The following is a 288,358-nucleotide window of genomic DNA, read 5'->3' on the forward strand; positions in this document are numbered from 1 at the left end:
TGAATGAACCTAATGCAATCCACTTTCCTCTTAGCACTGCCTTCATATTATCCCAGAGATTTTGATAATTTGTATCAAAGTTCTCATTTACCTCTAAGAACTTTTTTTTATCTTCTCCTTGATGTCTTTTATTAGCCATGCATCATTCAATAGCATATTGTTTAGTGTCCAGGTTTTGGAGTAGCTTCTCCTTTTACTTTTATCATTGATTTCTTATTTTATTTCACTATGGTCTTACAGAATGCAGGGTAGTATTGCTCTTTATTTTTATTTTAATTTTTTTGTATTTGTTAAGACTTGCTTTGTGCGTATCATATGATATATCTTGGAAAAGAATCCATATGCTGCTGAAAAGAAAGTTTATTTGCTCATTGATGGATGGAATATTCTATATATGTCTGTTAAGTCCAAATTATTGATTGTAATATTGAGTTCTGTAGTTTCTTTGTTTAGTTTTTATTTGGAAGATCTATCCAGTGGTGAGAGAGATGTGTAAAGTCACCCAGTTTTATGGTGTGGTGATCTACTTGGTTCTTGTAGTTGAGAAGAGTTTGTTTGACATACATAGATACCCCATTATTTGGGGCATAACTATTTATAATTGTTATGTCTTGTTGATATATGAATCCCTTAATCAGTATGAAATGTCCTTCTTTATCCCTTTTCTCTAGCTTTAATTTGAAGTACACTTTGTTGGATATGAGGATGGAGACCCCTGCTTGTTTACGTGGTCCATGTGAGTGGTATGTTGTTTTCCCACCCTTTCACCTTCAGCCTGTGGATGTCTTTTCCTGTGACATGAGTCTCTTGAAGGCAGCATATTGTTGGGTCTTTTTTTTTTAACTCAATCTGTCAGTCTATGTCTTTTAATTGATAAGTTTAGGCCTATCACACTCAGGTTATTGTTGAAATATGATTTGTATTCCTAGACATTTTTGTTTATTTTTGGATTTTATTTGAATTGTTTCTTTGATTGGTCTTTTCTTTAGTATAGTTCTTTTATTTCTGATTTTCACTGTTGTTTTTCATTTCCCCCTCTGGTTATTTTGCTGAGGATGCTCTGTAAGTTCAAGCTTTCTCTCAGTAAATTCTTTTAACTTTTGTTTATCATAAAATGTTTTTATTTTGTCATCAAATCTGAAGCTTAATTTTGCTGGATATAAGGTTCTTGGTTGGCATCCATTTTCTTTCAGAGCTTGGTAGATGATGTTCCACGATCTCCTGGCTTTGATGATCTGGGATGAAAAATCTCCTGAGATATGAATTGGTCTCCCTTTTTATATGTGATCTGATTCCTTTCTCTTGTGGTCTTTAAGATTGTATCCTCCTTCTGTATGCTAGGCATTTTCATTATAACGTGGCTTCGTATAGATCCATTGTAATTTTGTACATTTGCTATCCTGGAAGCCTCTTGTATTTGATTTTCCAATTCATTCTTCATGTTTGGGAAATTTTCTGATATTATCTCATTGAAGAGATTGTGCATTCCTTTGGTTTGAATCTCTATGCCTTTCTCTATCCCAATAAACTCTTAGATTTGGTCTTTTGATGCTGTCCCATAATTCTTGGATATTCTGCTCATGGTTTCTTACCATCTTTACTGCATGGTCAAATTTATTTTCCAGATTGTATACTTTGTCTTTAAATTATCTAGTCTGTTGATGATGCTTTCTATTGAGTTTTTTTAATTTGGTTTATTGTTTCCTTCATTTCAAAGACTTCTGATTTTCTTTTTCAGAATTTCTTTCTCTTTCTCGAAATAATCTTTTGCTATCTGTATTTACTCCCTTATTTCTTTGTTTGAGTGATCAATGTTTACCTATATTTGCTCATTAACGTCTTTCTTTAATTCACAGATCATCTTAACTATGTATATTCTGAACTCCTTCTCTGAATTTTCATCAACTGTGCCTTCCATGGATTGTATTACTGTAGTATCCTCATTTGTTTGGGGGCACTTTCTTCCCTTTTTGTGTGTGTGTGTGTGTTTGTGTGTGTTGTCTATGTGTTTTCCTTTCTTGCAGTGAGGGTCTGAGGTATTGCAGTTTCTACCCTATAATCTTAGTGTCCCTGCAGCTTACCTGTACCTCACCTTGGTGCTGGGCTTCCAGACCCTCCCTGTGTCCCATGATAGATGCTACAGCAACTACAGGTGGTGGCAGCAATAGCAAAGGTAAATCAAGATAGCAGTGTGTGTGGGGGGGGGGGTTGTCCCAAGATGGATGCAACCTCTTTCAGGGGTAGAGCTGAAAGGGTGGACCTTATAATGGCTTTGGGCTGCCTGTTCCAAGATGCAGCTGCTTCTAGGCCCTGTCTGTTGTCATAGGTGGAGGCTACTGTTTGGAAAGGGCAATGGGTGCAGGGTCCCAAGATGGAGGTGGGCTATAGGCTATGGTTCCCAGGTGTGCCCAGGAGTAAGTGCTAGGCCAAGTCTGCTGGTCGGTAGGGCGGACCTGGGAGTCACCTGGCCTGTGCTCCTGCGCCTATCAGCAGAGGTGTTCCTAACTAGACTAAAGACTCTTGTGGTCAGTTTCCCTTCACTCCCTCCACTTCCTGACTGATCTGTGTGTTTCCATGTGGCTCCCAGTAACGTGGTTTGCCTCCTCTACTTGAGAACTGTGAGTAATAAACCAATGGTGATCATCTCTTGGTTGGCCCCACTACTGTATCTGAATAACACCTGCATTATAAACTGTTATGGTTTAGATGTGTTCCCAAAAGCTCACATGTGAGACAATGCAAGAAAGTTTGGAGGAGAAGTGATTGGGTCATATCCTTAACTTAATCAGTGAATGGATCCCTGATGTGATTAACTAAGTGGTAACTGGAAGCAGGTGGGGTGTGGATGGAGGAAGTGGTTCATTGGGGGTGTAGCTATGGGGTATATATTTTGTATCTGGAGAGTGAAGTCTCTCAGTCCGTCTCCTAAGCACCCTGTGAGCTGCCTCTACCACACTCTTCTGCCATAATGTCCTGCTTCACCTGGAGCTTGGAGGAATGGAACCTGCTGTCTGTGGATTGAGACCTCTGAAACTGTGAGCCCTCAAATAAACTTTTTCTACTCTACTATTGCTCTGGTCAGATCTTTTAGTCCCAGCAGAAAAAAAAAAAAAAAAAAACCTGACTAACCAGAGAAATCATGGCTGGATGGTAAAGGCTCTAGAATTCCTATACTACCAGGAAATTTAAAGTAAGAAGAAAGAGACTTTATCTCCCCGCTAATCCCTTCCCAAAAGTAGAGTGTATGTGAGAAGGTCTTGGAAGCCCATCCATCAGAACATTAGAGAACCAGAAGATGCAAAGGGGGGGGGGTGGAAAATGGGACCTACCCATGGACAACAAGCGCCTGCTTCACAAGGTCACAGGTGCATAAGGGAAGGGGAAAGCACACTGCACTCACCAAAGTCCCAAAGCATGCTGCTGTAAATCATTCTCAAAGTTTTCCATTATCTTAGGAAATCCACATACAAACCCTGACAAGCAGGTATCATTACAGCCATTTTACAGAATCTGAAACTAGGAATCCAAGAACTGAGGCGACGTGCTCAAGTTCATAAAGATAGGCAGAGGCCAACAGGGATACACCTGGTTTCAGTGTCCATGTTTTCCCTTTTACCCCACTGAGGTCCAGGAGCGACAGCTATGCCAGAAGTTGACAGAATTAATTTAGGTTTTGTTTCTTCTGGTTTTATTTATTTTTCAAGAGTGAACTTTTATCCATTTTTTTTTACCTCTGAGTTGAGTGGGGTAACCTTATCCCCAGGAAATCTAAAACTCATCTGTTCCTCTCAGTTGTTTCTGCACCCTATAGTTTTCTTTCTCTTTGTGAACAGACCTCACGCATCACGCTGCTGAATTGACAGACATAGTTAGGCTAGGAAGTGTCTTAAAAGGAAGTTTCTTTTGACAGATTACACAGGAGTGATTGATTGGCTCCTCTGGGGAAGATGTGGCCACCTCCTTCCTTCTAAACTCAGATAAAAACAAAGTTGTTTAATGTAAAACTCCTGCCTGTGTTCAGCTTCCTTATCATCAGTCTACAAAACTTTCCTTTTAAGACATTTCCCTGCTCTGTTTAAAAAAGTAAATTTATTTAGCAGGGGAATTGGCTTTATAAGATCCAGGAAATTGATAGGGACAAACACAATGAGGCTTGAAGCACCAAAAAAAAAAAAAAAAAAAAAAACCAGGAGGGATTTGGACATTCAGGGCATATGAACAACCTAACAGTCTCCATACACTGGCCATTTGTTCAATCTGGTTTCACCGTCTAGGAATTCCTGCATCTTAGTGGGTGTGACCCCAGGCAAAGCTACCACTGTTTAGTCTCACTTTCCTCATCTCTTTAGCGGGTATAATGAAAATTCCTTCATATGGTTCTTATAAGGAACAAATAGAACACCATTAAATACCTAGTACTGTGCCTTCCTGGGCACTACTCCCCGTTAACAGGATGGACCAGGACATCCCTCTGCCCATCTTCATAACTCCTCTGCTCATTGACTGTGGTGGGCAAAGTTTTTAACCTCTTGATGCTTCTCATGCATGAGTTTCCCCAGAAGAGAAATGGGGAGAGATACAGTAATAACCTCACAGGATCTTTATGATTTAAGGAGCTAATGCACATAGAGCACTTGGACCTTCACTAGACACCTAAATGAGTCACTATATTTTTTTTTGCATTTTTAACTAAGATATAATTCAGATCACATTAAATTTTAAAACATATATTCAGTATTTTTTAATAATAAGCACATGTAAATATTATGCAATTACCACTACTATCTAAATCCAGAATATTTCCATTGCTTTAAGAAAGAAACCCTGTACTTGTTACCAATTATTTCCAGTTCTCTTCTCTGTTCAACTTCTGGCTACAAATACTATTTCTGCTCTATGGATTTTCTTATTCTGAATATTTCATATAGAAAGAATAGTACAACATGTACCTTTTGTGTCTAGCTTCTTTCACTTGGCATGAAGGTTTTAAGGTTTATTCCATGACAGTATGAATCAGTACTTCATTCATTTTCATGGATGAGTAAGATTCCATTGCATATATATACATTGTTCATCTATTTATCAGGTAATATAAATTTAGGCTATTTCTACCCTTTAGCCATTCTTTCTAAACTGTGGCTTAAAATCAATTGATCATAGATAAAAGGGATCTCATTTATATTACATGGATCTATGCATCTATTTAACACTAGAACACTCTCCTAATTCCTGGAATTTATAGTATTTTCGAAATCAGAAAGTGTAAGTCCTCCAAATTTCTTCTTTTAAAAAATTGTTTTGGGTACTCAGAGTCCCCTGCACTTCCATTACAATTTTAGAACCAACTTGTTTATTTCCACAGACAAGGCAGTTGGAATTTTGATAGGGGGAAATATATTGAATCTACAGATGAGTTTGGGAATTATTGTCCTCTGAACAATATTTAGTTTTCCAATCAATGTCTTTCATTAAGGTCTTTAATTTAATTCTCAGTTTTCTGTATTTGTCAATTATAATTCTTACACTTCTTGGTTAAGAGTTTTTCCTAAGTTTTGATGCTATTAGAAATAGAATTGATCCATCAAAATAGAAGAAATATCAGTGGAATAGATGAAGGTGGCTGAGGGGGAGAGGATGGATGAGATAAGGGAAGAACAGTGGAATGAATCTGACCTCACTCTTCTATGTACATATATGAATATACCACTCTGAATCTCACCATTATGTACATCCACAAGACACTAATAACAAGAACAACAAAAATCCTAAAAGTAAATAGCAGAAAAGATCAGTAGAATAAAAAGAAGGGAACAGTAGAAGAGGAAAAGGGGAAAATATATATATCATAACTATTCTGTATAATATTATAGATACATACATTGACATATGTATTTATAGGAGGAGGAAGGAGGGGAGGGAAATGGGAGACACTAGCCTCTGAAATGGAATAAAATAAACTCCATATGGTTATGTCAAAACGAACCCAACAATTACGTACAACTGTAACATACCAATAAATGCAAAAAAAAATAAATTAGCCTGGTATGGTGGTGCACGCCTGTAATCCCAAGATTCTGAGACAGAGGCAGAATCATGAGTTCAAAGCCAGCCTAAGTAACTTAATGAGGCCCTTAGAAACTTAGTGAGACTCTGTCCCTAAATAAAAATATTTTTAAAAAGGCTGAGGATATGGCACAGTGGTTAAGTGCCCCTGGGTTCAATCCTTGGTACCAAAAAATATAATAAACAAACAAATTAATTAATGAATAGAATTGTTTTCTTATTTTTAATCTGTAGGTTTTTCATTGCTAATGAAGAGAATCACAGCTGACATTTATATATCTCTCGTTTATTCAGCCACTTCACTAACCTTGTTTATTAGCTCTAGTAGTTGTATATGTGTGTATGTGTGTTATGGTGTGTGTGTGTGTGTGTGTGTGTGTGTTCTTTAGGAATTTCTATATATAAGGCATGCCACTGCAATAGTTCTATTTAATCCTTTCCAAGTGGATGCCTCTTGTTTGGGCTGTTGTTGTTGTCCTGGGCTAGCTCCATGGCTGGGGCATCCAGCACACTGTTGAACAGAAGTGGTCATAGTGGACGTCCCAGTCTCTTTCCTGGTTTTATGGAGAAAGTGTTCTGTGTTTCATCATTATGTGTGATGTTTGCTGTGGGCCTTTGAGAGGTGTCCTTTGTCAGGTTGAGGAAGTTCTTTTCTATTCCTTCTTCTCTGAGAGAATCATTTGTTTTGGATTTATCAATTGTTTTCTCCTTTGAGAGGTGATCATGTAGTTTTTCTCTTTTATTAGTGTGGCATATTTTATTGATTGATTTTGTGTGTGTGTGTGTGTATGTGTGTGTGTGTTCAGCAAACTCTGTATTCTTAGGAAAAATCCAACTCGGACATGACAGGTAGTTCTCATGTTATTAGATCTAGTTTGTTAGTTCTTCTTTGAGGACATTGCAAATATATTTTTAAAGGATATTAACCCTGATGCTTTTGTCTGACTTCGACTGGCCTCATAGAATGCATTGGGTGGTGTTTCCTGCTAGTCTATCTTTTAAAATAGTTTGAAATTGTTGGTGTTAATTCTTCTTTGCAGAATTCACCAGGGAAGACATTGCATACTAGCTTTCTTGGTTGGAAGTGTTTTGATTAGTAATTCAATCTTTAATTTTATAACTCCATTAGACTCTCATTATTTTTTATTGAATCAGTTTTGGTAGTTTAATGTGTCCAGGAATTTGTCTATTACATCTGCATTATCAATATGTTGCCATAAAATTGTGTAGAATTTCCTTGCAATGCTGAGAACAGATTTCATTACATTACATAAATTTGGTGTGTTTATTTTTCTTCCATCCATCAAAAATTATTGCTCTTCCACTTTCACTGACTTCATTGCACTATATATGTTTTTTGTAATTATTATTCTTAACATTTTTATTATTTCCCTTTTCTCTATGGTGCATATAAATCTCAGGTGAGAATATTTGAGTGAGGTACATTATTTAATTCATATCTATTCTATTATTCAAAGCACAGGACTATGATCTTGATGTCATTTCCATATTAGTCCATACCATCCCTTCATTTCTTTGGTCCTGTGATGTGAAATTTATGTCATCTCATGCTCTGGGAGGCAGTTAGGGAATAATCTTAGTCCTTTTAGGAATAATATCATTTGCATTAAGTCTCAGTGTTTATGGAAGTTAGTCAATTTTTGTAGTTGACTTTTATTTTTGGAGGTTTTTATTTTATCCTTCAGACATTCACATGGTTTTTTGTTTGTTTGTTTTGTTTTATTGTTACATCGATTTGGGTTGTACCTCTTGCAAGTTCTCCACCTAAAGCCTATAGTATTACCTGGAGTTCACAGATCCAGAACTCCAGCTTGGGTCCTCTCTGACCTCTCATTTGCTTGCTGAAGTCTCTGTTACACATTCTCACTTAATTAGCCACTGAGGGTTGGATGACAGCATCCATGCAAGGGGAACAGTCTGAGGAAAAGTAGGGGACAGCAGAATAGAGTGTTGTGCATGGTGAAAAGACCAGGGGAGGAAAGAAATGTAGGCAGATTGGATTTCCAAAGGATCTTAAGTGTCACAATAAGGAGTTTGGGTTTTATCCCATTAGATAAAAACAGATTATTTGTGGAGTGGATCCCTATGAGCACACTTTATACTTCTACTTAAAGGCTAGTCCCCTCCTCCTCCCCTTCCATGCAAAGGACTCAGTGGATTCAGTCGAAAGAGGTAACCCTTGTAGGAAAAACTCCTCCTAGACTTGATCAAAATGGTAGGCAGGTCCCCATGTCAGAAGAAGACTATCTCCACCTGGGATTCCAGATTCTGTGCCTGATTCCTGAGGCAAGAAGACACAAAGAGGAATCACTGGTTGTTTTATCCAGTATTGTGATATGGAGTCCAGAAGCCCTTTCCTAATCACATTTTTGCCTGTGATAGATGGATTTTCAAACCCATCTACTTGTAAAAGGCTGTTATTATTCAGTAACATGGAAATTTAAAAAAGCTGTACACCATGTTCTCGAATGCAAGATGAGTTTTTGTTTAATCTTCCTGACTTAATTACTTTGAACTCATTGTTACTTCAAGGTTGGAGTTCCCTTTTATCCTGCAGACATTTATAAGTTCATTTGTTATATTGATTTGATTAAAACCCTCCCCCAAATAATTGTGGCCTATTGGCAATTATGTCAAATTAGAAGAATATAAATTAATTTTAATTGTCTCTGAGAACATGTATTTGGGTACAAGAGATGTTTTAAAATTCTTCAAATACACATGTGAACCAAGATGCTTCACGGACAACAAATTAATACATTCCCCATCAAATATAAACATGTGTTCTGTTTATATTGCCCTCCTGAGTGTTTTTTTAAAAAGATCCCTTCCTCAGTAGGACACAGAAGAATTGGTACTCAGAAGTAACATGATATTTCCCCTGGAGGAAAGTTAGTAAATTGTGCCCTTTTACTCTTCCAGTGACAAAACTTCTGAACACAGTAAAATTTCTCTACCTGGAGACCTCTGCAAGATTCAAAATTTCTATAAATGCTAATCATTCTGTATTTACCATCCTGACCATATCAGTCAGAAAATACCATATCAGTCAGAATGATTAACTTAGGAGACACGAGCACAGAGACATGGATAGCTCTATTGTAATGGAAGGCGGTGAAATGGGAAAATCTTTTGTGAGCATTTTGACTCAGGTCTGCCCGAGACTAGAGTACATGGAATGAATCAGACATTCGAAGGAGGAACAGACAGGACTGAGTCTATTTTTTTTTTCTTTCAAAAGTAGATGGGGATAGAGAACATGACGGCAAGAGGGGAGGCAGCGCTTTCAGTACCTCCTCAACTACGGGGTCAGAGAGACGCATGGATATGCTTAGATTCGACCTGCTGAGAAACTCCTAGCAAAATTCCACTAAAGAGAGATCGGCCGGGAATCGGTAGGATTTTTGGAGGTGACAGTCTGCGCTAGACGAGTGAATCTCCGCCACGCAGCGCAGAGGTCCAGACCCGCCAGCCGCTGCCTGCGCGACTCGGCGACTGTCTGCTGCCTGCACGAGGCCCCCGCGTCAGGGCGGATAGCCTCCGAGGCGCAGCGCAGCAGGAGCGGTGCAGGGACTCTAGGAAGAGGTCTCTCACCAAGCCTTCATGAAATAGCAAACCAGGAGCTGAAACCAACCAGAGACAGACCAGTCTCACCCCTCCCTTCGGACACTCCGGCAAGGAGCCTGGGGCCCTCCATAGCAGAGTGGTGACATCACCAGAGTTCCGCCAACAGAATTCCTTCCCAGCGGAATCCACATTAGCAGGTGTGTGACTCCCACCCCCTCCAGATACAAGCAGCCAGGAAACCACCGGGGGCGTGTCTGTAGGGAAGCAGAGGGGATTCCAGATCCCCACCTCCCCTTAACACCAGCGGCGACACCCAAGATCTTAGCCGCCAGTTTCTGGGGGCGTGCCCACCAAAGGGGTCCGGAAAAATTAAACTGTTGGTTCCCAGATCACCCCACCACAGCACTGGGGCTTAGATGAATGACAGAGAGGGTGTTCATCGTTCGGGATATAGGACACGCGGTGGGGCTGCAAGTGTAATCAGATCCTTGGGGAACCGCCTCTGGTGAACAGGACCTGGCTGGCTGGCTGGGAGGAGGAACAGGGGGAGGGGCCGGATAAGTGAAAGGGCTCTGGACTAACAGGATTGAGAGACTCCCAGGAGCCACCGTACAGGGATTTCTGTCAGCACAAAGAGGGCAGAAGCTCGGCTCAGAGGGCACAGCTCCGCCTATTGGAAGAGAAGAAAATGGGATTCAGCCATTGAACAGGGGATGCCAGCATGGCAGAGATCTGATGTCATCGGAGAGCGGCCGAGGAGAAAACTTCATAGGTGCCAGCGGCGACGGAAACGGTTGGTCCCCTGGTAGGGAGGGTGAGTCACAGATACCCGAGTCTCTCTCGCTTTGTCGTCGAGCCAGAGGGGAGGAGCGGGGCCGCCGCCTGTGCCCGCAAGGTAGGCAGACCTGCGACCAACCTGCAGATCAGGCCCAGCGGTCTGCAGGAGTGGTAGGAGGGGCAGGGCAGAGCCACTGCCCGCGCCGGCAAGGTAAGCAGACCTGCGACAGACGGGCGGATCAGGCCCAGCGGCCTGCCAGCGTGGTACACACTTCACCCCAACTGGAGTAGGGGCAGAGCAGAGCCTTCGCCCGCACCCAGATCAGGCCCAGCGGCCCGCCTGTGTGGTGGTCAAGTGACCCCAATTGGAGTGGGGGCGGAGCGGAACTGACACCCATGCCCGCAAGGTGGGCAGACCTGCGACCAACCTGCAGGTCAGGCCTAGCGGTCCCCGGGCGTGGTAGGAGGGGCAGGGCAGAGCTTTCGCCCCCACCTGCAAGGTAGGCAGACCTGCGACAGAACGGCGGATCAGGCCCAGGGGTCCGCGGACGTGGTAGACACCTCACACCAATTGGAGGAGGGGCAGAGCAGAGCCCCCGCCCACACCTGCAAGGGAGACTTTTCAACTATACAAGAGCAATATAAATATATAGGGGGGGGGGAAATTTCAAAAAAACAACACTTTCACCAAGAAGAAAGAAACGCAAGCAGTATGAAAAGACAAGGAAAGAAAGGACCACAAGCAATGCAGGTCAACGCAACTTTAGAAGAGGTAACAGCTGCAGCAGATGGAATGTCAGATAAAGAATTCAGGATATATATGCTTCAGATGATCTGGAGTATCAAGGAAGAAATTAGACAGCAAAATCAGACAATGAAAGATCACTTCGACAAGGAATTACACAAACAAATCCAGGAAGCAAAGGATCAACTATACAGGGAGATAGAGGTTATAAAAAACAAACAAACAGAAATCCTAGAAATGCAGGAAGCAATAAACCAACTTAAAAACTCAATTGACAGTACTACCAGCAGAGTAGAACACTTAGAAGATAGAACATCAGACAATGAAAACAAAGTATTTCAACTTGAAAAGAACATAGACAGCTCAGCAAGACTGTTAAGAAACCATGAGCAGAACATCCAAGAAATATGGGATAACATTAAGAGACCAAACTTAAGAGTCATTGGGATACAGGAAGGTATAGAACTCCATCCCAAAGGAATGAGCAATTTATTCAATGAAATAATACGAGAAAACTTCCCAGACTTGAAGAATGAGACAGAATCCCAAATTCTAGAAGCCTACAGGATGCCGAATGTGCAAAATCATAAGAGATCCACACCTAGACACATTATAATGAAGATGCCCAACATACAGAATAAGGAGAGAATTTTAAAAGCTACAAGAGAAAGGAAGCAGATTACATTTAGGGGTAAGCCAATCAGGATAACAGCTGATCTTTCAACACAGACTCTGAAAGCTAGAAGATCCTGGAATAACATATTTTAAACACTGAAAGAAAATGGGTTCCAACCAAGAATTGTGTATCCAGCAAAATTAAGCTTCAGGATGGAAGATGAAATTAAAACCTTCCACGACAAACAAAAGTTAAAAGAATATGCAGCTAGAAAACCATCTCTTCAAAACATCCTCGGCAAAACATTACAGGAAGAGGAAATAGAAAATAACAATGAAAACCAACAGTGGGAGGTAGGACAGTAAAGGGGGGGGAATAATCAAAGAGGAAAACAAACCATGTTTAGTAACATAAATAAACAAATATGGCTGGAACAACAACCCATATCTCAATAATAACCCTAAATGTTAATGGCTTAAACTCACCAATTAAGAGACACAGGCTAGTAGAATGGATCTCAAAACAAGACCCAACAATATGCTGCCTACAGGAGACGCATTTGATAGGAAAAGACATACATAGGCTGAAGGTGAAAGGTTGGGAAAAATCATATCACTCATATGGACTTCGGGAACAAGCAGGAGTGTCCATACTCATATCAAATAAAATAGATTTCAAGCCAAAGTTAATCAAAAGGGATAAAGAGGGACACTACATACTGCTTAAGGGAACCATACACCAACAAGACATAACAATCATAAATATTTATGCCCCAAACAATGGTGCAGCTATGTTCGTCAAACAAACTCTTCTCAAGTTCAAGAGTCTAATAGACCACCATACCATAATCATGGGAGACTTCAACACACCTCTCTCGCTACTGGACAGATCTTCCAAACAAAAGTTGAATAAGGAAACTATAGAACTCAATAACACAATTAATAACCTAGACTTAATTGACATATATAGGATATACCACCCAACATCAAGCAGTTACACTTTTTTCTCAGCAGCACATGGATTCTTCTCAAAAATAGATCATATATTATGTCACAGGGAAACTCTTAGAAAATATAAAGGAGTAGAGATAATACCATGCATCCTATCTGATCATAATGGAATGAAACTGAAAATCAACGATAAAAGAAGGAGGGAAAAAGCATACATCACTTGGAGAATGAACAATAGGTTACTGAATGATCAATGGGTTGTAGAAGACATCAAGGAGGAAATTAAAAAATTCTTAGAGATTAATGAAAACACAGACACAACATATCGGAATCTATGGGACACATTGAAAGCAGTTCTAAGAGGAAAATTCATTGCTTGGAGTTCATTCCTTAAAAAAAGAAAAAAACAACAAATAAATGATCTCATACTTCATCTCAAAATCCTAGAAAAAGAAGAGCAAAACAACAGCAAAAGAAGTAGAAGGCAAGAAATAATTAAAATCAGAGCTGAAATTAATGAAATCGAAACAAAAGAAACAATTGAAAAAATTGACAAAACTAAAAGTTGGTTCTTTGAAAAAATAAACAAAATCGACAGACCCTTAGCCATGCTAGCGAAGAGAAGAAGAGAGAAAACTCAAATTACTAGCATACGGGATGAAAAAGGCAATATCACAACAGACACTTCAGAAATACAGAAGATAATCAGAAATTATTTTGAATCCTTATACTCCAATAAATTAGAAGATAGTGAAGGCATCGATAAATTTCTGAAGTCATATGATCTGCCCAGATTGAGTCAGGAGGATATAGACAACCTAAACAGACCAATATCAATCGAGGAAATAGAAGAAACCATCAAAAGACTATCAACTAAGAAAAGCCCAGGACCAGATGGGTATACAGCAGAATTTTACAAAACCTTTCAAGAGGAACTAATACCAATACTTTTCAAGCTACTTCAGGAAATAGAAAAAGAGGGAGAACTTCCAAATTCATTCTACGAGGCCAACATCACCCTGATACCTAAACCAGACAAAGACACTTCAAAGAAGGAAAACTTCAGACCAATATCTCTAATGAACCTAGATGCAAAAATCCTCAATAAAATTCTGGCCACTCGGATACAAAAACTTATCAAAAAAATTGTGCACCATGATCAAGTAGGATTCATCCCTGGGATGCAAGGCTGGTTCAATATACGGAAATCAATAAATGTTATTCACCACATCAATAGACTTAAAAATAAGAACCATATGATCATCTCGATAGATGCAGAAAAAGCGTTCGACAAAGTACAGCATCCCTTTATGTTCAAAACTCTAGAAAAACTAGGGATAACAGGAACATACCTCAATATTGTAAAAGCAATCTATGCTAAGCCTCAGGCTAGCATCATTCTGAATGGAGAAAAATTGAAGGCATTCCCTCTAAAATCTGGAACAAGACAGGGATGCCCTCTCTCACCACTTCTGTTCAACATAGTTCTCGAAACACTGGCCAGAGCACTTAGACAGACGAAAGAAATTAAAGGCATAAAAATAGGAAAAGAAGAACTTAAATTATCACTATTTGCAGATGATATGATTCTATACCTAGCAGACCCAAAAGGCTCTACAAAGAAACTATTAGAGCTAATAAATGAATTCAGCAAAGTGGCAGGATATAAAATCAACACGCATAAATCAAAGGCATTCCTGTATATCAGCGACAAATCCTCTGAAATGGAAATGAGGACAACCACTCCATTCAAAATATCTTCAAAAAAAATAAAATACTTGGGAATCAACCTAACAAAAGAGGTGAAAGACTTATACAATGAAAACTACAGAACCCTAAAGAGAGAAATAGAAGAAGATCTTAGAAGATGGAAAAATATACCCTGTTCATGGATAGGCAGAGCTAACATCATCAAAATGGCGATATTACCAAAAGTTCTCTATAGGTTTAATGCAATGCCAATCAAAATCCCAACGGCATTTCTTGCAGAAATAGAGAAAGCAATCATGAAATTCATATGGAAAAATAAAAGACCCAGAATAGCAAAAACAATGCTAAGCAGGAAGTGTGAATCAGGCGGTATAGCGATACCAGACTTCAAACTATACTACAGAGCAATAGTAACAAAAACAGCATGGTACTGGTACCAAAACAGGCGGGTGGACCAATGGTACAGAATAGAGGACACAGAAACCAATGCACAAAACTACAACTATCTTATATTTGATAAAGGGGCTAAAAGCATGCAATGGAGGAAGGATAGCATCTTCAACAAATGGTGTTGGGAAAACTGGAAATCCATATGCAACAAAATGAAACTGAATCCCTTTCTCTCGCCATGCACAAAAGTTAATTCAAAATGGATCAAGGAGCTTGATATCAAATCAGAGACACGCCGTCTGATAGAAGAAAAACTTGGCTAAGATCTACATACTGTGGGGTCGGGCTCCAAATTCCTCAATAGGACACCCATAGCACAAAAGTTAATAACTAGAATCAACAAATGGGACTTACTCAAACTAAAAAGTTTTTTCTCAGCTAAAGAAACAATAAGAGAGGTAAATAGAGAGCCTACATCCTGGGAACAAATCTTTACTCCTCACACTTCAGATAGAGCCCTAATATCCAGAGTATACAAACAACTCCAAAAATTAGACAATAAGAGAACAAACAACCCAATCAACAAATGGGCCAAGGACCTGAACAGACACTTCTCAGAGGAGGACATATAATCAATCAACAAGTACATGAAAAAATGCTCACCATCTCTAGCAGTCAGAGAAATGCAAATCAAAACCACCCTAAGATACCATCTCACTCCAGTAAGATTGGCAGCCATTATGAAGTCAAACAACAACAAGTGCTGGCCAGGATGTGGGGAAAAGGGTACACTTGTACATTGCTGGTGGGACTGCACATTGGTGCAGCCAATTTGGAAAGCAGTATGGAGATTTCTTGGAAAGCTGGGAATGGAGCCACCATTTGACCCAGCTATTCCCCTTCTCGGTCTATTCCCTAAAGACCTAAAAAGAGCATGCTACAGGGACACTGCTACATCGATGTTCATAGCAGCTCAATTCACAATAGCAAGACTGTGGAACCAACCCAGATGCCCTTCAATAGACGAATGGATTAAAAAAATGTGGCATTTATACACAATGGAGTATTACTCTGCATTAAAAAATGACAAATCATAGAATTTGCAGGGAAATGGATGGCACTAGAGCAGATTATGCTAAGTGAAGCTAGCCAATCACTAAAAAACAAATGCCAAATGTCTTCTTTGATATAAGGAGAGTAACTAAGAATAGAGTAGGGACGAAGAGCATGAGAAGAAGATTAACATTAAACAGAGATGAGAGGTGGGAGGGAAAGGGAGAGAAAAGGGAAATTGCATGGAAATGGAAGGAGACCCTCAGGGTTATACAAAAGAACATACAAGAGGAAATGAGGGGAAAGGGAAAAATAATACAAGGGGGAGAAATGAAGGTCAGTAGAGGGGGTAGAGAGAGAAGAGGGGAGGGGAGGGGAGGGGAGGGGGGATAGTAGAGGATAGGAAAGGTAGCAGAACATGACAGTCACTAGTATGGCAATATGTAAATCAATGGATGTGTAATTGATGTGATTCTGCAATCTGTATATGGGCTAAAAATGGGAGTTCATAACCCACTTGAAGCAAAGTGTGAAAGAGGATATATCAAGAAATTTGTAATGTTTTGAACAACCAACAATAAAAAAAAAGTAGATGGGAGGCAATCTTCATAGGCCTCAGTATCAGGCAGGCATAGCCTGAGTCTGATGGCTCATCCCAGCATCCTCAGCGACTGGTGCTGCCTACCGCAGAGTGGATGCTCTGTGAATGTTAGATGAATTCACAAGCCATTTAAAAAGATAAATGAATGATCATATCCTCACAAATTTTTAATTATCTATCTCTAGCTTTATGTTTAAATGAAAATATTTACACAACATCTTAACACTTTTTTTGCTAGAAAACTATCCAATTTTTTTTTTTTACAATTTCCTTTGGAAATTAATGTAAATGATCTTGAATGAAAGATTCTCCACTGATCATTTTGGAAACATCTCAAGACTCCTCCAATTTCCCCTCGCCCCCCAAAAAAGCTCAATTCAATGAACCTTCTGTCTCTTCTTTTGATAATGCCAAATCCCACCTTTGCTAAACCCTTGTTCCATCCAAGGATGAATTAAGAGTGCAATATTCACAGAGTCTACAAATTATCTTGGCAACTTAATCAATATAATGATTTCTAAGTCACCAGTCAGTACTTCCTAAGAAACATTTACTTTTCATAACATTAGTTGATGCAATGAGCGGGAAAAAAAAATGTGTTCTGGAAAGAGATAATTTTGAAAACGTTGAGTTAAACATAATCTCTCCTTTCTCCCTGCCCAGCCCCAAGGAACATTTAATATTCAAATGTGCAATGAAACCTGTATCATTGTCCTGTTCACACATGTTCTTTAGTAAGAACATTCTACTTCACTATGCACCCTAGAACACCCATGGGGGAACTCTAAAGATTTCAAGCACAATTATCTCTCAGAGCTTACTCAATGTTTGCTGAATAAACATTTTATACTATTCAATAACTTAGAGTTATGCAAAAATGTGCTTGCATCATTCACTTATTCATAGAAGCTAATAAGTGGCTAAAGGGCTGATTTACTGTCTGACTGACCCTGCTGATGAAAGTCCATGCAACTGTACTTTGGGGAGACCAGCAGTGAGTTGTGTGAGGAAGTGAAATTTCCAAAGTACCTACAATAATTTCCTTTGCATCAGTGAAACAATCCTTTCTGTACGTGTGCCTTGCTTCCTCCTGTAAGCATTGAACTAAAGTGTCAAAATCACTTTTTTATTGCATGCATTAGTCCCTGAGGTAGGTGGGAAAGTCCACTTAAAGGAAAATTGCAAAAGGAATATTTGTCTTCTACTTTCTTCCGCTTGCTGTCTGACAGCCAGAGGACCAGACACACACAGAGAATAGGGCTTCTCTCACATGCTCGGGGAAAATATCCTTGTCTGGGTGTAGAAATCACTGCAGCACAGGGAATCCAAGTGGGGCTGAGATGGATTGTAAATTCAGCAACCATCAGGTCTAGAGATTCTGCTCTCCCTCCTGGCTGTTGATGCTTCTTCCTATGGTCCTTCAAGGGAATGTTGAAGTGAGAAGCTCAGAGCCATCTACCTACACACCAAGACGGTGGAAGAGAAGAATGAAGAGAGAGCCTCACTCAAGAATCAAATTCCTACCCACTTTCTTCTTGCCATTGGAATCCCTACTGTGTGTCCTTGCAGAATCCATTTTTGCTTTCTTTTACATGTTGGGTTCTGCTTCCTGAAAGTGGAATGCTTGGGAGAGAAGAGAAAGTGAAAATTAGGTGAGAAAATGATAAAGAACTGCGAGACTAGAAGTGCTGGAGGCGAAATGGTCTACTTCATTGGTTAAGATCCTAGAAGGCTAATATCAGTGTTCTTTGTTGAGATGCTGGAAATCTTACTGCTTCTCCAGATTGCCCTCCCACCTTGTGATTTGCCTTAGGTTAAAAAAAAATAAAGCAGTGGAATATTTTTCACTGGAATATTTCTTGAGATACTTATGCTCTTTTAGTACAACATAATCTATAATAATAATAACTACCAGGACAAAGTTCTAATGGTAGAGCAGAGAATTGTTGTGTTGACACTAAACTTTCAGTGTCGTTCTGTAACAGAGGAACTTGAATGATCAAGATAAGGAGAGTTTGGGCAATCTTCAACTTGCTTTGTTTTCAGTAGTTACGCGTAAATGTTCCCTGGACCCCCAAGAGTATTTCCCCCTCAGCCCATAGAGCTAGACGAAGCCCTTTCAGGATACCTTCTTCCAGTACACACTGGATGGCAGGAGGACATTCATCTTCCTGTTCTCACATAATAAATATAACTAGCAATCATGTTTACTCAGTATTGTGCTAAATGCTTTACTTGTACCATTTAGTCTACAACATCATAAATAATCAAGAACTAGGTATCATTATGCCTAATCTATAGGGGGAAAAAGAGTATTGGCAGATCTCCATTAATGCTAGCATTGAAGGATATAACTGCATACATTGGTCTTTTTTGTTACTATAATTAAATATCTCAGACCAGCTAACTTTATGGAGAAGAGAGGTTTACTTAAGAGTTCTGGAATTCAAAGTTATAGCTTGGATCTATAATTTCCCTTCCCAAATCTCATACTTTCTCTTTCCTAAGTGCACGTTATAAAGCATCTATGTGTTCTTTTCATTCACTTGGTATCAAATTTTTTCTCTTCCCAAATTCAAATTTTTATTCTTTCTAATAATAACAGAAACCTAGAATTATACATTTATAATTTACACACATTTAAGCTACCATATACTTATTAGCCATCACTCAAACAGAAATTCCTGACATCTCCATTAAAATCTGAGGCTTGACTGTATTAAGGTTCCCATCCAGAATAATGACCAGTTCTCACATCTTCAAATTCTCAAATGCAGTTCTTTTCTCTACAGTACTTGACCATAATTCCTTTTTGCAATGTAACCTCTAAAACATTTCTTTTAAATATTTCCTTGGCTATTGTCATCCTCTGGTGGTGGCAAAGAGAGATAATGCTTTAGAGTTACAAGAGTAAATAAATATACAGAGCCCTGTGCTTCTGCCTAGGCTCTGGGAATATGGCATAACTCAGTCTGCATGCGACTCAGAATTAAATCAATATTTCATTCCATTGCCTTCAGTGGATTCTCTGTGCCCTTCCTTGGATAATTTAATTCCTCCCTCTTCTCAAATTAAATGATACCTGAAAGGTTTCTCTGATGAACAGCTCCTATTTTACTGCAGGATGCCTTCCTTCAGGTACATGGGACATTCATCTTTTACTATTAGTGAAGACCATTAGTTTCAATATAATGTCCTCTCTCTGACATCAACTACAGTAGTAACACTATCAGACCATAACGCAACCCATTTCCATGGCTCTGGAAAAAGAAAAGCGGTACATCTGAAATGTTTTGAAGATGCATTTTTAAAAAGTACATTGATGAAAGAGATGATAATTAGAGACACAAAGGATTGCCTGATTTGTAGAAATTTTATTATTCTTGTATGCATTGGTAGTATAATATTAAAGGTGCATTGAGACCATCCAAATATTTATTATACATTAAAAAGTCAGAAGATTCTACCTCATTATAAATTTAGATAAAAATAATATCACTGTTCATGATAATATTGGCTGACGTTTATTGAGTGGTAAGCATTATTCTAAATATGTTGTCAGAATTGCTGAATTCAAGCCTACAGAGGTGAGTAACTTGCCCAATATCATGTGGCTAGTATGCAGGAAAAATGGATCTGGGCCCAGAGATTATGTGCCTAAGCTCTGAATCTGTACGCTATATTGCCCTGTGGTGATCAAATCAAGGGGGAACATCATACCCCGTGTTCTACAATAGTTCTTCAGCTGGGGAAAAACCATCAAGGCTCAGATGCACATGTAAAATTAGCAGATACAATTTTAAAACTATACAACGCATTCATGGTGTTATGGCTTGGATATTAGTTGTCCCCCCAAATCTCCTGTGGTAATACAGGAATACTCAGAGGTGGAAATGATTAGATCAATGAGAACATGAACCTGATAAATACATCCATCCTAGGTTAAATGAATTGACTGGGTAGGTAAGGGTGGAGGGGGCAGCTGAAGGTAGTGGGTCACTGGGGCATGCCCTGGATGGAAGGGTTTGTCTTCCCTGTGGCCACTTGCCCCTCCTCAGTCTCTGACCCATTATAATCATATGCTGAGAGCACTCCTCCATCATAAACTTCACCATGATGTCCTACCTCACCTTAGGCTTAGAGCAATGGAGTCGGTCCACCATGGACTAAACCTCTGAAACCACAAGCCGAAACAGGACTTTCCTCTTCTTTATTGTTATTGGCAGGTATTTCTGTCACAGCAATGCAAAACTGATTAACACACATGACTTCTCTCAGACCATAGAAATACACAGATGCACATACACACACAAACATCCAGACATACAAATACGCTGGGACTTTGGGAAATTCTAAACAGGATCCGCAATTTCTTCTCATTTCAGATTAAGAATGGTGAGCCAGTCAAACATTTATTGAGTAGCTACTATGTATTACATGTTGCTAGGCACCTCAAGAGATCATGTCTTTTCCTTTACAATTTGAATTACTTAGGCATAACGAATCCCTTACAAGACAGGGAATCAAGATGTCAGTTTGCAGAGTGTTATGGTTGCCAAGATGATGTGCCCATAGTTGATTTTTAATTGCTGGTTGCAGATGCTGATCACAAGCACTAATTTTTACACTCTTAAATCTCTAAATGAATTGAAAAGAGGACCCCCCCCCCAACTGGATTGGGTGGCAGACCCACTCAAGAGCCCAGGCCCTGGCCTAGAACAGCCCCTGCCACCGATGAGTGACCGTAGGCCCATGTTAGGCTCTGGTCCATCCAGCCAAACAGTGGACCCACATTAGAGCTAAGGCCCTGGCCCAGAAACACCCATGCTGACCAGCAGACCCACTCCAGAGCCCAGACCCTGGCCCAGGACAGCCTCTGCAAACCCATGCCACAGCCCATGCCCAGATTAGGCCAGGTATGCACCTCACCACCGCTCACTGGGGAGCCCAGACCTAACCCATCTCTATCTTGGGACACTGCAGCCATTACCATGGCCTTCCCCACAAAGTAGCCTCCACCTTGCAACAACAGACAGGGCTTAGAAGCAGCTGCATCTCAGAACAGGCAGCCCACAGCCAGTGTAGGGCCCACTCTTTCAACCCCATCTCTGAAAGAGGTTGCATCCATCTTGAGGCACTTCCACTCCTATCTTGAGTTACCTCTGCTATTGCTGCCACCACCATTAGTTGCAGTAGCATCCATCATGGGACACCAGCAGGGTCTAGATGTCCAACACCAAGAAGAGGTAAAGACAATCTGCACAAATATTATAATAGTATAGGGTAGAAACTGTAATACCTAGGATCCATACTGCAAGAAAGGAAGACACATAGACAATATAAAAAAACAAGGGAAAAAAGTTCTCCCCAAAACCAGTATACTATAATAATAGACTCCATGGACAATGAAGTTGATGAAATGTCAGAGAAGGAGTTCAGAATATGCATAATTAAAATGATCTGTGCATTATAGAATGACCTAAATGAGCAAATACAGGCAGAGATTGATCACTCCAACAAAGAGATAAGAAAGCAAATACAGGCAACCTTTGGTTACACCAACAAAGAGATAAAGGATTAAATACAGGTAGCAAAAGATTACTTGAAGAAAGAGAGATTCTGAAAAAAAAAAATCAGAAATCCTTGAAAAAAAGGAAACAATAAACCAAATAAAAAACTCAATAGAAAGCATTACCAACAGACTAGATCATTTGGAGACAAAGTATACAATCTGGAAAATAAAGTTGGCCACACAGTGAAGATGGTAAGAAACCACGAGCAGAACATCCAAGAATTATGGGATAGCATCAAAAGACCAAAAATAAGAATTATTGGGATAGAGAAAGGTACAGAAATTCAAACCAAAGGGATGCACAATCTCTTCAATGAGATAATATCATAAAATTTCCCAATCATGAAGAATGAATCAGAATGTATGTATGTCAAACAAATTATTCTTAACTACAAGATCCAAATAGACCACAACACAATAATACTGGGTGACTTTAATACATCTCTGTCACCTTTGGATAGATCTTCCAAACAAAAACTAAACAAAAAAAACTATAGAAGTCAATAATACAATCAATAAGTTAGACTTAACAGACATATATAGAATATTTCATCCACCAACGAGTGAATACACTTTCTTCTCAGCAGCACATGGATCCTTCTCCAAAATGGACCACATGTTATACCACAAAGCAAGTCTTAGCAAATACAAAAAAATAGAGATACTACCATGCATTCTCTCTGACCATAATGCAATGAAATTAGAAATCAATGATAAAATTAAAAAGATGAGCTACTCCAACACCTGGAGACTAAACAATATGCTGTTGAATGACACATGGTTAATAAAAGATATCAGGGAGGAGATAAAAAAATTCTTGTAGGTAAATAACAACTCTCATACAACTTATCAAAATCTCTGGGACACTATGAAGGCATTGCTAAGAGTTCATTGCATTAGGTTCATTCATTAAAAGAAGAAAAGGTCAAAAATAAATGACCTGATATTACAGCTCAAAGCCCTGTAAAAAGAAGAATAAACCAATACAAAAAGTAGTAGAAGACAAAAAATAATTAAAAACAGGGCTGAAATTAATGAAATTGAAACAAAACAAACAATTCAAAAATTTGACAAAACAAAAAGCTGGTTCCTTAGAAAAATAAATAAAATTGACGAACCCCAAATTGAAGAGAAGGAGAGAGAAAACTCAAATTACTAACATATGTGATGAAAAAGGAAATATCACATGAGACACTACAGAAATACAGAACCCAATTAGAAGGTATTTTGAAAATTTATACTCCAGTAAAATAGAAAACATCAAAGACACTGACAAATTTCTAGAGGCATGTGATCAACCCAAACTGAGTCAAAGGGACATACACAATATAAACAGGTCAATTTCAACCAAGGAAATAGAATACACCATTAAAATCCTACCAACCAAGAAAAGCCCAGGACCAGACAGATTCACAGCTGAGTTCTCCAAGACCTACAAAGAAGAATTAATACCAATACTCCTCAAATTATTCCATAAAATAGAAAAGGAAGGAGCCCCTCCAAACTCATTCTACAAATCTGGTACCATACTGATATCAAAACCAGGCAGAGACACATCAGAGAAAGAAAATTTCAATATCTCTGATGAACATTGATGCAAAAATTCTCAATAAGATTCTGGCAAATTACATACAAAAACATATTTTTTTTTAAAGTTCACTTTGATCAAGTGGGTTTCATCCCAGGGATGCAAGGTTGGTTCAACATACATATAAATATAATATAATATACTTCATCACATCAATTGACTTAAAGATAAGAATCATATTATTATATCAATTGATGCAGCAAAAACATCTGACAAAATACAGCACCCTTTCATGTTCAAAGCACTAGAAAAACTAGGGATAGTGGGAACATATCTCAACATTGTAAAAGCTATCTATGCTAAACCCCAAGGCCAACATCATTCTAAATGGAGAAAACTGCAAAGAATTCCCTCTAAAACCTGTAACAAGACAGGGATGCCCTCTTTCAACACTTCTATTCAACATAGTTCTTGAAACTCTAGCCAGAGCAATTAGACAAAAGAAATTTACGGGATACAAACAGGAAAAGAAGAACTCAAACTATCATTATTTGCTGATGACATGATTTTATACTTACAGTATCCAAAAAACTTCATCAGAAAACTTCTAGAAGTAAATACTGAATTCAGCAAAGTATCAGGATATAAAATTAATACTCATAAATCAAGTGCATTTCTATACATCAATGATGAATCCTCTGAAAGAGAAATTAGGAAAACTATCCCATTCACAATAGCCTTGGGGGAAAAAAAACTTTACAAAAGAGGTGAAAGACCTCTACAGTGAAAATTAGAGAAAAATAAAGAAAGAAATTTAAGAAGACCTTAGAAGATGGAAAGATCTCCCATGCTCTTGGATAGGCAAAATTAATACAGTCAAAATGGCCATACTACCCAAAGTGCTATACAGATTCAATGTGATTCCAATTAAAATCCCAATGTCATTCCTTATAGAAATAGAAAAAACAATCATGAAATTCATTTGGAAAAATAAGAGACCGAGAACAGCCAAAGCAATCCTTAGCAAGAAGACTGAAGCAGGAGACATCATAATAACATACTTTAATCTATATTACAAAGATACAGTAACAAAAATGGCATGGTATTGGCACCAAAATAGACATGTAGACCAATGGTACATAATAGAACACACAGAGACAAACCCACATAAACACAGTTATCTCATACTAAATAAAGGTGCCAAAAACATACATTGAAGAAAAGATACCCTCTTCAACAAATGGTGCTCGGTGAACTAGAAATCCATATGCAGCAAAATGAAACTAAACCCCTATCTCTCACCATGCACAAAACTCAACTCAAAGTGGATCAAGGACCTAGGAATTAGACCAGAGACGCTGCTCATAACAGAGGAAAAAGTAGGCCCTAATCTACATCACATCAGGTTAGGCCCTAACTTCCTTAATAAGACTCCTAAAGCACAAGAAATAAAATCAAGAATTAATAAATGGGAGGGACTCAAACTAAAAAGTTTTTTCTCATCAAAAGAAACATCAATGAGGTGAAGAGAGAGCCTACATTTTGGGAGCATATTTTGCCACATGCAGATCAGATAGAGCACTAATCTCTAAGATAAAGAACTCAAAAAACTTAACACCAAAAACACCCAAACAACCTAATCAATAAATGGGCTAAAGAGTTGAACAGACATTTTTCAGAAGAAGGTATACATTCAATCAACAAATATATAAAAAAATGTTCAACATCTCTAGTAATTAGAGAATTGCAAATCAAAACTACTCTACGATTTTATCTCACGCCAGTCAGAATGGCAATCACTAAGAATACAGACAATAATAAATGTTGGTGAGGATGTGGGGGAAAAGGCACACTCATACATTACTGGTAGGACTACAAATTGGTTCAGCCAATATGGAAAGCAGTATGGAGATTTCTAAGAAATATTGGAATGTAACCACCATTTGACCCAGCTATCCCACTCCTCAGTCTAAAACCAACCCACTTAAAACCAGTATACTATAATAACACAGCCATATCAATGTTAATAGCAGCTCAATTAACAAATGCTAAACTGTGGAACCAACCTAGATGCCCTTCAATAGTTAAATGGATAAAGAAACTGTGGTATATATACACAATGGAATATTACTCAGCATTAAAAGAGAATAAAATTATGGCATTTTTAGGTAAATGGATGGAGTTGAAGAACATCATGCTAAGTGAAGTAAGCTAATCCCCCAAAACCAAAGGCCGAATGTTCTGATAAGTGGATGATGATCCATAACGAAGGGAGGGCATGAAAAACATGGAGGAACTTTTATTGGGCAAAGGGGAGGGAGGAGTGGGATGGGTGTATGAGGGCAGGAAAGATGGCGGAATGAGATGGACATCATTGCCCTAGGTACATGTATGACTGCAACACTGCATCGTGTACAACCAGAGAAATGAAAAGTTGTAATTCCCTCCCTCCCTCTCTCTTTCTCTCCAACCCTTTTCAGTCCTTCCTCCCTCCTATATTCTCCTCCTTTATTTCACTTAGAAATTCCCTTGTTTCAGCGGTCTCTCTCTGCAAGAAATCAACAAACATTAGGACCCCTATGCACCAGCACCTACTGACGCCTGGCCTCAAGCCTCTAATCCCATGTTTGCACAACTTTGAATAACACGACTACCAAGGAGCAGCAGCACAGCTAGGGCAGGTGTATCCTATCCTCTGGAAATCAAAAAGAAGGAAAAAAACCAGCTGGTGATAAAGTGAGAAAGCACATAAAATAAAACCATAATAGTGTTGCAAGTGAGATAAAGGTCAATGGATTTCAAAATGTCAAATGACAAAAGGATCATTTCCGTTCCAGTTTCCAGTTAGTACAGTTTAGTTGCTGCCAAGTTTGAAACATTTCTGACTTCATGAACGATTTTAATCTCACAGTGGCAGTTTATTAGCAATTTATTCAAGTTTGTATTAATATCCTCATAAATGTCAATCAGCACCTTAAATGATGTGAAAAATTGTGGTAGGTAGATTATATCTTGGGTATAATAATTGTTCAGCAATTTAAATCTATAGAATTAAAGACCTATCTAGGGACTGTGTGGTGGGCAGGGTTGCTGGGGGTTGAGGGTAGCAGGTGTACACTAAACTCTTCAATAGTCCCTGCTCCCTGAAACTTTATGGACAATAAAAATGTCATGATCACAAACAATGGTGGTTCGCTGGATATCTAACAAACTTTTATTCAGTTTCTGTATGTGGCAGATATTATAAAATATATTTATACACACATGTTCATGAAAACACACAGAAAACACACAGAGGCTATTGAAAGAGTATTTAGGAACAATACACTGAAAAATCTAAAGGAATTACAGGCATTCAATAAAATCTACATTAACTTTATGTTGTTGTAACTCCTACGAATAATTTGAAAAATGGCAGTGCTCTTGTGCCAGGCCCTTGGCATGTATTATTTTAATTCCAGCACAGTTACCACTGTCCTTATTTCAGAGATAAGAAAATTGTGGTTAAGAGTAAGTTAGAGGTCACTTCTGAGGTCACAACGTAATAGAGGGATGAAGCCAATATTTAACCCAACACTGTTTAGCACTCAAGCTCTTCACACTACATACTGACGCCTGCTGAATATCAATTATCACATTTTTTAAAATGAATTAGATTCATAAAACCATCTATATAGCAAACAATGAAATATGCATCATCTCAAACCTTGCCTATTTTTTCTTCAATGTCCCCCAAATGCATCCTTCTCAAGTTCCTTAAGAAATAAGTTCATGCAACATACTTGACCAGTTTATTAAGTATCTTATTTTCCTTTGTTCTCTTTTCTGTCATTTAGCATTCAGCTCCTAGCACAGGATCAGATATGCTAGTAGGACTGAGGAGCTGAGGATTCTTAAAGCTTTTAATGCACTGGGCATAATCCCTCCTTCTTGTTTGATCTCTATGCAAGTCCATGTGCTGAACTCAGCAGGGTGTGGAGTTGTGAAGTGCAGAAAGCACATCCCCTGCCCAGGCAAATATTCAAGCAGGCAGCCTTAGCATGTCAGCTCTGTGGTAGAGTGTCCAAGAGAGGATAGTGGACAGAGAGGTAGTAGCCATGGAAGAGGTGGCAGAAAACATACCCACGCAACAACCCTACGAAGAAAGTAAGGGCAGAATCATATTTGGTGGACGTTAAAAGAGCATGACAGCAAACACTGAATGTGAAAATGTGTGATGTGTTTGGAACAAGTGAATAGTTTGGTTTCTGTAGTATAGAGGCAACGCGAAGAGTTATGAGCCCTTGTTCTGTTTATCTATAGTAGAATATCTTGGGGGCAATTTGTAGAGAAGAGAAATTCATTTTTCTCATGTCTGTAGGCTAGGAAGGCCCCGACAAAGACAATAACGAAACAAAGCAGACTCAGGGTCTGGTAAAAGAGCCTTTTTGGCCAAGATGGTGTCTCTTACTACATCTTCACATGGTGGAATGGGAAAAGGAGAGCAAATGCTGTGATGCTCAAGCCCTTTTACAAAAGCACCCAATCTTATTTACATAATCACCTCCCAGAGGGCCCACCTCTTAAGCATCACTATGGAGATTAAGTTACAGCGTAAGTACACCAACCTTCAAACCATAGCGATGGAAATGGGAGTTGGAAGCCTCTGTAGGACTAGATCATGGAAGGAAGGAATTTTCATGCTGCAGAGTTTAAATTTATATTCCATAAGAAATAGAATGTGAGAGGGCTGGGGATATAGCTCAGTGGTAGAGTGCTTGTCTAGCAGGGGTTCCATTCCATCCTCAGCACTGAAATAAAAAAGAAAAGAAGAAAAAAAAAAACCAGAAGGCACAGGAGCTTTTCCACAAAAAATTCAACCCAGTTAGGCCTTTGTTTTAGGAACACAACAGATTCAAGAATAGGGGAGGTGATACTGTTAAAGAAGTGAGAATAGATTTTAGCAGCAGCACAAGGTTAGATATGTTCATTTGGAAGGAGAGTCAGGTGCTTGGGGCTCCCCTGTTCCTTCTTTCTATGTGCAAGGATGTACGTGGAAATGTGCTTTCCTCTGATGGTGGAAGTGAAAGAATGGATCTGTGTCCTTCCCTTCTCTTAACACCAGAAATTCTCCCTTTAACTCTTTTTTTTTCCCCTTGAGCAGTATTCAGTGTTTTCTGAGACGACAATCAATCGATTTGAGAGAACAGAGCCCTTGGCGATTCCTCTAAAATGTTGAACAAAAAGTTCCTTTCAGCGAAAACATGGAAGAATCTTCAGCATGATGGAGGAACTTCATCTTGCCCCCTAAACAGTAGTTTTCATTCTCAAAACTGAAAATGAACAAAACAATTGCTAATAGAGCACTCATCCTCTGGCCATTCAGCACCATTAAAGCATATTTACGCAATTCATTCGCATGTGTAGTATACATGTATACATACACATAACCACATATACATCATTTATACTATTGTTAAAATTTGAACCTGTAGCATTTTGAATTGCATATGCTAATGTCATAGATTATACATAATTCCATGAGAGTACACAAAGTCTTGTGAAGAAAGTTTGCAAGCGTGAATGAATAGATGTGATATATTGTTAAAAATTTCAAAGCAAGCCTTTCAAAAAATAATATTTCAAATAATCCATATTTGCAAAATTCGGTCTTTCTTTCCCTGGAAAAGGAGTTTACCAATTCAGCTACTCACATAAAGCCTCTAACCATTCGAATGCAGGAAACTGTAAGGCAAATCATTAGGATTATAATAGGCTTCAACTTAAGAACCAGAGGAGGAAACAAAATTTCTCACTCAGGCTAAACTTCCCTCAGGAAAATAAAGAGAATCTACAACTTAGAATGGGATTAATAACAACAAAAGCATTGACATCAACAATCATGAACAATTAGCCTATTTGGGACAGAGGAGACACAGCTTTTAAAAAGTGTCTTTGGCCCTATAGGATACAGAATAGGGGTGAAGTATGAATAATAATAGTGAAACCAATATTAAACACTTACTGTGGATCTGAACAGTTGGTCCTGTCACCTATTATTGCACTCGATGCCCATATAAGCCCTGGGAAATAATATGGAGTCTCTGCAAAGTTTCCTGGGAGCTGTCTCTGATAGCACCCTATGCTCCCTAGGTCTCCAGGTAGTGAGCAGGTTGAATTTCTCATCACACCTCTGAAGAGCTGGCCCTTAAGCCACTATTACATTGTAGTTAGATACAGTAGCAGGTGAATTCCCAGATCATTATGCATCACTGATAGCTCATGTGATTAATAACTGTCAAGGTCCATCTCATGTTTAACCCTGAAAGAGACAGCAATAGAGAGCAAAGTTCCTTCTCTGGAATATAGCCACAGTGGGGTCCACAAGACCCAGCTCCAAATGTATCTCTGAAGAAAGCCAAGACATCTGAATAACCACTCTTTATTGACTCTTCACTTGTAAGCTACCCCAGAATGACCTGTTCCTTGCACCCATACTTGCCGCAGTCTGGTTGGGCACAAAATCACGAACCACCACACACCTTGTAGATTCAAACAGCAACTCTTTATTCCCGAACTCACACCAGTACTGTACACACGTTCTGGGGGAAATCCACGTTCTGGGCATAATCCCAAATACTCTCTCAATCCCGCGAGAACTCAACGGGAACTCAAGGAGCAGGCGCGCCTGAGGCAGCAGGATACGCCCTATTCCCAGCAGGGTACACCTTAAACCTGGAACCGCCCTAAACCCGGATTGTCCTAAACTGGGAACGCCCTAAACCCCGATCCTCCCTAAACCCGGTCCGCCCTGGTCCTTGAGCAAGGTCACCTTACATGCAATGACACTGCAAATGACCTGGGTCATGCCATGCGTCATTCTTACTTAGCAATGGCCCTCAGCACATACTATGCAGCATTGTAAGCATGAAGAAATAGTAAAGTGCTAACAGGAAAGTTAAGAGTCAGGACATGAACCTCAGTCCATGTAATTCCACAGCGAGTCTGGTTTTTAAGATTCAAATAATTACTAGGCATAGTGGTGCAAGCTAGGGAGGCTGAGGCAGGAGGATCCAAGTTCAAGGTCAGCCTCAGCTCTTAGTGAGACACTGTCTCCAAATATAATAAAAAATAAACAAGGGTTGGGATATGGCTTATTGGTTCAGCACCTCTGGGTTCAATCCCTGGTATGGAAAAAAAATCAACATAATCAAAGTAGTGCTTGTACTAAGTTGTGCCACTGGAACTTCAACAAGGTTTGTTGATTCACAAGCCAGTGTCCGTCATTCAAATGCATTACTCCTCAAAGGGTGAACTCAAGACCATATACATCATAATGACCATCAGTACGGTACTTTTATTATCAGAGTTTTAGTGTTGTTACCCAGATTTATGGAGTCCTGAGCTGTAATTTTTAGTAGGCACTTCAAATGATCATACTGCTTTTGAAAGTTTTTAAAACATTGCTTTATAGTAATTGTCCTCAACTACACCCAGAACTTACGTGCATGTGGTACATATAGAACTGTGTGAGGCAAGGGCCAGACCACCCATCCTCTGACCTGAGGAACTCATGAAAATTAGAGTCAATCTCTCAGAAAAGAGTCTTTTAAGAAGGCGAACCTTTTTGTAATTGGTAATAAAAAAAACAGGAAATGAGGATTTTATGATATCACCAAGGCTTTACAGACTCTGTGGGAAGATTCACCTGCAACTCCTAAAGTAGATGACTTCTGATGCATGAATTCAGGGAACATTCTTGACTTTGTTCAAGAGAAACCCAGGGATTTTCCCAGGCAGGCACCCCTACAAAAATACATATGCTTATTTCAATGGAGGGCAATTCTGAGCCATACTGAAGCAGGTAAGGAGATCCTTGGAAAGTTTTTAGAGCAAAATCCATAATTTTTTTCTTTCTTTATTGGAGAGTAAACAAAACTGCTAATCTTTTCCCATAATCTGGGGGCAATTAGTGATGAACTCACACAAATGTCAACCAGATTTGCTGATGCCAGACAGAGTGGAGTTGCCCCAGCCAGGATGCAGGTAGAAGCTTTTTGTAGTCTGAGAAATGTACTCCATGCTCATCTCCTCTTTTATCCACCTGCTCCTTTATCTCTTTTCTCATTAGAGAGCTCATGCTTCTGTTCAAAAGGGAACTTGGGCAGAAGCTTGTGATTGAGAAGTATTCCCCCTAATTCATCAATGTAGATATGTCAAAAGAGAAACCTTCTCATGCACTGTTATAAATCTCTATGCCCCAAACAATAGAAAATATGCTATTTGAATGCAACACCAATTGTTATGAATTCCAAATAGCCAAGCCAAAGCCAAATGCAGCCTTGGAGGGAGATATAATTTCATGGTACTTTTTGAGGACCTATAAATTTGAAAAAAGTAAGTAGGACATATCTAACATGGTGGAGACCCAAACAAAATATGATTAGATACTACAAAAGATACAAATAAAAGTATAATTTATTCATTCTGTACAGAGCCAGGTAAAGATGATGAATGGTTTCTCTAATGAATCTTTTTTTTTTAATTTTGGCAATAATATTTTTTTAATTTCTTTTATTGGTTGTTCAAAACATTACAAAGCTCTTGACATATCATATTTCATACATTAGATTCAAGTGGGTTATGAACTCCCATTTTTACCCCAAATACGGATTGCAGAATCACATCGGTTACACATCCACATTTTTACATAATGCCATATTAGTAACTGTTGAATTCTGCTACCTTTCCTATCCTCTACTATCCCCCCTCCCCTCCCCTCCCATCTTCTCTCTCTACCCCTAATTAAGATTCTAATGAATCTTAATTATAAGTTCTAAGATTCCCATATTATAGCATAGATATGAAGTGACCCCCAAAAGCTCATGTGTGAGACTATGCAATGAAGTTTAGGAGTAAAATGGTTGGGTTCTGAGAGTATTAACATAATGGATGGATTAATTCCATGATAAGGATTAACTGGGTGGTAACTATAGTCAGATAGGATGTGGCTGGAGGAGGTGGGTCATTTGGGACATCCGTTTGGGGTACACAGTTATCTTGGTGAATGGAGCTCTCTCTCTCTCTCTGCTTTCTAGTGGCCAAGTCCCGAGCCTCTTTCTTTCACCACATTCTTCCAGCATGATGTTCTTCCACAAGTTGGACCCAGATCAAGGGAGCTGGCTGTCTGTGGACTGAGACCTGAAACCACGAACCCCCAAATAAACTTTTCTTCTTCTAAAATTGTTCTTGTTAGGTCTGTTGCTCACAGCAATGAAAAAGCTAAAATACCATGGTTGTTACTGGGTGGCTCCTCAAGAGTGAGCCCCCACATACAACATCATGCGAAAATGTGAAATCAGAATCACCTGACCTTACCATAAGGGTGGTCAAAGGTTCCCACATGTGCTGACTGTGTCACTTAAGCTTTGCTTATTAGCCAATTTTCTTCCATGTTACAAAGTTGAGCCTTCTTTTGTTTTCCTTTTTGTTAATATGCGGCTTAAAAAAGAAAAATGGGACACATTCTCCCTGAGGAGTCACCAATTGGGATTGACAATGAGAGAGGGAGTGGCCATGTGTGTGTGTGACTGTGTTTGGGGTAATGAAATTGCAATGAATAGATTAATGAGGCTTCTTCGAAGATAGCTATCAAAAGCTAAGCAATATGTAGGTCAAGAACAAGTGCACTCTAAATAGGAAGCTTGGAGAAGCTTAAATGAAGCCTCAGCCTCAGTACAGAATTTTGTGTTCCACTATAATTATGTTATCAAAATGAAAGATGGTTTAGTGGAAAATGGCCGTAAAAATGAGTTGCTGGAATTGTATATTTATGAAAGAAAATATATACGGATTTCTTTGTTTACTGACAGTAGGAAAAACATTGAATTTCTGTTTTGCAACCTTTGAAGTCTTTCGATTGCAAAGTATCTTTCCCTTAATATCATACTTACCAGTTTATCAGAAGATCTTTGGAGTGTTTCCTGGACTAGGTCATTTTATACTCCTGTTTTTATTTCAGCTTGCAGTTTATTAGCTTGTTCAAGACAAAATTGCATGACTATATTCTTTGTGGTTCTGTTTTTCTCATTTAACCTCTTTTTAAAGATGGTAATAAATATTCATAAACCAGAAACAGAGGGATTTTTGTCAAATGTATACATGCAGACACACCATTATTTTCTTAACATGCTAATATTGCCACCTCTGTTGATAAAGAAACAAATAAAGAAGTAGATTAACTTTTGTTCAGATAATTTTAAAACATCTGTGGGAAAAAATTCCATCTTAGTTTTGTATGTAGCTTGGCTCTAGATATTCTGCCCTTTCTCATCATTTCTCACCAATATGCAGAATGTTTTTACTTGTATCATGTTTGAACACAATAATACGTAATAAAGTTCTCCCAACTCTCCCCCCAAAGCTATGAAATGCTACTGGTTAATATTTGAGAACTTTTACATGAAATATATGCATGTACATGTATGTACCCAAGGAACCCTGAGTTTAGGAAACCTTGATCTTTTAAAAAGCTCACAATCAAACCTGTTTGACCTTCAAGCCAGAGGGAAACATTATCTTTATTATCCTGGGCATTAAACCAATCTGTCTTCTGCTCCAGTGGGAAACATGTATCTTGGTTTGCTCTATAGACGTGCTTGCAAATATAGTCTGACAGAAACTGTCTGCTTGCAAAACTTACATCAATGCAAGAGGCCCATGGATAACTGTCTCCCATAATGCTGCACCAGTTTATACTCCTGCTAAGAATCCAGTATTGGCAGTAAGGGTGATTCCAACAGGCATTAGGGAAGTTGACCAGCACTACTGACTCCACAGGCAAAAATCAAATGGGAGTTTGGGATTTCGTATGGTGGCTTGGGTCAAGGTATAAAATCAATTTGTTTACTTTCCAAGTGAATTAGCTATGGAAAATTGCATGCAGTAGTTTCTTGGGACACGCCTAGAAATACCATACCACATTATCTGTTCAAATTCCACTGGTCAGAATTTAATCACAGAACTTTATCTAATTGCAGTGGAGGCTGAAAAATGCAGTCTAATTAGGTTTCCAAGATGAACAGTTAGCAAAATTTGCAATCTAACTAGGTTTCCAAGATGAACAGGTAGCCTCAGAGAGTCTATGTGGTTAAAGCACCATATGATCTACCAACATGCTCCCTTCACACCAGGTTTACGTTATCAGGGCAAATCTCTCTTTCTACTTCCACTGATCAGGGTCTCCTCTTCAAAGGCCTACTGTTAAATGCATGCATGCATACACCATTATTTTCTAAATATGCTAATCTGTCAACTCTATTGATAGAGAAACAAAGAAGTAAATTAACTTTTTTTCAAAAAATTTTAAAACATCTGTGGGAAGACAATTCTTAGTTTTGTATATTGCTTGGCTCTAGATATTCTGCCCTTTCTCATCAGATAAATGTTGGGGCTACATGTACCACCAAGAAATAATAATGGCAGTATAAGGAGATTCCCCAGGTCGTAAGTGATGCATGGGTATTTAACTCAAAACTGTGACTTTTTATAGTTGACTAATCTCCAGGGCTTCTTGAACTTAAAAATACTGATTGGAAATAACTTTTAATACCAAAGGGAAAAAGAAAATATTAGAGGCCAGGATTATTGTTAATTCAAAATTTCAGTTTATGACCTTCCTGTTAAGAATTTATAAAGGAAATAGAAGTAGGACCTCATTTCAAACTATTTTTTATTAATAAGTGTCCATCTACAGAGATGCTTTTTAATTGCTTGGTCACCACTGGGTAAATGAGCAAATTTCTATTACCTGTTTAACTATCAGGAATCTTTTCTTTCATCAACACGTTTCAAATTTCTGCTGTCATAGCAATTTGCCAATTGGGTTTCACATTGGAATTATTTTCAATGTATTTTTATAAATCTTAGGCCAAATTTCTATAACAAAAATATCAGATGCTAAGTTGTTTAAATTTCAGACATTTATCCCTCAACGTTGTGGGATCTGGGGGTGTCCAGGATGGGGACACCGACCTGACTGTGTTCTGATAAGAGCTCTCTTCCTGGTTTGCAAAAGGCTTTCTTCTTGCTGTATTATCAGATGGTGAAAGAAGAAATCTCTTCTGTCTCTTCCTCTTTTTATAAGGGTACTAATTCCATTATAAGGGTTCCCCCTCGTGACCTTATCTAAATCTATTACCTCCCAAAGGACCAACACATTGAGAGTGAGGGCTTCAACATATGATCTTGGGGCAGGAGGAAATATGAAATTCACAACACATGTCAACACTGATATGCAACAGACTGGTGGTGGCATATGAGTTAGCTTGAAAATAATTAATCATGTCTTAAGTTGCTCCTTATGTGCTGCCTCAGCTGATCCTTTCATACCTTTCTATGCATTATGGACCCTGTAGTTGAATGAGCAGCAGAATACTTGCAAGAAAATACTGGCCCAAGTGGAAAGCAATTCTCTGAGGTAACCAAGTCTGGAACTCTGATGAAAGAGTTTTTGGCACTCCACCATGACCTCCCCCAAGTGGCCAAGGAATGTTACATAGAGCTCTCTTATGAATAAGACCTCAGGTCCAAGAATCCAGGATAACTGATCTGAACTCTATTTCACAGGATCTCTGGGTAGCACCTGTGTGACTCTGGATGAATTTCTTGGCCTCTCTTGGTATTTTTCTTCCTCCTATATTAAAAAAAAGTTGTCCTAAAGTCTGTTCAAAGAAAGATCTAATGGTGCAGTAAAGATGATATATGTTTTTATTGTTAATTAATATTTTTCTAAAGACAAAATCAACCATCGGGTCACTTCAGAGAGAAAAATACATCTTAAAGCCTACCAATTAATCTAAGCTATTCCTTCTTCAATATGTACTTGTTCTAGGTACCCCTTTCAACAGGATTGTTTTTCACTGGAGATATATATCAAGTCATCATCCATAGTTACCAGCCAAGCAGGATTCTGGGGGGGGGGAGAAAAAGGAGTAGAGAGATCCACCCCAAGGAGCCATAGAGTTATGCTCTCCTTGGTTGTTGGAATTAGGCAGAACTAGGACCCAAACACCTTCTCAGCTACCACAAGCCAATTTTTTAATGTATCTAACATATTTTTGTTAATATATATATTATGAGATAAGTAGAATATAATGTAGAAGTAAATATCAACAAGACAAACATGGCAGTAATTATAGAATTATAGCCATAATCAATGTTAATAACCTTTTAAACATGAAATGCTGATTTAGATCTAAAAGTTTGAGAAAGCTTTAGAAGCAATTTCAGAGGAAGAGGAAATAGGAAGAATGAGGAAGATGTCATGCTTGCATAAAAGAACATATTCAAAGTTGCAGGAAAGCACGAAATGGTCTAAGGAAATAAGAGAAAGTGCCGTGAGCAAGAGGAAGCATGGCAGATAAGGTTGGGAAGGTGGGCTTGGTTGGTTCAAATCAGTCAGATTGACCACCCACCTGTTACCAAATCAAGACCTACCTAAGCATCAATGGGCACATTTTAATAGTTATTCTAGGACAATAGGTATATATCAGAACTATCCCTGGCCAAAAACAGAAAGAAAGAATTGGAAAGAAGAAATTATTGCAGAAATTAAATGAAATCAAAAGTATTATAAGAAGTTGGATATTTCAATAAGAAATCTTGGGAATAGAAAAGTATGGATTCTGTAGAACATGAGATTTTAGCAGTTGCATTTGTCAGATTTCCTTCATTGTAACAAAGTGTCAGAGAGAAGTTAACTTTATAAAGCCAAGAGGTTAATTTAGCTCACAGGTTTGGAAGCCAACAGACAAAATAACACAGCACAGGCTCTGATGGCTCCAGGGTGAATGGTGGAGCATGTGTTGAAGCAAAGATCTCAAATCAGGAAGCAAAAGATCTGGGGAGAGCACATTTCCTCCATTTATGACAGCCCTGTCTGGAGCCCTCTCTACAAAACATTAAAAACAATGATCTCCCCCAATGCCCCACCTTTCAGAACACCTCACCACAGTAGTGGTGACAGGGAGTGGGTAAAAGTAAGCTTCTCCTTTTCCTTCCTTAGTAAGAGACCCAGCAGGAAGATGATGAGTCATCTCTATAGTCTAGCTAATTAACAACCCCAGTTCTGTCATTAAAGAAATAAAATAGACATTAAGCCTCAACACTGGCATGCCAGGGAAGACTTCAAGTCAATATTTCCATTGTGTGTTAATTTTCGCTTGATAAAATATTTGTTCAAAGAAATGTAATTAAAAGGCCCCCCTGCCGATTTCAGATACTCCTAAATCTAATTTTCAAGAGATCACAACTTTTTTAAACATAGAAATCAACAGTCATTCACACCCAGAGTAGATGCTAATTCAGAGGCACAACAGCTTCAAGGTTAATGGACCCAATCTGTTTTGCTCATCTGCTTCTCCCTAAATCTCTGCTACTACTTGAGAGTTGCAAAGGAACAGAGGGTGAGACTGAGAGAAAAGGAAGGAGACACAGAGAGAAGGAAGAAGAGAGGTGGGGAGGGAACTAGGATTCATCCATGCACACTAATGTTTTGTTCTCATGTGATCTCAAAGTGAGCCCTTTGTGCTTGGCTTCTAGAAAGCAACCAGAGGGCTCCTATTGGGTTGAAGTGCACAAAGATGTATTGGTATTTTTTTTCTGAAATCAAAATTCTGAAAAGCCTTGAAAAAAAATAAATGAGCATGTCAGTAAGATTGAATAATTCTGTATGTAGAAATAACAACTTAGAATATATATTTATGTGTATGTATAAATTTATGCATAAATTGGAGTACAATTTTTATGATCAAATATTGAGCATCTATCATTAGTTTTTCCTCCCTCTCTGTCTCACACACACACACATACATATACCTACCTTATCTTTCACAAACATCTAAAGACAGGGTTAGTCCTCAGATGAAGGTAAGATAAGGATCACCTGTTTCGACCTGCTCCATGGTTCCTACTGGTCAAACCCTGCAGGGCTATTTGACTGTACTTAGGCCAATTCATATCAGAGACCCAAGATGGCCCTTTGCCTGCTTCATCAGAGTGGTCATTTGTTTAATAGCCTCATACCAGTAACCAAGAGAAAAGATGTCCTACTGAGGTAAGGTATGACTAAATGAAATCTACTACCCTATCCAACTGCTATTTATCAGAGGGTGTGTTTAAAAGGCAGAAGGGAAAAACAAAGAAAAGGAGTAAATCTCAAATTTCAAGTGGAACTCTGGGATGAGTGGAAGATGATAAGCACATATGCATGTGTCTATTCATATAATTTGTAATAAATGTATAGAGTACAGATACCATCAGCTAATGTGACTTAGAACATACCAATTCATTGAGTGTCTACTGTTCTGGAACTAACCCATACTAGTTACCAATAAATGAAAGTAGGTAAAACTATGAAATTGAGTTCATTTGGGGAGATCCAAAATGGCGGGCCAGAGGGAAGCAGCATTCTGTGTCACTCTGTGACCTGGGACTCAAGTAGTGAGAATACTGCTTCTCTGCGAGCAATATTCCTGCTCCTGTGTGGGCATAACAGTCACTATGCCAGTCCAGGATTCCAGGCCACAGCGTCAGAATAGATCTCCCAACTATTTGCCCATGCAGGACTACCAGGTAGCCAAGTGGGCACCACCAACAGTTGAGATTTGGCCTAAACTTGTCTCCATACTTGGGTGATAAAGTCTGGCCCAAGGCAGCCTCTGTACATAGTGAACTGTAACCTTTTATCTTAGCAAAAAAATCTTGGCCGATCATAGCAGCTGGATCTTTGGCCAACCAGGAACTAAATGCTCCTCAAATAGGAGCATTTAAGGCAACTAGCAACTGCAGCCAAACAGGTTGTTTTTCCATGTCATTTCTTTTCCTCTGGCTATAAATATAACCTGCACAGGTGATGGGATGGGACATTCTGAATCTTCTTTATTAAATCTCTTCTGCTGCTCTATTCTAGAATCTAAAATTAAAGCCAATTAAAATTTATAGAACTAGATTTTTTTGCAATTTTTTGGCAAAATGGAAGTATTCTTCACCCTAAAAGATCTTGCAGTTTCTTGGAAGATCTATTTTATAAGCAAACAAACAGGTACTTTTTCATCAGTAAAAAGAATGTTGTTCTACAGAAGAAAACAAGGGTGGTTCTGGGAACTTAGTCTAGACAGAGTGGTAAAAAAGGCAGATTTGAGGAAGAATATTCCACCATTTATATTTTGGTATATTTCCTTCCCATCATTTATCATTATATGCATGTTTATGTGGTTTACAGCATCTTTTTTATATTCTATTGTTTTTCCTCCACTTGACATTGTATCAAGAACAAATTCTCATATCCTAAGTTTAATAAATATTTTAATGGTTGTTTAGTATTTCCTCATGTAGCTTTTCTTAACTTACCAAACTGTTATATTTAGGCTGTTTCTGCCTTTCAATTATTATGAATAACATTTGGTATGTATCCTAGATGTAATCATTTATATTTCAGATTCAGATTATCCCCTAGGATAGAAACTGAGAATCAAAATTACTGGATAAAAGTGGGAGCATTAGGTATCTGCTATATAGTACTATCCGTATATATGAGTAACCATCTCATATACACTGATCAAAACTGTCATGATTTTTTTTAAATAGCTTTCATTAAAAGAACAAACATGAATGTTTGCTTTTGGGTTTGCATTGGTTTGATGCCTTTTGATACTGGCTGACCCTTGACTCCAACTGAAATACCTTAACAGAAGATGTTTCCCAAGGGACTGGCCTGAGGGCCACTGGACAGAAGTTATACCCAATGGTTCCTGCTCAGCCAAGGGCCAAATTCTTGGAACACCAGTCTTCCCAAGACTGTCCTGTTGGTTCCCAGAGCCAGACAAAGGCTGTCCTCCAGGGTAAGAGTCTGCATTGCCCATATTTATTCTGCCATATCTGAAAACCTCAGAAGGTCTGACTCTCCACTTGTCTTGAGAGACATTCCAAGGGTTCTGATGTGTTCCACAGTGAGCAGGGAGAGGAGACATCATGTATGGCCACGCATAGGGAGTGGTGCTTATACTCTGGCTCTCTCAAGGTCATGATCCCACTCCTTTCCTTCTCAGGGAAAGCATTGCCCACATTTATTCTTTCCCTGAGAAGTGTCTTCAGAGTCTTGAACAACCAGAAGTCTACAAATAACTTGCCAGAGGTCGGGTTTTAGAGGAGTAGATGTCAGTTATCCCAGCTCCCAGAACTGTCAGAATGTGGATCTGGAAGGTTGAAATCTGCATTCAGAACACTTCCCCTGAGTCTATTGTGTCTACCTGCTTAGGTCCATATTTAAGAGCACCCTGGTGTTCCATAAAGTTTGGGGATTGTCACTCTAAGGAACCAGCTGTGTACCAGTTGCATCAAGTCAATTGTTTTTTTTTTTTTTTTTTGAAGCCCTAGGGAAACAGACCCTCAAGATCCAATCCACCATCATCTATAGAAGACTAAACTGGCAAAGGGACTCTGTTTAGGATCTTATACAAACAAAAGAAGATTGGTGTTTAGCAATCATCCAGGGGAAATCTTTCAAAAGATTCCAAGAAATCTTTCCATCCTAATTATCTGAATAAGTAATATAAGGTATGTAAACTAAGGTATGATTTAAGTTGTCCTAAATTGACAATATACGGTCATCAGAGTTCTTCCAACTCTGGTGTAATGAGGACATATCCCAACCAACATTCTCCAAACATCCCGAAAAATGCTGTGAAATGACTTTCATGTTCTGTCAATAGCTTTTTCTTTAAATCAATATCTTCTTTAAAGAAGAAGAGAGAGTATTAGATAGCATGTAACATATTCCCTTTTATAAAATATTAAGGGTAGGTGTGATCGTGTGCTCCATTGTACAAAGTTCACAAAAACATTTAGCTGTTACCTTTGATCAATGCTGGGTATCAGCAGGGAATTTCATATTGACCTTAAGGATGTCTTGGTTGCCTTATTACCATGCTGAAGAACTATTTTTAAATCTTGATGAAAAACACATCAAATGCTGAAGGGCAATACTGAGACACCAAGTAAATGGAAAATCAACACTTGAGCCCCAAACAAAAAAGAGGCCAGAAATAACAATGTATATATAAGATGTTCAAAAACAATTTTGTTTCCGGCTTTTCAGTTAATATTTGTTACCAAATTGGACCTATTGCTTTCTTTTATTTTAAGCAGTGTTATTCACTCCAAGAGAGAACCCTGGGGTAGCAGGTAATACAAAGCCTTCTCCCTCAGTCTTGCAGCTGTGTGTGACGTCTTGTCATTGAGCATCCACAACAGTCCAAAGAAGACATGTCTGAGCCTTCCTTGTAGGGCCCCACCTCCCACTGGCATCCTTAGATCTACTTTGCCTACAAAACTCTTGATGGGTCCCCTACAAGATAATCTGAATTTTATTAAGGAATTTGAAGCAGGTCAGGATATACATTAAATCCATACAGTCTTCCTCAACTAGTGGTCCCTCCATTGTAACTATTATCACTTACCATACATGCCCTGATTTACCCTGTATCATAAAATATAACTTAAGTCTTAAACTCTCCATATTGATGATAAATTTCTTAGGATTTGGCTTGTACATGGAGAGTGCTTTCAACACCAAATTCTATGTATCAGTAGGTGATAATGAGTGAAAAGTAATAACAATACTAATAATGCTGTCACAACAACTGCCATTTTATTGTGCATCTATTCAGCGCTAGACACTCCTCTAAACACTTTGCATGTGTCATTTAATTAAGTCGCCACAATACTCTAATATTTCCCCATTCTCCCAGTTAAGAAGTATTTGCATAAACAAAAGATTATTTTACACAGTAGACATTCTCAGCTTGGTGGGTTTACTGGAACGAAACCAAACTGAGAAAATGCAAATGCACACATCCCAGTTTCCTCTCTACTGAACCAAAATGTGTTTGAGTTCCCAAAGAAGGAAAATGAACAATGACCAAATCTGCATATAGGATCAGGGTTGTGGGGCAAAGAGGAAGAACAGAAACAAGAAAAAAGGAGACCCCCCTCTGTTGAGAGTTGATATCGGAATCATCCTCCAAATCCTCCAGCTTTGCCACGTTCCTTGTTTGTTGTGCCAGAAAAGGATGTAAGTATTCACTTCACTACCTTTCCTCTCCTTCTTCTATAGTTCCATTTTATTCAAACTTTCATTTATTTATTCTTTTGTTTAATGGGAACATCCACTATGCAAAGGGTTTAATGTCTAGTTATAAGGCATGATTCTACTCTTCCTGGAGAGAGAGTGAAATGTGAGAAGACAGATATTTAAAAGACGGGAGGAGGAGGAAGTAAGCAATACTCAAAAAGAGGAGCAAGACTTCCAAGAGGAGGTGGTGCCTAAGCTGATTCTTGAAGGACAGTAAGAGATCACTAGGCTAAGTTTGCAAGGAAGGGTTTGCTGAAGAGAAATTTTGCATGTCCAGATGCTGCAGGTATTCTGGCCACCCAGGGGATTCATTGGCACACATGTACTCAGGCATTTATTTTTTGTCATTTCCAATTCGCAAGACGGGGTGCTTTCTCTGGCTTTGTTTGGAGAAGTAGTATTAAAAGTGTTGTAGGGCAAACATTCATATTTATGCTGTATTTAACTTTTCATTAATAATAAATTCAGGTGAAGTAGCATTGTTATTAATATTGATCAATGTTCCAATTGGAAGCACAGATGTCAGGGACGTTTTTTAAAATGGGTTCAGTTATATTTAATAGTGCTGTTGATGAGAGGAAACCTAATGAAAACCAACAGATGGTCTATTTAATATCGCTCTCGGCTTTGAAACATGTGCCAAATGTGATACACACACAAGGACTTGACAGGGCTGTTACTGGAAGCCTTTAATTACAACTATTTGCACTCCGGGGCCTGCTGAAATTGCTAAAATAACACTGCAACTTCTAACACTGGCCAAGCCAGAATTTAAATAATACCCCATTTTGTGATATTGTGTGTGGCATTGTATTTCTAAGTGACCTCTATGGATAGTTCCTCTGACACTATTTTTTCAGGGGATTAGAGGAGATCAAGGAACTGGAGCCAGTAACTCTGATGGTCCCCCCACCCATAGCGGTCTGGACTGTCAAAGAGCATCTCCAAGGTCAAGAAGAGGAAAGGGTTCCTTTATTACCAGAGTTAACTCCATTTCAGAGACAGCCTAATTGAGGCGAACTGCCAAAATAATGGCTAAGTAATTAATAATAATGTCAACAGTGGTTGACAATATCCACCTCCCCTGTTATGAACTTTGCTAGTCATTTGGCAAATACTACCACTACCTCACACGAGAACCAGACATGCTGAGATGAAGATAAAGCCAAAAGGGGTTCAATGGGCTCATGATGATAGTGCTGATAAGTGGTAAGCTAGGAAGGGTAACTAACCAGAGAAAGAGCAAGATAGAGCATCCAATTAAGGCAGGATGATATTTCACAGACATTTTAAAAAGAAAAAAGAAGCAGTAGTTGTTCAACTAGAATGTAGCCCAAGGAGCTATTTAAGTTGCCTTAGAAATAAAATAGCAAGAAACCTCAGGTGTCTGGTCCCCTTTCTATGCCCTTCTCACCTGGGCTGCTGTGTTCTGCGGCTGCCTGTGAGCACCCAGATAACAAGATGCTAGTTGGTGGCATCCTGGTAGGACAGGTGACAAAGAAAGAACCTAGAGTATGACAGGTCTATAGTTACCTTAAGGTAAAGATGCCTCGGCTGTCCAGAGTCTGTTGACTACCAAATAGCTCACGAGGAGTCCCTTGGAGAAGGGACACTCTAGGATGACACCAATTATCCTGAGAGAATTAACCATATTGGGTCTAGAGCACCTGAGATCAATAATCCCCTAGTCCTCCCTCGAGCTGATAAACTGGAAGTTTCAACCGATCAACACTGGAAAGATAGAGAATAACCTATTTTTTTTAAGATTATAGAGTAATGTATAAGAAAAACTCATGTTATTCACTGCACAGGAAAACAGGAGGAGATGCCAGAAGGATATTTTAAAGTCTGCATTCTTTTACAAAATCATACTAGAAATCCTCAATAATAATATAACCAAATGAAATTTTCTTCTTAGAAATTATGAGATATCCTTCTTAAAAGGCCAGGCTGAGAGAATGATTTTGAAGTGACTTTGCAGGTTTTTAATTGATTTGTTCATGCAAAATAAATAAATAGATAAAAGTGTTCTAGAAATTGAGCAAGGCAGAAATAAAATTTTTTAAAAAAAGAGATTGCCTTATAATTCAACATGTGAGATAACAATAATGATTTATACTCCTAAAAATACTTATTAATAGTGCCATTAACAGGAAGGAGGCGACAAAAATTAGAGAATAAATTTATATAATTTATATGAACCAGGACAAGGAATTAGTGGAAATAAATTTGAAATTGATGAAATAAGAGAATATAAAGTTTTTTTTCTAAAACAAGCTCTTTTATTTATTTTTATTTTTTTAATGTTTTAAATTTTCCTCTGTTCTACTGATCTTTTATTTTTGTGAGATCCCACCCGCCCACACACCTTTTTTTTCCCCATTTTTCTTCTCTAGTTTCCACATGTGGGAGAAAGCATGTGACACTTGACCTTCTAGAGTTTGGCTTGTTTTGCATAGCATAATGTTCTCAAGTTCCATACATTTTTTTTAAAATGTAATAATTTCATTTTTCTTTATGATTCAAAACTGTAGTATATTGTGGACATATAGTACATTTTCTTTATCCATTCATCCATTGATGTGCACCTAGGCTGGTTCCATAGATTGGCTTTTGTGAATTGTGCTTCTATAAACATGGGTGTACTTATATCACTATAATGACTTTAAATCTTCAGGGTAAATACTGAGGAGTGGTATAACTGCATCATATGATGGATCCATTCCTAAACCTAGCCCTTTGTAACGAGAAGATACCTATAGCCGTTTCCTGGCAATACTGATTAAAACAAAAGAACGAAAATTAAAATATATATCACTAAGGATGAGAAAGCTTCATAGTATAAAATGTAGCTATCATAGGAGATATCTGCTCAACTCCTTAAAATGTGAAGTTGAAAATATTAAGATGTGCTTATAAAAATACAAATTTGCAAGATTCGTCCATTTTAAGAAAAATGGATTACAATAGATTATAAAGGTCTACAACTTTCAAAGGTCCGATCTACAGAAGATTCTGTAACTGAGTTCAAGCTAACTTTCTAAATAGGAGCAGTACTAGCAGTTACATTACTGTGTCAGTCTGCTCATCTGCCAAAACAGAATAACACCTATTAGGTGGCTTAACCAACATAAATTTATTTGCTCATGGTTCTGTATGCTTAGTCCAAGGTTAAGGATTCGGCTTCTGATGAGGACTCTTTCGCTGGTTTACAGTGGCTCTTGTGTTAACATAATCTCTCCTTGGTATGTTTGCTGGAGGTGGTGGGGCAGAAGGAATTCTTCTGTCTCTTCTTAAAAGGACAATAGACACTAATCCTTTTGGATCCAGGCCCCACCTTTATGACCTCATTTAAACTGAAGTACCCCCTTCCTATAGGCCATCTCTCCACTACAGTCACCTGGGGATTGGATTTCCACATGAGTATGTATGTGGGAGGGTAATAGGCTCACACAATTTGATTCAGGACAATTATCCTTTACTTATGTAAACTCTCCCAAGACAGATGAAAATCTCAAAACTGATGCAGTTATAATACATAGAAAACTCAGTTTCTCTTATAAAGATAGAAATAATAATTCCTAATAGATTTTAATTAAACCAAATATACCATCATATTTTAAAATGCCACATTTTAACTAAGCAAAGTGCACCTCATGACTACTGATTCAGCATGAATAAATTTATCAACATAAGTTATTAGGACAACAAATTAAAAAGGAAAAAGCAGAAACTATGTGATTACATCAACATGTGCTAACATAATATTTGAAACTATTCCTAATGAAAATTCTTAGCATAAAAGGAATAGAACAAAAATTCTAAATGTGGCAAAGTCTAATTAAAAATACTCAATAAAGGAATATAGTAATAATGATGAAATACGAAAATCAGCGTGGTTAAAAAGCAGGAACAATAGGAACATTAGTTTTTTCAACATCACTAAACAAAAATATCTTTGATGGTTTGCCTAGAAAACACAGAAGACTACTAAAAACATTTGAAATAATAAAACAATTTGCTAATGTATTCAGTAGCTAAATATGAGTTGAATAAATTTTAATACTAAAATTTCTGCATTAGAAATAGGTATACACCTGGGAATGAAATTGGCCAAAGTATGTTGTGTGCCTGTTTGATTACATTAACAATGAACCACTATTATGTTTAATTATAATGCACTAATAAAAACATTTTACATATTCGACAAAACTCAAAAAAGAAATATGTATGCAAAAAGGAAAGTTCTATTTACAAAATTAATGAAAATTACAAAATATCATATATTAAATTTAATTTAAAATTCCTGAACCTCTATGAAGAGTGATATAAAATTTTGTTTAAGGACTCAAAGACGACAACATAGCATGTTTTCTGGATTGGAAGACTTTTAATATTACAAAGATGCCAATATTATTCAAATTGATACTAGGATCCCAATGTTTTAAATAGGAAATATTTTCCTGAAGTATATATGGAAAATAAATGTATCACAACTCCCCCCCCCAAAAAATTTAAAAGCAAATACTAAACAGTAACTTGCTTTTCAAAGTTTTAAATCTGCCCAATGTATTATAAAAAGGGTAATTATACAATAGATGTGTGAACAGAATCAAATGTAACTGTCACAAGATAAAACACAAAACTGATAATTAACATATGGTAAATGTGATATTTTAATTAATAAGGAAATTGTGATTTTTTAATGGTAACATGTAAATAATTGTCTATTAATCAGCCCAAACAATATTCCTGTAAGTGGCTAGACAGTAAATATTTGCAACTTTGCAAGCCATAAATTCTTTCACAAGCCCTCTGCCATTTTGGGAAGATACACAAACAAATGTTATTTAAGAAAATGGGCAGCAAGACAAATTTGGTTTGTAAGCCATAATTTGCCCACCTCTGACCTAGAAGAAATTTAAGTGAATTTCTTAGATCGAAAAATTAAGTTACATGTGATTTTAGAATCTTATTGTAAAAAAATGAAAGCAAAAATATTAACTCTAACTATAATCTCATAGTAAAGAGGTCTTCTTGAACAGACAGCAGCCCAGATAGCAGAAAGAATATTTCATATTTGCTGCATAATGATAGAACCATAGAGTATAAGAAACCATAAACAAGGTCAAAGGACAAACTTTAGCCTAAAAGAAAGTACTTTCAAGTGCATATGGCAGGAAAAGGATAATTGTATCTAATGTCTAAAGAATTCTTGCATATTAGTATAGAGTAGGATTAAACAGATCCAGTGGATAGATCTGATGGAATATAAGTAGGCAATTTTCAAAAGTAAAAATTCAAAATATCCATAAATTTAAGAAAGTGCACTCAGTGAGAGGGCAGGTCACTTCTCAGATCAAAATCTGTCTGTTGAGTCCAGTCTGGGCTTAGTCCATTTAGACAGCTGTTACAAAATACCATGAACTGGGCGAATTATATACAATAGACATTTATTTCTCATTTTTATGGAGGCTAGAACTCCAAGATTAGATAACCACATGCTAGGTCCCAGTGATGGACTCTTCTTGGTAGCAGACTAGTGACTTCTTCCTGTGATCTCAACATGGTAGAAAGAGAGCTAGAAAACTCTCTGAGGTCTCTTTTATGTGGGCACTAATCCCACAGATAATGGCTCCACCTTTGTGACCTGGTCCCCTCCCAATCCACCTCCCTATCTCCTATCTCTATTAAATTAGCGGTTAGGATTTCAATTTATGAATTTGTTGCAGAGAAAAACATTCAGTCCATTATACTGTAACAGCTTCCACATCTGTCCAAGTGCAAGTCAAAGGTCTTCCTGTGCTTGCAGGCTCCTCATCTCTCAGTATTCTATCACTCTCCCTCTTGCTCATTCCTTTTTAGCCACGATGCCTGCTTTGCTGCTTCAGAGAAACACAAGGAACACAAGGCACACTCCTAATTAGGGCGCTTGCACAGATTGATGTATCCTCTACCTTGACTACTTTTCTTTAAGGTTTCTCTTCCTTACTTCTTCAAATCTGCTCAATGTCTAGTTTGTAAGAGGCTTACCTCTGGCCACATTATGTAAAATTGCATAGCTCCCCCGAAACACAGAGAGCATATATACATGCCACACACACACACACACACACACACACACATACACAAACACACACACAAGCACATACACACTCCTAATCTCCCTTATCTTGGTCTACTTTTTTTTTCATAATATATTGTCTTCTAACTTACAACATGATTTACTTGTTTGTTCATTTATTGTTTTTTTAATATTTTTTGTAGATGAACACAATATCTTTATTTTATTTATTTTTAAGTGGCACTGAGGATGGAACTCAGTACCTCACGTGTGCAAGGCAAGCACTTTACCACTGAGCTACAGCCCCAGCCTGGTTCATTTATTTTCACAGTCATTTCTCTCTTGACCACCAAAGAATGCAAACTCTATGACAGCAGGAATGTTTGTCTCACTGATCACAGATGTGTTCACACTGCATAGCCCAGGCTCTGGCACATATAGTGGTGTATTAGCAAGTACTTCCAGACAGCTGGGCAGGGGCTATCATTTGTTGATTATGAGGTTTAAAGCCTCTCACCTTGTCAGATTTCTAGCAACATGTTAACAAAGTCATTGAACTTGGAATTACAGTCATGCCTAATCATCTGTCGTGAGCCAATAAACCAACACTAACTTATCATCTGGCACAGATCAGGCACTCAGTAAGTATTTGTTAAATGGATAAATGCTAAGTCTCACCGGTTATTGTGGAATGTTCAAAGTCAAAGTGTTTTCACAAATCAAAGGAGCAAGAGGGTAACTTCAAAACCAATGACTCAGCTATCTTCCTTTTGGGACCCAATTGTATAGAAACTAAAATTTTCATACCCAAAGGAGGTAGGTATCTAAATATATTTATTACAGTACTGTTTATAGTAACATAAAAACTGAAAATAATCTAAACGCCACAAGAAAAGTTATGAACAAGTTAAGGTAAATCAGTCTCAATCACTGCTTTATAGCCATAAAAATAATGAGTCATATACTTAAATATTAAACTGGATATGTTTTAAGTAAAAAAATATGAGTTTCAGAGCAATGAAAATAAGATCTTATTATGTCAAAAATATTATGGAAATAATTTAAATGCATATTTTACTTGTAAGATCATAAAACTATTAACAAAATTTATAATTCAATTAAAATAAATTTATATGAAATGTCACAATGTTATTTTATGCACTAAAAAAATTGAGAGAAAGTCTCCTGTAGCAGTCTTCTGAAATATTTACAAGAACAGTTGTATATCTTTTGATAACTTGATACGTAAAATCTGTCCCTTAGCAAAAAAGACCTTGTTGAATTACCTTCAAATTTATGCTTTCAACATTCTGCTCCTTACTTTCTTATTCTTAGACCTTTTTCATTACATCACCTACAAAGCCCAAGTCTTGTAGGCTTAGGCTGTACAACATCAAAAGACTTCCAGCAAAATGAATCTTGAGAAAAACTGAATGCCGATTTCCCATGATCACCCCAAAACATAACTCAAAATTATATTTCCAAATGAAAATGGGAAATGAACATTTTTGTAGAGTAATTAAAAATAATATATTTACTTGAGACCCCAAATCCGTGAGTGAACAAGCTGATGCAAAGGTCAACTTTATTGAGTTTAAAGAGTTTAAGAATTTGATGGATGAGGACTCAGTGGTACAAGGCAAAGGGATAAATCAGACACAAAGACTATGTGAAGGAGAGTGGGTGATATTTCTTTTTTTAAATGTACATTAATGCATATTTATTAGCCTTTAATAATACAATAGACAACATATATATTTGTAAATAATAGAAAATATTCATAAACAATGAAAAAACGAATCATGCAATCTTGTCACCCATTTGCATTCTAGAACTTTAAAATAATTTGCAAAAACGTGAATACAGATATATACCACATATTTATCCATGCTTTTTAATGGATGCTGTGTATAGTTATATAATCCATTTTCTTACTTAGTGGTGCATCAATGAACACTTTAATTGATTTTTAAAAAAATAAATGACATCGGAATGGATTCCAATTCTTATTACACATATACAGCACAATTTTTCATATCTCTGGTTGTATATAAAGTATTGTTGACACCAATTTGTATCTTCATACATGTACTTAAACTGTGGAGCCAACCTAGATGCCCTTCAGTAGATGAATGGATAAAAAAAATGTGGCATATATACACAATGGAAATTTACTCAGCAATAAAAGAGAATAAAATCATGGCATTTTCAGGTAAACGGATGGCGTTGGAGAAGATAATGCTAAGTGAAGTTAGCCAATCCCAAAAAACCAAATGCCAAATGTTTTCTCTGTTACAAGGAGGCTGACTCATAGCGGGGTAGGGAGGTAGAGCATGGGAGGATTAGATAAATTCTAGATAGGGTAGAGGGGTGGGAGGGGAAGGGAGGGGAGGGGGGTTAGCAAGGATGGTGGAATGTAATGGACATCATTATCCAAAGATGACATTTCTATGGATGATGAAAAGCCATGGAGGAGTTTTGTGTGACTTGGGTTTTAAAAAAAACATTCTGTTCTATAAAAGCCAAATGGAGACAGGCAGCTCCATGAGTATATGGTTACAGTCATTCACCAGGAGAGAATGGACATGGATACAAGTAGCCAGATGGGAGATATATCATCTAGCACTTAACGGTACTTAATGATGTATTGGATGTCATGGTAAAAAAAAAAAAGAAGAAGAAGAAGAAGAAGAATCAAGCATGACTCCTACATTTTGCTCAGTTATTTGTAGTACCCGTGGGCATTGTGATACTCAGGGAGCTGGTAGAGAAACGAGCCCAGCAGCAAAGACTGAGGAAAATGTCCTACTTTCAGCAAGCAAAGAGAGGAGAAAGTCCAGGGCAACATCAAGAAAACTCTGAGATTATAGTGTGATTGAAAAGCAAAATAATAGGTCATTTCCAAAGGGGGTGGTTAACAGTGTTAAATGCGGCTGAGAGGTTGTGAATGGATGGTAGGGCCAAAAATAGCCATTGGATTTGGCCAGAAGGAAGTTCAGGGTCCTCTTGGCCCAAAAGAGTAGAAAAGATATAAGCCCAGTGAACAGAGAAGAGAGGACATCAAGGAAGAACGATCAGTGGTAGTGATTCCTTTAATAAAATTTATTGAAAAAGAAAAAAGACAATAGATAAAAGAGGCGATAGATAAAGGGCAATATTGGGCCACTAAAGGGTTTATTTGCAACTAGATCACACCAGAACTTATTTTTGTATTAATGGTCATGATCCATGGAGAAGAAATGAAAAAATGAAGAATAGGAAAGAGACTACAGGATCAAAGTTCTAAAGTGTGGAAGCAAGGCTGAACCAGGTCACCATCTGGAAGTGTTGGTCCACAGCCCAGGTCATTCATGTCAACAAGAGGAAGCACAGAGCAGGTGTGCAGACACAGGTGTGGTGGGAGATGGAACGGAAGAGAGAGATGACCTCACATCTGGGGCATTGTTTTCCCCACTGAAGTGTGAGGCAAGGACTCAAGCAGAGCATAAGGATAGGACACCAAGGGGAGGCACTGAAAAATCATTTTTAAGAAGAGAAAGAACAATCTTGTACCAGGAAAGAACCTCTCTGAGATGGAAGCAGTTTGATGGTTATGATCATCGATGGAAGTCTGCTAGTCAGCGAGTTTTTAGCAGGGGCATTTGCAGTTCAGGCACTGGATGAATGGGGTATCACTGTCTTTATTTTATGGGCCAGAAAGATACAAGATTCATAGATGATGAGTAATTTATCAAGTCAACCCAGATCACAGACAATGAAACCAGGATTAAACGAAAGTATGTCTGACTTAAAAGATCTTTCAATAAAAACAAAATTAGAATAGAAACTGCTTTCTGTCATAGACCCAAAGTACTTTGAAAAGTATAGGGATGTGTTTTTTTTTTTTTTTAATTATTATTAGAGCTTTATAGTTATACATAGTAGTTGGGTTAATCCCGACAAACTCATACATGCATGGAAATTGATGTTAGTTTATGATATAGAGGAGCATTTTTAAAGCTAATACCAAAATCATAACAAATATGCTTCCACAGAAATGAAGGGAGGGACATAAAAGCAATCCAGTGATACTTGTGGTAAGCAATTTTCCTATTACTTACTGATGATTCTGAAATCTTTGTTCAAAGCTTAATTTTAAGACTCTCTTATCTTAATTGCTTAGTGGAAACTAGATAAGATGATAATCTATAAAATGACCTGAAAGAAAAACACATGCTATAATAAAGTTGGCAATGTTTATTCAAACCACATTCCTGTGCATCAACAAATTAATAAAATCAGCAGTGATCATGGCATTGGGTAACAAAAACCCAGAATCTAGCAGCAAAACAATGTCAAAGAAAACAAATGTCCTATAGGAAATGTCTTTAAAAGCTCATCAGCTTATAAATCAACCTGAGCAAATCTGGCAATTAACATGCAGAAAGTCTAAATGTGGTTCTTGAAAAAGTAATGGAAGAAAATTTAAAATAAAAATTCCTACTTGAACAAGGTAAAGGACAAGAGAAATAATGAATTGTGTTGGACAACTGATGTCAAACAAATCTAACTGCTGTGTGGATAAGGTTGCAAGATGAATAGATAGAGAGAGGGCAACAATAAGTGTGTGGGTGTGTGGGTGTGTGTACCAGCATAGAACACAAAATTGCATATACTCATATATGCAAATGCATTTGAAGTATGATTTAGAACTATCAAAACTCATAACAGATTTATTTCAAGTGAATTTTAAAGGCACATAATCAGATTAATTTAAGTATATTTAAAAGACCACTAACATGGGCCACTAAAATTCAGAGAAAAACAATGAAGGTTTTAGTTTGGTCAATCAAATGTGAGGTTAATACTAATAACCTAGAAGCTTGGGGATAAATAATATATTTTTCTATTTTATGAAATAGGAATTTTTATCAGCAATAGAAATTTAACACTCAAAGTATTCAAGTAAGCTAAATGTAGGCCAGCAATGTTGGATAAACCCTAACACAGGGAAATGAGACATGTATAAATGCATAAACTTATAAATGATCTGAGTCACCGGTCTTGAGGAGCTCAGACTGCTTATTTTATAAATAATCTTAGATACAATGTGACTGTACTATGTAAGCTTATAGCAAGAATAATAAAAGAGCTGCCATTTGTCAAGTGCCTACACCGTGACTGATGCTATCAGGCTCTTTATAATACCCTAACTCATGTAATGAAAACAACTGTGCTATGCTCATTTAACAGATAAGGAAACAGAGACTCAGAGAAAATGAGCTGGGGCTGTTCTCTGGAGTCAGAGATCTACAAAGTGGTGAGATGAAATTAAATGCTCCCAGACTCTTGCTAATTTCTACCATCCATCTCAGGCACCCCTGAGTCCACAGCAGACCAGGCCAGGGAACCATCAAGGAGGTGCAGTCTGTGATCCCCAGACATCCCCAACATTGCCAGGCCTAGAACCCAGCCTTCTCCTTGCCAGTCCAATCACCATCACACAAAACCACAGTATACACTGCCCTCCTTTATTAGGAGTTAGGACTCTATAAGAAATGAGCAAAAGCTCCAAAGCAGACCTCCATCCAGCTGTACACATTCACCTCCTCTGTCCTGCCATTCCAGGCCCACTCTCATTCCCATCCAGATGCCTAGGGCCCTGTAGGTTTCATTTTAATCAAGGATATATCTGTGTGCTTAGGTATCAGTGTGTGTACTTGTAGATATGCGCATATGTGCTTGTGTATGTGCACTTTGTATTTGTGTATGTGTGTGTGTGTGTGTGTGTGCGTGTGTATGTGAGTGCATGTGTGTCTGTAAAAGTGTAGGCATTGGGGAATGGGGATAGGGATGTGAGCAACAGTGCTGATTGGTGGAAAAGGTCTTGTGCCTTTGCAGGGCCCAGGTTTGAATCTTCACTCCACTATTGACTAGTATCCTCTTAGACTACTTCTGAATCCTTTGCTACAGTGGTTTTCAGAGGGGTTGATTTGGGCATGTGGAGACATTTGACAAAGTGTGGAGAGTGTTTTGTTCTCAGAACAGGGAGAGTTTGTACTCACATCCAGGGGAAGGGCAGGAATGCTGCTAAGCATTCCACAAGACACAGAACAGCCCTACACAGTAAAGCCATATGCTTCCAGATGGTCAGCCGTGCAGAGCTGGGAAACCCTGCTTTGTATCCTTGAACCCTGAAAATGAAGGTATCACAAGGTCTGTACTCCCCTCACTCTCTGACCACCATCTTTCCTAGTCTCAGGACTTCATATGCTTCCAACCAGATTAAGTTTCATGAAACACAGCTTTAGCCAAACCATTTTAATTCTGAGAAATGTATGAAATCCAAGCACCTCTGTCTGCTACTCAAGGTGTCTGTAGTTTTCTGCTACAGACTTTTCAGATCTTATTTCACATTATTCCCCTTCCTACCTGCTATGGCAAGGACATGGAAAAAATTGAGCATCCTCCTTATCCAATCTTTGCTATCCCATCTCTGTATTTTGCTGCTACTGATCTCCCACCAAGAATCTTCTTTCTGTTTTACACCATGTAAAAATCCTCACATTCTGCAAGAGGCCCCTCTGTACACCTGCCTTGCTTTCCCCCCTTGGAAGTAGTGCTCCCCTCTCCAGTGCACCTGCAGCTCTCCATCTGAGTCCCTCCCACCACACACTAATTTCTCTTTTGCATCAAAGTTGTCATATTCCTGCCCCACCAGCCTTATAGCTCTCGACTGAAAGATCCAAAAATGCTCCCACTTTCTATGAGGTAGGCAGAGATGAATTATGGTTGAACAAAGGAATGAAGATGTTAATTAATGTAAAGTGTTCCTTGGAAGAAAACACAAGGAATATTAATACATTTCTAAGTTCCTGGCACAAAGTGCTCAATAAATATTCATTGAGTCCATATGTAAATTAATTGATCAACTGAATGAATTGATTGATTGCTAAGGACACCCACTACAACTCATTTGATGATTTCTTTGTCACACTGTACATCAACTTCACTTCAGCTAATTCCGCATTAATTCTTGGAGTTTATGAATGCTCAAAATGCTGGCTGACTATCCACTGGGAAAGGCCACATGCTATGTGACACCTGCTCTTGTCATGGGTATAAGACTAGCTTTTGGAAAGCATCCACTGCATAATTTCTACACTGCTAAATTTCTTTGAACTTATAGGTAAGCCTGACCCATATCTTTATGGGGATCAAAAGGGAAGTCTCTTCTGTGAAAGAGGTGAACTGCCATTTGCTCAGATTCTCCTTGGGGATGGCTTTAATTCAGGGACATATCAAATAAGGTCATGATTTATAGCCGCTCTTGATGAGCAGTCAGGACTCTAAGAAGATATTGCTGCAAACGCACAACTCCAGTCTGTAATTCCCTCTCCTGAGCTTTCCATGGGACGCCTTCTGAGAATGGTAATGAAATTCCCAGAGGTAACAAAATTTATCCTAACAAGTCATGTAACAAAGCAGAGTCAACTTTGGGAAGAAACTCTAAATGGGTTAAATCTGGAACCTGGTCCCTTTTCTACCTTCTAAGTTACACTCACCTGCTTCAGCAAGCACATCTTTCTCCTGCCCCATACACTTCAATTTCCACCTGTCCTTCTCCAATGACTCGGCCACCAAATGATCCTACCCATATCATCACACTGCTAAAACTCAAGATCTCACCAATCCACATTCTCGTCTATAATCGGAAGACACATTTACAATAAGATGTGGATGACTGATAGCTTCGGAATTCATCCAGGGTGTTTTGTTTAAAGAAAACACTTCTACTTATAAAAAATGCTGTTTGTTTTATTTTCAGTAAAGAATTTAGGTGGCCCTAAAGGAGATATTTGGGAGAAGGGAACCTGCAGCATTCCTTCAAACCTGACTAATACCACACTAATTTCAGAAATCTTAAAATGAATTTTTATACTCAATGTGTTAACAAACTCTCTCCATATAATTTCTCATTCCTGCCAAAGGAAACATCAGGGAATGCACATCTCTCTGTGTTGTCTCCATTCTTAAAATCCATCATGCTAAGTAAAATAAGCTAGGCTCAAAAAGTCAAAGGTCACATGCTTTCTCCTGTATGTGGAAGTCAGAGAGCAAAAAGAATGGTCAACAAATATATGAAAAAGTGCTCATCATCTCTAGCAATCAGAGAAATGCCAAATCAAAACTACTCTAAGATATCATCTCACCCCAGTCAGAATGGCAACTATTATGAAGACAAACAACAATAAGTGTTGGTGAGGATGTGGGGGAAAAGGCACATTCATACTTTGCAGGTAGGACTGCAAATTGGTGCAGCCAATATGGAAAGCAGTATGGATATTCCTTGGAAATCTGGAAATGGAACCACAGTTTGACCCAGTTATTCCTCTCCTTGAACTATACCCAAAGGATTTAAAAACAGCATACTACAGGGGCACAGCCACATCAATGTTTATAGAAGCACAATTCACAATAGCTAAACTGTGGAGTCAACTAGATGCCCTTCAGTGGATGAATGGATTAAAAAATGTGGCATATATACACAATGGAACATTACTCAGCAATAAATGAGAATAAAATCATGGCATTTTCAGGTAAATGAATGGTGTTGGAGAAGATAATGCTAAGTGAAGTTAGCCAATTCCAAAAAAAAAAAAAAAATGCCGAATCTTTTCTGTGATATAAGGAGGCTGACTCATAGTGGGGTAGGGAAGGGGAGCATGGGAGGAATAGATGAATTCTAGATAGGGAAGAGGGGAGGGAGGGAAAGGGAGAGGGCACGGGATTAGCAAGGATGGTGGAATGTGATGGACATTATTATCCAAAGTATGTATGAAGACACAAATTGGGTGTCAACCTACTTTGTATACAAACAGAGATATGAAAAAATGTGATATATATGTGTAATAAGAATTGTAATGCAAAAAAAACGAAGTACATGTATAAAGACATGAATTGGTATGAAAATACTTTATATACAAAGATATGAAAAATTGTGCTCTGTATGTGAAATAAGAATTGTAATGCATTCCACTGTATTTAAAAAATAAAATCAATTAAAAAAAGAAAAAGAAATTTTATAGCACTGGAAGGGAGAATAATAGAATAACAGAAGTGGACCCATGTGGGAGGGATGAGGGGAGGAATGGGGGCAATACCGGGCGACAATATTGAACAAATCATATCCTGTGCATGTGTGAATATATCACAATGAATTCTACTTTTATGTATAATTACAGTGCACCCATAAAAATTTTAAAATTGTGTGATAAAAGTTCAAGCTTCTCAGTATAGAACTGAAGGTTCTTCTCAATGGGGCTCCCAAATCAGCACCCACAAAATTCAATCTGATATTTGGCTTTGACATGCCTAGCACCTCTTACCTCCAGGGTTTTGCATGTGCTATGAACATTGCTTGCCATGTGTCCCACGAGCCCCTCCTGAACCCACAGCTCACTTCTCTGTAAGGTTCTGCACAACCATCCCTCTCCCTGTGCAGGACCTGAATCAACACTCGCCTTAGTTCATTCAAGCTGCAGTAATGGAATACCACAGGCTGGTGGCCTCTGAACAACAGCATCTTGTTTCTCCCACAGCTAGAGGCTGGGAAATCCAAGATCAAGGCATCCGTCAAGTCAGTGCCTGGTGAATCCTGCCTCCTCTCGACCACACCTTACCCTATCTCTACATGGCGGAAGTGGCAAGGGGTTTCTTGCAAGCTTCTTTAATAAAATCACTAATAGAACAAAGGCTTGTGTGACCTAATCACTTCCCAAAGAATACACCTCCACATACCCTCACACTGGGGATTATGCTTCAACATATAAGCTAGGGAGGGAACAGAAATATTTAGTCAATGGTCCACAGGTGTCCTTCCTTTCTGCCCTTTTTTCCTTCAAACCATCATGCACGTGGGCTGCACACTCTAACTACCAGGTAAATCTTGCAATGTGTCTCCATGATTGCCTTCCACAAGTATTCATTGCATGGATAAATGTTTGTTGAGTGAGTGAATGGGGAACCAATCTAACAATTATAAAACAACAAAAAAAAATTAAAAATGAGTGAACCAGTTCAAATGGGCATAGACCCTGTTTTAGAAAACTGGGGATGGGGACAACATATCATATATCTAAAAAAGTAACCGTAATGAAACATGTTTCCTACATGGTACAGTCTCATGATTAATGCCCAAGAATTTGAAAACTCCCAGGTTCGAGTGACAACTTTAACTTTGTCTGAGTTGCTTCACATTATCAAGAACTGACATCAGGTATTCCAAAGAATCTTGGATATGATACTAAGAAGGAGTTGAAAGTGAAGGGTATGTGAGATATGGAAGAGATGAAAAGGTTTGGGGAGAAAGTGAAAGAAAATTTTAGAGAAAAACGTTACTCTAAAATGAGCATGTCATGATTACAGACGGCTGAAACTCTTGGATGATCTTGTAAAATCATTAACTTCTAATTAATGTTGGATTAGGCTTGCCACAGTGTTATGCACCCCAAAGTGTTTCTTCTCAGATTAGAAATGCCCAGTCCCCTCCTGCTGGTCTCACAGATGCTTGTCATCGACGCCTCGGTTCTTGTTTGAGATGTGAATTCATAAAGCTTCCAAGTCTCAGACAAGTGTTGAAAACTCATTACCCAAATGCTACCTCTGAGATCAACAAAGTGGCTAGGTTCTTGGACGGTCTGACCTTCAGGGATGGGCTAATGACTTCCCACTCTCTTTGGGAGAGCTGCTGCAGGGAAGGGCTGAGATGACAGCTGGTCACAGGCTGTCTGTGTTTCTGCCTGGGACTACTCCAGGAAGCATCTTAAAGTCAAACAATAATCATTTCCCAAGGTAAGTTGACCAAGCACTTTTTCCCTAAATTATCCTATTTGATCTTTACAACTTTGAAAGTTTAATATTATAACAACATTCCTGATGAGGACACAGGGGTTCAGAAAAGTTGATGCAGAGCTGTGGGCTCAAGTCTGGACATCACTCCAAAATCTGGGTTGTTTTTGTTTCAATCTCCTGGAGAGCCAGGTAGGGGGCACGGACCCAACTCTTCTCTTGTCCCACCCCCCACCTTCCAAAAGCAATAAGGAGGCCAGTTATATTTCTTTAACTGTCTCTATTACTCAGTCCTTATTGTGGATGTTTCTAACTTGTTCCAGTCTTTCCCTCATGTAGGGACAAACCACTGTGTATGGCTCTTTTTTATCAATCAGGGTGCTCCAGAGAAACAGAAGCAGTTGTATACACATAGATGTATAAGACAGCATCTTTCATGGGAATTGTCCCACAATTTTGGAGAAGAACACCACATACAATACGCTGCCTGCAAGCTGATGAACCCAAAAGCCATAGTCTAAACCAGTTTACGTCCAAAGGCCTGAGAATTGTGTATGTCTGTTTTTTTGAGTGAATGGCAATGGGTTTGCTGGTCTAAGTCCCAAATTTCAAAGTCTCAGGAACAAGGAGTTTTCATGTCCAAGGCAGGAGAAGATGGACGTCCCAACACCAGAAAAGACAGAGTATGCCCTTCCCCCACCTTCAGTATGATAGAGATCCCCAGCCAAAATGGAGAAGGCACATCTTCTTTCCTCAGTCTACTCAGAAGAGATGGATCTGTGCCCCCTACCTGGCTCTCCAGGAGGTTGGATGAAACAAAAACAACCTAGGTTTTGGAGTGATGTCCAGGCTTGAATCCACAGCTCTGCAACACCTGCCAGTCTCTCCCAGAAATATCCTCACAGATAAATACAAAAGTAATGTTTTAGCTATCTGGGCTTTCCTTGGCCTAGTCAAGTTGGTACTTGAAATTAACCATCACACCATCTTCTTCAGTTTACCCCACTTCCAACTCCCCTCCAAGTCCAGTCTATAGTTTCCAGGCCTCTTCTGGACCCCTTCACTGGTGTTTGTGGGGGCTATGGCTTTCTTGTAAATGATATGTACTTGGTACTGTTAAGCTTTTCCTTATACTATGCATTCACAGTATATATCCTTTAAGATAGGATGTGCATGCCTTATGTCCCCCCGGCTCACAAGAATGATCCCTAACCCATAGTATTGTCATTTCTCGTTTCTTCGTCTTATGCCAGATTTAGGCTGTAATACCTCAAGACTCATGGCTCTTTTCTGTGCTCTGTGGAACACTGAGTACTTGGAAAAGTCTCTTGAACAAAGTAAATGTTCCATAACATTAGTTTAATGAATGAATTAATCCAACCAGTACCTTTTACATTGATTCATTCTATGACCTATTTTACATGCCAATTTCTATATTATAAAAAAAACTATCACAAATCTCATGTATCTGAGTATTTCATAAAAGTGCACTAACTGGTTTTTGAGGGTTCTCCATTTATCCCAACCGTCCGTCAGGTGTGACTTTTCAGACCTTCTCCTTATTCCCTGGAACTGAGATTCCCCTTGCCCCGTGCATTCTCAGAGCACCCCATTTGACCTTTCTTTTCTCCATATCAATCTGTCTTAAATCTTGATCCTTGTTCATTCTGGTGAAAAGTCATACTGTACTAATAAAGTTGTCCTCTTTCGCCCCATCACCTCTATTTCTACCCCCTTCATCTAATGCACTGCTGTGCCATCACCTCTTTTCTTAACCCCACAGTGCCTGTAATTTTTTTTTTTTGTCTAGCCCCCTATATCCCCCTGGTGTTTTAGTTAAAGGGTCACCTCCATTTTAATCTATAACTAATCTTCCCACCTTATTCTCACTTTATTCTTATTCTGACCTCTTCTATAGTATCTGCTTTCCTTGTTCCATATTTTCCTTTGTGTTCTTATGGGTTCCTTCCCATCTCTCTATAAATATTCTTCACTAGATCTGCTTTCCCCTTAATTTCACATTCCCTAGCTGTGTATCACCATTTCCTATCTTGGATAGGTCTATCCTCCATTGAGAAACTCTTCTTTTCTCACCTAACCTTAATTGCCATCCCTTCCTACCATATCATACACTATTGCTTGGTCAGGTTCTCTCCTCTCACCTCTCTTAAATCTCATACTTGTCGTGTTATACCTCCAATACCACACTCATTCCTCAAGGACATTTCATCTTTGTATGCACAACTCCACTGTAACTGTTCCCAAAATATATTATAAAAAGGAGATGAGCTTCTCACAGCCTCTATCAGGGCTTACTACCCTCTCCTGGGGAGGTTCCATCTGCTATCCATCTTAAAGGTTATTGCCAATCCAGGCTTCTACATGTGCATCTCTGAGTGCATTATTTTTCTGTTTAAAAACTGTCATTTTTACAGGGTATGGTGATGCCTGATCCCAGCTATTTGGGGGGCTAAGGCAGGAGGATTACAAATTTGAGGCCAACTGGGGAACATAACAAGACCCCATCTCAAAAATAAAATAAGAAGGGGTAGGGAGAGAGCTCAAAGATTGAAGGCACCTGGGTAAATCCCTAGTACAAAAAAAATAAAAATAAATAAATAAACCTGGGATCAGTACCACGCACTCTCTAGAGGCCAACATTAAGTACATATTTCCTAACTTGAATCTCAAGATTCCCCAAAATTACCCTTCCCGACTTACCGCTTCTGTACAAGGGGAAAAAGAACATTAGTGTTATGTGATGAAACAACTTCATTTAGATAGATATAACTGTTTGTTTTTTGTAAGCCTTCTTTAATGTGAATTTTCAACTTCATGTCAAAGGTCTCTTGTAATATGCTCACTGGAAAGCCCTACAAAGACTGCCACCAAGACATGCTGAGAGTCTCCAGTCCTTGTGCAGATGTGGGATATTTTTAGACATGCACAAACAGACTCACAGCGGAAAATGCCCACCTTAGTTAGTGCATCTTTCTCATCTCTAAGTGGTACAAGTGTCTCTCGGTGGGAGATGCCATCTTGCTGCCACTACTTATTGCAGGCTGCCCCTCCTGTGGAGAAAGAAACGGAGAGAACAAAGTTCAACACCTGGATACAGGGGGAAAAAAAAGAAAGAAAAAAAAGCAACAGCTAATTATTGTAAGCCTCTCTTCTCTACCTGGTCTTCCCTTTATTAATGCGGGTGCTTAGTCAATGTTGGCTTGCTAATCTCTGGCTTCATTATAAACATAATTCAAATTCCATATCAACGAAGTCTATTCAAAATTTCAAGGATGTTGACACATTAATCCATTTAATCAATTACAGAAGGAAAGAAAAATGTATTTTTATGGAGTGCAGTGACAGGGTTGGCAAAACTGTGGCTTTGAAAATGAAGACAGAGTTTCAGGCAGAATTAATGTCTGCTATTTTCCAAGGAAATATCACATTTACTACGTAATGGCATCAACATCAATGGAGGACAATTTGAATATCCAGCATTACCGTGAGGTGAAACACTCTCCTTTCCACCCATCTTTACCAAAGTGTCCTACAGGATTTCCAGCAATTTCTTTTAAGGGCAGGGTGGAGGTGATTCTCTTTGCCTCCTCCCTTTTCCTGCTGGCAAAAATGCTGATGGAATGACCACAGCCCAGCACTCAGAACATTTTAGGAAAGTTCTTACTGCACTGAAGATTATTTTAAGTGAGGCTCTGTATTAAGTACCTAAACCCATCAGGCACAATAAATTTTATTAATTTGACATCAACTGAATGTTCCGTGTGATGTTAAACAAACCAGAGACAAAGTAGGTGTGATTTGTAAAGGGAACTCTGGCCACAACTAGAGATTTCCCTAAATTACTGACAAGCCTGAGCACATGATCAGATTATCTTTCCCTGAACAAAACCATTTGACCACAATCTCTACATTTTAAGTAGTAAATATGACATATCTTGCCCTCATGTATTTAGCTAACTTGTAGAATGAGTGTTAGGTTTCTAAATGCCAAAAAAAAAAAAAAAAAAGAAAGAGAGAGAGAGAGAGAAAGAAATCTATACAAGAAAATAATCTGTGAAAATTAGTCTGTCATTTGAAGTTAATAAATGTGATAAAATAAATAATGTCTTTATTGTAAGACTAACCCACTAACACAAAAAAGCTGAAATATTGTGCATTCGTACAGTGCACAAAAGCTGCCTCTTGGTGAGTCTTTAACTTGTCTGCCTAATAAGGACTCCTGAATTTGTGAGGTTTGTCTGTCTGTCAGAAATACAAAGTAAATGTAATAAGTGAGAGGTGGGTCATTTGTGTTTCTTTTCCTTTTGAGGAGAGTTGGAACAGACAAATGAAACAGCTTCATAAAATCATGGAGGACATACACTCCTCCCATTTTTTCTACTCTTCATCCTCAGAAGTACCTTTTATCACATGGTGCAAGATGATTGCTTGAATTCTAGCCATTGCGACTGCATTCTTGGCATTTGAAAGGATGTTTTTAATCTCTCTTTTCAGAACTTAGTCACATTTCCACACTTAGCTGAAAGGGTGAATGGGAAACTCAGTCTTTACGCCACATGCCTGGTTTAAAAAGAGCAGGGAGAGAGGTAGGTTCTGTCACTAAGAATGGATAAACAGGTGTATGTGTAGCTAGTAAGTCTATGACAGCTTCCATTAAATATCATGCCTTATTATTCATGGCATATATAGACCTATTCCATATTTGTCTTATGTCAATAGCTTATCTGAGTTAGGAAGTCAGAAAGTTCCCTTGGTCCCCCTCCATGTGGGTGGTGGAGGAAGGAGTGGCAGTGGGACAGTTTGGCCGTGGAAGAAGCACAATCTGTCAGAAAATGAGGGTGCAGGCAGGTAGCATACAGCCCAACAACTCCCAGAAGCACTCACCCCCCTCCAAATCCACAATTCGCACCGATGTTGAAATGAAGGTTAAATTGTCTGGTCCAGATAAATTGTCTTAAGCAATATGTTTATGAAGAATTACAGATCTACTTGTTAGAGGACTAGTTTTTAATTGCATGAAGGTATTCCGTTCTTATTTCTGCATTTCTGTTATCCTTGGTCCTCATTTTCCCATTTTCTAGTGGGAAAAAAAAAAGCTAAAAAGACATGTGGTCATGTCTAAATCTGATATTTTCTCTTTTATCACATGAACACACACATGCAGGCACATGTACATTCATGCACATACTCACCACACATATAAGCACACAACACATGCAACACATACACAGGAGAAAATATGTATGCTGTACTTTAGAAGTCAGAAAAAGTCTTAAGAAGATTTATTATTAATACCCGTTGTATTATCGATGGGGGATTGTATCTGCTATACATTCTAAATAAAGCTTAAGTTATTTCTCTGCACACATATTCCTGAAGGCCTAAGATGAAAATAAATGCATCTAAGTGTCCTGTTTTCCTTGTGTACTAACTCAACAGAAGCTTGTGGGAAAAAAAAAACATGGGAAGAAAGGCATGAGAGCATCACAATCAAGCTAAGGCTACACCTCCTATCCCTGCTGTCCCTGGTGGTCTGGAGGCTTTCCATTTCTAGACCTCAGTTTCCTCATGTACAAAATCGGAGGACTGGACTACACTATAAGGTCACTGCTGTCAAGTCACTAACTTGTGTCCTCACCCCTGATTCATATATTGAAGTCTAAACCTGTGACTGAATTCAGATATAGAACCTTCAAAGCATCAGTGTTAAATGAGATCATAGCAGTAGAGCCCTAATCCAGTGTAACTAGTGTCCTTATCAGAAGAGGAAGAGACAGCAGGAGAGTTTGCACAGAGAAAGGTCATGTGAGCACACAGCAAAAAGACAGTTACTTGCAAGCCAAGAAGAGGGACTTCAGAGGAATCCAACCCTGTGCACACCTTGAACTTGATCTTTCAGCCTCCAGCACTGCAAGAAATAAGTTTTTGTATTTAAGTCACCTTTTATTATAGCAGCTCAAGCAAACTCATACAGTCACTTCGAATATTGTTAGATTCCAGTACAATGCACATGGAATACCTTTAGATGAAAAGAACAAACTACATGAACACAAATAATAGGAGTATTTTTAAAAACCCTACAAAGCAATCATGAGCTCCCAGAAGTTTAATGGAATTAAAGTGACAGCTTCTTTGAAGGGCCTTACAAAAACACTTTCATAAAGTGTTTTTACATAAATTATTTTATCTCATCAACTAAGGAATGGGGAAATAAAAATCAAGATGGCTGCAGTTTGGTCAAGACAGCAGAATTGTTCTGTGGGCCTCAGGGATCACACTGGACAGGCTGGAGTCTGCCTCACAGACATAAGTTCCTCAGCATTTAAGTTGCATAACCATAGGCTTCCACTGACTTAAGGACTATTCCAGAAGAGTCTCTGCCTACTGATATCCTCCCACCCATCACTTACCTCCACCCCACCTCCTGCACAACTGCCTCCTGGCAACCCATCAAGTACAGCTTACATATGAGCAGAGACCAGCACCAATTTAACTTATCCAAAACTACTTATAGAACTACCAGGGCCAATCAAAAGCCACTCAGAAGATGTCACTCCACCTCATTCCATTGTCCTCCTTTGTTTCCTTTAGAAACCCAGTTCCCCTTCCCCTGGTGCGACTACTTGCTTGGTTTTTAACTGAATCTATATCTTCTACCAGAACAAACACTGTCTTTGCTTTCATTTTAAGCTTGTTTATGATTTCTCAGTTTACTATAAGTAGAAAATATAGTAGGGTCACAAAATTAACCCCATATCTAGGCCTTCTATAACACATGGATTTCTCCTTTCTCTCTCATGAGCGAAAAAAAAAAAAAATCTTCTAAATAAGTTAAAATGGTAATATGTCAACAAGGAGACACTGGAAGGTATTTAAAGGTAACTGTTGATTCTCACTCCACTAAGAAACACCTCTTTTGTAAATGTTGTCTGTGGAGCATTGTATCAGCATGGCAGGAGAAGTGCAGACATACAACTCCTCCTTTCTGCGGCCAGGAAGATTATGATCAGGAAAATAAGAAACTTATGTCTAAAATAATGATGAAAGATATTAAAAAATGATAGAAAATGTGACATTAAAATGTGTTGTCCAAAACAAACACAGAAAAAACAGAACCAGAACAAAAAATAACTACTATGGAGGAAAGAAGAGATTTCTGCTGTAATATCTGGAAGATTAAAAAAAAAATCTGACTTTTAAACAATCCAGAGCCTCCAAATGAGGATAGGAGGGCTAGCAGAAAGGTTACTTCAGGTGGGTGGGAAATTATTAATCTGACTAAGGGCTGCTGAGAGTTCTTTGATATGTTTTTCCTGGGCTCCAGTAATGACAGCTCTATGTTTGCTGTGCTCCTACATTGTTCATTATTTTAAACATTTACCATTCCTGTCTTCAGTCAGCTTAACAATCAGAGTATCGCTGTGCCTTATCCAATTACCTACATTTAACTCATCATCTGTAGATGGTTACAACATTCAACACTATGGGTCCTTTAAGATGGCCCTAGAGGAATGAGAATCACCTGCTTGGAGCAAATTTTGTGACCCCACTATATTTTCTACAATAGCAAGAAGACATGTCTCAAAGTTTTAGCCACCTAATATCAGTGTTTCTTTGAGATACATGACCCACATTTGGTTCTTCAACCAACCTCACTCTCCATCTGAGAATTTGGAAGTTTTCCCAACACTTACCCAACTGTTTGATCTCAACTTGGCATCATCTCTTATTTGTGATTTTGGCCTTTTCTACCAATAGTGCATTATCTACCCCACTGCCAGCACACACTGTTGCACTTCCAGCTTCAGACAAAGCAATCCACCTGACCACACCCTCCCATATCAAGCCTACATGGTTCCAATCATATTTCTGCAAATTCTAGTATTGTGCTACATAGACTGATTCTTGGTATTGACTTCTGCTAAATAGCCAAAATACTTTATAATCAGCTAACACAAAAATCTTGCATCAGGAAAATATCACCACTGAAGTTAGTTAGCTGGTAGAACTTCTCATATTCCCATGAGTCCTAAAACCTCCCTTGGCTGGATTCCAGAGTACATGCTAATTTGCATGGCTAAAATAAGGGGATCCATTTATTGAAGCAATGAAGCTGAGCATTAGATTATAATAATTAACTCTTTGAAAATAATTATTAAACTTTAGTTCAAATTTATCAGTCACCAGGGAGTAGTTGGCTCCTGATTGCCATCTCAAAATATTGGTAAGAAGGAGTTTCTAAATACAGGTAATGGAATCCATTTTTTCCTTTAGTTTTATCATAATGCTATTATTGGATGAGCTTAACAAGATCTCATTATTAATTATAGTCCCACAGATACAGTCCACACAACTTCACTCTTCAGTGACCATTTCCTTATCTAGAGAGAGGAATCCAACTGTCATAATAACCTAGTTATTATAATATTTGACTGATATGGAAGGCAGGGAAATTAATAGAAATTTACTGAGAATCTGGAAGTTTGGCTGCATATTGGTACAGGTGTCTTGTAACTATGGGTATTGGCAGTGATAGGATGCTCTTACTTTCAGACTACAAAAGTATTTCAAAATAAGTTAGAATGATTGACATGTTCTCAGTTTGCAGAGTTTCTTAATTCTTAACATCTCTTCCAACTTCTGCCAGCTTATGTTTCCTCCTATTTTCAGTCTCTCTCTCAGATCATTTTTACTTTCTCTCTCTAAAAATGATTTAAAACCTTTCCAAATAATATAAAATTATCTCTGCAGAGTATTCACAGCAATGTAAAAATAGAAAGAAAAAACTAAAGCAAATACACTAATATTAATTAGAGTGGGTCATAGGTAGAGTTTTCTTCTTATTTTCCAAATTGTCTATAATCAGTAAATATCACTTTTGCAATAATAAAATAATACAATACTGATAATAATCATAAACCCAATCACATAGTGGAAAATGCATGAGCTCAGGAGTCAAATAAACCTAATTTAAATTTTTGCCATGAGACTCTTGTGGACAAGTCCAATAAGGCTTGTTGCTGCCTTTTCATTAAATTCCTTATATATTTCCTCCCAGAGCTGTTCTGAGAACTAAGCAAAATAACCTCTATAAAGTTCTTTACATTGTATGCAGTACTTCCCTATATAATAAAATCTTCATTGCAATAAGAGAAGAAACCTGTCTGAAAATTAAGCTAAAACACCTTTCTGTATCAAAAAATATACCTTTGTTTCTATTTTGAGAAAGATACCAAACCAGAAACTTTCTCTACACCAATCGCCTGGTAATGACTGAGCACCAGCCAGTGACAAGCAGATGTGAATGTTACTGGCTTTCATCCACGAGGAAGGTTTCAGCTTTTCCTACCTGGCTCCAGGATAATAATTAGATCCTTCAATCGTGTGTCTAGTTTCTCAAAAGCCTGGTGAGAATAAAATGCCCAAAAAACTAGCAAAGTCACATGTTTGTGGCACATTTTGTCATAAAACTAAAGTCCAAAGTTTCCTTGCTGCCGAACAGAATGGGCGCAACCTGTAAATCATCTCTTCAGTTCTGCAAAGTGGGAGGGGCTTTCTTGGAGGCTCTCCACGTGGTATAATGACTCCACCCCCTCAGTAGATGTGGATTAATCAGAGATTGAACCCAGGAGTACCTGACCACTGAATTATAGCCTCCTGAGCCCCTGGGATTACAGGCATAGGCCATCATGTCTGACTTGTTTTCACTTTTTTAAAAAGGGACCAAAAGCAATGATTTGTAAGAGATTTAGTCACTTTAAGGAAATTCCATTATAAAAGTCAGGGGAATAATTTCTAATGAATGCAGAAAGTGATGTATGTAAGGCCTTGGAGAGGGAGTATCTTTGGCCCAGAAATGAGTTTAATAAGTGCATCTGAGAACCACCTGCGCAGCAAGACCTTGTACAAAATGAATGCCACCCCAATAGTCAACCCCAATACATCCTATTTTTAATCTCCACAGAACACCCTCATTTTTCCTCTCCTCTGTCAAATTCTTTGTCTAAACCTCCATCTTCTTTCGTGTAGACTAAGGACAGTAGCCTTCTGTTGGTTTTTCTTGTAACTGTTTCAATGCCTAAAATTCTTTCCAAAATGCAGACCTCCCAGGAAGGAGATGCTCGCCTCAGTTTTGCCTCTGGTTTTTCTCAGGTTCACTTCCACTGAACCTGAACAATGGGCATTTGAGGGACACATTGCACCACACTGCTCAAAACCTCTCTGGTCATTTTAGGTCTTCTGAGTGCCCTTGACCAATTCTCTGCCTGGATAATTCTTTTTCATTACCCCAAGATGCACTGCATTAATCATACCTTACTACATTCTTGAATTCTGATGTTTTGACATCTGAGACCTTGACCTTCCCTATGCAAAACAACCAATCCACAGCTCATACCCCAATCACCTCTCTTACAGGTTCTCATCCTCTGGGCTACTACCTCCCTGTCCTAATCATTCCAGGGCCTGGCACCAGACAGCTAGAGACAGTCCTAACTTCAGAGCCTGATGAAATTATTTAGATTAGCCAATTCTAACCCTGTTGATCTTGCCTCCTTCATCCTTCCGCTACAGAAAAAAGAACAAAGTCTCATTTTCTCCTCACTTTCTCTTCCTCTGACTGTTCCTGGTGTTTCCTGAGTAGCCAGCCCTATGGGACATGATGTAGCCTCTCCTATTGGGAACTGTGAAAAATAAATTATCTTTTCAATGACAATCATCTCCCTTTCTGTTGACATCACCATACCTGAATAATAATAAAATATACTGGTGTAAACCTTTATCTCATAATAATCTCCTCTGGGAAACCTGCCCAATCTGTTCCTCTCTTCCAAAGTAAGCGTGGTACAGTGTATCTCCTCTAGACTTCTGTTGGCCCCATACATGCTGCCATGAGAGCTCTCACCACACTGCATTGAAATGCACTATGATAGGGCAGCTTTCCCTGCCTGGCTGTGGGAACAGAACTGCATCTTGTGCATGTACTTACTGCCAGAGCCGAAAATCACACCTACTCCTAGATTCTCCATATGTTTGTTGAATTGACCTGAACTGGAAAATAATCCCTGCCCTCAAATACATAAATTTGGAGAAAGAGACAGAGCAGCAATCAGATTGCTCCAATGCAGCCTGGTGAATACCAAGATAGAAACAAATACAGACCGTTGCATGACCTCAAAGCATGCACACAGGATCCTTGACCCATGGTAGCTTTAAGGATTTCATGTTGGTTTTTATTCTGGCTTAAAAAGCCTAGAATATTCTTTTTTAAATTCTATTTTGTTATACATGATGGTAAAATGCAATTCATTTCATATTACACATATAGAGCACAATTTTTCAAGATACTGATTGTATATAGAGTATTTTCACACCATTTGTGTCTTATACATGTACTTAGGGTAATGATGTCTAACTCATTCCACCATCATTCCTACCCCCTTGTCTCCTCTCTCCCCCTTTCTCCCCTTTGCCCTATTTAAAGTTCCTCCCATGCTCCCACCACCCCAATTGCTATTGTAAGTCAGCATCCTCCTATCAAAGAAAATATTCAGCCTTTGGTTTTGGGGGGATTGGCTTGCTTCACTTAGCATTATATTCTCCAACTTCATCCATTTACCTGCAAATGCCATGATTTTATTCTCTTTTATTGCTGACTAACGTTCCATTGTATATACACCAAAGTTTCCCTATCCATTCATCTACTGAAGGGCATCTAGGTTGGTTCCATGATTTAGCAACTGTGAATTGCTGCTATAAACATTGATGTGGCTGTGTCCCTGTAGTATGCTGTTTTTAAGTCCTTTGGGTATAAACCAAGGAGTGGGCTAGCTGGGTCAAATGGTGGTTCCATTCCAAGTCTTCCAAGGAATCTCCATACTGTTTTCCAGATTGGCTACACCAATTTGCAATCCCACCAGCAATGTATGAGTGTACCTTTTTCCCCACATCCTTGTCAACACTTATTATTGTTTGTATTCTTGATAGCTGCAGTTCTGACTGGAGTGAGATAAAATCTTAGAGTAGTTTTGATTTGCATTTCTCTAATTGCTAGAGATGTTGAACATTTTTTCATATGTTTGTTGATTGATTGTATATCCTCTTCTGAGAAGTGTCTGTTCAATTTTTGGGCCCATTTATTGATTGGGTTATTTGGTTTTTTTTTTTTTTTTGGTGTTTAGCTTTTTGAGTGCTTTCTATATCCTAGAGATTAATGCTCTATCTGGTGTGCTTGTGGTAAAGATTGTTCCCATTCTGTAGGAAAAAGCCTAGAATATTCTTGCTCTCAAGAGAGCTCATGGATTATTCCACAGTAAATTTAAACTTACTATTATAATGAAAACTAGTCTCAAAACTCAGTGAATTTGGAGTTCCAGAATATTAGACTAGATGACCTGGCATATTTATAGGAGAAAGAAAACAGTTGCATCAATTAAATTAGCTTTCTTGGATTCTACCTTCTGAATGTCTGCCCAACAGGCCCTATCTTCATTCCCTGTGCTCTTCCTTGGCATGGTTCATGGTAGCCATGAATATTTACCAAAAAAAAAAAAGGGCCAATCTGTAATGAAAAATCTGAGTTATTCTCAACTTGACTATTACTCTCCCACCTCAATCACATTATTTAGCCTACACAAACATTAGTATCTCTTCAAGAAACTAGCATTAATAATAATAGTAAACTGCCATTCAGGATTAGAGTAAGAATTAAATTGGTGTATCCATATAATAAGTCTGGCACACATTAGAAGCTCAGGAAATGTTAGCATTAATACCCTTGCAATATCTTCCTCACTCATCTCCTCCTTATCTCCAATTGCACCCATGCCATCGGATTTTTCCTCTCCATGGGCACCTATCTAACATATAATCCTGACCATATTTATATCCTGTCTTTAAATCATTTTCCAGAGCTTATAAAAAGTCTAAACTCCTTAATAAAGTGTTAGAGGGCAGCAGAATACAACAGACACTAGTATTGCTGTATGTATACACGTGGCTGTATAACCAATGTGATCCTGCAATTTGTACATGTGGAAAAATGAGAATTCATACCCCATTTGAATCAAACATGTGATATGTCAAGATCATTGTATTGTCTTGAGCAACTAATAAAAAAAGTGTTAGAGGCCTTCATTACCATCCTCTGTTAATCTCTATGTTTGCTTTCTAGTCCTTCTTCAACCAAGCTAAACTGGATACATCAGGCTTTTCCTGAGCTCCACCTTTGTCTATTGGATCAGCAGTTACCATCATGCAAAACCCTCAACAATCAAAGTATCCCCTCCCAGTGGAAATTGGCAACTTCTCTACTTCATGCTGTATCTCTGCAATAGGCCACCCTCTACACTTACTTGCATTGATTTGTGTACATATGTGTCATCCACCAGTGAACTGTAAGTTTACCCAGAGCAGGGGCCACATCTTATTCATCTTCATATTGTCAGTACCTTAAAGGTTGCCTGAAAATTAGTAGCAGCTCACATAGCTCTTATAGCAATACAAATGAATCAGATGAATAAAATCAGTTAAGCAAACAAATTAATTTCCTCTTTGGTCTAATGACTCCTTCTGGAAATTTAGCAAAGATGGTTGATGTCATTATTAAGTCTGGGCCTATAATGAAAAAGAAAGCATGTGCCAGACATGCTTTCAGACATTGAGAGGACCTCATTCACCATGATCCATGTACAAGAGCCAGAAATTAACCCTTACCAGCCTCACTTCTCCCCACCCAAGGCCCCTCACTCCCACCATCCTTTGTGCACACAGAAGGACAGTGCAGATGAAATGATGTCCTCCAAATCATTGACTGACAGATGTTTCTACAGTGTAAAAATGCAAAAGAAAGAGAGAAAAAGAAAGAAAACCTGAGGCGACTATTCCACAATTGCAGACCCTATTTGATTAAACATTTTGCAGATGTCACAGGGATCTGGCAAGTCTAGTGCCCCTTTCATCTTACTTCAACACTATCCAATGCAACTTCTTATCAAAGCTTAACAAACTGACTCATCCACATAACAATTTTAGGGAAATATTCAAAGTCTGTGATTTAATAATTCACTCTACTCTCCAAATACATAGTCATTATATCTTGAAAGCATGTTATACTGCATTATAATTTTCCATAAAATTGCAAATGATGTTCAGTCATGACTCCAATTCTGGTCAGAGCAAATATAAAGGTCTGGATGGAGCCATGGAGTGCTTCAAACAAGTAACCCTAAACCAAAGAGGAAATACTTGACTTAATTGGATTGTCATTAGTTATATTTTAATGCTGATGTGCTTCAAGCAGCATTTGTGCAATGGAATTTTCCATTCTCATTACACTCTTATTATTATTTATTTTATATGTCTGTAACTGATATCATGGGTGCACAAATCTGTGCTTTCTATGCCCTTTAGTCCTTTTAGATAAGGTACTTACTGGGATATGTTTCCAGTAAAACCCTTCCCTACAAGTAATTTTTGATACAATCTCATTAAAATGGATTTTCTGAAGGGAAAAAATAACTTTACAGAAATGGAAAAAGTCACAGGTCCAGTTTTTGAATAAATTATTAGGTTGATTACTTGGACAGTTTTCTAAATTTCTCATGCAACAAATAAGCTAAGTCTGCGTTCTTAAAGCAATAGAGGAACATTGCTGGAGGCATAGGCGTTTCAAGGATTCTGAAGGTTTGATCCAGATCAGAGCAATGTTAAGAAGTCTCTTTCCCTCATTAAAATGGTCAAAGCCCTTTAGGGTTGCTAAATACTTATAAGATGGGGCTATTAGCCACTTTGCCACCCAGACCCAAAGTTTGAGAAAGATGTCCTTTCGTTAGAACAATTTTGCTGAGTCCCTTGAATCCAGGTTACTTGGCACCAAGGTCACTTACTCTGAAATGCATGCTATTTTAAAAGTCAGACTTTTGTCACATGGCAAGCAAAAACACACACCTCAGAAACTTCAAGCTACAAGGCACATAATGAACCAAAGACTGAGGTGCTGAGCTCCAAAATCCATCAACACATCTGCACCAAGACTATGTTTCCCATGGACCCTCACACAAGAGTGGATACCATTATCCCCAGTGTCTATAGATGGGGAAACTGAGGATTAGATGTTGCTTACCAAAGGAAATGCAGCAATTATAAGAACTGCAAGTTCTTTTGCTAACATTAAAAAAATAGTGTCATTGCCATCAACAGTAGATTAGAACTCCAAAGACCTTGCCTAGTCTGCAATCCTACAAGAGCTACTTCCCAACACCTTAATACTTTATCTTGTCTAGCTACCACCTCAAGACCAGAATGGGCTCCTAAACTCCATTGGAAATGGTTTTATTACTAAGAAGGCAATGTGAATATTGATCACTGGAGTTTTCCAATGCAATAACTTTGGTATATTTATCATTGCACCCTATTATTTTCTCTGACTTGCTCAGCTGTGTGTATTGCCTGCCCCAGGGCTAGTTTTCAATATGTTCCAAAAACCAGCTAGAATGCCACCTTCCTGAGCCAGTGGTCACCCATCATATATTTCTGTTGGACTCTGTGTCCTCTGTGGTGTCTTAGTCTAACACATCTACATCCCATCCTGCATTAAAGAGACAGACCCCACTCAAACAGAATAATATTTCAAATATTCAAATGATATGAATAAGGAACAAGGAAGCCAAGAATGGAGAGGGAACAATCCAGGACCAGCAATATCAAGAAGTCACTTGACCTTTTCCCTAAAATGGTAAGGAGAGGGACAAGGTCCTAGGCTCTGGTGAGGGTGACAAAAATGTTCACAGCAGCTATAACTTTGGAAGTAGATCACAAAACAGGACTCTCTGAATTTCTGCAGAGGGACATAATCATCCCACTTTGTTGAAGCATATTTTAAAGTTATCTCCCTGGGAATACTTTCAGGACAGAGAATATGCTGTTCTTCTTTCTGTCCCTAACACCTGGTACCACTTCTGACAATCAGTTAACACTTATGCAACAACAGAAGGATGAATGAAGACATGAGAGGATAAATATCCTGTTAGGGTCCATCCAGAATATAAATGATCCTCCTAGAAACTCCATGGCTACACCTGAGACTTTATAGCTATCTGGTGCTAATAGTCAGAGAAAGAATAATGGGAAAAAAGGATAAAGGATAGTAAAGAGAGATTGGGAAATGAGTTTGCAGCTTTGTGTGGATACTAAAATGACTAAAACACAGATATCTTGTTAAAAAATGAAAGAATTTTCACAATGTAAAAGAGTCCCATAAAATACAAAATTGGCAATGGAGACGCACAAAATTAAATAACTGACAAGGTTAACTAATATCTCTGAGGAGAGAAAAAGACTCACCACAGCCTGAATCATTTCTATTGTTTTCCAACAGACAATTTCCAGTCCTGGTCCACCCAGGCGGTTACATCCATATCCCTTTCATTCTAATCTTTATTCTCAAAGTGGTGACTGCTTTCCCAACTCTTTCCTTGTACCATCTCCTTCAAGGTCAAGTTCAAATTGCAGTTCTCTGAGAAACCTTCTCTCATCTACTCCTTCTCATCCATTTAGAGCTCAGCAAAGAAAAGCAGGCACTCTCCAAGAACAATAGTCAAAGTGATCACCATGGAGATTAAAAGATGGTAGACTCCAATTATACCAAAGCAGATCCACTTTTATTCATGTGTTTGGGCCTCAATGGAAGATTACACTTACTCAACGTTTTCCTTTTTGTTATATTATTGCTTTAACTGTATCTGTATTTTTCTTCCTCAAAACTATAAAGGATGTTTTTCTTTTCTGTTTTTTTTTTTAGAAAACAGCATCTGTGTTTTATAATCCATCTTGTTCTCCCTCTCTACCCCCCATTATAGCATCCTAGCAAATACATGATCAAGCATATAACAGGTATGTGATAATTTTGCTCAACCAAAATACACTAACAAGTCAATTGGTGAGTTTCCTCTGGCACTATAATGATGTTATTGGAAAAACTATCTGTGTCAAGACATTTCCTTCACAGGAAAAGAGCACATTGCAAGCCATTTCAACTCAGTCCTATGAACCTACCATTCATAAATGTATCCAAGACATGTATATTCTGAGATTATATCACAAGTGCCTCTGAGCAAAAGTACCTGCTACTGTCTCCACTCCAAGGCCCTAAAATGGTGAATAATATTTTTAAAATAATAAATTCACGACATTATGAAATATAAAAGATAATATCAGATTGACAAAGTGTAGCTGTAAACATATACAAAACAGAAACACTGAAAACTGGTAAAGGGATGGGAATGAGTCAGAATAGCCTAGTTGATGCAACCATAGCACCCATCCCCATCCTCACAATTGCAGCTGTATAGCACACAAATTTAATACCCATTATGCCACAAGTCCCCAGCGGATTGGTGAGGGCTGTGTTATAGTCAAAGTCCTGGGCTATGGGAGGTTTCACTGTTCTTCTAGAGCACCATTTGTAAGATGCAGCCTTTTCTTTTGCTATAAGAGAGGTAAAGAAAGAAGAAAAAAATTACACGGGGGCTTTTTATTGCTTTATTGTGGAAAGGAGATACAGCACTTCCCAAGAGTTCTCGGACCGGAAGCAGACACATGGCCCTCTTTACCTGAAAGATGACTAAGAAATGTAGGAGAGAAAGCAAAATAACTGGTGACTCTGTTTGCCACTGCTATGGTTTGAGTCTGGAATGATCCCCCTAAAGCTCTTGTGCTGAAAGCATGATCCACAGTACAGTACGCTTCAGAGGTGAGACTTTTAGGCAATGATTGGCTCATGAGGGCTCTGACCTCATTGGTGGACTAATACATGGAGAGCTAGATGGACCACGAGGAAGGGGGGGATCTAGTTGGATCACGGAGGCTGTGCTAGAAGGAGTGATGTTCTTTCTGTCCCCTTGTCCTCTCCGCCATCTCTCTCTCTGCTCCCCAGCTGCCATGAGCTGAGCGGCTTTCCTTGATCATGTCCCTTGGCCACGATATTCTGGCTCCCCTCAGGCCCAGGGTGATGGACCAATTGGCCATGGACCAGATCCTCTGAAACCTTCAGCCAAAGTTGATCTTTCCTCCTCCGTGTTATTCTTGTCACGTATGTTGTCACAGTAACAAAAAGCTGACCGACACAGCCGCTTAAGGTAAAAATCTTTCCTTAGAATCTTCTAGGTGATCTTTTAGGGTTTCACTTCAGGGACATGGCAGACCTTTAGCCCATAACAAGCTATTAGAGAAGGAAGAATCAAGGAGAGGAGAACTGCCAAGGAGAAAGCATTCCTCAATTTTGTAAGTGTCATGAGCATTATTTCTTTCATTTTGCCTCTTTTCCTGTTTTATCTAGTGTATCATCTACTAGGCTTTTTCTTAAACACAAAGATTTTGGGGGTTTTAGTGTTTTCCCTGCAACCCAGGAGGAATCAGTCTCATCTGAAAATGAGGAATAAATACTTAGATAAATGTTACTTATAGGTCCAATGGATAGGATAGAACTAAATATTTCTAAAATCCTTATGTATTTATTCATCAGCCACTCGGTTAAAAAGTCCTTATGGAGCACCTTCCTGGGCCGGCTAGGTGTGCCCAATATGCCATTTCTAGATGCAGAAACTAATGCAACCTGGTCCCTGTCTGAAGCAGAGGGAGCATGTAAACGCAGGATGGCAAGTGTGCAAGGTGTCATCACAGAACCTTCCAAAGAGATAAAAAGCAATGAAAAAAAGAAGATGGTCAGTCCTTCAGATGAACATAAAAATAAGGATCTAGAAGGACTTCACGGAGCCAGGGATAACTGGAAGAAATTTATGAAATCCAGTTTAGATAAAATTCTAAGCTTTAGGAAAACTCTCTTATTAACATTTTCTATCTTTTCTGACCACAATTAACTTCTTTCTGAACTCACTGTCTCACATACTTGCTTGACAGAAGTAACAGGAACCCTATAGGGATGACACCTTTTCTTGCTTCTGAATGAATGCAGTGTTGCCTTTTCCAGCTGTTGTGCTGAATTTAAGTCTGTAAAACCAACCTGGAGGCGCAGGAAGCTGAGGCAGTTAAAGCCTATTCGTCTGACTGCTCCTTTCCTATTTGATGGTTGAGTCAGCTTTTAAAATAATGCTTCCCTTATTTGTTATTCTCCTTCTTTAGCAAGACCGCCAGCTGTACTTTCCACTTCACATGAATTTTGGCCTGTTCCAATTTTCCACTTCTCTGACTCTAATCCCACAGTTACAAATGGAATCCCAGGCTACACTAATATCTCTTACTTGCTGGCACTGAAGAGATCAATATTTCAAAATGCCATATGTTTTATAGATCAGTTACTGCATGCATACAAATACAGTGGCATTTGTACCATAACAGTGTTTGTAAGTCACATAAACCAATGACCAAAAAAGGCAAGCTCTTACCTGCTTATGTTTCCAAAGGACATCTTGGTAGCTAACCAGTAGCCAATTGTTGGTGTGTCCTTTGCTGTATTTGAGAGTTTGAGATGTGGCAAAGTTGGAGTAATAAATCAATCACCAAAATGCTAATAGTATTTTTGGGGCAATTTAATGCCAATGGTTCACTCTGGCAATCAGACATCCCTTTGGTCTAGCATGAGTTTTGCCCTGTGACAGTGCTCAGTTCCCTAGAGTCTTCTCCATATCTATTCCATCACTTATTAATCCAACCAATAGTCATTGTATACCCGTGTATTATGGTCTGAAGCATTCTCTAGAGATACCAGGATAAATCAATCACCTCTCTAGAGGACTTTTGTTCACCAGAGGAGAAATTCACATACATAATCAATGAAATACAATCAAGTCAACAGGAACGCATGGTGTGTGTTTGTGCTGGGAAAGGAGGGAAACCCCAGCCTAAGGGAGGCAGGAGACTTCCAGAAGGAAGTGGTACCTTAGTTAAGTGTTAAGGGATGAATATTTCATTACATTAAAAAAAATTAGAATATAACATGGGAAAAATGGAAGAACTTTGATGGGGCAAAGGGGAGGGATGGGTGAGGAGAGGGTACAGGGGCAGGAAAGATGGCGGAATGAGATGGACATCATCACCCCAGGTACAACTGCACATATGGTGCAACGTTACGTCGTGTACAACCATAGAAATGTCAAGTGGTGCTGCAATTGTGTACAATGGATCAAAATGCATTCTGTTGTCATATGTATCTAATTAAAATAATTCTTAAATTTTTTTTTTTAATTCAGAATGTATATCTTAGAAAAGCGGTACATTTATGTAGGAAAGTTCATGTTTCAACATGACCAGAATGATTCATGAAGATGGGCAAGTATGAGATATAAACAGAAATTTTAAATGTTCTGTGCTTCAAAAATGATAAATTTTGGGGACAATTGGGAACAGGAACTAGCACTTTTGGATTATCATATCCATATCATATATGCATTTTGTATTTTCACAAGTGTTATTTAATTTAATCCTTATATTAGCCCTCAGAGTACATTTAATTAATGCCCTCCTCTTTTTGTAGATGAGGAAATGGGTACAGAGGGAGAAAATATTTTGCCCTGAAACTTAATGTAGTAAACTGTAAAATTACACTCTAAGTCCTGTCCAACAACGTCCACAGCAGAGAGCAAAATTCCAAATGCATGATGTTTGGAGTCAGACCCAAAAGGCATAAATTATGAGACACAGAAATTTGAAGGAAGAAAAATAAGTGTTCCAAGAGTCAATACAGAAGAATCTGAAATATAGGCTGAAAATTCACCAGAGAAAGGAAAAGGAATGCATCTTTACAGGTAGAAAATAAATAAGTGCTTAAAAAGTTAAAATCATTAATTTATGATTTGAGTTAATTCTCGTGGTGTGCCTTGCCCTTGTCAAAGGACACTGGAGAACTGAGCAAATATTTATTGAGTTCCTATGAGATATTAGACCCTGTGCTTTGTACTTCACAAAACTTCTCTCATTCAACCCCCAAAACAAACCAATAACCCTCCCTGAAATGCAAGTGAATCCAGATGAAAAAATAAAGCACATGATCCAATGCACACATAGCACAGTGCTTGGCATCAAGTAAATTGCTGCTGGTTCAAAGAATCTTCCTTTTACAGGTACCAAAGATAAGGTGGAGAGAGACTGAATACCTTGCTTTTAATCAGACAGCTAGAGGAGCTGGGAAGGAAGAGAATTTTCACTCAGGTACATCTGAAACATTCCATACCTTTGCAGTCTTTCAACTAGTCATACAAACTCCTTTGGCTAGAGTTGATTAATTTCAAAAAACCTGGGACAGAACTGTTTAATAAGCAAAATACGTACTCGGTGAGAGAGAAGCACTCTGTCTTTAACTAAAACACTCTAGTTCAATTATTCCCCTTCATTTCCGAAAACTGGACCTTGCTGAAATACCCATCAGCTCTAATTGTTTAAGAGATAGATGATGGATGAATGAATAGATAGATGATGGATAGGTAGGTAGGTAGGTAGCTAGCTAGCGAGCTAGATAGATAGATAGACACAAGTATCCTTTGGCATCAAGTAAATGTACTGAATGATGCATGGCCACTTCCAGGACTTTGTCATTTAAAACATACCTATAATTTGTATAATTAGCAACTCTACCCCTTAGGCAATGTTAGCCACCACTAAGCCAGTGAGGTGTGAGAAGCCTCTAAAGTCATCACACAGAGACCGCATCCTTTGATTTAGCAAAAACCAATCCATATGCAAGTATCAAAAGAACATAAAATCGTCAGACTCCACAGAGGCTCAAAAGTAATAAAATAAACCAGTTTCAAGGCAAGAAGAATGACCCCCATTAAACAGCTTTAAAAATTAGGTATGATAATACAGCTTCGGTCCACAGGAGCAGGAGTCAAATGAAAATATATTTGAAGAGTGGTTCTGGCCCCTGTGGTATGTGTATCCTGGGAGGGCCATCATCTCTTTAATAACTTTGCTGTATTTCCTTACCACATTATTGAAAATTGTTTAATGAGCAGTTTCCCTCAGAGAAGCTATCAGATTCTCAGAAGCAGTTGCCATGAGAGAAACTCTTTAAAGCTTCCTGAAATTATGTTTATTCTTTTATGTTTCTTCCTGGAGCTGTTGAAATGCTTTCATTTATTTATTTTTTCCTTTTAGAAATATGTCTCTGCTTATAAACAATGCATATTTCAGGTAGAAATCTGAAATTTAAAAAGTATAAGGAATAATAGACATCAAGGTGATCGCTCTGTCCAGACTCAGGGTTAACTTTTAATAACTGGGTCCATTGCTTTCTAAATGTGAATTCCTGAATTATTTTTATGAGTCACAGCACATATATGTGTGTTAATTATTCTCCCATTAATTATGTTTGTATACTACCTCAAATTTTTGCCTTGCTCTTTTTTAAAGGATCATGATCGCCTGTCAATCATGTTTGCTTATAACCCAGAAAACCACCGACTGTATATTTTAACATCTTCCAGTGGACAGTGGTCTTCATTCCTATGAATATCTAACAGTTGCTTCCCATCGTGACCATTGAGGCTCAAGGTGGCCACTCCCTCTTTTTAGAATACTTTTCACTTGCTAGAACACCTCTCTTCCTTCAGCATAAGCCCACGTTAAAGTCATGGGTCAGGGTCAACTTGCCTGTCCACCACTCACTAGATGTGTAATTTGGGTTGGACACTTAAGTGTCCCAAGTCACCCTACTTTTTTATTCAAGAAATGGGTTTCAATCCAGATTAAAAGATAGAACACTAGTATTCTTAATAATCACCATTCTGATTGGAGTGAAGTGAAATCTCAGTGTAGTTTTAATTTAATTAATTTTTAATCTAATTGCTAGAGATGTTGAACATTTTTTTTCATATATTTGTTGACCCTTTGTAATTCTTCTTTTGAGAAGTATCTGTTTAGTTCCTTTGCTCATTTATTGATTGGTTTGGTTTGGTTTGATTTTTTTTTCCTGGTATTAAGCTTTTTGAGTTTTTGTATATCCTGGAAATTAATTCCCTAACTGGGGTGCAGGTAGAAAAGATATTCTCCCATTCTGTTGGCTCTGTATGCACATTCTTGATTTTTTTTCCTTTGCTATGAAGAAGTTTTTAGTCTAATTTTTGATCTCATTTATTAATGTTTGATTTTTACTTCTTGTCCTTTAGGAGTCTTGTTGAGGAAATCAGTTCCTAAGCTGACGTGTTGGAAAGTTCAGCCTACATCTTTTTCTAGCCAGTGCAGGGTTTCTGGTCTAATACCTAGGTCTTTGATCCACTTTGAGTTGAGTTTTGTGCAGGGTGAGAGATAGGGGTTAAAATTCATTCTACCACATATGGATTTCACGTTTTCCAAGCACCTTTTGTTGAAGAGGTTATCTTTTCTCTAATGTATGTTTTTGGTGCCTTTGTCTAGTATGGGACAACTGCACTTATGTGGATAACAATAAATGTTGGCAAGGATGTGGGGAAAGGACATATCGTACATTGTTGGTGGAACTGCAAATTGGTGCAATCACTCTGGAAATCCATTTGAGGATTCTTCAGGAAACTTGGAATGGAACTACTATTTGACCTAGTTATTCCACTTCTTGGTATATCCAGAGGATTTAAAATCAGCATACCACAATGATGCAGCCACATCAGTGTTTATAGCAGCACAATTCACAATAGCTATGTTATGGAAACCAACCTAGATTCCAATCAACAAATGAATGGATAAAGAAAGTGTGATATGTATACACATGGAATATTACTCAGCCATAAAGAACAATGAAATTATGGCATTTGCCAGTAAGTGGATGGAGCTGGAGAATATCATGCTAAGTGAAGTAAGCCAATCCTAAAAAAACAAAAGTCAAATATTCACTCTGATTTGTGGATGCTCACCCACAACAAGGGTGAGGAAGGGGAAGAATATAAGTTCAGTGGATTAGACAGAGGAATGGAGGCAAAGGAGGACAGATAGGAAAAAGGAGAGACAGTGAATGAATCTGACAAAACTTTCCTATGAACATATGTGAATACACCACAGTGAATCTCAACATCATGTATATCCACAACACTGGGATCCTACTTAGAATAAGATATATTCCATGCTTGTGTAAATATATCCAAATAGATTCTGCTATCGTTATAACCAAAAAGAATACAAATTAAAAAAAAAAAAACATTTCTGGTAGTAAAAAAAAAAAAAAAACGAAACACTGTATGTACAGCTCTTGGCCCAGAGTAGATCCATGGTTTACAGGCTTCTACAATAGTAGAAATTGAAGAAAAGTAGTAGGAGAAACAACATTAATGGCAATAGTTGTTATAACATTCCTCTAATACTATTAACATAAGATTCTTCAGCAAAATAAAATGTTTTGAGGGTTCAGAGATGAATTTATAGCTTAAGGTAAGAAAAAAATTCAAATTCACTGTCAGACATCACTCTTCCTAGAAAATTTTAAAAACTGTTTTCTATAGAGAAAAATTTATTACCAGCTTTTTTTTCAAATAACAACACAGCTTTTAATAATTTCAGAAAGTTCTTATGAATTTTTCCTTCACAGATTGCTTCTACCCATTTTTCTTGACCATTTTCTTGCTTTTGTTGTGAATTACTTTTTGTGCTTCTGGTTCCATTTAATTATTAGGTTTTTATTGAATTATTGATTATTATTTAGTGTACTATTTATTAAAATTACTTATTAATAATAATCATTATTGATTCAAAGCTGTTATCTTTATGTCATGTTATATATTATATGTGATAGTATAATCAAATATTTTAGTATTCTGTTTTGATTCCTCTATTGTCATGTTAGCTATATCTCTGTGCATTATTTCTCAATGTTTTTATTATAAATTACAATTTATATCCTAAACATAAGATAGAATACATAGACATAACACTTTACTACTATTTTATGTAAAAATTGCATAAACATCTGTTATGGTTTCAATGTGAGGTGTCCCCTAAAAGGTCACATGTGAGAAAATGCAGGAAGATTCAGAGGAGAAATGATTGGGTTGTGAGAGTCTTGACCCAATTAGTGACTTAATCCCCTGTTTGGGATTCACTGAGTGGTAACTGAAGTGGTGGGGTGTGGCTGGAGGAGGTGGGCATGGGAGGCATGGCTTTGATATCTGTATCAGTAAGTGGATACCACTCTCTCTGCTTCCTGATCATCATGTGAGCAGGTTCCCTCCACCACATTCATCCATCACAATGTCCTGCCTCACCTTGAGCCCCGAGGAATGGAGCCAGCCTCATATAAACTGAGACCTCTGAAACCGAGAGCCCTCAAATAAACCTTTCCTCCTCTACAGTTGATTTGGTCAGGTCTTTTGGTTGCAGCAGTGAAAAAGCTGACTAAAACACTTTCTAATACCATAGTGCCATTCTTTGTTCTATAATTATCATATATAACTATTAACATTATAAGTATTATAATATCAGGTCATGATTTTGCTTTAAGTATCCCACACATTTTCATTTTTAAAAAATTAGAGAAAGAAAATTCTCTCGTCTCTTATATTGACTTAGATATTTGCTTTTTCCATTAAGCTCATACCTCATACAGATTCAATTTACCATCTGGTATAATTTCTCTTCAGCCTGAAGAATTTCAGAATTTCTTTCAGCATTTCTCACAGAATAAAATGGAGGACAATGATTTTTTTTTTTCAGTTTATGTTCATCTTGAGACAACTGTATTTAATTCTGCATCTGAAGGATATTTTTTTGCTGAATGTAGAACTGTGTGGACAGCTTTTACATTTGGCCTTTTGGCACCACATTCCATTTACTTCTGTCCTCCAGGGTCTGATGAATTGCAGCCATTATTGTATCATAGCTCCTAGTGTATAATATGAAAGCTTGTTTTTTTTTTTTTTCTTGCAGCTTTCAAGGTTAAATTTTTAATCTTTGGATTTAAGCAGTTTGTGGTATTCCAGGTGTTTTTCTTTGTATTTATCTTACTTACGGATCATTAAATATAAGTTGATGTCTTTCATTTAATTTGAAAAGTGTTCAACCATTTTCTTTTCAAAGTTTCCCTTGCCTCTCCTGAGACTCAGGTTACATATAGGTTACCCTGCTTGGTAGTTGCTCAGGTCTCCATGGTTCAGTTCAGATTTCTTCACCTAGTTTTCCTGCCATATTTTACATTAGACATGTTCTTTTGGTCCACCTTCAAGTTCACCAGTTTAATCTGCTGTTAAATCATTCCAGTAAAATTTTTACTTCAGCTACTGTATTTTTCAACTTTAGTATTTCCAGTTGGTATTTCTCTTGGCAGTTTCTATTGATCTGCAGAAATCACCCCATCTGTTTATCATGTATATAACTTCCTTAAGTTCTTCGACATACTCAATTGCAACTTCTGTATCATCTTAGGGCCAGTTTCTATTGGCTGACTTTTATAATTTTTTCTTTGAATATGGGTAACATTTTCCTTGTTCTTAGCATGTTAAGTGATTAAAATAAAATCTAAACACTGTGAATAAAGACTGCAGGAATAGCAGTTCTACCAAACTCAAATGGCAGAAAATAGTCAGAACTTATTTTTTCATACACACCACCCAGCAAAGAATGAGAAGCCTGTGAAAAAGAATGAAAAGTGTTATTTTTTATGTTTTCAATCAATGCTGCCCTCTTCATAGCCAGCTGTTGCAATAGTTCAATCTGTCATTTAGAATAGACTACTGCCCAGGACCTGTCTTCTCTATTGAACTTGGCTCTATTCCTCTCTATTCTTGGATATATGGAATTTCCATGGTCTTCATTAATACTTAGCCACCATTTTCTATTAGAGAAAAAAATAGATATATGCACATATATATGTATGTATGTATATGTGTATATACATTTATGCATAATATATATATATATATATATATGTGTGTGTGTGTGTGTATATATATATATATATATATATATATATATATATATATATTCCCCTGATCTGGTCCACAGTCCTATCCTCTTCCTGTTTCCTTCAGAGCGAAAGCAACAAAAGGTCTGCATGCTCATATGTCTTCAGCAAGTCCCTCAGAGAAATGTATATACATTTATGCATATAATGTATATTATGCATAATATATATATATAATGCATATTTTATATATATATATATATATATATATATATATATATATATATATATAATTTCTGGGTTGAAAAATCTTTTGAGAACATAAACTGTTTGCAAGTGCAACTGCCACTAAAGTCATCCCTTTTGAATTCTGGTCAGTTCTACCCATTACAAATTTGACATTAATAACATAATAACTATTATTTTGAGAAGGAAAAGGAAACTTAAAGAGTTGAAGGCTAGAACTAATGATTGTGGAGACTTAGAAAAAGACACTGTAGTATGTATCCGGCATCCATCATGTTGAACACAGGTCATAATGTTTAAGTTAATAAGAAGAATCTGACCCATAATAGGGGTTTACTAATTATTTACAGAAAGAATGGTTTTTAATTTAAGCTAGTAGATGGCAGAGGGTCTGTTCATGCTGTTATGATTCATTTTTAAAGATGATCTATTTAACTTCTCTGTAAAAAGAAACTAAAACTTTGCATTATGACCTCATAAATTGCCACGGAGATTGCCTTTAGCAGGGGGTGGGGGCGGTCTTATGATTTTGTGTTTCCCCAATCAAAATGGGTTCAGTGAGGCCCCCTCCAGACACATCATAATATGTCTTTGCACATCTGTATTTCAACACTTCCTGCTGTTGTACAATAATTTATAGAGTTGTCACCTTCATCACACTGTGAACTCCTGGAGGATGAGAACAGAGCCATCCTCATTTCAGAAGACTCCAGCAGTAATTATTGCCTGCCATACACAGTAACAAACTCAGAAAATGACTAATGGATACATGTGGGACTTTTTGTTCCTAAATGAATGGTTTGCTTGGTATGTAAATTATCAGTAAGGGCTTTTTTTTCCTATGGCATATTAATATGCCAAATTAGGCTGCTATTGAGCGTATATGGCTTCAGCACTAATCTACTGTCTCCTAAGACCAGGCACTGAGAAGGGACAGGAGATGAAAAAGTGACAGCATTTATCCTTGTGTTAATAGCACTGATGAGGAATAATGTCCTGTTGCCTGTTTGCACATTAAGGAAAACATAGCGTAGGAAACCAGGTTTCTATAACTGGAATCTAGTTATGAGACTTTAAAAATGAACACAATAGTCACAAATCTTCATTTAAAAAATACACTTCCATTTAAGACAAACAATTATGGGTAAGTTATATCACTAGGCTGTACTCCATGGCTCAGATGTTCTGAGGACTGTTTTCAAGATCTACATTTAATCCGCAAGCCAGGAGGGGCCAGGCATTATTAGTTTATATCACATTCTGCCATACTCAATAGGCCAGATCAGTTTCCAAAATAAAATTGCGACATCTTAATATTACTGATAAGTTGAGCCAGATGAAGGGCGGCACATATTGTGAGCGTATAGGAATGGATATAATGTTTCATTTCATTTCTAGGATTTGGTAAAATAATGAATTTGTGCAATTGATCAAGATAGCTCCAGACAACTTTCAGATTACCAAATTGCATAAAAAAAAATGGGTAGTTGCTTTGGTTGAATAAGCTCAACTCTTTAGAAAGCAGAAGAGAGAGTAAACTCTTAAAAACAGACAATGCATTTAACACCTAATCAAAATAAAGTAAGGACACCCATGTTAGATTTGGAAACTCCAGAGAAGTAGAACTGGACTCGATTTATATTTTCTAGAGTCACAAAACAGCAAAATACAAAATGACCCAGGGGTATCTACTCTATCATGATCGTTACCCTCTTTTCTTCTGTTGTACATCTAGTAGGCCCACTATTTTGACCTGGATGATTCCAATAACCTCTTAGCTTGGTTCTTGGTCCACAGTCCTGTCGTCTTCCTGTTTCCTTCAGGTTGAAAGCAACAAAAGGTCTGCATGCTCATAGGCCTTCAGCAAGTCCCTCAGTGAACCGGATCCAAAGTCAGCATGGTATTAACTCTCCTTACACATTTGTCCTTTGTAAGCTCTTTAAAAATAACGACATTCTTAATAATAATAACCACAATGGCTGTATTCTGCGCATACTGAGAAGACACTGAACATGGCCTCATTTAAGTCCATGTTTCCAGTTTCATGACATTTTCAGCCCAGGCAGCATTTTCAGTGGTTTTTCTCTGTCAACTCTATAAACAATATCACACAAATGTCTAGCAGTGACTGGATTAATTAGGGGCCACCAAGTTCCAAGGCAATTTCAGTGAGAATCTTAACACTGCTGTGAAATCCAAGGCACTGTTCACATTTAACAAGCTGTGCAGTGAAGGAAAGGCGATGAGATTTGGTGCTGTGAGGGATGGGGCAGACACTTTTCTTTCACCCAAATGATCACTATGTGCAGTAAAACCAGAAAACTCTCTTTGGCTTTATTTTTAAATGGGAGATTTGTTATATTTCAGACCAATGCTAATTTTCAACCCCAAATGACCAAACACTTTTCAGGGCTAGTGAAATTGTTCAGTGGAGTTTCATTATGTTAGGAAATGAAATTAATGTGGAGTCCAAAATTGACTTTCTGCAAACATTGAGGATGGGTAGAATCTAAAAGGATAAAAGATAAACTGATAGCAACACAAGTCCTTAAATGCAACAATATAAATTAATCTCATTTTTTTTCTTTTTAGATTTTTCCATGTAAGTGTAGATCAAATGATCAGAGTTATAGTTTATTCCTTTTGCACATTTGCTTGTACATTGCAAATAGAAATAGAATGATTATTCTTTCATTCACCCTAATGCGCTACCAGAGAACCACACAGAACTGGGGTCTGAAGATCTTATCAGGGCTCCCGGAGGTGGTGCCTGGGGCAATTGTTGAAGTGTTCTGGTGGGTGGAGGTGGGGGTGGCAAAGACTTTCTGGGCAGAAGAAGTAGAAATGGCATGAACAAGACATTGATGGGGGAAGAGTCTGAGTTTGAGAATCTGACATACCTTAAAGAAATTAAAATTTTAAAATAAAAATAACCAAATTACCGCTAGTATGTTAATGTGAAGCTTAGTAGAATTAAACCCAGGAGTCTATCATGGGAGAAAAAAAGAGAATAAAGATATAAGATATGGGTGGTGTGGCACATGCATGTAATCCCAGTGGCTCTAGAGACTGAGGCAGGAGGATCACAAATTCAAAGTCAACCTCAGCGATTTAGTGAAGCCCTAAGGAACTTAGCAAGACCATGTCTCAAAAAAAAAAAATGGGGGAGGGGTAGCTGGGGATGTGGCTCAGTTGTTAAGTGCAACCAGGTTCAATCACTGCTACCAAATGTGTGTGTGTGTGTGTGTGTGTGTGTGTGTGTATGAGACAAAGGTCATCCAGGACTTTCTGACATCCAAAACAAAAACAGGTATCATATGACATGGTGACTCAATAATGATGTAAAAAAATCACTAAAAATTTAAAATGATTTTAATTAAAATAAAAGTAATTTTAAATAAAGATGCCACCCAATTCATTTCAGTGATTTTTTGATGCTCATGAAGAGAAGCCCTGACAGTTTCTTAGGGGAAGTAAGATCTTACCCAGCACTTATCTCTGAAAGAAATGTCTCACATAGATCTCCTTTAAAGGAACCCAAACACTGTTGTAGGTGCAACACAGCTCAATATGAAAGCAAGTGTGAGCCTCAGGAACCAGTCTTTGTCCTGATGTCTCAATGAGAATTTAGAGCACAATACCAAAGCATAACTGAGCGTAAACCATTATTATTGGAGGTGGGTGGAGAGAGAGAAAAGTATTGTTTGCCATGTATCTTTCTCTTTTCTTTAGATTCCAGCCTGAAAGTTACTCAGGAGAATAACCAACACAGGGTGATAAAGCTTCCCCAAGCCTTCTTTTCCCACCTGACCAGGATCCCTTACTCACTGGGTTCCTGAGTTTTATTATGCAAGCCCATTAACCAGTGGACACTTACACAATATCATGTCAGTACTTTTTAAACATATTTGCAACTGGAGACACTTTTGATATTTGGTTTTTGTTTAGCTTTTAGGTAGTAAAAAGCTGCAACTTATTTGAAGTTACCAGGGAGAAAGGAGGCGATTATTTTAAGGATGGATGGACTGTCACATGGATGAGAACCAGAAAGGAACTGGAGCACCAAAGAAGGAAATAGTGTTCCCACCGGCCATTGGCCTCTCCTTTAGGTCTGTCTCTCCTTTCCAAAACCCAGGCTCGCTCTCTCTGCATGGATGCTCCCTATCTTTCTTCTTTACCCATTTCCTCTCCCTCTGTTCAATGCCTATGTCCTCAGTTTATATGTGGGGTTAACTGAGATCAGCAACTCAGCAGAACTTCCTCACAGTCTGTCTGTCCACTGGCTCAGGGTCTTACTGTTTCTCACTTAAGAGCACCAAGAAAAGCTGATGGACCCAGTTTATCTCTATGAGCCAGGTTTCATGGTCCATTTTTCTCATGGTGTGTTTCTGCTTACTTTTGGTCCAATCACCACCGGTGGGCGTAAGAAGTGGAGCCAATGTCTGGGTCTCTATCAAGAAGGCAAGAGTATTGAACTAGGTGTTGGAAAAGAAGCAAGATCCACACCATAAACTCTCTCCCCAAAGAGGATCCAGTTTGAGAACTTGTGACATCATGGAAATTAAGGAGAGCTGCAAAGTCTGAGGACAGCAGAGTTATCTTTAAGAGTATTCTAAACTCATTGTGAATTAGGCTACTGCCAACTTTATCTATGCACAGGACACATTCTCTGAAGGAAGTCCTTTAGCTTATGCTATCTATTCCCATTTATCAATTCTTTTTGGTAATAAAAATTCCTTAATCCACCTTGTTGTATTTGGAAACTATTGTACTGATATAGAGAAGTAGACCATGTTTGGATAACTGAAACACTATTTAATTTATCTCTTTATTCAAACTAATCTTTTTTATCTATTCTTTTTAGTTATACATGAGAGTAAGTGCATTTTGTTTTCAAGTAATTATAAATTAGCAGAAACATTTCATTAGAAAATTAATATAAGAAGAGAGCCATTTGACATATGTATATATGTCAAATATATATATATCAATTAAATCTCCTATCAGTGGATGGTTGCCTCTGAAAATCTTCCTGTGTCCAACTTCCTATGGAAAAATGGAAACAAGAAATTGATGGCTTAAGAAACAAAGTTCCCCGACCAAAACAGTAGAGAAAAATCAATTTTAATTTTGATCACAAAAGAGGGCAAAGAACTCTCACCTCATCAGATTGGTCCAACTTAACGCACTGCTCACTCTGTCTCTGAAAGTTTTTCTTCCATAATTTTAGCCAAAAGGTATCCTATTAAATCTGCTGTTGAATGCAGCAGTAGCAGTGTTTCTGTTCAAGTGGAGACATCAAAGCTGTCAAATAAATCCATTATTGTGGAGGATGACAATGAGCCCCGTGCTTCATCACCCAATAAATACAATCATCTGGAGGGTATTACTGCTTCCCAAAAGCCAATTCTCACCACCTGCAAGTCTAAAGGCCCTACTTTGAAACTACAAGTAGGAAAAAAAAATTCAGCCAGAGGATTACTTAGTATCTTGCATTCAAGGAATTTTATTCTGATACAAAGTGCTATTTGAAGGGGAAATAAAATCTGGAATTTCAGAAAAGCTGATAAAAAGAAAGAACTAGAATTTTTAACTTGAGCCAAATTACAGATGCCTATAATTAGCAGGGGCAGCCTTTTTGTTAAAGTATTTCCCCTTCATTCTAACAACACATGCACCACCCACCAGCCTCTTGTTTCCACAACTTGTTCATTCCCCATTTCTTTCCTATCAGAGGTTTATCATTTCCAGTTTTAGGTTCAAGATGTTTAGCTCTTTATCAGAGTTAATTTTAATCAGTGTGTTCTCTTAGTTAGAGCTTCTATATATTGAGGTAATTACATTAAAACAGAGGCCAACTGCTTAGAAGGATTTTAAGAGATTTTATTGACTACATGACTTCCCACATGGCAGAGGAGTAGAATAATAAATCACAACAGCAGAATAATCCCAAACAAGCCCAGTTTCAGAGACAGTAGACTTCATTGTTTTAGACTTTAGTATTAACACACCTTCACAAGAATCATACTAATTGCAAAACACTTCCTAATCCAATAGTGCAAGCACACTTCTGTTGAGATGCCACGGGAGGAAGAGGTGCTCATTCTCAGGAGACACTCCAGCCCTCTTTCACAATAGCATTGTCTTGTCCTTTAGGATTCTAGAGAGAAAATAACTATACTGCAAGAAGTCCCAGAAAGTTCCATGCCTGAACTTAAAAATTCTAGGTGTGGGCTGGGGATGTGGCTCAAGCGGTAGCACGCTCGCCTGGCATGTGTGCGACACGGGTTCGATCCTCAGCACCACATACAAAGATGCTGTGTCCGCCAATAACTAAAAAATAAATATTAAAAAAAATTCTAGGTGTAAGTAATCCTGATATGATGATGTCTTTATTTTTTCAGTTTTCCTATTTATAAGTGTTTTTTAAATCTGGGGTTAGATTTATTAAAAGCTTGAATTAATTAACCAAATAGAAAAGAAGCACACAGCACAACCAGAGCTAGATGTAGGTATCTGGTCACTTAAAAACATCTTCTGTTTATAGATATAACCCTGCAGGATACAGCGGAGAGAGCAAAGTTTAAAAGTTTTCTTCTGCTCAGATTCCATTATAATGGTAGACTTCCATATGAATATTTTCCCTCAGTTTTTCTAGGTTAGTCTTGACCTTGAACCATGAGTCACATGGTTCCCATCTGCCATTCATATCCCCATGCCTTGGCTGGTGCTGTTTCCTCTCTCAGAAATTCCCTTCACCTTTCAGGAGTAGATTTAAGCATCAGCTCTTTGATTCTGATGTGAACCTCAGGGTGAGCCAGGGATTAATTCTCTGCACTCCTAAGTAACATGTGCTTTCCTAGATCTTAATAACATGGTATTTTGCTGAAATAATATAGTTCATATTCATGGCAAGTTCTGCAGATGAAGAGATGACTAGTTGGTCTAGGTTATAGTTGGTTTTAATTTTGATCACAAATAAATACAATCATCTGGAAGGTATTGCTGCTTCCCAAAAGCCAATTCTCATCACCTGCAAGTCTAAAGGCCCGACTTTGACTTTTTTCCTACTATAAGTAGGAAAAAAAATTCAGCCAGAGGATTACTTAGAATACTGCATTCAAGGAATTTTATTCTGATAGAGTAAGATGTTGCATGAGAGAAACTCTCAGTTCCACTCAGTTCTTACTATATTGTGACTCTTAATCTCTATATGTCAGGGACATCTTGCCTGTAAATGAGAATAATAATTTTACTTACTACAGACAATGTTGAAGAGTTTTGATGAAATAATACACATAAAATCCTGAAATACCACCAGAAATGTAAAAACACATGCTGAATGAGATACACACACACACACACACATATACACATATATAATTTCAGTATACACATGTGTGTGTGTGTGTGTGTGTGTGTATTTAAATTATTTCAATGTTCTTTTCTGTACCAGCACTGGCAATAGCTCTATAACCTAGCATAATCAGATTATGTAAATATTTATCCACAAAACTATGAGAACAAATAAAGCTCCATAGAAACATTAGAAAAATATTGAATATAAATATTTCTACACTTCATTGCATGTTTGCAGTAACTACCAGTAACATCAATCTATTGGATGACTACAAACCTGTCCAAGTGGCCTCTACCAATCTTTTCTAATTGCTGGTCCACGTACAGCACCATCTCTACCCAACAGGAAAACCAGGTTATATTAGGTGGTTTTTTTCAGAAAGTTAAATGTATTCCAAGAACTATTTTTTACTCTGAGATTATTTCCTTACTATATTTTGATGTTCATTCTTTTATGAAATGATAGTGAAGTTAGATGACAGTTGGATTTGCTCTATTTGTTGTTTGTTTTGTTTGAGGTTTTACAATATTACTTGGAAGCAAGAATAATAAGCAGTTCTTTTTGTCTCCTTTTTAGCTTTATTTTCTGATTTTTTTCTGTTTCATGAAATTCCATGGGATTCCTGGGTTTTATTGGAGTCCCGGATCTTCTCTTCCATTTTATAGGCTCAGGAATCTGTCACTTTAGAGAGATGACAAATTAGCCAAGATACAGAGTCTAAGGTATAATCATAATGACAATAGCTCAACTATACTGAATGCTTAATTTGTGTAAAATACTGGGCTGAACACATCACATTTTGTCCTCGCTATTTTCCTATGAGACAGATTGCACCCAGCTGCATGACTAATTAGTGATGGAACCATAATTCAGACATAAGTTTTTGTCCTCTGAGGTTGATGCTTTAACCACCACATCACAAGGTCAACCCATGCCCTTCCCATATTGTTGATTTTAGTGACTGAAGTGAGAAAAAGAGATTTCCTACAGACCCCTTTCCTTGGGCTTATGTGCTCTCTGCATTGTCTCTCTGGAACTAATCTACAAGGAAGATGTTAAAATTGTCAACTTTTTGGTGAGTGTGGAATTTGAGGTTTTTGACTCTAACATTTGGGTATTTGGATCCTCTGGATTCCAGATAATTTGAGAGCTAAGGCAACATATTTCATTGTAAGGTTAGCAGGGGCAGAGGATCTAAATATTCATAATTCTTAGTTAAAATTTCTTCTCTAGTAGGTGCATGTAGGAGCAACTGCTAACTTCTGTTTTCTAGTCCTTCTCTTATATTAATGCTATAATCCAATTTGCTGAAGAATCCTCTATTGGTCTGAAAGTACCTTTTTTTTAATTTAAATTTTATTTTTTAAAATTAATTTTATTTTTTAAAATTAATTTTATTTTTTAAATTAATTTTATTTTTTAAATATATGACAGCAGAATTTATTATTACAATTCTTATTACATGCACAATTTTTCATATCTCTGTTTTTATATAAAGTATGTTCACACCAACTCATGTCTTCATACATGTACTTTGGATAATGATGTCCATCACATTCCACCATCATTGCTAGCCCCCTGCTCCCTCCTTTTCCCTCCCACCCCTCTGCCCTATCTAGAGTTTGTCTATTCCTCCCATGTTTCCTCTCCCTATCCCACTATGAGTCAGTCATCCTATATCAGAGAAAATATTTGGCATTTGTCTTTTGGGGGTTGGCTAATTTAGCATTATCTAACTCCATCCATTTGTATATATGTGGCATATATACACAATATTCCATTGTGTATATATGCCACATTTTTTAATCCATTCATCTACTGAAGGGCATCTAGGTTGGTTCCACAGTTTAGCTATTGTGAATTGTGCTACTATAAATATTGATGTGGCTATGTCCCTGTAGTATGCTGTTTTTAAGTGCTTTGGGTATAGACTGAGGAGAGGGATAGCTGGGTCAAATGGTGGTTCCATTTCCAGATTTCCAAGAAATCTCCATACTGCTTTCCATATTGGTTGCACCAGTTTGCAGTCCCACCAGCAGTGTATGAGTGTACCTTTTTCCTCACATGATGATTTTCATATGTCACCTTAATCCATTTTAGGATCAGAAGGACATATAGTACAGTGTAACCAAAATCTCTGAAAGCAGCCTGTTCCATCCCTGCTCTGTGAACCTGGGCAATATTGTTAGTCTCTCCAAACAATAATTTACATGTTTCTAAAATGTGCATGAGACTTTCTACTTCATAGAATGGGCAGAATGATCAAGTGAGATAACATGAACATGTAGACAATGATACCTGCAATATGGAGTGTGTTTAATAAATGACACTACTTCCTGCTGCTGCTGCTGCTGCTGCTGCTGCTGCTATTGTTATTTGCACTCTTATTACACTGTAATTCTCAAAGGAAAACTTTTTACCCCATTGTCAATGCTTGAGAACATGTCACCATTGTCTTTGTGGGCCTGTTGCCCCAGTTCATAAATCATTTTTGCTTTTTCATGGAGGGTAGAAGACGTTTGCAGCTAACTCTTTATCAACCTGTTTCCTAGCTGTAGAACTTCAGAAGTCTGATAACCTCCTTCATTTCATCCTCTCTCACTTATTAATTTGCTTTTGTCCAAGATGATGTGTTTCTGCCGATATAACATTCTCAAGAACCACATGGGTCTCCTATGTATACCTGGAGATTCGCTTCCTTAGACTATAGATTCCTCCACAGACCTTCCTTTCTTAGATAATCCCATCTCCATCCCTGACTTCTACATAAATGTCCAAGCCACACACTCAGTTTCTTCAAAGAGCTGTCTGTATGAATTAAAGACTCTGACCTCTTAATTCTTCCTAAATACTAGAAAAGAATAATCCAGCTATTTCTTTGACTTTGCTTCTAAGGCATTCAGTACTGACTTTTTTTCCTAATTTTAGTGTGTTTTGCAATCTACATAGACTGAGAATTTCCCAAATCATCACCCAGTCCTGGTTCCTTTTTTGCTCAACAGATCTTCCCTCACTGTGTCTCTCTCCTCTCACATTTTAGTATAAGTAACAAGAAGCCAGCTCACAACTTCAACATTCAACTTGACTAAATATCCCATTCATCACTTAAAAATTCTGGTTCTCCCATAACTGTGAGATGAAATTCCACTAAGTTTTCTGTCACTATGTAACAAGGATTCTCCTCCAGTTTTCAATAGCATGCTCCTCATTTCCTTCTAAGACCTCATCAAGGGCACTTTTGCCATCTATGTGTCTACCAACATTCCGTCCATAATGACTCAGATACTCTGTAACACTATACATGTTTTCGCTACCATGTTCCTTGCTTCTTTCTGAGCCTCCATCAACAGAGGACTTAGCATCTATAGTTCTAATAACAATCTGTTTAAGGGAGTTTAGGCTTCTTATCATGATCCTCAAATTCTTTCAGCCTCTGCCCACTGCCCCATCCTCCAACCGCCTCCACATTTTTTTTTGCATTAGTTTCAAGCACACCCCATATCCAGGAACCAAATACCATATCAGTTTCTGTTGTTGCTGTCAAAAATTAAACATAGTGGCTTAAAATATCACCCACTTATTACCTTACACTTTGGGAGGTAAGAAGTTCTAAATGGGTCTTACTAAGCTGTATTCAAGGTACCAACAGAGCAGCATTCCTTCTAGAGTTCTAGATGCTTGAAGAGGTCCTGGAAGCTCAAACAAAGAATCCATTCCTATTTATTTTCTCTGTCTTTTAACTACCCACATTTCCTGATCCAGGACTATGTCACTTTGACCTCTGCTTCCATTGGCACATCTCCTTCTCTGGCTCTGATCTTCCTGTCTCCCTATTGTCAGTACTTTAGGGGTCACCCTGGGTCTACCCAGATAATCCATAACATTGCCACCTCAAGACCTTAACTTGATCACATCACAAAGTCCCACTTGCTATGTGATGTAATATAGTCACAGGTTCCAGGGATTTGAACGTAGGCATCTCAAGAGAATCACTATTCTGCCTCACACAAGTTGTATGACTGCTTTATACATTTCAAGCAATAAAATCTGATTTGGGATATTTTTTCTTCTATTCTTCCATTTTGTAGGGTTTCTCAAATTACATTTTATAGTAGTATCCTTTGGTGCACCAAAGTTTCACATTTTGATAAAGCTCAATTAATCTGTTGTTTTCTTTGGTGGCTGTTCTTTTGGTATAATAACTATAAGAGTATTATAGAATTATTTTAAAATTCATTTTGAGTTAATGTTTCTGTATGGTGTGAAGCAACCATCCAATGTAATTCCAGTGTCTCAGCATTATTTATTAAAAAGAATAAGTTCCCCCATTGAATTACTTTAGTGCTTATAACAAAAATTAGTTGATTGTAAATAAGAGGGTAAACTCATGGACTCCTGCTATCTTATCAACCTAAATGACTATAAGCATGTCAGTACAACACAGACTTGATTATTATAGCTTTGCACCAAGTTTTAAAAGTAGCAGTGTGAAGCCTCCAATTTATGCTTTAATAAGAATGTTTTTACTATTCTGTAACCTTTGCATTTGTATAAATTGCTTGTCAACTTTGGGGAGGGGTAGAAGTCAGCCAGAATCTTCACAAGGATTACTTCAAATCAGTAGAAAGATTTGAAGAATATCTTAGCTATGTATTTCAATTCATAAATATGATTTTTTTTGCAATTATTTAGATACTCCTTAATTTTTTCAACATTATTTTCTCTCATCAGTTTACAAGTCTTGAGTTTTCTTTGGATAAGCTTGTTCCTATTTTGATGAAACTTTTAGCAGAATTGTTTCATTTTAATATAAATATGCTACAATAGAGAGAGAGATGCATTTTGTATATTGATCCTGTATCATGCAATCTTTATGAATTCATTTATTATGTAAAGTGGGTTTTTTGTTAGAGTGACTTTTCTTTCCTTAGGATTATCTATATGCCAGATCATATCATTTGCATATAGAGACAGTTTGATTTCTTCCTCTTCAATTTGGAAGAGGTTTTTTTTTTTTTTTATTTTCTTCTCATTCTTGCCTAAATCCCTGAATTAGAACCTCTAATACAATATCAAATGTTAAGTTCACAAGAATGAACATTCTTGTCTGGGTCTTGATTTTACGGGGACGGCTTTTAATCTCTCACTATTGAACATGATGTCAGCTGTGGGTTTTTCATGGATGCCCTTGATCATATTGACAAAGTATCATTTTATTCCAAGTTTCTTTGGTGCTCTTTTTCTAAAAGGGTATTGGATTTTGACAAATGCGTTTTCTGCATCAATGGAAATTATCATGTGATTTTGCCCTTAATTCTTTTAACATGACATATCATATTGTTTGATTTTTGTTTATTAAACCAAATTCACACTACTCAAAAAAAATTCCCCATTGGTCATGACATACAATCCTTTTTATATGCTGTTAGATACAGTTTGCTAGTATTTTGCTGAGAATTTTTACATCTAGATTCATAAGAGATGATGACCTGTGTTGTTTTTTATGTAAAGTTTTCATCTGTTTTAATATCAGGGTAGTTATTGGCTTTATGGAGTGAGGAGAAAAATGCACCCTCTGCTTCTATTTTTGGAATAGTTTGTGAAGGTATTTATTTTTACTTACTTGTTTTTTAGAATTCACTGGGGAAGTCATCTGGTCCTGATATCTTTACTGAAAATCTTTGATACCTAATAGAAAACCCTCTATTTGTTATGTCTATTCATGTTTCCTTTATCTTCTTGAGTCAGTTTTAATAGCTTGTGTCTATCTAGAAATCATTTACTTCATTTAATGTATCTAATTGTTGATATTTAGTGTCAACAATTTAGTGTCATATTACTCTCTCATAATTTTTTTCTCTTTTTTTCTAAAATCTGTGGTTATAGCCATACTTTCACATCTATTTTAGTAATTTTGAGTTCTTCCTTCTATTTTGGATCAGTGTAGATTAGTTAAAAGTTTGTCTGTTTTGTTGATCTTTTCAAAGAAACCAACTTTGAGTTTGTTGACTTTTTTATTGTTTAGCTTCTTATTTAGAAGTAGTTTTTTTTTAAATTTCCATATATATGAATTTCCAAAATTTCCTTATGTTACTGATTTCTGCTATCAGTCTATGGTGTTTGGAGGACACACTTTGTTGTAAATTCTTCTAAATAATGAGACTTGTTTTTGGCCTAACATGTTTTATCCTGTAGAATATCTTCTGTACAATTCAGAACAGTTTATTCTGCTATTGTTGGGTGGAATGTACTGTAGATGTCTATTTCTAGTTGGTTCATAGTGTTGTTCAACCTTTCTATTTCCTTGTTGAACTTCTAATTGTTCTATCAATTATTGAAAACCAAGTACTGAAAAATTCACCTATTTATTGTTGAATCATCTGTTTCTCCCTCTAATTCTGTCAGATTTTCCTTCATACACTTCTCCTAAGTGCCTATTTGTTAATGATTGTAATATATTCTTCATGCCTTAGTGCAGAATCGTCCACTTTATCCCACTTTAAGTACTAGGGGTCTCCAGGATCTTTGCCTAAGTGTCTTCTTTTATGGATACACTGTCTCTAGGGGAACATATTCAGCTTTCACAGCTTTAAATACTATCTATATATTAATGATTCTAAAATTCAAATCTACAGTTCTGTTCTCCCCCAAACTTCCAGGCTCATACATTAAGCTGTTCACTCTGTCTTATAGCATCTCACACATGGTGGTCCCTGATTTACTCACTTCCCAACTTGTTTCTCCTCATGTTCTTTTTCATCTTGGAAAACGTCACCATCATCCAATGATATTCTCAGGTTTTCATCTACCCATCTCTTTTCCTCTCCTAATACAGCCAATACATCTATAAGTTTCTATCCTAAAACTTCCTGACTCTGTTTGTTTGTTTGTGGGGCTGAGGTTTGAACCCAGGGCCTTATGCATGCAAGGCAACACTCTACCAACTGAGCTATATCCCCAGACCCTTCCTGACTCTGCACACTCCTTGCCACCTCAGTTGCCATTGTGCTGTTCAGGCCACCATCAGTCTACCTCTCCACTGCTGCCGTTACCCCCTAACTTGTCTTATGCTCCTACACTTGCCCCCCAACCCAATTATCACACAAAAATCCTTTTGAGCATAAATCACGTCACTCTCTTTCTTATAATTCTCAGGTGTTCTCCATTGCTTTGCTTAGAATCAAATCCAACCTCCCTATCAAGAATTTAAGGTCCTGTTATGAGTTTAGCTTTCTGTCCTTCTCTGAGTTAGATTCCTACCACTCTCTCCTTTTTTCTCCTCCTCAAATAGGACATTTCCTTCTCATTTTAGGTCCTTCACACTTGCTGTTCCCCTATTTTTGTGTGTCTGGCACTTTTTCATCATTTAGTCTCAACTTTAATGTTGCCCCCTAAGAAATGGTTTTCCCCAATCACCTAATCTAAAACCTCTTCCACACACCACCAGTTACTAATTACTAAAGCCCCATGTTCTGTTTTCTTCATAGCACATCACATTTTTACTATGTTCCTGTTACTTAATCACCACCTGAAATGATCTGTTCAATTCTTGGTTTGATTAATTTTTGTTTCTCCCCTCCCCACATCCCCAGTATTAGTTTCATAAGAGCCCAGATTTCAGTGTTTTCTTCTACCTGATTCCCTGAGCTTATGTTCAACAGATATTTGTTATATGAATGGATGCTACAAAACTAGGTAGCAAGAATTAATGGATTTTTTTTTATTTGAGAGCCAATATCAGGACACATATATTCTAACCATATTTAGTCTGTGCTCTTTGCTAAGAATTCCAGAATGCATATACCAATGCTATGCGTGGAGTCATCACAGTATTGCTGCAGGGACAGAGACAGAGAGAAGATTGGACCAATAAAACAGATTCATTCAGGATACACTACTACCATGGAAATGGAGAGGCAACAGCAACAGAATCACAGAACAGATTACAGTAAAACTGTGATTAAAGTTAGTAAACATCAAATATGGATGTGAACTGAGAAACTGGAATTTTTTTAAAAAAATCAGCAGAGTAGAATAAAAATTAATGAATATTATTTTAAAAAATAATGATCAAATACAATTTCAGCAATGTTTTTATAATTTAAAATAATGAAGAAGAAATAAACATCAAGAGAACAAAGCTAAAAGAAGCAGATGAAGATAATAGGTATTTACATAACAAAAAATTCGAAGGGATGTTGTAAACATCTCTGATACATTTTCAACTTCTCTGAAGATGCTCGGGGTATTAAAATACCCAGTCTTATGATCTGTTATTACATTAAGTTTATAATTCTTGGAAGCCCACAGGCACTGAGAAAATAAAGGCAAGAGCTAAGGGAAATTAAAACAATTGAGCAAAATTCCTTGAACTCCAGGCTTCCTTCATGCATATCATTCAACAAGCACACACTTGAGGGTCTAAGGCATTAGGTACAAATAAAAGACACAATCAAGTGGCTCACAGATAAGTACACAATGAGATAACATGATGATACAGTGATAAAGGTCAAAACCTCAGAGCTGAGGGAGCGTAGAACAAAAGTCCCTTGCTTATTAAGGTATTGGCAGAATTCAGGGAAGATGTACTTGGAGAGGTAAAGCCTGCGCTGAATTCTAAATGATTAAGCTTGATCCAGACAACCCTCTTAGGGGTTAGAAAAAAAGTGGTATCTTTTGCATGCAGTAGGAAGGCTTTACAGAAGAGACAGAAATTGAACTTGACCTGAGGAATGAGTAGATGAAGAGAGGCAGGAGCATGCGTTTCCTAGGGCCACTGTAAGAAGCTACCTCGACTGGGCAAATTATGAGAGAAATTCATTCTTTCCCTGTTCTAGCCAACTAAGACCCAAATTAATGTGTCAAGGAGTAATCATGCCCCCTCCAACGGCTCCAGAGAAGACACCTTCCTTGCCTCTTGTACCTTCTGCTGGTTGACAGCAATCTCAACATTCTCGGTTTAAGGCAACACAATGGCCACTTTCACCTTCACATGCTGATCTCCTTGCTGTGATGCTGCCAACTAAATCCCTCTGTAAGACACCAGTCAATGGATTGAGTGGATTAATCCAGTATAATGTCACCTTAACTAATAACAGCTGCACAGATCCTATTTCCTCACATTCTGAAACTTCAGGTGGACATTATATTAGGGACACACTACCCAACCTATACATCCCATGATATGGAACTGTGCTTCTCAATGAGTGGAGTGACCAGAATTACTTATGTAAGATTTAGCACTCATATATTCAAAATATTTAGCCAGTGGTACAGTAACACTAACATATCCTAATTAAGTTAACCTATAAAAGAAATTACTCATTTTTAGGAGTTGTAGCATAAACCAATTACTGATTCATTCTAAAATTCCTCAAAATTATTCCGTTGGGATATTTTGTAACATGAGTCATATTTTGACATAGAAAAGCATATCAAACCACTCCAGAGACTTTCCCATTGAATCAATAGTTACAAGTAGTCTTTGGAGTCCAGATTTCCTCTTATAATTGACAATATTCATTATATTCATTTTATTACTGAGTTTTGATTGGGTTATCTGTTGTTTTTTTTTTTTTTTGGTGCTTAGCTTTAAAAACCCTAGAGTTTAGTGCTCTATCTGATGTGTGAGGGGTAAAGATTTGCTCCCAGGATGTAGGCTCTCTGTTCACCTCACAGATTGTTTCTTTTGCTGAGAAGAAGCTTTTTAGTTTGAGTCCATCCCATTTATTGATTTTTGGTTTTAATTCTTGTGCTATAGGAGTCTTCTCACTTTCTACTGAACCAATAGTTATTGGGCAAAAGCAGCAGCCAATTTAGAAAAGGAGCTAAAATTTTTAATTATAAGGTCTCAGATTTTTAAAATACATTTGGCATCTTTATTGTTGTCTATGTCATAAAAATCTTCTATTGGCATATCATAACTAATTTAAGGTTAAATTTTATTTTTCTGGCCAGGAACTGGTAAAATTATTTGGCAATGAACAACGTAGAGTCTATAGTCATTTGACTGGATTCAAATCCTGACTCTATAAGTAACTTCAATAACCTTTTTCTATCTCAATTTTTATACAGCTATAAAGGGGGATAATGATAATAATTAGAAAAATTAGAACTTTCTTCTTTCTTCCTCCTCCTCCTCCTCCTGTTCTTCTCCTTCTTCTTTTTCATAGGTGGGGGGTAGAGAGTACTGGGGATTGAACCCAGGGGTACTTTATTCCACTACTTTATTTTGACAGAGTCTCATTAAATTGCTGAGGTTCTCAGTAAATTGCTAGATTGGCCTCAAACTTGAGATCCTCCTGGCTTGGCCCCCAAATCACTGGAATTACAAGTGTGTGCCACAACTATGCCTAACAATAATTGCAATTTTCTACTGGGTTAATTATGAATCTAGAAAGATCTTAGCACAGAGAAAATGCTATATCAGTGTTAATTCTCATTTTATTAGTAAACCTAATGCTTCTAACAATGACTCAGCTTTGGAAGGATTTTCATGAATTACTCTCCTTTAATGGAGATGAACTTTGACAGAATTGCTTATTAGAGAGACTTAAAGCCTCAGCATCCCCTCATCCCCTCAACTCCTCTTCTTAAAAAAGTATTTCTTAGAAATAATGTTCCAAAAAATTCACTTTGTTAACACTAGTATGGAGCACAGGTTTGGAGATATTCAAACCCATCCTATGCTAGTGGAGCTCATGATACCAAGTAGGTGCTTGCAGAGGACTCCCTGACCACCTACCCATCTGTTTTGTTTTGTTTTTTTTCATCCTTGGTTCTCTCAAAGCCAAAATCTTTGTCTTGTACTAAAGTCTTTGTACTAAAACTGGCCATCAAGGGGAACTTTATGAAAACAGGAAGTAGTAAGCAATTGGTAGTAGCCATCCATGTGTGGCTGAGTTGATGGGGGGCCAGTGACAGCAGCAAGGGTGCCTCCACTCTCACCAGGGATGAGGCTACCCTGGTGTTATGGATGGGATCTGAAATGACCCCCCCAAAACCTCATGTGTTGAAAGTGTGGTCCCCAATGCAGCAAGGTCAGAGATGAGGCTTTAGACAATGATTGGACCATGTAGTCTCTGACCTGTGGATTGATCCATTTGATAAATTAACCAAATGATAGACAGACTACTGGCAGATGGGACATAGTTGGAGGAAGCAGGTCACAGGGGGCATGCCTTGGAAGGGTTGGTCTTCTCCCTAGGCCCTTCCCTCCCCTCCTTCCCAGCTGCTGTGAGCTGAGCAGCATTCCTGCCCCAGGCTCATTCTCCGTGATATTCTGCCTCACCTGGGGCCATGGAGGCAGGAAACCAAGGACTGAGAACTCTGAAACCATAAGCTCAAATAAACCTTTCCTCCTCTGGGTTATTCTTATCAGGCATTTTATCACGGCTACAAAAAGCTGACTAAAAACCTGATCAGGGATTCCACTAGATTGGCTGGCAGATGCCAGAACTATTGCCAGGTAGGGTCCATCCATGAATCTATACAGAAATACGCACAGGGTTTGGAGCAGTCCATCAAGACCCCTGGGAAGCCAATAATGATGGGCAAGAAATGGAGAACGTGGATACTAAAGGACAGTCCATCAGAACAGTAGCCTTAGTGCTGGACCTGGAGTCTGGCCCTTGCCACTGTGCTGTACAGCAACCTATTAGCTCCCATTTCACAGGAATAACCAGACTCCAGGAAGGACCTGGGGGGAATTTGAGTTTTTCAGATTCTTTAATATATCAATGTCCATTTTGAATGTACAAAGGGAAACTATTATGTGTGATGTATTTGAACTATATTTGACCACAACTCCTCTTTTTAAAAAGTATTTCTTGGAAATAATGTTTCAGGAAGTTCACTTGGTTAACACTAGTATGGAGCCCAGGTTTGGAGATATTCTGGTCTGGATTTCTCTCTTGGCTCCATCAAATTTCAGCAATAAGATCTCAGACATATCACTTGGCCTTCTAATCATCATTTTCATTCCATTTGCATAAGAGACATAACATAATTCATCCTTTAGAAGCTATTAATACAGAATAAAGACCTGGAGAGAAAGAAAACTTAGAGATCTGTGACAGAGCCAGGCTCACTAGTCTCCCATTTTTTGACCTTTTCTCCTGGGTCTACATTTTCTAGGTTCCCTTAAACTTGTGTGAACCTCCAGGTAATCAAAGATGGGTGGCCAATGCCCAGGTAACTTATCTTCCAAATAATACGCCCCAGTGAACAACATAGTTCTCACATACACACGCACACACAACCCACACACTCTTTATACACCTGCTACCCACTGATTGAATTAAGTGGATTTTGAGGGGTCAGGGCATCACCTTAAGGAGACAGAGCTTACTGGGCATCTGATTTACCCATTGAAAAGGAACCTCCTAGTAGAGCCTCACAGCCAAGTGTGTCCATTCCAGACTAGGCATAAAGAAATAAGCATGAATTGTATGAAGGGACTGATATTTTGAGAGTCTTTGTGATGTGCCATTGGTGGGACTGATGTTCACCTAGTATGGATGGGAGCCTAGAGCACCCTGCCTAGTAAATATGCAGTAGAGGAGAGATGCTGGGACTTCTGTAAAGAGATTGTCATTATTTTTATTGTTATTGTTATAGAAACACAGGCACATTCAGAAAGGAGCAGATTATTGTGATCATTTTACCATTTGTCTTCTCAGTCCTGTGTTGGATATCTATAGAGTACTGATTCGATGTATTAGCAAACCTGGGCTGCCTTATCAGAGTACTGCCAACCAAGGGCATAAGCAACAGAAGTTTATTTTCACACAGTTCTGAAGGCTGGAAGTTCAAGATCAAGGTGCCAGCTGGGCTGGTTTCTTCTGAGGCCTCTTGTCTTGGTTTGTAAACAACTGAATTTCCTGTTTCATAATTATCTTCTCTCTGTGCCTATTGGTTATCTTTTCATCACTGTGGAAAAATACCTAAGATAAACAACTTGAAAGAGGACATTTTTATTTTGGTTCATGGATTCAGAGGTGTTAGTCCATGTTCAGCTGGTTCCATTGCTTTGGGTCCGAGGTGAAGTAGAACATCATGATGAAAGGGCAAAGAGACAGAACAGCAGGGTGTGGGGACAAAAAAAAACTTTTCCAGCCCATGTCCTCAGTGAGCTATGCTTTCCAACCTGGCCTTACCTCCTAAGATTTCTACCAACTCCCCTTAATGCTATCAAATGAATCCAAAGATTTAATACATTGATGAGGTTCTAATCATTTCCTAAAAGTTCCACTTTTGAGCATGCTGCCTTAGTAACCAAGCCTTCAATGCATGGGTACTTGAGGAGATATTTCAGATCCAAATCATAACAATGTCTAAATTATCTTTTCTTCTAAGAACACCAGTTATATTGGATTAGGTTCTTAGTTCATCCATGCTGATATATATAAAAAAAATCTTAGATTGCATGATTGGTCAATGATAAAAATGTGTTTATCAAAGTTCTGGAGAATGGGGAATCCACATCAAAGAACCAGTAGATCCTCTGTCAGGTGAAGTCCCTCTCTGTGCTTTATAGATGATACTGCTTGCTCTTTCCCCACAAGATGGAAGGAACCAACAGGACGAGCTTGCTCCTTCAGCCCTTTTATAAGATCACTAATCCCATTCAGGAACTCAGAAATTCTTATGGTCAAATACTTCCCAATGGTCCAACCTCTTAATATCAGCACCTTGGGGTTTAGTTGCAACATGTGAATTCTAGAGAGAGATGAACATTCCAACCATTGCAATTAGGACCACCCCAATTTACCTCCTAGAAGATTCCGAGTCTGGAAGTTAGGAATTTAACATACTAATTTGGGGTACACAATTCAGCCTGTGACTTTCTTCCAAAGAGTTAAAGTTTGTCCACATAATAATCTTTTACTCTTATTGGGGTATTGATCAAAAATAAGTTAACACCTTTTTTTCTTAGGTTTACTCTAAAAAAAATATCAATCTTATTCTCTCTACTCACAGACAATGTTTTATTGGAGGACAAGGGGAAAAATAACTATGGCAAAAATAATTGGTTTGCCCCTCAGTTATCCAATGAAAATGCATGTGATGTGTTCATTTAAATTTGAAAGAAAGGGAATTTCTGACAGAATCCCTGCCAAGCAGAAGATAAAACTAACCTGCAATTACAATTCAGGTGTACTTTAATTAGTGTTACACCACATGTGAATTTGTGGCAGGCTTGTCTAAAGGAAGATTAGTATCTCTGCAGCTGACATGGCTTTTTAGAACCTATCTGAGCAGGCATTTTTAAAATATATTTTTCATGCTCCAGAAATGTTACAAAGCTGGAAAACAGACTTAAAAGAAGAGTGAAATTTTGTATTTCCTTTTAAAAATGGTTACATTCTCAAAAAATCACTCATCAAGCAGACTTCTCTATCAACACGGTTTATTTTAAAGGCACCAGGAGGATTGCTCATTGAACACGAAGCCACTGTATATATCGTTATAGAGTACATCCTCCTCATGTGGCTTATCCTCCCGTCTCCTGATGCTGCTCAAGCAGAGATATCTTCACTCCATTTATTTAGCCACAGTTAGGAGCAGCATTGACCAGCAAGCCAAACCTTGAACTCATTGCTGCCAGATCTATCACAAAATCTCAGTTGGAAGAAAGTCATATTTAGAAAAAATGGACTGAGGGCTTTGTAGTGCTCTGTTCCTATTGTCGAGAAACATTTAAATTTTTTTTAATTTTAAAGGATCTTTTATTAGTATTATTTTTATTGAAAAAGCAGAATCGTGAGTATTTATGGGGTACAAGGTGATGTTTTGATACAATGTAGCATGATTAATTCAAACCAATTAACAGACCTTATTGCCTTGCTTAACCACCATTTTTATGGTGAGCTCTTTGAAATTTATACTCTTAGTTATTTCAAATATATGACACATCATTATTGATCGTAGTCACCCTGCTCTGCAGTAGATCTCAAAACCTATTCTTCCTGTATATCTGAAACTTAATACCCTCTGATCTACTCCCCATCCCCTCCTGCCTTCTTCAGTGCATCCTCCAGTATCATTACACATTCCACATGTGTCTAAGATTATACAGTATTTCTCTTCTTGTGCCTGGCCTATTTTAATTAGTATAATGTCTCATACAGATTCAACCATGGTGCCATAAATAGCAGAATTTCCCCCTTGTTAAGTTTGAATAATTTTCTAGTGTGTGTGTGTGTGTGTTTGTGTGTGTGTGTATTTCTTTATCCATTAATCCATTGATGGACACTTAGACTGTTTGTAGAGCTTGGTTATAGTGAACAATGCTGCAATGAGAATAGAAAGACAGCTATCCCTTTGAAATATTGCTTTCAGTTCTTATGGCTATTCACCCAAAGGTTGGATTACTGGATCATATGTAAGTTGTATTTCTAGTTTCTTTCTTCAGTACCATTTTCAGTAATGGCTGTACTAATTTATATGCCCACCAATGATATATGAATTTCTTCCACATCCATTTCAACACGTCAATCTTTCATCGTTTTGATAAAAGCCATTCTAACAGGTGTGAGTTGATATCACATTATGGTTTTAATTGGCATTTCCCTAATGATTAATGATGGTGAAAATTTTTTTTCATATATCATGTATTTTTCATATATCATTTTAAATGTTTTTTAAAAAATGTTTCTTTAGGTCATTTGTGTATTTTTAAAAATTGGGTTATTTTCTTGCTTTGGTGTTGAGTGCTTTATATATTTTGGATATTAACCCTTTATCATATTATGGTATTTTCTCCTACAGATTGTTGTTCACTTTGGTTTTTTTGCTGTGCAAGTGCTTTTTAGTTTGATGGCATCTCATTTGTCTATTTTTAATTTTTTGGTTGCACTTTCTGGGTCCTAAAAAGAAAAACCATTGCCAGACCAATGTGGTGCACATTTTAAATTTAAAAACAAATTTGTGCATTATAGTTATACATAATAGAATGGTTCATTTTAACATATTCACAAATGCATATAATGTAGGTGTCTCCATTTCAATCCTAATACTACTCCATTCCCTCTCTTCCTCCCTCCCCCTGATCCCTTCCTCTACTGCTTTGGTCTCACTTCTTTTTCTTTATTTTTTAATTGGTGCAGCATAGTTATATTTAAATTTGGAAGGTTTTGTGATATGTTCACATATTCAAAGAGCATAATTTGGTCAACTTCACTCTTCATCCTTTCCTCCCTTTCTCCTTCCCTTTTGGTCTTCTCTTCTGTATTACCAATCTCCCTTCTGTTGGAATGAGATACCATTTTTTTTGTTCCTTTTTTCTTACTAGCTTTTGCATCTGACAGAAAACATTCAATTCTTGACTCTCTGAGTTTGGCTCATTTCACTTGTCATGAGGGTCTCCAATTCCATCCATTTCCTGGCAAATGCCATTATTTCATTCTTCTTTATAGCTAAGTAATACTCCACTGGGTATATATACTACATTTTCTTGATCCATTCATCTATTGACAGGCACATAGGCTTGTTTCATATTTTGGATATTTTTAATTGTGCTGCTATAACCATTGAAGTGATAGTATCACTATAATATGCTGGTTTTAGTTCTTTTTTTTTATACTTTCTTTTTTTATTAGTTGTTCAAAACATTACAAAGTTCTTGACATATCATATTTCATACATTTGATTCAAGCGGATTATGAACTCCCATTTTTACCCTATATACATATTGAGATTCACATGGGTTACACATCCACTTTTTTACCTACTTCCATACTAGTGTATGTTGTATTCTGCTGCCTTTCCTATCCTCTACTATCCCCCCTCCCCTCCCCTTCCCTCCCCTCCTCTCCCCTCCCCTCCCATCATCTCTCCCTACCCCATCTACTGTAATTCATTTCTCTCTCTTGTTTTTTTTTCCCCTTTCCCCTCACTTCCTCTTATATGTAATTTTGTATAACAATGAGGGTCTCCTTCCTTTACGATGCAATTTCCCTTCTCTCTCTCTTTCCTTCCCCCCTCTCATCCCTGTTTAGTGGTGATCTTCTTCTCATGCTCTTCCTCTCTATTCTGAGTTAATAACAAGAATCAACAAATGGGACTTACTTAAACTAAAAAGTTTTTTCTCAGCAAGAGAAACAATAAGAGAGGTAAATAGGGAGCCTACATCCTGGGAACAAATTTTTACTCCTCACACTTGGTTTTAGTTCTTTTTGATGCATACCAAAGAATGGGATCGCTGGATCATATGATGGTTCCATTCCTTGTATTTTTGAGGGGTCTCCATACTGATTTCCAGAATGGCTATACTAATCATCAATCCCACAAACAGTGTATCATTGTACCTTTCCCTCTCATCTTTGGCAACAATTATCATTATTTTTATCCTTATGTTTTCCATTGTAATTGAAGCAAGATAAAATCTCAATGTAGTATTGATTTGAATTTTCCTGATTGCTAAGGATGTTAAATATTTTTCAAATATTTGTTGCCCATTTTTATTTTTTATTTTTTGAGAAATATCTCTTTAGGTAATTTATTCATTTATTGATTGAGTTGTTAGATTATAGTTGTTGTTAAGTTTTTGAGTTCTTTATATATTCTCGTTATTAATCCCAAGCCAGAATACTAGCTGGTAAAGATTTTTATCCCATTCTGTAGGCTATGTTTTGATGCTATTAAAGTTTACTTTGCTGTGCAGAAGATTTTTTATTTAATCCTATCAGACTTATTGATTCCTGGTTTTATTTCTTGAGTTTTAGGAATATTGATAAGTGAGTGCCTGTAATAATGTGTTGGAGTGTTGACCCTATGGTCTCTTCTAGTATTGCAGAGTTTCTGGTCTAAATCCTGGGTCTTTGGTCCACTTTGAGTTGATTTTTGAACAGGTAGAAAGTTGGGGATCCAATATTATTCTTCTGCATATGTATAACCAATTTCCCAGCACCATTTATTTAAAAAGCTATCTTTTCTCCAAAATATGCTTTGGGCTCCTTTGTCAAGTATCAGATGACTACATTTATGTAGATTTTATGTAGATTTGTTTCCAAGTCTAATCTATTGGTCTCAAAATTGTTTTTATGCCAATACCATGTTTTTTTTTCATTAATAGACCTCTGTAGTATAATTTGAGATCATGTTTTATGATGGCTTCAGCCTCATTCTTATTGCTGAGTATGGCTTTGGCTCTCCTGGGTCCCTTGTTCTTCAATATAAAATTTGAGACTGATTTCTCCAGTGGTGTTAAGAAGTCATTGGTATTTTGATGGAGATAGCATTAAATCTGTAAATTTCTTCTGGTAATATGGCCATTTAGATGATATTAATTCTACCTATCCATGAACATAGTAGGACTCTCCATCTCATAAGGTCTTCTTCAACTTCATTCTTTATTATCCTACAGTTTTCATTGTAGAGTTCTTTCACCACCTTATTAAGATTTATTTGTAAGTATTTTTAGATTATTATGAATGGAATAGTGTTCCTGGTTTCTCTCTTAGCATATTCATTATTAAAGTATGAGAAAGTTATTGATTTTTGTATGTAGATTTTATATCCTCCTATGTTGCTAAATTTGTTTATCAGATCTAAAGTCTTGTGGTGGAATTGTTGGATTTACTTTTTCATTTCCTACTTGTATTCCCTTAATTTACTACTCTCACCTTGTTGAATTTCTAGAAATATATTTGAACAAATTTTATTGTTTTTTTAGTTGCAAATGACAATAGAGTTCATTTTGATATAATAGTATAAGCATGGAATATATCTTATTCTAGTTAGGACCCTATTATTATGGTTGTATATGATGGTAGGATTCAAAATGGTGTTTTCATATAAGTATATAGGAAAATTATTTTGGATTCACCCACTGTATTTCTTTTTCTAGCTCCTTCCCTTCGTTCCCATTTGACTAATATACTAAATATTTATTATTCTCTTGTTCTACCTTATTGTGGGTGAGCTTCGACACATCAGTGAAAACTTTGACCTTTGGTTTTTGGGGACTGGATTATTTCACTTAGCATGATAGTCTCCAGATCCATCCATTTACCGGCAAATGTCATGAAGTCATTTTTCTTTATGGCTGAGTAATAGTCTAATATATATCATATATTATAATTATAATATTATGTTAAAATTAAATTATAATTATAAATCCTGTTATATCTATATATTATATATTATATCTAATAATATCTAATATATATGATGTATATCACAATTCATTTATCCATTTATCTGTTGAAAGACACTTAGATTTATTCCATAGCTTAGCTCTTGTGTATTGAGCTGCTATAAACAATGATACGGCTATATCACTATAGTATGACAATTTTAAATCTTTAGGCTATAAACCAAAAAGTGGGATAGTTGGATCAAATTGTGGTTCTATTCCATGTTCTCTGAGGAATCTTCATACTGCTTTCCAGAATGGTTGCATCAATTTGCACTCCCACCAGCAATGAATGAGTGTACCTTTTCCCCATTTCCTCTTCAACATTTATTTTTTCTTGTATTTTTGATAATTGCTATTCTGATTAGAGTGATGTGAAAACTCAGTGTAGTTCTAATTTGCATTTCTCTAATGGCTAGAAATATTGAACATTTTTTTTCACATATTTGTTGACTGTTCATATTTCTTATGAGAAGTGTGCTGGTGGCAAAAATTTTCTTCAATTCTGTAAATACCCAATTCAAATTTGTTATTATTTTCTTTGCTGTAAAGAAGGTTTTTAGTCTGATACCATCCCATTTATTGATTCTTAATTTTACTTCTGGCACTTTAGGAGTTTTGTTAAGGAAGTCAGTTCCTAAGCCAAACATGTTAGAGTTTTGTGCCTACACTTTCTCCTAATAGGCATAGGGTTTATAGTCTAATTCCTAACTCTTTGATCCACCATGCATTAAGTTTTGTGCAGGGTGAGAGATAGGGATCAAATTTCATGTTACTATATGTGGATTTTTAGTTTACCAAGCACCATTAGTTAAAAAGACTATCTTTTTTCCAAGGCATGTTTTTGGCACCTTTGTCTAGTATCAAATAGCTGTTTTTATGTAGATTAGACTTTGTGACTTCTATCTATTGCACTGGTCTTCTTGCCATTTCTGGTGCCAATAGCATGTTGTTTTTGTTATTATAGCTCTATAATATAATTTAACATCTGGTGTAGTGATAACTTCTACTTCACTTTTTCACTAAGGATTACTTTGGCTATATTGTGGCCTCTTATCTTTTCAGATGGATTTTATGACTGCTTTCTCTATTTCTATGAAGAATATCATTGAAATTTTGATGAAATTGCATTGAATCTGTACAGGGCTTTCGGTACTATGGCCATTTTGACAGTATCAATTCTGCCTATCGAAGAATTTGTGAGGTCTTTCCATTTACTAAGGTCTTCCTCTATTCCTTTCTTTAGTGTTCTGTAGTTTTCATTGTGGAATTCTTTCACCTTTTTTGTTAGATTTATTCCAAAGTATTTTTTTTAGTCTATTGTTAATGGAATGGTTTCTAATTTCTCTTTCAGCTGATTGGCCATTGGAGTATAGGAATGCAATTGATATATTGGTGTTAATTTTATATGCTGCTACATTATTGAATTTGTTTATAAGTTCTAAAAGTTTTCTGGTGAAGTTTTTTGGGTCTTCTAAATATAGGATCATTTTGTCAGCAAACAGAAATAGCTTGACCTCTTCTTTGCCTATTTTTATCATTTTATTTCTGTCTCTCACTTAATTACTCTGGCTACAATTTCAATAATGAAGTGATGAACGTGGTAAAAGTGGGCATTCCTGTCTTGTACTTGTTTTAGAGGCAATGCTTTCAAATTTTCTCTGTTTAAAATGATATTCACCTAGGGTTTGTCATATACAGCTTTTCCAATATTTTGTTATGTTCCTTCTATCCATATTTTTCTAGTGTTTCAAACATAAATGGATGTTATATTTTTTCAAATGCTTTCTCTGCAGCTAATGAGATAACCATGTCATTTTGTCTGTAAGTCTATTTATGCAATGGATTTCATTTATTGATTTTAGTATTTTGAACCAACTTGCATTACTGGGATAAAATCTACTTTATCAGAGTTTACTATCTTTTTAATGTGTTTTTGTATGTGATTTGCACATTACTTTTGCTTCTATGTTCATCAAGGATATTGGTCTAAAGTTTTCTTTCTTTGTTTCATCTTTGTCTGATTTTAGTATCAGGGTAATATTAACTTCATAGAATGTGTTGGAAAAAATTCCCTTCTTTTCTCTTTGATGGAAAAATTTGTGGACCATTGATATTAGTTCTTCTTTAAAGGTCTGGTAGAACTCTCCTGAGAATACATCTGGTCCTGAGCTTTTTTTTTTAGTAGTAGACTTTTAAAAAAATATTTTTGTTATTTTTTTACATGACAGCAGAGTATATTTTGAAATATTATACATACATAGAATAAGTATAACTTGTTCCAGTTAGGAACCCATTATTGTGGTTTTACATGATGAGGAGTTACATTGGTCATGTGTTTATATCTGAGGATATGAAAGTTATGCCCAATTCAACAGTCTTTCCTAATATTATCCCCCCTCCCTTTCCTTCATTTACCTTTGTCTAGTTCAATGAACTTCTAAACTTCCCCTCCCTTGTAGTGTGTTAGCATCCATATATCAGAGAGAACATTCTTCTCCTTTGGGGTTTTGTGAATTGGCTAATTTCACTTAGCATGATATTCTCTAGTTCCATCCATTCATCTTCAGATGCCATAATTTCATTCTTCTTTATGGCTGGATAATATTCCATTGTTCATATTTGTCACATTTTAAAAAATCCATTCAGCTCTTTTAGGACACTTACTTTGGTTCCATAGCTTGAATTGAGCTGCTTATACATTTAATATACATTAAATATACATTGAAGTGACTGTGTCCCACTGATTTTGGGATAATGGGATCAAATAGTGGTTTCATTCAAGTTTTCTAAGGAATGTCCATACTGCTTTCCAGAGTTGTTGCACCAATTTGCACTCTGACAAGCAATATATGAGTGAACTTTGTTCCCAACATCCTTACCAACATTTATTGTTGCTTGAATTCTTGATAATTGCCATTTTGACAGGGGTGAAGTGGAATCTCACTGTAGTTTTTATTTGGATTTCTCTAATTGCTAGAGATGCTGAATCTTTTTTCATATTTTTTGACCATTCATATTTATTCTTCTGTGAAGTGGCTATTGAGTTCATTAGCTCATTTATATGGGTTATTTGTTTTTTTTGGTGTTAGGTTTTTTGAGTTCTTTAGATATCCTGGAGATTAATAATCTGTCTAAGATGCCGGTGGTGAAGATTTTCTCCCATTCTGTAGGCTCTCTGCTCTTGTTCTTGTTTTCTTTCTTTGTTGTGAAGAAGCTCTTTAATTTGATACCATCCTATTTATTGATTCTTGATTTTATTTATTGCACTGTAGGAGTCTTATTGAGGACATTTATTCATAAATTGATGTGAAGACCAATGGAATTTGTCAATGTCTTCAAGATTTTCAAGCTCATTGGAGTATAAATTTTCAAAATAGTTCTTGATTAACCTGTATATTTCAGTAATGTTTGTGGTAATATTTCCTTTTTTATCACTGATTTTAACAATTTGAGCTTTTTCTCTTTCTTTTGGTTAGCTTGGCTAAGGATTTATCAATTTAATTCTTTTAAAGGGCCAACTTTTTGTTTTGTTAAAATTTTGAAATGTTTTTTTTTTCAATTTTTAATTTCACTGATTTTGGTTCTGATTTTAATTTTTTCCTGTCTTCTATTGATTTTGTTATTCATTTTGTCTTCTTTTACTAGGGCCTTAACATTTAATGTCAGATTATTTGTTTGGTATCTTTCTATTATTTTATTGAATAAGCTCAATTCTATGAGCTTTCCCCTTAGAACCACCTTCATAGTGTCCCAAAGACTTCGATATGTTTTATCTCTATTCTCATTTGCTTCTAAGTATTTTTTTAATTTCACTTCTGATTTCTTTTGATATTCATTCAGAATTATTATTATTATTATTATTCAGAATTATTTAGTCTCCAAATGTTAATGTAGTTTCTATTTTTTATCTTATCATAGATATCTAATTTCATTACATTATGATCTGATAGAATACAGAGTATTATCTCTATTTTTATGTATTTACTAAGAGTTTCTTTGTGGACTAAGATGTGCTCTATTTCAGAAAATGTTTCATGAGTTGCTGAGAAAAAAATGTATTCAGTCATGGATGAATGAAATACTCTATATAAGTATGTTAAGTCTATATTTTTAATTGTAAATTTTTTGTTCCATAGTTTCTCTATCAAGTTTTTGTTTAGATGATCTATCTAGTGATGAGAGAGGTATGTTAAATTAACCCAGTATTATTGTGTATTGATTTATTTGATTTTTGATATTGAGAAGGGTCTGTTTGATGTATATAGATGCTCCATTGTTGAGGGCATAAATATTTATGATTGTTATGTCCTGTTCTTGTATGATTCCCTTAAGCAGTATGAAGAGAACTTCTTTGTTCTTTCTAATTAACTTTGGTTTGAAATCAACTTTTATCAGATGAGAATAGGAACCCCTTCTTGTTTATGAGATCCATCAATGATATGTATTTTCCCATACTTGTACATTTAGTCTGTGGATGTCTTTGCTTGTGAGGTGAGTCTCTTGGAGCCAGCATATTGTTCTATATTGTTTTCTAATCCAGTCTGCCAGCCTATGTCTTTTGATTGATGAGTTTAGTCCATTAACATTCAGTGTTATTATTCAGATATGACACTTATTCCCTGTAGTTTTTATTTATTTCTGGTTTTTCAGTTGAATTTTATTTCCATTTGCTTGACAGTCTTTACAGTGTAGTTTCTCCTTCTGAAAGTTTTTATTCTTATTCTCCATTTCTACTTCATGAAATATTTTATTGCGTATGTTTTGTAGTGCATGTTTTCTAGTTGTGAATTCCTTTAACTTTTGTTTATTGTGAAAGGTTTTGTTTCATCTTCAATTCAGAAGCTTAATTTTGCTAGATACAAGATTTTGCTTGGAATCTATTTTCTTTTAGAGTTTGGTATATATTTTTACAAGACCTCCTAGTATTTAGGGTCTGGGTTGAAATACTGGCTGACATCCAGATTGTTTTATTTCTAAACATGACTTATCAGCTTTCAAAATTCTATTATTATTCTTATTCTTAGGCATTTTCATAATAATTTACCTTAGAGTGGGACTGTTGTAATTTTGTATATTCAGAGTCCTATATGCCCCATGTATTTGATTTTCCATTTCATTGTTAAGTTTTGGGAAATAATTTTCTGATAGTATTTCATTGAAAAGATTGTGCATTCCTTTAGATAGCATTTCAGATCCTTCATCTATACCTATGAATCTTAAATTTGACCTTTTAATATTATATCATATTTCTTAAAATTTTTGATAATGGTCTCAACACCTTTTCTCCATGAGCATCTTTATTTTCAAGATTAAATACTGTTTTTATTTCCTGAAACTCTATTTTCCAAATGATCTAGTCTATTGGTTATGCTATCCATTGAATTGTTTATTTGGTTTATTAATTTCTTCATTTCAAGGATTTCTAATTAATTTTTCTTCAGAATCTCAATCTCCTTGTTGATCTTTTACTTCTTAAATTTTCTCTCTGATTGCAATCCTTATATCATCTTTTACCTGTACATCAGTTTAACTATGAACATTCTAAATTTTTTCTCTGATATTTGCTTTACTTTAAAGTCAATAGAGTCTGTTGTTGAGGCATTCTGGGTTGTTTGGGGTAGTGTGTTCCCTTGATTTTTTAATACTGGTTGTATTTCTACCCATATTTCCAAATGGATCTGAAGCACCAGAGTAACTACCCTATGTACTTAGAGTGCCCCTGTTGGTTTCCAGTACCTCACAGATTCAGGGAAGCCAAATATTAGCAATGTCCTATATAAACAATATGTATCAATAAACTAAGAATTTGGTTGCTATTATGACATCTACAATGTTAATTGGCACAATAAACAGAATTGGTAGGATCAACAATTTCCATCTGTAAAAAGAGTGAGTTAGCATAACTTATGTTTGGCATAAAATCAAATATTTGGTGTTATATTTGACTTCCATAGTTTTAATTATTACTACAGCATCAGTGGTAGAGTCTGGCATTATTATCCACTTTGAATTGCAGGATGAGAAATAGAGATCAAGTTTATTTCTTCTACATATATATATATTCAGTTTTCCCAGCATCATTTGTTTAAAAGGCTATTCTCTAATGATCCTCCATTATATGCTTTAGACACCTTTATCAAGTACCAGATGACTGTACCTATGTGGATTTGTCTTTGTGTCTTTTTTTCTATTTCACTGATATTCATGTCTGTTTTGGTGCAAATTCCATTACATGTTTTCTAGCATAGTTCTGTAATATAATTAAAGATGGGAAAGCAGATATCATCACAGACACCTATGAAATCCAGAGGATCATTAGAAATTATTTTGAAAATTTATACTCCAATAAGCTAGAAAATCTACAAGACACCAACAAATTTATAGATACATATGACCTACCCAAACAAAACCAGGAAGACATAAAAAATAAAAACTAAACATACCAATATCAAATAACAAAATTGAAACAGCAATTAAAAGCCTTAGAAAAGCCTAGGTATAGATTGATTCTCAGCTGAGCTTTACCAGACCTTTAAAGAAGACCTAATACCTTTTTAAACTATTCCATGAAATCAAAAGGGAGGGAAAACTTTCAAATACATTCTCTGAAGACAGGATAACCCTGATACCAAAACGAGACAAAGACTCATTAAGAAAAGGCACTGACCCATATTCCTGTGCAACAAAGATACAAATATCCTTAACAAAATATTGGCAAACTGAATTCAAAAACACATCAAGAACATAATACACCATGATGAAGTGTATATTATGTAGCAGGAATGCAAGTTTGGCCCCACATACACAGACCAATAAATGTACTTTACCACTTAAATAGAATTAAGAACAAGAATTACATGATCATCTCAATAGATGTAGAATAAACCTTTGATAAAATCCTGCATCCATTGATGTTAAGAATGCTAAGAATGACCTGCGACCGACCGGCGGATCAGGCCCAGCGGCCTGCCAGCGTGGTAGTCACGTCACCCCAATTGGAGTAAGGGCACAGCAGAGCCGCCACCCATGCCCGCAAGGTAGGCAGATCTGCGACCGACCAGCAGAACAGGCCCAGCGGCCCATCAGCATGGTAGACAGATCACCCCAATTGGAGGAGAAGCACAGCCACCGCACGCCCCTGCAAGGAAGACTTTTCAACTATACAAGAGCAATATAAATATAGAAGGGGAAAATTTCAAAAACACAACAGTTTCACCAAGCAGAAAGAAACGCGAGCAGTATGAAAAGACAAGGAAAGAAAGGACCACAAGCAATGAAGGTCAACTCAACTTTAGAAGAGGTAATAGCTGCAGCAGATGGAATTTCAGATAAAGAATTCAGGATATACATGCTTCAGATGATCTGGAGTCTCAAGGAAGACATTAGACAGCAAAATCAGACAATGAAAGATCACTTCAACAATGAATTACATAAAAAAATCCAAGAAGCAAAAGATCAACTATACAGGGAGATAGAGGTTATAAAAAACAAACAGAAATCCTAGAAATGCAGGAAGCAATAAACAAACTTAAAAACTCAATTGAGAATACTACCAGCAGAGTAGAACACTTAGAAGATAGAACATCAGACAATGAAGACAAAGTATTTCAACTTGAAAAGAACATAGACAGCTCAGCAAGACTGTTAAGAAACCATGAGCAGAACATCCAAGAAATATGGGATAACATAAAGAGACCAAACTTAAGAGTCATTGGGATACATGAAGGTATAGAGGTCCAAACCAAAGGAATGAGCAATCTATTCAATGAAATAATACGAGAAAACTTTCCAGACATGAAGAATGAGACAGAATCCCAAATCCTAGAATCCTACAGGACGCCGAATGTGCAAAATCATAAGAGATCCACACCTAGACACATTATAATGAAGATGCCCAACATACAGAATAAGGAGAGAATTTTAAAAGCTACAAGAGAAAGGAAGCAGATTACATTTAGGGGTAAACCAATCAGGATAACAGCTGATCTTTCAACACAGACTCTGAAAGCTAGAAGATCCTGGAATAACATATTTCAAACACTGAAAGAAAATGGGTTCCAACCAAGAATTGTGTATCCAGCGAAATTAAGCTTCAGGATGGAAGATGAAATTAAAACCTTCCACGATAAACAAAAGTTAAAAGAATTTGCAGCTAGAAAACCATCTCTTCAAAACATCCTGGGCAAAACATTACAGGAAGAGAAAATGGAAAATAACAATGAAAACCAAAAGTGGGAGGTAGGACAGTAAAGCGGGGGAAATAATCAAAGAGGAAAACAAACCATGTTTAGTAACAGAAATAAACAAATATGGTTGGAAGAACAACCCATATCTCAATAATAACCCTAAATGTTAATGGCTTAAACTCACCAATTAAGAGACACAGGCTAGTAGAATGGATCACAAAACAAGACCCAACAATATGCTGCCTACAGGAGACGCATTTGATAGGAAAAGACATACATAGACTGAAGGTGAAAGGTTGGGAAAAATCATATCACTCATATGGACTTCAGAAACAAGCAGGAGTGTCCATACTCATATCAAATAAAATAGATTTCAAGCCAAAGTTAATCAAAAGGGATAAAGAGGGACACTACATACTGCTTAAGGGAACCATACACCAAAAAGACATAACAATCATAAATATATATGCCCCAAACAATGGTGCAGCTATGTTCGTCAAACAAACTCTTCTCAAGTTCAAGAGTCTAATAGACCACCATACAATAATCATGGGAGACTTCAACACACCTCTCTCACCACTGGACAGATCTTCCAAACAAAAGTTGAATAAGGAAACTATAGAACTCAATAACACAATTAATAACCTAGACTTAATTGACATATATAGAATATACCACCCAACATCAAGCAGTTACACTTTTTTCTCAGCAGAACATGGATCCTTCTCAAAAATAGATCATATATTATGTCACAGGGCAACTCTTAGACAATATAAAGCAGTAGAGATAATACCATGCATCTTATCTGATCATAATGGAATGAAACTGAAAATCAACAATAAAAGAAGGAAGGAAAAATCATGCATCACTTGGAGAATGAACAATAGGTTACTGAATGATCAATGGGTTATAGAAGACATCAAGGAGGAAATTAAAAAATTCTTAGAGATAAATGAAAACACAGACACAACATATCGGAATCTATGGGACACATTGAAAGCAGTTCTAAGAGGAAAATTCATTGCTTGGAGTTCATTCCTTAAAAAAAGAAAAAACCAACAAATAAATGATCTCATACTTCATCTCAAAATCCTAGAAAAAGAAGAGTAAAACGACAGCAAGAAATAATTAAAATCAGAGCTGAAATTAATGAAATCTAAACAAAAGAAACAATTGAAAAAAATGACAAAACTAAAAGTTGTTTTTTTGAAAAAATAAACAAAATCGACAGACCCTTAGCCATGCTAACGAAGAGAAGAAGAGAGAGAACTCAAATTACTAGCATACAGGATGAAAAAGTCAATATCACAACAGACACTTCAGAAATACAGAAGATAATCAGAAAAACTATTTTGAATCCTTATACTCCAATAAAATAGAAGATAGTGAAGGCATTGATAAATTTCTTAAGTCATGTGATCTGCCCAGATTGAGTCAGGAGGATATAGACAACCTAAACAGACCAATATCAATTGAGGAAATAGAAGAAACCATCAAAACACTACCAACTAAGAAAAGCCCAGGACCAGATGGGTATACAGCAGAGTTTTACAAAACCTTTAAAGAGGAACTAATACCAATACTTTTCAAGCTATTTCAGGAAATAGAAAAAGAGGGAGAACTTCCAAATTCATTCTACGAGGCCAACATCACCCTGATTCCTAAACCAGACAAAGACACTTCAAAGAAAGAAAACTACAGACCAATATCTCTAATGAACCTAGATGCAAGAATCCTCAATAAAATTCTGGTGAATCGGATACAAAAACACATCAAAAAAATCGTGCACCATGATCAAGTAGGATTCATCCCTGGGATGCAAGGCTGGTTCAATATACGGAAATCAATAAATGTTATTCACCACATCAATAGGCTTAAAGATAAGAACCATATGATCATCTCGATAAATGCAGAAAAAGCATTTGACAAAGTACAGCATCCCTTTATGTTCAAAACTCTAGAAAATCTAGGGATAACAGGAACATACCTCAATATTGTAAAAGCAATCTATGCTAAGCCTCAGGCTAGCATCATTCTGAATGGAGAAAAATTGAAGGCATTCCCTCTAAAATCTGGAACAAGACAGGGATGCCCTCTCTCACCACTTCTGTTCAACATAATACTCGAAACACTGGCCAGAGCAATTAGACAGACGAAAGAAATTAAAGGCATAAAAATAGGAAAAGAAGAACTTAAATTATCACTATTTGCAGGTGACATGATTCTATACCTAGCAGACCCAAACGGGTCTACAAAGAAACTACTAGAGCTAGTAAATGAATTCATCAAAGTGGCAGAATATAAAATCAACACGCATAAATCAAAGGCATTCCTGTATATCAGCGACAAATCCTCTGAAATGGAAATGAGGACAACCACTCCATTCACAATATCCTCAAAAAAAAAATACTTGGGAATCAACCTAACAAAAGAGGTGAAAGACTTATACAATGAAAACTACAGAACCCTAAAGAGAGAAATAGAAGAAGATCTTAGAAGATGGAAAAATATACCCTGTTCATGGATAGGCAGAACTAACATCATCAAAATGGCGATATTACCAAAAGTTCTCTGTAGGTTTAATGCAATGCCAATCAAAATCCCAACGGCATTTCTTGTAGAAATAGAGAAAGCAATCATGAAATTCATATGGAAAAATAAAAGACCCAGAATAGCAAAAACAATGCTAAGCAGGAAGTGTGAATCAGGTGGTATAGCCATACCAAACTTCAAACTATACTCCAGAGCAATAGTAACAAAAACAGCATGGTACTGGTACCAAAACAGGCAGGTGGACAAATGGTACAGAATAGAGGACACAGAAACCAATCCACAAAACTACAACTATCTTATATTTGATAAAGGGGCTAAAAGCATGCAATGGAGGAAGGATAGCATCTTCAACAAATGGTGCTGGGAAAACTGGAAATCCATATGCAACAAAATGAAACTGAATCCCTTTCTCTCGCCATGCACCAAAGTTAACTCAAAATGGATCAAGGAGCTTGATATAAAATCAGAGACATGGAGTCTGGTAGAAAAAAAGTTGGCTACGATCTATATATTGTGGGGTCGGGCTCCAAATTCCTCAACAGGACACCCATAGCACAAGAGTTAATAACCAGAATCAACAAATGGGACTTACTCAAATTAAAAAGTTTTTTCTCAGCAAAAGAAACAATAAGAGAGGTAAATAGGGAGCCTACATTCTGGGAACAAACCTTTACTCCTCACACTTCAGATAGAGCCCTAATATCCAGAGTATACAAAGAACTCCAAAAATTAGACAATAAGACAACAAATAACCCAATCAACAAATGGGCCAAGGACCTGAACAGACACTTCTCAGAGGAGGACATACAATCAATCAACAAGTACATGAAAAATGCTCACCATCTCTAGCAGTCAGAGAAATGCAAATCAAAACCACCCTAAGATACCATCTCAATCCAGTAAAATTGGCAGCCATTATGAAGTCAAACAACAACAAGTGCTGGCGAGGATGTGGGGAAAAGGGTACACTTGTACATTGCTGGTGGGACTGCAAATTGGTACAGCCAATTTGGAAAGCAGTATGGAGATTTCTTGGAAAGCTGGGAATGGAACCACCATTTGACCCAGCTATTCCCCTTCTTGGTCTATTCCCTAAAGACCTAAAAAGAGCATGCTACAGGGACACTGCTACATCGATGTTCATAGCAGCACAATTCACAATAGCAAGACTGTGGAACCAACCTAGATGCCCTTCAATAGACGAATGGATTTAAAAAAATGTGGCATTTATACACAATGGAGTATTACTCTGCATTAAAAAATGACAAAATCATAGAATTTGCATGGAAATGGATGGCATTAGAGCAGATTGTGCTAAATGAAGCTAGCCAATCCCTAAAAACAAATGCCAAATGTCTTCTTTGATATAAGGAGAGTAACTAAGAACAGAGTAGGGACGAAGACCATGAGAAGAAGATTAACATTAAACAGGGATGAGAGGTGGGAAGGAAAGGGAGAGAGAATGGAAATTGCATGGAAATGGAAGGAGACCCTCAGGGTTATACAAAATTACATACAAGAGGAATGAGGGGAAAGGGAAAAATAATACAAGGGGGAGAAATGAATTACAGTAGAGGGGGTAGACAGAGAAGAGGGGAGGGGAGGGGAGGGGGGATAGTAGAGGATAGGAAAGGTAGCAGAATACAACAGACACTAATATGGCAATATGTCAATCAATGGATGTGTAACTGATGTGATTATGCAATCTGTATACGGGGTAAAAATGGGAGTTCATAATCCACTTGAATCAAAGTGTGAAATATGATATATCAAGACCTATGTAATGTTTTGAACAACCAACAATAAAAATTTAAAAAAAAATTTTAAAAATAAAAATAAAAATGAGGAAAAAAAGAATGCTAAGAAAAGTAGGAATACAAATGCAATATACATCATACCAAACAGAGAAAAACTGAAAACATTTATTCCAAAAACAGGATCAAAACAAGAATGTCCACACTCATTATTTCTCCTTGATATAGTTCTCAAAACTCTAGCCAGAGCAATCAGGCAAGAGAAGACAATTAAAGGGATGCAAATAGGAAAAGAAGAAGTCATATTACCTATTCACTGATGACATGATCCTATATCTAGGAGACTCAAAAGAATTCTAACTAAAGGCTTCTGAAAAGTGAATTCACCAAAGTAGCAGGATACAAGATCAATCCATAGCTTTCCTGTACTCTAACAGCAGTTGTGCTGAGAAAGAAGAAAAATCATCCTTTTTGCAATAAACTCAAAATACTTGAGAATTAGTTTAATCCATGAGGTGAAGGCTCTCCATAATGAAAAGTATAAAACACTGAAAAAAAGAAATCCAAGAAGACCCTAGAAGGTGAAAAGACTTTCATGTTCTTGGATAGGCAGAATTAATACTATCAAAATGGACATATTACAAAAAGCACTACACAGATTCAATGCAATCCCCATCAAAATACATTTGATGTTCTTCACAAAAATACAAAAAAATCAAAACATTTATTTGGAATAATAAGAGAACCGGAATAACCAGAGCAGTTCTGAGCAAGAAGAGCCATGCCGGAAGCATCAGAATACCCATGTCATATTATACTACAGAGCTACAGTGATAAAACCAGCATGGCCTCAAAATAGACATGAAGACCAAGGGAATATAACAGAAGAAACACAGACAAACCCACACAGTTATGACCATCTGACATTTGACAAAAGTGCAAAAAATATATGTTGGAGAAAATATATACTTTTAAACAAATGGTGCTGGAAAAACTGGATAGCCATATGTAGAAGAATGAAACTAGATCCCTGTCTCTAACCCTGCACAACATTATACTACACTGAATCAGTGACTTAGAAACTAGATCAGAAACCTTGCAACTATTAGAAGAAAACATGGGGTCAATACTCTGTGCTGGTGCAGGCACTGTCTTCTTTAACAAGATCCCTAAAGCTCAAGAAAACCAAAAATCAATAATTGAAGTGCCATCAAGTTAAAAGACTATGTAGAAACACAGCAAAGGAGATTATTAAAGGTATGAAGACAGCCTATGGAATGAGAGAAAATCTTTGCCAGCTGCTTCTATGTTGGGGGATTAATATCCAGAATATATTAAGAACTCAAAAAACATAATACCTAAAATAACCCAACCAATAAAGGGGCAAAAGAACTCGACAGACATTTCTCAAAAGAAGAAACACAAATGGACAACAAATATATAAAAAAAAATCAGCATCTCTAGCAATCAGGGTAAAGCAAGTCAAAACTACATAAGATCTCATCTCCCTTATTCAGAATTCCGATTATCAAGAATTCAGATGACAATAAATGTTGGCAAGGATGTGGCGGGGGGGGTGGTGGGGGGAAGGTACACTAATAGTTGGTGATGGGACCAAAAATTGGTATAGCCACTCTGGAAAGCAGTATGGAGATTCCTCAAAATTACTAGGAATGGAACCATCATATGACCCAGCCATCCCATTTTTTTTTGGGGGGGGGGCAGGTATATATCCAAAAGAACTAAAACAAGCTTCTATACTGATACAGCCACTTCAATGGTTGTAGCAGTACATTTCATAATATCCAAATTATGGAATCAGCCCAGATGCCCATCAATAGATGAATGGATCATGCAAATGTGGCATATGTACCCAATAGAGTGGTACTCAGCCTTAAAGAAGAATGAAATATTGGGCTGGGGATGTGGCTAAAGCGGTAGCGCGCTTGCCTGGCATGCATGGGGCACTGGGTTTGATCCTCAGCACCACATAAAAATAAAATAAAGATGTTGTGTCCACCGAAAACTAAAAAATAAATATTTAAAAATTCTCTCTTTCTCTCTCAAAAGAAAAAAAAAGAATGAAATAGTGGCATTTGTCAGTAAATGGATGCAACTGGAGAGCCTCATGCTAAATTAAATAGGCCAAACTCAGAAAATCAAGGTTAAAATGTTTTCTCTCATATGTGGAAGACGGTGGCAGGGGACTGGATATCATAATTATAAAGGGAAGATCAGTGGAATAGAAAAAGAAGATGGAGGGGGAGAGAGAGGGGGTGGAAAAGGGAGGAAATATGAAATGAATTCAACAAAAATCACACTATCTGCATACATAAATGCACCATGGGGAATTTCACCTTTATGTATATTTAGAAACTACCCAACAAAAAGTAATAAACAAGTGAAAGGAAGATCAGTACAGTAGAGGAAAGTGAATAGGGGGAAGGAGAAGGAGAGAAAAATCAGGGGGAATGGGGACTGAAATCAGATTCCACACAGGTATACTTCCGTCCAAACGAACCCACCTCCTATGTGTAACTGTAAGGCTCTAATAAAAAATGCCAAGAGAAAAAGTCAGACCAAAAACAAAACCTTACCCCTCTAAGTTAAAACAAGTTTAAATAACAAGCAGTTGGGAAATAAAAATGAAGAAAAAGAAAGGGAAAAGTTACAAAAAAAATTAAGAGGAAAAATATCTATCACATACACACCTACATACATTTATTCTTGGTGGGAAAAGGGTAAAAGAAGGGAAAAAAATGATAATGAAACCTGAAGGGATTGTCTTTGCTGAAGTGATCAAAACTTGATCAGAAGGGATGCTCACTGCCTAGACTATACGGTCCTTTCTGTTTCTTCTTGGGCTGAAGTTAAACCCAGCTTCTTTGAGCTGCTCACTAAGCAGCTGAGGACTGTTACATTGCAAAGCTCAAGTTTTTAACCAAACACTATTCAGATGCAGAAGTCCAACCTCACTGTTCTCTGCAGTTTCCAGGGGACCAATTGCCCATTGCCCTGAGTCGTGATTGGGTGGATGCCTCTTCTGTGATCAATTGCATGCACTCTGCTTCCACAGCTGAAAGCCCATTTTCCTCCTTTCTGCTGTGTCCATGAACCACTCACTCTTTTTTTTATTGTTGGTTGTTCAAAACATTACATAGTTCTTGATATATCATCTTTCACACTTTGCTTCAAGTGGGTTATGAACTCCCATTTTTAGCCCATATACAGATTGCAGAATCACATCAATTACACATCCATTGATTTACATATTGCCATACTAGTGACTGTCGTGTTCTGCTACCTTTCCTATCCTCTACTATCCCCCCTCCCCTCCCCTCCCCTCCCCTCCTCTCTCTCTACCCCCTCTACTGACCTTCATTTCTCCCCCTTGTATTATTTTTCCCTTTCCCCTCATTTCCTCTTGTATGTTCTTTTGTATAACTCTGAGGGTCTCCTTCCATTTCCATGCAATTTCCCTTTTCTCTCCCTTTCCCTCCCACCTCTCATCTCTATTTAATGTTAATCTTCTTCTCATGCTCTTCGTCCCTACTCTGTTCTTAGTTACTCTCCTTATATCAAAGAAGACATTTGGAATTTGTTTTTTAGGGATTGGCTAGCTTCACTTAGCATAATCTGCTCTAGTGCCATCCATTTCCCTGCAAATTCTATGATTTTGTCATTTTTTAATGCAGAGTAATACTCCATTGTGTATAAATGCCACATTTTTTTAATCCATTCGTCTATTGAAGGGCATCTGGGTTGGTTCCACAGTCTTGCTATTGTGAATTGAGCTGCTATGAACATCGATGTAGCAGTGTCCCTGTAGCATGCTCTTTTTAGGTCTTTAGGGAATAGACCAAGAAGGGGAATAGCTGGGTCAAATGGTGGCTCCATTCCCAGCTTTCCAAGAAATCTCCATACTGCTTTCCAAATTGGCTGCACCAATTTGCAGTCCCACCAGCAATGTACAAGTGTACCCTTTTCCCCACATCCTCGCCAGCACTTGTTGTTGTTTGACTTCATAATGGCTGCCAATCTTACTGGAGTGAGATGGTATCTTAGGGTGGTTTTGATTTGCATTTCTCTGACTGCTAGAGATGGTGAGCATTTTTTCATGTACTTGTTGATTGATTGTATGTCCTCCTCTGAGAAGTGTCTGTTCAGGTCCTTGGCCCATTTGTTGATTGGGTTGTTTGTTATCTTATTGTCTAATTTTTGGAGTTCTTTGTATACTCTGGATATTAGGGCTCTATCTGAAGTGTGAGGAGTAAAGATTTGTTCCCAGGATGTAGGCTCTCTATTTACCTCTCTTATTGTTTCTTTTGCTGAGAAAAAACTTTTTAGTTTGAGTAAGTCCCATTTGTTGATTCTAGTTATTAACTTTTGTGCTATGGGTGTTCTATTGAGGAATTTGGAGCCTGACCCCACAGTATGTAGATCGTAGCCAACTTTTTCTTCTATCAGACGGCGTGTCTCTGATTTGATATCAAGCTCCTTGATCCATTTTGAATTCACTTTTGTGCATGGCAAGAGAAAGGGATTCAGTTTCATTTTGTTGCATATGGATTTCCAGTTTTCCCAGCACCATTTGTTGAAGATGCTATCCTTCCTCCATTGCATGCTTTTAGCCCCTTTATCAAATATAAGATAGTTGTAGTTTTGTGGATTGCATGAACCAACCACTCACTCTTAAACACAAGTTAATGCTTTGCTCTTTTCTTTAGGGTGATTTTACATTTTACTTTTTAGTTGTTTTAGTAGTACGAATTGATGGGCAGTTATGTGATAATTCAATATATGTAGATACCAGTATGCAATGATCACAGCAGTTAACATTTCCATCTCCTTAAACAAGTTTTTAAAATGTTTTGATTACCTTGTAATAATTGGGCAGATTTTTGGGGCACAGCATGATATTTCCATGTGGGTATACAATACATATTGATCAAATCGGGGTAATTAATGCTTTCATCTCCTTACCATTACTTCATATTTGAAACTTTTGTGCTCTTCTTTTCTAGTTATCCATAACATATATAATAGGCTATTGTAAACTATAGTCCACCCACTGTTCTGTAAACTACTAGAGCTTTCCCATTCTGCAGGACTGTGTTGGAATACTCCTTGTCTAAACTACTGTAATACCTCTGCCACCCTTCCCAGCCTCTAGTAATTTTGGCAAAGTTCTTCCAAAGCTTCCTGAAGCACACACTTGGTTTGCATTTGGCTTATAGCAGAGCCTTGCTTGTGAAGACTATTTCATAGTTAGGAATCTTTGATATTTTCACATACTGTGATCAATACCCACTTTGTTTTCCCAGTCAGATTATAATCCACTTGTGGACAGGAATGTTGTAGTGTATTTTTTTTATTAGTTCTCCACATTGCTTAGCTTAATGCTATCTAACAGATTTCCAATAAACAGTTGCAAAATGAAATTGGAAGAGATAAGAGGTCTTGTTTTATCATTAAGAAAACTGCACTAAAGTCATGTAAGGTTGTTTTTTTTTTTAAGACTGATCATCCTGAATTTTTTTTTATTCTACTACATTGACCTCTTCTGGATTGTTTTTTTATTATTTTACAGGAGTATAAGGATAAAATGTTATGTGAATTTTCACAACAAAATTGTTTTCATTCATTCATCAATTCATTAATTTATTCAATAATTTGCACAGGTCTTGTTCTCAAAATCCTCTTGTTCTAGTTGGGGAAGAAGGAATCAGAAAATTAACAACACAGGGAGACAAAGGTGAAGGAAAATTATGGAGGGAGAAAAGAAACAGACTGGTATTTGTTGTTAGAATTTTATTGCATGGAGTTAAAATATCATTATTTCACTTTGATTTCTTTTTCCATCTCCAATAGTGGCCACGTGCTCTGAAACTCATGAATCTAAGAAGCACATTATCTTTTCCTTTTTTAATATTTTTGGAGATGCTGTGGATGGATCCCAGGTTTTACCACTGAGCTACATTCCCAGCCCTTTCATTTTTATTTTCAGATAGGGTCTTGCTACATTGCAGAAACTAGCCTGGAACTTGGAACCTGCCTGACTCAGCCTCCAGAGTCACTGGGATGACAGGCATGTGACCTCACAGGCCTCTTTTTTTTTTAAGAAAAATCATGTGAAATAAGAGAACTGGATGGGACTCAAGTTAATTGTACCTGAAGATTTATTATGCTTCTTTCTCCTTTATTTGCAATGCTTCACAAGGTCATCCACTTAATGGAATATCCACAAAATTAAACAAATAGCTCATCAAAATTAGATAATTAGTTTGAATATGCTTTGATCATAATCACTCTTTGAGCCAAGCCTACAGACAGGACACTGGGGGCTATCAGAACACAGCAGTGACAAGAGAAAGGGGTCAGCCCCACTGTCCAGGAGCTACGAGGTCATTAGTCATACTGTTTTAACCAGTTTCAGGTGTTCCATGGTGAGGGCCTGCAGTCACAACCAGCTGGATTTAGAGACATGTTTACAGCTGAAGAATCAAGTGTTTCCTGCTATTATAATACAAAAACTCTTGGACAAGGGAGCTCATGAAATTTGATTATCATTAGCATCTTGGGGAACATGTGTTTTATGTGTTCTCTCTGGGGAAAAAAAACAACACTGAATTTAATAGTAGTGGGGGGAAAAGTAAGCATATAAATGACAAGAAACCTCTTGAACACAGAGGGTTCTAAAGACCAACCTCTTTTGCTTTATAATTTTGCTTTTAGAACCTGACATACAGACAAGAATTTGACTTATAAAATAACTTTGAAATGCTGTCCTTGTCCTTCTTATGCTCAAACTGAAATTTAGGGTGATGGGATTCATTCATTTCATTTATGTGTTTAGGTAAAACCATCAAAATAGCACATTTGCAAATTTTATGGCTTTTTTTCCTTCTTCTTCTTTTTTAAGAATCCAAAGAATGCTTTTGAGTCAAGTATTTAACTCTTTGCTAAATCTTGATCAAATGCCCTCCAGAATAAAATGAAGGTCAAATGAAAAGCTATTCTTAATTAAAGTGAATGAATAGAATTGATCTAATAAAATTATAATGTTGTTTAATGACTTGGGAGATTGTGTTCAGGGCAGAAAACTGACATTTTGCCTTAATCAATCCACATTTTATTAAAATCGATGCCATCTATTATATAAGGCCTATTGAAAGAACTTTAATAAAGTCCAATCTATAAAAAGTAGCTAATTCTAGTATGATTGAAATTTAACCTGAGCATAGCTACAATGTCCATCCAACACATGTTTATTGAGTGCTTACTTTGTGCCATGCACTGGAGAAGCATTGGTTTCCACATCTTTTATGACAAGTGGACGTGACTCACGTGCTCGACTTAAGTAAAATGTGGATCCTAATATTTGGGTCATAGGATTTACATCCTGTGCCTTTGCTCAAATACTGCTTTTCCCCATAGGGCTTGTTCTAATTTGGTTTAACAGGCACCTGTGGATTATTCAAGACTCATCAGTCTCCTCTTCTCTGAAGCTTTCTCTGATACAGATAGACTTACCCACAAATGAAAATGAAAACGCCCTCCTGTTTCCTGTTTCCCCCTCTTTGTACCACAAGCTACTACTTCCAGAATGTTTCTTATATTTTCTTTCCATTTTCATGTTTATAGGTGTATTGTCCTTAAAAAAAAAAAGAACCAAGAATAGTAAAACAGCATGTCCCTAAATGTCCCTTTTCATTCTCAAAAACCTTGTTAAATGTGGGGAGCAATGAGAGTGAGTTGATTCCAGAATGTCCAGACAGATATTACCTTGAAGGACACTGGCTTTCTTTGTGGTGTATGCTGGGAGTTAAAGCTTGTTAATGTTCTCTGTACAGAATTTCTTCCCTGCATGTACCCCAAGTTCCTTGGGGTGCTGATCAAACAAGGGGACAAAGCCAGCTAAACTAATGCTGCTTCTGTTACTAACCTGTAGAAACCCCACCCCTGTGATAATGGGTGCAGAACACCATGAAGAGGAAAGGGCTGCCTCAGACAAAGCATCCTGGAGGATCAGAGGTGCTATTTTTCGGAGAGAAGCACTATATGAAACAGAGATGCACTGTCCAGCCCATCCCCATTGGACCTTCTGGTGAAACCCTCCAACAGCCTATTATTACTGGACCTCCTGGTGAAATACCTGTGCAGCCGTCATCCCTGGATCTCCCCTGTAAACATTTCTCAATAAACTGAATATCTCCTACCCCATCTCTAAGTGTCTTCCTTAGCCTCTCCCCAGCCTATCCCACTGCCCTAGTACAACTGGACTGGGAATGATTTCATGTGAGTTACTATGTTCCCAATCCCTGTCTCCTTCCAGCAAACTCCATGTGTCTCATTCCTCTCTCACCCATTAGCATTTGTTAGAACACAGTAGGTATTTAAGAAGCCCTTTTGAACAAATTAATAACATCTCCCTTACTAGTCTTTGCCTTTAAGAAATTCTGAAGGAACTAAGCTGTCCAAATAATGTAAAAGTAATTTGTAACCCTAAAAAACCCAAGTTGGAAGAGAGGTTCCTTTGTGGTACAAATTTAAAGCTGGAGACCTTCTAAAATGCATGTCACTATCAGATGGCTGCAGGCAAAAGTGGCGTTCCCCGTCCTCTCGTAAGCCTTCTGGCTGTGTGGTTTATTTGGATTTCCTTATTAACCTGTATTTTTCTCATATACCAGGCTGCAGTCCAATCTCTGCAGAGTTCCTCCTGTTCTTCCTGTGTGAATCAAACTGCAGATGCTCATCTTGTTGTCAAATTCGCCTGACAGATAGATTTGCTACAACAAATGAAAACACTAAATAAACAGCTCCTATCTATTTTTTATGGCTGACATTCGTTCCCAGCAAACAGCAAATGTTATCCCAGGATGAAAGCATCTATAATTCCTGAAGTTTTCATTTTGCTGTAAATCATGCTGAATATTTCCATTGTGAGACTTTAAAAAAAATGTAAAGCCAAAGTTAAAATACATGTATTTTAAAAATTCCTTAGAAAGTGTTGCAGCAAAGTTTTATTCCAGAAAGAACTGCGGGAAAGATGGCCATGAAGAATGTCACAGAAGGGTTAAAAGATTTCATCAGAAACATTTAACCTCATTATACTTTATAAATAAATACATATGCATATATATATATATATATATATATATATATATATATATACACACACACACACACACACACACGTATAGACAGATGCAATCAGGAGTTCAAAGACAAGGTGGTTAATTACAGATGGTTTTCCTCTCCTGTCAATTTCACACCCCATTTTTTACTATAGTCCAAGGTCATCACAACAACTGGCAGAATTCCTGAACCTAAGCCATTTCAGCAGTAGCTGTCAGAGGCTCACAAAGTCACCTGCCACTCAAACATTCCTCCCTGGGAAAACTTGATCAAAGAGCCAGGGCAAACAGAAAAGAATTCTTGGAGAAAAGATAAAAACAGTAAGTGCTTTGCTGTGATGAAGTATTTGTATGTATTATCTCTTTGAATCTTCACAATGGTACATGGGGACAAGGTAGTCTGATTAGAACCATTTTATAGATGAAAGAATAGAGGTTTAGAATAATGAAATATCTTGCCCAAAATTGCACAGCTAGTAAGTGACAGAGGATTATCGAATGGTGGCTTTTCAATTTGGATTGAAGACCAATATGGACAAAGAAATTAAAATGCCCTTTATAATTTTCCTTCATCTTAAGACTCAAATGAAGAAGCGAGAAGAATAATAGCCATGCATTTATGCAAATTATCTCCCTGTCAGGGTCATTTCTATTCATCAGCATTTTGGAAGATCCAACAAAGTTCTAACTGGTCATAGTACCTAAAAATATGGTCTATTACATTTTTCACATTTCTTTTCTTTCTTATTTTTTTTTCCCCAGCAATGGGGATGGAACCCAAGCGTGCTCTACTACTGAGCAACATCCCCAGTTCATTGTTCATGTTTTTCTTTTGAGACAGGGTGTGGCCAAGTTGCTGAGGCTAACCTCGAATTTGTGATCCTCCTGCCTCAGCCTCCCTAGTCACTGAGAATACAGCTGTGTACCACCATACCGAACTCATCCTTCACAGCTTCCTTGGAAAAGATTTGTTCTCTACAATCCACTAAGTTCACCTTAGCTGAATGCGGTTAGAAAATTGTTGTACTTCCAATTTCTTTCTGCCTCTCCCAATTCCAAAGGTTCATAAAAAGAAAATAATTGGAAGATTAAAATTTCAAAATATCTTCTTTGCAAATTATCACCTAAAGTACACATTACCTTCTCCAGAGGGTCCCCAGTTACCTGTGCAAGGAGATTTGTATGCACTATCTCATTTCATCTTTAAAACCCACCTGGAGGGTACTATTCTCCCAATTTATATAGGAGAAATTTTTTTAAACTGGAGGATAGAGGTTAAATAAAGTGCCAAGTTCGTGGAGGTATTAAGAGGTAGAATTAAAATTTCTACATAGGTCTGACTGCCTGTACAATACAAGATACCTTCACTTACCGCTCCCTACAAAAAAATAATGCAAAATGCTCAACAAATGACTTGGAAATACTTTCTCTGTTTGTTTTCTGTATTTTATTGTTATTTGTTTTTTACTTGAAAACACCTCACACAAAGGCTCTGTTGACTTTTTTTTTCCCTGAGAGGTGCTGAATAAACACTTTTGGTGATGTGTAGCCATGATTGCAAACTTGTCAGAATGCAATTATTAATCTGATATTTAGGTATTTATTGCTGTCATAAGACTTGGCACAAAGGCTTTGAAAGATTGCCCTGACTCATAGTTCATATCCAAGGCTTTATCAAATGCACATTTTTTAATATAATGCAAGTCCCATGAGGTTACAGGCACACTGCGTTCATGTTCAATAACACTCTGTAATCCTGAAAATAAAATACTGCGTTACTATTATGGAAAATTCGTTCCTGCTTCTATTTCTTATTCCAAAATCATAAGTCATCTATGAGAGGAAGGTGGCATTTTCTAAATAGGAGAATCAGTTAAAGAGCTTTGAGAAAATGGAAAAATGGTCAGTCAAACATTAGAATAAGGATTAAGCCTGTACTATATATCACATGAGCACAAGATGTCATTTTGAAAGTTTGGCTTTTAATGCTGAGATATTTGATTCCAATTAAGCCTTCTCCGAACCCAGGTGTAATGCCCAGAACATCTGCTGGGAAGATTTTGGACAATATCATAAATGCTTGAGATAATTGCTCTTTTATGCAGGAATAGAAAATATGCAGAGTTCAGAATCTGCAGGCTTTGGGGGCTATTTACATGGAGTCAAAACTATTGTCATAATAATTCAGATAAATTACGTATCAATAACAAAAAACTGACTAGTAGCAATGGCAGCTTTCCCAAGGAGACCTCAAAGACAGTTTCCAGAAAGGTCCTCTCTATGTCTGTTATTTCCCTTCTCCTACTCATGGCACCAACCACCCCAACGGCTAGGATCTTCAAGGACATAAGAGAAGCTAAATGAACACTGCTCTCTACCATTGGTCAAGAACTGCTCTCAGAGATTTCACTCCAACTTCTAGAACCTTCTGACTGACTGGGATAACACAGAAGCTCAGAAACTGGCCCAATGGTTTTTCAATGACTAGTCCCCAAGATCCAACCCCAAATGAAGGCTGCTTCTCATCCATCTCCTGCTGGCAGCTCTACAGAGAACTTTAGAGTGGGACCACTGAGATCAATGTCACTTGATGAGATAGTTTGTTACCCACAAAGCTGGTGCATTCCTAAAGGAAAGAACGGGGGCATCCTACAGAAGCCGCTGACTATAAATTCACACAGAAGAATGAAATCCGTCTATGGTGCACGCTGAGGATAACTGGGAAAAGAAAAGCTCCATTATACACACCTGGTGCCCAGCTGCAAGCATTCCCTAAGGCAGGGGTCCAGCCTCAGCCCTGCTGGACTTTATTTTTTTTTTTTATTAGTTGCTCATGACAATACAATGTTCTTGACATATCATACATTTGAATCAAATGGGGTATGAATTCTCATTTTTCTGAGTCACATTGGTTATACAGACATGTATATACATACAGCAATACTAGTGTCTATTGGACTTTGAACTCTATATAACTCTTTCTTTGAAGGGTTGTATAAGTAGTAACCCTGACTTCTACCTACTAGATGCCAGTTTTTGTTCATTGTTGTAGTGCCCAGGGTTGTCAGACCTCTGAGCTACATACATCTCCTTTTTATTTTTTTTTTATTTTGAGATCCTGTCTCTCTAAGTTCCTTGGGCTGGCTTCAGCCTCCTAAATTTTTGGGATTAGAGGAATGCATCATCAAAAGTGTCTACAGATATTTCCAAAGAGCCTGTAAGGGAAAACTGGGTTGGTTAGAAATTATGGCTATAAGATATCACAATCAATCCCAACCCTGACATGTGTGTTTATACTCCTGTGTAAAACTAATGATGGGCCAGGAATCTTTGAGTGTAGTTTATATACAAACTCATTTTCCCTTATATAAACCCTAAGGATTTATATGAAATGATACAGTAGTTAGTATTATCTCCATTTCACAGATGAGGAAGTGGAGACCTAACTGGTCAGAGACAGGCTGAGGTCACATTGCAGTAAGTGGGTAAGTGGATCTCACACCTTGGCAGTGTACCTGCCTCAATGAGGCAACTGGCTCTAATGGTCAGCTGGGGTTGGCCCCACTGTGGAAGATCAGAAATTCCTCTCCAAAGCTACCTAAAACTGTCTCCTAAAACAGAAGGAGGAATTGTAGACTGTATGATGATGTGGTACTCACAAGCACCGCTCTGATATACCTGGATTTCTAGTGAAGAAGAACAACATCTTCCACTTTGAAAACTAAATCTGCCACATGCTCTGTGGGAGTCTCAGGTTCTAGGAAGAAAGGTTTGAAGAAGCAGGCAGTGTCTAGGAATTCATAGATAGTGTCTCCTCTGGAAAACAGTTTCTCTGCATTCACACCACAGTCCTCGATCCTAATCCATCTTAAAGAACAAATCCCACCATACACTATGTCTATTCAAGAAAATCAAACTTCTGCCACTACATACTACTGTTGCTTTGTACAATGCAGAAGCAGAATGGCAGGCTGGACTTACTGATTCTGAACTGGTCATGAACACATAAGCAAGAAAGGTAACTTGCTAACTGTATAGGCTCTTGGATGAGCAAAATCCAGGTTCAAATCCTACCTTCACTGTTCACCAGTCCTATATGTCAAGATTTCCTCTGTCATTGGACAGAGGGGGACAACAAGCCACACCTCTAAGAGTTTCTGTGAGGCAGTATAAAGCCCCTGCCCATAGGTTGAGAGGCCAAGCACCTTGCAGTTTGAATGAGGATCAGGTGGATGAGGGTCTAGCTTGTGAGAGGAGCTGCCAGGCTTCCTTCTCAGGTCTCTGCTCACGGGGACAGGATGAGAGATAGAGGTGAATCCACCATGCTGTTGGTTAGCAGGTCTCTGGCCAATTGTAGCATCATCGCTCTCCCCTGAAAAGAGGCAGCCTATTGATTCTCCTCTTGAAAAATTAAGATCTCATTTCAGGAAGCATAACTTCCTTCCTTTTACTCACAAAAGAAGCAAGCTAAAAAAAATAAATAAATAAAACTGCCTATGCATCCTGCAGTGCATGGATTCAAATGGACTGAGGCAGTAAAAGAGATTGTCCCATGATTCCATTTTTCCAATAACCCTTCTCCCAGGGGTATCAATATGAATACAGTCACACTTTCCAGGAGGGTGAATCGCTAAATCTGCCAAGTCCCTGGGGACAGCTTAACTGCAAAGCATCATCTCCAGGATCGCACAGTGATGCACAGCTCTCCTGGGGACAAATCCTAGTGGATGCCAGTCTACATTCCAGGGCCAGGCAGAGCCAGCTGGAGAGACAGTCAGGAAGGAAAGACGCTTGGGAATGCAGGCATAGGACTGCCTGGCCTCCCCTGCCACTTAGGAAACCCAAGCCACCCCATGGGACTCCCCATATCTTAATTTCCTTTCTTCTCATGTCTCCGCTGCCCAACCACAAACACATGCCCATTTTGACATAAGGAGCAAGAAGACTGATGGAGATTCTTCAGTTTATCCAGTAGCACTAGCAAAATGATGTTTAGCTACCACCTGTTCTTTTCTCTCTCCAGGAGCTCCAGGGCTTTACTTTCTGAACCTCTCTCCATCTGTGTCTCCCATCCCGTCTCCAGCCCCAAGGCCAGTCCCCTGCCTCTTCCAACTCTCTTTCCCTCTCCTTTCTTTCAGAATGCTGACACTGTGAAGCAAAGATATCTTTGTCCTTAAGCCTGAACCGAGAAACATATTCTTTTCTAAGAATCAAAGTTCAAAATTGGCTTTCCTGCAAATATAAGCTATAATAGACGATGCTTAAAGACGTGGCTTAAAAGAGTAAGGATAACAAATAGCAGATTGAAAGGTGGAAACATGGGCCAAGTGTCTCCACATTTGGTTACTGGTTTCCTCCCATCAAGGCTCTCTCTTAACAGCTCAATGCAATCCCATTGGATTCCTAGTCTTGGAACAGAATTATCTTGGTCATTTCACTTAGAATCAAAGCGGTCCTGGGCTGCCAAGGAATTATTCCATATTGCCATTAAAAAAAATCCCAGCAGAGATACCCACTCTGAGCCTTTTAGGAATTATTCCAGAGACACAGGCTGTTCTTGAAGAGGACCAATGGTTTCAATGCCCTCTATTCAAACTGCCAGGTTACAGAAAGCAGAGGCGATAGCTACCCTTGTGATGAAATACCTAACAACCCAGGAAGAGACAAAATGACTTCCAACCAGGAAAACAGTTTCTACTTAACTCCCTAAATTGGGAAGCTACAGCTCAACACATATTTGCCACGGCCGCTGATGGTGACGTGGCAGAACCTAGCATGCAACGGCAGTTCTCACCGAGTGTTTGAGTTGGAAAGAAACCAAATTCCCTTGGCCTCCAGGTAACCGTTTGCGCTTCTAGCAAACCAGAACATTTGAAAATCAATCTTAAATGGGTTTAATTTGTATCTGTTGCATCAGGCCAAGATAGAAAATGTCTCTATCGCTTTTTCCCAGAGAGGTTGGCCTTTCAAACAACGAGGCCTGACTTGGTGATCCAAAGCAACAAATTTCTCATTCTATGATGTAAAACAGCTTTCATCACTTGGGAGCCCTATAATTTGTACCAGGTAAAATGCATTTTTTTTTTATTTACACCATGCTTGTTGAGGGCCTACTACATTTTAATTTCTATTCTAGGAGAGTGGGAAACATCAGTGAACCTAACACACAGAAATATACTCTTTGGGAAATTGGCATGATCCTTTGTGGGCACTTCTAATTCTATTCTGATAATAATAATAATTATTATTATTTCCTCGATGATCCTATTTACTCTCTAACAGAGTGCTGTCTGCACACAGCATGCCACAGTAAATACCTCTGGCATTATGACCGCTCCATTACTAACCAATGTGGAATGAGTATATATCACGTGCCTTAGCATCAAACACCCAAAGTGAATTTCTTGATACTTGCTCATGGGCTATCCCAGTCTTGGGCACCCAGCTACCACTGCTCCAGTGGGAGTCTATACAGGGCCAGAGGGAGCAGTAAGACATGGCGACTAAATTAATTAGAGGTTAAAAAACGTCACTTAGAGGAGGCCCTGCTACAGCTGAATCCTGGTACGAGTACCTGATCACCAGGTAAGTAGAGATGGGCAAAGGGTGAGGGAGGGAGTGGAAATTCCCAGTAGAGAAAATGGTACGAACCAAGGCTGAGGTGGGGAAAGCAGGTTGGTATATTCAGAATGATTATAAGACAATAAACGGACCCTTATCCCAAGCCAGAGATGGGACCTGTCAAATACAAGCTCAAGTCTTCTTGACTCCCTTCCCAAGGCAGATTGATGCCCACACAAAGCCCATCCCTGTCTTAAGAGAAAAAAAATTCTCACTCTTTATAAAACACAGGAAAGAAAAACATGTCCATGTGCTCCGGTGAGTAGTGCATTTTACAGTGAATCGGGGCAGAGACATGTTGGGCTGGAGAAACCATCAAGAATATGAGACTCAGCGTGACCTACGCTACCAAAGCCCAGAGGAAGAGGAGAGGTGGCTGAGTTTGCTGAAAGGCAGTCTTTGGAGCATACAGGTGGGTAGCTTTGATGGCTGGACCTTAATGTACCTTCAAATACATCCTTCTGTGATGGGCCTGTTTGTCTCGTCAGCCTTGCTCACCGTGGGGAACTAAATATGCCTCTAATATTTATCTGTGCTGTGAAAGCTGCTCCTACATGCCTCCCTCTGAGGGAACTAGCCAAGATCAATGCAGGACTGACATATACTAAATGAAGAAACAAACAGAAATATTTATTTCTCTGTCCATACGCTATGGTACCTCCTTGGGGTGAGAACAAATTGGCAGCAACAATATAGCACTCCAAGCGGGCAATGTCTGCCTAGAAAGGACAGCACTGTAGGGATTTTTCTTTCCTTTTTTATAGATATAAGAGATCTATGCAAAAATATACTCCAATGAACTTGATGTTTTAAATGCTATTTGTTTGTGATTTTCCTGGGATGTCTCAAACCTTATTTTGTCTGGGGCTTTAAAAAGCAGTGCCATTGAGTCCCAGGTGCTCCTCCAATTTAAATGTCATTATTGACATTGAACATGTTATGAAATGGGCAACCAGAGGAGCATACTACTATGACCAATGCCCTCTACAGTGGTGCTTCAGTTTGCATTTGAGCAAGATTCATCTGGCCCCAAACCCTAGGCTCTTTATTCAATGAAAACACAACTTTCCATGTTCTTTGAACATAGCTGAATATATAAATATGTAACATGCAAGCATGAATATTGTATGTCTTAAATGAGTTTCCCCTGAAGCGGCTTCTGAGACAAAAATGATGAGCAAATTACTTGGTAAGGAGGAAGAATGAAGGAGAGGGAGAGAAACGGAGAGAGGGAAGGGATTTCAGACAATCATCCTACAGAAAAAGCTTCATCTGGGGCTGAGGTTGTGGCTCAGCAGTAAAGCGCTCGCCTCACATGTGCGAGACCCTGGGTTCGATCCTCAGCACCACCTAGAAATAAATGAGTGAAGTAAAGGTATTGTGTCCAACTAAAAATAAATAAATAAATATTTAAAAAAAAAAAAAGAAAGAAAAAGCTTCATCTAATCCTTCAGGAGCACTCAGAAGTTGAGGTCATCTCAACACCATGTCACCTGAAAAAGGGAGGCAGGCCACCATGATTCTGTGTGTCTGTCACCAGCAAAGGGCTGCTCCGGGAGAATGAGCACTCTTGGGCACTCTCATGCTTGGCCCCAAGACAATCCTTGGAATAAGTCAAGAACTCACTAAATGCGGGAGAGATTTGCACAGAAACATTGAAAGAAACCTGGAAGGGTGCATGCACGGAATCCTCAGGATCCACTGACCATTTCAAAACAAATGCTCATGAGCAAAAATATGAGCACAGGTTTACCCTCCAGCAGGTACAACCACAACCCAGACCTTCCCCATCTGATTTCCAGAGCAGGTTTGGACTACAGGCTCCAGTGGCCCTTGCATCAATTCCAGCCAAGACAGCTGCTGGTCTTTTGGCAGCTCCTGGAGGTGGCACTGGGGATTCTCTCTTAAGCTTAGTGACTGGTTAACTGACATACGTCCACTCAATACCCTGGTACCCTCCAAGCCTCAGCCTAGTTATCACAGTTACTTATCTAATCTCCATATTTTGACAATCTGATGTTTTTGCCATTATCCACCTCTAAGAAGCATCACCGGATCACTGTTGACTTTGAAGGAGAAGCTGGACAGTGTGAGGTTATCAAGGTTACAGAGACAAGTTGGTTTGCAATCTGCCTCGGTTAGTCAGCTTTCCGTGACTGTGGCAAAATATACCACGAAAATAACTTAAAGGAAAAATAATTACTTTGGTTCATGTTTCAGAGAATTCAGTTCCTGGTCAGCTAGCTCCAAGGCAGAAGCATTATGGCAGAAGGGCATGGCAAGGAAAGCTTCTCAATTCATGGCAACTGGGAAGCAGAAATAGAAAGGGGCCAGGAACAAGATATAGTCCCCAAGGCCACAGCCCCATTGACCTATTTCCTCCAGCCAAACCCATCTACTGATGGTTTTCACCACCTCACAATAAATCAATTCAAATTATGAATCAATCAAGTGGATTCATCCACTGATGACATTGCAACTCTCTCGTAATCCAATTTTCACCTCTGATCATCTTTTGTTTGTTTGTTTGTTTTACAGTTTTTGTTTTTGTTTTTGGTATCTGGCTTTCCAGATTGGCTGCACTAATTTGCAGTCCCACCGTTTGATTGAACTCAGGGGCACTTAGCCAGGGAGCCATATCCCTGGCCCTATTTTGTATTTTATTTAGAGACAATTACTTAGGGCCTCGCTTTTGCTGAGGCTGGCCTTGAATTCTGGATCCTTCTGCCTCAGCCTCTAGAGCCATTATTCTGTGGTGTGACACATGAGCTTTGGAGGGGACATTCCAACTTCAAACCATAACACTGCCCCTGCCACTAAGCAGGACTGGATCTTGGTGAGTCACTGAACTCCTTTGAATCTTCTCACTGTTTAATGGGAAACAGGAAGATCAGCTCAGGCATTCTTGTAAGGTTTTAGTCAGGTAGTATAAAAATCAACTTCTTTGTAGTGGGTACCTACCATTTTCTGTTATTATTTTAATTTGCTCTCTTGGAACCAGGACTCCGTGATGTAGCAAGGAGCTGGATTGTTCATATTTCTCTACCAGAGGCTTTAGCCCTGAAAGCATATTACATCACCAGGGTTCTTCCTTACTTTTCTCAAGCCACTGAATCTTAAATTATGTGAATGCGAGCCTTGGCCCCAGCAGCAATAATCCCCCTAGGCTGCACCCTAAAACCAGTGAGGCTTCTGTCACAGACAGAAGAGACACTTAATGACACCTAGGAACCTACATTCTTCCTTTATAACATGGAATTCTGGATAGAGCAGCAAATGAACCAATTAAAAACCACAGAGCCCAGCAGGGTTCTTCAGAGAATTAAACCCTAATACCTCAAGGTAGCCACGGTATGGAATAAATTAACTCTTTTTCCATGCATTTAAAATGACATAACTTATACACCATCCTTGGGAAAATTGAGAAAATTGTCACTCAAGTCATTTTCTGTAATTCATATGAGGAGCCCTAGTTGAGAAAGGCTAATCTAAACTAATGCTGCATTAATAGATGTGCAGGCTGAACTTATAGACCATAAATGACTTGCTCCAACAATGGTGTATGCAAAGCCAAGGGCAGGAAAGTCCTTTGCTAAAGTCCCCTGGGGTTGTTACACAACTCTAACTCTGGGTACCAACTTCAGATAAATTCTTTGGACCTCTTCCTCCTTCCTTAAATGGGATCTGATAGGGACCTTTTAAACACCACACACAATTTTAGAGTAACAATTTTAATATACATTATATTTATTTGGTGTTGGCCAGAACAAAAAAAGTTAGGAGTTATTCACTCTATATAACTTCTTTTTTAATTAATTTTATTTACATATGGCCGTGGAATACATTACAATTCTTCTTACACATAGAGTACAATTTTTCATATACACAAAGTATACTCACACTAATTCATGTCTTTATACATGTACTTTGGATAATAATGTCCATCTCATTCCATCATCCTTTCTAACCCCATGCCTCCTCTCTTCCCCTCCCACCCCTATGCCCTATCTAGAGTTCGTCTATTCCTCCCATGCTCCCTCTCCCTACTCCACTATGAATCAACCTCCTTATATCAGAGAAAATATTTGGCATTTGGTTTTGGGGGATTGGCTAACTTCATTTAGCATTATCTTCTCTAACTCCATCCATTTACCTGCAAATGCCATGATTTTACTCTCTTTTATTGCTGATTAATATTCCATTGTGTATATATGCCAAATTTTTTTCTTTTTCTTTTTTTTTTTAGAGAGAGAGAGAGAGGAGAGAGAGAGAGAGAGAATTTTTTAATATATTTTTTTTTAGTGTTTCGGCAGACACAACATCGTTGTTTGTATGTGGTGCTGAGGATCGAACCCAGGCTGCACGCATGCCAGACGAGCGCGCAACCGCTTGAGCCACATCTCCAGCCCCAATGCCAAATTATTTTATCCATTCATCTACTAAAGGCCATCTAGGTTGTCTCCACAGTTAGCTGTTGTGAATTGTGCTGCTATAAACATTGATGTGGCTGTGTCCCTGTAGTATGCTGTTTTTAAGTCCTTTGAGTATAGACTGAGGAGAGGGATAGCTGGGTCAAATGGTGGTTCCATTCCCAATTTTCCAAGGAATCCCCATACTTGTTTCCAGATTGGCTGCACTAATTTGCAGTTCCACCGGCAATGTATGAGTGTGCCTTTTTCCCCACATCCTCGCCAACACTTGTTGTTAGTTTTCATAATAGCTGCCATTTTGACTGGAGTGAGATAAAATCTTACAGTAGTTCTGATTTGCATTTCTCTAATTGCTAGAGATGTTGAACATTTTTTCATATATCTGTTGATTGATTGTATATCATCTTCTGAGAAGTGTCTGTCCAGGTCCTTGGCCCATGTATTAATTAGGTTATTTCTTTTTTTTGGTGCTTAGCTTTTTGAGTTCTTTATATACCCTAAAGATTAGTGCTCTATCTGATGTGTGAGAGCTAAAGATTTTCTCCCAAGAGGTAGGCTCTCTATTCACCTCACAGATTGTTTCTTTTGCTGAGAAGAAACATTTTAGTTTGATTCCATCCCATTTATTGATTCTTGATTTTAATTCTTGCGCCAAAGGTGTCTTATAGCCCAGCTGGTAGAGTGCTTCCCTCGCTTGCACAAGGCCCTGGTTCAATCTCCATCACCACAAAAAACAAAAACAACAGGCCTAGATAACTTCTCTTAATGAGGTTAACAGTCCCTGTCCGTGATTCTGCAGCACCTTGTGCTGACACCTTCCAAGGATTTATCCTGCTGAGTCATGATGATATAATTTTGTATTATCTTCCCACTGAAACACAATGTGAGCTAAACAAGTTTATTCCCTTCTAATTTTCAACCGAGTAGCATTTGCCAGATAAAAGGCATCAATATAAAAGTAAGTGAATGAATAAACTATAAAGAAGAAACACTTTTCTTCTATTCTGTTATGTTCTTTCACTGGGGCTTGTGAATTAAACTGACAAAATCAGATTAACAGGAGCAAAGCACATGAATTTTACTTAATATAAATATTCTTTGGATGCATGGGAAGCTTTGCAGAAAAGAAGTGAAAAACCTCAAAGGAGGGGTTAGATTTTAGGGCTTATGTAGCATTTTAACAAATGATTAAAAATTGTGGAGATGAGACTACACAAAGAAAAGGGGAGTTTTAGCTTCTAGGTTTGATAAATTAAACCAAAGGCTGAATGTTTTCTTTGATATGAAGATGCTGACTCATGATGGAGATAGGAGGGGGGAGCATGGGAGGAATGGAAGAACTTTAGATAGGGCAAAGGAGAGGGAGGTGGAGGGAGGGGGCAAGGGGGTAGGAATGATGGTGGAATGCCATAGACATCATTACCCTAAGTACATGTATGAAGACACAAATGGTGTGAAAATACTTTGTGTACAATCAGTGACTTGAAAAATTGTGCTCTATATGTGTAATACGAAATGAATTGCATTCTGCCATCATGTATAACAAATTAGAATAAGTAAATAATTTAATAAAAATATCAACCGAAAAATTAGGGGAGGGTAAATATATGGGGAAACTCATGGTTTCCAAAACTTTATTTAGTAATGTTTATTTATGTAGGTGCAGCTGGGTGCCATCTCTGCCTCCATTGATAAGGGTTGTCCTCTTCTTACCAATAACAAGAGGGAAACAGGAAGACATTTTCACATGAGAAACTTATGCCCTATGTTTAGGCAAAAGGGCAGAGAGCTCCTTCTACTTCTGCTTTTTTCTTTTCTTTTCTTTTTTTCTCAGTTCCTTACAGCTGAAAATAATTCTTATGCCCAAATGGCATATTTTGGAATGCCACAGTTGGGCCCCCTCCAAAACCAACTAATTAAAGCCATTTCCAAGATTAGAACATGATGCAGTCAGACATTTTGTCCAACATACTAGATCCAATTTATCAATCGCTTACCAGGTTTTGACCTTGAAAAATATGGCAGCATATATTTATGAGCTATCAGAACCATATATATTTCATGTTGATATGTCAAGAATAATTATTTAAGTGACTTTGTTTCCAGCACCCGAAACAGTGTTGCACACACAAAAATTGATTGTCTCATCTTGAAAAAAGGTTTGAATAACCCACATAGGATTATATTGCAAGAAGACTCATGTTGTAATGACTTATATGATAAATAAATCCTGTGGGTCAATGATTGCAAACTCAAATGTCTATAAGTCTTAGTAATTAAATCATTGAAGTGATTACTCAGGTGATTCAAATCCATAAATTAATAGTTGTGACTATTATTGGCTCAGGTTTTCAAAAATAAACAGAAATATGGACATACATAACTCCCAGCTTGTAAATGTGAGGCAACATGGGGTTCGCCAAACAAAATGTTCCAGGGGGCCAGATTTGCCCTGAGGGATTAGAGTCTAAATGAACACATGGGTGAAAAACTAAAACTTTGAGAGTTGTACAAGGTTTAGATGATTTGTAGAATTGGCCAAAGTGAGTCAAACATAAGATTTCTGCCTCCACATGTTTTTAAATCTTTGTTCCACCCCCGGGCACTTAGTCTAAGTTTCTGTAGACAATGGGCGTTTTAGGCACCGATTTTACCTGCTGGAAGATTATAGTTTAGAACAAGGCGAGTTATAAATAAGCAGCTGTATAAAAGCAAAATTGATTATTCCTATTTTTTTCTGCCCAAATGGTACATGTTCTTCTACCACAACACCTGCAACTCTTTGTTGTGTACTTGTGGCAGTTATGAGTTTAACTTTTGCAGTTTCAATGACATGTTATCAGACCCAAAGGTCAATGACATACAGAAAATTGTCTTTTTGCTGAGGTACAAAATGTGAGATACGAATGTTGTAAGATCAGTGAACTAGTAACACAGCCTAACCCAGATTCAAGCAGTCATCTCAATGTAAATTTTTTTTTTTTTAGTTCTCTACCAATTATACCTGGTTTGTGATCTGAATATCTGTGTCCCTCCAAAATTTATATACTTAAACTTAGTCACCAATATGATATATAAAGCAGTGGAGACATGAGCATGTGATTGACTGTGGAGCCCTCATGAGAAACTGATGTGACTCCATTTTTGAGAAACCAGTCTCTACCTCAGAACAGAGCCTGTCCAAGGAAGGGGGCGTGACCCTTGTCCTTGGAAAGACCCACAGAGCACTCCTAAGCACATACCCACCCTGCTGAGTTGTTTATCTACAAATAACAGGAGAGATCTGAGGCGCCAGGTGTCCCTGACTCAGTCAGGATAGGTGAGGACCCATAGCAACCCCTAGCAACCACCAATCAGCATGAGACAGGGAAAACACCTGAGATGACCCTCCCAGTAGTTTATAGTGGTTGATAACATGTTGGGAAACCATGTAATTCAGCATGCACACCCCTCATGGCTTAAACCAATCAGTTCAAAGGAATTCCCCTCTTGTACTAACCAATCACCCCTACCCAACTTGTTCCCGCCAGTGAATGTGCTAATCATGTTTTAGAGTTGTTTTATGACTTTCCCGTGGTGTGTGATGATTGGCTAAGAGATGCTATGATGTATAAAAAGTCCCTGCTTTCCCCAAAGAGTGTATAAAACTGCTGCAAACCCTGGGCTCAGGACCTCTCAGCATCACCAGTTGCTGTGTGTGCACAGAGGAGTGAGCTGGCTCTCAATAAATACCTCTTTGCTGCTTACGTGGATCTTGGTCTCTGGTCTCTTGATCTTTTGGGGGTCCCGATGTCTTAATAAGAGGTTCCAGGGACCTATATGCCTCTTCCACCCCAGGAGGACACAGCAAGAAGCATCGTCTATGAAGCAGAAAGCAGCTCTCACCAGACACCAAATCTGCTGGTGCTTTGATCTTGGAATCCTTAGTCCCCAGAATAGTGATACAATAAATTTCTATTGTTTATTAATTTTATAGTCCATGATATTTTATTACAGCATCCCAAACACACAGATATTTTGTGAACAGTTGAAAATACTGATTCAAAAATAAATAAATAAATAAATAAATGGAGACATAAAAGTCAACTTTTAGGATTTTTTACAAAGTGAAAACTGCCCCGCACAGGAGCCCATCAAAGATCACTGTTATTTCCTTGAAGTAGTTTCTTTAGTGGAATTCAGAAGCCCATTTTCTCTTGTTTATTCCTTCTTTCTTACTAGCCACTCCTTCCCAGTCCCTTTTCCAAATTATCTCCTGTCTTCCCAACATCTTCACTTGGGTGTGGGCCACAGGCCAACCCTCCTCCTCACATCTCTCTATACTCCTTCCTCAGGGAATCTCAGCCCAACCTACAGCTGTCAATAACCTTCACACACAGAGGATGTAATGCCAGATTCATGGGACCCCAATAGACCTCCAGGAGCCGAATCCGATGCAATCACACAAGAGTCTTTATTGCAAGCTTGAGCCTGGACTCACAACTGTTCCCGACGCAGTGGTCCCAGGGAGTGAGACCCGGTCCTTTGTTCAGTGAGATTTTATAGGTTTGGGGGGATACTCTATGCATCACAACATCACACAGCAAATCATTCCATACAGCAAGAAAATCAAACAACAACTCTTAACATTGATTAGCATTCACTGGTGGGAAAAAGTTGGGTAGGGGTGATTGGTTACTACAAGAGGGGGATTCACTTGAACTGATTGGTTTAAGTCAAGAGGGGTGTACGTGCTGAACTACATGGTTCCCCAACATGTTATCAACCACCATAAACTACTGGAAGAGTCATCTGGCATCCCAGGTATTTTCCCTGTCTCATGCTGATTGATGGTTGCTAGGGGGTTGCTATGGGTCCTCACCTAGCCTTACAGAGTCAGGGACACCTGTCTCTCCTGTTATTTGCAGACAAGCAACTCAGCAGGGTGGGTATGTGCCTAGGAGTGCTCTGTGGGTTTTTCCCAGAACAAGGGTCACAACCCCTTCCTTAGGACAGCCCTTGAGGTAGAAGCTGGGTTTTCAAAAAATGGAGTCACATCAGTTTCTCAAGGACTCTCAGACAATGATCGCCCCACCCCACCCCAAACCCAGACTCCTGCATCCAGCTGCCCCTGCTAATCTAGCTTCCTATTCTAAAATGCAAGCCCAAACTCACTCCTTCCTCCAACCTGAACATGTACTTCCCCTCAGCCTTGCCATCTTGGTGAGTGCCCTCTCATGGACTTCCAGCCACCCAGGACCATGCTTAGAGTCACCTTTACTCTTTGGTTTCTCATACCACATGACAACGCCTTGATCTAGAACCTGCCCTTCCCACCATCTCCATTCTAGTCCAAGCCACCATCAACTTCCACTGGAACTCATTACCTGTGTGAAGGTTTAGATAGGAGCTGTCCCCCAAAAGTTCACATGTGAGACAATAGCAAGAAGGTTATTTGCGTCCGCTTTTTCATTGCTGTGACCAAAAGACCTCACAAGAACAAATGTAGAAGAGGAACAACATATTTGAGGGCTCAGAATTTCAGAGTTCTCAATCCACAATTGACAGTTGACTCCACTTCTCAGGGCCCGGGGTGAGGCAGACCAACAGGCAGAAGGGTGTGGCAGCAGAAAACCACTGGGGACATGGAACCAGGAAACAGAGAGAAACTAAGTTCATCTCACAAAATATATACCCCAAAGGCATGCTCCTGGTGACCCTCCTCCTCCAGCCACACCCTACTGCCTTCAGTCACCACTCAGTCAGCTCCTATCAGAGGATTCATGCAGTGACTGGGTCAGGTGTCTTCTAACACAATCATTTCTGGTACTGTCTCACACATGAGCTTTTGGGGACACCTAAAATCTAAACCCTAACAGGTGAAAGGATTGGGTAAGGAGAGCTTTAATCTAATCAGTGTGTTACTCCCCTGAGAGTAATTTCCTGGGTGGTGACTGCAGTCTGTACAGGCTACGCGGGATGTCGGGATGTGACTGGAGGAGGTGGTCATTGTGTGCATGCCTTTGGGGTAGACATTCTGTGAGCTGAGCTCAGTCTCTCGGTGCTTCCTTGTGGCCCTCTTCTGAGCCACTTTCCTCCTTCACATCCTTCTGCCATGATATTCCACTTCTCCTCAGGCTCAGAGCAAGGGAGTTGGCTGTCTCTAGACTGAGACCTTTGACACCATGAGCCTCAAAACAAACTTTTCCTCCTAGAATTGTTCTTGTCAGATCTTTTGGTCACAGTGACAAAAAAAAGCTGACTCAAACAGCTGCTCTGCCCCTTGCCACCTTCCAAGCTATTCCCAGCATGACATGTGAGTGACTTGGTAAAATGAAAACTGGACCACGCCCTGATTCTGCTCAAGACCTACCTCAAGTTCAATATTCTTAGTACTTTGACAGGTCTGGACTTTTCGTTTGGTTCACCCTCCCTCTTTCCTTATCCAGGGTGGCCCTAAAGTCTGAAAATTTCAATAGCACTATTTTATAGTACTGCATTGTCAATTGCATTAGATAATATTTAGGATGTAACCGCTCTCTCCAGGCTTCCCAGTCATTCTGTATGAGCCAGGACTTATGCACCCACACATACTAAGCCTTCACTTCTGCTCTTTGTCTTCTGTGGCCAACCAGCCTTCCTGGCTATGCCCTGAAGCCCAGATAATTGCTTCCTGAGACCTTCTGCACTTGCTGTTTCCCCAGATACCTATATGACTCCAGCCCTCTCTGTTCCCATGTCACCTTGTCAGAGAGGCCTTCCCTGATTATCCTGTAGAAAATATCTCTCTAATCTGTCTCTATTCGTGTTGTAGCTAGCTTTTGCACCACTGTGACCAAAAGACCTGACAAAAATAATTTTAGAGGAGTTGAGTTTGTTTGTTGCTCACGGTTTCATAGTCTCAGTCCATAGATGGCCAACTCCATTGCTCAGGGTCCAACATAAGGCAAAAGATCAAGATGGAGGCGCATGACAGAAGGTAGTAACTCAGGACACGACAATCAGGAAGGAGAGAGAGAACTCCACTCATCAGGGACAAAATATGTGCATCATAGTCATGCCCCCTGGATCCCACTTCTTCTAGCCACAATCTACCAGCCTAAAGGTACAACCAAGTTAATTTCAATCAGTAGATTAATGCACTGATTAGGTTAATGCTCTCATAACCCAATCATTTCATCTCTCAACTTTCTTGCATGAGCTTTTGCAGGACACCTCTCATCTAAACCGTAACAATCTCCTTAACCTACTTCTTCCTATACTGCCTCTATCCCTATCTGATATAAAAGTAAACCCTGTGAAATATCCTGACATTTAATAAATGCCCAATAAATACTTGAATTAACTAACTGCTTGATTAATTAATAACTTAGCACTATAATGTAGCTAAGTGAGATAATTTTTTTTTAGTTTTAATGTATTGCATGCTATTATTTTTTGCATTGTTATGAAGGGAATAATAGGCCACAAAGTAACAAAAGCTTCCCTGTGGCTTCTTCTGTGAATAGAATCTACTGACCGCCTCTGCTTCTAAAGTCCAACAACAATGCCCTATTCATCTTTATATCTCAAAATGCCTTGCCCCTCCTAAATTCCCAATAAAATATTATTTATTTATTAATCAGAATGTGGCAAACTAATATTTTAATCAATTGATTTCAAGTAAAGGAAACTTCAGAAATGAGTACACATTTCTCTTGATGTTATAGTTTGGGACAGGAATGTTTCCCAAAGACCCATGTGTTAAAAGCTTTCGTCCCCAGCCCTCAACACTATTGAGAGGTGGTAAAACCTGTGAAAGGTAAGGCCTAAGGGGAGGAAGCAAGTTCACAGGAGCCATGTCCTTGAAGAGGATATTGGGACCCTGGCCCCTTCCTCTCCCTCTCTCTCTCTTTGCCTCCCAGTTGCTACAAGGTGAGAAGTTTCCTCCACCTCACTCTCACACCGCGATATTCTGCCTCACCAAAGGCCTCAAAACAGTTAAGCAACCGGACTGAAACCTCTGAAGCCATCAGCCAAAATAAAACTTTCTTCCTTATAAGTTTTTTTTGTGTGTGTCAAGTATTGTGTTACAGTCAGGGGAAGCTGACTAACACTCTAGACATGGTTTATAAAAGAAGAAAGACACTGCTCATAATTTGTTTTTCCAAAGATACATAGTTATGTTACTAGATATTAAATTTAGAATTCAAAAGTGTACTTTTTTTCTCTGTAAACATATAGTTTGAATGTACACCCATCTATCCACTCCTCACAGTGAGAAGCAGAAGAAGAAACCACATAAAGAAGTGAATGGAGTTCTTATGGGTTGCGACTGGTGAGGTGATTCCAGGGCTCCCCGGCTGATACGTGAAAATGAGAGAGTAAATGATACAGAAGAAGCATGTTCCCAATCTCTTCCCCCTGTGTGTGTTAAACCTCTTCCAGGTACAGGCGTTTCTCTTTAGAGAACCAGATGAACATTTCTTGTTTGAAAACTGAAATTCATTAACAGTGTGATTTCTCTGACATCAGCCTTCAGATTGTGTGGCTGACACAGGGGAAGGAATGTGTTGTTCCATCTACTTATTTTCCTATTTCCGTGCAGCAGAATGGAGACCTGTGGGTAAATGGAAGTCACTGCCCATGGGGGCAAGCCTCTCCTGCAGCTATAATTGTGCCTTTCCCCACGGACTTTGTTGCCTCAGTTCTCTTACCAACTCCAATTGCTCACTCCCTACTCACACCCCCTGCCCTCCTTCCATCAGGTGACTAATTGTGGACCTTAAAAAAGGACACCCAGCTTGGAATTCAGAGCAGCTGAGAGAAATGGAAAATGTTCCGTTGATATTAATGGGGGAAAATATGCAATCAGCAGGCATTTCATTTCTCCAACACAACATCTACTTTTCTTTCAACTTAGCTCTTTATATCATGGTGAGTGTCCCACTGTGACACTCCTCTGCAGAAAGCAGTCAAGGTGCCCTTGCTTCTCCATTAGGTCATGCAAGTTTCTAAAGCAACAGGCACATGATGGGGGGCATATCATGTGCAATTGGAGCTGATTGTCTGAAGTTTCCTGGTGGGCATCCAGAATCCACACTCAACCCCCTGGGACGGTAAAGGAGACTCTTCACTGCTCAATGAGTTTCCCTTCTTCTTGCCTCTCCCTGTACAATGGCATAGTGATGTCTGAATACTGAACTCCCGTTTTTCAATCTTGTGTAACCCTATGTACTATAATTAGGGACAACATCCTTCACCTTTCCTACATTTATCTTAGTGCTGTTTATGGAACTTGATCACACATATTATTTTTATATGAGGATGGCACCAAGATATTCAAAGTACAAAGGTCTCTATCTAGGTATCATCCTTGGGTTCTTTAGCAAGTTCCATAGACCTCAACTTGCCAAAACCTTTAGGAAAGTAGAAAAGGGCATCAGGTGGGAACTTTGAAGAACTCATCAATTCCTCTCAGATGTACAGGGAAAATGCCCCTCCCCCTTTTTTTTAATCATGGTTGTAGCTTTTGATAAGATTGGAAAATGGCAGATACGTGTGGGAAATAATACTTAGGGAGTGAAAGGACAATGGCTTTAAAACTCCTTTGGCTGATCTTGAAATAATACCTGCATTACCCTGAGAGTTCCAGGAGCTCACAACTCTCATGGCTTAAGGAGGCAGGAGAGCTAAATAAAAATACCAGGCCAATTGTCAAAATGGACAGCAAAGTATAAAAGTATGTTTAGAATCCATCAGAAGTTTTAAAGCATGCTATCCAAACACACATACACAACGATATACGTATACATTTATGTGTAAGTAGAGCAATTCTCTTATCCTCTAATTTCTATTCTTCCCCCAAGAGCATCCCTGATCATACAGTGACCTTTACTCAAACTTTTCTAATCACTTGAATCCCATCCCATTCCACCAATCTAAAGCCTTCTCCATATTTAAGGTTCACTTAAAGTACCATATACTTATAGCATTCCTTATTTACTTGTTTTGTTTCATTCTATTCTCTCTTACACTTTCATTAGTAATATGGAGTCCCAAGACTGTTCTATGTGGCTACAGGTAGCAACTCCATGGAGTTATCTGTGATGACTTCAAGCCTCTGTTCTGAACCCTACAGCACCCAGATTTTTAGTCTAAATTAAATTTGTTTCCCAAATGCCAAGTGAATCTCTTAGAGGCATTTTAGATCGTGGAAAGACATACCACAAACTGGGAGAAAATAGTTGCCATATATATATATATATATCTGTGATGAAGAACTTTTATTGAAAATATACAGAGAACTCTTAAAACTTGACAATAAGAAAACCAATTACAAAGTAAGCAAAAGATATACCAGACAACTCATCACAGAAGTTATGCAGACGACAAATATGCATATTAAAAGATGCTCAATCTCAAATATCATTAGGCAGTTGTAAATTAAAACAACAATGAGATGCCATGACATACCTATTAGAAAGGTTAAATCTGAAACCCTGACAACCCCGAGAGCTAACAAGGATGTGAAGCAACTAGAACCCCCATTCATGTTAGTGAGAATGCAAAATGCTTTGGAAGACAGTTTGGCAGGATCTTCCAAAACTAAAGAAAGTCTTACCATACAGAGCAGAAATGTCACTCCTAGTTGTTTACCCAAACGAGTGGAAAACTTTCATCCACACAAAATCCTGCACATGCATGTTTATTGCAGTTTTATTCATAATCGCTCAAAACTGAAAACCACTGGGGCTGGGGATGTGGCTCAAGCGGTAGCATGCTCGCCTGGCATGCATGCGGCCCGGGTTCGATCCTCAGCACCACATACAAACAAAGATGTTGTGTCCTCTGAAAACTAAAAAATAAATATTAAAAAAAAAAATTAAAAAAAAAAAAAAAAAAAAAAAAAAAAACTGAAAACCACTGAGAGGTTCTGTTAAGAATACCTACGGAGAACACCTGTGAAGAGTCAAATAAACAGACACATGCACACCGTGTAGAAGCAAGCAGACAAAGATGGCTGTTCTTCTCTGCTGCCATGTTTATTAACCCAAAAAAGGTTACATATTACCCGTTACCATGACTACATTCTAACTAGTATTCCTTTAACCTCGAGGGCTAGCTGAGGTAAGATCCAGGTTAATACAAACACAGAGCCCCTTTCCTCCAAGGACATTACCATGGAAACCAGATAGCACACCTGCATAGTTATCCTAATAGCTTCAAGGGGTAGCTGCTGGGCATTCCAAGCCTGGGAAACAGGCTAACTCGTGAAGAGCATTGCTATAGCAGGCAGGCATCCCATGATTTTGCACAGGAGTTTCCCAGTAGCCAGGTGTTCTGCGCCTTGCACAGAAATTTCCTAGCAGCCAGGCATTCTGTGTGTTTGCACAGAAACTTCCTGGTTACCAAGCATGTCACAGTCACAGTTAGACCCCAATCCCAAACACAAAACTCCTACAGTGTTCTTCAATAAATGAACATAAGAAAAAGCTGTATTTGATATTTATATATTACAGAATTATTCAGATGTTAAAAACAAATGAGCTATCAGATCATAAAAAATAAACAGAGGAAACAAATACACATTTTTAAGTGAAAGAAGTCAATCTGAGAATGCCATATGATTTTAGCTATAGGACATTCTGGAAAGTTAAAACTATGGAAATAGGAAAATCATCAGTTGTTTCCAAAAGTTAGAGAGATGGGGGAGAGGGTGAATAAGCAGAACACAGGGGAAAGTTAGGGCAGTAAAACTCATCTGTATGATACTCTAATGGTGAATGCACATTGTTATGTGTTTGTCAAAATGCACAGAAAGGATAACATCAAGGAGGAAGCCTAATGTAAACATGTAATAATAATAGTAATATCTCAATATCACTCATCAATTTTAACTCAAGTACCAAGTCATTCAACAGATTAATAATAGAATAAAGTGAGAAGAGAATGGGGGATATGGGAATTCCATATTTCTGCTTCTTTTTTTCTCTATCAGTCTAAAAGTACATCAGCTTTAAAAGTAACAATAAAAAAAAATCTAGATGCCTGGGTTCTACCTTCCCGATATTGGTATTGAGAAGGGCTGGGTGGGGTCCATGAACTTGCACTTCCGCAAGCTCCCAGGTGCTGCTGCACAGACCCAGGAACTCTGTTTGCTCACCCTGGGTTAGCATTCACTTGAGTTCTGCCCCCCATCACTCATTGCCCATCTTCATGTGCTTGCCTGTTTCCTCCATATGTTTATAAACTCTTTGGAACAGAGCTTATCTCTCCATCTCTACTGTTTGAGCCACAGTGGCTCAATCATTGGCAGCAGAGCATCCAATGATGAGTAGTTTCTGACCGATGTTTCCAAAGGCTTTGCTAAAAAGAATACATAAAACTTATCATGCTTGGCATATCTTTTATTGATGAAGTAGCTACATTCTAGGTTACCATGTTCTATAAAGGGTTATGTGCAGAATTTTTCCATCTGCTCTGAGATGGGGGGAAGGAGGGACTCAGATAAGAGGGCAGGGAACAAAATTGAGCTGTGGTCAAAGAACCAAGAACCAGAAAGTCAAATAAGCTGACAGTCACTAACCAGGTCAGCCTCACAACCCTGCCAAAGCCCAGTCCCTAGAGATGCTGCCAGAGTCCAAGACACATATTAAGCCTTTGGAGGAAATAGAGTCAAACCAGTAATAGCAGAGAATTAGGAGAGCTATAACAACACACAGAACTCGTGTCGTCTGAAATGACCCTCATTGTTCCTAGACCCCATGAAAACCAATGGGAAAAGAATGGCTTTCATCAGATAGGACCATCAGGAAAGAGCACTGTGATTTGGCATCTGAATTACGAGGACATGAAGAAAGAGAGCCCCAGGCAGAGAGAACACGCTGCACAAGCCCTGAGGTCACAGGTCCAGGAGGAAGTGAGTCAGGGGGACAGGGTATGAGGAGGTGAGAGGGAAGGGCCCTGCCCTGTTGGCATGGTGACTTTGGTCTGGTATTTGGATTTTATTCTAAGTGTGACAGATCATTGGAGGACTGGATGCAAAGGAGAGACGACATTTGGCTTGCCAAATGAGTTTTGACCTATTCTTTAGCTCAAAACATTACTCATTAAATTCTTGGTTCTAGAATAAGTGTTCACAGAGATAGTTTACTATATGCACACCTTCTTTGAAGTAGAAAGCTGTCCTCTCTCTGAGTGGATGGAAGGGGGACACTGAGTCTCTGGGAGTAAGACTGGATACTGCCTCCCAGTGAATGCAGCTCTGTGGGTGTCCACAGATGGACAGTAAGCCAGGCATCTGCTGGGTGCTGTGAGCCCCTTACATACAGCATATAGGCTCTTGTGCATGGAGACACTCATTATGATTCCATAGAGAAACCCCAAACTGACTTCTGATCAGTTGTTCAGCATGAACATTCAGGAAACCACGCAGGGCAAGAGAACAAGTTCAGGTCCCATCTAATCCATCACTGTGCTCAGCTCCCTGGACCTCAGTATCCTCAAATGGAAAATGATCTAACTGTGTTGATAATGAGAGTGGCTGTGCATGTGTGGAAATGGGCTACATAGGACTTTCCTGCTATAAACATGAAACTTCTCTGAAAAAATAAAGATCGGTAATTTTTTACATTTAAAAAAAATTTTTTAAATGATCCAACTATACTAATTCAAGATGGGGGTGATAATCAGAGATGATGTATCTACAGGAGTGGGTTCCTGGTGGTGTCTGCAAGTGAGAACAATTATTACTAACTAAGTCAGAAGATCTGCAAACAGAAGAACCCTGAGAAGAAATCTGAGATTTCATCCATCAATTCCTGAGTAAATTTTGGGGAGTGTTTCCTGTTGTGATTTGGTCACTACTTCTTTCATTAATTCATCCAACAAACACTAATTAAATCCTCACCATAGTCCATATATGCATAAATATACACAATAAATGTTTCTATCACAGAGAAGTCAGTCATTACTGTAGAAATAATTTAGGAGAAGGAACTGAATTTTAAAGAGTAGCTGGACTTAGTCAAGGCAGGGGCATCCACATTTACACATATGTGTGTTTGTTGGGGAAAGGTGCCCTGAGCTTGGCCCAGATAATACTGAGTCCAAATTCTGCCTCAGAAGACATTATCCATTGACAGGAAACATAAGATGCCAGTTCAGACCACGGTGCCATGTTGTGAGGATATAGCCTCTAAGACTGCTATAGTGGCCCCACCTGGGCTTCAGAGAACAAGGCAGATATCTCTTTTCTCACCTGACAACCCTGGTCTGAGCCCACATAAATGTGGGCATAGGGAAAAGAAGCAGGGGCACCCTATGTCCATGCCCACTGCACCCACCACAGATGTTGGCTCTTTCAAAGACTCAACATTGGCCCATTGGCAAAGAGTCGTTCCAATTGGGGCATTGAGGAATAAAGAAGAGGGAAATCTCTTAGTCTATTTGAGGTGCACCTGAATGCAGACAGCTACCCTTCCCCACTCTAGAACTTTTCCTTCTACATATCCAACCCTCTACCCTTCTCTCTGTATTCTTGGATGCCATCTTCTCTAACACAGTACTCCTCTCCTCTCCAAAACATGGTCATGCAGGAATTGCTATTCCCTTTAAGTATTCCAGGAGGAGAGGGCACTGGGGAAGCATTAGAATACGACAATTCTAAATATCTCTCCCCTCCCCTCTAGAATCATCAGTAAGAACACTGCAACATGGAGGTATGAAGAGGACACAACCTTTCCAAGGGAAAGGGTGACCAGGGACATCCTTGCACATCTCCCCAGCCTCAAAGAGCCACAAGCACAGGACCAGTGAACTGAGCCTCCTGTAATTGCATCGGAGACTCATGGAGGGTTTATTTTTAAATCATTTTCATTTTAAAAGCACAGGAGGGGAAAACAAATTATTTTCAGGCATTCACATGGGCACAAAGAAACATGCTTGGTTCCAGCTGTTGTGCCTGGCCAAGCTCAGGAGGCGCATCGAGTCACTTCCAATCTGCAATTTTCTGCTGATGCTGACAAAGGCAACTCTCTTGGGGCTGGAGAGGAAATACTGCACTTATTCACACACTTCCCCTCTTCCTTAAAATATACCTGGTGCTTTGGAAAGTGAGGGAGAAGGGGAGACCACAGCAAGCACATGCTTCTAGCCCTCGTGGCCAGGAGCCGGGGGAAGGAGAACAGGGGAATGAATGGATACTGCTCAGACAACAGATTAATTAAACATAGCTATTGACCACCTAAGTGTTGAGAATCCGTAGTGATTACCATGGTTAGTGAGCCTGCCAAGGGCAGTAATTGCCATGAAGTGGCCCTGGGTGACCCCTTGACATTTCCCCTGAAACAGCAGCAGGAAGGAGCCTCAGAGATCCTGGATTCTTAACCTCCTGACTGCCGAAAAGAAGGAGGACTTGTAAGTTTTGCTTTTATTCTTGTAGGATTTTAAACTCTCCAGTTAAGTAGAAATTGAAAAGGTCTGGAGTCATATGGTCCTGAGTTCCTGCTTAATAATATACCAATTCATTATTCTGAAACTTAGCAATAAGGGGTCAGCATCAAGCACTTCGCATGACTTTTGGATACGAACCATATTTGGGGATCACCAAATAATCAATGAAGGGAAAAATTTCATTAGAGGAGAATGCTAACTACAGTAGCCCACCCCACCCTCCCAGTTCCACCATTTTACTTTCTAGTTTTAGCTACCTGTGGTCAACCATGCATGGTCCAAAAAATATTAAATGGAAAGTTCCAGAAATAAATAATTCATAAGTTTTAAATTGTATGTCATTCTGAGTAGCATGATGAAATCATGCCTGTTAGTCACTTAATAGTTGTTTCTGGTATTGGCAGAATACATAGGAGTCAGTACTACATGTGGTATGGCATCCATGAGGCCTTGGAATCCATGCCCCATGGACATGGGGGAACTTCTATACTGAATGAGGCAGAAATGGCAGGGTTTGTGACACCTAATGAAATAATTGACTGGACGATCATTGATTATTGATGGCTTAAATACCATGAGTGAAAGGTTCACGGAGGAGTTTACCAAGGGTGACAGATTGACAACACTTGAGCAGAGTTATCAACTGTGACATCTGTAGAAAGGAGATCGCCAGACATTCTGTGCTTCCTGCTGTGAAATACAGTATCACCTCTAAAGAAAACTGTTGTCAAAAGAAGACGCACCAGCCTGAATCTAATGATGCCACTAGATTGACCTGATAGTATATAGAAAATGTGGAGCTTAGAGGAGCATGCCAAGCATAATCAAATGGAAATAACCAGTCCAACCCAGAATGTGGGGAAATCTCTAGCAAAAAAAAAAAAAAAAAAACAACAACATAAATTTCTTTAATGGGTTAAAAAAAAGAAAAAAACCTTGGCCTGAGAACAAGAAAAAGAGGGGGGAAATTGTTAAAAATAGTTATTTTGGCCAAGTGCAGTGTGTGAACGTCTTTTAGATTTTAATTATTAAAAAGTATAATAATAAAACAACTCTTAAAGGACCATCAGGAAAAAGTGAGCACAAATTTAGTATCAGAGGACATGCGGCCACTATTAGGAAATTTGTTCATTTTGTTCATTAGGATATTCATGTTGCACTTATGCTTCATTGGAGTTCATATCAATTACAGGAACATACTGAAGTGCATACAGGTGAAGTGATATGACATCCTAGATTCACTTTAAATACTTGTCTGCCAAAAGTGGGGGGAGGGTGAGAGGGTGATGGATGAAAGAAAAATGCCATAAAGTAGACAAATGATTCAAATGAGAGAGAGGTGCTAAATTCATGTTTGAAAATGTTTATGATAAAAGGTTAAAATACACCTTTGCAACTTAATTATTAGCTGTGCCATATTAGACAAGTTTGAAATTTCCGAAGCTCTGATTTTCTATCAACAAAATGGGGATAATAATGTTTTCCCACCCTTGATTGCTCTGAAGATTAATGAGTGCAGTAGACCTGAATAATGCCAGGCTACTAGAAAGCACTTAATAATGCAAAAATTTGTTGTAAATGCCACGGAAAAATATTTAACACTTTGTTGATACGAATAGCCCTTTTAAACGGACAAATTCCATCTCAGCAAAGCCTCAAGGCCATCTTCCTGCTGGTTTCAGTATTAACATACTGTCCTTATGGGAGTTGCTTGAGGACATACATCTGTCTGATTCATGGTCAGATTCCTAGTCAACAACACAGGGCTCCTGTGTGCATGACAGGTGTTTGTCTGTTGGTTAGTGAAAAGAAGAATGAACAATGCCTGATAATTTAGCAGGTTCAAAGGATGGTCAACATGCAAGTGGATAAAAACAGTAGATATAGACTATTACAGCTGTGATGAAGAGGAAGAGAGAGTTGATGAGGGGACTGGGGACAACTTTGGGATTAAAGTGGACAATAGATTAAAGTGCAACTATAGACCTCCCAGGAGGAGAACAATGGAAAGAGGCACAGGAGATGAGGTCAAAGAGAGGTCCAGAGGCTTCAGAAAATTCTGAAAAGAGAAAGGGAGACAGTCAGAGAGCAAAGACAATCCTACTGGGAGCCATTAAACACCCTCTTAACATTGCAGAGACCAATGGGCATTCATTCCAGTTGAGACCTTATGTATGGCAACCTGAGAAGTCGTGAGAGCTTTATTCAAGACTGAAAAGGTCCTCTTAAAGTTGAATTTCACAAAAGTTGTTCTTAAATATTTGCATCTTCTAAATTGAGAACCACATTTGAAGCTTACAGATAGTGATAAACTATATCTAAGAAAAGCATTAAGATGGAAGCAGACTAGTGAGTAAAAAAGCATAAAGGTTAGATTGGGGAAGGGAATATTTAGGATCAGTCAGAAATATAAAAAGATGGGTCAGATGTGAGAAGAAGATCCATTAAGTATATCACTTCGGGTTTTGAAGAACTAGAACAAGCACAACAGGGATCGTTAATGCAATAGCTCTGCAAAAGAATCTCATTTCGTTCCAAGCCAAAAATGGATACTTCAAATGGAGTTCCATTAAAGGAAAATGGCAGCACATGGAAAACGTGTGACACACAACAGATCTCATTACAGAAAAGAGAAAACCTTTTATGAAAATCAAAATCAGAAATGAGGTGATAAGAAATAAAAGGAATTAGAAAGTGATCTATGTGGGTTTCAACTCTCAGAATGTTGTGTTTTGAGGTTCCTGTTGGTAAATAATAAATGTCTAACTAAAAGAGGTTTAAGAAAATCACTTTATCTTGAATTAACAGGGAAATCATTTGCAACCCAGTAAATGCTCCTGCTCTGGAATATAGAGAAAATGGAAGAGGCTATTTTTCTTTGCATATCATGTCAAAAATAGTTTTGATAAATGTGAATACAATCCTGAGCTGTCTGAGGCTTTCAAAAGTTGGAAACCTTTTAAAAGATCTGATTAATTTAACATGTCAAACATAATGGTAAATGAGTTCCATTTCTCCAAAGAACAATTAGTCAATGGAATAAATTAACACGAGATATTGTCAAATGCAAAAAATCACGCTCATTTCCAAAGATAAAACACTTTTACTTCTATTGTTGAACTTGCTTCTTTGTTCTGTGAAGGACTTCTGTGACATAATTCCCTCACTGACCCAGATGTTTAAGAATAAGCTGTTCTGGTTTCTCAGTTGGACTGTAGTATAAGCCTTCTCATTGTTTCTCTTTAGCCAAACTCATCCACCTCCCGGTCTGCTGTTCATATAATATATATATATGACATTTCAAAGCCACAAAACTCTCTTCTTGAAAACTTCTCAATAATCTGCCCACTGTGTAGGGTATTTGCCTCTTCTGGAGGTCTCATATAAGTGGATTCACATACTATGGGTCTTTTGTGACTGGCTTAAGGACAGGTTGCTGATCCAGGTGCTGGGGGAGGTAGAATAGGGAGTGGCATGGCTATAGCAGGATGCAGGTGTTTTGGAATAAAATGGTAAGACCATATCATGACTGTACTAAATGCTACTCACTTACCTGTATGTCTGTTTGTTATGTGGAGCTGGGGATTGAACCCAGAGAGTTATGCATGTTACACAAGTGCTCTTCCACTGAGCTACACCTGCAGCCCAATTGTTTGCTTAAAAATAATTGATATTATATAAAATTTCCCTCAATAAAAATTAAAACAAAAAAGAAAGAAAGAAGGAGGGAGGAAGAGAGGGAGGGGAATAAAGGGGGAAGGGGAGAGAGGGAGGGAGGGAAGGAAGGATCTGTCAATAACTTCCCACTGCATTTGGGATCAGCAAGTAAGATGCGCACATCTTAGGAAACTCAGGTTTCTGAGTACCCCTCAGCCCGCCTTCCCACCCTCCTCATGCTTCATTCCTATATTCCCCCAATCTTTGTTAGCTCTCAGGGCAACTTCCTGACTTGCCTAAGGAGGTCGAGCCCTCTATGGTACATTCTCACTGCCTCCTGAGCTCTGGTACAGCATACCCATCTCAGCTCCTATTTTCTCATGATTATTCTTCAAAAAGCCATTTATATTCATAGTCCCAAAGCCACACAGTAGGCAAATCATTCTTTCCAATACCACAATCCTCCAGGTGGTCAAAGGCAACTTTTTCTTCTCTGTTATTTGACATGTCATCAGCTTTGGGCACAACTAAAGACTCCCTACTTCTCCAAGCATGCATTCCTCCCAAGAGAACGACATCACAACCACCCAGTCTCCCTTCTACCACATTAGCCCTCAGTCCTCAGTGTTTGTTCCATCTTCTCTTCCTGGGCTAGATCCCTTGATCTTGGAGCACACTGAATGCAGAACTAGCTCTTCTTTCTTCTCTATCCACAAACTCTGCCCATATGATCTCAGCCAGTCCTGTGGATTGAAATGCCACTCCCGTACCAGTGGCACTCATTATCGGGCATCTAGACACAGGCGTCTTTGTGAGCTCCTTAATAGTCTTGTCAACCACCTACCTGCCATTTCCTCTTGGATGTCAATTGCAATCTCAATTTGATGTATTCAAAACAGAATCCTTGATGACCATCTCCTTTCTAGCTCAGTAACACGCAGAAGCTCACCTCCAATTTTTCTCATTTCAACAAATCGTTCCACCATCCATCCAGTTGTTGAAGCCAAAGCCTGGGAGTAATCCTTCCTTCCTCTCTCCTTTATTCCCAAATCCTTGACACTGAATCCAACACGTCCCATGTTGTACACAAACTGACCAACCACACCAGACAAAGCCACTTTTGTATCTCCTCAAAATTATCGCAATAGTTTCTTCAATGGTCTCTTATTTCTCCCATCTCTACAATCTACTCTCCACAACTACATCAAACTGGTTTTTCAAAACAAAATTATAGGTCATGTTTATTTACTGCTTAAGTTTCTCCAATGGCTTTCCATTGCATTGAAGATAAAACCCACCCTTTCAACAGAGCCCACGGGCCCTCTGGCCTCATCTCCTGTCTCTTTCTCTCTTTCTCCTTCTCTAACTTCTGTGCTAAGTTCCAGGACAGCAGCTGAGAAGGGAAACTTGAGCTTAATGCTCAAGGAAGACCAGGGAGGAAAAATGGGGAGGATAACAGAAAACTAAAACAGAATTCATAATGGCAACTTCAGACCTATTTTTAAAAACTTCTAAGACCATTTCCTCTTTCCATAGTTATCTTTTAGCCAGGTTCTAAGCATACCAGTTAAAAAGAAAAAGAAAAAAATTAACTTAGTTTTAAAGAACAGCTCTACCTTCATGTCTTCAGAGTTTAAGTCAATTTTCTCCCCTTTAATATGGCTTTTTAAAAATTGATTATGCAGTTCTTTATTTTTGCAGTTAGCAGATCATAACTAAAACTGAAAAATCAATACATAACATTTAAGTCTGCTTTTTAGAAATATGAAGGAAAATACTAAAATAATCAACAAGAAATATTGAAAATGTTGTCTATGAAAGCAACAATTAGAGACAGTAATGGTAAGAAATGGTGCAGTTGGAAAAATCCTATTTTTGCTACAATTCTCTAATACAATTTGACCTTTAAAGAATATATGTGTATTATTTTGAAAAAATAAAATAAAATAAAAATTTGAAAGAAAGTATTGGGGAAAAAGCAGTGAGATCTTGTGGCAAGATAAACAAAACAGGGAGAAGAAGTCAGAGGATCTACAAAATATTTTAGTTTTCAAACACACAAGAAGAAAAGAGTCAAGAACACCATTGGTATTTGACCAAGGAGAGTTAAATTTGGGGTAAAGGATAAACTGTGCATCCACCACCGGACTCCCTACTAAAGAATGATTTTATATGTGAAAATGCATATGCAGAATTAAATGCCATTGGAGGAATTTAAGCAGTAAGTAACATGATCTACCTTTTGTTTTGAAAAATCACTTTGATGTAATTGTGGAGAATAGGCGTTTATGCACTCCAAGCACAAGTAATCAAGGGCAGAACAATGACAGTTTCTATAGGCCTCACTTGGGTGGAAGGTCCGAATAGGGTCTATAGCCAGGCTTGTCCCTACACAGAGGATGAGGTAATGAAGTGGACGTGAGGGGCTGAGCTGATCGGTGCTCCCAGAGCTTCCTGGGTACTGCAGATATATCACATCTCTCTCTAATTTGGGTAGATCCAGTGTATGCAATGAGATAACTGTGTCTTAGTGCCACACACCCTCATCTGTGACAGTAGCCATCACTCCCCTTTGAGATGCCCCTTAGGGAAGTAGGATGGGTGAATCTGAACTTATTCCACACCTTTGCACTTGCCCATTGGATCCTATCATTTCTTAGTTCTTCAACAAGTATTTGTTGAACAAATGAATAAGAAAAGGTTCTTGGCACAGCCAACAGCCTCCTCCATGGCTGGGGTTCAAAGGCTACCGAAAGGAACTGCTTCTCCTGATTTGAATGTTCTCCCTGAGATCTTGAGTCTGTATCATGAGTGTAGCTCATTTGGCCTTTTTACCATGGCAACTTGATAGAGCCTTTCTACATTTGACCCTGTGGAATATCAGAACTTAAATTGCACAGACATTCTAGAAATGCCTAACTACATCAGCACGTGCAGATCTATGGAGGCCTTTATGCACTCCAGGTACAAGCAGCCAGATAGCCATCCCTGGGTGTAGCAGGTGTCAGTTGAGGGCTACAAAATGGCCTCCCTTTCTAACTGGTCTTTAATCTGAAATATCTTTATCATATTTGTCACCTATAAGTAATATGATTTCCAGAAAATATCTGCTAAAATTCAACTACATTATGTAAAAAGATATTATCAATCCATCAAGGACTGAGGATTGTATGGAAGAAAGGGAATATCCTTAGATCTACCACTAACTGGCTGTGGGATCCTATGAAAGTCGGTTAGCTTCCCCCAAGTCTCCATTTATTAAACTGTAAAACATAGATTAAAATCTTAACTTCATAGTATTATTACAAGATTCATGGAATAGTTGGTAAACTAAGTAAGCCAACATATAAATTTTAGTCAGATTAAATCTAATCCCATAGACAGTTTAAGTGAGTTGGGTTATAAGATAAACCTGCAGGCATCAGTCTGGAGATAATGGAATACAAAACGAGAAATTTTACTGACAGGGAGGATGAGGTGCTGGAAAGAAAAAGCAAAGACAAATAGATGAGGATCCATTTTATCCATTCTCTTATATTAGCGACATTTATGCTCAAATAAGTCTACCTATTTGAGCCACAGCTGAGCCAGAGCAAGGTGCTGAACCCTGATTTGCATAAGCCTAAGAAATTTATTCTAGGGTTCTGCTAATGAAAGGGGGCTGATGAGAACACCACCGTGGGTGGTCTGGATCTTGCTGTCTCTCCAGCTTCATCACCTACACATGCATCCTCAGACTCACCAGTTTGTCTTTCAAACTGTGGCTAAAAATTTCCTAGTGAATGGTCATCAAGTTAATAAGGGATGACCATCGTTTTAATCAATGAAACAGAATAGAATTAAAGAAACAAGAAAGAAAGAAAGAAAGAAAGAAAGAAAGAAAGAAAGAAAGAAAGAAAGAAAGAAAAGATCAAATCACATTGGGTGTGTAGCAAAGATAAATATACTTTTGTAAAGCTTTTCTCTTTTAGGATAGTTGTATTTGAGTGTGTCCCTAGGAGTACCAAATTCAATGAAAAATGAATCGCTTATTACTAATTTTAATTGAAATAAGCCTCTACCACAGGATGCTACCTAATGGAATACTGTTTCCTATCTCTCTTTTCTCCAGGGGCATGTGCTTCTGCTCACCTTAGTCTTCATGGAGTTTTTTCTGGAAAATACACAGTTAAGTTTAGTTACTTGCTCAGTGACTTCAAATCCCCTCTCAGGCAATCTCCTTTGCTTTCCTTGGGACAGACTGCACTCTCTATGTACCTTACTCCTCTCATTCTACTTAAGTCCAATCACTTGTACCATTTTTCATTGACCATTAATTGAACACTATTTGTCCACTTCCTAAATTCTTGATGTCTTGAAGGCAGAAATTCTCACGCTTTCTCTTTCTCATCTTTTTACTTTGAGATCAGGTTCTATTACAAGTGTGTTTGAAATGTTTGCTGAACCAACACATAAAAGATAAGCTGGAAAATAGTCATTTTTTTCCTATTGAAAAGTGCTTCCTAAGCATCTGCCCAACTCTCGGTGGTGGGATTTTGTCAGTTATCACACAAGATAGGACAAAAGGCCCTCATCTCGATGGCCCTGTAAGTCTACATTCATCTGCCACCAAGGAAACTGCAGAGTTGCTCGTGAATGATTAGTTTTAGAGAACATACATCAGATTGATCTGAGAGCACCTCAAATCTCAAATAAATGTACAGATTTTTTAAGAAAACAACAAAATATGATTCACTAGGCCAATATGCTTGACTCAAAGTGTCACTGAAGGTTTTCCCTTCAAAAGGTAATAATATGTTTTCTATGAGACTTGGAACACCACAAATCAATATATATTATATTAAAGTCTTTGTTTTGGAAGTTTTTTTTTTCTTTAATAAAACACTAAAAAAAAGGGAGGCAGGGGAGTATAGTTTCAGTCCCCTGAATCCCTGGGGAGTCACAAGACTTTACATTCTGTTGACATGGGCACAAGAAAGAACCCTAGAAGGAAAAATGAAATAAGCCACTGCTATATATCAGAGGGGACATTTGGGATGGTTTCTCTGGGGATGGTGGCTACCACGAAGTCCAGCTGCTCTAAGCTGGCACACCAATGATATAAGCCACGGGATGTGGAATCAGTCAGAGCAGTTAAAGCCCACCCTCCTTTAATGGATCAGTCTGTGTGTTCTCATCAGCCCCCTTTCATTAGCACAACCCTAGAATAAATTTCTTAGGCTTATGCAAATCTGGGTTCAGCACCTTGTGCTGGCTCAGCTCTTCTCACACTTAAGTGGGCATTTAAATCTCCTAGGACAAAATCCTAAAATGCACTTCTCTGATTCAAACTGTTTGAGATTCTACATTTCTCAAAAGCTCTCAAGTGGCCTCTGGTCCCTGGAACCAGATGCCAACACTTCATCCACTTTGTCTTCCCTATACAAGGACACAGCAGAGGACCAAGGAGTAAAGAACACATGTGGTTTCATCCTTTGCTTACAGAAGATACCATCATTAACAGCGCTCTTTTAAAAATGAAAACAAGAGAAAAAACATTTTTTGAAAAAAGAGAAGGAATATAAATATAAGCATCACAAATAAATATAAATATAGGCTCAACTGTGTGACATTTCAAATGAACAGTGTGATTCTTTCTAATCCCAACAGAACCCTAGTTATGATTCTCATATCATAGAACAGTAAAGTAAGATGCAGATATTAACTGTTCCAAAGTATCAAGGCAATAAATGACTCAAGTAGCATTGGAACCCAAAAGTTTATTTGAGGGTTTCTATTATTCTTCTCTAGTTATCAGATCTTACATTTATGTCAATTCAGTTCAACAGATAGGATTATTACCCTATACACATGTATAATTACACGGCCAGTGTGACTCTGAGCCCTGTACAGCAGGAGGAATGAGAAGTGGTGCTCCATTTGTGTACAATCTGTCAAAATGCATTCTGCTGTCGTGTATGACTAATTAAGAACAGATTTTAAAAAATAAAAAAGGAAAGAAAAAAATAGAGAGGGAGAGAAGATACACAGGCGAAGGGCATATGTCCAAGTATAAGACTGCATAGTGCAGTAGAAAGAAAAATGCAAAAAGAAATGATTGGGGTAATGTGCACAGCGCTGTAATGAACATAGGCTGAGAGGCCCTCTTGACACCTAGCATGGGCAAAGCATAGAGAAGCTGATACCATGGCTTCAGGTTTTTGCAGAGACAAAGAGCTTTGTTAAAGTGTGTCCAGCAAAGAAACAGGAAAAAAGCTCAAATCTATCTCCCCATTCAGCCTCCATGCCATAGTAAATGAATTTATGCAATCTCAGGGAAACAGAAGTAGAGGGTGAATGTCAAACAAATCCTTCTCAACTTCAAGAATCAAATAGATCATAGCACAATAATAATGGGTGACTTTAACATACCTCTCTCACCACTACATAGATCTTCCAAACAAAAACTAAACAAAGAAACTACAGAACTCAATAAAATAATCAATAATTTAGACTTAATAGACATATATAGAATATTCCATCCATCAACAAGCAAATATACTTTTTTCTCAGCAGCACATGGATCATTCTCCAAAATAGACCATATATTATTGCACAAAGCAAGTCTTAGCAAATACAAAAAACAATAGATACTACCCTGCATTCTATCTGACCATAATGGAATGAAATTAGAAATCAATGATAAAATAAAAAATAGAAGCTACTCCAAAACCTGGAGACTAAATAATATGTTATTGAATGACACATGCATAACAGAAGACATCAGGGAGGAGATTAAAAAAAAAATTCTTAGAGGTAAATGAGAACTCTGATGATACAACATATCAAAATCTCTGGGACACTAATGAAGGCCGTAGTAAGAGAAAAGTTCATTTTATTAAGCTCATTTATTAAAAGAAGAAACAGTCAACAAATACATGACCTGACGTTACATCTCAAAGCCCTAGAAAAAGTGGAACAAACCAACACCAAAAGAAGCAGAAGACAGGAAATAACTAAAATTAGGGCCCAAATCAATGAAATTGAAATAAAAGAAACAATTCAAAAAATTGGCAAAACAAAAAGTTTGTTCTTTAAAATAAGTAAAATTGACAAACCTTCAGCCAAGCCACCCTAATGAAAAGAAGGAAAGAGAAAACTCAAATCACTAAAATTCATGATGAAAAAGGAAATATCATGATGGACACTATTGAAATACAGAAGATAATTAGAAACTATTTTAAAAATTATACTTTAGTAAAATGAAAACCTCAAAAACACCAACAAATTTCTAGAGGCATGAAACCTACCCAAACTGAACCAGGAGGACATATACAACTCAAATTGATCAAATTTCAAGCAAAGAAATAGAAGATGCCATCAAAAGCCTACCAACCCAGAAAAGCCCAGGACCAAATGGATTCTCCACCAAGTTCTACAAGACCTACAAAGAAGAACTAATACCAATACTCCTCAAATTATTCCATGAACTAGGAGATGAGGGAACCCTTCCAAACTCGTTCTACAAAGCTAGTATCACACTGATATCAAAACCAGGCAGAGGCACACCAAGGAAAGAAAATTTCAGACCAATTATCCTGATGAATTTAGAGGGAAAAATTCTCAATCAAATTCTGGCAAATTGCATACAAAAACATGTTTTTTAAAAAATAGTGCACCACGATCAAGTGGTGTTCATTCCAGGGATGCAAGTTTGGTTCAACATACAGAAATCAATAAGTGTAACCCATCACATCAGTAGACTTAAATATAAGAATCATGTGATATATCAATTGATGTAGAGAAAGTATTTGACAAAATACAGCACCCTTTATGTTCAAAGCACTAGAAAAACTAGGGATAGTAAGAATATACCTCAACACTGTAAAAGCTATGTATGTTAAACCCAAGGCCAACATCATTCTAAATGGAGAAAAATTGGAAGCATTCCCTCTAAAAATGGGAACAAGACAGGGATGCCCTCTTTCACCACTTCCATTCAACACAGTCCTTAAAATTCTAGCCAGAGCAATTTAGACCGATGAAAAAAATTAAAGAGATATAAATAGGAAAAGAAGAACTCAAACTATCATTATTTGCTGATGACATGATTATATACTTGGAGGATCCAAAAATTCCATCAGAAAATTTCTAGAATTAATAAATGAATTCAGCGAAGTAGCAGGATATAAAATTAATACCCATAAATCAAATGCATTTCTATATATCAGTGATGAATCCTCTGAAAGGAACTTAGGAACACAACCCCATTCTCATTAGCCTCAAAAAATAAAATAAAAAACTTGGGAATCAATCTAACAAGAGAGATGAAAGACCTCTACAATGAAAACTACAAAACACTAAAGAAAGAAATTGAAGAAGACCTTAGAAGATGGAAAGTTCTCCCATGGTCTTGGATAGGCAGAATCAATATTGTCAATATGGTCATACTACCCAAAGAACTACACAGATTTAACATGATTCCAATTAAAATCCCAGCATCATTCCTTATAGAAATAGAAAAAGCAATCATGAAAATTATTTGGAAAAAATAAGAGACCTAGAATAGCCAAAGCAACCCTTAGCAAAAAGTGAAGCAGGAGGCATCACAATATTAGACTTTAAAACATAACACAAAGCTATAGTAACAAAACAGCATGGTATTGGCACCAAAATAGACTTGTGGGACCAATGATACAGAATAATAGATACAGAGACAAGCCCACATAAATACAGCTATCTCATACTAGACAAAGGCACCAAAAACATTCACTGGAGAAAAGATAACCTATTCAACAAATGGTGCTGGGAAAACTGGAAATCCATGTGCAGCAAAATGAGACTAAACCTCTATCTCTCACCATGCACAAAACTCAACTCAAAGTGGATCAAGGACCTAGGAATTAAACCAGAGTCCTTGCATCTAATAGAAGAAAAAGTAGGCCCTAATCTTTATCATGTCAGATTAGGCCCTGACTTCCTCAACAAGACTCCTAAAGTGCAAGAAATAAAATCAAGAATCAATAAATGGGATGGATTCAAACTAAAAATCTTTTTTGGCAAAAGAAATAAACAATGAGGTGAGGAGAGAGCCTACAGTTTGGGAAAAAATTTTGCCACATGCACATCAGAGCACTAACAGACATTTCTTAGAAGAAAAAAAATGTTCAGCATCTCTAGTAATTAGAGAAATGCAAATCAAAACTACTCTAATATTTCATATCACTCTAGTCAGAATTGCAGTTATCAAGAATACAAACAACGGGAAGTGTTGGCAAGGATGTGGGGGAAAAGGGCATGCACGTACATTGCTGGTGGGACTGCAAATTGATGCAATCAATCTGGAAAGCTGTATGGAGATTCCTTAGAAAACTTGAAATGGAACCACCATTTGACCCAGCTATCCCTCAGTCTACACCCTAAAAACTTAAAAACAGCATACTACAGTAACACAGCCACATCAATCTTTATAGCACCTCAATTCACAAGAGCTAAACTGTGAAACCAACCTAGATGGCCTTCAATACATGAATGGATAAAGAAACTGTGTTATACATACACAATGAAATATTACTCAGCATTAAAAGAGAATAAACTATGGTATTTGTAGGTAAATGGATGGAGCTTGGGAATATCATGCTAAGCAAAGTAAGCCAATCCCAAAAAACTAAAGGCTGAGTATTCTCTCTGGTAAGTGGATGCTGACCTCATAACAGGGGAGAGGGGCTGGGGGGATGGAGAAATTTTAATTGGGCAAAGGGGAGGGAGGGATGGGAGGGCACATGAGGGTAGGAAAGATGGTAGAGTGAGATGAACATCATTACCCTAGGTACATGTATGACTGCACTTGCGGTGCAACTCTACATTGTGTTCACCCAGAGAAATGAATAGTTGTGCTCCATTTGTGTACATTGAAATGCAATGCATTCTACTACCATGTATAAATAATTAGAACAAGTTAAAAAAAAAATTAAAAAAGAAATAAAGAGGTGATTGGTTGTAACAAGAAATTTTGGTGGAATAGTCTAAGCCCCAAATGCCATCCAGGTGGAACCCTGGTCTGACCTTACTTCTAATCTAGGTCTCTGAGGCCCTCTTCTCCTATCTCAGGTTCCTCTTGTCACAGAGACATTTGGTTCTCAAGGTCATTTTAGGTCAGGTCTAAGGGTTCTGTGCCTATGTTCTGAAAAACTGCTTTAAAGGTTTTTAAGAACAATTAAGTTGCTCTTTTATGGCTCACTTCCACTGTTAGCTCAGAAGTAATTCTTAAAACATTTAGAGGAGGTGTTTCATTTCTGTTTTTGTTTTCTGACAAAATCTCTTTGTTTGTCTATCCAGAATACCATAAGTCACTTTTTACTCATAAAAACTTCGTGGTCTTCAGCTAAGACAGGAAAAGAAATTAATTCACACTCAAACCTTATGAACTCTACTTAGCCACTGCCCCTCCTCCTATACCTAAGATGATTGATAGAGATGGCAGCCAATTGTATCTTTCTTTCTCTTCTTTTGGGCCCAAACAGATGGGTTTCCTATACTCTCCATCAGAGACCTATTATAAAATAGCAAGCACACAGCATTCAAGTGACACCCTACAACATAAAGATCCTGCAAAATATTAAGCTAATGATTATAACTTAAGAATACAAAGAAATAAGCTATTCCCTAAGTACAGGTTACTCAATGAAGTGCAAAGAATTCTGCAAGTGAGTAATAGCCAAAAAGTCTCACTGCCCCAGGTTCTCTGGCATAGTTGTGTGAAGGGACTAACATCTTGTTCTGCTGCCCAGCAGTGACATTCTGACCTGGAAGATCCTGTGCTGCTTTCTATCTGTCACATTCTGGGCTAAGACTACAGAAGCATCTACAAACTGACTGGCCTGGATCTTCCTTTTTTGATGAGAGTTAAACTGTACATGGCACAATTTTTTCAAAGCTTGGTAGATGCCAATCATATCTAAATCACTCAGGGTCATAATGTACATAGTAGTATAACACAGATCTAAGCAATCAGGTTCTTTGTCTTGCAAATTCAAGGAATGAAATCCACAGACATAAGGGTGAGAACAAAGCAATACTATTTATTAGAATAATAGGAAGAAAAAAGGCAGATCTCCAAAAAGGGAGGGGCTCCAAGAGATGATACCAACAGGGGAGGGAGGGAAGTGGTTTTGAAAGGCCTAGCTGATGGCCAGCACAGGTTGGGGGAGAGATGCCAGGGTGGACCAATCAAGCTCTTCAGCTTCATAAACCAATGAGAAGTGCATAATTTCAATCCCTTATTTACATATTTAAAAGGACTGGTCCAATCCTGTGGTTTGACATGTCTGGGAAGAGGAGGCATTTTGGGTAGGGGTTGGCCATTGGTAGGGGTAAGGATAAGGGTAACTAAGGAAGGGTTGCCATGGTAAAACTGTGAGAAACAGAAGCAGATCTTCTAACTCACCACTAACCAGGTTAATGGTGAATGGTGAAAGGGAGCAGCAAGTCACAGGATGCCTTTCAGACCCAGTGTCTCCTTTCAGGTTGGCATGATGTCCTCTCCCCTCCTGTTCTTCTCCAAGGCCCTTATCCTGGCTGCCTATGGGAGATCAATCTTCCTGCCTCAACAGCCCCAATGGCCATTTATCCTATTACCTTGTTTATAGCTACGTGATGCTGCAAATAGACTGAGATATTTGGTTAATTTATGGAAACTGAAATAAAATTAGTTCTCTTAACTAGTCTATAAGCAATAATCAATCATAGGCAATCAAGACTTAGTATGAAAAAAATCAATTCTTGAAAATAGAAGAAAGCACTGGAGTACGTTTTATGACCTCACTTAAGAAAGTCTTTCTTAATAAGACAGAACAAGGGCAAACTTTAATGACGGTAATTAATATATTCGACTACACGCTAATTTTAAAACTTGTCTTTATTAAAAGAAGCCATTTGAAGAGTACAAAAATAACCTATTAGCCCATGGGAAGACAGAATTTGGAATGCATATCACCCTCTAAGTATTCTTCTCTAGGATATGGAAGGCAATCTGCAATTCAATAAGAAAGAGGCCAGCCTTGGTGTTCACAAGCCTTCCTGTGATGGCAAACACCTGGAACAGCCCAAACGTTTACCAAGAGGAAAATGGATAAATAAACGGAGGCCCAATCAACCGCTTTAATGTGTAACCGATGTGATTCTGCCATCTGTATTTGGGGTAAAAATGGGAGTTCATAACTAACTTGAATCTAATGTATGAAATATGGTATGTCAAGAGCTTTGTAATGTTTTGAACAACCAATAAAAAAAATAAATAAATAAACAATAGTTTGAAGGGATAAACTGCAGCTACTATCTATAAATAGATGAATGTCATAAATGTAATGCTGAGTTTTTATAAAAAGCAAAATTACAAAGGAATACATCACAATAGTTTCTAATTAATTCTGGAAATTATATATATATATATATATATATATATATATATGATTAAAAATGAGAAGTTGCTGGCATAGTGGCACATGCCTGTTATCCCAGACACTAAGGAGTCTAGGGCAGGAAGATCGTGAGATCAAAGCCATCCTCAGCAAAATTGAGGCACTAACTAACTCAGTGAGAATCTGTCTCTAAGTAAAATACAAAATAGGGCTGGGGATGTAGCTCAGTGGTTGAATGCCCCTGAGTTCAATACCCAGTACCCACCCCCACCCTCCAAAAATGAGAAGCAATGCCATACATGAAAGGACTATTATAATGGTAAAACACCAAATGAAAAATTCTGATTCTTTCTGGTAAAAAAGAAGGTTGCTAATTGAGGAAGGGAGCACAAGAGACTTCAGATATTTTGGCACTCTTTTATTTTTTTAAAACTTCATTATTTTGTTCATAAATAATTTATGTACAAAATGTGTATCCTTTAATATGTTGCAAATAAGTCACGATAAGATTTTTTTTTAAGTGAGATGAAAGGTTGATCTGACCTCCAGGAAAACACCACATAAAGATAGAAAGTAAAGGAAGAAAAGAGAGAAAGAGAGAGAGGAGAGAAAGGGACAGGAAAGAGAAGTAGAAGTGATATACAAATATTCTAGTAACTGTTTAATAACAACTCTCAAAACAGAAAACAAATGAGAAACACACACAAATCAATAACAGGAGAAATGTCTTAGAATTTTAAAAAAATGTGAAACCTCAAACAGAATCCAAATCATACCACAGGAAAATCTATGCTTATGTATCATGATGAACACCAAAGAAAAAGAGCATGCTCAAAATTTCTAGAAAGAAAAAAAGGATTATTTACAAAGGAAATATAAGTAAATTGATGTAAAACTGTTGACAGCATTAAGTGCAGAAATGCAATAAAATAATTTCTCCAAGGAACTGAGGAAATAATTTGGATCAATACTTTTTATTCAAGCTATTCATTATTTAAGAATGAGAGCAAAGTTAAAGGACATGTAGAATTAAGGAAGATAACTAGGTTTACTATTCACAGATTAGTCTAGAATATTACCATAGGATGCACTCTGGCAAAACAGAAAACAAAGTAAATCCAAGAACTAATAGTAGATAGGGAAATGATTATGAGAAAAAGTGATGGTTAAAACTTATCACTAAGTCTAAGAGAGAAAAATTAAAATAACCAATAATAATAATATAACTAAAACCCTACATTATATCAGGTGGGTGGAGGAAAAGGAAAGGAAATTAAAACAGGACATGATTCTTGCTTTTTTCCAAGCAAAGATATAGTTTCTAATTAATTCTGGAAATTATATATATATATATATATATATATATATATATATATATATATAGTAAATATTTAGTATACCTGTTAATTTAAGAGAAACCATTAAAAGAACAGATATTCTTTCAAAGATTTTTTGAATCCATTCTTCAAAACCACTAGAATTAATTATACAAAAAGAAAGAAGGGGGGGGGAAGAAATCACAAAATATACCACCAATGAAAAATGAAAGGACAAAATAAGCCCAAACATATTTTAAATCAACATAAATGTGAATTGAAACAAAGAGAAACTCAGATTGAAAAATCAGTTGTATTTCTATATACCTATAGTGAAAATCTGAAAAGGAAATAAAGAAGCAATTTTATTTACAATAGCATCTAAAAAAACAAAATATCTGGGAATAAATTTAATGAAAGATGTGAAAGATTTGTAATAGTGAAAACAACAAAACATTGCTGAAAAAAATGCGAAGAAAACCTGAATATGTGATACGTCAGTTTAGCTACCGTCACCCTGCTGTGTGATAGATAACCAGGATCTCTGCTTCCTATCTATACACAACCTTTCTTCATCTCCCCTCCCCACTTCCTTCCCATTCTTCTCCCTACTAACTTACTCTCTACTTCTACAAGATATATTTTTAGATTTGAGTGAGATAATGCAATATTTGCCTTTCTGTACCTTGCTTGTTTCACTTAGCCTAATGTCCTTCAAGCTCATTCCCATTAATGCAAACACAGGATTTCCTTTTATGGCTCAAGAGTATTCCATTGTGTATGTACTCCACATTGTTTTTATCTACTCTTCCCTTAAATGGCATTTAGGTTGATTCTACATCTTTGATATTGTGAATAGTGCTCAGTAAGTGGAAAGATGTTCATATTTACATGTAAGAACTGCTCAAAAGTTGATAGTATACAAAGCAACCTAAAGATTCAGTAAAACACTTCCCAAAATTCCTATATTCTTTTTTGCAGAAATGGAAAAGTCAATCTTGAAATTTTTATGGCATTGCAAGGGGCTCCAAATAGCAAAACAATCTTGAGAAAGAACAAAGTTGGAAGAACTCACACTTCCAAAATTTGAACTTACAACATTACTGCAATAATCAAAACAGGAATATAAGCCAATGAAACACAAAAGTCAGAAATAAAACCATACGTCTATGATCACTTGATATTTGACAAGTGTACAAACTCAAAAGAACAAAATTGAATCTTACATCATACCATATATAAAGGTTAACTTGAAATGAATAACCTAATAATAAGAGCTAAACAAAACCCAAAACAAACAAACAAAAAAAACTTTTAGGAGCATACATAAGGTCAATCTTCTTGACTATGAATTTGGCAATAGACTTAGCTATGACCCCAAAAGCATGAGCAGAAATTAAACATGAGCAGAGATTCAATCAGCCGCCTTTAAAATTGAAAATTTTTTTGGCATCCATGGACCTTATGAAGAAAGTAAAAAAAAAATGTAGAATGGAAGAAGATATTTGAAAATCAAATATAAGATATTAATATGCAAATATATAAAGAATGCTTATAACTCAACAACAAGAGAACAATAAGAAAAACAATCTATTTTTAAAATGGGTGAGGGATCTGAGTAGATATTTCTCCAAAGAAGATATTTAGTGGCCTGGAAGTACATAAAAGAAAGAAACTCAGCATCACTAATCTTCACAGAAATGCAAATCAAAATAACAATGAGATACCACTTCATACCTACTGAGATGGCTGTAACCAGAAAATACCAGGCACTTAGAGAAATCAAGAACCTTGTACATTCATGGTGGGGTTGTCAAATAGTACAGTCATTATGGAAAACAGTTATTCAGTTTCTGAAATGTTGAATGGAATTATCATATGAGCCAGCAAGGCCAATCCCAGGAAGAACTAATGAGAGAACCCTAAAATAAATAAAAACAAGGACTCAAAAAACATATATGTCAGCATTCATTGCAGAACTATTCAGAAAAACACAAAGGGAAAAACAACTCAACTGTCCAACTAATGAATGGCTAAACGATGTGTTAGATCCATACAATGAATTATTACTCAATTAAAAGAGGAGGGAACTTCTGAGACACAACAGCATACAAGAGCCTTGAGAACACTATGATAATGAATTAAGTCAGACACAAGAGAATAAATATTATACCAGCCCACTTACAAATAAATATGTAGAGTAACTGGCAAATCTGTGGAGACGGTAAGTAGATGAGAGCTTGCCAGAGGCTGGGGAGAGGAAAGTATAAGGAGCTATTGCTTCATGGTGATAGTTTCTGTTGAATGATACAAAGATTTTGGAAACAGAGTGGTGATGGTTATATAATATTCAGAATATAATTTATATCATAGATTTAAATGCTTAAAATTGTTAAAAATGCATAGTTTGTGTTATATGTATGCTTTACCTCAAAAACAAATGTTGTGTTTCAAAACTAAACTCAGATTGAATAACAAACAAGATGAGATTTTTGTTGTTGTTAAAAAGAGACACACCTATAATGAAACATTAAGATAAACTGAAATAAAGATGGAAATCTATTTGCAGTTCAAATGTAAATAAAAGAACTAAGAAAGTAGTTTTATAATTTCTAACATTAACTACTAACATAATTCAATATTGGAAATATAAGCACAGAGGAAGTGAAAATATTTCATGTTGATCACATAAAAAAGTCCAATTCATAGAGAAAAATATGGCATAACATATAAAGAAAAATGTGTGGGTAATATTAGAGAAATTGGCACCCAAAGGCATGAAAGTAGATTTAAACAAACCTTAGTAAAACTTGAGAAAACAAGATGATACTGGAAAAAATAAAATTTAAAAAGCTTGATGTATACCCAAATATAGATAAAAATTTGTCCCTAAAAGAACAGCACTTTTTCTTCAGACATACATGAAACATTGACAGCGCCAATCATGTGTTAAGCCACAAAAGAAATTTTACCAAATTCTAAAAAGCAAAAATCAAAGAGGCTACATTTGCTAAACCAAACACATTCGAAGTAGACAAGAGCAACAAAATGGTATCCAAAAGAAAATCCATATACACGGATGACAAAAACATGGTCTAAATTAATTACTGTGTTAAATAACATGTCAAAAATTCAAATTTTCACAGAAATATTCATAATAGTTCTCATATAAACTGAGAGACTTAACCAAAGCGTTAATGAGAGGAAATATATATAAGTCTTTGCTTTAGTTAGCTTTTGCATCACAACTACTTTTTATCACAAGTAGTTGATAAGAACAACTTAGAAGAGGAAATGTTTATTTGGGACTCATGGATTCAGAGGTTCAGTCCACAGATGGCCAACTCCATTTCTCTGCATCACAGAGGAAGGGCATGGCAGAGGAAAGCTTCTCCACTCATGGCAGAATCAGACAGCAGAGTGAGAAAGAAAAGGGCAAAGGGCCACTGGGAAATGCACCTTCCCAGGGCACCAGGGGCCCACCTCCTCCAGCGATGGCCCACCTGTTTGCAGTTACCACCTAGTCACTCCATTCCAATGAGGATGGACTGATTAGGTTTCAGTCTCACAAGCCAATCGCTTCACCTCTGAACATTCCTGCATTAACACCAGGAGCTTGGGAGGAGACTCCTCAATTCAACCATAGCAGTTCTTTATTAGGAAACAAGAAAAAAAATGGAAAAAAGTAACTGGTTTTCTAAAACCTTAATAAACAGGAGAAAGGTTTTGACATAATTTAAAGCAAAAATTATTGAAAAATACAGCTGATTAATAAGAGATAACCTGGAAAAAATATTTAAAGACACAAAAGGAAAAGATGAACCAAAACATTAAACATTTGAAGGAACACTCTTGGAAGTCATTTTTACACGACAATGAAGAGGAAACTGTTAAAGTGATAGGAGAAGAATGTGTACAACCTTTTCCCAATATCTGAAAATATGAAAGAGAAAAAGGTCTCTCAGGAAAATTTAAATTGTCAAAATTGACTCAGTAAAAAGTAGTAAATATAATTTTCCGATAACGATAACCAACATTATTATTATAAGATAGAGACAGGAGCAAATTGTTTTGAGGAGGCATTTGAACAAAACTTAGCTCCACAATTCCTCTAGGGTACAGAAAGGCCAAGGAGGCCCAACTTCTACCAACAGCCTTATGATGTTGCACTGGACAAAAGCTAGCTGACCAACAGAAAGCTGCTAAGAAATTGAGTGCAACAGAGTAAAAGAAAGCAAAAAATAAATAAATAAATAAAACCTAACAGCATACAACTACAAAAACAACTTGATGCCCATAGATTTGTCTCAGGATGTGAGCATGCTCCATGTCAAAAAATGTTCTCAGAGTGATGCACTATACCACATGAAATTATATTACATTTGAGAGAAGGAGTAAGGGATAACAATCATGTTATTAGTTCAACAGATTCTGAAAAAATATATTGATAAAATTCAACCCTTCTTCCAGTTTTTTTTTAAAGACAACTCTCTAGTGAAATCTTTGTTAACTTAAAAAGTTGTCTCTCAAAAATGTACGGCCAATGTTAAGCTCAGTGTTGTAAAATTTAAAGCAACCACTGTCATTGGTATGATTCAACATTGTACTGAGGTCATGGCCAATGATCTAAGGAAGGAAATCATATTTTTTGTTATTATTGTTATGCAAAATAGTCATCTAGCTAGAGCATAGAATCATTCTATTAGTAAAATAGGGGTGGGAGGGAAAGGGAGGGGGCAATGGATTAGCAAGGGCAGTAGAAGGTGATGGACATCATTATCCAAAGTACATGTATGAAGACTCAAATTTGGTGTCAACATACTTTATATATATATATATATATATATATATATATACAGAGATATGAAAAATTGTACTCTATATGTGTAATAAGAATTGCAATACATTCCACTGTCATGTACTTAAAGAAATAAGATCAATTAAAAAAAAAAGAACAATTAGAGAAGGAAAAAAATCAATACAGTTTAATAATGCAACTAGAATCAACATCATCTTACAAAAATCAACAATTTCTCACAGGTACTCTAACCCCAGGTTAGTGGGGTTAATATATGAATATGAAACTTACACATAATTATCCTATCATACATAGTAGGCTACACTTTCTATTGAGTTTCAGAAGTGCTCATTTGTATGATACTATATTTCTCTGCTCAGTGTACAGTTGCTTCTAATCTGCAAATGGGCATTTGTTTTCATTTGTGTGAGTAAGAAAGAATAAACCCAATTAGCTTCAAGTGTGCAAGCAGAGAAAACACAAAAACTCAGAAAACAGGGAGTTGTATAACCAAATAGAGGCTTGGCAGTGGTTTCCAGAATGTTCTGTGGGTCAACTTAATGAAGAACAGACCTAGCAGACACCACCATTTACATCCAGATGAGAATTCTTGCCAGCTCTACCAATTATATCAAAAGAAGAGAAGGAAACTCACAAGTTTTAATGACATTAATAGATCAGGTCAATCCATCATCAACTTGGAATTATGGATCATATAATAATGCTCCGGCTGAGATTGAAAAGTATGTGATGTGGGAGAGAAACAGGTGGCAGAAAGTCAGAGAAAGGAAGAGGAAGAGAAGGGGAAGAGAGAAAAGTCAGCCTTGAAGGTGTGGAAGCTTCAGTAGCTGGTGAGTAGTCAGAATCTCCTCCAGGGCAACAGGAAAGTTGGGGCTCTAACTGAAAACCAGTTTGTTGCTAACTCGGATGCTATAACTTCAACAACTCAAAAAAAAAAGTCACACTTAGTTTTAGACTTCGAAAGAACTACATAGTGTTGTTAAGAACTGTATTAAATAATAACAGGAATCTTTTTGGTCAGACCCACACATCACTTACAGTAAAATGACCAAAGCTGAATTTCCAAGAAGGACTAACATTTCTTGAGTACCCCTGACACTATCTACAGGGCGCTAAATCTCACCTTGTGGAGAAGATGTCACAAACCCATTGCCTTGGAGAATTCATGCTTATATTAACCCCAAATAATCCATGTGATGATTTCTAAAAGAGAGTGATAATTACAGCGATTCCAACTAAGCTCAAACTCAAGCAGCACTCTTCCCAGGACCTCCTGGCCAATTATCATGAAACCACTGTTTCTCTAGACCTGACAATTTCTAGGTCTCACTTGTACAATTCCTTTCTCAAGAAATGGCTCCAGCGAATTCTGATGCTACCTGCAGGTCCAATGTGGGGTTGCCTGCAGGTTTGGAGGAGCCTGGGGTCTTCCTGCTGAGAGGGCTGGTGACCCTTGTCTCGCTGCTGCATCTCGAGGTTGCTCCTTTGCATGAGTGTATCCCTGGTGGTCTCTCAGCAAGTAGGAGCAGCACTGAGATCTTGGGACTACTGTGTGGTCAAGCCTGACGTATCCAAAGTCCAGATTGGTGGGATAGAGACTGGATTTGCAAGGTCTGATCTGGGTGTGGTGATCCTGAGAGATATCACAGACAGGGCTGAGAAACTGTTGAACACTGACAGTTTGACTTTCCAGCAAGATTTATTTTATTTTTATTTTACTTTTTTATTTACTAATCTTTCTACCATATTTGGAACAGGATGCTTTTTATGCATCATTGTGTGGAGGACAATGATATATGAATGGTATTTTGCATTTTTGTTGTATTCTTACATCTTAATTTTTTTCTCTTGGTTCATATTCTTCCTCTCTCTTGTCTATTTTCTTTCCAACTTTTCTCCAACCAATAGCCAATCTCAGTCAGCTCCTTTTCCATTCTTCCTATGAATTTTTACTTCTAGCTTCTATCTTCCTCCGTCAAGAACATTTCATACTATACTACCTGTGTTCTCTCACCCACCATTTGAAATTGTAAATCATTTTAACAAATATTGTGTTTGTATTATAGAACTAGTAGTTATTGAACTAATCACTTTGATTTAATTGGAGAAAGCAGTAGATGCCTTAGTGGGAGCTATTAGGTTTAAGGCTATATAATGTGTACACTGGATGCTGTTGATATTGGTCTGACCATTAAAGGCAAAGCACTGAAAACCTTCAGGGACACTATAGGTCTACAGGGTAGAATTAATGCTGCCTGAGATCCATACTTCTAGATGGGAAAACATACTAACAATATGAAAAAATAAGGGAATAAAGCACCCCCCAAAATCAAGATGCTTCAACAACAGAAGCCACTGATAACACAGTAGAAAAGAAGGAGTTCAGAATGTATATGGTTAAGTTGATATGTGAAGTAAAGGATAGTATAAGGTGTGAAATCAAAGAAAAAATACAGGAATTGAAAGATCACATTAATAAAGAGTTAGAGATAATGAAAATAAAACATGCAGAAATCCTCAAAATGAAGGAATAAGCAAACCAAATTATAAATTCAATAGAAAGCATAACTAACAGACTAGACCACTTGGAAGACAGAATCTCAGATAATGAAGACAAAATATATACTCTTGAAAGTAGAATTGAACATGTGGAGAAGATGATAAGAAACCATGAACAGAATATCCAACAATTATGGGATAACATGAAAAGACCAAATTTAAGAGTTATCAGCATACATAAAGGAGCAGAGACACAAACCAAAGGAATGCACAATCTTTTCAATGATATAATAGCAGTAAATTTCCAAAACCTAAAGGATGGAACAGAAAATCAAATATAAGAGGCTTACAGGACCCCAAAAGTACACAATTACAGCAGACCCACACCAAGACACATTATAGTTAAAATGACTATCACAGAGAATAAAGATAAAATCTTAAAGGCTGTGAGAGAAAAAAAAATCAACTTATGCATAGGGTGAAGCCAATTTGGATCTCAACTGATTTCTCAACCCAGACCCTTAAATCTAGGAGGTCCTAGAATAATATATTTCAAGTTCTGAAAGACAATGGATGCCAACCAAAAATTTTATATCCATCAAAATTGTTTCATATTTGAAGATGAAATTAAAACATTCCATGATAAGCAAAAATTAAAAGAATTCACAACTAGAAAGCCTACACTACAGAGCATTCTCAACAACATATTCCAGGAGGATGAAGTGAAAACCAGCAAAGGGAGGATCTACACTAAAGGGACACTCAACCAAATGAGAAACTAAAACAAATGAAAAACCATAACTCAATCAAAATGACAGGGAATACAAATTATATCTCAATAATAACTTTGAATGTTAATGGCCTAAACTCATCATTCAAAAGACATAGACTGGCAGGTTGGATTAAAAAGCAAGACCCAGCAGTATGCTGTCTTCAAGATACTGACCTCTTGGGAAAAGGCATCCACAGACTGAAGATGAAAGGATGGGAAAACAATATATCACTCATATGGATTGCGTAAACAAGCAGGGGTTTCCATTCTTGTTTTAGATAAATTAGACTTCAAACAAAAGTTAATCAGGAGAGACAAAGAAGAACATTTCATACTTCTTAAGGGGAGTATATATAAGCAGGATATAACAATTAAAATATTTATGCCCCAAACAATGGAGCATCTATGTACACCAAACAAACCCTTCTCAATTTAAAGAGTCAAATAGACCACAATACAATAATACTGGGTGACTTTAACACACCTCTCTCACTACTGGACAGATCTTCCAAACAAAAACTAAATAAGGAAAATATAGAACTAAATAATAGAATCAATAATTTAGACTTTACAGACATGTATAAAATATTTCATCCATCAATGAGCAAATATACTTTCTTCTCAGCAGCACATGGCTCATTCTCTAAAACAGACCATATCGTATGCCACAAAGAAAGTCTTAGTAAACACGAGAGAGAGAGAGAGAGAGAGAGATAATACCCTGCATTCTATCAGACCACAATGAACTGAAATTATAAATCAACAATAAAATAAAAAATAGAAGCTACTGTAACAAATGGAGACCAAATAATACACAATTGATTGATGAATGGATAGTAGAAGAATTCAAGGATGAAATAAAAAAAATTCTTACAGGTAAATGAGAACACTGATACAACATACAAAATCTCTGAGACACTAGGAAGGCAATACTAAGAAGAAAGTTTATTGCATTGAGTGTATTCATTAAAAAAATAAAAAGTCAACAAATCAATGACCTAAGACTACATCTCAAAGCCCTAGAAAAAGAAAAACAAATCAACACCAAAAGGAGTAGAAGACAGGAAATAATTATAATCAGAGCTGAAATTAATGAAATTGAAACAAATGAAACAATTGAAAAAATTGTCAGAACAAAAAGTTGGTTCTTTTAAAAAAATAAAATAAAATAGATAAACCCCTGACCATGCTAACAAAGAGAAAAAGAGAGAAAACTCAAATTACTAAAACACAAGATGAAGAAGAAAATATCACAATGGACACATCTGAAATACAAAATATAATTAGAAATTAGAAATTAGAACTATTTTGAAAATTTATACTCTAATAAAATAGAAAATATCAAAGACACTGACAAATCTCTAGAGACATATGACTTACCCAGACTGAATGAGGAGGTCATACATGGTTGAAACAGATCAATTTCAAGTAATGAAATCGAAAATGCCATCAAAAACCTACCAATCAAGAAAAGCCCAGGACCAGATGGATTCTCAGCCAAGTTCTACAAGATTTTCAAAGAAGAATTGACATCAACAATCCTCAAAGTATCCCATGAAATAGAAAAGGAGGGAGCCCTTCCAAATTCATTCTATGAGACTAATATCACCCCAATACCAAAACCAGACAAAGACACATCAAGGAAAGAACACTTCAGACCAATATCCCTGATGAACATAGATGCAAAAATTCTCAATAAAATTCTGGCAAATCTCCCACAAAAACATATTAAAAAGGTAGTGCACCACGATCAAGTGGGATTCATCCCAGGGATGCAGGATTGTTTTAACATATAAAAATCAATAAACATAATTCATCATATTAATAGACTTAAAAAAGAATCATATGATCTTCTCAATAGGTGCAGAAAAAGCATTTGACAAAATACAGCATGTCTTCAGGTTCAAAACACTAGAAAAACTAGGGATAGCGGGAACATATCTCAACATTATAAAAGCTACATATGCTAAACCCAAGGCCAGCTTCATTTTAAATGGAGAAAAATTGAAAGCATTCCTGTTGAAAATAAGACAAAGATGTCCTTCCTCTTTCACCACTTTTATTCTACATCATCCTTGAAACTCTAGCCAGAAAAATTAGACAAAAGAAAGAAATTAAAGGAATACAAATAGGTAAAGAAGAACTCAAAGTATCACTATATGCTGATAATATGATTCTATATCTAAAAGATCAAAAAATTCCATCAGAAAACTTCTAGAACTAATAAATAAATTCAGCAAAGTAGCAGGATATAAAATTAATACCCATAAATCAAGTTCATCCTATACATCAGTAATAAATCCACTGAAAGAGAAATTAGGAAAACTACTACTATTCACAATAGTCTCAAAAAAATAAAATACCTGAGAATCAATCTAACAAAAGAGATGAAAGACCTCTACAATTAAAACTATGGAAGCCTAAAGAAAGAAATTGAAGAAAATCTCAGAAGATGGAAAGATCTTCAATGGTCATAGATAGGCAGAATTAATTTTGTCAAAATGGACGTACTACAAAAAGCATTATACAGATTTGATCCAGTTTCTATTAAAATCCCAATGACATTCTTCTTAGAAGCATAAAAAGCAATCATGAAAAATATTTGGAAAAATCAGAGACCAAAGTAGCTAAATCAATCCTTAGCAAGAAAAGTGAAGCAGGAGACATCACAATACCAGACCTTAAACTATACTACAGATCTATAGTAACAAAAACAGCATGGTATTGGCATCAAAATAGACTTCTAGACCAATGGTACAGAATAGAGGACACAGAGACAAACCCACATAATATGGTTATCTCATATTAGGCAGGAGTGCCAAAAACATTCACTGGAGAAAAGAAAACCTATTCAACAAATAGTGCTGAAAAAAACTAGAAATTCATATGTAGCAAAATGAAATTAAACATCTATCTCTCATCCTGCACAAAAAGTCAACTCAAAGTGGATCAAAGACTTAGGCACTAGAACACAGACCCTGCACCTAATAGAAGAAAAAATAGGCCCAAATCTTCACCACATCAGCCTAGGATCTGACTTCCTTAACAAGACTCCTAAAGTACAAGAAGTAAAATCAAGAATCACTAAATGGGATGGATTCAAATTAAAAAGCTTCTTCTCAGCAAAGGAAACAATTACTAATGTGAGGAGAGAGCCAACAGATTGGGAGAAAATCTTTACCATATGCACCGCTAATAAAGCATTAATCTGTATGATATATAAAGAACTCAAAAAACTTAACACCAAAAAAAAAATAATTAACTCAATCAATAAATGATCTAAAGAACTGAACAGACACTTCACAGAAGAAACATGATTGACCAATACATATATAAAAAAGTGGTCAACATCTCTAGCAATTAGTGAAATGCAAATCAAAATTACTCTAAGATTTCATCTCACTCCTGTCAGAACGGCAGTCATCAAGAATACAGGCAACAATGAATGTTGGCGAGGATGTGGTGAAAAGACACACTCACACATTGCTGGTGGGGCTGCAAATTGGTGCATCCATTATGGAAAGCAGTATATAGATCCTCAGAGAACTAGGAATGGAACCACAATTTGATCCAGCTATCCCACTCCTTGACTTATACCAAGGACTTAAAATCAGCATACTGTAGTGACACAGCTATATCAATGTGTATAGCAGCTCAATTCACAATAGCTAGACTATGGAACCAACCTAGGTGTCCCTCAATAGATGAATGGATAAAGAAAATGTGGTATATATATTCAATGGAATATTACTCAGCTTTAAAGAGAGTGAAATTGTGACATTTGCCAGTAAATGGTTGGAGTTGGAGAAAATCATGCTAAGCAAAATAAGCAAATCCCCCAAAACTAAACGTTGAATGTTTTCTCTAATATGTGGATTCTAATTCACAATAAGGCAGGGGGCACTAGAGAAGAATACCATTACCTTAGATTAGGTAGAGGGGAGTGATGGGAGGGGATGGAAGGGGATGTGGGGATAGGAAAGATAGTAGAATGAAACAGACTTTATTACTATATGTGTATATATGACTATATGACCAATATGATTCTGAAACATGTACACTCAGAAAAATAAGAAAGTACATTCCATCTCTGTATGATATATCAAAGTGCATAAATGTATTCTACTGTCATGTATAACTAATTAAAATAAAATAATTTTTAAAAAAACAAGCAAATTACACAAATGACATAAAAACACATATGAGGTAGAAACCTGCTATGTACAGAAAATATCAATGACCAATGTGAAAAAAAAAAAAACTCTCAAAATCACTGGCAACTGGGGAACACAGGTCAGTGCACTGAGGCACCACTTCTTACTTTTTATATTTTAACTATTTATGAGTTGAAGTGAGGATGTAAGAAAATGGAAATTCTGAGAAACTCTTAGTGGAAGTATAAATTGGTAAAAGCATAGTACTGTGAAAAAGAATTGGCAGAATCTGGCAACGATGTTATTATGGTCTGAATGTTTATATCCTTCCAAAATCCTTGCCCTAAGGTGAGAGTAGGAGGAGTGGAGCATTTAGGAGGTAATTCAGCCCTCATAAATGGGATTAGTGTTCTTACAAAAGAGGCCCTAGAGAGACCCTCCACACTTCTGCCATGTAAGGTTTGAGTGAAAAGAGACTGTCTATGAGAAAGCAGGCCCTCATCAGACCCCAACTCTGCCATGACCTTGATCTTGGACTCCAGAGCTGTGAGCAATGAACTTCTGTCATTATAAAGAAGGAGGAGGAGTAGGAGGAAGAGGAAGAGGAAGAGGAGGAGGAGGAGGAGAAGTGACTCCAGATGGTCTTGACCCTGATGGTTTGACTTGATTTTTCAACTTTACCAGGGTGTGAAAGTGTACCCATACAAGAATTCTGTTTTTCACTTTCAGGACAATTTTTCAATAAATCTGTGAGATTATTCAACAATATCTGTATTATAAAATAGGCTCTCTGTTTTGCCAATCATTGGCTAATGTAAGTTTTCTGAGCCCATTTAAGGCAGCTTGTCTGTATGAAATGCATTTTTTACTTATGATGCATGCACCTTTTACACTGGTTTTATTGGGATGTGACCCTATCAAAAGAATCTAAATCAGCATATTATAGATTCTCATAGGATCTACTTACAGGATCATCTGTATGTTATTATTAATATTATTACCACTGCTTTTCCTGATTGTTAACAACTAGAACCAATGCACAGATAGTTGGGTTAGTGACAAAAGAAAAATCCCTGCATATCCCCTTGACCATAAAAAGTAACAAGGGGGGTCTAAAGACAGTCTTTCCCCCCTCTCCCTCTGCATCCCACTTGGCATCCTGTGTCTGCAGCTGAACACAGGCATACCTGTCATTTTGTTCTTTGAAGCCATATTTGCAGTCTAGAGAAAGTTCTCTCTGCCGAAATCCCATTGCCTGTCTTCTTGTTCTCTTTCATTATTTTGCTAAAATTTAGCTAGATGGCCACCACCTCCTCTGGAATGTCTGGTGCTCCTCAAGAGTCCCAGGAATCCCAGTACCACCTGCTCTACACCTACCTGGTTGTGGTGGAGCTTCCTGTCACTATGGGTATCACACTCACATGAGGACTTATGACCAGGAGACCCCAGAAGGCAGGGGCTGGGGAGAATATGCCTTTAAGCCACATCATCTAATATAATCCCTGATTTTCAGTAAGCACTGAGCTGAATTAAGCTGGAAAAAATGAATAGTAGTCTAAGAATGAAAAATAACTATTAGCTAAATTTAGCTGCTGAAGGTGTCTCCCAACTAATCCAAGCACAGATGAAGATGCTTGATAATGTTGATCACACTTCTGTCTTGATGGTCATTTGAATGTAAACAGTCCTCCTATGAATCACAGCAGTTGTAGATTCTTGTGGAGCTCACTCTCCTCTGCCCTGGGCCATGGTTTTTCCTTACGCAATTGCATTCTCTGTCTCAAATTGTCACAGAGTAAATGTTTCCAATGCTCTGTTCTGATCCCCTCCCTGATTTATTCATTGCTGCTCCATGCTCGGCTCTTGGCCCTATTCCACCTTCTGATTTCACCATTAGGTCCTCTTCAAAAGAAGGAAATTCTCCTGCATGATCAGAAAAGAAGGAGGAGGAGGAGGAGGAGGAGAGAGGAGGAGGAGGAGGAAGAGGAGGAGAAGGAAAGAATTATACTAAGAGAAATAAGCTGAACTCATAAGGTCAGGGTTCTATGTTTTCTCTCATATGTGGAAGCTAAAGAGGAAAAAGGAATGGAAACATGAAGGGAATTTCATGAAAATTGAAGGAAGGTCAGTAGAATGGAGGAACAGGACCAGGATCAGGAAGGCACAGAGAGGAGGGGGAAATACTGGGGAATGATACTGGACAAATTATATCACTATATTTCATGCATGTATGAATACATCAAATCCTACCATTATGTACTACTATAATGCACCAATTAAAAAATAAGGGGAAAAAAAGAAAAAATAACAAAAGACAGCTCCCAACTTAGTCAGCATCACTTTTCCTCAAAGTGAGCAATTGAAGCAGGTTTGATGACTAAGGAAGAGATGCTAAAGTTGAAAACAGCATTGTGTTTGTGAACAAAAATTCCATATTCTCAAGAAATATTTACTAAAGAGACAGAAGAGTCAGCCAAACTAAAAGCACCAGACTTAATGGTAGCTGGTAATGTTGTACATCACCAGGGACCACCATAGAGTTTTCCCAGCTCTGTGTCCAGTACAGGTGCCCATACCAAATTGAATACCTCTATAGATTTTGGTAATTCTAAAAATATATCTACATATGCATAATTCATCCTTAGCTTCAACATTCCTATTAACCTGAAATATAAATTTCAAGCAATACACATCCAGATGTACTGTTACTTGTTGCAACATTATTTGGTCTTATTAAATAGTAATTTGGAAACCACCAGTGTCCAGATATAGAGAGACTTGAGATTTGGGTATAATCTCTCTCTCTCTCTCTCTCACACACACACACACACACACACACACACACACACACAATAGAGTAGCATATAGCTATGAAAAATAAGAAAGATGATTTTATGAACCAATGTGAAGCGATTTCCAGAAGATACTGTAAAGCTTGTAAAGTGAAAACCTGTAAAGAAAACAAAAAGAGACAGAAGCAAGGTGCAGAGGCAAAGTGGCAGAATGGCAGAATGGCAGAGTGGCAGAGAGGCAGAAAGCCCTCACCCAAGCTTCCAGCATTATTTTTATCAATAGGTTACATTAGGTCACTGGCATCAGTAGTCCATTAGTGTTCATTGTGTCATTAGGCAGGTTACAGAGTCAGCAACGTCATGCAGCTTATTCCCCAGTTACATACTATATTTGCATTGTGCAAATAAATGTTAGGAGTTTTGTGTAGCTCTCAAGAAAGTCCATTGTTTAAAACTACTGTTATGTGGACAGTTTCAGGCCCAGTGGAGCTTGGTGAAATATTGTGATGGTTTAACAAGAGAGTTTCCTGTATTCCCAGGAGTGTGTGTGCCTGAGATCAAGGTTGAGGCTGATAAGACTCTAGCACAGAGTCTCCTCATGCAGGACATTGCCACGGCAGCTAGGCATTGCATATATTAGTTATCTTAGTAGTCCCTGAGAGAAACTGCAGAATATTCCAAGTGTAGAAAACAGGGCACCTGTTACCCCCAGCAGTTTGCTCACCAGAGGAATACTGTTCTATACATTTCCACAACCAGAATCCTTACAAAAACCACCTTTCAATAAGAAACAGAAATAAAAAAGCAGTCTGCATGCACCCATCTTCACCATCAGCAGCACAAGAAGGATAATCTAGAAAACCATGATACTGGTTATCTACAAGGGGTTGGAAGGACAGGACAGCAGAGGTGTGAGAGGAAATGTACCTTTTTATGTAACATTGACTTTAGAATCTGTGGTCTTCAGAAATACCATGTCATAAAATACAAAGACTGATATAGAAATATTCCAGGCATGACAACCAAATATAACATCTGATCCTGGCTGGGTTCTCTAGTTTATGGTAAAAAAAAATTCCATGAAAAAAATTAGGTCAACTGACAAAATCAGAACATGAAGGGTAAAATTAGATAAAAGCATCCTACTGATATTAAATTTGTTGCATTTGAGGATGGCATTGCTTATGTACAAAGATATCTATATTCTTAGGAAATATTTAGTAAAGTATTTACATTTAAAGGGCCATGGTATATGAAATATATTATGTATTGATGAAGGAAAAATATAAAGACAGGTAATTACAAGATAGATAGATAGATAGATAGATAGATAGATAGATAGATAGATAGATAATTAAGATGTATGTAAAGAGAGAGAGAACAAATAACAATAGGTGAAGGTGAATCTAAGTAAAGAGTTGTGGGCATTCTTCATATTGTTATTATTATTTCCCCCTTTCTTCAGTATACCAACTTCTTTATAACTTTTTTCTTTTTTATTTATCTTATTTGTTCTAATTAATTATACTTGTGAGTAGAATGCACATTGACATATCACGCATAAATGGAGTATAATTTATCATTCTTCTGGTTGTACATGATATAGAATCACACCAGTTGTGTAGTCTATATGTACATAGTGTAATAATGTCAGCTTCATTGTATTATCCTTCCTACCCTATACTTCCTGTTATATAAAAAGGTACATTTCCTCTCTCCTTTCCCTCCTTTACTCCCCTCTACCTAATCCAAAGTAATTTTATTTTTCCCTAGCCCCCACCTCTTTATTGTGAATTAGCATTTGCATATCAGAGAAAACATACAGCCTTTGATTTGGGGGGTTTGGCTTATGTCACTTAGCATGATACTCTCCAGCTCCATCCATTTACAAGCAAATGCCATAATTTCATTCTTCTTTAAGGCTGAGTAATATTTCATTGCATATATATATATATATATATATATATATATATATATATCACAGTTTATTTATCGATTCATCTGTTATTTTTCTAAAGTTTAACGTACATTGTAAATAAAGAAAAAACAGAAAGGGGAAACCTGAGATTTTTTTGTTTTTTGTTTGCTTGGTTGGTTGTTTTGCCACAAGCCCTACTTTCTAATAAATACTCTCATAATAATAATAGCCATCATTTAATGTCTACCTACCTTCTACTATGCCCTAGAATAATGATTTTTATAACTACTTTTTCACACTTAAGGAAACCACACAATGCAGGCTGTTTTTTACAATATTTTCTGTTATTCTTCTATCATCTAGAATGACTACACAGCAGATGCCTAGAACAACTACAGTTATTTGTGGCTGGATTCTCATCACAGATATGCAGATGTGACCCCAACCTATTAAATAAAGAAGAGGAAGAATTGCAAACCATTAGCTGATTCTCGATGATAAGTAATAGCAGATAACAGTGCAGCTAAAGCTATTATTTCTCCCTTCTGCTGTGCCCAACTTCTAAACCCATATCAATCTCTATTTAAAGAAAAAAAAAACTCTTTCATTTTAACCATATACATTTAAAACTCAGATAACCATGTTTTCTATTCACAGCTTTCTCTCTCTAATCTCTGGGGAAGTTATTAGAAACTGTATCAGTAGTACCTTGTATTCAATCATTCTATTACACTAAAATATTTCCTTTCAAAAATCAGAAGTTGCATTCGACCTCCTTCTAGCAAATTGCAAATGAAGCTAGTCATTTAAAAAGCTCAACATGAAAGACACCTGTGCAGTCAGGAAAAAGAGAAAGGTGAATCTAAGAGAAGACAAATACATTGTATCATCAAGTTTCCTGCTTCTATGCAGAACTGCAATTTAAGACCTATTTTTAAAAAGCCTCTAAGACCATTTCCTACTTTCATACTTATCTTTTAGTCAGGTCCAAAGTGTATCAGTTAAAAAGGAAAAAAAAAATTAACTTGCTTTAAAGAATAGCTCTACCTCCTTATATTTGGAGTTTAAGTCAATTTCCTCCACTTTAATATAGCTTTTTAAAAAACTGATTATGTTATTCATTATTTATGTAGCTAATAAGATAACTCATTATTTGACCACAGGAATATAACTCAGTGATCAGTGATGAATATGAAAATGAAATCTCTGATTTCCAAGACATTTTATTATTTTAACAATATGGCTAGTGAGTTTAATTTTCTGACTCCATGTACATTAGCATTCTGTCTGCCTCAGATTCATAGTCATCTCGATAGATGAGAACCCCTGTGCTTTACAGGTTAAGATGCTGAAGCAGAGACTATCCCACCTAAAGTCCTCGAGAAGGAGGCATTAGAGTTACCCCTCATGGGGCTGTTGAGGACCACAACCTCTGTGCTTCTGATACCCAAATGTGGTGCTCACAAACACACCACACCTACAGTCAATCATGGAAACTCTTTAGGAAATGATATTTTCCCTTACTGTATTTCTATTATAGAATATTTTGCACTTTAAAAAATAGCATTGCAATAATTAGAATTTTAAAAAATATATATATTAATTAAAATTTTGATGCATTAATGAATTGCAGCTCTGGTTTGTTGTAAGGCAGTGACAAGACCCAACTCACTTCCTCCAAGAGGATTTTCCATCCACACAATCTTCCTCCTTGTTTTTGGTTGCTCAATATGAACTTGGTAGAAGAATGAAATTAATAAGTGGCCTGGGACCAACAGCCAGGGTCTAATCATCTTCACAATCCAGTAACTCAAGATTTATGATTTGCCTTCTCTGAGCCCATTGCCCTACAGGGACACCTCTGGGGAACAACTATGAACAAGTGGCTAGGGTCTCCTCCCATGGAAAGCTGAAGACTTTCTAGGTAAAGCTATGAGCATTGACCAGATCCATTCACTTGACCAGGTCACCTACCTGAAGACTGGCAGATTATTGGACCATCCCAAGAATCAACATATAAATATGTTCATATATATGGGGCATCCTGTGATTCTTTTAAAATTTTTTATTGATGCATAATAATAGTGGGATTCATTATGACCTATTTACACATGCATATATTATAATTTGTGTTACTGGTTTATATATTTACTATAATATGCTTTCTCTGTCATTGCTGAAGGGCTCTTCTCACTTTTTGGACTATTTTTGTTTGTTTGTTTTTCATTTTATAACCAAGAGCAGGCTTCACTAGTCAAAACCCAACTTAGATTTCATCCTATGTGTGACACTTTCTCACCTCCTCTGAGAAATGAGAAATGGAAAATGCTTCTCTTTTCTCCCTTGGCGACCGGTACCTGCATTGAGACTTTGGTGTAATCAGCTGCTGGATCAAACATCTCAGTCTTTCTTTAGAGGACAGAGGTGGTATCTTGTTTCTCCCTCTCATCTCCTTTTGGTGGAAACATCAGGCATGCACCCGCAAAGTGCTCCCTGACTTGGTGCTCCACACTGCCCAACAGACTTATAAAGGATGCTCAGCCTCCACCCCAGAGAGCCCTATGGAAGCCCCTTAGTCTCTACTCCCACATCAGTCCCAGACTCCTCCCTGAGACTTTTGCCCTCAAAGGTGGACACATCTCCTAAACTAACCCAGCTCCCACCTTTCCTTGATCCCTCAAACTTGATGAGAGACTTTGAGTTCCAGAGGGCAAGGTCCCTGCTACCCCCACCTCACTCTGAACATTCTCACACCTTATTTTAACTGATGGTGTATCTTCCCCACAAAAAAATTTCTAGGTGAAAATTGCGTCTCCCTCTCACCCATGTCTTATGGGACAGATGTCCTGTTGCACCTCAAAACTGCTTCCACAGTGGGTTCTTCACGTCTTCCCAGCCCCTCTGAAGCACACTCTATCAGACTATAACCCACCCTTCCCTTGTATTGGTCCCCTGCCTTTTGCCTGGTTCCTTCCCCTCATTCAGTCAAGATCTGTCGCCTGAACCACCCTCTTTCTCTCTACCATTACTCCTCTCTTGATCCTTGGTGACTTCAAAACCCTTGATTACTTCATCTAACACTCTGGCCTCTTTATTAATTTACTTTGTCACCACCCATGGGTTTGGCTCCTATCCCTTGTCCCCTGTCAGCCATTCATCCTCTGTGATTTTTAAGCCAGAGTGGCAATGTAGTAGTTAAGTCTTTAAATCCGTTCTTTATATTACACAAAATAGAATAAATTAGAAGAGGAAATATCAGCATTCACTGATGACAGTAAGGGTAAGAATTATCTCATGAAATTTTGTTTCAATTATATGCTTGGGTACTGGAGTCAAGAAATATAATAGATTTCTCTTATGTTGAGTCATGGTCAAAAAAAATTTGGAAACCAGTGTTATAAACACACTCATTATCAATAACTGTACCCCATCCAGTCTTCCTATTAAGTAGCTCACCCTCTATACACTACCTTCTGTCTTCCTGCTCACTCTCTCTGGTATCCCTGTTCCAACAGTCCCAAGCCTTTCCATCCATCACCCTGCCCCTTCTTGCATCCTTTACCATCCCAGGTGCTTGCTTTCCTCCTTGTTTGGAGGGAAGTCCATGGTCACCCATCACAACTGTTCCCTCCATACTGAGATTTTTAAGGTCAGAGAGCACATTCCAGTTAATTTCTACCCCTGGCATCAAAATCTTGCTGGGCACAAACAAGATGTTTAGAACAGCTTCATGAAATGAATTAACCTGTTCAATTTATAAGACTGAGTCCTACTGAGCAGTGGATAAAAGCCACTATCATTTGTGTTTAATTTGTTTTATCCCTGGACCCCCACACCACTTAATCTATTCCATCACTACTAATTTTTGCTTTGCAAAGTTTTATTTAACTCAATAAACACACGAGGGCAGAGAGGAAAAGAAAGAGAGAGAACACTTCAATATTGGTTTTTTTTTAATATTTTTTAGTTGTAATTGGACATAATACCTTTATTTTATTTATTTTTATGTGTTGCTGAGGATCAAACCTAGCGCCTCGCATGTGCTAGGCAAGCGCTCTACCGCTGAGCCACAACCCCAGCCCAACACCTCAGTATTGTACTATGCCATGAAAATGTCAATGAGTGATTTCAGCTATAACTCTCTGATCATATACTTAGACTGAGAGAAAGAAAACCCTCAGCATCTGTCAAAAGATTAATAAGTTTTTATATACAGTTCAAAGCTGTCAGTTATAGTTCATTAGAATAATCTATTAAATCTTGGAAGTATTAACATCTCATTATCTCACTATTGTTAAAGAATGAAGGTTTTATTATCTCAGTGATTTTAAATAACTCTTGCCACGTAACACAATCTCTATGCCTCATCCCCAACCTCCATAGTTTAGACTTTGTTTTTAAGTTGGACATGATCATTTAAGGAGAGAATTGGAATGTCAATCCTGGTTTTGAGAGGTTGATGGAAGGCTTCACTTGAAATGGTTTTTAATATTTGATTTACTTGTGGTTTTACGCCTTTCTCTCCTAAATGCCTTTACTGTCAGAGTGGTGTTTAATTGTTCAAAGTTCAGAACAAGTTGCTGAATTCATCAGTGAAAAAGAACACTAGCCTAGGAGACCATCAACCCCAGGAGGTAGGGCTGGGCTTCTCTCTATTGCTTACTAGGGGAGTATCATGGTTTGGATACGAGATGTCCCCCCATAAAGCTCCTGTATTAATATAGGAATAGTCAACCTAAGGTAAAATTATTATATTATAAGAGCTGAAATAGTAAATCTACCTAGTTACAATGGATGGACTTGGTGGTAACTACAGGCAGGTAGGGCACAGGTCCCTTGGAGGATGTGGGTCACTGGGGCTTGCCTTGCAAGGGTTCAACTTTCCTGCACCCCCTCCCCTCTCTGTACCTCCTCCACCACACCCTTCTGCCATGAGGTTCTGTCTCATTTCAGGTTCAGAGTACAGGAGTCTGCCGACCATGCATTGAAATATCTTAAACTGTGGGCCAAAATAAACATTTCCTACGTTAAGTTGTTCTTGTCAGGTATTTTGGTCATAGAACAAAAACATAACACGAGAGCCTGTCATTCCCTTGCTTGGGTGTTCAAAGCTGAGCACAAACAGTTCTGTTAGCTAAGCTTCCTCTATCCCTTCAGTACAACCTTCTTTTCTGTATGCCCTCAGTGAGCCTTACAATAGTAAGACCTTAAAAATAGATAAAATACATATTTTTGTATTGATCACACTTTCCTGCCATCCTGTCATTATTATTATTTGTACTCATTTTAGTGCCTAGCACATACTATATTTTCCATTAGTATTTGCCGAATAAGTAACAATGAACGTGTCTTTCTTAACTGACTCTGCTGCATAGTCGGTTCTCATTTCATGTAATGATTTCATGGAAGGATTTGGGATAGAGTTTATGTCCCTATTCCAGGTGATAAATCTAGCATTCAGGATAGTAGTGATAACTCATCCAAGGCACGCTGTGTTTTGAATGCTCCCTCCAAAACACATGTTGGAATTGAATCACCACTGTGATGGTATGGGGGGGGCAGACTTTTAGAGGTGATTAAGAGCTCTACGCTCACAAGTGTATTAACAGGGTTACTACAGAAGCAGGTTAGTTATCTTGGGAATAGGCTCCTGATAAAAGGATTTTATGTACAATATGTTTGGGTATATAATTCATGTCTGACATATTTATATATATATATATAATTTAAATGGTGTGTATGATATATAATTCAATATGTAATATTAAATGTAGTGAATGTGAATGTAGTTGTTTTGATGCTTTGGTGGAATCCTTTTTTTTTTCTACTTTATTCTTTCAGAACTAGGAATTTCATCCCAGAAAATTTTTAGAAATAAAAGACTCCCCCAGGAGATGGGGAAAGAAAAATAAAAGGTAAATTCAGCTCCCATCATTTCTCCATCTCTCACACTCTCTTGATCTTCCATTATTCTGGGTTGACCCAACACAAAGGCCCTCCCCAAATGCCAAGGCCATGTGCTTAGATTTCCCAACATCTAGAACCATAAGTCAAATAAATTTCTATTCCTTATAAATTACCCAGTCTCTAGTGTAGTGTGTGGTAAGAGCAGTATCAATGGATGAAGACAAGGCCATCCAAGTCAGTCAGCACTGCAGCTGGTATTTGGACATGGCCCTCTGAGCTCCAAGCACTGACCCACCCACTGCAGCAGCCTACCTCCTGGGAGGCCCCTAGTGGTCTCCGATGCCATCAGAGTCTATATAATCAAACACCATTGGCTGTCTAGCTTGGCTATCTGTCATCCTCCACTGAAAGGTCTTCAGAGCACTGGTACTGCACATCAAATGAGTCCAAATAGCTGAACTACCTGCTGCCCCTCTTTGGCAGGTCAGCTGACTACAGAATGTAAACCGTCCCCTAGGACATCACAGAATGTCCTGAAAGAAGTGATCGGACACTCTCCCACTTAGGAAAGGATCACACAGACTCTCTATGTGCACGATGATGTCATCTTGTCATGCTCCCTTCCCAGAGGCAAGAAGAGACTTGTTAATGGTCTTTCTAATGATTTCTCTGGATCCCAGAGAGGGGCTGATCCATCAATGTTGCCCAAACCAGCATGGCCATTACACGTTTATTAAACAGATAACATCATCTCATTTTACCTTGTCAGGTAATTTTATATCTAACACAAAAAGTATGTCTAAACAATAACAAACAGCTGGAAAGGAGAAAAATGGTCACGTCACTCCGCTGTGGAACATCCTAATGGTGAAGCCAATCTCTAAAACAGATTGCAGACTCAGCTTGAAAAGCTGCTAGCTTGCCCGATTGAATGATTGTTTATTTGTTGTATTTTGTTCAGAGTTGAAAAAGGACTCACGGATTCACCCTCCACCCAAATTCTGTCCTTCTAGATAATACAGGCTTGGCCAGCACACCCCACAGATGGCCACCTCATCCTCAGAATCACATAGTGTCCTTTGGAAGCCAAAGTGTTTATTCTTCAGTTTTATCTAGTCACACTTTCATAATCCCTGCATGTCTCCCAATAAGTTTGCATGATGAGCTTTAATTAAGACATTTTGGAGAGCTTTACTCTCTTTCTCCAAATGGCAGCCTAGTCTGATAGACTCCTCTAGTCATGGCCTTTAGGTACCTCTGGTCATTTGGCCATGGGACAGTGAGATAGGATTCTTGCTGTGCTTCTGCCTCATTCTTTTCCATTTGCAAATGATACATGATGAGTCCTTGCTTATGTAGCTAAATCTGCACCATTTTTTTGAAGAAGCTCTCTTTTCTCTAATATAGGTTTATGGCTCCTTTGTCTAGGATAAGACAACTATATTTATGTGGGTGTGTCTCTGTGTCTTCCATTCTGTACCATTGATCTTCATGTCTGTTTTTGTGCCAATGCCATGCTGTTTTGTTACTGTACCTCTGTACTATAATCTAAGGCATTGTGATGCCTTCTGTATCACTTTTCATGCTAAGGATTGTTTTGCCTATTCTGGACTCTTATTTTTACAAATGAATTTTATGATTGCTTTTTCTATTTCTGTGAAGAGCATTTTTGGGAGAATAATAGGAATTGCACTAAATGTGTATAGCAGTTTTGGTAGGAGGACCATTTTGATAATATTACTTCTGCCTATCAGGAACATGGGACACCTTTCCATTTTCTGAGATCTTTGATTTCTTTCTTTAGTGTTCTGTAGTTTTCATTATAGAGATCTTTCATCTCTTTTGTTAGTTTGACTCCCAAATATTTTTTTTTCCTTGAGGCTATCATAAAGGGGTTAGTTTTCGTGATTTCTCTTTCAGCTGATATATCTTTGGTGTATAGAAATGCTATTGATTCATTGGTGTTTATTTTATACCCTGCTCCTTTGCTGAATTTGTTCATGAGTCCCAGAAGTTTTCTACTAGAGTTTTTTGGGTATTCTAAAAATAAAATCATGTCATCAGTACATAGGGATAATTTGAGCTCTTCTTTTCTCATTTGTATCCCTTTAATTTCTTTCTTTTGTCTAATTGCTCTGGCTAGAGTTTTGAGGACTCTGTTGAATAAGGAGTGGTGAAAGAGGGCATCCCTGTCTCATTCCAGTTTTTAGAAGGAATGCTTTCAACTTTTCTCCATTTAGAATGATATTGCCCTCTGGTTTAGTGTATCTAGCTTTTACAATGTTGAGATATGTTCTCACTCTCCCTAGTTTTCCTAATGTTTTGAGGATGAATGGATGCTCAACTTTGTCAAATGCTTCTTCTGTGTCTATTGAGAAAATCATGTGATTCTTGTCTTTCAGTTTATTGATGTGGAGAATTACCTTTATTGATTTCCATATATTGAACCAACCTTGCATCCCTGGGATGAACCCTACTTGATCATGGTGCACTATCTTTTTAATATGTTTTAGTATGTGATTTCTCAGTATTTCATTGAGAATTTTTACATCGACATTAATCAAGGATATTGGTCTGAAGTTTTTTTTTTCCTTGATGATATTTGTTTGGTTTTGGTATCAGGGTGATATTAGCTTCATAGAATGAGTTTAGAAGGGTTCCTTCCTTTTCTATTTCATGGAATAATTTGAGGAATATTAGTGTGAATTCTTTGAAGGTCTTGTAGAACTCAGGTGTGAATCCCTCTGGTCCTAGGCTTTTCTTTGTGGGTAGACTTCTGATGGCATCATTAATTTCATTGCTTGAAATTGATCTGTTTAAATTCTCTGTGCCCCCTTGATTGAATTTGGATAGGTTGTGTGTCTCTAGAAATTTATTGATATCTTCAACATTTTCTATTTTATTGGAGTATAGATTTTAAAGTTGCTTCTGATTATCTTCTGTATTTCAGTGGTGTCTATGGTGATATTTCCTTTTTCATCATAAATTTTAGTAATTTGGGTTCTCCCTCTTTTTCTTTGTTAGTTTGGCTATGGGTTTATCAATTTTGTTTATTTTTTCAAAGAACCAACTTTTTGTTTCATTGATTTTTTTGAAAACTTTTTTGCTTTGATTTCATTAATTGCAGCTCTGATTTTAATTATTTCCTGTTTTCTACTGCTTTGGGTGCGGTTTTTTCTTCTTTTTTAGCACTTTTAGATGTAAAATTATGCTATTAATTTGGTTACTTTTTGTTCTGTTAATGAATGAGCTCAATGCAAAGAACTTTCCTCTTAGCACTACCTTCATAGTATCCCAGAGATTTTGATATGTTGTTTCATTATTCTCAGTTACCTTTAAGTTTTTTTTTTTATTTCATCCCTGATTTCTTAAGTAATCCATTGGTCAATCAATAGTATACTTTTTAGTCTGCAGGTGTTAGAGTAGCTTTTTTATTTTATCATTAATTTCTAATTTTATTACATAATGATCAGAGAGAATGCAAGGTATCACCTCTGTTTTTCTGTATTTGTTAAGAGTTGCTTTATGGACTAAGATGTGGTCTATTTTAGAGAATGTTCCTTGTGCTGCTGAAAAGAAAGTAAAATTGAGAATCAATAAGTGGGATGGTATCAAATTGAAAAGCTTCTTCACAGCAAAGGAAACAATTAAGAACGTGAACAGAGGTCCAGAATGGGAGAAATCTTTACCACCAGTACCTCAGATAAGGCATTAATCTCCAGGATATACAAAGACCTCAAAAAAATTAACACTAGAAAAATAAATATCCCAATCAATAAATGGGCTAAAATACTGAACAAACACAGAAAAAGAAATATGAATGGTCAAAAAATATCTGAAAAAATGTTCATCATCTCTAGCAATTAGAGAAATGCAAATTAAAACTACACTGAGATTCCATCTTGCTCCAGTCAGAATGGCAATTATAAAGAACACAAGTGGAATAAATGTTGGTGAGGATATGGGGAGAAAGGTACTCTCATACATTGCTGGTGTGACTGCAAATTGGTGCAACCACTATGGAAAGTGGTGTGGAGATTCCTTACATCACTTGGTATGGCACCACCATTTGACCCAGTTATCCCACTCCTCAATCTATACCCAAAGAACTTAAAAACTCATACTGCAGTGACACAGCCACATCAATGTTTATAGCAGCTCAACTCACAATAGCCAAGCTATGGAAACAACCTAGGTGTCCTTCAACAGATGAATGGATAAAGAAAATGTGTTATATATAAACAATGGAATAATATTCAGCCATAAAGAAGAGTGAAATAATGGCATTTGCTAGTAAATGGATGGAACTGAAGAATATCATGCTAAATGAAATAAGCCAATCTCAAAAAGCCAAAGGCTGAATGTATTTTCTGATTTGTAGATGCTAACCCACAAAAAGGGAGGGAGGGGAGAGGAAGAATGGAAATCCACTGGATTAGCCAAAGGGAAATGAAGGGAAGGGAGGGGGAGGGGGAAAGGAAAGACAGTAAAATTAATCAGACACAACATTTCTAGCCTTGTATTTGAATACAGGACCAGAGTAACTCAGCATCATGTCCAACCATAAGAGTGGGATCCTAAATAGAATAAGTTACAATCCATGTATGTATAATTTGCAAATACATTCTACTGTCATGTATAAATAAAAAGAACAAATAAATTTTTTAAAAAATAATGTTGGCGTTCTCTTTATTTTTCTCTAACAATTAAAAACCCACACAATAAAATGATAATATATTGATCCATACAGATGACAAATAACATATGAAAACATGTTCCATGTACCACATGATGTGTTACCAAGAAATGCAAATTAAAATAATAAGGTACCACTGCACACCTATCAGAATGGCTAAAATCCAAAACACTGATAGCAGCAAGAGCTGACAAATACATAGAGCAACAGGAACTTCCGTTTGTTGCTAGTGGGAAAGCAAAATGTCACAGTCACTTTGGAAGACAACTTGGCAGTTTCTTGCCAAATGGAGTAAGTACATTCTTATTATATGATCCTGGAATTGTACTCACTGACATTTATCCAAAGGAGTTGAAGATCTGTGCTGCACAAAAACCTGCACATAGATGTTTCTAGCGGCTTTATTCATCATCATCAAAACTTGAAAGCAGCTATGACATCCTTCAGTAGGTAAATGGAAAAATAAACTAAAGTGGATCCAGATAATTGAATGTTACTTAGTATTGAAAAGAAATGAAGCCTGGTGTGGTGACATGCACCTGTAATCCCAGCGGCTCAGGAGGCTGAGGCAGGAGGATTGCGAGTTCAAAGCCAGCCTCAGCAACAGAAAGGCACTAAGAAACTCAGTGAGACCCTGTCTCTAAATAAAATACAAAATAGGGCTGGGGATGTGCCTCAGTGCTTGAGTACCCCTGAGTTCAGCCTCTGATACCAAAAGAAGAAGGAGGAGGAAAAGAAGAAGGAAAAGAAAAAGGAGAAGGAGAAGAAGAACTGTCAGGCTATGAGAAAATCATGAAGGAAAATTAAATGCATATTACTAGGTGTAAAAAAAGGCTTCATTGTATATTATTATAACTATATGATATTCTGGGAAAGGGAAAACTATGTAGACAGTAAAAAGATCAGCAGTTGCCTAAGTTTTATAAATGAGGGATGAATAGACAAAGCATATGATTGTTTCAAGGCAGTGAGTTACTCTGTGTGAGACTATAATAGAGGGTACATGTCATTATTAATTTGCCCAAATCCACTGAGAGTGACTCTTAAAGTCAACTATGGACTTTGGTTAATAATGATGTGTCAGTGCAAATTTCTGAATTTTAACAAACATATTACTCTAATGGATAGCTATGAATATATGGGGACATGAGGGCATGTGGAGAATCTCTGAACCTTCTGTGCTATGATTTAGATAATTGTCCCCAAAGGCCCATGTATTAAAGGGACTTAGTCACCAACCCATGTTGCTATTGGAAGTGGTGGAATCTTTAAGAGATGGGGTCTGACGGGTGTTGTGGTGCACACCTGTAATCCCAGCAGCTCAGGAGGCTGAGGCAGGAGGATCACGAGTTCAAAGCCAGCCTCAGCAAAAGCGAGATGCTAAGCAACTCAGGGAGACCCTGTCTCTAAATAAAATACAAAATAGGAATAGGGATGTGGCTCAGTGGCGCGAGTGCCCCTGAGGTCAATTCCTCTATCCCCCATTCCAAAAAAGGAGAGGTCAGGTCTAATAGAAGGAAGTTAGATCGTGGAGATCCTTAAAGAAGATATTGGGACCCTGGGCCCTTTCTCTTTCTCTCTTTCTAGCTGCCATGAGGTGAGCTGCTTCCTTCGTCATGTGCTTGAATCAGCAGGATCAAGCAGCCCTAGACTGAAACTTTTGAAATTAGACACCAAAATAAACCTTTCCTCATTAAGCAGATCTATCTCAGGTATTTATTATAATAACAACAGAAATCCAACTTAACACATTCTGCTTAATTTTACTGTAAACCTAAAATGTCTCTTGGGGAAAAAAAAAAGATTTTTTTTTAAAAGAAATGATCATTCTTTTTCTGTAACAACTAAAATCCAGCCAATGAAGTGAAGGGAAATTTGTCTCCATTGATTCTGGTTTCCCTCCGACTTTCCCCGAGACCACGTTCAGGTTCCAAGGTCTGCGTACACTAAGGAGATGAGTGTTTGTAACTGTCTGTAGAGGAGGCAGGGAAAGCCACCTAGAACTGGATTTCCACATCCACAGAAGAAATCGTGACATCCAGGCCTCCCAGAACTGCGGTCACCGGCACACCCCGGAAGCTGCTGGCCTGGTGGCTCTGTGCCCACTTACACGCCCTCTGCTGGCTTGCTCCCATACTCTCATGCGATCGAAAGGCAGGGCCATTGTGCCTACAGGCCAACAGGGCCCCAGAGCTGCAGCCAGCTTGGCTACTGCTGAGGCACCCTGGCTCTTGTTCCAGAACGGGGTCACTTTCCACCGCTGCACGTGCAAACCCTCTGCTCTAGAGTCCTCCAAAGCTCTCTGGGTCTTGCTCCCTGCCCGGGACTCTGGTGAGGACGCAGGACCCAAGATCCCTTTCTCTGGATTGTCCAAACTCTACTCTCATCCCGTTCCTCTCAACCTCATCGATCTCATGGCTTCCCACCTACACAGGAAATGGTTTCTAGTTGGGGGCAGCGAGGGAGACTGGGGGTGCACTGTCTGCCTTTCTTAATAATTTCTTCCAAGACTTTAGGCTTTTGGAGCACCAAAGTCTTCCAGACAGAAATATAGAATTTCCATTAATATGCAAGTCATTCCTAACAACACAATAAGCAATATGTGATGTTTTTTTAGAGGTTCATCCATGGTGTAGCATTTACCCACATTCCATTCATTTCCTTTTAAGACTGGATAATATTGCATGATATAGTCCATTTAGCAGCTGATGGAAATTTGGGCTGGTTTCCCTTTGAGTTGCTGTGAAGAGTCTTACCATGAACATTTGTTTTGTTTGAGAACCTGTTTTCAGTGCTTTTGTGTATTTTTCTGGAATTGCTGGGTCATGTACTACGTGAAAGACACTACACATGAAAGGCTATTTATTGTACGATTCCGTTTAAATGAAGTGTTCAAAACTAGCAAAGGTATAGAGAGAGATAAAAAGCAGATTGGCGGCTTTCAGGGCGAGAGAGTAAAGGGGAATGGGCATGGGATTTCCTTTTGGAGGGATGAAATGTTCTGCATTTAGATAGTGGTGAGGGTCACACAACACTAGGAGTGTCCTAAATTCCATTAAATTATACCCTTTAAAATGGTAAAAATTAAAAATTTTATATATATAACATGTATTTTGCCATGATCTAAGAAACAGATAACTTACATGATATATATATATATATATATATATATATATATATATATATACTGTAAAATATCTAATGTAATTATTTCATAAGAATTATGTTATTTTTTACTTATATAAATCTGTGATTTTTATCAGATGGATGTGTATATACACACTAAAACAGCCCCCAAAACAACTATAACCCAAATTCATGTCTATGAAAAAGCAGGTGTGACAATTTGATGAAATTAGGAGACATTGAAAGTACCCATACTGATTCATCATTTGGAAGAAAGTAAGAGGACAGGTAAGTTCTTGATCAGCTCATGCCTCATACCAAGGATACCATGAGTATTGCTAAATACAGGAAACCAAAAAATAGAAATTAGAGTACATTTTTTAAGGTACAAAGATACTCCTATATGGGACTATGGTCAACTCACAGCACTTGGGGTATTTGTAATGAGGCAGGGGTGGTAGATGAAAGGTGGGGCGTAGGTTCCCCTAGAAGGTAGAAAAGAAGCAGGTCAAACATCAAAGGTCAAGAAGCAAATGGCAGTAAAAGAATATATAACTATACTAATTATTTTTTCTGTTGTAGTAGGACATGAATTTATATGCTAGAGCATCATAAGTCAAGAAATGTAGGGTTGAATGTATTACTATAGTTATCAGAAAAATAATGACAACAGGTCTCACCTGTGTCCCGGCAGGCGATGGAAATGGGGTTCCCCTCGGCGGAATGGGCTAGCTGAAAAAGAAAAATAGAACAACGAGAAAGCTACAGGACACCGAGAGTAGTTTCAAAAGCAGGGGCAGGGGGCTGGGGATATAGCTCAGTTGGTAGAGTGCTTGCCTCGCATGCACAAGGCCCTGAGTTCAAGCACCAAAAAAAAAAAAAGTGGGGGCAGAACAGGACAGGCAAGCCAATCAGACAGATGGAGCGTCTATACTCTGGCCCAATAGCGCCTGCGCCTGCTTTATTTATATCAAGGGACATCAAAGGCAGGGATAATGTTTCAAGGACAGAGTCTTGCTTGGTTGGATCTTGCAGTCAGCAGGTTGTTTGACATCTTGGCAGGTCACACCCATCTCAGGTGCTGTGTGGGATCTCTGGCAGAGCTTGAGGGGGAAGTTCACCTGCATCAGGTGGTCAATCCCTGTGGGTGTGCCAGGGAGGTTCCCAATGCCAGACTTACCCCCTCATTGGGCTACGATGGGCAACATAGTCCACACACAGCCCACCAAGGGCTCCTGACAAACAGGATAATAACAATACTGACCACAAAAACTAAAAACAAAGCATAAACTTCACAGGCTTTCGAAAGAACACAAGCACATGTAAGGGCAAAGAAAATACAAAATATGGATTTTGTATTGTTGTCATGAGATTATCCCTCCCAAAAGAAATGTAACTAACAAATCTTAGTCCAAATTAAAATAATAATTTTAAAATAAAAATCAAATTTTACAAATTTTAAATTTTATCATAATAATAAAAATTAGGTTGAAAATAAAATGCAATTTCCAAATATCAGAAGGCAAAGATCAAAGCTTTGCTCATTTACAGTGAAGAAGACATTCTGATACACTTGTGTATACAGTATAAAATTTCCACGCTTCTTTAGAGTTTAAATGGCAATTACCAAAATGTAGAAAAAATATATATATATAAGCTAAAAATGGATGAACTCATCCAATGTAACCGCCATATCAATCAGTGTTATTAAGATGAGTTTATCTTTTAAAAGAAACCATTTCTCAGGTTTCATAAAACAGAAAATCCATCCCAGCCGTACAAAAAAGACATTAAAAAAGTATGACTCAGAAATTTTGAAAGAAAAATTGTTGGTAATGACCTACCATACCAGCAAATGGAAATGAAAGAATTCGGGAGTCAACTATTAATATTAGTCCTTGCTGAATGCAAAGCATAAAGCAGTAAATGAAATGAAGTGTACTTAACAATGATGGAAGGCACCATTCACAAGGAAGGTCTGCCATAAATCTTCACCCAAGAAAACATAAACATTTATGAGGCAAGAACAAGAGAGAGAGAGAAAGAGAAAGGGAAAGAATCCGTAGGGTGCATTTACACATTGGGCTCTGGCCATTGAAAACAAGGTAGAACAAAATTAATGACACTATTACAGATCTCAGTGACCTGATTAATGTGAGATCTAATCGACATACAAAACTCTACATCATGAAGCCACAGCACAAAACTTCTTTTCAGAGGCCAAAGGAACGTGACTTTTAATTGGTCATATATTTTGCCACAAAGAAATCTTCAATGTACACTATGTATTAACTTACATCCTTTGATCTCTCTGATACCATTATGAAAGTTTAGAAGTTAACAGCGTGAAAAGACAACAAAAATACCAAATCACTGATATTTTCTGAAACTCTTAAGTCATCTAGGAATGAAAGCAAAAAAAGTCCAATTGCACAATATCTAGAAAATTTTAAAGTTGATAGCAATAAGCATCGGTATTTTAATGCTGTATTTAACTGTGTTTGCAGGAAAATTTTAGTCTTAAATATCAAATTTATAAATAAAAATTAATTAGAATAATTTCACTGATCAGATTATGAAGACATTAATAGCAAAATAATTCCAAGAAAGTAGAACATAGAAAGTAATTTGAAAAATTAAAGCAATAAATTAATAAAATAAAAGAAAATCATTGAATGGGTAAATAGATCATAGAAGCTTATTAGAAAAAAAATGTTACATAAACAAAAAAAGGAAAGAAGAAATTTATAACCTTAGAAATGAAAATTGAAAGCCCCACATAAACTGAAAATTAAAAAAACGTACAGGATTGAAAGCTTTATTTGTCCCTGTATAAAAATGTCAACAAATTTAGACACAATGAATGTTAACCTCAGAAATTATAAAGAATCAATTCTCACAAACAGGCGACTAAACATTTAACAGACTAATGCAGAAAATATTGAAAAAGTTGTCATGAGATTATCCCTCCCAAAAGAAATGTAACTAACAAATCTTAGCCCAAATTAAAATAATAATTTAAAAATAAAAATCAAATTTTACAAATGTTGAATTTTATTATAATAATACAAATTAGGTTTAAAATGAAATTTTAATTTCCAAATATCAGAAGAATATAATTACAAAAATGTTAAATACAGCTTCATTTTTTTTAAACTAGGGATTGAACCCAGGGGCGCTTTACTACTGAGCTTTATCCCAGACATTTCAATGGCTTTGGTAGAGGGAGTTGTCTGTCTGTCTGTCTGTCTGTTTGTTTGGAGACAGGCTCTGGCTAAATTGCTATGGCTGGGATCAAACTTGTGATACTACTGCATCAACCTCCTGAGTTCCTGGGATTACAGACATGTACCACCATACCCAGCAAATGCTACATTATTTTTAACAAAAAAAAAAGAAAGAAAACATTATAAGTGCCCGTGAATAAGTAAATGGCTTAACAAATTCAGGTCCATCTAAACAGAGGAATATTATAAAGTAGTTAAAAAGAATACTGCCCGCCTAGTGTGGTGGTACATGCCTGTAATCCCTGCTACTTTGAAAGGGGAGGCTGAACCAAGAGGAGGCAAGTTTGAGTCCTGTCTCAGCAATTTAGTGAGATCCTGAGGATCTTGCTAAGGCAAGACCTGTCGCAAAATAAAATCAAGAAGAAAAATAAAAGAGTAAGGGATATAATTCAGTGATAAAGCACCCTTGGGTTAAATCCCCAGTACCACCAAAATAATAATAATTGTAATAATACTGTCAGTATGGGTGGGAAATGGGCATGAGGGGACACTGGCAATGCTATTTCTGATCTGGATGCTGGTGACCTGTGACTGTTCTGTTGGTTGACGCACATCCAGCTGTACACTCCTGTGCACTGTTAAATTTGTCATATGTCATATAATATCACATTGCAGGGGTCAGAGAACAGTTTTCTAAATGATCCGATGGTAAATATTTCATGCTTGTGAGTACAGTCTCTGTCCCAACTAGTCAACCCCACCATTGTGATGGCAAAGCAACCATAAAAAACGCAAATAAATGCATGTGACTGGGTTCTATTAAAACTTTACCCATGAAAACAGGCAGTGGGTCTCCAGCCACAATGTGAAAACCCTTTATGTAACATGCACACTCAGACCTCCATGTCTGTATTCCACATCCACTAATTCAACAAAAAAAGCATCTGTATTGAACATGAACCTGATTTTTTCTTGTCACTATTCTCTAAACAATACCATATGACAATATTTACATAACATTCTGTTAGGTAGTATAAGTAATCTAAAGATAATTTAAAGTATATAGAACTCCTATTATGCTATTCTGGATTAGACAAAGGGGAATGAAGGGAAGGGAGGCAGGATGGGAATAGAAAAGACAGTCGAATGAATCAGACATCACTTTCCTATGCTCATACATGAGAATACACGACCAGTGAAACTCCTCATCATGTACAACCACAAGAACTGGAAGTTATACTCCATGTATGTATGACATGTCAAAATATACTCTAAGGTCATGTATATCTAAAAAGAACAATTAAAAAATAAAGTATACAGGAAAATGTGTGTAGGTTACATGTTAAACGTATGCCATTCTATGTATGAAAATTGAACATCTTCAGACTTGGGTATCTGCAGGATACAGAGGGATGGCTGTATAGTCTAGTACATTATTACATAATGATTTTTTTCAAAAAGCATGAAGTGCATCTATATTTGTTTATATATTCTTTAAAATATAGATTGAACCAATGTTATCTTATTTGTGTATTTTTATTTCTGTGCTCAAAAAGAGGACATAAAATATGTGCATGTGTGTTTGTATGTGCACATAGAACGAATACTTCTGGACATATTTACAAGACCTAGTGTGCAGTAGTCACTCTTGAGCAGGACTGGGCACTGTGCTTGGATAGAGGCAAAATTTCCACTGCACATGTGCAGAAATTATTTTTATGCGTGATTGTTTTAAGTTTTAGGTTGAGGTGAGATCATTGATTGTATAATATTTTGATCAGTTTGATCATATGCATAGATTGATCCACTTAGCATTTAATTTCCTAAAACTGATTTTTTCCATGTGAAAATGAGAAAATGGAAGGAATATAGTATCTTTGCATACAGGTATGTAAACTATCCATGAAGTAATAGGAAGTAAAGACATCTCAAAACTAGTTTCTTTTTTTAAATATTTTAACATTTATTTTGTATTAGTTCTAATCAGTTATACATGACAGCAGAAAGTTTTTCAGTTCATTGTACACAAATGGAGCACAACTTTTCATTTCTCTGGTCGTACACAATATAGAGTCATACCACATGTGCAGTCATACATGTACCTAGGGTAATGATGTTCATCTCATTTCACCATCTTTCCTACCCCCATGCTCATACATCAGAAGGACCTATAGGTTCATTAAAGAAAGAGTCCCAGAGAGCAGGTGCAGAAAAACAGACTTAAATTTAAGGTCAATGAAAAATAAGAGGATTGAAACCCATTAGTCTAGGGGCCAGGTTTTTTTTTTTTTCCCCTAGTGAAAGGTTACTAGAAGGCTTAATGGAAGGCACCTATAGGAGAAATAAGAATAGTGTCACTAAAGGTCAAGCCAGGAACACATGCTCAGGTATCAGTGGTAGGTAGAACTAAGGACTCATAGTAACCAACAAGGCCATATGTTCATCTTTACAAATTTGAAATGTCTCTTCTCTCAAATTTATTTTCTTTCTTAGCATTCTTCAAGTTTCCCAGGGATTCAAAGAAAAATCTAGGTCATTAAAGCATGGGAAAAATGCCAATTATTTTTAAAAATTAAAAATGTGAGTGAAGTTGCCGTCTATTCTATAGGATTTCCTGGTTTTCCTATTTATCTCCTGGGCTCTTCAGATCATAAAATACTTGTGGCTCTCTAAGGTGTTGTAGTTCTTTACGACGTTCTGTGGGAGGAAATTAAATATATAGTTATAAACCACTGAGATTTAATTGATGATATCCACAAAAATATTTTCTCCAGTGAGCACTCATCGTTTTATCTTTGACTTTAATGAGAACACATCCTGCCTAAACTCTCAAGGGGGAATAGGCTCATGCATGAGCTACCGACGGTTCTGGCAGAATTATAGAAGTCAAGAATACTGACAAGACATTGACCATCTCTGGTCTCATTTTACCACCATCTGTTCTCTGCCCACCTTGGACTTCAGCCTCTGCTCAGTGAAGTGTCCCCTTGGTACTATGCCAGTTTAATTTGGGGTGTAACAAAGGTTTTTTTTGTGCTTCAAATCAATCAGTTCTTAGATTCCCCAATCACTGCCAAACCAATTTTTATATTTTAGATGTAACATGGCATCTGAATTTCTCATTTCTTGAGTTAAAGACTTTCTATACAGGGGTGGTCTTGAGCACCAGAGTCATTTTTCAGTTTGTGTGGAATAATAAAGAGTGAAATGTGAGTTGTCCATCTCTTTAATTGGCCAGTTATTTTTGAAAATGCCTCCAAGACACAACAATTATCCTACATTATCAGGGTTGACTCTTCTAGCTTTCTCTCATTGTCCAGTAACTGTAACTGAGTTACAGTTACTGAGACCAAAAACACTAAAAATAACAAATATTTATTGAGCACTTTCTGTCTCCACATGCTTGCATGGATTGCATTTAATTATAGCTGAAGTCTTATGATATATGTGCTGTGGTTCTTCTTATTTCTCACATGAATCCTTACAAGTGATTAGAAAGAGGAACTAAATGCACACCATCAGTGAACAGCCCAGGTGGGGTTTGAAGCCAGGGAGCTGGACTTCAGCTTTCTATCTTTTCTATGTCCTAACCAGGTCAGCACTCAAAGTATTTTCAGATACTTGTAGATGGAATCTGGTTATACTATGCCTTCTTATTTGCTGTTTGAAAAAACTGTATTTATTAGTAAGCATCATTTAAATTATCAAATCAATTGCACATAAATAGTGCCAAATATGTATCTTATGCAATGTTAACTTTCCCCTGTAATTTAGTTAATGCTCTGCATTTGCCAGGCAAACACTTTCTTAATTTTTATTATAACTGCAGCTTATTGATTATTTATGCCCCCTTCCTTTCTGCATCACCACTAAATCACAAGCAGCTCCTTTAACAAATTTGGAAACTGCAGTTCAGAGAAGATAAATGATTTACCTCTCCTTCCGGACTCAGCGAGCATTCAGGTTGCCCTGTCCAGCTTCAAAGCCTGCTAATTTCACTGAGCATGCAACATACTTTTTAAAAGCAAAATACCCCCTTTTCCCTCCCAATTTGGCACAAAGTCTTCATTACACAAGTCTGATGTCATAAGAATATGATTCTGTTCCTCTTAAGTTATAAAATACACCTGTTGCCACTATGACTTATAAAAGATGTAAAGATAAGTGTACAGAAAACACTACTCAGGGACCCATTGAACAGTAAAGATCAATGTTAATTTCCAGGCTATCTGAGCTGCTTCCCTTTGACACATGCATTGGCTAATCTGCTAGGCATCATATATTATGTTCATTTTCATGTGGAAGATGCTCAGTTGGAGTCATATTCTACACCGCTTTGTTCTGCCTCCACCAATCAGTATTCATGAGGTTGGGAAGAAGCACAGACAATAAATTATGGTTTATAGAGTGATGAGATCAATCACTCTGTGTATTAATGCCCACGGCTATGGACCCATAAGACCCTTACATGTGCTGATGGCTTCATGTGTGCATGGAGAATTGGTATTGAATGTCCCTCTGCAGTTACCGAGATGGATCTTACCATACGACCTAAAGCAAGATGTGGGCTATCTTCTCTAGAGAAGTTTACTGTTTTTCATTACTGCTTATGCTGGGAATGAGGCAATGAGGGTTCAGAGCTAGATCAACAATCATCTATGTGGCCTTTCAGGTATAATTAAATCCAAAACTCTGGGCTCGGATCTGAGGATATCTCAAAATTCCTTTCTGCCTAAAGGCTATTCCATTTCATAATGCAGTTATAAGGAGAATGTTCTTCCCAAACTTGGGGGAAGAAAAGTGATGAGTGGAAGAGAGAAGGAGGAAGAATGAAGCCAAGCCAAAGGAAGGAGAGAGGAGAGAAATTCAATGACAGTTACCCAAGTGTGGAAGAACATGTTCATTCCAGGTTCATTATGAAAAACATGTTATCTATCCCTTTTCAATGCATTCATACTTGTTTTCTAGGAGTTAAATAAAAAATAAATTTGGCTTGAGACCCAGTGAAAGCAAACCAAAATAAAACCCAACAAGGAAGTTCAATTGAGATTTGGGTGACTTGTGTACCCAAGTCCCCACTTACCTTTTGTTTGGCTGGCTGATATGAAATACCTGGTGTCATCATGTCTACTCACCTACACATGCCATCACACACAGCCAGAAGGTAGCCTTGCAGATGGCATCCAGGCAATGAGTATTTGGAGACTGATTGTTACCTGTTCTGAAGAAGAAAATCTCAGAGGCCTTTTGTTGTACTTCTGATGTTCTCTTAGAGAAGATTTAAGAAGCAGATCATTTATGCAACCACCAGAAGATTCCAGTATTTCAGATACAGTTAAACATTATTGTGTAAAGGTTTTATGGCCTATATACCATTAGCAAGCCTGTGGAGACTCTGTCTAACATATAAAAATGTTGATGAGACTATATAATAAATGGCATACCATTATGACTTTCTTGGTGTTTATTGTAATGGAATAAACCATGATGAATCCTTTAAGTTCTCATGCACAATTCCACCGCATTTCCATTGTGATTTACTGAGAAATAATGCACAACACTTTTACAACGGTGCCACCTTGCAGAGAGGAGCCAGAGGAGACGCATTTTAATGGGATAATAGTTTTTTGGTCGATCCTGACAGCACAGCCTCTAATATATTTCTCCCTGCACATTGAAGTCTCCCATCTTCTGAGTGTTCCCCGTGACATTTACATTTTATAGGTTTAATCCCCCTCCTAATTCCCCTGACCAAAGAAAACATTCTTCAATTCTATGTTCCTTCTTGGAATTGGAGCAGTTTTTCACTCCAATCATCAGCCTATGTTACGTCCCTACTCTGAAATTGCTGCTCATGGGGGAATAGCATGTGTGAAGAAGAAAGAGTCTCTGGCTTATAGAAGCTTGTTGAGAGCAGTACAAGTTGAGGGACCTGCATTGATTGAGCACTTATTATGCACAACAGTACCAGGAACTTGATGGAGCTTCGTCACACCTACTCCCTCCCACTCTGTGTTAAGGCTTATAATCCTTACAAAAACTACAATGGGGTGCAGATATCATCAGAATTCTTCCTTAGAGTAAGAAGTGAAGATTTAGATTCAGTAAAATAAATTGTTAAATAAGACGTCTGGTAAGTGCCAGAGATGAAGTTGAACCCAATTGTGTGTGACACACAAACTCATAAACTGTACCACCATGGCTCTCTGATGGATGAGATAAAATAATTCACATCATACATAATATTTATCATATATACAGAAGTAGAAAATTAGAATGATGGACTTTTAATTGATAATATGTTTCTGAGTGAGATGTTACTGTAGTGTGTTAGCTTTAGAATACAAGTTGGGTATGAAAACACAGTCATGAGCCACATAACATTTCATTCCCAAAGAACTGCATATATGACAGCAGTCCCATAAGATTACCCTGCTTAGTGACATGTATACTATATAATATTTGTTTATGTATACTATATAATATTTGCACAATGAAAAAATCACCTAACATATTTTTCATTAAGCAACACATGACTGTACTGTTTTCTGGCGATGTTTTAAGTCAGCAGTATTCTGTCTTCAAAATACTCTTAAAAGTGCTCCACTTTTTCCAAAATATGAAACTAAACTTGCAGAAGTGTGGCTGAAATAAGTACAATAAATGAAAATTCATGTCATGCACACTGTCTTGTTTTACAAGGCACAGAGAATTTTAGGGTTAGAAATTTAAGAGTGTTTTTGTACCAAAGTCTTCACTTAAAGTGAGGAAATGTGAAGTACAAAGAGTAAAAGTCTTTGCTCATCTTTAACTAAAGACAAAATAGAAGGGAGATGTCAGGTATCTAATACCCAGACCAAAATTTTCACTACACTTTAATGAAAATCTTCTAGCTCATTTCTAATCAAAATGACAATATGTCCAGGGCTACTGCAGGTGGTGACTTAGCCCTTCATTTAACACTGATCATCTGCAAGAAATGGAGCCAGCTGCTCTGAAGTGGCCACATCTTTGGTTTGCAAGCTTCTCACCTGCCTCTCCTCAAGCTTTTTGGTGCTTTCTTGGTTCACATGCCCCCTGGGATGGTGTAATGATGCCAGATATATACAACCAGTTCACTTCAAAAGTGAGCATTTATTAAGCTTCCAGTGTGCATCAGCTCGACCCTAGGTTCTGAGGAACCAGCACTGCCTAATGAGGAAAGAGGTGTAGAAACAGCTAAGTCATTAGCTAATTGCAGTACCTTTATTCCATTAATTCAGCCATGATCTGTTGAACCACCACTATGTGCCAAGAATGATATGAAAGCATGCACAAAGGTCAATCAGATGGTAGGAAATAGGAATGAAATTCCAATCTGGACAAGTGATAGGAGGGAAGTACAGAGTGTCAAGGAAGAGAGCCACAGATGGAGGGACCCAATTCCAGGAAAGTTAGGGAAGCCGTCTCAAAAGAAGTGAGCCCCATTTAAAATAAATGTGTGTGTGTGCATGCACATGTGCACACACTATGGTATTCTATTACATAGACCAAAAATTTAAAGTTGATAAGAAAATTTTCACAATAAAAACTGAAGAGAGGAAACTGTTTAGAGGAAGAGATGGAGGAAAAGATTAGATAAAGTCTGTGGTGAGTTTTTGCACACCACACCTACCAGGAAGCCATGGCTCAGAGTAAAGACATGTCCAACCAGAGGTCTCTCTCTCTCCATGCATGTGCTCTGATGTAAAGTCAAAATGTCCACTCATGCTTTATCTTTGCTTATTTTACTAAAACTTATTTTAGCCTCTCATAATCCTCTTACTATATAAATGAACTGTGGATCTCATAAGGCCTCAATACAATTAACTTTAACAATTGGGGAATACTACCTGCATCACTTCCTGGGAAGAAATATTCTCAACCACACCTGTCCTTGCAAGCATACAGGGTAATTCCTTTAAATAAAAGGAATCTAATGTGAATTAGCAACTTTTTTCAAAACAAGGGTTCCTACAAAAATAAAACCCAACCATAGCTCAAAGGAGAAGTTGGAAAAACAAACATTGAACAAATTTTTACTAATCACATTCTGCCCCAGGGACAGCAGAAAATAGCTCCATAATGTCCCTTGGCGTAGGGGCTGAGGATTTACTGTGGGAAATAGAAGGAATGAAAAGCAAATCTCCATCTCCTCATTCATTGAAAAAAAAAAAAAAACAACAACAACCATGCATTAGTTGTCTGTCATGTGTGAGACAAGGCACCAGAAAAAAGGTTATTACTTGAAAGTTTAAAAAAGGCAATTCTGAAAATATTGTCTATTTCACCCTTTTACTAAATCAGACTAACCTTTTCTTTCCTACCTGACTCAGAATTTTCTCCTCCCTCACACCCATATGCACATTGTTCTTAATTATGAGATTGCCCTTTAGTCTTTCTTGCTAAGAAGTATGGAAATAAGTAAAGTCATGAAACTGAGAACAAACACAGTCTGTTTATTCAGAGATTACTGTATCAAGGGAGTTGGCCACGATCCCTTGAGTTTGGCAGCGACTCAAAGGCAGGCAGGGGCATGGAAAAGGAAAAGACTTCCAATGCATTCTGGTTGGATGATGTTTGCACAGGGAAGTGGAAGTAGAACACCTTATGTGATTGATGTAGGGGACCATATTTGGCTGTCTCGGGTGAGTTCCAAGTTGGAAGCCAGTCAGGGTATGGGCAAAAATTAGGGAAGCTGTCCATACTTGATCAAGTCTCAACCACACTGAAACAATTGCTGTAGAGGATGTGGTTTGGCTTCTGGACTTCCTGCTGCTGATGTGGGCCACAGATCTATTGATACATATGACCTGACCACTGATCACTTATATAGTCAGTCTCTCAGTCCCTCCCTTTGATCGGTCTCTTTCTTGAGAAAGGTTGGCCAATTCCAAGAAGGCTAGAGATCCAGGCTTTCACCACTCCAGGATGGTAGAGTAGTCTCCATAGTTGGCTAGGAGATCTTAACCTTTCTGCTGTCATGTCATCATGATGATCATCTGAGAATGGATGGCTGTATGGGACCATTTAAGACTCTAAATAGAATGTGATAGACCAGCATCATGACACATGACAAATGCAAGAACAATCTCTACAAGATGATTTCGATCCAGGAAACTTTTATGGTTCAACCTAAGCCAAGAAAAAATCCCATACAGACTATGAAGATCAACCATAGACAACCAAATAGCTTTCTCCATATGGCCTCTTTCATATTGTCTATTTGATGGCTCCAAGTACAGAAAGACAAACTCACCATGGCATAGATTCTACCACAAATAGTCAACATAAACATCTACAGCCATGTAATCATCCACCACTCCTTATGCCAGTGAATTGAGGCTAATCTTTATCCCATCCAGGACAGAGGTAGTATCATTAATAAACTCTGTAACAGAGTTACTACCCTTTGGGAACATTGATCTAATTTTTCACATAAACAGTGAGTCAGTAAATAGACTATTTTGAATAATCAAAGGTGGTTTTTTGGAAGCCCACATGTGAGTCAAAATTCCCAGCACTGGTGATTCACAGAAATAGAGACTATATATATACAGGACATCTTTAAATGTTATTTTTTAAATGCGTGAGGAGTTACTCTGAGACAAAAAAGAATAATCATCATGCTGAAAAGAAAATATCAGTCAGTAGGGACACATGGGGATAATGAGATTTAAACCAAAAGTTTAAAATTAGCTGAAAAAACATTCAGATCTCTATTAGTCTCTCCCAGGTAGTAAGAATGTGGCCCATCATCCCACAAAATTTGTTGAATTCAAATTTGGAGTTGCTTAGAGTCGGAGCAATCAATGTAATAATCCTTGTATTAGAGCTAGAGATACTAGCAGAGTCACAGATTGGCTTGTTTATAATCAGCTTTCCATGAAGGTGCAGTGGGCGTTCTATTGGCTATGATTGCCTATGGTCTTGTTTGATGAGACCAAAATTGCCCAGAGGTTTTTTTCTATGGGGGTCTGCTGACAGATAGCATGCCCAGAAGCCAAGAAGATTGAGGGGGATTGGTGATTCTTTGAAATAGTCTATGCATGGTTTTAGAATGTGTAGGTTGGGACCAAATACTTATGATAAATGGAAAAAGAGCTGGCCAATGTGGGTCAATAACAACCAAATACATAAAGAAAATGATAATAAGGATGATTATAAGCAAGAAGATGAAAATCAAATCAGGAATTAGAGGTCTTGATCCAAAGTTTGGGGTGATGCTTTTTACTATCTGAGGCCATATACGCCTTCCAAAGGTCTTAGGTCCACTATTTCTGAAGATGAACTTTTGGAAAGTCTCTTAAGAATCCACAGTTTTCAGCCTTTATGGAAGCAGACTTTGGGTCTGTTTGAATCCAACTTACAGAAATCTGAATTGATTATTTTGTTGTTTAGTTGCGGGTTTGTTCACCTAAGTATCGATTTCCTAGAGTTTTACTACTACATATTTTTTGGTTACCAGTACATGAGATGGTCCTGTCTTCACCCATATGTGCTGCAATAACAAAATGCTACAGACTATAAAATTTAGAAACAAAAGAAGTTGTATCATTTTAGAGGCAGAAGTTTAAGATCAAAGCACCAGCAGGTTGGTGTCTCCTGAGGAGTCTGGTCTCACCTGCCAAGCAAGATAGCACCTTGTTGCTGTGTCCTCCAGATGGGATAAAGGCTGTGTCCTCACAGGGCAGAAGTGATAGAAGGGCGAAAAGGGACCTAATCTTGTTTCCTACAGCCCATTTCTCAGGTCACTAATCGATTCATGGAGGAAAACTCTCAATCATTTCCCAAAAGCTTCTACCTCTTAATACCTCTACCATGGGAATTGGATTTTAACATAATTCTTGAAGAGACACACATCAAAACTATAAAAACAATTTTCTCTGATGAGTCTTCCAATATTATTGAAATTCTCCTGGTTGAAGATTATCAGGAGGTGCTTTAGCAATATATTATGGGAAGATGAGTTAACTCTTGAAGATATCCTGGAAATAGTAACATGGGGTCTTTGCACTAATCTGCTGTGTCTGCATGCAACATGGCAGTGTCTAGTACTGGAAGTGAAACCTCTAAGTACATGGGCCTTCAAATTACCAATTAATGGAGGGAAAACAACATTTTCCGGAGAGAAGGGCTACATAGCCATAAGGGGCATTTTGAAGCAACTTTGGGCAAGGCAGCTGAAGAGTTTCTGAAAATGTTGCTAATTTTAGTTTAAAAGACAACATTCCTGAGAATTATGCATGGTAAGAGCAAGAGTCGTCTTTGAGGGGAAGGTAATGCTTTTCAGAGTTCTTCCATAATGGTTCCCATAAAGTATATGCTTCAGTCACTTGATATAAAAGCTGATGTGCCCAGGATGGAAATTCAAAATCAAGCAATTGTTTTACTACAGTAAGGGTCGTAAGTTTTTGACATGGACATGCTTCAATTCATCCTAAAAATAGACACCCAGTCACTAGAACATATTCAAATCCCATGGAGTATGAAAGCCGGATAAAATCCATCTGAGCATATTCAAAGGGCTTTCAAGGATCTGGCTCTGGCCAGGCTCTACCATTACAAATTTTATAGGAATAGGTCTTGATAAATGACACGTGACACCAGAAGAACCTCAGATGTCTTTTTAAAGTTTTCTTAAAAATGTTGATTTAGGATAGTAACTGATTGGTCTATGCCATGATGACTAGTTTCATGGAGAAATTTAACAAATACCAGTTAGGAGTAATCTAGTATCACCAATTGGCACTCTTAGGAGCACCAGGACTATCAGAGTGTAGGGTTCAACCAGAGATTTCTCATTTTTCCATTTCAAAATCAGGAGCTCATCACTGCTATTTTATAATGGTGTCTTTAAATTCTCTGAGGATTAAGACTGTTGTTTTTAGTGATATGCTAGACCATTTCTTTAAGTTCCCATATTTTTCTCATTGAAGGAAATAGGTTACTAGGGACATGCCCTCCAGTCCCTTCTTCTCTCTCTCTGCTTTCTGGCTACCATGTGGTGAGCAGCTTTGCTCAGCCATATTCTCCCTGCCTTGATGCTACACTTCACCACAAGCCCATAGCAATGGAGCCAAATGACCATGGATGGAAATCTCTGAAACCATGAGCTAAAATGGATCTTTCCTCCTCTAAATCAATTTTCTCAGGTATTTTGTCATAGCAATGAAAATCTGACTAACACAGGGGTTTAGGAGAGTCACTGGCAAATGATAGGGAGTCTGGACATGAGGAAGAGAAGGGATGAGTTGATAGAGGTGAAGAAGGAAAGAGTCAAACAGTATAAGGGAAAGGAGGGAGAGTTGGATGCAGGCAAGTACCTAACTGGAAGAGATGGAGGAGGATCCACTAGGGAAATGAGTCTAGTTTCTTTTTGCCCAATTTAGTCATATTGTTCATTAACTTTGTCCAAAGACTCTAAGTGATTTTTGGATCAGAATTTTGTTTGGAGGCCTCTGCATATCAATCAAAAAATGCTGCCCATGGGGTTTTATAAAATCACATTTCCTTTCTTTTCTCAAGTATCTCTCAATCCTCCCACAGAGTGGCCACCAAAGGTCCAAACCATCCTGGGTGAAGGTGGGTCATTTGAGACAGGCATGAGAATTAGAACTATAATAAGAGGATGCATCAGAAGCTGGAGCTTTTCCTGGAGGAGCCAGGACCACGTGAGACCTATGATGGTCAGGAGAAACATGATGCTGTGCACTTCATGTTTTAGGTCCCCAGTGGGATGTGCTCCAAATACAGACCTCATAATCTACATCCCCAGCAGCCCAAAGAGGAAAAAGTCAGAAAGAACACTCTTTGTGATCAGAGCCAAGCACTCAGAACAAAATGCTGAGATGGGAGAAGACCTAGTGTTATTAGTCACTCACAGCAATATGTGTCTAAGTGGCCAGCTGTGCAGAGAGATCTGCGAACTCATTATCTGTGGTTTGGCAACTCAGATATCAAGCTTATAGGGTCTACAGCTGTATTCTATTCTATTCTTCTCCTTCTTATGATAAACCACATTTTTAGACAGCACAGCAAAGTAGAAACATAAAAGACAGAAAAGAAGAATGAACAGGAGTGACCTGTTTTCACCAAGGATGCCAGTCACACAGAACCAATAGCAAAACACATATGTACAGCCACATAGTTCCATCAATCAACTTCCTGCCCAGGAGAATCCCAGATGCCCAACAACCTTCCTTCTTCTCTGTTCCTTCAGTCCAGGATGGCAGCACGTCTTCTGCAATGGCTCATGGGGTCCACAAACCACACACCTAATCTCTGGCAAATGGTGTTGTTCAGCCACACCGTTGGTCCTGTTTCCAGAGTACACTATCAAGACAAGCAGAGACTCTTCTAAATCATCAAGAGTTTATTTCTTTTTGCTAAGCAGGACCTTCTTCAATTTATTTCTTTCCTTTTGCATTTTACTATAAGCAGCAAGGAGAAACAAAGCCCTACCTTCAACACTTTGCTAGGAAATATCCTCAGATAAATATCCAAGTTCATTGTGTCCAAGTTCTACTTTCCAAATAATTGAAAACAATTAATCCAACTCATCTGCCAGTTTATAAGAAGGATCTCCTTTCATCCAGTTTCCAATAACGTGCTCCTCATTTCCACCTGAGTCCGCACCTGAAGCACCTTTAACAATTCTATCTCTCCTATACGCAATCTAGGATTTTTCTATCAAGGACCTCAAAACTCTTCTAATCTTTACCCCTCAATAAATTCCAAAGCCACTTCCACATTTTTAAGTATTTGTTGCGGCAGCACCACATTTCCTGTTACCAAATCTTTATGAGTTTGCTAGAGCTGCTTTAACAAACCACTACAGATTGGGAGGCTTACATAACAAAAACATGTACTGTCTCAGAGTTCTGAAGGGTAGAAATCCCAGATCAAAGCATTGACAGGGTTTCTTCCTTCTGAGGATTGTGAGGGAGCATCTTCTCCATGTCTTTTTTGTAGCTTTTAGTGTTTTCTGGTAATCTTTAATGTTCCTTGGCTTATAGAAACATCACCCTTCATGTGCCTTCATTGTCACATGGTGCTGTCCTTGTGTTTGCTAAATTTCCCTCTTTTGGAAGAATATCAGTCATCATGAAATTGGAATCTATGCCAATCCTGTATCACCTCATTGTAACTAATTAAATTGGCAGGGACCCTATTTTTAAATAAGATCATGCTTTGAGCTACACAATTCAGCCTATAACAATTTTTCCATGTATGTTTTGTACTTTTCAGATATATTCGTCTTTCCTTAAAAATGAAGAACTTCCTAAGGCCTTAGGAGAATCTTATTGCATGAAATGAAATTTCTATTTTAATAACTATCTTTTCTAATTGAAGCTTAATATCAGATTAATATGCAAATAAAAACCCAGAGACATGATAATCTGTGCAATAGAACCAAAATGTATCTGTGCAATTCCAAGGAAGTGCTAGAAAGCAATTTAGCTAGCTAAAAAGGTTACATTTATATAGCTAGCTAGAAAGGTTTTTATAGTTAAAACTACAAAAGAGTTTTATATTTGACTCCAGTGATACTCTGAATAGAAGTGTATAGGTATATGGATAATTTGGGCATGCAATAGATTTCAGAGGAAATCAGCAAGAGGATGAATGTGTGAGATGGTAAGGAGAGGGTCTTTGATTTCTTGATGATTACTCTGGAGAAACAAAAGCAATACAGGCCTTCTAATTTTAATTGCATTGTTCTTTCTACATGCAACACTTTCTGTCTTTGCTGGTTAAAAATGGAATTTACCCAGAGATGATCTCACCAGCATAAAGTGGGAGAAGAACTGTGAATCTGACTTTAGTCTTCTCACCTACTCACCTAGGTGGTGTCTGAAAAGTAAAGGTATTTCTAAAGAGAAAGGGCAGTATTATATTACACAGAGACCCGAACAGGGGTCCTTCCATCATGTGAATAAAACCCTACATCTCAATAGACTTCCTCATTCACAAAGGCTGCTATTCCTAGTTTTAATTGAAAGATAAGCTCCCCAAAAATGGGAATTAAAAATAATCTCTGAACCTTTATCTCCTTTCAAAGGAAATGTTTAGTTTAATAAGATATCTGCATAATACTTTATAGCTTATTTTACACATGCATTTACAGTTATATTTACATTTCAAAGTGTTTTACATCCTTGTAAAGTTCAGCAGGGATTCATTCATTCTCTCCATTTGATGAATGAAAGATTGAGACATAGAGAAAAGAAATTAAATTGTCAAACTTCATAACTGTCTAATCAAGACAAGGAAGCAATACCGCTAGCCATAGGGATACTGGCTAATGGTAAATTAGTCAAAGATCAATTCATTCAGAAAGTCAGCATGATTGGTTTCCCAACAATGCAGTCATTGTGATTCCACAAAAGGAAATAGACATAACAGATACGCAAGCATTCGCATTGCTCTGTACAACTTTCCACATTTGGGGTTGCTCCTTGGTTTGTACCTACCTATGAAGAAATAAAACTACTTGTTTTCAAACAAAGCATATTCCACAAAGCACCTGTCACCTAAATTTTCAAAAGTAACAGCTGCTTCCATAGGGAAAGCTATTGTTACTTCTGTAATTAATGCAACGTGGCCAGCTGGCCTCCACACAAAGACATTTTATTTGACTCTACCTGGAAAACCACTTAAATCAAAAAGTGGAGAATTTCCAGAGGATTTTCCATAAACCCCAAAGTGAAGAGAATTAAGGTTATGTCTCACATAACCTACATAGAGACACGGATAGCCTGGGGGACTAGATGATAATTTCCAATATGGACAATTGCAAAAATAAGAGTAAGAGTCAGAAAGGAATAATAGATAATGTTTATGGAGGGCTTAGTCTATGCCAGGCACTGATCCAAAGGCTTTTCATCTAATGACACATGGGATCCCTGCAGCAGCTCTACAAGGAGGGACTATTAATAGCTTTCTGCAGATGAGGACACTGGGTGATGAGGAACTCAGGCTAAATCATAGAGCCAAGGCAGAGAGAAGCCAGGCATTGCATCCAGGCGGCTCCCCTAAAATCATAGTCTAGAAGCAACATTTTGTGCAAATGTACTTGTAAGATATCAGAGGGAAAATGAAAATTTTGATTGTTGAAGATACAGATAGACTATTATACAGGCGTTGACAATTCTACTTATGAAGACTGGAAAAACATTGAAATGTGTTTAGGATAAGAAAAAAGTATGAAAAAGAAGACAAAATTATGGACATTTTATATTTTTAAAATGCAATTATAGACAAAGAGAGATAAAGGTAGCAATACATCATTAAAAGAGAATGGATTATAACTTAAAATTGTAGTGGAAAATCATATTTGTGATCATAAAACTATGGAGGGAATATTCTGCTGTCTAGGACAGGAACTGAAAGTTATTGCACGTTTGATTCTAAGTCTCATGACAAGAGTAGAAGAAGGAAATTTGATATTATTATTATTCAGGCCAAACAGATAAATAAAATTTTTTTCTATAGAAATTCCTATGAAAACAAATCACATCCACATTTTCTGACTCCCTGAGTGTTTGGAAAGAATATTGTCTAGAAAGTAGCCTGGCCCCTAGAATAAGACATGTATGTGAAAAATATTTATGCCTCAATGTTAAAGTCAAGATTGCAGTAAATGGTGATTTTTAAATGGCTGGAAATTTGAACTAAGCAAATTCCCAACTGCAACTCCCATTAGTTTGCCGAATGCATGTTATAAATCTTAATTATAAGTGAATGTTAATAATAAGAATGCAAGTATTTTAATAAAAAAAAGAAATTTGAGGAATAATGAAAAATCCAACAAATGTAGAAACAAATGTGAATATGGAAATAGATGACTTAATGACCGTTTTTCTCACTTATCATGTTTAGAACTAACCTATTAAGCCAAATACTATTAAATACTCACCACCAAACTCCCTGCTTATAAATTCAAACCCATTTATGATGAAAATGTTGCCCACAACTGAGTTTGGAATAACATCATGAATTCTGCAAATTCCAACTTAAAATTATTTACCTGAGTACATTTTATTTGTCATAATTGAGGGAGGAAAAACAAGGAAAGTTGACTGACTTGCAATGGCTATTTCCTTACCAAGAATCAGAAACAAAATAAGTGAATAAATAAAACAAATAATCAAACAAAAACACAGAAAAGGCAGCACATAATCATGGTTCAAGTAAAATTTTGGAGGAAACTTGTGATCAGGCAGAAATTTGAATCAGGTCAGTCAAGAGGCCTGTAGGCTACCATGAAGACTCAAGTTTGAAATTCACAGAAGGTGTGTAGAGAGCTCTGGTCTCATACAGTACACACAATTGAAGATTCAAGGCATGGTTGACATCAGAGCCCCATTGACATCTTACCAACATTAAGCACAGACCTAGGATCCTAAAACAAAGAAACTGGACTTCAATGCAATACAAAATCAATGAATTATCATTCTAGAATTGAATCAGAGTTACCTTCCACCTGACTGCCATACCAGAGACCTACGGTTCCAGGAGAAAAGGTGACTGTTCCTTTTTCATAGGCTATGTTGGTGCCTAGGTCAGAGAATAGTGATGACATAACCTTGAGATCAGCGTAATAATGTAAAAATTGATATCCAGGTCAAGGTGGGTGGAAAGAAAAACACAGAGTGAGCATTCTGTACGCCATAACCAGGGTGATAAAAGATAAGAAATAAAACCAACAACCTACCAATGAAATTGGAAATTGATGACTAATGCACGTTCTCATGACACCTAATCCTGAAAGAGGAAAGAACCTTAACGTCTCTGCTTGTGATCATTGAGAAGGATTGTTCTGCTTCAGCTGCTGGGCCAGACTTCCTGGAATGTGGTCTCCAGCTCAGGTTTAACTACCAGGCAAGCTGGGACTCACTGGTCACAGTCATATGAATGGGAGCCAAGATGCAGCATCTGTGGGAAGACAGGGCCAGATTGAAGGGGAGGATTTGGAGCTGCAGTCAGAATGACATTGAAGTGTTTGTTCTGAGGGAGGCAGGCTTCAGATGTGGAGAAGCAATAGTGACGAATAGAAAAATTGCACAGTCCAGAATGATTCAAGGTCAAAAGTCACAAATCTCTCTGTTTCTAGGGAATAATATTCAACAGCCTTCGAACAGACATGCAGGAATGTTGACAGTAGCATAGTCCATGTGGTGGGTTTCTGAATGCCCAGTAAGGGGGAGAAGAGAGATTCAGACTTTGTCAGTGAGCTCTATGCCAAGCCTTCATGATGGAATTTAGAAAGATGAGATCCAATTGAAACAAACTAGTAAGGAAACAATTGATGGAAAACACAGATAGAGAAACTGAGAATGTACGGAAAGGTTGAGACCAATTCCTGTCAGTTTAGGAAGACAGATAGAAGGTTGTGATCACTTGGTACCTTTAGGAAGCAAACTTAACAGTGGTCTAGAAGTTCAAATTCAGATAGCTAGAGCTTAGGCAAGAGGCGGACCCTCCAGGAGAGACAGGTAATTATTTGGTTCCCAAACTGTGGTTAGAACAATTTAGGGCTCTGGAGAGATAACTATACCCATTCCCTTCCAAATACATGTGAATTCTCTCAGGAAGCAACCCCATGGCATCCATCAGAGCCCAAGTACTGTGGAGAGGAGTCAAGGAAATATGAAATGTCCAAAAAGGTTTTATGGAGTGGGGTAGCATTCTGTGTTAGACAGGATGTTTATTTTTCACATAGCGAGGATGTGAGATTTCCAAATCTTTATGTCCTATTCTTTTTTTTAAATTATAAATGTTACCTTTAAATTGTTTCTCTCTTTTCATATTTTACTGTGCATAAAGGGAGTCACATAGTCCCTCAATATTTTGCATAGACACTTCTTCAGGCAGATACCCTAGTTCATTGCTCTTAAATTCTGCTTTCCCTAAAGTCCTTGAACACAGACATAATTCAGCCAAGTTCTTTGCCACTACATAACAAGGATGGCCTTTTCTCCGGTTTCCAATAACTTGCTACTTATTTCCATGTGAGACCTCATCAAAATCATCTCTACGGCCTATATTTCTACCAAAGTCTCATCATGAATACTTAGGAAGCTCTAAGAGTCTCAGACTTTCCTTACAGCTCTTCTCTTCTGAGTCCTCATCAGAATTGATTGAGAGATTCTCCTCTGTTCATGGAAATATAGGCACGTTCTCCAACCTGTACTTCAAAACTTTCCCTACCTCTCTTAGAACCCTATTCCAATGCCAATTCAATGATTTTAGGTTCTGGTGTTAGTCAGATTTTTATCACTGTGACAAAATGACTAAGAGGAAAGATTTATTTGGGCTCATATTCTCAGAGGTTGCAGTCCATGGTGGACTGGCTCCATTGCTTTGGGGCCTGAGACAAGGCAGAAAATCATGGAAGGAGAAGGAAAGCTGCTCACCTCATGGAGGTCAGAAAACAAAGCAAAAGATTAAGGTCCCAGGGACAAGATAGAGTGCTCAAGGGCACATCCCCAAGGACCCACTAACCTAACCTCAAAAACTTTCTCCCACCTTCCACTAGTCCTCTCAGGTATGAAGTCATCAATGGGTTGACCCACTGATAAGGTCAGGGCCCTCCTGATCCAGTCACTTCCCCAAATGCCCACCTCTAGACATTGCTGCATTGGAGATCAAGCTTTTAACAAGAGTCTTTAGGGGACACTTCATATCCAAACCATAACAGGGTTGTAGCCACATTATGCTCTGTCTCCATCTTATTCTCCATTTGGTTCTCCATCTCTGTCTCCATTTGTTCTTCCCCAAATGAGTACCTGAGGCTGGGTAATTTATTAAGAACAGAAACTCATTCATTATATTTCTGGGGGGCTGGGAAGTAAAAACAAATCAAGACACTGACATCCAGGAGGAACTTCTGGTTTCATCAACCCATGATTGAAACTGGGAGGGCAGAGCAAGAGGGCAAACTTACCGTCAAACTTGTCTAATGACATTACATATTCATGAGGGTAACATCTCCCAACACGATTGTACTGAGGATTAAGTTTTAACATGAGTGTGGAAGGGGGCAAAAACTTTCAAACCAAAGCACATTCCATAGACAGAAAATAAGAAAGCAGCAAAAAATTCCCATTAAGCATTTGCAGAATCCCAATGGATCTTCAAGAACACGCATCTTGTGTCAGTAGGCAAAGAACGAGCTGCAGAAGAGACAGTTAGGAAATTATTCTAGTGACTCAGGAAAGAAGGTCTGGCTAGATTGTGGCCTTCTAAATGAAAGGAGACCATCCTGAGGTAGATAGTAAAGAAAATGTCAATAGAAATTGTCACCTGGGTAGACAGGATTCTAGAAGGACAATAAGTAGTGGAAAAATAACCCAAGAATACAAGCCGGGGGTTTGGGGGCAAGATAAGCTCAGGGAGTATTGCCAATGTCCTTGGGCAAAGGCCCTAGCTCCAGTGGTCCCAAAAGGATTGGCCACTCATTCCGATGCACTAATCAAAGAGATAGCAGTAGTGAAGGGCAGGAAGGGAGTTTTAATCAGAATCAGCTTCAGGAAAAGCAGACACAGGACTGGAATGATCCAAGATCTGTTTTCAGGAGAGATGACAGAAACTGAGCTTTTGTAGAAAAGGGGAAGAAAGATAAGGATTGGGGGCTTACACAGCTGCGAAGTTTGCAGAACTGGTGGTGTAGGTCATCCTGGCCAGCCATCGTCTGGGTGATCATCACCTCAGGACTGATTTTGTGCAGCCTCAGTTCTCTCATGGGATAATTGCTCTCATATGGGGGGGGGGTGTCAATCCTATCATGGGATGATTTGTTCTGTAAAGCTCCACATTATTTGGGGGGTAGTTTCAGTCCCTTGTCATAAAGATGCTTATCAAACAGACCTGTGATTCCTGGGAATTCAAAGTGACTGCAGAACAAAATGGCTCAGGAGGAAAAAAGTTAAAAGATGCAAATGGAGTCAGGCAGACAATGGAGTTGGTGAGGTCAGTCCCTGGGACCTCCTTGAGGAGGAGGGGAGTACTCCGTGGTGGACAGAGGTCAAGGGCAGAACTGGTGCCAAAGGAGAGAGACATTAGTGTGGTTTGGACAAAGTGCGCTGGAAGCACCTGCAGAAAATCAGAGGAAAGCTCTTCAGTCAACCATGCAGAAGGAACAGGAGGCAGCCAGAAGGAGAACCTACTTCAGAGAGGTGACGGTTCAGCCACTGGGGGTTGACGAGACTGCTGAGACAGAAAGAGTAGAGGACGGATGGGTGATACCCAAAGGTGAGGTCCTGAGGTCCTAGTCAGCCCCCCTAGTGCAAAGACCAAGTTACTGTCAGGCTTGTTTCTTTTTATGGTTGATAGGGAAAGAACTCTTTAGAAGAATGACAATTCTCCTTAAGCCACAGGCAAAGATGGCTAGCTCACTTCCCTCAAGTCAGAGCTAGCCATGGGCACTTTATTTCTAGACCATTCTTCATTTGCTTAAATCAAATAACCAGGAATCGTGCTTCTGGGAAATGCTGTACCCAAACACTTATTAAATATGCAGCTGTGTGGTTTGTTTTGCATTTTTCTTAAGGGTAACAATTAACCTTTAAAAAGTCTGACCTTTCCACAAAGGTAGTCCTGTTGGCGGGAGCTCTCTGAGGTGTTGGGTAAATGTTTCAGAGAAGTGTTTGCTTCATAGGAATCACAGACCTTGAGGTATCATGGTTTCCCTGCCTTGTGATGCTGTAACTCTTTTAAATGGTCCACTTCCTTGATGTTATTAATTTTCGTGAAATGAAGCCATCAAATGAAGTTGTGGGGGGTCAATCTCTTCCAGAGAGAGAATACCACCTCCCAGGGGAAGAAGGCAAAGCCATTGACATAAACATTCACATCTCACAAACTCACTGGGGACAGGGCTCCATGGCAGTGGCTTGATTTGACACCATCCTAAAGCTTATTCTCAATCATCACCTCAAGGCTCAGCCCTGACCCAGCCCAGATCAGTGGGAAACCAGCCAGCCCAGCAGCCTCTTAGGATGGTTTATTCCCCAGCCACCAGCTTCTCCCTGGTCAGTTCATACAGTTCTCCATGGAGGAGATCTTTCTACTAAAAACTCATGCCACATCATTCCCCTGATTAAAACCACTAGCATTACTTCATTTGCCCAAAAAACAATCAGGGCCCCATATCTGGCCTCAACTCACTTCTCCAGTTTTATCTGCCACTCCAAGACCCTGCTTCCCCCACCCCTGGTACACACAGACACACATTGTTCTTCAGCCAAATCATAGCCACCATAGCTCCCCTGATGCATGCCTCCACACACTCTCTGCTGGTGGAGAACCCTCTAACTCATCCTTGAATGTGTCTACCTTTCCTTTCAAGTCACCCTGGAGGCTGCCTCCTCTGGAGAGCCCACTCAGACCCAACCCCGTGGAGATAGGTAGCCCACAGCATCACAGATGCCTGTTTCCTGATGGCACTCCAATCTCTACTGTGTATCATATTACTGGTCCCAGTTCCACACAACCGCATGGGGAGGAGACTGAGATTCTTAAGAAATGTCTATGAAATCAGTACAAGAATAAATTAATGATGAAATCTTCTCCAAAGGATGTACATAAAAATTCCACAGACACACTTAACCAGACACTTCTGGAACATGAAAATACTTCTAGTATCTGTAAACTTCCAACTAACAAAGATGGCGCACACAAAGGGTTTAGCTGAAGAGAGTCTGGAGAAGGACGATGGGCAGAGGTTTGGGCAGCATGAAGGTAACCAACAAACAATGGGAAAGGACCCAGCAGGCCCAAAAGGGTCAAGGGAGGGAACAGAGTCCCTGGAACCGGGGAAAAAACTTGCCAGTGCTGTCTCTATATGGATGGTTCTCAAATAGGGGTTCCACAGAGAAACCTGTTAGTCAGATAAATTCTCAGCCCCCATCAGAGATATGCAAAGTCAGAAGCTTTGAGGGTGGGATCTGGCTGTGACTGAATAGTTTCCAGGTGATCCTGATGCATGTTCAAGTTTGGGAACCACCTCTCTGGACTTGGATCAAAGGTCAGCAACCTCTAGCCCAAATCTGGCCCATCCACTGTTGCTTCTTGTTGTTGGTGGTGGTGGTTTGGTTTGGTTTGGTTTTTGTAGTAATTGTTGTTGTTTTTTTTATTTTTTTAAGGGCTCATGAGCTAAGAATGGCTTTACATTTTTCAATGGTTCTATTTTAGATGATTATATAAGTACAGTTGCTTTAAGGCTTCTGATGAGGCTACTACTCGATAAAACCGTCATCTATCAGAAATACCTAAGTCAAAAATGCATTGCATACACCTCGCCTCATAAACAGCCCAGCTCAGCAACACAGCACACTGAATAATGTTGGTTGTTTCCCAGTGTGATCACGGGACTGACAGAGCTGTGGCTATTGTCACTGCCCAGTGTCACCAAAGAGCATCATACCACATATCACCAACCTGGTAAAAGATCAAAACTCAAAATCTGAAGTACAATTCATACTGAATGCACATCAGTCTAGCACCATCATATAGACGGAAAAATCACAGGTTAAAGTAAAGCAGAGACTGCCTGTATCGAAGTCATATTTTGTCCTTTGGTCTACAAAGCATCTGGTCCTTTAGGAGAGAGTTTGAAGCCCATTGCTCTGGGGAACATAATTGAGGAGCCACCCTATCTCCTCTTCCCAGACCTAGTGTCTCCCAAGGGCCAAATTCATGTCAGTCAGAGAGCAAAGAGAGGTCCGCAGAGCTCAGGTCCTGAGACCCAGAGCAGGGCAGACACAGTCAGAGAGTGTACACAAGGAGAAAGGGAAAAACCAGCACACAGTGCTCATTTGCTACCTCCCAGACCTCATGAAGACTGCCATCTCCTCTTACCACAATATAAACCTATAAGAGAGGCAGGAATGCCAGCACAGAGGACAAGGGCCTGTCCCCATGTAGGGTCTGGTCAAGCAGAAAGGAGAGAAGTGCCATGTACTAAAGTGGTTAAGGCAAAGTTGTTGTTTTTTTTTTTTAACTATCTTTTTTTAAAATTTGTTCAAATTAGTTATACATGACAGCTGAATGCATTTCAATTCTTTATACACAATTGCAGCACAACTTTTCACTTCTCTGGCTGTACACGATGTAGAGTTGCACCATATGTACAGCATGCATATACTGATGTTCGTCTCATTCCACCATCTTTCCTACTCCAATGCCCCCTCCCTTTCCCTCCCTTCCCTTAGCCCAATCAAAGTCCCTTCATTCAACCCATATCCTCTCCCTGTTATGGATCAGCATCCACTTATCAGAGAGAACATTTGGTTTTTGGTTTTGGGGGATTGGCTTACTTCGCTTAGCATGATATTCTCTAACTTCATCCGTTTACCTGCAAATGCAGTAATTTTATTCTCTTTTAATGCTGAGTAATATTCCATTATGCATTTATACCAGAGTTTCTTTATCTCTTCATCCATTGAAGGGCATCTAGGTTGGTTCCACGGTTTAGCTATTGTGAGTTGAGCTGCTGTAAACATGGATGTGGCTGTGTCCCTGTAGTACTCTGATTTGAAGTCCTTTGGGTAAAGATCCAGGAGTGGGCTAGCTGGGTCAATGGTGGTTCCATTCCAAGTTTTCTAAGGAATCAAGCACCACAGTCCTGCCTTCTATTCCTATCTCCTCTACTACAAACTGATGTACCATAGACAAGCTACTTGACCTGCCTGTGCCCCGAGTGATCCGTCTGTGAAAGAGAGGCTGGGTATCTCCTCACAGGAGTGAAACCACACATGTGACACAGTCACCGTCTGGGCCATCTTGCCAGAGAATGAAAAGATGCCTTTCAACAAACTGTCACCAAGCACATCTGGACACCAGGCCACATGCCAGATAGCAGATATAGAGAGATGGAGAAGACAGAGCCCCACTGAGGGAGCTCGGGAGTACAGTGGGAAAACAGGAAAGAGACACGAGGACTCTCAAGGGAGAAAGTGGCCAGCACCCCACGAGACACAGGAGGCTTCTCAAGGAGAGGCTTGGAGAAGGACAAGAGGGTCCTCAGAAGGCACCTCAGGGGTTGCAAGCAGTTTCTACACCACAAGCTCTCAGGTTTCCATCACAGGGTACCTCGAGATAAGGCCAAAGAGATAAGGAATTAAGATTTTATGCTCCAATAGTGTGAGAGCCATTCTTAGAGGAATAATAAGATCACTAAGCTGCACCAAATGTGGAGCGCGGGGAGAGGAATGAGACTCTTGTCAGCACAAGCAATAATTGTGAACCCAGATTACAACTGAGAAGTAGCGCCACCTACAGACACCACAGGGCACCGTGCGCCGTGGAGGCACACACCTGGTCAAACAGGAGACCCTCATTGTTACACATAATTACATATAAGAGATGGTGAGGGGAAAGGGAAAAAAAAAAAAACAAGGGAGAGAATTGAACAACAGCTGATGGGGTAGAGAGGGAAGAGGGGAGGGAAGGGGGGGATAGTTGAGGATAGGAAAGGTAGCAGAATACAGCAGTCACTAATATGGCATTATGGAAAAATGTGGATGTGTAACTGATGTGATTCTGCAACTTGTATTTGGGGTAAAAATGGGAGTTCATAACCCACTTGAATCAAATGTATGAAAGATGGTATGTCATGAGCTTTGTAATGTTTTGAACAACCAATAAAAAAAAAAAAAAAACATCCTGGTAAGCACAGGTGAGCTCACCTATTGCCCGGGCAGGGGAAGAGCAGGCACCCTGTGCTGCAGAGGTCATGGTCACACAGGGAGCCACACAACAGCAAGGAGTCACTGCCAAGTGCCCAGAAAAGCTCTCCAAAGCACACATCGGATAAACATGCCCTCTGCTCCCAGCCCAGCTATGGGAAGGATTCATTACCCCAGAAAGGGCAATGAAGATAATCTTCTCTTATCAGATAATGAGGGTGCTCTTCAGGAGCTGGGCGTGAAAGCCAATCTATTCCAAATACTGATCACAGATGCAGTGGGAAACGCAGCGTCATCACAAAGTGTCTGTGTTTTTACAAAAAAAAAAAAAAAGAATAAGACACTCCATAAATTCCAGACACAATTAGAAATGCAAAGGTAACAGAGTCATGGGAGGAGATGGAGGGGGAAAATATTGGCTCAAGAGAGACAGTTAACAATGAGGAAATATTAATATTGATTTCTACTTTTACAGCAACAAGAATAATCAGGCCAGACAGGCAACTCAATTAACACACCACGCTTTAACCAGAGCACCAAAAGAAGGTGACTGTGCTGAGCGTGTTAAAACTCGGCTCAAATCAATTTCAAATAATTTCCCCTTTTCTAGGCTTGGGATGAGTTTATTAACAGATCCAACAGAAGGGTTTACTCTACCCCCACACCCCACCTATAATTGAGGAGCTTAACACCCTAGGGAAACTAGGGAGTGCAAAGATGTGAGCACCAGCAGGGGTGGGAACAGGCCAGCTGGATGCCCAGATCCCTCTGTGCATCCCTGGGATCTGCCCTAGAAGAGTGAGTCAGGGGCAGGACAGGGCAGTGTCTGCCCTGGCTACGGATTGACTGAGAAAAGAAGAACCAAGTTCAACACTTGTGGCAGACAGAGCATCACTGCCCACAAAGTGGAAAGAAATATATAAAAGGGAGTGGATGGCCACAAGGATATAGAAGCAGAGGAACCTCAACCCAGATCAAAATAACCACTTAGGTTAGGAAGGGCAGGATGGGGAGGAAATGGGAGGAGAGAAGGGCGCAGGTCGAAGGGCATAGACTTGAAGTAATATTAGGAGGAAAAACTCTAGACACCCCAATACAGCATGAGGAGTGATCTTAATAATACCATATTGTATATTTAGGATCTACTATGAGTAGATTTTAGGTGCTCTTAACACAATAAAATGTATCCTTGGAAAGTGATGGATAGGTTCATTTACATAACTGTAAGCAATCATTTCCCTTTGCAGATATATATCAAAACATCTTCTCCTACCCCTGCAATATAGATAGATGCTTCTTGACTTACAATGGGGTTACATCCTGATAAATCCATCACAGATTTACATAGTCTGAATTGAAAATGGATTTAATCCACCTTACCCACTGAACATCAAAGCTTTGCCTAGCCTGTGTTAAACGTGCTCAAAACACCTACATTAGCCCACAGTTGAACAAAATCATCTATTTTATAATGAAGCATTGAATATCTCATTTAATCTATTGAATACTGTACTGAAAGTTTAAAAAAAGAAAAAAGAAAGAAGGAAATTAAAAAATACAAAGTGGTCATTCCATCTTGAAATCAAAAAATCATAAGACAAATCATTGTGTGTCAGGGGCCATCCATATAATTTAAAATAACACACGCGCGCGCGCGCACACACACACACACACACACACACACTGAATCCCTTGACTTTTTTAATATTTATTTTTTAGTTGTAGTTGGACACAATACCTTTATTTTTTTTAATGTGGTGCTGAGGATCGAACCCAGGGCCTCACATGTGCTAGGTGAGCGCTCTACCGCTGAGCCACAACCTCAACCCCAAGTCCCTTGACTTTTACCTAGCTAGTCACTCTATCTGTTCTGCTCCTGCCTTCTCAATCCATTCCCCAGTCCCAGGTCTTGTACTGTCCATCCCTCTCACCCACTCCACCCCCATCCTGAGTGACTCCCAAAGCCTCCTTAACCATCAGCCTGGAATGAGTCCATACCACTCTCTGCCACTCTCCCTTAGAGAAGTGCCCCAGAATGGCATGCTTGACAAAATTGCCATCAGAGTTCTTACTTTAATCCCTCCCATGCTCTCTATGCCTCCTATGTGATTCCAGATGGCAAGGTGACCTCAGCCTCATCTCTTCCCCTAGCCTTCTCACTATGTCATCTTGAAATCCTGGTTCCCTGTAGTTTCCAGAGAACACACATGGCTTCTCACACCTCCACACCCACCAGGGCTCCTGTTCTTCACTCTGTCTGCAGCATCCTCCTCCTGCTCTGGAACCTGGCAAAGTCCTGTCTGTCTGTATTAGTCAGCAAAACCTTGCTGCTGTAACAAACATCCCCTCCCCTGGAGGGTCTCACTATCTTGAGGCCTACCCATCCAGCGACCTCCACTCTCTCAGTCATTTAAGACCAAGCTCCTCCCAGCCCAGGGCCTCCAAGAACATGGCTACATCTTCTACACCCGGCCAGTGGCCAAGGAAGAGTCTCCTGGGCCTAGAGGACTGGCAGGGAGAGACATGGGCCAGATCTGGGGAGGAGAGATGGGGATACCTCATTTCTGCCCACATTCCACCAGGTGGAAAATGGAGCACATCTATGTGTCTAGCAATCTTCTCAGGGAAGGCGCTGTGGGATCTTCTGAAGCCCTTACTACCTCCCCCCACCCCAGCACCTTTAAGAGGTGTGGCCTAGTGGGAGGAAGTTTGGTCATTGGGAACATATCAGTATAGGGAGGATATTGGGATTCTGATTCCTTCTTGTCTCTCTCTGCTTCCCAGCCACCGTGAGGTGAGCCGCTCTCTTGTGCCATGCACTCTCACCATGATGTACTGTGCCACAACAGGCCCAAATGCCCATGGACTGAAACTCCAAAACTGTGAAACTCACTCAAGTGAAAATAAACCTTTCCTCTTCACACATTGCTTATCTCAGGTATTTTGTCACAGAAAACTAACATAATCCTCCTCCTTGGTAAATAGATACCCACATAAGGAAATGGATGAGAAAGGTGAAGGCAACAGCCTGTGTGTCATTTATGTCATAGCAGCAGCTTATCCCAGTCATTGGTGTGCCGGGCCTTGCAAAGTTCCTCTTGTCTGTTATTTCTGTCCATATTTATTGGTAATCCTGTGATGTAAGTACTATTAATATGGGGAATTTAAAAGATGAGGGAGCTAAAATTAAAAAATGATGAACACCTTGCTCAAGGTCATACCCTCAGTCAGATGGTGTGTGCATGCCTATAATCCCAGCAACTCAGGAGTCTGAGGAAGGAGGACCACAAGTTAGAGGCCAACCTCAAGAATTTAGCTACTCCCTAGGTAATTTAGTAAGACCCTGACTCAAAATAAAAAATAAAAATAGGGCTGGGAATGTGGTTCAGTGACTAAGCTCCCTTATGTTCAATCCCCAGTACCAAAAAAAAAAAAAAAATCACTCCCTCGGAGAGTGATGCTATTGGGATTTCAACACAAGCATCACACTCCCAGTGGTGTGTACAAAATGACAAACGACATCTATTACAAGGAATATAATCATCTATAATAAAGTTTCTATTAGTCTAGTTTTCGTTACTTTGACCAAAATACTTGAGATAATCAACTTAAAAAGAAGAAAGGTTTATTTCAGCTTACAATTTTGGAGGCTTGAGCTCATGACCATTTCTTTGGGCCTGTCATGAGGCTGCACGTCATGGCGAGTGTGCCTGGCACAGAAACCATTCACTTCATGATCAGGACTGCAAAAGAGAGGACTAGAAGGGGCTGGGGTCCCTATATTCCCTTCATACTCTCTATGACCTAACTTCCTACTACGAGGAAGGTCCCATCCTTGAGGATTCCACCTCTTCCCAATAGCTCCAGAGGCCTTTAACCTGTGGTCCTTGAGAGAACATTTCATTTCAAATTATAGCAGGGTGTGTGTCAGGAGAGGCTTAGGGAGGTCAGTCCAACCGGGAAGCAGTAGATCCGGGCAGTGGAATGGAGACTTATCTGGGTGGCTCCCTCTGGTGTTGGGAGAAGCTCCCCTCTTCCAAGCGCCAGTCAACCTGGCCCCGGGCCCTCACCCAAACCAGACAGGACCATGAAAAACAGACCTCCCGGCTGCACCACATCTTCCCACGAAGAACATCCCCCTCAGTTCCTGTGCCCAAGCCCTGGCGGCTGGAATGGCGAGTTCTCCTCCACTGATCCAGGGAGAGTGCAGGAGAAATGTTGATATTCCAAGCCACATGCTCCATTTTTAAATTAGAAACACTTACCTATTAATTCATATCCTCACCATTTTTGTTATTACTTTTGAACACTCAAATTATTTGTGCCCTGCTTTTTATGAGGCCCCTAATCTTCAGCTCTGAGGGCCTAAAATTGTCATTCAGTCTAAATTAATAGCAGTTTTATTGGCTCATTATTTCTGACATCTGCTTGGAAGTACAGAGCAATAACTATTAGGTAATAATCTCAGTCGGCTCTGATTAGAAACTAATCACATTAGCAATAAACTTTAAATGTGGTTGCCATGAAGCTCCATCAAAGGAGAAGGACACGGGGCTGCTCCGTACTGGGGAGAAACGCGAACCCACCTCTGGCTCCTGCCATGTGTCACTTATGGCACCAAAACCCAAATCTGATTTTGCAACAGGAAATAAAAATGATTATATGTAAAAAGTGTATTACTCGAATGGAAATGCAGCAAAAGGAATACTACTGTTTTATTTCCCACATTTCCAAATAATTCACCAAAATTCTAGTATTATCCTGTAAACATGTTCCTTCCCTCTTCAACAAACGCACATACAGCCTGCTCTTGAAGTGGTAATTCGGAATATTTATTGAGCATGAATAACCCTCCTTTAAGCACTTCATACATCATTGCAAGCCCTCCTCACCAAAAGTGCATTGGGTGGATGATGTCGTCATTCCCACATGTAGATAGGGCACTTGAGGCTCAGAGGTCAAGTCACTGGATCAAGGTCACACAGCTAACACAGGTAGAACTAAGATCTGAGTCTCAGAATCCCACACTCTTTAGCCACTAGGCTACATTACCACTCTTGCTTTCACTTTGCAACACATTTTCTATTGAGCACCCATGGTTTGCTTTTATTGAGCACCTATGATTTGTCTTCTATGAGCCTTAGCAGAGGGAGAATGGAATTGAAAGAATCACAGGCAGAAGTGGACCTAGGCACTAATCTACTTGCCTGGATTATTGCAATAGGTTTCTAACTTCTCACTATCTCTTTCCGGCTTTTGCCTGCAAAGCAGGCAGAAGGATCCTTTTGAAATGTGACTCAGGCCATGTCACCTCTGAGTTCAGGACCTGACTCTTAACTCCCCTGCCAGGTTTCTGTTCTCTCGACCAAAAGGCTCAGGGGTCACTCCAGTTAAACTGGGCTAACTGGGCTGCACGAAATAACCACACAAGAGACACAAATACCTTTTTCTTTTGGGTCGCTGAGATGGCTCCTCTGACCTTAAGGGTCTGCAGGAAGAGAGAGAGCGAGAGCACGTGCTGACCCCTTTTATTGAGGAGAAGCTATTCAAATGAGGCAAGGGGTCAGGTTTCAGGGGGCTGAGTCTATCTTCATGATGTCCACTGTCAGCAGGTTGACTGACACCTGGGTAGGCCACACCCAAGGGCACAGTAAGACACACACAAGGCACTTCCATGGAAGATTCTATCCTAAACAGGGCAAGGGGTTATATTACAAAGGAACAGGTGAGCATAGCTTCACCCATGGGGCTGTAGCAAGACACACCCATGCAGGAGACACCGACCCTCCAACCCAAGAAGGGTAGGGAAAGCTCTGCCACATTTCTGTGACAGAGTGCCTCAGCACCCAGCCAGGTAGTGTGACTCAGTCACGTGCAAGGTTGGTCTCCCACACTCCCCCTCTCGTTCATAATACAGAGCATGGTCATTTGGATGTGTCATATCCACCCAGAGCACCCCATCATCTGCCCCAACCCATGATGTCTCTGAACTCATCATCTCCTGACCCATTTGGTCCACGCCAGCCAACAAACTTCCTCTCCACTCAGCAAACAGACCTGCATGTTGAATCTCAAAACCATTGCAATTGCCGTTCCTCCTCTACATCATCTCTTTAAATTTCTTAAGCTGACAAGTGATAAATTCTAGATATTTAGGGTATAGAGGATAATACTGTGTATATGTGTGCATGGTGGAATGGTGTATCCATTAAGCATACACTATTTTGTGATGAGACCATTAAAAACCTACTTTCTTAATAATTTTCAATCATATTATATTATGAACTACAGTCACCACCTATATGATAGAACTCCAGAACTTATTCTTCCTAACTGCACCTCTTTATACTTTAACCAATAACTCTCCAATACCTGCCCCAACCCCAGCCATTGTTCTAACTCTGTTTCTGTGGTTTCCTTTTTTTCGGATTGTGTATAAGTGAGATTGTGTACCATTGGCCTTTCTGTGCCTGGCTTATTTCAGTTAGCACCAGTGTCCTGCAGGTCCCTACTTCTCTGCTGCTGACAAGAGACAAATTTGCTTGAATGCCGATTGGCAAATGTCCAGTGGCTGCGTGCATCCCTTTTAAAATTGCAATGCTTCCCAACCTTTTCTTGTTTTGTTGGTCTCCGTGGCATTTTTTTTACCACCTAGCAAGCTGAATGAGTGTGTTAGCTGGCTCGTTGGTATGTTTGTGGTTGAATTCTCCATCTGCCTTCCACTAACATATAATTCCAAGAAAGTAATGAAATGTGCCTGAGTTAGTTTGGGGTCTCGGTGACAAAATGCCTGAGAACATCAACTTAAATCAAGGTAGGTTAATTTCATCTCATGGTTTCAGAAGTTTCAGTTCATCATTGCTCGGCCTCATCCCCTGGCCTTGTGGCGAGGCCATGCATCATGGGAGAGAGCACGTGATGGGGCAAAGCAGCTCACCTCATGGTGGCCAGGAAGCAAAGAGAGACAGGAAGCGCCTGGGTCCCAGTATCCATTTAAGGACATGCCTTCAGTGACCTCACTTCCTCCCACTAGGCTGCCCACCTGCAGGTTCCACCTCCTCCCAATGGCACCACAAGCTGGGAACCAAGCCTTCACTGGGGAGTGTTGCACATCCAAACGATAGATCCAGGTCTGCTTTGCCCACTCTGTATTCCTGGGCTTAGGATGGCATCTGGCACGTGGTAGATGTCCAACTCATGTCTGTTAAATGAATAAATAAATCCAACCCCTGAGGATCTTATCTGTTTAGAAAACCAAGTGACACTCTCCCTTCTGCCAAAACACAATCACAGATAACATGCCTCAGCCACTCCACAGCACATGCTGCAGGGCCGTTTGGGGGTGAGTTCAGAGAGGGCACAAGTGGGAAGTCATCTGAGGTCACAGCTGGGTAAAACCTTTCAGTGTGCAGAGACGGACAGAGGCTTATGAGAGGGAACACAGAGCTGAACATTGAAACAGGAGAAAATGCCTGATTTAAATCCTGACATTGCTGCATACAAGCTCTGATACTCACTATCATGAGCTATCCCCTCTCTGAGCCTCAGTTTCCTCACCCATTAACACAGAAGTACCTGCCAGGAATGGAGTTGTGAAGACGAACTGGAGTAGCACCTGCAAACAGCCCGTCTGGCCACACAGTGCCCAGGCGTGTGGATTCCACTTCCCCTGCCCTGGGAGTCTTGGGAGGAGCTGGCAAAGGCGGGGAGTGGGAAGGATCTTTCCAACACTCTTCACTACCAAGAAAAATGTTCAAATGGCAGCCAAGACCAGACCCAGCTGGCCCTGACAACAGAACCGAAAATATGGCAATGGAATTTGTTTCCCGACAACAAAAATCTCCTTAGAATTTTGCTGATCCTCTCCATCTGCAGCGAGGACTCAACAAATGCAAATAAGCTCCTCACCAGCAGCAGGGTGTTGAGCTGTTTCTCAAGTGGGGCAGACACCCCACGCGGCCCTCACATGATACCCACATGTTGCCCAAGAGTTCCGCCAGTCACACCAAGCATTGCTCTGGAATGCCATTGGAGCCTTACCTGTTTTGTATAATGGTAACCACTTCTGTGCCTGCAATTCTTGCACAGACAGTAGCTCATTGATTCTCAAAATAGTCCTGGGCAGAAAACAAATGAAACAGGGGTCAGTGTTAAGCTCCCACTTTATAGATGAAGAAACTGAAGTTTAGACATGAGTCCATGTCTCCTCCACACTCCTGAATCTGGCAACAACTGACAACACCTGCTCTCCTGCTGGGATGTAGGTCCAGAGCCCACTGCACCATCTCACACATCTGCATGCCTCAGAACCCAGGTGCTCCAAGACGTGAATTAGGCTTAGCTGATGGACAGGGAAACTGCCTGACCATAACCAGCCATTCATTAGTACCATTCATCAGTACGCACTAATGCCAGGGGCAGTACCAGGTATGCTGCACATAGTATTTGCTCTAAACCTTGTCATAATCCTTTAGGGTATGACTTCTCACCCTCTAAACCCCTTTATATAAATCAAAATGAATAGGGTTTTAAGTAACTTCCTCAGCTAGAAAGTGATAGAACATGGCAAGAACCAAATCCAAGGATAGAGCACCCCACACAGGAAGCTATACAACTTCACAGGGAGAAGGGGCCCTTCTCACCAAATCTCAAATTTAAAGTGCATAAGAATCCTATGGTGGCTTTGGTAAAAGTTTTCTTGGTCTTGTCTCCAGATTTTCTAATTGAGCGGGCCTGGGGAGGGGCCCAGAAAACACTTGTTTAACAAGCAAACATCCCAGGCGGTTCTGGGACAGGTGGTCTGCAAATCCCACACTAAGAACAGTGCTTTAGGTATTTAGTAAACAGTCCTACTGGTTCCTAAGCCGAATGCAATTTGCTTTGATTTTTCAGAGACCTACTCTGGGACAAAGTGCTCTGAAGATCAAATATATTTGATATTCTGTTCAAGACTAATGGGAGCAATCACTTCTCCTCAGCTTGGAGAGCCCATTAGCAGCACAGATGAGCTCAGTATTTAGAAGATCACGATGCACTTGGAATATCACTCAAGACTCCTCTCTGAAGGATGTGCTAGAAACAATGCCACTGCAGACAGGGCTTGTTTGTGTCCCAATGCACGTGTGCACACATAAGTGCAAACACGTGACACATGTACACACGGATGGCTCTGCCCCCTGGACTCACTAAGTTCAACTTGCCTCCACAAGCACTGGGTTACCTATTTGACCACTTGGGTAAAAGTTAACCTATTTTAGAATAAAACTGAATCTATACAAGTCTACTAAAGAGATGGGGGTTGTTTAGAAGGGAAAAAAATCCATTTCCACCATACATTATAAACCTGAGGACGAAAGAAACTCTCTGGAGCCTAGCTTTTAATAATCAGAGAAAGCCACCTGTCATCTGCACAGTCCTGTACAGACATATATTTAAGGTGCTATTTTTCTCTTCACATTGCATAATGCCAGGTGTAAGTGCAAACATAAGAAAGAGCATTGAACTTAAGTCCCTTCGGGGGCAATTTTTTTTTTATTTTAAAGCTTGTACATGTGTATGTATTTCATTCTGACCAAAAGAGTAGAACCCATGCACAAAACGAACTCAAACGTTTTAATTTTTATTTTTTCACTCTTAATGTGTGCATTTTTCTGCCAACACTCCATAGAAGCTGGAAGATTTGACGCCCGCTCAATTAGAAAATCTGGAGACAAGACCAAGAAAACTTTTACCAAAGCCACCATAGGATTCTTATGCACTTTAAATTTGAGATTTGGTGAGAAGGGCCCCTTCTCCCTGTGAAGTTGTATAGCTTCCTGTGTGGGGTGCTCTATCCTGGCTTTGATTCTCTCTGGACACACACATGCCATGGGTCCACCAGGATGCTATGGACACAGGGCACCTTGAATTCTGTATTTTGCATGGGGCTTCAGCAGACATGTGCATGTGGCATTGTCCCATTGGACTTCTAAAACACAAGCTAAAACATTTATTAAGAATTTCTACATGGCAACACCAGAGCGTTGAAATAAGTACAAACCAGTTGCACAAGCTGCAATACCCTGACTGTGGTCCTGTGTCTCATGGAGTCTGAGGACTGTGCAAGACTAGAAGGTGTTGGAGACAAGTGTGAGGAATCTGTGAACTGGAGAGGAGGCCACAGCACCCAAACTAGAGCCTGCCGTGCCCAACAAGGAACCCTAGGAAAAGTCACCAGAGAGCCCCACAGGAGGACAAGGCAGCTGCCATTGCCATACAGCAGCCACCAGGGCAGCCCCACTGCCCCAGCAAATCTGCACCAGCCAAGGGCAGGAAGCCTTCCCTGCCCCACCTCTCCTCTCCCCCACCTCCAGCTCCAACCCTGCAGGAGCCAGAATTTGCAGCTACAGAGCTGTGGAGGAAAACGTCAAGAACGAGGCTGGTGACAGGGAAGAAAGCCACCCTCTCTCAGCCCCACTTCAGTCTTTCTGTCTCAAGCAGGTGCAGCTGTGAGTCAGTGGAAGATTTCACTTTGAAAGAAGTTCTAGGTTCTGGGACACAGTCTGCTTATTTTAATTGTAGAAATGAAGCTGTTTGTCAAAAGATGTCTTATTACCTAAAAGTGACAGCAGTTTCCATGACCTGTCCAAGATACGAGCCCCACTGCAGGGAGGTGCGAGTCCTGTTTGGATTGAATGGACAGAGGGGTGAGCGTACAAGTGTCTTCAGCTCATCCAAGAAATGTCTCCCTGTGCGCACACACAGGCACACACACACATTCACGTGTACACACACAGAGCTCTGCAGTGTGGACCCACTAAGATCATCTCACCCTCTACCCACAGCCATCCTTTTGTCACTATGTCACCATTTTGGGGTGAAAAATTAAGCCCTCCTAGAATAAAAAAAATCTACAACTATATAATAAGGAAGAAAAGGGGTTGTATAAAGGGGAAAAATATCACCCTTGCACCTCCACTGTATATTATGAATGTAAAAATGTAAGATAAAGGCTTCACTCTCCTTCACACTCCTACTGGATTTTGCTGTTCCTCTGACTGAGGGTGGGTGTGCTCAGTCTGTGTCAATTCGCTTGCTTTAGTGATAAGGTGATGATTATATCCAGATATGGACTTGAGCCTGTAAAGCCTCATCCCCAGCTTAAAATCCAGGAGACATTTTTTTTTTTTTTGTAAGAAGTCACCAATCCAAAAAGTTTAACTATAACATGCACATCAAAGTAAAATTAACAGTGTGAATTATTTTCAGCAACACACTAACATACAACATATACTCACCATGATGCCTAAAACAAGGGTTTCTGACCACTTTGGTCTGTTACATGCTGGTACTTAACCTAGAAGTCAAAGAAATAAAATGAGCCCTGGGCTATGAAGAAAGGGTTAAAATGAAGCACAGATACTTTCTATTTTATTCAATAGTGAGATGGGTCTACTCGTCTACCTTTTTGGATCATAGAAAATTTGTCTTTCTGGATTTTAGACCACCTTATCTATGGGAAACATGAAAACAGTTTGGGGTAGGAGGTCAATGATTTATAGTTCTACCAGCACAAATGAAATAGAATAAGTAAAATCATTAAGCCATCAGAGCCTTCTAAGAAAGTCAATTGTATTCCTAACAATAATTATAATCAGACCTTTATTATACTTTAGCTTAGGTTCCAGCCCCAATCTTCCTTCAGGTTCTGAATAGCAAAGCAGCTGCTATGCAAATTTCAATGAGTAACTGTATCAAGTACCATTTTTGAGGTCTTTTTGTGCCCATGTTAGGCTCTAGTTTAAGGATTTAACTTATACTGACCACTCAATTCTTGCCCCATTTCTATGAATTTTACAGGTGTGTTGAATCTGAGGTCAGAGTGGCCCCCAGTTTGCCCAACTTCACTGAGCTAATAAAGCAGCCAGATCTGGAGCAAATGCCTCTCAGGCTGGTGCTACAGTCATATTATCAGCTCCTCCTCTGCACCCTGGGTGACCATGGATACTTCTCCTGGACAGCTTCATAATGTCACCAGAAATAGAAGCTCATAGACATCCATAGAGAGGAGCAAGTTAAAGAGACAGATCCTCAACCCAGCTGTTCACCCGACAGCACAGTGAATCTCAAGAGGGGCAATTAAACAGTCCCCATGTCCTGAAGATGAAGTTTACAGCAAGAGCTTTCTCTACCCCAGAATGTTGATGTGGAGTTGAAAGAGCACAGAAGTATGATCTTTACACATTAAATATCTGGTTCTTAATAATGCATTAACTTTAGCGCTTCAAATCCTTTTTAAACGTATTTCTTTTTCAACTATTCAGATAAATGCTAATTTAATGGAAAGAAGGAAGAGAAAGGAGGATGTGATGAGGAAGGGGAGAATAGAAGGTTGACTGGGAGAAAGGCAGAGAGGGTGGGAAGAAAGAAGGAGGAGCAGCTAAGACAGAAAGCAAACACTATGACCAAGAAATGGCAAGATCCAGACTAGAAGCCAGTCTCTCTTACTCCAAAACCCAGTGTGGGAAACAATCATTACATATGCCTTTTAACTTAGTTTTGTGATAGTTTTTGAGGCGAAGTTTCATTCCTTTGAAGATCTCAGAGGAAACCCCACTACTGGGAACGCATTACACATTCCATAGGCACGCTGGAGGAAAACGGGGCATCGTAATAATCGTGAAAGATGCCCTCACTAGAGCAGAAAGATGGAGCTCCGTGAAGTAGCGTTGCTCTTCTAAGACTTGCCTGAAAAAAACTCACACAAAGTCAGAAAAAATGGCACTGTCCTGTGGTGAGCAAAACCTTCCTCGTGGCCCACAGTTTAGGTCTGAGGATTCTGCAAGGAGGACCCAGCATCATGCCAGAGCCAAAGGCTGTTGGGAGGCTACTCATGCTCTCGTGGGTCTATTATACCAGATTCGTGGGACCCCAGTAGACCTCCAGGAGCCGAATCCGATGCAATCACACAAGAGTCTTTATTGCAAGCTCCTCGAGCCTGGACTCACAACTGTTCCCAATGTAGCGGTCCCAAGGAGTGAGTCCCGGTCCTGTGTTCAGTGAGATTTTATAGGTTTTTGGGGATACTCTATGTGTCACAACATCACACAGCAAATCATTCCATACCGTGGGAAAATCAAACAACAACTCTTAACATTGATTAGCACATTCACTGTTGGGAACAAGTCGGGTAACGATGATTGGTTAGTTCAAGGGGTGGATACATTTGAACTGATTGGTTTAAGCCACAAGGGGTGTACGTGCTAAACTACACGGTTTCCTAACATGTTATCAATCACCGAGACTACTGGGGGGGTCATCTGGCAACCCAGGTATCTTCTCTGTCTCACACTGATTGGTGGTTGCTAGGGGGTTTCTATGGGTCTTCAGGGTCAGGCATTGGGCCCCAAACATTCTTTGGTCTTTCTAGGAACTAGCATAACTGAGTCAGGAACACCTGACACAGCAGATCTCTCCTATTATTTACAGACAAACAACTCAGCAGGGTGGCTATGTGCCTAGGAGTGCTCTGTGGGTTTTTCCAAGGACAAAGGTCACGCCCCCCCCACCCTTTGGACAGGCTTTGCTCTGAGGTAGAGGCTGGTTTCTCAAAAATGGAGTCACATCAGTTTATCAGGTCCACACATTACTACCACGGCCACTGTCTTCATCCTTACTGCTTTCATTATTTACTAGTGCCCCGTTCTTACAGGGAGTATTCTCTAGAAGTCATCTGTCCCCGCAACCCAGTGAATAAAGACTTCTTCTCTCAGAGTAATTCCCTTTTGTCCAAAATGCAAACCACTCTCTTGGGGTGACCATTTCAGGAGATGAGTAAACCTAATTGTTTCCTCTGATGGAGGAGGGTCACCAAAATGGCGGCCTTGGCTTCTCCTACCCTGTGATGATAAAATCTCCGAAATGTGAAGGAGATGGGAGAAGTGCAAGGGGAAATGGCTAGGAAGTAAACAAAAGCCCTGCCTGGGAGAAAGCAATCATTTATTCCCTCAGGAATCATCCACACCCTACACCAAATCATGCGCAAATGGCAGATCTTTGAGGCCAAGAAGATGACTGAAGACTTCTTCAAATGGAGACCCAGGGAGGTTGCGAGTGGTGGTGACAATGGCATGTTCTGTCTCAATGCTGTCAGTATTGTCAGCTCTCAGATTCTTTCAAAAACAAAATAAAAGAAATTAAGATTTTAATGGGGAATATCTCAATTTTTGAATTTGGTAACTTTTGTTTTAATTTCATACACTGTTATGGACCAAACAAAACCCCATTTTTAGGCCAAATATGTGGTAGAACATCATGTTAACATCTACTGAAATAAAAGAGACATCTTGTCCAGCAACTTCGTGACTGTGGCATAGGTTGGAATACAATGAGTGATGATATTTGGATGTTCTTGAACTTAATTATTACCTTGAAGGGTTCAAATGTAGTAAAAAAGGGAGCAAAACCCTTCCTTCCTCTCTGTAGGGGTTAGGTGGGAAGAGGTGGATTGTTCAGTTCTCTGAGCCTCAGTTTCACCAACTATAGAAAAAAGGAAAGACAAAAAGAAACTCAAAAGACAGTAGAAACTTCATGGAAGATGCCCCATAAGTCTTAGATCCCAACCCTAACCAAGGGCTATGTGACTTTAAGCACAACCCTTTATTTTTCTAGACTTAAACACACAAGTGCCAGGTTGGAAGCACATGATCTCCTATGGTTCCTCAGGATGTCACCTTTCTGGGAACCCCTCATGATCACCTTCTGCTCCCTGGTGGTGCTGCCCTATTGACATCTTGCTCTCACTGTAATTACTGGGTTGGTTTTACTAACATGTAAGCTCAGAATTAAGATCTGGCAAAGGAGACATTAGCAATTTAACTGTGTTTAAAAGGAAAATATAAAAGATCTCCAGATCCCTCACAAAGCTATCTAAAGGACAAATGGTTGTCATTTAAGTTTTGACATAATTATAACACTTAAGGTTAAAATGTGCACTGCTCAATAAGCCTTCCTGAATAATTGCAGTGTTTCTAGCCGAACTGGAGGCTGGTAATTGACTTGCCTGGAGGTTGCTAGGGAGGCCCTAACTGCACGGGATGAGTAAGGCGAATTAAACAATAGGACCTGGAAGAGTCAGTCCTGTTTCTCAGAGAATAACCCACTTAACTGCAGCAGGGAGGGGCGGAGCAGGGGGCTCCGAAGCAGAATCCAGCTCCCTGCTGAAGCGAGCTTTGCCGTGCAGGGACCAACACGGCTGCAGCTGTGCCCGGGGAAAGATGCCATTCATCATGCCCCTCTGCCTCCTCCCATACATTATGCTACTGTTATACTTTATCATCTTCATGTCTCCCCAGGTACCAGTCAGTTTTTGCTGCAAAACAACATGAAATCTCGGTGGTGTAAAAAAGTAAGTGTTATTTCTCACTCACATCTGTGTTTCTGCTGGTTTGGCTAGCCCGGGTCTGCTTGATGTCTCTCATCCTCCTGGGACCAGCTCGATTCCTGGGGCATAGTCATTCATGGACATGGATGAGAGTATAAGGACAAGCAGGAGGACACGGGGCCTCCTAGGGCCTCAGCCCAGAACCGAGCCACTGATGATATTTCCATCCCATTTGGGCTGTACGCCCAAATCAAGTCTCATGGCCAAGGCAAAAACCATAAAGAGGAAATAGGCTCCTCCCATGGTGGGGACAGCAGTGAATATTTGCAGAACCATCCTCCAACCTCCTGCACCCCTGAAGACCACAGACTTTTTGAGAATAAGAACCTTCTTGCTCTGTCCCCTCGGTTGCCCCACAGAAGGCTAGAAAAGTTGACTCTGTTCTGTTCATTGAAATGCGGTCCTTTGGTATCCAGGGGTGGGCCCTCAGGCCAGAGGCTGGACTAATAGGGAAGTCAGGTCTGTTGAAAATGAATGGTTCTCCAGCTGCGTCACTTGTTCCTGAGCTAAAGCAGGGTGGAAAGGATGTGGGCAATCAATCGCTAAAGTTGGAGACACAGGGATCTTCCTTCATACCTGATGAGAATGTGGTCTCAGGTAAGCTTTCTACCATTCAAACCTTGATTTCTTCATCTATGAAGTGGAGATGATGGCTTTACCTCCCTCTGTTGTACTTTAAAGGAGTACCAGACTCACTTGGTTCACTGCACTGAAAGCAGGTACCCACACCCCAATCCCATCCCAGCCTGCCCCCTGGACCATGATTTAGCTTGCAGGTGTTTTCAGGGCCAGAGAGATGGAGAGAAGGGTTAAGCAGGTGTCTGGATCCATCTATGCATAGGGGACAGGTCCTCCTGGACTGAGCAGGGCTTTCCCCTCCTTCTAAGAGAGGCATAAGTTGCACAGACTGTTTCTCTTTCTCTTGATGGTCTATGTGATTTGATAAATTGCCAGCAGGGTTCCTGTCTCAGTCTATTTCAGTGGCTATAACTTCTTGATATGTTCTCACGTGACAGAAAGACAGCGAGCTCCTATAAGGGCACTCATCCCATTCAAGGGGTCTCCACCCTCTTAGCAGGATCATGTCCTGAAGGCCCCACCTGCTGCCATCACTGGGGTGGTTATGGTTTCAATAAATGAATTTAAGAAGGCCACAAATATTCAGACTATAGAGGGTCCCTCCCTTGTCTGTTACAAGGATTTTTCTCCTCTACTCTCACATCTTTCATCCTGGGAAAGATTAATGTTATGTACTAAATATTTGTGTTCCCCAAAACTCATACACTGAAGCCCTAACCCCCAGTGTGATGGTATTTGGAGACAGAATATTTGGTAGGCAATTAAGTTTAGATGAGGTCATGAGGGTAGGGACTTGTGATGGGATTAGTTTCCCATCTGACTAAAGCAAGTGGCTGAAACCAAATAATAAACACTGGGTAGCTTATAGACAAAAGAAGAGACCACAAAGTTTCTCTCTCCCCCCCCCACCGTCTCTCCCTCTCTCCCCTCTCTCCTCCCTCCCTCCCTCCCTCCTCCCCATCTCTATTCCATCTCTCTAATTCCCTCTCCTAGTTCCTCCCTTCCTCCCTCCCTCCCTCTGTGCTCCCTCCCTCTCTCTCCACCAGGTGAGGACACAGGGAGAAGACAGCTATCTGAAACCTGGGAAAAGAGCCCTCACCAGGCATTGAGTTGTCAGCACCTTGACCTTGAACTTTCCAGCCTCTACAACTGTGACAAATCGATTCCCATTTGTCTATAAGCTACCCAGTGTTTATTATTTGGTTTCAGCCACTTGCTTTAGTCAGTTTTTCATCACTATGAGCAAAAGACCTGACAAGAACAGCTTAAAGGCGGAAAAGTTGATTTTAGATCATGGCTGCAGAGGTTCAGTCCGTTTTTGGCTGACTCCATACATTTGGACCCAAGCTTTTGGGGGGACACCACATATCTAAATCATAGCACCACCTGTACAGACTAGGACAACAGGTGATGTTGTCCCCCTCTCCATGATGAGAGAAATGAGGCTACCATTAGTTACTAAGTGACTTTCCTGAAATTACACAGGTAGGAGGTGACAGTCTTTCCATTAGCAATTTATTCCCTTTAAGCCTGAAACCATATACACACAAACATGTCTGAAAGAAGAATTGCACCCTAAATCTTACTGTCACCTTCTTGAGCTATGGCCATGCTCAAATGGCTGGGTCCAGGGGGGGGGGGTTGATAAGTGATGGCAACCAACTGCTTCCTCAGAAATACCCAGAACCCTTCAACTGCTTGGAAGCCTGACAAAAATTCTAAAAGAAATGCTCACTGCCATGCATTTGTAGAAAGAATATTAATGGACCCAAATCTAAGTGAAAGACCACACAAAACCATTGAACAGAATCTCTTTCAGTTAACTGAGAATGGCACAGAGGAGAATAAAAATGACAGTGAATGGCAGAAAGGAAAAGGTTAGGACACTAGTGTTTATTTAGTGCACATCATTTTCCTATCACTCTGTTAGAATGCTTAATATAGCATGCATTTTAAACTTGGAAGGGAAGGGTCAATGGCTAGTAGTGGCCTTTTCTCTAGCCTGAGGGGAACCCCAGATTTGATCTTCAGTTGAATCTTTCTTGCAAAGCTCACTTAAGGAATTTAGAGAAGTATAATACCTCCAAGATAAATGCAAGAAAATGTGAAGACTGAGCACCAGAGCCTCATCATTCAGGTTACTTTTTGAGTAACCTGCAACTGATAAGAGACTACTTATTGATGAGATGCAGCTGCACTGGGAATGACCTCTGGTCAGTCACCCCGCAACCAGGTGTAGCAGGGTATAAAAGTCATAGATCCCCAGAATGGGTCACTGTCTGTGCCCTCTTGGCTTTGTCTTGTGGTAATGAATTGTTCAAGTACAAAGTAATGTGCAAATATTTAAAAGTTTGGGAACCCCCAGAGATCTCAGTTACATTGTTAATGTGTGTGCTGTGCTATTTCCTGTTTCCTGACCTTTCTTAAAATTAAACTTGGAGTTGGGTGAAGATCGTGTCTCTCTTGATTTCAGCAGTCAGTGTAAACCCCAGGCCATTGCTGTCAATCAAGCAAATGAACACTATGATCATGAACCAGTTCTCAAAAAAAAAAAAAAAAAAAAAAGAAGTACATTTGTCCAAGATTGCTCAGTTGCTTATAGACACCCTTGATAGTGGTGTCCCTCCTCCTCCCTCAGGGTTGGGTGCCCAGGATAATATGGATTCAGCCTCAGCCCAATCTTGGGTCATATTCCTATTGCTGTGAAAATTGATGGATCAGCATTCAATCAGCTGGCCAGTGACGCAGGAGGAAAGTTCTCAAGGACTCTGGTAAAGGAGGCCTTTCTCTTTTCAGAAGGAGACCTTGGAAGAAACAATGTCTTTATGCCCCGGGCATTGCAAGATCTGAATGTAGCTGCTGGAAAACAGAAGTCAATTTATGAGCAAGAGGGAGACATCTGGAGGTCTCAGGGAAAACACTGAGGACGGCAGACTGGGGAGACTCCTCTCAATGTCATCCCTGGGCTTCTTATTGTGTCAGACCTAGAGCAATATTTCATTTGCATCATTAGATTCAATAATAAATTTCTTCATCACTCCACCAAATTTTGGTCACCGTCTTCTCTTACTTACAAACAAAGGCATGCTAACTCACAAAGCCAGTTAAGGGGTAAGTGCCTGGCAGGAACATTGATCACAGAGGGTCATGACTGTTAGTGTCATCATGGGATAATTTGGACAGGGGTGATGCAGTTATGTCAGTACCATGGACAGAAAGTTCTCCTAGGCCATCCTCCAGTCCTCCCAATGTGAAAGCAGAGGCCAGAGATCAATCAAGAGGGCAGAGAGAAGCACTCAGTTCCAGCAAGCCAGACACATCTGGTATGACTAGTTGACACTGACCCAGTGTGCCTAGAGCCATCCAACAGCACCAGACACAAAATCTTCCAGGAAATATATGCAGTTTTTGCAGGGAGAAACACTGGAATGACTTAAGAGTATATGTGTGCATGGGTACTGAATAAGGAAACTAAAAATATATGGGATATAAAAATCCTAAGCACCAGGGACTTGGGAGCCCTCAAGCCACACCCAGGAGGGTAAGTGCCAACTTGGTCTACTAAGGTTCAGCTCTGCACAGGGAAAAATTATTTTGCCTATCCTAAATGGAGGTCTTGATGGCTTAATTGACTACCTTGAATGGGGTAATGCAACATTAGATCAAATTGAAAAACAGCTGCTGGAAGTGGAGGTGATTTCCCATGGAAACAATAGGTGGTATTGTCAGTGAGGTCACAGGGCAAGTATAGAGTTGTTCATTTCTGACCCTTACATACTTGATTTCCATGTCCTCTTTACTTGAAGATGCATAATCGATTGTTTTAGTCAGCTTTTTTGCTGCCGTTTTCAAAAGATATAACAAGAGCAATTTTAATGAAGAAAAGTTGACTTGGGGGCCTCACTTTTTCAGAGGTTTCATTCCATGGATAGCTGGCTCTATTCCTCAGGGCTGGAGGTGAGGCTGAACATCATGGGGGAATACTGTGGTGGAGGGAAGTGGCTCAAGACATCATACCAGGAAGAAGAGAAAGAGCAAGTTCAGTTCACCAAATATAGACCTCAAAGGCATGCCCCAGGACCCACCTCCTCCAGCCACATCCCACCTGGCTTCAACTACCAGTTAATCCCCTGATGGGGATTAATTCACTAATTGGATTAAGGCTCTCAGAACCCAATCATTTCACCGCTAAACCTTCTGGCATTGTCTCTTAGATGAGCTTTTGGGGGACACCTAACATCTAAATCATGACATCCATGTCACCCCCATGGAACTCTTGAGTATTCTGCTTTTGAAGGCTGTGCTAATCTGAGACATACTTACCATTGTGGGTTACAGAGCATGAAAGATGTTCTATTTTTCAGGAAAGCTCTGAAAAGGGGGACAGTCACTCATCTGTCTGAGATTTTTTTTTTTTTTTTTTGCAGAGCAACAGATCTGTCAACAGGCTGGAGGATGGATGAGCTGACCTGTAAAGGTCCCCATCATCAGCAGCCACTGACAGAAGAGAAGGGGTGAAGTTGGAGAAAAGAGTCTGAAAAGCTTCATTTCAAATGCTTCTCTGAAGTAGAGAACGGCTCCCAAACCACAAGTTGCTGGAGGTTTGTTTTTTGTTTTTTTTTTTAATCTTTCTTTTATACCTTGGTTTTATAAGCACATAAACAAGCATACAAACAAGGTCAAGGAACTTCCATGGACACTATTCTCCCTGTCTCTTTTACACTTCAGTCAGCCAAGGTATCTTTCCAGGGCAGCAGTCAAATTAAATAACTGGGCATCCATAAATCACACACGTGACTTGCACCACTTACAAGTGTTTGCTGATCTCCTTACAATGGTTGCAGAACAGATTCTTCTCTTGAAGATGGAGGCACTGACATCTCGACTGGACCAAAGATGTGCTATTCTCCTGTGGTTTACCTGTTTTGAAAGGCTTCCTGCCTCCTTGGGACCAGGAAGAGTATTGAGCCTTTCATCACCTTGAAGAGGTAAAGGAAGACAGATCTATGAGCAGAGGTGGCCAATCTCAAGGGATTTCCTCTTTATTGCTTAGACTGCAGGGCCTTTCTTGTCCCTAACACTCTTTTATATAGTCTGGTGTTTTCATAATGATTAAAAAAGGATCAAGGATTTATTGCATATTTACAATAAACCAGAACATTTGATAGATGTTTTTATAGGTAATTTTCAAGAAAGAGTTCACTTCCAAGAGCAGCTAAATGACTTGAACAAGATAAATAGAGCCTAGAAGTCTAAGACAAAGCATCAAGCACTCGGCACAGATTATCTTGTCAACTCTTAAATGAATGCTCTACTCATTCCCATTCTCATTTCATACGGGAAGACTTTGAGATCAAAAGCGATTAAGGAAGTTGCCCAGGGAGGTGAGAGGGCTAAATGCAAACATAGAAGTCTAATGTCAAGACCACTGGTTCCCATGATGTCCCTACACATCAGCTTAAGGGAAAGAACCCAACACCTGGCCAAGCATGTCTGCCTCATGCATGCAGAGCCATTCTTCCTGATGTATCACACTGCATCTCAGAAAGAAGATAATACAATTTCCTGGAAAATCAAGACGTACTGAATGTCTGCCATGCCAATTCCAGGTATTATATCCTAAGGGATGGAAAGGATGTCTGAAATACTCAGGCCCCTCCACATCCTTCATCTTCCATTCTAATGCTCCTGTTCCCAAGCCAGCAGCAGCTCTATTTCCCACTCAGAAAGGGAGTTAGAAGAGATCTGAAAAGGGCATGCAATGTAGGCCAGTAGAGAAACCATTGTTGCAAGGATTGACCTTGGTCTAGAGAAGGGCATCGTTATTTAGCTCAGGCTTGGGATCAGGGGTCAGAATAACCTGGATAGGTTGTGTAAAAAGAAAGGCCTCTCCCAGCCCCAGGCCTCATCTCACATCCTCTAATCAGAATCTCCAAGGAGGATCACAGCATCTATACTTTTGAAAAAAATCTACCCAAAGCTATATTTTTCTGTATACTTCCACATTGTTTGAATCTTTCACAATGAAAACAAAATAAGCTACTCCTTTCTGAAATAAAATAAATAAGAGTGGCGTGTGTGTGTGCATGTGTGTGTGCTTCCTGTACTTACCACTTGAGATCTTCTAAGGATGTTCTCTCTGCTTCAGGCGTCACTGCTCAAAACCCTGACCCATTGCTTTTATTAAGCCTTTTTCAGGAAAATCAAAGAAGTACTATTGACATTGACAAGAGAGACTGAAGAAAGAGAAAAGACCTGCAATAAAATTGAACTAAACTGCAATTGCAGAAAGGGCACAGGTGTGAAGTCAAAAAGCCCTGGGTTTGGATTCTCTGCCATTTACTGCTAGCTCAGGGTTCCTCAACAAGTAACTTAATTGAGCTGAGCCTTGTTCTCTAGCTGTGCTCTGGAGATTATAATGTCTGTCTTGCAGAATCATGGCAAGTATTAAACACAACAGTGCCCGCCGTAGCACTTCTGAGGCAACCTCGGTGCCGACAAATGGCAGCTATCATCATCATTAATTTCATTGTTAGCAAAACCAATATTTTACTAATACTGATGACCCTTCACTTCCCAGAAATGAGTGGGCAAAAAAGAAGAGACATTTCAGGAGCCTTTAAATGATTAGAAGGAGACGACTTACAAAGTCTTCGAGCACAGAAAGCACTTCCAGTGGCTGCAGAGACTTCTCCAAGGTTCTCTGAGCTGTTTGATCTTCTTTTATGTGGTGAATTCCAAGGCAAGGCTCCCTGTTCCTCCTGCAGCTGATATAAGGCCAAGTTCAAGGATGGCCCTCAATAACACAATTTTATCTCCTCTCTCTTTTTAGAGCTTCCTTGAGAGAAGAAAATCAACTACTCTCCAGGTTAATTTTTGTGGAAGAAAAGCAGCATCAAAAAATTGGAAGGCGCTTGCTTAACTTTCCAAAAAGGCATTGTGATCTTTTCATGTTTTACCGCATGTGTAGAATCAGTTAGTATCAAATCGTGTGTTCAGTGGTGTGGTAGAAGGGAAAGGGAATCCATCAGAAGGTTCTATCTCCTCCACATGAATTAACAGTGGGGATTTGGCTGTTAAAGTCATCTTGTCATATCAAAACAAAAGGAGGACATGCTGGCAGCTCCTGTGGGAGACAGATTCAGAGGAAGTCACTCTGATGAATGACTGTGGGCTCTGGGCACACCTGTAGAAAGTCAGTGCTAAATAGCAGGCCGAAGAAATAACAAGGAAGGAATCATAAGATAGATTGCCAAGTGAAAAGGCATCCTTTAAGAAAAAAAAAATGTGGAGCTTTTGTAAAACTGACATCAAGAAAATGGCTACAAAAAAAGAAAGCTACAGTCAATTCAGTTTGCTAGTGAGCAGTATTCACAGCCAAATGGATCCAGTCCTTGGGTTTCACCTGCCACTCAACCTCCAATCAAAGTGGACCTCTGAGTACTTCATACACTCCCAGGCTTTGCTGGAGGGCAACAGGGCTTAGCAAAGTCCCCGCCTGGCTCAGCATCCCAGTAGGTAGGTGAGAACAACTCTCTTTTCTGCCCTCTTTCCTATTTGTTCAGCCTACCTTATGTCTCAGAGGGTGTTCAGAAATTTTCAACTTTCAGAGCAGATCACCAGGTATAGGTGGTCATTTTGCACAGGGTCTGGGGGGATAATTCTTGACAAGGTGATAACTAACGGCCCTCAGCCAGAAAGCTCAGAAGTTAAAGATGAGCTCAAGGCATGGCAAGATGATCACCCTTTCTGAGAAAAGGAATTCGGGTGGGACACTCTGCCATGCATTTCCATTGACCTCTCATGCCACCTCTTACTGATCCAGTGCCTGGGTTCAAAGTGGCCAAGATCCAGAAACAGCTGTGAGAGATTGCAAAGGCACATCGTAAAAATCCAGAACCCAGGAAGACAGTAGAATTAACCAGACATAATTTTCCTGTCTTTGTATATGAATACATGACCAGAGAAACTCCACATCATGTACAACCACAAGAATAGAATCTTAATTAGAATAAGCTATACTCTATGTATGTATATTATGCCAAGATATACTCTACTGGCATAGATATCTAAAAGAAAAAAATACTAAAAAATTTTTTGCCTTTGCCAAATTAAAAAAAGAAACCCAGAACCCAGATAGAAGAAAGGAGAGATCATTTTTATGCCAAAAATTATTTTTATGCAAAACCCCTTTAATTGTCTTCCCAGTGTGGTGGTACCTAAACACCCTGAACCTATGTGGCTATTTGCATTTGTTATCTGTGACCTTGAAGAATCATACCCATTCCCTTGGCTCTTTGCATTTGCTTCTCATAGGGAAGGAGAAGGGAGTAGAGGTGCTTGAACTTTTTTTTAATCTTAAACTTGCTTTAGCAACAAGGACAATTTTTGAAATATCCACTGGCATTTGGGATATCCTGGGATTGTTTAGGGGTTTTTTGTTTGTTTGTTTTTATGTGTGTGTTGAGTTTTCTTTTAGCTTGGCCTCAGGAAAGGGAAGGTAGATGCCATCTCAGGAAGAAGCTGATGATGCAGGGGAAGGTCCTGCCAGGCAGGAAGGCAGAGGAGGACACAGTATTTTGGAATAAAAAGAGAAAGAGAAGACCTCTCTCCCTTCTACTTCCTTCCCTTTATTTCTAAGACAAACTCTGAAACAGAATCATATGAAAATTTTTGTAGAATCCAAGAAAAATGAAGCTCATTTTGTGCTCCCCCCCCCCGCCCCAGACACAGATGGAAAAATTTAAAAACCTTTTAAGAATCACCATGTCCAACATGGGACCCCTTTGGCCATGGTTGGAAATATTAGGAGAAGAAAGAGGTCACCCAGGTTTCCCCAGACCAACGTTGGTATAGCAAAGATTCCTCAGTGTCCTGTAGACTAAAGATGATCACCAAGATAGATGGGACAGAGACAGGACAGAGGAATAAAGGAATTTACAAGGTCTGGACTCATCAGGGGATGAAACCCAGGTTTCTCCAAAAAATAGACACAGCCATTCTCAGGACAGTGGACAGCAGCCCCCAGAAGCCCGGTTTTAGAGGAGACCAGTCCCACTGCATTTGGATGCCTACAAAGGACAGCACAACAAAAAGCAGATCTGAGCCCTTGTGAGTAGTTGACAATAAGTAACATCTGCCGTGAATAGAGATTAACGAAGGCCTTGACCGTGAGAGTGCTTGAGGCTGCTAGTATGCAAAGGTTCAGCTCAAACAGCCTCCGGTTCTCAGTGATTCACTGCTACAGGTGGCGCTTTACTGCGGAGGATGTTGAAGATAAACTGTTTCTTCCTAAGAGTGCATGGTGACTCAGTGACATTCAACCATGAGCATGCAGTCAAGAAGGCAATTTCACATCTATAATTGGATTTTGCCTCATATTAGTTGAAAACTGTGGGATAAAATTAACTAGACCCTCTGTATTCTTTGTCAGGGCAGCACTGGGTCAAACAGAAAGGTTTAAGAATTTTTAAAAATCTAAATGGACTTGGCATAACTGAATCCTAATTATCCCCAGAGAGTATGCTCTGGAGGAGAAAGCAATGTCACTCAGCCTTGTGGGACTGAGTGATTTTCTGGATTCTCCAGGTAGATTTATTAGGCATGAAAAGGACAAAAAAACTGTTGGTCACAACCCCATTCCAACTCTACCAGCCTGATGCTCCCCAAAGCCCCCAACTGCCCAAGGAGAGAGAGCAGAGCATAAAAAGGCAAAGAAACCCGCTAGCAGTGTGGAGGGTTATTCTGCTTCCTTTGTCTATGACAGCACGGGCCACCATCCACAGACAGGCTCTTTGTTGGTCACCAGAGTGAAGGCTGTCCAGAGAGCCTTCTGTGGCTCACCATGACGTCTTCCCAGTTCTACAGGATGGTGGGTTTGTGCTTTTCTGTAGAAGTGGCAGAATTCCTCCAAAAGGGTGCACACACGTTACCTCAACATTTCTATCTCCAGCTAGGACAGCCTGACCCTGGAAGAAAAAATAAGAATATTCTCTTTATCAACTTAAAAATATCCTTTATTTTTAACAACTTTTCCAGAAAGTGGTTAAAAACAAACCATTGGCTTAAGCATTGGATTAGATGATTGCAGAAAAATAACTTTAATGTCCTTTCTAATACCTCCTACAATTGAGAGAAGAGCATAGAATTTCCTGGTATTTGACCCAGGATTCAAGAGGCCCCAGGATCCCCTGGTTCACTGTGGAGTAGTTCAAAGGCATCTTGCACAATACCCAGAGGATAGCATTGCTGGGTCTATGCAGAGCCCAGAGATTCCTGCCTCAAGATCTTTGCAAACATGATAGATGGTTCTGTAAACATGACTCCAAAGTGTGGTGTTTATAGACCATTCTTTAAAAATTCTTCAGAGAGATATCAACAACCATTTGAACAGAGAAATTTTTAGGGAGTTATCTTCCTTTGTTCTTGGGATAACCTCCTACCAGTCAGTTCTCTCTGCATCCATACAACCAGGACTTCTTCTCCACGCAGGAAAAACACCTCAGGTAACTGTTAGAGAAATGTCTTGCTGCAAAAATCCTGTGCTGCCTTCAGGAGCAGATCATTTTAGGAAAGCCCTATCCTCCAGTGGAATGCATAATATGGGATCTTAGGAGGAGAATCTGCATTGGGTGAGGGGAATAAATTGTACTTCCAAGAACAGTGATTCGGTGGCCCTGTGTCCAGGGGGTAAATGTGAGCATCTCAAGGTCAAGGGTGCGGAACAGCATTTTTATCTTTGCGTGCTCAGCACTTAGCAATGTACCTGACACACAGGAAATACTGGAAAAAGTTAGATGAATGAGCAAATGGACATGGGATATTATACTCTGGAGCAATGATTATAAAAACACATGTTCTGCCAACCTCATAGGATGACCATGGTGGAAACTGACTTGTGCCTGAGCAATGGTGGTAAAAAGTGAAGTTCAAGGTCTTACAATGGGAAACGTCAGCTGAGAGAGGAAATGCAGAGCAGGAAGCCCATGCATAGGAGTGTGCCACAAGGCCAGGAGTGGTGGCCACAGAACACAGTGGACTCAGCTGACTGTACTGTTCAGTGTGGGGAGGGCTGGGGCCACTGGCATCCCAACTTCTCATCCTTAGCGCCTGTTCTGTTAACTGCTAAAGAGCTCTGCGCTCCCTGGTGGTTAGCGGAGGAGTTTGTCAAGATGAGAAATCCACTTGGAAACATTTTACATCTTCCACACAATTGGCTCATTCACAATGTAATTGTGCTAGAAGCAAAAGCATTCAAGCACTCCCTGGTGCTGCTCCACAGTTCTACCCAGATCTTGATAATACTTGCCGAGCTCTCTGCTTTACCTTGATTTCTACAGAAGGAAGTGGAGAGCAGGATACCCAGGAACTTTCATCAAAGCAAGAGACACTTGAGTATATTGCTCATCTCCAGTAGGAAAGAGATCTTCCTAGATTCATGTTCTCTTTCTCAAAGGAAAAAACAAAAACATATCACTTAAAACACATACGTGATCTGCAGGGTGAAAGAAAGAACCTTCTAGGTCAGGGTTGACAAACACATGACACTTATAGCAGCAGCCTTCGCTTCTGCATCCATGAGGCACTGATTTTTACTGTAAGCTAGGATGCAAAACTTCAGCCTCAGAATTTTTCTCAAGTCAGAGTTTTAGGCAGTCATTCTAATCAAACGATATCCATAATTGAGACAATAGTGGCACACCACATGCTGATGGCTTTATGAACTAGGCTTGCTTGCCTAATTTCCCTTGTTCTCCATACACACTTGTTATTTTTTCCTACCTCTTTTCTTGGTTATAGACCCTAATTTATCTTGGGGATCCACCCATCCTCCCCCCTTCAGTTTAAGTGGCTCAGGTACAATAATTCTGTTCCTATCCCTTATCTAGCAGATGCATGAGCCAGGCCCAGCCAGTCAGAACACTGAAATCTCCCTGTCCAGAGAGATTAGACCAGACATGCTCACGGGCTCTAACTTGATCCAAAAAGACCATCTCAGCACTTAAACCAGAACAAACAGGAAAGAGAAACTTGCTTTACTCCTGTACCCATGCTTGCAAAATCATAGGGCAGGTTTCAAAGGGAGTGAATCTTCATAAGAGTTACATTAACTCAGAGAACATCAGAGCTGAGTGGAAGAAGGCATTTGAGTCCTCATGAGTCATGACATCCCTTGATCCCCTGTGTCTTATGATGGTTTAAACACACACACACACACACACACATCCAGCAAATTGGTGCCCAGCACAGTGCTTTCAAAACAAAAAGTGCTCATCGAAGGACCTTTACAAAGAAGAAAAGTCTACAAATGGAGGCTGTTTGTCATTTGCTCCTCAGAGCCACATAGGGGTACAATTCCTGACACCACCAAGTCTTGAGGTGTTAACAAGTCTCACACCATTGCCATGACTTGTCAACTCCACCTCCACAAGCACAAGTAGGAAAAGCAACCCCAGGACCCGGCCATCAGCCACAAAGCAGACCTGACCCTCCCATCCCAGTCCCCTGCTGGAACCAGGCATGCTCCTTCTGGAATCCTAGGGTGCCCTTCCTTGCAGCTTTCACTTTCTACCCTGCCTCAACCTGCAGTGCCATCTTCCTGCCTACCGGGGTAGCCGCAATAGCCACAGGAAGAGGTCCTCTCCAACTCTGCAACTGTAGGATTGGGCCCAACTGTGGGATCTCTTTCCTTGGTGTGAAGCTCCCTATTAGCTTATCCTAGTTCCCTAAAAAGGATCTCAACACAGACCCACTCCTTTCTAGTGAATCTGGAGCCTGGTTTCTGTATATGAAGGCAGATCTGGGTTTTCCTGGGGCATCAGGATTCCTTGCAGATATAGTGAAGTTTGCTTCTGATGCCTGGATCAAAATCCTTGTCCCTATTATTATAGAAGTCATCAAATTCTCCCTGTTGGTGCAATATTGAGAATTAAAATATTAATCAGAAGTAATCATGTATGCATCATTCAGAATTCAGACACTCTGGGCACTGATGCCAAGAAAGTACACATTTTTCAAATGTTAAGCCCTATTCTTTTCCAGAGAGCTCACATTTCAGCAATCACTCCAAAGGGGATGGTTGGGCTTATTTCTCGGCATGGGCCAAGAGAAATAAGAGTGCAATTAAGCTCCCACTGTTAATAACAGATGCCCCCATCCGGATGCTTTGTCGAAACCTCTCAATGAACACATGTGTCTCACTCACTCCTTGGCTCTATCACTCTTCTGGCTTCCACTGGAACATATTTCATGCTCAGGAGAAAACACATCCATGAGAGAAAGGCTTCAGCGTTTTTATAAACCCAAACAACTCTTGCAAATCCCACAGAGAATTGTTTGCTTGCACAGGGAGCTACATTTTTAACCACTTTCAAGGAATCTATGGAAATTTTAATTTTTTAAAACTTTAAGCAGTGTTTACCAGGACATAAGCCATTTGTATGAGACTGACTATATCACTTTTCTGTCCTGGAAAACTACTTTTTCAAGCAAGGGCAGTTATGAAACTGTTTCTGGTGATGTTAAAACTTTTGCCCAATCGAAGATATTTTATTGTATTTCTAAACTCCCAAATAGCTGGTTCACAGAAATCTCCCTCCTTCCCTCGTCAACACCTCTCCTTATGCTCAGAGCCTCAAAGTGTTCCCATTGCCAGGTCCTTCGGGTGAATGGTGGCTGCTGGGACTTGTCATTGTCTCTGCTATCCTAAGCTCTCCCTGGCAGAACTTGGGCAGAGGCCCAAGAACCACATCTCTTAGACTCTTTTGCCAGATTGGTTCCTTTTTTGAATCTTTCCCTGAGAAGCACCACAGAAGTTTGGAAGAGGGAAAACAGCTAAAGCTCTTGTTATTCCTGCATCAGGCAGGTAAGCATGAAGTGCTGCAGAAGCTTCTAGAAGAGCACCCCTTTGGAGATGAACAGCTGAGATTATCAACAGCTATTGCACATCTTCCTGGGGGCTGCTGAGTTCTACATGCCCTGAGAAGTGAAATGCCTGCGGGGAGGTCATCACAGTGTCTGCATCCAAGAGAAGACCAGACCCTCTTGATAAGAGAGCTCAGCACAGAGTGGAGGGTTGAAATATGGGTCTCATCAGAATTCATATAAGTGTCTCCATTCTGACCCTCAGGTCCTGCTTTTCCTCAATCAGTACTCGAACTTCTAGATAGAAATAGGTGGTCAATCAAAAGTCCACTCGAGGAACAGTTTTACAACACAAAGGATCAAACTTTGCCCTCAAGGAGAGATGGCCAGCGATGTAGATCTCCATTGCTTCCTGAGCAGTAACCAATGGTTTGGCCACATGGGAAAGGCTTGAGAGGATGGAGTTGGATCAGAGAAATGACCAGGAGCTCTGAGAAAGAAATACTAGGGACATGAACCTGTAAGAAGAGGCACTGAGAACAGAGGTGTCTGTGACTCAGTCAACCCTTCACCAAGGGGAACCTACTGTGAAGGTCAATCTCAATAACTAAGTAGAGAAGATAAGCCACTCTAGACAGGTTCAGGTCTCTCCCCACCAGCCAGTGGGCTCCTGAGAGGCATGATCAGGACATTGATTGAAGTTATACATTAATTCAACAATATGGATCTCTGCTGGCTGTTATTACCATTGCCAAATACCCCACCCGCCAAAATCAGAAATGGAAACCATGTTGACAATATGACATCATTCCCTAGGGAAGAAGCCAGACACCTGTTGGCAGTTAGATTGTACTGGGCTCTTTCTAGTGAAGGGTGAGCAATTTGTCCTCACTAAAATAGACTTATTCTGGATTTGGATTTGTTTTATATATCCCTATGCTTCGGATAGATTTATCCCTGAACCCACCAAATACCTTTATTTCCATAATATTACTTCCATATGACATTGCTTCCTACAAAGAAATTCATTTCAGCAGGATGAGTCAGGCGATGGACTTGTGCCCTCAGGGTTCACTTCTCTAACCATTTTCTCTATCACTCTGAAACCACTGACCTTCTAGAATATTGCAGTGGCCTAATAAAAACTCAGTTATGGCAGTAGCTCAGAATCAGGAAGCAATCTTTAAAAACTGCAGTGTAGGCTGTGAATCAGCCACCTATAAAGGACTCCCTCTCTGACACCAAAATAAAATGGCGGGAGACGATGAAAGCAAGAGTGGCCACCCTTGTTGTTACTCCTCTAACCAACTTTCAAAATTCTTCTTTCTGACGCTTTAACATTGAGATCTGCTGGTTGCTGAGGTAGTAATAGTTTCACTGAGGAACTCAACAATCATTCCATTGAACTGTAAGTTGAGACGGCTACCTGGCTTTCCAGTCCAAAAGGCAAAGAAAATGGTTTCTTGTTGTCTTTGATGATATTTATTCATTGTGAAAGAAAAATAGAAGTGCTCTTAAATAATAGGGGCAGGGAACACTATGTCAATAATCCACATATGTCAAGAATTTCCTAGTGGAACTGTCTATTGATCCCATACCCAATGGCAAAAGTTATTGGGTTGTCAAACTCAACAGTCAGATATAGACTTTTTCAAAGTAAAAAATTCAAGTCGCCCCATCAGGTAAAGAACTTTGATCATCTAAAAGTCTGGTAGGGGGCAAAGAGGAACTGGAATGGATAGTGGAAAAAAGCAAATTTCAAATGCCAAGTAAGTCCTCCACCAATTACATAAACTAAAAGTACAATAGCTGTGTATATCCTTGATTGGTGTTCAGATACTTACATTTATTATATTTTATTTTTCAGTCTCTATTCCCCTCATTATTTTGTACAGTTTGGCTGGTCATATTTGAACTTACAATTTAGTCTTTAAGTGATAAGTTATTATAGATAATCATGACTGATACAGGTACTTGAATGTCATGCAGAGCTAGTTACTGTGACAATTGTGACTTTGTTTCTCTTGTTTCCTGGAGAGAATGAGAACACTTATGTTGTAGGAGAGTCTTGTTGTTATTATGTAGAAGCATATTTGTGTTGTCATTGGTCTTTTGAAAGCTAAATACAAACGTAGGTTTGTTCATAGATGCTGAAGAGGCAAAAAGGTGATCTGTTAGTTGGTGGTGGCAGATGATAGCCTCAGCACCACCTCTATATCCTGTAACTCATGGAGGGTGTCTGAAAGCCACGTTTCCCCCGCAGTCTTCAAATATGGTTCTTTTTAAGACTCTGCCATGGAGACAACCGCTAGTGATATTATGGGTAGCAAAATGGCAATGGAGGGCAGGCAAATGGGCTGTTTGCTTAGGGCAGACATGAGGCTTTGTTATCAGCTTCCAATTTCCCATAAGCACAGAACGAGCTTCCTTATTTCTGTCACTTAGGTAAAACTTAGAAAACACCTTTGTGACCAGATGATTGACTAAAGAAGCAGGATGAATGGATGGATGGATGGATGGATGGATGGTTGGAAGGAAGGAAGGAAGGAAGGAAGGAGAAATGAAGGGAAATTGAAGTGAAGACTATCTATACAGTCAAGGAATTTGATACTTAAAGAAAAAAATTGAATAAGAATAGAAAGATCAAGTGATGATTTTGAGTTTTGTTTTAGAGATAAATAAGAGAGCATCAAATGTTGAAAGAACATTTAACATTAAAAGAGAGAGATCCCCAGAGAAGAAAATCTCAAATATTTTAGAGAGTATAGTGATACATAAATTCACAGACTAGATGGGGAAATCTGAGCTTCACAGTGAAAAGCACTGATAAGCATTGATGGAGAAAACTGAGTCATCTTCCAAGGAGTGGGGGAAATTAGGAGATGCAGAGGTATCTGCCTACTAACCTTTATATATCCTCACCATTTTTTGGTACACTCTCCATGTTGACAAAAAATCTACAGAAACAGATGTGAGCTCTGCAGAAGAAAGAATTTTTTTACCCAGAAGAGAGAGTTAACTATGATAGGAGGCCACCCCTCCACTATAAGCATTCATGCAATAGCTAGATGGCCAGATCTGGGAAAAAAAAATGGTAGAAAAGTTATTTTAGAACAGGTGGGAGCTTGCACAAGAGAAATTCTAGCATTTTTTTCTAAGTATAACTTCCAGGATTCCTTTCTACCCCATTGGGGTTAATTTGAAATTTACAACTAGCCAGGACACAGAAGCTTATCTATAGGAAGACTCTAGGTCTGAGGACAGCTAATAGGGGAGCTATTTTTGGACGAGAGGAGGCCAACCCAGAACTCCTCAATTCACAACACATAAGTAGTTGCCTACTCTGCATATGCAAGAGGAGGATGATAGAAAAGTGTCTGCTAAATAAAGCAGTCTAATTAATAAAGCAACTGTCAAGTGCCTGCAATGCTAATTTCATCTACTTGCATTCTCACACGCAAACCAAATGGGCAACCATCTTGCCAGAGTCTAAATTATCTTTTAAGAAGAAAAGGGCACAGATTGCAGTGAATTGAGAGGAATGCTGGAGGTTGGAACAATATCTGAAAGTCAGAGGTTGTGCTTTTGATCTTTTCGTTTCAAAGACCATCTCAACCCTGCAAGAACCCCTGAGGCTACAGAACATCAGTGGAAGTCTGTACTCTCTGAGCATGCCGGAAACCCCTCTACAAGCTACAATCAGACTCAAATTCAAAGGTGAATTCCTGCTGAAGGAATTCCCCAAGCAGAGTCCAAGGTTAAATGCCTAAAAGCCTTCTTATTTTCTTCCGGGTAACTTGGTCTCTAGATCACCAACCATAAAGTCTGAGTCATCTCCACAAAAACACTGATTTCAAACCAGCTCCGAGTTTCAATCCCAACTGTAGTGTATTCCAGCTGTGTGAACTTAAACAGATTACCCAGCTTCTCTGAGCTTTAATTCTTCATGCATAAAGGGATACAATTTTAATTTGCAGACTTAATTCAGAGATTAACTCAGATGATAAATGTAAAGTTCTAAGTACAGAGTTCATTGCAGAGAAGAGAGAAAAATCATGACCTTCCCAATCATTAACGTTATCATCAGTCATTTGAAAATCCAAAGGTATTTTGTTTTCTCCCAAGTTTAGCATTTCTTCATTCTTAAATGGGATTTTGCATAAAGTGTTACCAGTCATAACTCCAAGCTCATTTCATTCAACAAACATTTATTTACACCAAAGATAGGCCAAGTCATGTGACCAGTGCCATAGTTCTTGAGATAAATGAGACCTATGTCTTGTCCTCAAGGAGTTGAACCTTTTCTTCACCTGGGCCAGACAGAAAATTTAAACTCCTTTGCTATTAGTATGGGAGTAATATACTGAGACCCTACTATCTCTAAACTTACAACTGTTGATGTTGACAGGGAGTTGGCATCTGGCCCCTGAGACAGAACCACATTTGATAGTCCAAACACGGCCACTAACATAATCTAGCAGAATAACATGCTTCAAAACCAAATTGAAAGGTAAATAGAACTTCTGGAACTCATCAGGTATCTGAGCTTTCCACATGCCATGTCCAAGATCTCTGGGGAGTGTTTAAAAAGTCCTGAAAATGCTTCCTTCAATTCACTGTTCAGTGCCCATTCACTCGTTGATTTACTTTCCATTCAACAAACATTTCCTGAGCATCTCATCATGTCAGACACTATTATAGGTCTTATGGAGACAGAAAATAAATCCATGACCCTTTGCAGGAGGTATTCCCAATCTAGTGGAATAGACAAACAGGTAAGATGCAAAGAGGAATGTACTGTGCCATTGATAATGCAATGGGGGCTGATAGGTACAGGGGCACAGAAAGGGGCTTTCTGTATATGGCTGAAGCCATCAACAGAGAAATCATGGAGAGGGGGCGATGAGCTGAGTTTGGACTGTCGTAGTGAGTTTGGGCTTCTCTAATGCATTCTTTTCTCAAGTTGAAGAAGCTGGAAATCTGAGGTCATGGCTTCTAGTATGGGTCCTTTTTTTGGATTACAGATGTCTGACTCACGGCTATGTCCTAATGTGGGAGAGTTAGTTATCTCTCTGGACTCTTCTTATAAGGGCATTAATTCCATTCATGAGGTCTCTAACCTCATCACCCAACTATATCCCAAAGGTTCCACCTCCTCAGACCAACCTGGAGATTAGGGTTTCAATTTGTGGATTGGGGGGGGGGGGGCACACAGCATCCAATACATTCAATCCACTGTATTGCTCAAGTGGTGAGGCAGAAAAAAATGGAAACAAATTCTTCCTTCCTGCACCCTTTGTTCTATTCGGGTCCTGTCCATATTGGCAAGGGAAATCTCCTTCACTTATTTCACCCATTCAAATGCTAATCATCCAGAAACACTCTCATGAACACACTCAGAATAATGTTTAGCTAAATATCGGGGCATTCTTAGGCCCTGTCAGGTTGACACATAAAATTAACCATTCGAGCAGACCAGAGTAAAAGATGAAAGTCTATAAGCCAAGAAGCACTGAAACTAGAATGATTGAAATGGGAATAGATTGAAACTAGAAAGCATTGAAATGGGAATAATTTCCTATGGCTGCTCCTGAGGATAAATGTAAAGTTTTGGCAAAGTAATGCAGAGAAGCAAATGGAAGTCCAACCACTTACTTCCTCAGAAAGACTGAATGTTTGCTAAATGTTTACATTTTTTTTTTAAATCTGTGTCACCCTTTGGTCAGATAGCCCACGACTGAAAGACCTGGATGACGTGTAGTGGATGAGCCATTTTTCCTTGGAAGGTTCTCACCTAGACACATGAAACCCTATGAGATGGGGCTGTAGTAATCCATAAGCACTTAGGGCCTCATCAAGGAGAGTCCACCTGTACCACCTCCTTCCAGAATTACAATGATCACCTGCAGTCTTGGTGGCCACCACTCTCCAACCCACTGCAGACATCACTCTTTTGGTGGTGTCACCTGGGCTCAGAGGCATCCAACTGCCTTGGTTGCTAGTCTAGATATCACTTGGTGGTCATCACTAGCTTTTGACTCAACACGAACCAAGCACATGATGGGGAAAAAGGCAAAATGTAGGAGAGAGTACAAGGACTTGGAGACCAAGGTTTGATTCTCCTTCTTACCATCCACATGATATTGGTGTCGAGTTAGGCAGTCCCCTTTACAACTCAAACCTGATTTTCCTCATAGGGAAAGTGGAAATCCTAATACCTTCCTAGAGGGTTTGTCAGAAGTCTCCACCATACGGTGAGACTTGGAATAGGGAATTTATCTGTTTTCTGCCATAGTTTTAATCCCCAATGATTATTTATTATATAAAGTGCATGGCTCCCAGTTATCCCTGACTCAAATGTCTGTACCTGTTCCGCTTAAAGAGTGGCCAATCTGCTGAGCAATAAATCACCCCCAAAGAGTTCAAGTGGACAAAGAACACACAGGATGATCTGACTCAGACTCTTTCCTCAGGGGCCACTTCTATCTTTCTCAAGCCAGGAGATGGTGAGACATCCCTTCTCAGAAGGCCCATCCAGCACCTCTCACAGAAAGCCTTTGACTAGTTTGAGGTGTGGTGTACAAATTAAGCACACCCACCAGAAACAATACAACTGCCACTACCAGCAGGGGCTTCCCATATGCTTGAATCTGATAGCATCATTTACACAGAGATTTAAGCCTTAGCTTAACAATTAGATTAAAATATGTTGAATGAGAGAACAAGTGATTTAATTTAGCCAAGGAACATTAGCGAATTGATCTCAACTCCATGGGGCAAAAAAGAAAGATGATGCATTGCACTCATATCAATCTTTTACATCTGTGATCTTATGAAGTAGACTGGGAGTACCTTTCAAAGCCATATTTGACTGATGAGGAAACTGAGGCTTAAGGAAGTTACAGAGCTGACAGGAAGCAGAATCTAGAACAGAATCTATATGTCCTAACTTTGTATAAAAGTATACTTGGTCATCCACATGCACTGAGATGCCCCCAGGAGAATCATCAGTATCATCTAGGTATTGTTTAATGTGGTGCCCATCGAGAAAGAAAACAGGACTGTTCTGGGGTCAATAGTTCTCCTTGTTATGTAAAGATAGCTTTTCCCTTTCCACTTTAAAAGCAATACCAATATGGCTTCCTGCCAGTTCAAAGCACTACTTCCTTGTTCAATGGGAAGTCTTTTGTAGAGAGAATCAACTGTTTAAGATGGGGCTTTTTTGCCTCTTAGAGAAGAGCTAAGCTAAGGACAGACAGCCATCTTCCTTATACTTTCTCATATGTATGCAAAGAGCACAGTTTGAAACTTACATTCTTGAATATCTGGAAGAGTCAGATAATGAGTACCTCATAGTCCCGTGGCTCACATTCCAACCAAATAACTTTTTTTAAATCTCTCTCTATATATGTGGTGATTGAGAAATAGTATTATGTGTATGTTAAAAAAAAACATAGTCTACTTCCAGGCAATGAAGAGATATCAAACTGTGCACCAGACTCCCATGAATCATGGATCTAGTGGGACAAGATTTTTTTTTTCCTGGTGGAATGAATGGGTGACACTAATACTCCTGTGACTAGGAAAGGCAGTGTGTACCCTGATGTTACAGTAGGAAACACAAACATAAAAATCTAGTCTAAACATTTTGGGCCAAGACTGAAGAGAACACAGAAAGGTTACCATTGACAATGTAGATATAAAAATATCAATCTGCAATATAATTATAAATAAAATGGTTGTTAACTTTTACAATGCCCATATATATTTATGTAATGTCAAAGCTTACACATCACCAATCTTTATATCAACTATTATATTGGTATTCTGAGAAAAACACCATATTTCCTGGAGGTTTTTTTTTTTTTCAAAATAGCAGAAAGGCTATGGCCATAAACATCCTTCAAATGCATAGATCTCATCTCTGTGTATATAAATGGTGTGTGTGCTGGGTACATAGACACACTAATGAAAACATAAATAACTCATTGGAGATGCCAGAAATGGCCAGAGCAGCATTGCCAGTTTGACCTTTAGCAAAAAACAGAAAATATTAACCACTACATCCAAGTGCTTCATCCTCCTCCAATTTGTAAAGGTGGGAAAGGCAAAATAGACACCCTGACCACCTCCTCTAGGATGGTCTGGCACTAAGTGTGCCTGGTCCAGGTAAGAAAGAAATCCTGTCCCTGTATTTCGGATGAGGAGCCGTAGAAACAGGAAGATTCTGTAGTTGAACATGGTAGTCTCTGTTAATCAATAAAAGGCATGTGGAAGTGACTGGGTCAGGTGGGCCAGGCTCAGTAGCCTTGGCCAACTCTGGACAGGGGTCTTGGCAATGGACCTCCAGAACAGTGCTCCAGGTGGGCCTTTTAGGTGGGACAGAACAGCAATGACCCAGGCTCAGGCTGACTAAGAGACAGATGTGAGACTAGAGCCTCCACACGACTCTGACTTTTGTATTCAGCCAGGAAGAGACAGAGAGACAGAGCAGAGTCCAGGTGAACTGTTAGGCTCTTCTGCTCTGGGAAAGTCCCTTCACCTCTTTGGACCTCAGTTTTCTCATCTGTTAAAATGGAGTCCTATACCTTCCTCATGGCCTTGCCCTAAGGAACGACCACATCAGGTGATGCATACTTAACTCCAGCACCCTATCTGCCATAGAGCAGATGATAAACTGTAGACACTGTCCTTAAGCTGAGACCCTCCATGAAGAAAGGGGGTCAAAGAATGAGAGGATTATCGGGACCCTCCCTCAGAACTGAAAGTAGAACCCAGGAGTGCCAAGTTCTTACCTTTCTGTTAGTGATGTCTGCTAGTATTTGGTACTCTCACTTGTTTTTGAAACAAGATTATTTTAGGGTGGTCATGGGGAACGGGAAGTTCCACACCGTACACTTCAGTGAGGAATGGAGAGGAGCCTCTGAGGAACTCCAACAGGTAGGAGGCTTTGAGTTGCTCTCCATGCAGGTAGAGAACAAAGCAAGGTTGACTCAGCTTGGGGAAACCAAAGCTAACTGAGACAGAGTTTAGTCCAGTGTCTGGGAAGTCAGTGTCTCCACTCTGAGGGCAGATCAAAGGCGAGTGAAGTTCATGGCTGGAACTGTATCAGGACAGAAATGCTGACCCAGGGTTATCCTAAAATCAATTAGATATTTTGTGCCTGGCTCCTTATGCGCTTACTCTCTCTTTCTCTCTCTCTCTCTCTCTCTCTCTCTCTCTCTCTCTCTCTGCTTCCTGGCTGTCATGAGCTGAACAGTTTTCCTCCATCAAACCCTTCTACCATGATGTTCTTTCTCCCCACAACCCCCCATAGAGATGGAGTTGACCAACCATGGACCTTATATGCCAGGGAGGAGCTTCAGCATGGAGACACCGCAAGATGTAGAGGCAGAAGCAAAAGCTCAGAAAAGATTGAAAACATCTTCTCTTGAAAGAGAAGCATTTCCCATGAACGAGAGGCCCAGAAGGAAGACACCAAATAATCTCTAAAAGTCCCCATAAGTGAGTGTCTGCCAGGCCAAGAAAGGACACGTCCATTTCACTAAGAGATTAATGGATGTGTTAGCTTTTCACCACTGAGACAAAGACACCTGACTAGAATGACTTAGAGGAGGAAGTTTACTTTGGGCTCACAGTTTCAGAGGTTCAGTCCATGGTTGGTCAACTCCATCTCTATGGGCCTGTGTGAGACAGAACATCATGGCAGAAGGGCATGATGGAGGAAAACTGTTCAGCTCATGACAGCCAGGAAGAAGCAGAGAGAGAGCATAAGGAGCTAGGGACAAAATATCTAATCCCCAAGGAATGAACCCAGTAGCCCACTTCCTCAGGCCACAATCCACCAGCCTATAATTACCACCCAATTAGTCCATTCAAATTAATAATCCATCCAATGGATTAATCCACTGATTAGGTTATAGTTCTCATGAGCTAATCATTTTACTTACTATATTAACACAAAGCTTTTAGGGGAACACTCATCTGCAAACCATAATAGTGTACCAAAGACTTCTCATTCCCTGTCTCTCTCCTCCACCCTCATTTCTACCCTGGTGGGATCAGAGACAACAGCTGAAGAGTAGATGAGAATAAGAGCTAGGAACAGAGAGAAACTAATTATATTGCCTTCTGCACAGGCAAAATCCTACCTGCAGACACCCCAGCTGGGCAAATTGGAGGCCCCACACCTAAATGAGGACTGGGGCACTCATTGTTGTATTGGATTGGCCATTCCACTTGATAATTAAGGCCATGTTTTTTTTGACTTGAATTGACTAAAGACCTGGAGATTTAAAAAGTCATGAGACCGACCCAAGTTTCCATCCCAATTTAGCAGATTAAAAGGAAGATTTAAAAAGTCGCTTTCATGGTTACACCCATTAATTTGAAATGCCAGTTGCATCTATGCAGCAAACCAACTCAGAAACGTGGGCGCCACTTTACTCCTGTTCACTCACCTCCCTTTCTTCAGTCCATCCTCACACTCTGGGTGCTGCATCGAGTCACCCATTCCTCGCCATCTCTCCTACCCCTGTCCCCTCCTGGACCTCCGTCATCCTTCATCTGCCCACAGAATGCAATGGCTCCTAATTTGGTCTCCCTAACTCAGCTTTCCCAAGGCAATTCATTTTCCTTACTGTAGCCAGAGTAGTGTTTCTGAAATGTAAGCCTCCTTCCTCCCCAGTATAATTGCCTCTCCCCTTCTTCCCACCGTTGCCACGATGAACCAGGTACCCCATTCATTACTCAACCAAAGTGTTTCTTTACCTGGTATTTGATCCTACTGTGCCCAGAGACCAAATTCTAGGGAGGTTCTTCCATACACCGGGACTAGGCCTGTGAGTCCATCCAGTCCTTTTCTTTTTCTAACCTCCAAAGCTTTTATCTCAATTTGCCACAATGGCACCAACCATTGAAGCAAGCCAGAATTGCTGGTGAAATACACCCCCTGTAAGGGAACTGAGGCAGGGCTTTTAAATATCTACTTACAAGGTTGTTTTCGTCAGCTTTTTTATTGCTGAGATCAAAAGACCTGACAAGAACAATTTGAGAGGGAAAAGTGTATGTGGGGGCTCACAGTTTCAGAGGCCTAAATCCACAGACAGCTGGATCCATTCCTCAGGGCTCAAGGTGAGGCTGAACATCATGGCAGAAGAGTGTGGCAGAGAAAAGCAGGTCAGGACATGGCCACCAAGAAGGGGAGAGAGAGAGAGAGAGAGAGAGAGAGAGAGAGAGAGAGAGAGAGAGAGAGAGAGCACTCCCCTTACCACAGACAAAATATAAACCCCAAAACACACCCTGAGTGACCCACTTCTTCCAGCCACACTCTACTTGCGTTCAGTTACTACCCAGTTAATCCCTATTAGGGGATTAATTCACTGATTGATTTAGGGTTCTTATAATCCAATAATTTCACCTCTAAACCTTCTTGCATGAGCTTTTTGGGGGACACCTCACATCTAAACCATAACAATGATGGATACAGTGCATTTCACAAATTTCCTAATTTTATACAAATAATCCCCTAAGGAATCACTTTCCTATCACGATCCTATTATGTAGATGAGGTTTTCGACTCAGGTTTCAGTCCACACATCACCCCCCCCCCCCAGGATGTCTGCCTTGACCATCTGCACACTGGGCTAAGTTGCCTTCGGTGCAGCTCCACACATAGTCCTGTGGCTGCATATGCTTAGCACACTGTGTTCACTTGTCCATGAGCTCCTTGCACGTCCCAGTCACAGCAAGAGCTTTGGTGCCCAAATTCAACCTTCCCAAACCTCATTTATATAATAAGATAGTGATACTCTATTTCTCAGGGCATTATTATTAGAAAATGAGTCAATTTGTGTAAAGCACTTAGCATGGTGTCTGCCATACGAGTAAATACTTAATAAACGCTAGCCATCTATTGGCACTATTACTCAACACATGGCTGTTGAATAGAAGGATTCGTGGAAAGATGGAGATCATTATTGTGACGAGGCATATATGTGCCGCAAGAGACAGCTCGTGGGCAAAGGTGAGCTTCTGTCTAAATGATTCACCAAGGTCCTTTCCATCCCCATCACTTTCTAATTTGGACACCCATGAATTACCCAAACACCATCAAAACTGAAATTTTTACCTCCATCAAGCAGTTGTCTGCTGCAGAGATTGATAGGAGATGGGAAATGCTGGCGGTGCAACTACTTTTCTAATTAGCTAGAGAAAGTTGTCCTGTGTGCATGTGGAAAAGGGTCTTCAAATAAATACCTGTGTTATCTCCTTCTTGCAGGGCCTGGGTGGCCAGCCAAGTGCTGCTTCGCTGCTGCATTTCAATGGGATTCTGTTTTTTAAATGAGCAAACGTGATTCAGAATGAAACTACTTACTGATGGAGGCTATTTCTGCCCCTTTTCCTGTCTCCTTTCTAGTTTTCCACCTCCAGATGACTTGCTCGGTGGGCAGCAACTGTCATTTCCAGCATGTTCTCCACTCACCTTGGAAATGGGGCTTCCTAATTCCCTCACTGATTCTGTGGGCAGAAACCAGATGGCTTGAGTGAGGGGGGGGGTCTGATAGAAGAGGAAGAAAACATTACCAAGTTTCTTTTGGGGACAAGTTGAGGATTTACTTACTAGCTAAGAACCACTGCAGGATCTTGGATGTTGCTGGTCCAGAAAGGGTCCTCACTGATGGGAAGAGCATCATTTTGTGATGTAAATCCCAGTATCCCAGGACAGGCTACAGAGAACACACAGAGCATAAATTAAATCCCAACTAATCATGGGTGAGTGAATATAGAACATGACATCATAGCTAGCTTTTAATCAGCTCTGACTGTGTGTAGCACTGGACTCCTTCACGAGTGTTAGTTCATCTGATGTTCAAGACAGCCCTGCGAGATTAGGGTTATCATTATACCCATTTTACTGATAAGGAAACTGAGAATGCAAGAGGGTAAGTCCAAGGCCAAGCAGCTAATAAGTGATACTTCAGGAATCTTACACCCACATTCTTCCACCAGAACACCATGCCCTGTGTTTTGAGGAACAGCTCAAAAACAAAAGAATATCCCTTCAAAAGCCTCAAATTTACCATGAATGATACAGCGATAGTGAGTTATCAAGAAAATGTCCAGTGTTTGGACATTCCTTATTTTGAATGATATTAGTAATGTTGTTCATGTCTTCGAACCCTGTCGGGGGCTAAATTCATTCATGTAATGGCATTGAACCCAGGAGACAATCCAGATGTTCTAGTTTCTGATCTCTAATGCCTTCATCTCCAACTGTTCAAAATTTCTAATATTAAAAGAAGCCAAAGAAGCCTGGTTCAGGCTCTGCCCTTTAAGGAGTTAGGGCAGAGCTACTTCCTTGGCTTGGTGCTCTCAATGCCTGAATCCAGAGAAGCCTCCACCCAAGAGACTTCTTCCTATGATTTGAGTGCTCTGTGTCCTAAGTCTCTCTGGGGCTCCCTCCTGTCTGCAGTGAAAAAGGTAAGAAGCATCAGTATCTTTTAGAAGAAGTCATTACTTTCTGATTGGGATCTAAGCTGCAAAGAAATGTCTAACTGGTCAGAAATAAGCTCATTCATGAGGAGGATATTTGAGTGATTATCAAAATCCATTTCTCATCTCCTTCTGGGCCCGAAGGCAGATTTCTCTGCCCTCGGCAATTAGGCAGGGCCATGCAGCCCTGAGGGATGATAGCTGAAGTGATGTATGTTTCTTCCAGCATGAGGTATTTAACTCTTGATGTAAAACCCTCCAGCCTCATTTTCTCCCATGCCAGTATCCTACCAAGAAGCCCACATGTCTCAGATGGATCAGCTACATAACGACAAGGCGTCCATCATCCATTAGAGACTGTGAGAAGCAGGGTCTTCCATCTAGCATAGTATACCTGTGGAGTGAAAGGTGAATAAAAGTTTGTCATATTAAGCCTAAGCATTGAGATTTGGGAGTTGTTTGTCACTGCATCATTGCCTAGCCTAGGCTGATTAATATGTTCCTGGTATGAGACACATTCTTCCAGGAGCAGCAGAGCTCAAGGATACTCTGGTGTTGCCATCTCATGTTCACTGTCATAGGAGCGACATGAGCCTCTCTAATATCAATCAAGAGAGCAGGTGACTCATTTATTATGTTTTTGTGCATTTAGTTTATAACAGGTTATATTCAAATGTAACCAGAGAGTAAGCAGTCTATTTTTTCTCTACTCTCCTCAGGGCAGAGTTAACATTTATGAAGCACTTACTCTGTGCTGGATAAGTTCAGACCATTATTTCTAATTCCACAATATTCCTGCAATAAAAATAATATTGCACATAGATAAGAACATCCTGTTATAGCTCATAAATATGCACAATCTTTATTAATTTTAAAAAGTAATTAGTTAATTAAAAAATAAAAATAGGTATTATAGTCATCATTTCACAAATTCGGGAACTGTGGTTCATGGAGATTGGTTTATTTAAGGTCATACAATGGAAACTGGGATGCAAATCCAGGTGTCTCTGATCCGAAAACCTGTGGTTTTCTACCACATGACAATAGTCATCCCACTCATACTCTGAAAAAAATGAGCAAAGAGAGAAAGAGACAGAAGATTAGATAGGTTAGATAGATAGAAAGATAGATAGATAGATAGATAGATAGATAGATAGATAGATAGATAGACAGATAGATAGACAGATATAGATAGATAAACAGATAGATATAGATATAGATAGACAGATATAGAGAGAAAAATAGATTAGATAGAAAGATAGATATATAGATAGATATAGATTGACAGATTAGATAGATAGATAGACAGAAATAGATAGAAAAATAGACAGATTTGATAGATAGATATAGACAGATTATATAGATAGATATAGATAGAAAAATAGACAGATTAGATAGATAGATATAGATAGATAAACAGACAGATATAGATAGATATAGAGACAGACAGCTGTAGATAGATGAATTACAAATGGATAGACAATGAGACAAAGAGATAGTTATGGATAGAATATTTGACTCATGATGGTGTCTCTCATTGGTTCTAGAGCTCCCTGTATCCCCAAACCCCCAAAATGGTAAGTGGACACATTATTCAAAACACCAGAGGTTGAAATAAAACAACATTGAGCGACACCTCAGCACGAGGGATTGGACAACAGGCTCTTCATTTAAATCCCAGTACCCTTTTCACCTGTGTGACTGTGTGCCTTTGGATCAGTTACTCTCTGTGCCTCTCTTGCTTTACCTAGAAGATGGTGATGAAGTAGCACCTGCCTACTTGGGTTTGGGGGAGGGTGAAGTGACCTAGTGTAGGTACAGGCTCTAGACAAAGGCTGAGGCATAGTGAACCCTCCAAAATTTTTTGTTTCTATTACCTCTAGGTGAGTGTGAAGAGCAGAGGAGAAGAAGGACCCCCCCCTGCCCCCCGGGAAAGGAGCCACAGCCTCAGCCCATTGTTCCCAGGGTAACGCCATACACCTCCTCCTGTTCAGGATCCACCAAAGGCCCTGTTCCTGAAAGAAAGCGTGGTTAGCGAGGACATCACCACATGGGAGAAGGATGGTTCTACATTCCTAACTAACTAATTTTTATTTTATACCTGAGATTATTGTACCCCCAAACCATGAAGCAAAATCCCAAGATACAAGGCATTTCCCAGGAGCACATGGCCAAGAATTGTTCACACCCCAGTTGGCATTGTGACCCCCAGAAATCTGCCATGTGGAGGTGAGTGCAAATTCCTTTATACCACCACTTTGTTTAGCTTTACTCCAGGTTTCTCCCAGCTCTTTGCTCAAAAGCATCTACCTCTTCACCTTGATGTTATTAGCTCCACAGCTGAGAAAAACCTGATTATAATGGCATAATAGTTTAATGACTACAATAATAACACTTTGAGATTATTGTTTTTATTATTTATATTATTCGCTTAGCACAGAAGAACATGTTGCAGATGATGAAGTCCTTGCATATGCATTAGCGAATCCCACACCGTGCCAAGAGAGAGGCACTGCTAGTAGAGAGAGTGGTGTAGATGGGGGAAAGGCACAAAGATAGGAAGACCCTGCCGTGTTTTGACAGTGTCCCCCCAAAAAATAAATGTTGGACACTTAATGCCCAATGTAACTGTGTTGGGAGGTGGGGCTTAAATGGAGATTTTTAAGATATGAGGACTCTAGTCTCATGAATGAATTAACCCTTATGAAATGATTTGGCCACAAGTTCCATCTCTCTGGATTTCTCTCACCATATGATGCCTTCTGCCGTATTAGGATACAGCAGGACAGCCCTCGCTGGATGGCAGCACCTTGATATTGGACTTCCCAACCTTCAGAACCAGGAGTAATAAACTTCTTTATAAATTACACAGTCTATGGTATTATGTTATAGCAGCAAGACATGAACTGACAGACCATTCAACAGTATAGTCACATACCTGCCCAGAGCCTACTAGTAGTACAAGTCGAGCAGAACAAGAACAGAATACAGACCCAAGGACACGCTGGAAATCATAGTCATAATTCAGTTTCAGGCTGCACTCCCCCCACACACAGAATCTGGAAGCTCTGAGCCTGAGGAGTGCAGGAAATTGTTCTCCTCAGGAGGAACGGTAGGCAGTAGAGGGTTTTCCATGTGGTAGGGGCTTGATCGATCTTTGTGGAATGGGTGGATGGATGGATGCTGCCTCAGGCTGGCAAGCGATTTGGCTGAGGTGAAGTTTGGATGATGTAGCAACTCAAGTCGTTCTTCATTTGTGTAGCTCACAGAGAATACCCTATTTGTATCCCTCTTAAAATGATTTTTTAAAGATCATCCCTTGGCTCTAATGTGATTTTCTAATGTAAGCATCATATGCCCATGAATTGCTTTTAAAAAATGTATCACAGTTTCCTTCCTCAGTCTCTCCTTTCCACAATCCTCCCAATTCATGATCCCAGAACTTTTTCCATTCTCTGCTCTATGAATTCAGTTTCTGATGGAAAAATACGTCCAATTGGCCAAGGAGACTGAATCCCTGCGGGTTTGAAGACACACCATGAAGCAGCCTGCAGCAGGCACAAAATCTCTTTGTACTCTCGTGTTTTATCATTTAAGAATTCATGCAGATTTCACACTTCAGTCCTTAATGTATCTTTGTTTGGTTAATAGAAAAGTAATGATGTAAAATTACTTAGCAATTAAATTATTTCATATTATTTGAATTTCCCTTCTTCCACACACACACAAAAAAAAAAAAAAAATTCATGCCAGTTCACGCCCCGAGATCTGTTGTGTTTGCACCGTGCTGTGCCTTGTATACTGTCACACTCCAGGATGTGACACCCAAGTTCAATCGCTCAGACAAAGAGAACCAAGGCTGGCCTCCCATGCATGTCAACCTTAGCCCCCTCTTCTCTGAATTCCCTGCCTATTGGGAGATGGTAGGTTATTGAAGGTGCTGCCCTCAAGGGAGGATTAACATAGTAGTTCTCATAAGACCCAAGTTAGCTCCCACAACAGTGGGTTGTTATGAGAGAGCAGGACTGGCCCTCCCCAGGCTCTCTTGCTTCCTGTCTCACCGTGTGATCTCTCTCTCTTGCACACAATCCTGCCCTCTTAATGCCATCTGCCATAAAATCCTCCCAGAGCTTGAACCTCCAGATCTATGAACTATATAAGCCTGTTTTGTTTAAAGTTACCCAGCTTCAAATATTTTGCTATAGCAACTGAAAATGAACTAAAACCTAGATTTAATTAAACCAAGCTTCTTGCATTTCCCTGAACACACCATTCCAGGGAGTGGGAACCAAGGATACTCATAAAGCAGCACTGCACTTGACCACAGGCCTGAAATCAGAGGCTATTTCTTATTCACCTTGGCCTACAGTCTCCTTCTTCATTTGAATAGTGTCATTGTGATGCTTGACATGCTGCGGACATAGGCATGGCAGACACCCAGCGGCTTTGTGCTTCTCTGTGGATGAGCAGGAAACCCCTGCCCTCCCATACTCCCCTATCCAGTCTATGCACAATACTGCCTCTGTCACTTGGTGCCTCTTGTCCTGCTGTGAATCTTTGGCGCCATCATCTTTAGTCCCACAAGATATCACGACGCTATTAATGCACAAAATAACATTTTACACTATCCCTGTTTTTTCTCCATCATAAAAACAATACATGTTCCTCTTCGAGTATTTAGAAAATATTTTTTAAAAGTAGAAGAATAAGCCACCCTCCTGCCACATGGAGGCAACCGGCATCAAGATTTTGAAATTTTTTCCTCCATATCACTTTACTTAGCTTTAATCATAAAGCATACGCATTTTATCCCCCCTCTTCACAAGACTTTAGAGAATTGGCATTTCTACATGATAAAATCTCCTAATTATTCCTGAACACAAACAATAACTGCTTTCTCATTTCTAAGCCCAAACTGGGAGCAAAAGAAAGGACATAAGCACAAAGAGACAAAAACTATTTTGCATGGTGCCTATTATGGATGTGAGGTGTCCCCCAAAAGCTCATGTGTGAGACAATGCGAGAAGGTTTAGAGGTGATATGATTGGGTTATGAGAGTCTTAACCCAATTAGTGAATTTATCCCTGATGGGATTAACTGGGTGGTAACTGAAGGCAAGTGGGGTGTGGCTGGAGGAGGTGGGTTCCTGGGGGGCCTGCTTTTGGGGGTGTAGATTTTGTATCTAACAAGTAGAATCTCTCTCTGCTTTCTGGATGCCAAGCTCCCATCTGCTTTCCTCCGCCCACATTCCCAGCTTGATGTTCTGCCTCACCTCAAGCCCCAAGGAATGGAGCCACCTATCTATGGACTGGGACCTCTGAAAGTATGAGCTTCCAAAATAAACTTTTTCTCCTCTCGTCATCCGTGTCAAGTCTTTGGGTCACAGCAGCGAAAACCTTGCCTGAAACAGTGGCCAAGCAAACAGAAAAGAATATTTTCCTTTCTCCGCCTCTAGGAAGGGTTTACTAATATGGATCAGTTTGCACAGATGCGTCCATCCCTAAAGGTCACTCCTGACCATTTCTGAGAGAGCAAGTATCCTGTCTATCCTCTCATAGATTCTTGAGCAGTTTCTAATTCTTTAAGAAACTGTTTATTATTTCTGCTTGAATTTTTTTCAGCTCCACAAAGGATTGTAATACCTCTAAAATATGCTTTCAATCTACCCAGGAAATTTTTGGCAAAATTAAACATCAACGATGACCATTTTAACCTAGATTCCCTGGGGTTCTTTGATGGTTAAATTTATGTGTCAACTGAACGGGGCTAAGGAATGCCCAGATGTCTGGTAAAACGTTACGTCTATGAAGGAGTTTCTGGAAGAGATGAGCTTGGAATCAACAGACAGAGGCAAGAAGATCCACCCTCACCAACATGGGCCGGCATCATTCAACCCATGGAGGGCCCAGACAGAACAAAAAGGTAAAGCACAAATAAATTCTCTCCCTCTCTCTTTGAGCTGCTATCTCTACCTTCTACCTTCAGGTACCAGAGGTCCTGGTTTTTATGTCTTCAGATTCTGGAATTTATACCAGGGTCTCCATATCCACATCTGAGGCCTTCAGTCTCAGATTGAGGGCCACAGCTCTGACTCCCCAGGTCCTCAGGCTTTGTGACTTGGACTGAAAGATGGCACTGATTTCTCTGGTTTTCTCACCTGCAGATGGCTTGTTGTAGAACTTCGGACCTCCGTTATAAAATTAGCCAGTTCTTAAAATGAATGTACTCTTGTGTGTCTATACATCTATCTGCTATTGGTTTTGTTTCTCCAGAGAATCTTGGCTAACATACCTCACTTTTCTTTTTGTACAAAAGCATCAATCCCCATGATACAGTTGAAAGTTCTCAGGTATAAGACTCAAGAGCCCATGGCCAATTCTTAACTTTGCTAATATCTAACAAATTACTCAGATGTGCAAAGAGAGGCAGAAGAAACAGTTGATGATTTTGATAATGATGATCATGTTGATAATCCAGCATATATTGAGGGATTGTCAATGTCCTACAATGTCCTAAATGCTTTATGAACATGACCTCATTTAATCTTTAAAACAACTATCAATACCTTGTATTTGAACTTATTAATTCATTGCAACAAAGGAGAACACATACCATGCCTCAGTGGGAGGCCACGTCAGCAAGAGGATGTTAGAATTTCTAACAGGATTTGGGCTT

The sequence above is a fragment of the Marmota monax genome, unplaced genomic scaffold, assembly GCF_021218885.2.
Source record: "Marmota monax isolate L192 unplaced genomic scaffold, Marmota_monax_Labrador192_F-V1.1 WCK01_AAM20220418_F8-fsc00034, whole genome shotgun sequence".
Lineage (NCBI taxonomy): Eukaryota > Metazoa > Chordata > Mammalia > Rodentia > Sciuridae > Marmota > Marmota monax.